This window comes from Miniopterus schreibersii (assembly GCF_964146895.1).
Source record: "Miniopterus schreibersii genome assembly, chromosome: 3".
Classification (NCBI taxonomy): domain Eukaryota; kingdom Metazoa; phylum Chordata; class Mammalia; order Chiroptera; family Miniopteridae; genus Miniopterus; species Miniopterus schreibersii.
In genome coordinates, this window is record NC_138103.1 from 90346817 (window position 1) to 90635174 (window position 288358).

Consider the following 288358-nt stretch of genomic DNA (forward strand, 5'->3'; position numbering starts at 1 on the left):
TTAGGAAAAAGTCTTATTAAATTCTACCATGTGGGAGACATAAATCCAGGACAATTCTTCTAGGACAGTGACTTCTTTTTATTCCCTTTCCTGCCTCAATACCAATTTATTCATCTAATATTCATTCCCAATTCTGAACAGAATAGTTTTGATTTTTTATTATAGTTTTTATAAGATTTCCAAATTATCAGTATAATTTTTTTTTCAGAAAAATGCAATATATAAGATTAGCATTTAATCAAACAAAACTAGAACTATGACATTTCAATTATAATTACAGTTGATTTTAAAACTACTGGGCAATTTTAATACTGTTGGGCATTCTTAATGTCCTCTCTCTATATTGTTTGTTTGTTTTTTACTTTTGAAAAAACATGACTGTTTCAATTGACAAAATTTTAAGGACATTCAAAACAGTAAATAAAAATGACTTCTAAAGTGAAAGTGGTCATCTGTAAATCAGACAATATAATAAAATAGGATTTTATATATAAGATATACTTTGTATTACATAAGTATAAAATACAGTAATTCATTATTAAATAAGTTTTTTTTAATTTTCATGTATGTAAATAAATGTCAAAAATTTCATAAAGTTTTCTTTGGAAATATATGTACTTAAAAGAGCTAATTGGTTTTCAATGGTTTTACTTATTTTTTTAATCATCAAACATAAAAATTGGTAGGAGTTTTATTTTTAGAAGGAGCCATTTATTCCAAAGTTATCTATTGAGACACATGTTTCTAGTATGAGGAACACAGGCAAACACCAGATAAAATCCTACCCTTCAAATTTGTTTACTTTTATATATATTTTTAGTGGGGTCTATAATTAAGTAGGGTTAAGTCTACAAAATGTTTGGCAGTAACACATTGTTTAGAAATTATTCATAAGACAAAAAACAAAATGATGGTTGCCAGGACTGGGACAAGAGGGGAGTTGTTGTTTAAAAGGTATAAAGCTTTAGTTTTGATAAATGAAAAGAGTTCTGGAGATTGGTTACATAATGTGAATGTACTTACTAATGAATACTACACTTAAGGCCTGGGGTGGGGTGGGTACAGGGTGGAGGGGGTCAGTGGGGAAAAAAGGGGACATCTATAATACTTTCAACACTAATGATACATTTTAATAATAGATAAGAGGCTAAAATTTATGATACGTGTATCAGGATTGAGGTAATACTATAGTTATGATCATTTTGCAATAAATAAATGTCTCAAGTTAACATGTACAAGTTAAAATTACAAAATGTGATTTCAATTATATCTTAATAAAGCTTGAAACTTTTAAATAAATGATATATCCATGAAAGGGCCAGTATACAGTGATTAAGTAAAATTATAAAATATAAGAGAAAGACAGATATTATAATCAAGGTTATAATCATATAATCACAAGAGCCCCTAAGGTAACAAAATTAGCAATTTTTAAAAAATAAGTATATACGAGCAGAATTGAAATTTTATCAGATAAAAAAATTCAAATAATTAAATTAAAAAGTGAAATCCAAACTGTATAAGTGACATCTTCAACCATCACAGAGATCTGTATTGAGGGAAGAAGGTGATTAAATAGCTAAGTAAAGAAAACAACAATAACAACAGGAAAAATAAAAACTCACTGATATTACTTATGAGAGAATCAGAATAATGTACTTTTATAGCATTATTAATAAATAGCAATCTGCCGGAAGCTGAGAGAAGCACCAAACAACAGCATCTTTTTTCTCTCTGGGAAGAACTAGGAGAATGTCAAGCGAATCATTTTCTACAATGTATTATCTCCATTAGCATTATCTTTCCAAGAAGAAAAAGGAAAAAAACAAAACAAAAAACAAGTGTAGATTCCCCTGACTCAGAACAAAATGCTTTGAAAAGTTCTCAGGAAAACCTAGTACTTCACTGCATGTAACATACCCCATTGTCATGGTTGTGAGAACTCAACATTTAACTGTCCAGCTTGCCCATCATTAGCTAAGGCCATTTTTCTTCAACAGCAAGTAAAGGCTAATCTAAGGAATTTCAATGAAATATTCTGATTCAAGAGATTAATATAAAACCAAGGGAGATGTCCTATATGATAATATTTTTCCAAATGTAGGTAACAAGTGTCAACCCGATGATGTCATTTAACAAAATTTAGGTAGAGAAATGAAGAAAGTGGCAAAAGGCTAACCCCACCCAGTTCAGTGCCTAAACCCTCCAACTGTTTCCTTCCTATAAGAGACAACAAAATAACTGATTATAGATATAGACTGTTTATTACAAGCATTCAAGTGGGAACTCCAAATGGGAAATACAACTCAATCGATAGGGAATGGGAACCAGTGGATGAAGGTCCAGCCTTCTTCATGCTTTTAAGTTTTGTCACAAAAAGTTGAGCTACCCCTTTCCAAAGCAGCAATATCAACAATATACTCTTGTATCAGCTTTTCATTGTGCCTTTTCTCACTCTCCTTGTTTCCTCACTTCTATCTAGAATAACCTCCCAAATTCAAACAAATGATGCAGGGCTTGGGTCTGCATCCAAGTTTGTATCTCATATTTTACTTTCAGAAAACTCAAACTAAGACAATTGGCATCTGAGTGGTGTTAGGAAAGAGACTCTCATGATGGAATTCTGGAATTGGGTTTCTTGTTAGCTATATGGCAATAGGTTTCTATGATCGTTGACAAGTGGGATGATGATACCTCCTATTATGCAATAGCTTTGAAATTACTAAATTAGTCCATCAGAATGAGGCATAAGTAGAGCAGGAAGATTGAGATTGTCTAGAACCTCCAGAAATCTAACAGTATTAGAACAACAGTAATTATAAATATTGTACAGTTGGCTGACTTTTGTCAACTTCCTTAAAGGCCTTGAAAAAAATAAATGGTAGATTCAGGTCAGCCAACTACTGACTAAAGCATGTGGTAAAATCTAGGATGTTTCCATGACAATGTTTCAGAGTCCTTCATCTTTTATGGTCAAAAGGTAGATTATTAAAAATCATGCATAAAATTGACTAAGTGTAGCAGTGTTGCAAATGAAAATGTAAGCCAAGTCTCAACATATTTTCTATGGTAAAATCAGGGGCCTGTTAGGAATGAGTGAGACCCTTATACATAGAATGAGGATATTTGGGATTATCCCTTATAAAACTGTAATCCTCAGGTTCTGCAAAACCTCCAGGTTAAAAAAACAAAAACAAACAAAAATAGAAATTGCTCCTCTTTCTTAAATGAGAGCAAGAACCTCACATTGCCTGGAAACATTAGAGAGACTCACTTGAGGCAGATAATTCTCCATATACAAATCTTCCTCAAGTCCTCCCCATATTTTTGTAAATGCTCCCAGGCCAATAACTAGAGTCAGATTACTCCCTGCAAAGTTGCATAACCTAGCCAAGATGTATTGGCAGGAGCCCAGGAAATGGAGTGTTGAGTTTTTTAACAGAAGTGGCGCATATGACATAGGTAGTCACTTCATAGTGAGTCTGGATTTAAGGTCAGGTGACAATGCCAAAGAGGATTCTAAAATGTACCTGCTGAAATGGTCTTTAATAGTTGAGGTGGAGACACTGTCCCTATGTCACTAAGGCCATAAAATTACACTACTGATGAGGACATCCAATGATTTTCATCATGATTGGGCCAAAGTTGATAGTAGGAAATAGTGCCATAAAACTAGTATGCCAAAAGATAATGGAGCTATAGGATCCTTGAGTAGTTCAGTTCAGGTAGTGACATTAGTCATCAGTTGCAGAGTGGAATGTATGTAGTAACTAGATTGAGCAGAAGGCCAGAGTAAAAACACTATGCCTTTTCTGTAAGGATCAGTTGTAATACATAATAGACTATGATTTTTCTGGGGGTAAAATAGATGAGTAGCCAACTAGAATGTTTCTGCATTTAGAACTTAGGTGAAGACAGAAAGAAACCAAGAAGAAGAAACCAAGAAGAGAAAGCCAGAGTCGAGGAAGGGTAATGTGGTTTCATGGGAGCCAAAGAAAGAAAATATTTAAAAGAAAGGATGGTTAGATCTTTTGAGGGTGTCTTACCTAAAGGCAGTTACCTAAAGACAGAAATCTGACATTTTGATTTGATCACATCTGAGACACCAGTGCTTTAAAAACCTTTGGTGGCTATGAGGTAAAAAGTAAAGGTCAGATTGGAGTGGCTTGACCAATGAAGAAGAGTGTTATTTATCTATGACTATTTTTTTTTTTTTTTTTTAGAAATTTGCCTTTTACATCTAACTTTTAAATTATAGAACATACAGATCTATATATAGTGATATTTTAGACTTTTTGAGCCATCTATAGTTTTCTTTCTCAGTATCAGCAGCAGTTTATCATCTTATAAATTTCCCCTGTGTATTACTTTCTTTGAAATTCTTTCAAATTTTAATTTCCATTCTCATATGTTTGAGTCCAGAATTCCTATTTATTTTTATATACATTGTAAATACCCAGTAAAATTTATTTTTTCAATACTCATATTTTCATCATTTTAAAGATTAACATTACAACTCTTAACTGAATCATAGAAACATTATGGCCTTATCTGCCAACTCCATTACCTACATCATCTGTAGGTCTGCTTCTATTTCTTTTTATCCCACTGTGTTTTTATTTTTAATTTTTTGAGGAGTGTAAGTATTGCTATTAGCATGCCTGGTGATGTTTTAAAAACTAATGTTACAAATTATATTTATTTACATTTTTCTTCTGCTATGCAGAAAGAGTGAAAACTGACTACCTTGATTTAATTAGGGATATAGTTTACTCAAATCTAGACTGTGCTTTAGTAAGTCTCTGTGAGCTTCTTTTTATCTCTGCCCTAGTGATGATTCTCGTGGCCTTCACTAAGAGTTTTGTGCATTTGTTATCCACTCTCTTCTCACCTCTGGATAGTTTCTAATTCTGACACGTTTTCTCAGGGCTGCTGGGCTACTGACTGCTAAGTGCTTGCTCTAATCTTCAGAAGCTGTCTACATAGCTGCTGCTTCTCTTGCCCATTCGATTTCAGCAAAGGCTTGGAAGGGAAAACCAGCTTACGGAAGGCTGTTCTTATCCACTACTTTTACCAGGATCTTCTCTCTCTTAGGTTCCAATTTTGTCTGTCTTCATTAGGCCAACAAATACTGTTGATCTACTTCTCCTTTTTGAGCTCTCTTGCTAGACAAACTGCTAATTCTTGGCCTCTTGCATTGTGTCATGGTTTGCAAATGCCAACAGAGAAACAAAAATTTCAAAAAGTCAATGTTAACTCAAGGGAATTGCACTCAGTGAGAAAAACTAATCTCAAAAGGTTATGTACTGTTTGATTCCTTTTATATAACATTTTGAAATTAAAATATAAAATGTAGAGATGAGTGGTTGCCAGAGGGTAGGAAAGGGGGTTGGGAAGTTTTGTCAGTAAAAGAGAAGAAAGGGGGAGCCTTCTGTTCATGGAGAAGCTCTGTAACTCGATTGTGGTGGCAATTACATGAATCTACACGTCATAAAATTGCATAAGACTGTACACACACATTTTTGTTCACAAATGATTGCACGTAAACTTGTGAAATTAGAATAATCACTGTGTATTAAACCAATGGCAATTTCCTGGTTATATTGATTTATAATTATGCAAGATGTATCATCTGGGAAGAATGGATGAAAAATATACAGGATGCCACTGTATACTTTTTGCAATTTCCCATGAATCTGTTTTTACATTTTAATATACACATTTTACTTCAATCAAAATATATAATTGACTTTTAGACACTAATTTGGAATATCATATATTTTATGATATTCTTCACCTAAAGAAAAGTTATGTCATGGAAAGTTCTGTTTTCACAATAAGAAAAATGAACCAATTGTTATAAAACTTTTACAAGTATTGTGTAGCATTTTAATGACATTTTACAGATGAAAAAACCTGCAAGGTTACCAGTGTTTCCCCTCTTCTTGTCCTCCCTCTCTGTCCATGGAGACTCCTTTCTGATCATGGTGTATCATTAAGTTCTACTGTTCTTAAATAATAAATGCCTATCCCACTGCTCTAATTCCTTCCTTTAATAAAAACTTGTTCTTAAACAGCTTGCTCAGTGAAAAAGAGCTTACATACAAATGTACACATTTTCTCAATGCCAGCAAATTTCTGCTAAAAGACAAACAGATGAATATATGATGGCTTGATAACTTTGGTGCACTTAATAATTTAGTCATCTGATATTACTTTACTCATACTAGTTCCAGTTAATGAGACTGGAAGTCTGAATATGTTAAGGAAAATTTAACTGAAATGAAATAATTTCTGAGAGGCCCTCCTTCTCACACCAGGCATGCATGCTGCTAAGGGAGTTTTACTCACTGAAGTTCAAAAATTCTTCCCTAGTAACATACACAGAAGTATGTTCCAGCATCACAAAGGAAGCTGTTTCTCAAGGAAGTGAGGGAAATAATAGAGACATCCACAATTTAAATATTTCAAATGTAAATAAGAAAAGGATTATTCATAAACAAGGAGAGAGGTGGAATAAGAAACATTGGCTTGACTTTTCAAACTCTTTTCTGGATCCTAAATTCTTTCACTCTATGCTAGTGAAAAAAATAGAGAATTTTTGTGAATAGGGGAAGATTACTAGAAGAGCAGCAAGAATATAAATATTTCTATTTAAAATATTAAATATTATGAACTATGTATTTTATGGATTATTTATAATAAAAATTATGGACTATTAAGACTGAACACCATTTTAAATATTGAATAAATGCATTTTCAAAGGGACAACAGATAGATATACAACACATTACTAGATATATTTTATGCTGAATTATAATTATTTTTAGCTATTTTCCCTAATTTTGAAATGCCAGAAATTTGAACTACTTTTATTTAACTTATAATTAAAATAGCTTATAGCAATAAAACTTTTAAGAAGATGTTTTGATTTTCTATGCTAGCCATAGTTTAAACATTGCATGACAATTTTTCATTTTTAATACTGAGTTGAATTGAACGAGTTGAATTGAACTTACTTAAGGATATATATATATATATATATATATATATATATATATATTTTTTTTTTAATTATTAATTCTGTTTTATACTTATATTGTGTACATTTTTGGAAATTAAGAGAAGAAAAACCCAAAATTGCTGTCTAGGGAGTCAAATTTCTTAGCACATGTCCACTAAATACATTTATAATTGATAATTAATAGCATTGTGAATATAAGCAATATTAATATAAAAATACTACAATTAACTTCCAGAAGTTTAAGCATTTTATATTAGATTTTTCTTTGTGCAACATTAGGTTTTATGGTACCTTATTTAATTTTTACAACATTTAAACCCAAAATATACTCTAAGGATTAGGGCTATATTTTACTTTTCTTATTTTACCTGCCCCTTTCAATTATATTCTATTTACCTAATGAATATTCAAATAGATTCTACTATACCTTTTATTCTTAGTAATTCATAAAACTAGCACCACTTGATTATTTATTTTTACTAAAAGATAAACAATCAAATCATACATATTTATATTTATATTATCTATTTATTCCCTATTTTCACTATTTGATGCCGTTTCACCCCTCCGTGACACTGACATCCAGGAGGCTGACCTCTGTGCTACTGAGCTACGTTGCCCTCTGGGCTTGGTTGTGCTCAGGTATTGGGAGGCTAACGAGAGAAAGATCAGAGAAAGTGGTGCCCTGGTTTCTCTCCTGGCTGAGCCATAATTTGACAGTGGCTACTTTCTATCTAGTGCTCCAGGGGCTGTTCTGCAGACCTCGACTACGCTGTCAGCTCTAACAGGCTGCAGACAACTTCATCCTACCTCTACAGCTCCGGCCTAAAGGTGGTAAAGATTTTTTGGGGGGGTTTCCCTCTTCCCTCCTCCTTCCATCTCACTAGTGTATAGACTGCTTTCATTAACTGTCTTCAGCCCATCGCCTCAGTTTCTGTATGTTGCTGAGATGCTGACATTTTCAACTCAGGTATAGTTGAAACACTGGGTTCCAGCTGTGTGGGAATGTTGCAGCGTCTCAAGTTGAGAACCAAGACCTCCTGCACCCTAGGCCGATGCTCACCCGCTGAGCCATGTCCTGCGGGCTGCTTTAATCTTTTACCACAATGGGGACTCATCACAGGCATTCTAATTCTATCTCAGAATTTACCACTTGATGTTTTTCTTAGTTTTATTGAGTTTTAAGTGACTATTATGTACTTATTTAGCAGCTACTACTTAAAAAGAAATTTAAAAATGGGGAGGTTTTACTGCAGAATTCTTCACTGTGAGCCGGTTACCTAGGCACTTAGGCAGGCAGACAAATACATACAGCCTTCCTGGGGAACACACACCAATATTCATCATACCCTGGGATCTGTAGACTTTCAGAAGTGTGCCAAACAGTACTCTGTTGGCTTGAAAGAGTTAATGTGGCTCCCTAAATTCTCTTTTTAGCAGGAAGTTGGGAAGGCAGGATACCAGATCTCCCATATGTTATTGAGACACTTTTTGTTCAATATAGATATTTAAGTTGCTGGGAAATAAATATTAATACATTCCTGACAAATCTATTTTTAAAATATTTCTATCTTTGTTTATTAAAACATTAAGATAATATACAAAATACGCAATGTTTTTAAAAAAGTTATATATGGGCCCTGGCCAGTTTGGCTCACTGGTTAGAGCATTGGCCTGCAGACCCAAGGATCTTGGGTTCGATTCCTGGTCAAGGGCATGTACTTCTGTTGCAGGCTCATCCCTGGGCCACGCCCAGGGCTCATGCTGGAGGCAACTAATCTCTGTGTCTCTCCCAGATCCATGTTTCTGGCTCTCTCCACCCCCTGTCCCTGTCTCCCTTCCACTCTCTCTGGAAAACTATGGGGGGGGGAAATCCTCTGGTGAGGATTAAAAAAAAATTATATATGGTATTTCCTTCCCCAAAGGTTTTAAAATATGGCTTTGTGTGATATTTAAGTATTTATTGCTAATGGGGGAAAAAGGGAAGGGAAGTACATGACTTCTTAAGTTACTTTCCAGAAAAATGATTTTCTGATACATGAGAGTGCTACATATTTGCTTATCTAACTTGTAAATACATTTTCAAAACTATATTTCCTTGTGAAAGTAAAAGTAAAATAAGCCTCTATTTTGTAGTCTAATTTTAAATTAAAATTCAGTCAAAATAGGTTCAATTATACTTTTTATAGGTGCACTAAGTAATAGTATATGAGAACAGCACAAAGGGGAAAAAGACCCTATGTAAGCATACTGGGCTATTTTAGACACATGGAGAGCAGGGAAACAATCCATGCATTTAAAATATTCAGAGCTCTTTGCAGTGCTCATTCATCTGAGCAGCCACAACCCTCGAACTCTAATGATGAGGCAGGTGACCAACTACCAGGAATACTAATCTTTAATCAACCATATTTGAAGCATGAAATTCTCACCCCAGGAAGGTGATTAGTTAATTTAATGGAAATAGAATGGTCAAATGGGAAATATGTAGAGAATAATAACTTAGAATATTGCTATCTGTTATTGCTCTTGCAATTTAAAGAATAAAATGTCTCCTTATCTGGAACTTACATAGTTATTTTTTCCATCAAATAATCCTTAACAGATCAAATAGGAAATGTTTCTTTTGGTGCTCCTTATGGAAGCAAAACAAGTGAGACTCAATTGCCTTCGCACTTTTTATACCTTTAAACCATGATTTCGGACATTTGATAAATATTCCATTATTAATAAAATAAAAACAAAGCTAAGTAGAATCCCATGAAGTATTTGATCTAGTTTTGAATATATAATGACTAACAGAATAATCCAACCACCAGTAAAAGATTATTACTGCTCTTCTACTGGAGTGTAAAACTGTCCCTAGAAAAGTGAATTATAGTGTTTATTCAAACTTTTAAAATGTCAAACATAAATGAATAATTAGATCTATAAACTGGCATCTTGGGAGTTAATCAGTTTCTTCCATAGATTTTATGGTCTGGGAAATCTATACTGTCTGATTTTATCCCATTTAACTATGATATTTCTACACATTTTGTACCTGAATATATTCCAGGAAAATTATTTTAATTGCCTGAATTAAATAAATAGTACTAGTGCTTCATATAAAAGTTTTCTATAAAATACCCAAGCTATAAACAACTTTCTTTGAGACCAGGCCATTTTCTCTTTAGAATGAAATATAATACATAACTAATGTTGCACATTTGGGGGATAATATTCTGGCATTTAAATTAAAAAAATATTAAACTGTTATAAAAACTATGCAATACATATAGTCAAGTTGAACTATAACCCTGTTTACACAAGGAACATTCTTAGTATACTTACAGATCTTTTGTCTTATAACTGTTATTTTCTTTGTTTAGAAAATGGTTCATTTGTAGGCGTTTATTGCTCTTGTTTTTTTATTAGACTTTTGCTAATTAATACAAAGCTAAAGTGTTATTTCTTTTTAATTTCATCCTTGTTTCCTAACATAACTTATTAGGCTATTTATTTAGGTGTAAAAATTAGGTGACAAAATTATATTTAGAGAAGTAGACTGGTATTAAAATATTAAAGTGATATTATTTTTTGTTTCTGTGAATCGTTACAACCTATTGTCATTAATTACAGTATGTACTTCATGCATGTCCAAATACTGACATCTTTCAAATATTTTAAAGGCAATTGATTGTGGAAATTTTCAGAGGATTTTAATGCTGTAAGAAGAAATAAGTAGGCCCCAATACCAATTTGAAATTAAAGTTAACACCTTACACTGCTGAGAAACAAATAGGAAGTTATTGGCAAAAGAAAAATGATAATAGTGAATTTGAAATTAGAAATGAGTCATATTTCAGTAACTGTATTCAAGAGCTAAATAACATATTTGCTTTACAAATCACCTGCGACTAATCAAAGTACGTAGCCCTGTGCTATGAAAAGACAAATTATGTTACTGACATCTAGCATGTTAATATTAGAAAAACTGAGTTGCTCATACTGTGTGTATTTGATTAAAAAGCAAAAGTAGCTTATTTTACTGGATTGTGGTGACATGTAAAATGTGACTAAAGAAATTACATTGTGGTTTTATTTTTTTGCTCTATTCTCTTCCCAACAGGAGCTAAGGATACCTAGAAACCTTCTCTCAACATTATGATGAAAGAGAAATAGGGTATTATGGGGTAACCTTTTAAAGATTTTGGAATCAATTAATATTCTCTTCCTGAAGTTTCTGTGATTTTCCAAATTTGTACTGAAAAACAAAAACAGAAAGACAGAATAAAGATTCCATAATTATTTACTCAAAATCCCAGCTTGAAAAGTTGACAATCCTAGAAAAGAAGGCATCATCAGCTGGCGTTTGCTCCTGCCCTGAATGTAATAATAGAGGTCCTTGCTCAGTACTAGTACAAAAATCACGAGAGAGATTTGAGAAAACAGAAGGTGATTGTGTCCCAATATGGAAAAAATGATCACAAAGAATGACTTTTGGTCACAGACAGGGAATGGATTATGGGATAGTTTGATGCCTGTACTTATTTGTGTCACCACTTTGCCCTCGGAAGATCACTATCTCAAGTTAAGAAAGAAGCCAAGAGAAAACATAAATCAGGGTGCTGCTGATAACAGCGAGGGTGAGACACTGAGAGCAATAAGTATAGATGGGCTGTGCAATCCCTGAAAATGATCCACCATGGAAGATCCTAAAAGACCGAAAACTTACCGCTGTGGCTCTTGCAAGACTTAGCCCCCAGCTGTTCTTTCTGTTCCTCTTATTAAATTCAGATTGACTCCAGCAAACCCAGTCTTGATGCCCCTACATACTTTTCCACTACGATCACAACCTAAAATTCTTCATACCTTCCAAGAAATTGAATAATAAACAATTCTTGGAACAACCTACAATAGACTGACCTTTCCCAATCTGTCATGACGTCTTTAGGCTTCTTGCTTTAATTTTACCACACTAACCAGTCATTTATCCTTATAATTGCTTGGCCAACTAACCTTCTTTCTCAAGTATAATTTTTAGGGTTGAGGTATTTAGGGTTCACTAAAAATGTGAGGACATACAAAGCTGGGGAGAAATTACGTAGTTGAGGCCTCTTCCTAAACTATGCCCAGAAGACACGATAGTATAATATATGCCTAGAATTTTCTTACTCCTCATGAAGATGCAACCAATTCACATATAAGTTCACAAAAGCAATTTTTAAAAGATTTCTAAGAACATAGCATTATGAAATAAAGCTGTAGTTGTTAAAGTAGCAGATCACATCTGTGAGGAGAAGAGACTGACACATTTGTGGTTAGGTTAGCATGACTTAGTTATGTTTGTACTGAGTCAAGATAAGGATGCAGTGTGTTTCTACCTTCCTTCCTCATGGACACGCCTGGAGGTGGTGTCCTGTGAGATTATTCCTGCTCAACAGTGAAACACTACGTGCAGTCATGATGCCAGGTTAGTTCTTTGCAACACTGAGTCTTGGATGTTAGGGTCAGGGGAGCTCCTATGTCAGGGGCTCCTATGCTCTTACTCAAAATATATCTTTTTAGCATCAGATACCCCACGATATAGCATCAATGTTCTTTTTTCCAAACAAATTAGAAAACTTCCTGACCTCTGTTCCAAATAAACTGGATAATGTACCTCTTAGCTAGAAAGCAGTTTATGTATGAAAGTGACTTCAGAATGTGTACATTTATGTGTGTTCAAACTTGTGTGACCACTTCACAAGTGGTCTTAATTAAGTAGGGGAAAGATAGTCTTATTTTCTTTTAATCACGGTTAGTCAAACTTCCATAACCTGGCTCTCCTAATACTCTTTCTTATACTGATTTCCTCCTCTCTGCATTATTGTAGTTTACAGGAGGTCCCCCACCTCTGGTATCACTCAGCTTCTGACCTTGGTCATCTTTTCAAAAAGAACATCTCTGATCATATTACATCCATCTCTATAATTACAAAATACTTATTTCTCATGTCTTGCAAATGGGTAAGTCACACTTCCTCCTGCTGTTTTTAGGTAAATTCTCCTTTCTCCTAAATTCCTAAATGTTTCATGTACAAGCATAAAATTTTTTCCCAAACCTGCTCCTATTTTCTAATTTCTACACTTTTGCTATTTTTAATTTTTCTTCTGTCCACGCACATCTCATTTTTTTCTCCCTATAAATATAGTATCTACCATCCCAGTTCAATTACAGCTTCCACATTTCACAGATTTGAAGTGATCACACATTTGCTTTTAAACTGATATAGCAGTTAGTATCCCCGAACGGACATCACCTTATGCTGTAGCTTATGATCATATCTGTGTATCTAACTTCTCAGCTAGATTATGTGTTCATTTTGAGCAAGAACTAGTCACCATTTAAACATTCAATATCTAGTCTTCAGTAGGGTCCAGACACAAGCCCTTATGTTCATAAATTCTAAAAAAAATAACTTTTAAATGAGTGGAAATTTGAACCGAATCACTTCAATATGTAAAATGCTAAAGACTATATATTTCATTTTGGCACATGGTTAGCTCCTTTTCAATTTAAGATAGTTTCCCTAAAATCTTTTTTTCTTTCATAAATATGTTAATGCATATTGATGTGTCACAGCTAAGGGAGTTTTGAAAGTTGCTGTCCACACAAGCATTCCCAACTTTTAATTACTGTTACTAATAGAAACATTAAGCACTTAACTATTTGTGAAAAAAGATATATCAACAACAATGTTCCTCTTATCAAGCAATAATAAGCTTTCAATTTTGGAAAAGTAAAGAATAACTTGATTTTAGAAGCACACAAAATTGAAATAATATCGAAAAAAATAGATAAAATTATGTAATGAATTAACATTTTGGAGATAACATGCAATTTACATGCATTTTATATACTGTGAGGATATGATACCTTAGTGTTTAAGTATGTACAAGGGAATATAATGGCCATAATTGTACTCTAGAAGAAATAAACATACAACCTTTAATAATATAGGAGGTGTGGGATGTGAGATATAAGGGAGACTGGAGCAGCATACAGGGTTATAGATGGTCTACAGGAAATGTTGTAGGGCCTTTGAATAATAATAATAAAAAATCTATATTGTAACTGTCTGTTTTCCTCTCTGTCGCCCCCATGCAAATAAATAAACCATGCAAAGTTACTTGATGGTCAGGACTGCACAGTGTTTATCATTTGACACCTAATTTTCAAATATCTAGTTTTCAGCTTTTTTGATGTCTTTTACCCTCGTTAAAATATATAATTATATATTATTTAATCCTAACTCTCTAGAATATACTTACTAAGAAATTTTATATCTGACTATATTATATAATAATACAACATAGAGAAACCCTCCCACAAAACAATGCATACACTAATACATGCACAATTACTGTTTCATCTAAAAATGACAAAACTCTTGTCACCTAATCCACAGACAAATGCAGGAAAAATACATGCAATTTAACACATTAAGACAGATATCTCTCAAGATTATTTTGTGATCTTCCCTACGCCACATAATTTGCTGCAGAGTTCATTGCCAAATTACCAGCTCATTTTTCTCTCTTTAACTGCTCACTCATTTAGATCATTATAGGCCTGCAGGCTGCCTAGGTTGCTGAGTTCAACTCAAGGATAGTTCTGTATTGCCTTTGTCAGCATTTCAGTCCCAACTGAGATTATTCAGTTCAATCTCATATTTAACCTTCGACTTCAAGCTTATCTTTGCCTAAAACGCACTGCAGACACTTTGAAACAACACATCATTTACATATCATCGCCCCAGTATAATCCAAACCTAGAGCTCTCAGGATGAGCAGCAGCATGATTACTCCTTCAAAAACTTGAGACGATGTTCCTTCTGCGCAAGTTAGAAGAGTTTCCTAATTAACCTCAAACCGGTTTTAATATAATCCAGAATAAATATAATCAAGTCTTATAAAAAGTTGCAATTAAAATAAGAAGTGAAGGAGAAGCAATGAGGAAATTGAATTGTAATATCTTGATATTCATTATCACTGCATTGTATGAAATAGCACAGTAATTTCATTTTTATAAAATAAGTAGTTATGTTCTCTCTTTTTAAACATTAATATTCAGTGCATGGTTCAATGTTTTGGATGTCTACCACAAAAGACATTATTTGATGGTGGATAGTAAAGAAGCACTTTAGCACATTAAACAAATTACTAATTGTTCCTAAGATAATAATAATGACTTTATACCCTGAAAGTATCTTTATTATACTGTTACTGATGAGTTCATTTTAAAAAGAGATAATTTTACTATAAACATTATAATATGTATCATAGATGGTTGATTAGAAAAATAGTCTCAATTATTCTTATCCTGTGTGTGTTGAATCACTGAGTTAAAAATAAAAATTTTTTATATTGGATTCAATAAATATTGAATATTGGTATTTTCCTCTACCATATCCCCAAACTTTAAATTATTATTTTAATTTTCATCCAAAAATATGTTTTTATTGATTTTTAGAGAGAGAGGGAGAGCAACATCCATGTGAGAAAGTTGCAATCAGTTGTGAACTTGCAGCCTAGGTTTGTTCACTGATCAGAATTGAACTGCAACCTTTTGATGTATGGGGACAATGCTCCAACCGAGCCACCCAACTAGGGCAAGAAAATGTGTGTTTTTAATGCATTCTGCGTGTTTATTTATTGTTACTTCTCATAAATTTATCTGCATTTTGCTTTTCTCAAAAGTATCTCATGGATTTTTAAAAATTACTTCATTTTAATGTTATATGATGTTCATGGTGCAATTCTGCACTGAATACCAATCCCTTTCCGCTCCTGCCATCTTCATTTTCAGGTTTGACACCATGTTTCTGGGGGAGTTTGGTCACTCCAAACATCAATGAATCAAACATCATTTTACATTGGATTCAACAGTTTGGTTCTTTAATTCCTATAAGATAAAGTCCTTGCAATAGACTTCTTGGGACTGAGCTAAACTTTATTATTTATTTTTGTTTTTAATTTCTACACTGTCTTTCCCCCCTTGCCTAAATTTTTGCAACAATTTATATTTTTAACAGTAACACAAAAGACTTTTATTCACTGGATGCTACATTGCTCACACCAGTCTGATTTGTGTTTGATATTCCTTTTTTTTCTTTGCTTCTTTATGATTTCTAATGAATTTTGCCCCAATTTTGTTCTTTTTGAAATTTGATATGTCTGAGAACTCTATAATTTATATTCTCTCTTTGTTCTATTTTTATAATTTTAAGTAAATATTTTAAGTATATTTTGTAGGAATGTTATTTATATACATTTTGTTTCTCACTTGTATTTCTCTCTTATTTCCCAAATACGCGATATCTAATCACCAATTAATGTACCTTTTTCCACATAAAAACTTTATTTTTGTATTATATAATGTATTTGTGTTTTATTTTATAACACAGAATTAATCTCTTCATAATTAGCATATTCCTGTATTTGGGTTTTATATGTTCTCTTTGATATTGCCCTAAAGGTTTTGGTTATATATTTTTCTGTTTGTATGCTTAATCTATTTGAAATTTTTTTATTGTCAAATTTTATTAATTTTTGATTTAGACTTAAATTTGAATTTGAATCAATTAAGTTTCACATAGGTTTTATTTTTAAGGCCTTTATATTTTAAGGCCCAATAAAGTTTAGTCTTATCCATAAAATATTTGTATAGTAGTATTTTCATGATGACATCTATTAAAGTATACTTCAGTACCATGTAGACTGCTTGAGGATTATGACTTCAGACCTCTAGTGTAAAATTCTTGTTTCTCCTTTCATCTGCCAAGCCCACCCGAGGTGACCTTTTCTGACTTCAGTTCCAGGAAATTCAGGGCCTTAGATGCTACTAGTGATGACAATAGAATGGATGCTACTGGTGAAGACAATAGAATGGATTAGGCCCACTGCCTGAGCTCTGCCATTACTTTTACCAGTTTCCCCCACTATCCAAACGCTTTCATAAGCTGAAATGGAGAAAAGTGAAGAAGCAATTACCTTAGGACACATCTTGCTAACGATGCACAGAATAAACCAAGATTAGTCCCTGATGCTCACAGACGTGGTTCAAAGCTACGGTGGCTTGATGCTGAGATACCAAGTGTAGTTCCCCAGGAGGGGGCCTGGCCTGCTAGCTCCCTACGACGTACTCACTGCCTCTGTGATGTCTAACTGCAAAGCAAAGGCTGAACACTCTTTCTGCTTTCCACCCCTGACCGGGAATCGAACCACGACCTCCTGGTTCATAGGTTGACGCTCAACCACTGAGCCAGGCCGGCAGGGCTCACCTTTTTTTAAAATAAAAGTTAAACCCTCTTTAGATTTTTTTTGGTTAGAAAAAACAGGTACTGATATACGTATTTTGTAAAACTGAAGTGGTGTAAAACAAACTTTCAGAAAGCAGAGGATACCTGTAACTATTCCTTTATTAAGGCATGATAAAATAATTATACTTTAATACACAATTAAGCTTGTTAATTACATAAATATTTAAATAAATAAATGATCAAAAGAAAATAAATAAAAATAGGTACTCCTATGATGTCTCTCCTATATGTGTTTGTGTGGATTATTTTTTAATGTGATTTTATCATCTTTATCATTTTATATAAAATAAAATTTTAATACATAATATTCTACGTTATTTTGGCAAAAGGCAATTTATCCAGTGAATTTTATTCAATATTTATGATATTTTAACTTATTCTCTGTGAATAAAGATGTAAATTATTGTCTTACCCTTAATCATTACCTTGGGAGCAATCCCTAGATTCTGATTCACAATGATTTTTAAGACTACCAATATGCATTGTTAAATTCCTTCTAAAAATAATTATGCTATAGTGGCAACCCAAGGTGGAAATAATTACATGTTGTTGTCTACTTTATTTGGAACACCAGATTGGATATGTTAATAAGAGTTCTTCAAAAACACATGCTATTGAAAAATTGTGAAAAGTAAATTAACATCAACTCATAGTTACTCCTAATCCTTTCCATTTCTTTCTCCCTACAAATTGGACATTGGCTGATATTTCAGTATCTAACCTAATATTTATTGCATTGCCTGATACAGATTATGTGCTCAATATACTTTAACTGAATAAATGATAAAATTCTATGTTAGGTCCTCACAAATTTGAAATAAAAAGTAGTTTCACCTTTTTAAAAAAATACTGAAATTATATTGCTTAGTTGGAAATCTAATCTTTTCCTAAATTTCTATTTGAAAAATCTTCTCAAGGACCCTTAAAAGTTCTTACACAGGTTCACAGTTGTATGTGGGAAATAGGCTTTTCTCATCAGATAGAAACAGCTCTTGCTAATCTTTCTGACTAGTGTCAAATGATTACTGCAACCTTCACCCACATTTTCAAAGCAGCAGCATGGTGTATGCTCTGGTATGAGACATTTTGAGCAAATGTGTCCAGTAACCACCGCTGTTGAAGCCTGCTCTCATCAGTCTCTGGCTTGTAAGTCTGAGGATATAGGACAATTATCTGGTCATTAGTCAAGGCATTGTGGCTCTGAAACAAAAGGAGGTCATTGTTTCCTAAGTCACACATGGTGAAGATTGTCTCATATCAAAAACTGTTAGGTCCCCAACTGTTATTGGTACTTCCAATTCACAGATGAGCCCAGATACCACAGAGACTCGCCCCTCCCCCCCCCGCAGTATGTGGTGAACAGCTCTGTGCTGTATGCCAAGCCATTTTGTGACCAAATAATCACTCTTCAGTGTTCAGCTAACCAGTGTGGTGGCCAGATGACCAAATCCACCTTTGCTTTTATGGTGAATTATTTTTCAGGGCCTATATTGGTCTTTTCCTTTTAATCACCTTGGTCAGGGTGACCTAATTCAGCTAAATAATGTCTTTTTCAATAAAATGTTATTACCAAGAGATGGAATTGTGGAACCCTTGCCCTTTTAGGCAAATTTGCACTATTGCAGTTAGTCTAAAACAGCCGAGTTCTGTGGTGAAGGGCACCATGGTGACATACACTTACAGAGTTTACCTGTATCATAAGAATGTCTTGATATATGGTCCTTTGTAAAAATGGAAAAACATTCTTTCCATGCAACAGGGGGTTATGTGAATTACTATTCACATAGTTATTCCCAGGGCAAAGGTATACTTTTCCAAGATGAATTGACGTGTCCATTTATAGACAGAAAAAAACATAATAATTTTTAAGTTATAAAATGTAGTGCCAAGAAAAAAATCTTTTCCACAAGGTACTCTTTTATTTTAACTAAACAATAAATTTTTAAAAAATCAATTTAAAAAATAAAAACAAAAAAACTATACATATGTGTGTGTGTGTGTATATATATATGTGTATATATATATATTTATATATATATATATATGTTATATATGTCACAAAAGCCTTATTGTATATTTGACAAAGGTGTTCATTTATTTGGTTGGAAAATTAAAAGGGTCAGAATGAGAGAGTTGCTCAGAGAATTATGACTGGCTTATAAGACCACTTTTAGCTGTAGGTGATCAAACTTACTTAATGGAACATTTTGTGGGTTTGTGCCCATATTTTCTTTATGCTTATTTTGCCCTTCATAGGAGATGGAAATGTTTCATAATCACTCTATAAACAGAAGCTCATCTGTTAATGTCAAGGGAAAGTTTATTAATATATAAGTTATATAGCCTACATCCACACATACTTCATATTATGTGACAAGGCACCATTTGTTATACGACCTTCCATGCTCAGACATATGTCAATTTATATAGTACTAATATATCAAAAATACATTTTGTAAAAGCATATTTTCTTAGACAAGTAAATCATTAAATGACTTAAATAAACATGTAAGGTAAGTGTGCTTACATGTCTATTTGCCTCTCACAGCGAATATTAATATTGGTATAGTAGCTTAGTCGCCATAAGTAATGGTTTTTACATTATGTTAAATTGAATATTTTCCATGATTACATTTACATACAAAATTAGACAGATAAACTAGGCTGATTTCTTCTGGAGCTGAGTGACATGGTAAACAGAGTCAGAAAAATAATATATTCCCATGCTTCTGAAAGAAAACCTTTGTTCTTTAGATAGTATTTGAAATTGAAACTAGTAAATGGCTTGCATAAAAGTTTGATGACACATTCCTGACATATTAATTTTTATTCAGGTGGATATAAAATGTAGCAAAGTTATGTTAATTTAGAACTTGAGGAGCATTAGTTTTTTTTCCCTTTAGGAAATAATATGCCCACCTATTTCGTATTTGAGGATATCAATAAAAGAAGTAAAATTACATGTTGATTTTTGTAAAACTGAGGATATTTTAAAAATATTTTATTTTAAAATTTTCATGAAAAATTATATATAATTCTAAGTTAGTATACGCATATAACAAATGCTTCTTACAGCTTTATTAATTGGTTTTCTTCTCTTGTTTTTTGTCTAATTCTTTCAACTTCCTTAAAAACTGTGAAGCATTTTAAAGTCAATTGCTCAAATGTAATTGAATAAATGCCATGAAAACAAGGAAAGTAAAATTAAGTAACCGAAGTAAGAAAATGGAACAATATCCCATTTCTGAGGAAATGCTTATAGTTTAATGAATGATTTTTTTCATTTTGAGTAATTGGCTATAATATCAGTCATAATAAGATTTACATTTAAAGTTATTAGGTTTAATGTCTCTTCTAAATATGTGTAACACTCTCCCATTTTATTTTTATAAAAATTTCAAACAGGAAATATTATTAAACATATAAATTTGCCTTTTAATTTTCCTCTGGCAAGTACTATCTTGATGTATTGCTTTCTTATAGGCAAACATATATACATTCACTAGAGACTCCTAACAAGAAATTAATACATACTTCAGAATAATAGGAATTACTTGAGTTTAATTTAATCAGTTATGGTAATACAGAAAGAGGGAAATAGGCTATAATTCAATAGTAGTTCATACTGATATTTGAATGGGAATGTTTTCTTTAGTAGTTTAATGGATCAAATAATTTATTTTCCATATGGCCATTATTTTTTTCCAATTTTATAAATCACAAATTGCTAAAAAAATAACACAAACTAAAGATGTTAAGCAGTACTTTAGATGTCCCTTGGATAGTATATATTTATATTACTCACTAAAGCTCTTCCACACCTTATAATTATATTATTGTCTCCTCTATCACCTAGGAAATTTAAGTTCTTATATGTAAATTTCATCACTTTCCCACTCCCTCACCAATGAGCTCACTCTTCCCACCTTGCTTAAGTCACAGAGGGAAAGACCTGCTGCTAACTTTCTGACTCATCAAATGTAATAATGAGTCTACAAGCTTCTATCTCCTTTTAGACCCAAGTTTATTAATTACTTTATAAATGTATGAATTACTGAAAGATCAATCTAGATATATTTGTGAAGAGACAGTGTGTGTGTTTTACACTTGTAAAGTTTTCTACATGTGGTCAAATCTATCCCTCACTGTGAGAGATATCTCCAATATCTCCAGTATTCTGAAGCAGTGAAGTATACGGTGTCTCTTTCTCAGCCTGCGTTGCTTTTGAAGTTATTCTTTTACTCTCAACAAATCATATTATAGATACCATTTCTACTACAATTATATTATGTGATTTCAATACTTCCCACTACCACCCGCAATTCATTAATTGTCTTATTATGCAATTAAATTAAGCAATGCTCTTTAGATAGGAGTGGGTAATTGGTCTTGATATAGAGAAAACCAACATGACAGTGATATTTAGTTGCTTTTTGGAAAACAATAATCGTTTTTAAAATGCTTGGATTGATATAAAACTGTACCAAGAGACCAACCTAAGAGGACTCCATATTTGCAAATTTGTGATGCTATAAAATTTATGCAAGCACACACATACAGAGTCAACTAAAATGAGTTGATAAATGTGGAGTTAATGCAGATAAGGAAAAAAATGCTGAACATAAAATGTGCCCAAAATATTTGTGATGCATGCTACTATATTATTTATTTGTCATAAATAGGCAATATTAATCCATCTAAATTATGTATCGGATGTACAATCTTTTATTTGCTTCTAGTTTACCAGTTCTTTGTTGTAAATATTAAATGGTAAAAAACAATATTTAAATAGCAATAGTAATTATATTTGGAAATACTGTTTTATATATGATAAAGTAGACGGGAAATGATAAAATGTTTTATTAAGAAAGTTTTGTAAAACTTTGTAAAAACATAACCATAATGTGTAATGTTAATTTTTAAAATAATTTGGACATCATGAACTTCCTTTACTTACACCTCTCTATACAAAATATAAATAGATACCTCTCTATTGGTGTGAGTAGGAACAGATAAATACAGTAAACTACATATAATGCAGATTGTCCAAGAAACAGTGAAGTCTGTACTAAAACAGGAAGAGTTATAAGTAGTCACATACCAAAAGCAGAATACAAGAAAGGTTCAAGCCCACTGTAAGATAAACACCCTGAGAAGAGTTGTTTGTATTTCATTCTCATGTTTTAGGTGATGAACTTTCTGGACACCTATAATAACTATAATGCAGTAATGAGTTAGTTTTCAACTGGTATTTTGTACCCTGAGAAAGAGGCCTAATCAACATGGGGATTGAGGGGAGGTTCATGTGGAGAACAGGCAGATGGAAAGGGTGGGGGAAAGAAAATACCTGATCTTATACCTTTTTGTCACATCTAAGGGTGGATTTTCTCGATGGCTTTGAATCTTGACAAACATGGGATCTCAGATCACAATGAACTGGATGCAGCTGGCCTTGGGCTTATTCAAATGAAGATTGAATACAACTGGAATAACTTGGAGACAATACGGCGGATAGAATTTGATTTTGTGCTACATATTTGAAGCTTTCTGCAGACATGGAGCTAGGCATCCAACTAACAACCAGGGAAAATTTGGACAAGAACTAGTTTTCTCTTTATTCCCATTTGCTTCAGAGTATACTTTGGTCAGGATTTTGTCTTCAACACTCCTCTTGACAGCTCCAGAACACCACTCCAATGATCCCCCCCTACACTCTCCTAAAGCAAAACATTTTCCCTCTCTATTGCATCATTTTCACCCATATGCCCTTATGCTATTACTTTTATCTTAAATAAAATGTGCTCCCTTGCCTACACCTTTCCCTGAAATTTCATTCTCTTTCATCTCTCTGATTCCCTTTACAGAAAAAACCCTTGAAATCACCTATACTCTCTGATGTCAATTCCTCTTTTCCGCAATCCCTCATAAACCTCCTTGCCATCAGTCCCCTTATTCTGCCATGCTCCAGACCAGACCACTTTCCCCTCACTCCAAATTCTCTTTTGCAACATTACTTTCCCCCCATATCAGCACACCAGGGACATTTCTTACTTATATTTTTTACTGGCTTTCTCAGCCTCTGGCATAGAAGCTCTATGTGGCCAGGTTTAGTCTGCTTTATTTTCTGACTCTTCTAGCCACCTGTAATAAAGCCTGAAACACAGAAGAGGCTCAATAAATGTTTACCAAATGAATGAATGTACATTTCTGATAACACTGCCATGTTTGAAATCCATTTATGGATCCCCATTGCTTATGCAATACAGTACCCACACTTTTCTTTGGCTATAGGTTCCTTCATACAGGATCTTAGCAAGATTTCCTCAACCTAGCTCCACCTTCTTCCCTCCCTCCCCTGCCCCCAGATTTGTTTTATTTATTCTTTTTTTTTAAATGATTTTATTTATTTATTTATTAAATATATCTTTATTGATTTCAGAGAGAGGAAGAGAGATGGAGAGAGAGAGAGAGAAACATCAATGATGAGAGAGTCATTGATGGGCTGCCTCCTGCAGGCCCCCACCAGGGATCAAGCCCGCAACCTGGGCATGTGCCCTGACCGGGAATCAAACCACGATCTCCTGGATCCTAGGTCAATGCTCAACCGCTGAGCTACGCCCAGCCAGGCCCTTTCATTTATACCTTACACTGCTGCCTTGACAAAACACTAATAATTACCTTCCTGGGTCAAACTTAAAATCCACTTGAGACCTTAGTCAGCCAAATGCTTATAACTTTTTTTTTCCCCATAGCTAACCCTTATTCTTATTAATCTGGAAACACATATTTACCTTAATTGCATGCATCCTCTGAATAGTTTTATCACCTACCAAATATATCTGACTATGTCCTCTATTAGGTACCCATTATATCCCAAACATATCTCTAATGCATCATTACATGCCCTTAAATAAATTTACTGGTAATCAGAAGTAAAAATTTTATTTATTTTTGTGTCTAATGAATTGCATAATATACCAAAACTATTCAATGTCTGAATATTAAATTTAAATATACTTAAATACTTAAAAGCTCCATCTAGATGTCTAGACCTAGATATTATTATTTATACATGAGGCAGGCATAAAAATGTACCTCTCAAAGTCTGTCTGCAGACAGTATAATTGGCTGATATCTCCAGCTATTGTACTCTAATTCCTTACTGTGGTCACACCAAGGCCACACTTCCCAGAAACTTTAGCCTAAGATTGATCATAGTGAGGATAGGACTCAATCTGGAGGTGACTCTGGATCAGGAATGGACTTGCTGAACTAGTTTAGACCTGCTTTGAGTTCTAAGATGCTTTCACTCAATCTTCCTTCATTCCCTCTCTCCTTTATCTGGGGTCAGATCTGTGTCACAGTTTAGTACCTCTTCCAGTCTTTCCTGGTGCCTTCCCCTTTTACCTTAATAGGCATTGATCTTAATAAATCACATGCATGGGCCCAGCCGGCATGGCTCTGTGGCTGAGCATCAACCGATGATCCAGGAGATCGCAGTTCAGTTCCTGGTCAGGGCACATGCCTGGGTTGCGGGCTCGATCCGCATTGGGGATGTCCAGGAGGCAGCCGATCAATGACTCTCTCATCAATGATGTTTCTCTCTCTCTCTCCCTTTCCCTTCCTCTCACTGAAATCAATAAAGATACATTAAAAAAATAAAAATATGTAAGTCGCATGCATAGTATACATGTCTGCTTCTTACAGGATCAAGACTAACACAGGTGGTAAAAGAAATGTTCCAGGAACACAGGTGTTAAGATGGGGAATCTGGGATGGCTCATATGATATGTCAAAGGTGAAGTACAGTTTCTAGGTGGGGTGCAGTTGTCCTGGCACAAGATATCCACACAGCTGCTAAATATTTCACTGGCGGTTACCTTGAAAATGTTCCAGTGGTGGGAAGTGTGTGGCAGATGTGATGATTCAGGCATTCAAAAACCATAAGGGGCAGAGAATGGAGGGGACAGTGCTATAAAGACAACAGAACTGGCTGGTTACTACAAAGTTGTATAGATGTCATCAGAGGGATTTTTTTTCTTTTTTCTTTTTCTGTTTTTTTATCCTTACCTGAGGATGATCTTTCTATTGCTTTTCAGAAAGAGTGAAAGGGAGAGAGAGAGAGAGGGAGAAAGAGAACAACATAGATGTGAAAGACACATTGATTGGTTGCCTCCAACATGCACCCGACTGGGGCAGGTGACTGAGCCTGCAACGGAGGAACATGCCCTTGACCGGAATCAAACCCAAGACCCTTCAGTTGGCAGGCCAGTGCTCTAACCACTTAGAAAACCACCTAGGGCCCATCAGAGGGATATTTAGAGACTGAGGACGATTAACAAGCACTTAATAGCTAAGTCTGCAGGGCGGAGAGATTTAAAGGAAGCCCTTATCGCTTGCAGTGAAAAAGCAGACTGAAAGTGAGCAGCAGGCTGCAGACCTATTTGTTACAGTTCAAGACCTGCAGAGACATTTAGATGCTCAGCCATGGCAGGTCTGTTATGTAAAAATCAGGGCTCTTATGGGCAAAACGTGTCTCCTGAAACATGGGGCAGGCACATGTGTTTGAAAATACCCCAAGTATTTTGGCTCTGCAGCCCCTGCTGTACTCTCTGGGCTTGCAGTGATTGCCTCTTTCCTAGGAAGGGCTAGTCCTTCTGTGATGTTGGAAGATATGGAAGTAAAAATGAAGGTGCTGCCCCACAAGGCAAGAGGGTTTTTCCTCAGGAGCTACCTCTACATTTTTTACTGACTGCCAGGATGATGTTACCGGTAACTCCCAGAAAAACCTGCCTGGGAACACACTGGCCTAACATGGAAAAGAGACTATGAACCCCCAAATTTGCACGAAATGGCCAGTGTGTACAGACTGGAACCAGGGGAGTATCTCTGAGATTGAATCTTGAGGCTTCGAGATTAAGGGGACCAAAATGTAAGGGTAAGAAACTGCTGATGGAATTGGGGACTCTTTCCCAGCACATAGGACTTACTTATCCTAGGAGAGATCTCAAGGGATTAGAAAAAAGTTGCTCCTGCAGTAGCCCTTGGGAACCTGAAAAAAGCAATTATAATCACTAATTGAGGAGGAAACGGTTAAGCTGCTCTAGGAGGTGGTGTAAAAGCAGGAAGGAGGTTAAGAGAAGTGGACATGTTAAAATGGATTCATTGTATAAGGTCAGAAGACCAATCAGAGACGTTCCATTGGGGAGAGAGGACTCACCATTCACCAAGACCACGAGGTGACCGGGGCACCAGCCCTCCTCTGCGGAACAAGGCTGACATAGAAGAGACAGCTGAAGAGCTGGCTCCAAAGTACCAGAGGTCAGGAGTCACCACTTAACTCCCAGGAGGCTGCAATTACTGTTTTGACTGGCCAGGCCAAAGGAGAAGATAAGGGGCTTAACGGACAAAGATTTGTGAAGATGGTTAGAAGTACACAGCCTTCCTAGGGGCAAAACAGAGAAGCAGCCCACACGGATGTTGCTTAATTTGTTCAGTGACCTGTTGGGCTCCTTGAGCAACAGTGCGTGCAAACAGCCACAGCTCAGCATTGATCTCTGTTCTGACAGGTGGAATGTTCACAGGCGCAGTAGCTAGACCTGCCTTGGTTCATAGGATTTCTTACTGATGGGTCCCTATTTAGTTTAAGTCTTGGCCATCATGGCTGCTTAGCTCATGTGCCAATAATGTCACTTTAGTGATAGAGAAGATGTGTTTTTAAAACTTCATGCATTTACATTAATATCTCAAATATATATTTACTATTATAGCATGTTTACAAAATATCCTTGATTTTAAACTTTCATTTTTTGTTCTCTTAGACTGAAAATCTAATCTTAGCTAATTGCTTAATTGTTATATTTTTTTATCAATACAAAAATATGCATATATATTTCAAAGTAATAATAAGTGTTACTTTGAACAAATCACAACAGGAAAAAATTAAGATTTATTTGCAGTTTTATTTGATTATAAAATATACTTGGTTAAGAATAAACTATGAGAATATGGTGTTCTCAAGACACTAGAAATAATTCCTTCTGCAGTGTGGTTATGTTAACAACTTGATATATTTAGTTAGATTTATTTGTTTTTATTTTCTTTAAATTACTAGGAATTATCTTTTTTTTCTAATTTATTTAATCATGAATGAATTAATAAACTACAATTCTTCATCTGAAATTTCTCACGTCTATTGACTTTTAATGAAGAGATTGAATTATAAGCATAGTGACTTCATAAAATCAAGAATTCTACTCATCTTTTAAGAAAGAATCCATAAATTGATGTTTCATATTTCAACAAATACATTTTACTTCTCTTGACATTATGTCACTTTATTCCAAATTATGCTTCTCATTTTTCTTACATTGTTAATTCTTTTTCTATTTCTTTTATTATATAGAACATTTTATCATCTCTCAACTTTTCTCTATTTTCTTATATTTTTGAAGGTGATAAACCTTGTGTTTTGTTGTGTGTGTGAAAACCTTTAAAATGATTCAATAATATGTGATACTCTAATTTTTTGTTCATAACAACATTTTAAGCAAGAAATTATTTTCCTCTGTCTACATTATACAGAATTTCTGTAAGAAAAGTGTTAACTTCCTATATGTGGTCAAGATACCCAGGTTTTTCTAGTTCTATATTTAATCTGGGATATTATCCTCTACTTTGGAAAAGCGCATTTGAATTTTATGCTCTTATGGTTTATGGATTGGGTTTTCCTTTCATCACCAAATACCCTCACCAAAGCCTAGCCGCACTATAGATGGTACATAGATCCGTCTGCTAGGGCTGCCATAACAGAGTGGTCTAAGAAACAGAAATTCCTTTTCTCACAAGACTAAAGGCTGAGATCTAGGTATTGTCAGGGTTTGCTTATTTTGAGGCCACTCTCTTTGACTTGTAGATGACCACCTTCAGGTCCACATGATATTCTCCCTCTGTGTATGTTTGGGTCCAAATTTTCTTTCTTAATCAGGACACTAGTCATGTTGGATCTGAGCACACCTTAATGACCTCATTTAACTTAATTACCTCTGTGAAGAACTTATCTCCAAATATGGTCATGTCCTGAGGCACTAAAGGTTAGAACTTCAACATAAGTATTTTGGGGGGACACAACTCAGACCAGGACTGATGGGATGTTTCATTAATTTGACATCCTTTTTATTGAGGAACAGACCTTCCAGGGTCCTGTATATATGAATCTGACTGCCTGTAATCACTTCCTACAGACCAATACTTTTCCATTTGTGACATTATGGTAAAATAATATCTTTAGTTTTTAGGACATATATTGCCTCTTGAATTGTTTCACCTTGATAGATAACTGCTCTAGACTTAAGGTACCTGTTAATTTTTGTTCATAGAATTTTTTACTTTATTCCTACTGAAAAGATTTAATACATTATGTGGCAATTTTGCACTTTCAATTGATATGATGTATATATTTACTTAGTTTAACATGTTGGTAGTAATGGAAGGAAGTAATTTTTAGAATCAACATGGAAATATATGTCAACATTTTCAGCAATATAGCAAATAACACAAGTTAGTTCCAAAATATATATTTAAGATTGATTGAGTTATCTATCCATCATCTATCTATTATCTATCATCTATCTATCTATCTATCATCTATCTATCTATCATCTATCATCATTTATCTATCTAATCTATCATCTATCATCTATCAATCATCTATTATCTATCTATTATCTATCTCTCATCTATCATCTATCTATCTATCTATCTATCTATCTATCTATCTATCATCTATCATCATTTATCTATCTAATCTATCATCTATCAATCATCTATTACCTATCTATTATCTATCTCTCATCTATCATCTATCTATCATCTATCTATCTATCTATCTATCTATCTATCTATCTATCTATCTATCTATCATCTATCTATCATCTATCATCTATCTAACCTATCTATCATCCATCTATCATCTATCTATCAATCTATCATCTATCTAGAATCTACATCTATCATCTATCCATCATTTATCTATCTAATCTATCAATCTCTATCATCTTCTACCTCAGTGAGAATTTTTAGAACATGCAATACCTGACTGTTTATTCAGGGGCACTGACCTTTTTTCCCTTCCATCGCCAAATGAAAAAATGACAACAGCCAACACAACAATAGCCATCCAGTGTGAATGCCCTGTCTTGAACTATAAACATATAGGTCCTATAATACAGTTGCATCTTATTGGTCACGCTGCATAATGTTTGTATCTGATCGGTAGATTTTTGGTACCAGAAATCCTTATATACAAGTGTATATATATATACCTGCTTTTTAAAAAAGTCACTTTGGAGCAAAAATGGTAGGTAATTACTATTATTATTATTTTTTGTAAATCAATCAAAATTATACGTATTTTTGTCAGATTAGATCTATTAGATTTTTTGGTGTGCTGCAGAATTTTAGCAACTAGTTTATGTGTGCCATGAGATGAAAAAGGTTGAAAGTCATTGTTCCACTTTAATAAATACCTAAGTAGGGAGAAAGAGAGCTTTCCAAAGAAATGATAAAACAAAACTTCTCTACTCTGAGTGTTAATTGTGGTTAAATCTTGGAGACTGATGGTGGGATACAGAATTTCCCCTTTTTGAAATGACTTTACTGAGCTCATTTTCAATTTTCACAATGAACATGCACAGCCTGAGTGTACTTAACCAGGGCATTTGTTTCTAAAACAATTTGAATTTTTTTAGACTATTCAATTTACAAAGATGTCCATACATTCGGTAATTATATGTTGAATAATTGATCATGAAAGAAATAAATACCAAAAGGAAAATTGTATAAACAAAAAAATTCATGCCAGCTGCAAAATATTTGAAAAATCCAAATATCTCAAAATAGATTACCTGTGAATAGTTTATGTATAATTATTTAAATGCTGCACAATTATTAAAATAGTGATTATTTGTAATTTGTAATGGTATTTATAAAATACAGGGGTGGGCAAAAGTAGTTCATATGGAAAACAATACAATTATAAATAAATAATAATTCAGGAAAAAACTGTGTTTCACATACTTACAACTGTAAACCTACACTTGCCCACCCCTGTATTAGTAAAAAACGTTGAGACCACTATAATGTATATGTATAAACGTGTGTGTACATACATACATACATATATATATTTGTACACAAACATGATGGTTATATACACAAATGTAAAGGGTAAAATCTTAAAAATTATTATTTGGCAATATATTTGTACATGTCTTTTGTAGACTCTATAATATCTAAAGATTTTTTAAAATCACTCTCAGTAGAAGAACAGATATGCCTCAATTTGATGTGACTGTTTATCATTTAAAATAAAATAGACTGCACATGTATGCTACAAATGAAAAACAAGGTTCCCTATTCAACAAATAAATGATAAATAAGTACATAGTTTTCGCAGCATGTCATAAATATCTATTGACTTCTATTTTAAACAAAGTTTAGCACTATTTACTTAAATAGGACTAATTATGCTATAGAAACAGCACTAACCAGGAAAGGCAGAGGTGTATAAAACATATGGCCTCTCTAAACTAAATAGCTACACCCAGCCGGGCGTGGCTCAGCGGCTGAGCATCTACCTAGGATCCAGGCGATCGGGGTTCGATTCCCGGTCAGGGCACATGCCCGGGTTGCAGGCTGCAGCCGATCAATGACTCTCTCATCATTGATGTTTCTATCTCTCTCTCTCTCCTTTCCTCTCTGTGAAATCAATAAAGATATATACAAAAAAAACCCACAACACCTTTATAAACTAAATAGCTACCAATACTAGTGGTAAAATGATTACTTTTACTTTTGCTATTAAATGTTATCTGTAACACAGTGATTCAGCCATTAGAATAACCATTGAGAGAACATATGTTTTATGCATTAAAACTATTGGTTTCACTGGGCTGAATGTGCAGTGGCAGAAAAAGGGTCATGGAACAAAGAAGAAAAATGTGATAACTTGCTCCTGGAGTTTGTCTCCTTCTTGAAGTTTGGAACCTCTACTCCTGCTGCACCATCAGCAGAGAGGCCGCATCCTGAATACATTTAATGATATTCTAAAATAACTCTTTTCTGAGAATCCAAAATGCCCCTGACAGCAAGAAGTAACCAAATACATTCAGTCAGCTAAGATTCAATTTCAGATCTTCATAGAATACTGACATATCATTTTTTAAAAAATTTCTTTATGCAGTGATCACATTCAGCTTGCGAGCAAGACTATATCCATGTTAGCTTTTAAAATATTGAAATGCTTTCTTTCTTTTGGTAAATAGTTACTGCTGCCAGTTCCCAAATCCACACATCCTGCCTCTGCCATCATTACATTAAGAGTTTTGTCCCCTCCTTCGGTAGCTTCAGTACCAACCCACAGATAGCAACCAACATGCTTGATGCTGGACACAGAAATGTCCTCCTGACCCACATTCCAGCACCAGGATGAATGTCTATCCTCGCGTTAGTACTTGTATGGTGCTGGTTGTTGAATGATTTCAATTCCAGCCCTTCTTATACGTAGTTATGTACCATTGTGAAGTACATTAATCATGCTTCAGGGTTATTTAATACTACTTCTTTTCAGGTTTTGAAAAGTTTCTTGGTGACTTTGTGTACCTCCAAGATCTATCTGCTACAAGAGGTTTCCCCTTTTGACAACCCCTCCTTTGTAGCAAGTCCATGTACAACCATGGTCCCATTAAAATATCTCTGATGAACATGTAGCCATCTCTAAGCTCCCATAACTTACTTGGAACAAAATGATTCTGCCTGGAAGGGTGACAGTTGGCCACTGGAGTTGAGAAACATGTTCTGCTCGTAATGGTCTAAAAGCTGAAGTAGCTGGAGGGTAAGCGCAGCCACACTGCATTTCACAGCGTGGGGACACTTGGGCTTTCCTCCCTGGAATACGCCACTTGCCAGCCCACCTGTTGGCTGGATCACACTCAGGCTGTGTTCTTGTCAACAAGGAATTTGATTATGCTGAGGAGTCTGTGGCCTGAGCGTTTCTTACTCACCACTCTGAAGCTTATTTCTTATCTGATACTGGGAGTAGCACTGCTTTCCATTTTCTTTGGCAATCATTAGTGCTCAGTAATGCCCTCTCCTTAAAATTTTCAAGATAGAAACATCATGGTTTGAGAGTGAAAATTATTGATGATATTTAGGAACTGTGATTTAGCTGCCAGGTTAGATAAAATAGTAAAAAATACCCAAATAATGGAGAAAGAACAAATAATTTTGATACTGTCAATTTAGGCCTTTATATATCTGAGAAAGCTAATTAGGGGAAAGATAAAAAGAATATAGTTTTACATGCTTGATATATGTTTTGATTAAATGAACAAATTATAAAATAATGGATATATGTGCCCATGTTAAAATGCTAACAGTGCATAACTGCATAATATATAATTGAAAACTGTATTTAATATACCATCATTGTACATTTCAGGGTTCTCCTTTCTTCAAGAATGTATTTCTATTTTTTAAATACGTGGTGATAGGAAGATGGATGTACTTATACACACATATGCCAGACCATATATTTTTCTAATGCCAAAACACCGGCCATAGGGAGCAAAATATCTCAGCTTCATGATTAGGGAGGAACGTCCTCTTGTTCTATTTTTAGTCACGCTATTGAGATGGAACTCTAACTTGAAAATGTTCTTGCATGAATTATTTATTGTTTTTGAACACTTGCAACTCCTCATGAAAGGAAACATTGAAAGCATAATTATCAATCAGTAAGAGAAATGTGCAGAGAATGTGGAAATCTAAGGAAACTATATTGTCATTATTGAAAATATCTCATTCAAATAAAATATATTACCATCACTACTGTCTTTTGTTTTTGTATTAAGGTTCTGTTGATAACACTGTGTTGATCTGGAGCTACAGATAAATATACATATACTCTGGATACTGAAAGATAAATGGTTAGGTAGAGAGATTAGATGCTTCCAGTAATGTGACTTGGTGTGTGATTAAAACACAGTGTCACTATGGGATATTACTGGGACTACTGGCCTACTATCACTCTATATAAAGTTTCTAGGTACTTATATAGAGAGGAAACAAAATAAGACAGCCCTAAGTTCCCCAGAATATTTATTACTATCTAAGAATTTATTTAAAAATGCCAGTGTAGAAGTTTGATCCAATTGGGAGGGACACTAGATAAGGTAATGCCGTTATGGCCAAGAAACAAACTCACAGAGTGACTGTCTTCCATTTTGCGCACCAGACTCTCTATGTCACCTTCTACAATCTGAGCAAAGTGTGCGCTTGAAATACAAAGGAGTGAATGAATATTTATTTCCACATTTCAGGTATAATTGGTGTAGACACAAGGCCTGTCCTGAGTGTAGATATTTGGGGAATGAATTCCTGTTTATTTTTAAGCAAGTCTTACATAGGGCCTTGAGAGAAGATGAAAGGGAATTGAACCACATATAAATGCTTCTAAATATTAATACCTTTGAAAACTCTTTACACCAAAACTACGGTCCAGTTGACAGTTCTGGAACTTGGACAAGCCAGATGAGCTTTCTTGATCTGTGAGATTTAGAGATTTAGCAGTAGGAGCAGGAACGATGGGTTAGCGTTACATGCTGCAATGATTTCTTACTGACTGGTATTGGTGATTAGAATTAGAAACATATATTGCAGCCAAATGACTAAGCATCATAAGTTCTATAATGTGTAGTCATATTTCAGCCTACTGGTAATAGAAAGTGACTAAATGACTTTGAGCAGGGGAGTTAAATGATAAACGGGTTAATTTGAAATTAATCTAAAGGAAATGTGCTATATAGATGGAGGTAGGAAGGCACTGAGAGAGAAAAAAATGCTCATCTTGAACTTCTAGGATCTTTTCTTTTTACTTTTATTGAGCTTTATTGTTTATACTATTTTGGAACATTTCTTTATGCCTTTGTTCCTTTGTCCAAAAATAAGTTTTTCTTATTTATTCCGTTATGTTACCTCACATTTCTATACAATTAAATTACTAAGGCTAATTTAATATTTCTTTATTATCTTGGATTTTCACTACTGCTTGTCCTATTTAAAACTGTCACAGTGTTTGATTAAAAAGCATAGAAAATACCTCTTAATCTTTTTACTTACACTCCTCAAGTCTTTATCAAGCAAGCTATCTATAGTAGAAAGTCACTAAAAAGTTAAAAGAAAATGAGAAATTGGTGGGAAAGTAGCTACTATAAGTTACTCTAAGACACTCTTAACAGTCCTTTAAAGAGAAATGTAAGAAAAAAATTATACATATTTAAATTGATCATTCAATAATATTCCACAAACATGGTAACTTAGTCATTTTATGATTTTAATTTGTTTTATTAGTAAAAATTATTCAGATGATTATTACAAAACAAGTAAAATATTCAACCAAGCCAAAATGGAAAGCCATAAAATATGCATGTTCCACCAGCCAGGTGTAGCTTTATATTTTGTGATATATTTTCATCTCTGTCTACATCTATGGTGTGACATGTTGATGTTGTCCAGAACAAAGACTATGGTGTATATATAAAATACTAAAGCCAAATTTCACCTGTCTTTCAAAACCTTTGTAACTCAAAATTATCCCATGAACATATCATATGTAATAAGTATATGTCTGAAACATAAATATTTATTCATATAAAACCCAGACTACAGTTACCATCTAATATTCGATATTTGCCCTCTATTTGTCTACTTATAAATTACAATAAATAAACCATATTGCACCCTTGACTTACAGCTAAATCTTTACTCATGCACTCAATGATTTGCTATTGTTAAATTACTAGGAGTCCAAATTATAAGGTCAAAGAGAATGTGTACTTTTTGGTGACTTTTGTATTTGTCTGGCATAAAAACAGCTATATGACTTTTCTATCCAGACTCTTTAGGAGCTTTTACCTCTAAAACTTTATCAATAATGATAATAATTATTTAGCCAGTGCCTGTATAAGTAGAATGAGCACCTCCCAATGTACAAAACAAAGAAGAAATTGGTAAGCATCTTGTATTTTGAATGGCATTGCTTCAAATAGGAGTGACATTATTTTCTGGTACAAACATTAATCTCTTTTAATATTTGGTTTGTTTTGTTTTTATTTCTTTCATTGATATAGGATTGTTTTATATGTCAGGTTTATGGACATGTGTTTTATAAATATAGTTTTCCAAATGCCTATTGTCTACATTTATTATGGTGTTATTTTGCTTGGAATTTCTCTCTTCTTCCCCTGATACTAATTTATTCTTTATCTCTCAGATTAAAAGTTACCTTCAAAGAAAGGCATGCCCTAAACAACTGCTGAACAGTATATTGGTTCTGTTATATTTATTATAGTACACTTCAAAATCTTTTCATAGCACTCCTCACAATGTATAACCATAAGTTTATGTGTGTGTGCTCTTAATTTGATTAACTTATTTTTCTCTAATTAGCTTATGACCATTTTGAGAGTGGGAAATGGGTTATTACTTTTTTTTTTATTTTTTCAGTCAACAAATAGTTCCGTTTACGGGATATTGTAGGTGCTCAACAAGTATCTGTTTAATAACTTCCCGGCTGAGTTTAGGCAAGAAGATTTGTCAGCAGATAGCATTGTTATAATCACTGCACTGGAGTTCAAGAATAGGACACCAGATCCTTGGAGAGCCTGGTCTTAAAAAGAGCACAGCAAAACCATGCTTTAGACACTCTGAAGGGCTTCTAAATGTAACAGACACTTATTAGTCTTTTCCTTATATGAGCTTCCTATGCCATTTGATACTGCTGACTCTTCACTTCTTAAAAATCTTTCCTCTGTCAAAGTAAGAAATGTTCAAACCTGTAGATAATTTTTATGAGTTTATCTGAGCCAAACTGACAATAATTGCTGGGAAGCGGAATCTTAACAGATTAAGAAAATGCTTTGGGAAAATGGCAGTTTTGCACCTTATTTTATACATTACAATCAAAAGAGGAGATGTAAGTGGGTTACATGAAAATCACTGGTGATAGATTAGGGAAGCAGGTGAAAGCAAAGGGGGGGACCTCTGGGATTAGATAAAATGTAAAATGACAGACACATACTTTTTTACATAGGTTGGTACAGGATAGTTAACAGTCAACGATTAACAACAATAACAGTAACAATGAGGGGATTTATGGTCTCTGCTCTGGTGTGATGCCTGTGTTTTGAGGCGTCCCCAGAAACAGGGAAATTACTTTGTTTTTGCAAAGGCATGTTTATCAGGTATGTTATCCTAGAGGCTTAGTTAAAGTGAAAATTGACCTTTGTTAGCAAAAATAGTGCCTTAGGACTTGACTACCCACCATGAACTGCTTTTAGTTAAAAAGTTTTAATTTCAGACCATCTTATTTGGTTACTTTAAGTCTCTGAGTTTGCAAGGCCGCCACACAGGACTTCACTGAGCTTGTCAGGTTCAGCATTTGGCCCTTTTTCGTCCACACTTTCTTGGCTTCCCTAATTTACTATACTTTTTCTCCAAATTTTTCACCTTGGATGAGCTTCTTATTTAATATAATTATACATGATTGGTAGATAGAAGAGAGTTATTATTTAAACTCATAGCTTACATATGCTTCCACATATTCAAACACTGATGCAAAAGGAACAAAAAGCCACAATAAAAATCATACATGTTGTGTTTGTGCTGGAAGAGAATGTGGGGGCTAAATAAATATTAATACTTTCCTCCCACCTTCTAATTCTGCTGGCTGGGTTATAACCAAATGAACAGAGACATGCGCATGGAGTATGCACTTAGACATGATAAATCCATGAAAATTCTAAGACAGTGAGGCAACACTGGGTATATAAGACATTTTGGATAAAGGAAGAAAAAGGGGGGAATGGGTCTTAGATTTCAGAAGTGAGGCTGGGCGATTTATAGGTAGTTGAGGAAGAGTGGAACACACCTGGCAGGAAAATCTTTGCTAGGTGACTCAGAAGCAATGGGACACAGCCGGTGATACCATTGTGATTAGCTAGTTATTAATAATAGGAAAGGAGCAAAGGGGGAAGCCCGACATTGTAGGCATGTCATTTGGGCAGCTTCTCCAGGAAACTGTAACTTTGCACTCCCCAGGGAACCACCAGCCTATTGCCTGCAAAACACCGTGGGAAGGGACCCAACAATGCATGCCTAGTAAAGTGGTGGTGACATAAGGAAGGTACTTGCCTGTCGGTCACACTTGTGAACAGAAATCAATGGCCAGAATGGCCATGGCTACTGCAAGCACACAAACATTTGTAAATACACATCCCCTAAACAAAAGAGTTTGTGCTATTTTGGTGTTCGTGTGGCTCCTGGCTCTCTTGCATTTGCCCATGTGGCCCATGGCCACGCAGACCCCCACTAATATACTAATGGACTGCAGTGGGAAACAAGCTGAGCTAGCCTGATGGTGGACTGGACTCAGCTCCAACATGGAAAGGAAACTCTGGGTACTGGCTCCGATTTTACCTCTACTGAAGCCTCAGCTACACTTCTTTTTTGGCAGGACAGAGGGGAATGGGACTTTGGAAACTCAGGGATGTGATTCCACAGAAGTAAAAATCACTCCTTCTCCCGTGCCAGTCTCAGAAAATTGTTTTCTTAGAATATAGCAAGAAATCCACTCCCACTAGCTACTGGGGGACATGAGAACCTCTCCCTCCCGTTAACACAGCTATATAGCTAACAGGCACCCTCTTGTTTCTATATTTAATTCAAATTAGGCTAAGGCAGTATAAGATCTCCTTCCTGAAGCAGGTTTCTCTGTCTGAATCTTATGGGCCACCATAAACAAAACTTCAACAGAGGATCATTAACACATTACAATACAGATTGCTGCTGAAGCCAATTATATACTCAGACAACAAGCTGACAATAAAATTAACAGGAAGAAAAAAAAAAGCATTATTGTATACTTTCATTTTACCTAGTGTTATTAAGGGTTCTATTAAAAGAAAAGAAAGGTTATAATATTTGTTCTCATGGTAACTCTAAGTACACAAAGAAAGGCAATGCTTAGTCATTTTCATTCATTTAATATTCAGTATGTTCACTTGCCAAAGCACAAAGGCCAGAAAAGGAATTAACCTTTGCTCTTGGGTTTGAGAGGAATGAAGCTAAAATAAGAACCACCTAGCATTAATATTGTTCAATTGAAGCTGCTGAGAGGACAGATGAAGGCTTTAAAATAACCCCAGATGGTTACTGGTATATCCCTCTCAAAACAAAAATGCCAGTCTGTTTAGTTCAAAGATCATTAGTTCCCTTATTGGACAATTTGGGATTTTACATCTCATAATGCGAGAAATGCACTGTGTTATCTAACAGAGTGTGCGACCCTGGGCTAATTAAAAGGCACACAGGAGCAGGGCAGGGCGGAGCAAGGCTGCTTCATTACAAGTGGTGGTTGTTCCCTGGAGGCAGAAGCATCAAAGGATTCCTGGAAGTGGTCCAAGGCATCCGTCAGAGGCAATGTGCTTCCCAGATAGCAGGCCACAGAGTGGGATTGCAGCTCTGGGAACTGCTGAATCTGACTGTGGCTTTTTATTTGTTTGTCAGGTTGGTGAAATACGAGACCTCAGGGGGAACCGATCAGGCAGACTGAAACTGAATGTGACCTTTGTAGCTGACAGGCCAGGCTTACTTTTGCGGGAAAGGGGGCATTAGTTAGTATCTGTATGTTTTGTCACCCTTTTAAGTGGAGAGTGACAGACTGACGGGAAAGAAACAGGAGAGTATGGAGGCTTCCCTCACGCTATGATTCAATTCCAGGGCTCCCTTCCCTCCCAGGCTACGACCGCATTTCTGCCCCCATGTTAAATTCTAACTGAAAGCCAAGCGTTCAAGGAGAAGCAAGAACATCTATGTGACGATAGCACTATAAAGAGGCAGGCAGGCAGCCTGCAAAGTATTCTGATAATTCCAATTCTAGGACTCTCTCCAACAGAAATAATCCATCTATGTGCAAGGATAAATATATCAGAATTGTTTGCAAAGCAAACACTGTAACTTAAGAACTTCTTAGGGGAAGGGGGGTCAAATACATACCATCATATAATATAGATAATGATAATTAATTACTTACATAGCATGTATAACTAATATATTTATGTATTTATAATTATATTCATTATTATAATTGTTAATATATAGTAGTAGGGCAATTTATAAATTATGTTATTTTTATAATATATATAATATGTTATATATAAAATGTGTTTTGTAATATAAATTTTTATATTTTAAATATAAATACATACATACAAGCACACATACACACAAATAAATATACTACAATATATACACTATTGAAAAGAAAAAGTGTGAGATTGGGGAAGCTTGTGTGTTTATGCATGTAGCTATGCTATATAGGGCTACAGAGAGAATATGAAAGTCATACTTTCTTCAACCTTTCATACGCCACAGAAGAGTAAATATTAGGTTGCATATAAAGAGCTCTTAATAAATTATTGTTCAAAGATATAGATTGCAATAATAATTTGTGACCAGCCAAAGAGGAGGCACAGATAAATATTGTAATAAAGGTAAAGCTGGGGCATATTAAATCCTTAAGAAGGATTTAAATCCTTAAGAGGGATTATATCCTAAATGTCATTAGGTCAGGATATGATTCAAAAAAGTGTCTTGCAATTGTTTACTAACCAAACACTTTTTTTTTAAAAAAAACTCCTTCAAACAACCTGAACATATACTTTTAAATGTGTATTTTTCAATAACGACAAAGCAGATATTGAATATGTCATTTTAGAAGTTTACAACTATTGGGCAGATGCTCAACATAATTATCTTGTGATTAATCTAAATTGCTGCTAAATTTACCCTCGCTTACACACGAAAGCAAGCTATGTAAGCACACTGGATTTTTTAAAGTTGACGTTATACTGAAAATAATTTTATAGCTAACAAAATGAATAAAAAATGTGACATTTCTTGAAAAAATACCTCATGTAATATTACATCTCTCTGGCAGAACTTTTTTCCTTCTACTAGGTTTAGAGAATACTATATAAATTATACTCATTTATGTTTGCAAAAATCATATTTTGTTATGTCTAAAATATCCATAAAGTGAGAAAAATGTTATCCCTTCGATGTCTACTCAGTTTGTTAAAATCTGTACCTTACTGAAAAATTGACATACCAGGAGAATTTATATAATCAGTAATCCACTCACTGTTTGCAAAGAAATTGATACAGCAACTAAGAGACTCACCATGTTGGTAGAGGGATTAAACAGCCATAGCAGAAGTGCAGTTCATATTTGCTTTAGTAATACTGGTAGAGAGATAGTGTCTATGTGATACTTACTGATGAAGTTTCATTTCCTTCAGCTAAAATACACTGTTTTGAAGGAGAGTGATTTGAGCAAGTTCTTGCCTAATACAAGCACGTTAGTTAAGGCGGCAGGAGGGGGGGGTGCTAGATAATGGTAAAAATTAATATTAGGAAAGGCTTGAGTAATTAACTCAGTGTTGGCTTTGTATCTAGCCTTTTACATGTAAATGCATTTATTATGCACGAGCAAAGGTATGCATTCATGTTAGAAAGGTGCAAAACCCAGCAAAATTTAGGAGGTCTCTTATGGTGGGGAGAGGGACTGGGGAGGGGGAAGGGACGGGGTGGAACGGGTCATTGGGGAGAAAAAAGGACATCTGTAATATTTTAAACAAAAATAAAAAAATAAAAATAAAATAAAATAAAACAAATCTTGGGGAAAAAATAAAAACATAAAGATATAAAAAAAGAAAAAAAAATCAACATGTTTTTTTATATTGTTGTTGCTCATTATGAGTGACTTTCAGAATGTCATTTTGTCCTCAGGGTTTTTTCTTTAAAAACCCTATTTTTATCTGTCTGCTGGTTTTGACATTGCCCATCTCTTGTCCTATCTTCAATCTGGCTTCCCCATTTTTCCCTAAGAACCAAATTACTGAGTCATGGGGAGTTGGTCATTTGCACATCAGTTAGGGTATTTTTAGAGGCAGCCTTGGTCTAGTACAGCAATAGTCTGATGTCAGTGGGCCTGAAATACATATTCTCTGATAGAATAACCAAGTTCTGAGAAGTTTCAAACTCGTCTCATTTTAGTTGTAACATTTATATAGCTACAATATGTTACCTTTACTTTTAAATGTCCATAGTCTAATATCTACTGCAACAGAATAATATGTCTCATTACTTTCCTTTTAAAAGATGAAACTGAGATTTTTAACCTTAAGGAGGAAGACAAATGTTGAAATGGGAACTAAAGGTTTGAGGACACAAGAAAAATAAATCTCAGCATAGGTAACATAATGATTTGAAAAGGTGCAAAAAAAAAAAAGAAAAAAATATTGTTCAGAAGTAATTGAAGTGAAAGTGACCTCTAGAATCGCAAATATCAAAAGGATCTTAAACCATAATTGTCAAACCTACTAACAAGTAAGTCTTGCTCAAGTGACACTGCACAAAGAATGCTATGAGCTGGAAATATTCAGAAAGAAAGAGAAATGGTGAGAATACAGGATGACCTGACCTCAACAATCTATTACTTTTTCCGGAGGTTCCTAGGTGGTAAATGCTAAAAGTATGCACTGTATTAAAAATTATCTGAGTTATTCTGAATCACTGTTCTAAATATAATGAGGGTCCACTGGTGAACTATGGTAGGCTATAGGACACTTTCATTCTTGGGAAAGGCCTAAAGTGAGCTCCAAGGCAGGCTGAAAGGCCCTTTTATTTCCTTTTTCTTTAAGTTCAAACCAGATTCTTATACCTATCACTCCAAATATGAGAAAAGGCCTCACAGAATAAGACGATTCATATATTATAGTAGAAAAGACCAAAAAGACAAAAATCCAAGAGAAGTCGAAACTGACAAGAGAGAAGTCTCATGTATATAATTAAGGGAAAACCCTCAGCATGCATTACCTTTTCTATTTAGGGTGATGAATAGAATAAAAATGGCCTTAAGGAGGGATAAATCATAGCATATCTGAATAACTAAATAAAATAAAATATATCTAGGTCATAGGGAATGAAGAAATGAGGCATAATCTAAAGATGAAAACACAGGGGGCTCACCTGGAAGGTTCTTCTAAGCTGTATTGAAGATTCCAAAGTTGAAAAAGCTAAGACTAATGGGAAATAATTAAATAACTAGGCAGGATAATGACATGACTGTAAGTAGAATTTTAAAGTATCTTTCCACCCCAAGTTCATGATTACTTAGAGTAAGGTAATGGTGGTACAAGTAGGGATGAGTTAAGAAATTTCAGTGACACGTACATAGGTCATAATCAGGCACTGTGATCCATTTAATATTGGTGAAAAAGAGGGGAAAGTTAGGCTAGTGGTGTGACTTGGATCACTGGATGAGTCGTGCTGCTGACACTGGATTGAAAAGTATAAATTTTGTACTTGGATTGGTGATATAATGAATTAAGTCAGAAAACAGATAATAATTGCTTCACAGTTACCTTGTTTTTTTTATATTGTGCCGAAGAGCCAATTAAAAATACAAACAACTTAAAGAAGGAAAGAATTTGAAGCTAAATATAGAAAAGATTAGAGAAATTTAATTCTAATATTAATAAAATACCAAAAAATGATTGCTTTTATGAATTTTCTAAACTTACTTTGCCTTTCTTCTTATTTATTTATTTACTTATTTGTTTATGGCTTTAAGAAAACTACTTAATACATCTGGAGTTTGAAGTTTTTTACCAAAAACTGAGCATTTTCTTTATTATCACTTAGTCCTTCACTCATTGTTCATTTGCAATATCCTATTAGTTATATATTGTTATTCATATGTGTTATGTTTTACGCCCTTGCTTTTCTTCCTCCTATAAAGACAGTATCTTTGCTTTCTCACTTTTGTTTAGTTCTATAAAAGAGTAGCAGTTAACAGCAGTTCCTAAACAATTGCAATGTCATATTGGACAATAGGTAGGTCCCCAAATGGGGGAATTGATTAGGGAGAGAAGCTGATGGGGAGAGAGAGAGTGGGCTGGGAAGGGGAGAAAGGCAGTTTTATGTGTTTTGGGTCAACACAGTTTGTTGTGTAGAAATGGGAGGTCTGTAAATACAGAAAAATACATTGTGGAAAGTTATAAAACTAGGCTATACATGTTTCATTAATTCATTTTTTTAAAATTAAATTTGTTGAGGTGACATCGGCTAACGGAATTACATGTTACGATTTTATGATATATCATCTGTATATTGCATTGCGTGCTCACCACTCAAAGTCAGATCTCCTTCCATTCCATATACTTGACCCTCTTTACTCCTTAACTCCAACCCCCTTCCCTCTGTTTTCTGTGTATGAGTTTTTGTTTGTTTTATTTTCTTGCTTGTTTATTGACTGCTTTCAGTTATGTCTCCCACATATGAGTGAAATCATATAGTTCTTGACTTTTTCTGTCCAACTTATTTTACTTTGCATGCTCTATTCATTGCAGCATTATTCATGGCAGCCAACACATGGAGACAAGCAGTGTCCTTTCATAGATGACTGGATAAAAAATGTGGTACGTATATAAAATGGAATATTATTCAGCCATAAGAGAAGATGAAATACTGCCATTTGTGACAACATGAATGGATTTTAAGAATATCATTAATTCATTTCTATTAATCCATTAATTCTATGAATTATTTAATGTTTATTTTAGCACTTGGTTTAGATATAACCCAAAGAAGAGACTGATCATGTTTGCTGAATCTTCATAAGGAGTACATTTAAAAAGCAGACTTCTTACCTTGGTTAAAGGAGACCCTGCCTCTCAGTCTACTGTTATCACATGACTATGGTTAAGGGCCTGACCTACAAATGTTGCACCAATTGTTGAATAAAGAAAAGTGAATACATTTTACTTATGATTGTAAATTATACCAAAACCAACTATATTACTGCTGATGCAGGCCATTTTTTAAACTATTAAAAATATAACAATGTGTACTTTGAAATAAAATGTGTATATAATACACAATTATGCAGGCATGTTGAGTTCTTTGGTTTCTTTCATTACATTATGAGATAGCTGATACTTGGTTTTTATCTGAAAAGTTACCAGTACTGATATCTGTAGGTTCCAGGAAATTATGTCAGTTTCAGGAAATTATGCAGTGTTACATTATCATAATTTAAATCATTTGTGTGAGGTTCCATTATGCGTGCATCATGCTGGTGTACAGATTAATATTGTGTTTATTCTTATTTATAATTATCTGACACTACTATCATAATTATTAAAAATACTTCAAATATCAGCCATCTTCTGATTTTATTAAAAATATTTGACATTGATAATATATTTTTTAAATACATGAGATCTCAGTCACCTTCTGACTTAGTATATTTGAATTTATTACTGTATAAATGAATATATATGCACATAAGTATATGTAACTATGCATGCTATACCTTTGAAAGGATGCATGTAACGCTATATATAGATATGTATACACAAACGTGTGTGTATCCAGGGAGCAGTGTTTGTTTTCTAATCCACTAAATCATCTCAATGTTCTTAAAGAGTGAAATTTTTGTATTATAACTAATCTAAGCCACTGAGTGTTATTATGGATCAGAATCTTGCTATTTAAAATATTTCATTTCAGTAAGAGCTATAATGCACATTATTGATGGCCCATTTGAATATATATACTCAACACTTGAGCAATTACATATATCTTCTTTATCAAAATTAAGCCACACTCCTTTTTTTGTTTGTTTTTTTGTGTCTTTCCACGACATAATTGTAATAAAATTGACATTTTAAAAGATACATGTTTAAAATAGATATAAGGTTATATATCACAGTTTCCTGAGCCACATTTCTGTGACAAAAATGTCAGCTTCTGATTGATTGACTGGTAGATTGTTTAATACAGGGATGGCTGAAAATATTTTTATCAAGAGACATCCTTCACTTTACTGAAACGCAGAAATATGTATTTCCAGTACTGTCACTGGTGTCTTTTAGCTCTCGTTCCCACTGTCATATTTGCCACAACTTTTAATGCTGGATCATGAAGTATGGGTAAAATATAGAAGAAAATTTAAGATTTATCCAAAACATGTTTAAAAACATAGAATGTGTAGTTTTAATTATCTATTTTACCACAAAATCATCAATATTATAAGCAATATAAGTATTGATAATAGTTGTAATAATTGAAGTACATATCAAGGCTCAAAAAACATGATAGGTTTTACACAGTAGATGGCACACTTCGGGGCCCAAAACAAGAACTGCATGCACTAAGATTTAGACAACTAGGAATATACTTAGTTATTCTTACTGAAGAAGATATAGATATACTGAAGAAAATGGTGGTGAAAATTTATTTAAGTTAATCATAGTTTCACTACTACATTGAAAGAATAACTATTTATCAATGGCAATTCCTCTTTATGAAAGAGTAAACACATATATATATAGATTGAGATATTGAGATAAGTGCATAGCCATGAAAATTATTTTAAATGAATTACATGGGAAAGTATTAGCAAATTTATTTTTATTTATTTTTAAACCCTCACCCAAGGATATTTTTTCCATTGCTTATCAGAGAGAGTGGGAGGGAGGGAGAGAGAAACACTGATGTGAGAGAGACACACTGACTGGTTGCCTCCTGCACTCGCTCCAACCGGGGCCAGGGATCGAGCCTGCAACAGGGGTACGTGCCCTTGGCCAAAATCGAACCCATGACCCTTCAGTCCACAGGCCAATGCTCTAACCACTGAGCAAACTAGCTCGATTATTAGCAAAGTTATTTTAAATAAGAAAGCTGTAATCATGACACAACATTGTAATGCATATATCCCCTGCAACATATTAATGATGTACATTATACTCACATGATTTTATGCATATAGCTATACTCATATGCACACAGGTATGTGTGCATGCATATATATACATATATATCATGCATGGAAAACTATCTTGTAATATAAACTAAAATACACATTGATTACCACATAGTTTTACAAGAGAAAAAAATTTCCTGAAATAACAAGCTAAACTATTAACAGTGGCTCTTCTTTGTGTTGTGACACTATGGAGGATAATTTTAAAAGGTTTTTATTGTTTATCATACTTTCTATATTCTTTATAATTTGAATTTGTTTGATAATAATTTTATTTATTTATTTATTTATTTATTTATTTACTTACTTACTTACTTTTAAATATATCTTTATTGATTTCAGAGAGAGGAAAGGAGAGAGAGAGACAGAAACATCAATGATGAGAGAGTCATTGATCAAGCCCACAACCTGGGCATGTGCCCTGACCGGGAATCGAACCCTGATCGCCTGGATCCTAGGTTGACGCTCAATGGCTGAGCCATGCCCGGCTGGGCTGTTTGATAATAATTTTATATAAAATTAGAAATTATTTGTTTTCTAGTATAACAAAATATAATCCATAAACTTTAATCTTATTTCTTTTTCAGCATGCATAGTACATTGACATGTTTTGCTATGATAATAAGACATCGTGTGTAGTAAGCATTTAAAGCACAGGGAAATATTTTTAAAACACAATTTGTTTTGTTTGAATGAGAATAAAAATTGAGCACAGTTAACTATCCACACTGACCCTGAATGGGATGGATTTTAACCTTTTTCTAATATATTTTACACTGTAGACTGTCACAGATAATAAATAAGAAATTTATGTGCTCAACAGTTTTTTAAACCAATTACTAACCCTATAACACCAACCAGACTGACAACGGAGCCAAGAAGAATATATAAGTTCTAGATCCTTAGATGGCTTGTGGTTGACTCAGCAAAGGAGACAAAGTGAAAATGTAATCACACAAATCATCACCATTCTAATACATGTGATCAAAAGACATCATGGTTGGTTGCTATGTATGTGTTGGTGGGGGGTTTCAAGAGGCAAATCCAGTATTTGGAAGTGACATTTAATGTGGAATGTACAGCCTGTTAAAGTTATTAAATATTAATAGATGCTTGGAATAATTGACACTTCAAAAGTAGATAGAGATAGCTAGGTCGACAGGTAGATGACAGAGAGGGAGACAACCACAAATTCAGTTATACTGAAAATTTGCCAACATGTCTTCTTTCTTAGTGTAGAAGAGAGATAAAAATTTTACTGTTTCTCTCTATTTTCTGTCTTAATTGATACGCAACAAATGTAAATAGAAAACTAGAAGAAGATATACACTTTGTTTGTGCTTTGGCTTCAGTTATCATACATGTTTTATCATGTGCATGCATTAAACTTTTAAAAAGTTACTTAAAAATATATGCCATCAAATAAATTTTGTGATAGAAAAGTTGGACTTACATATGACTTGAAATTAAAAAGTCAAAGACAACAGCATATCTAGATGATTTTACAATTATCTATGTACAATTGAGGAAAAAGCTAAACTATGCAAAATATAGTCAACACTGTAAGTTTTTAATAAAATAATAATTTAAGTGGAATCCTTTCTAGTGTTACTTTAAAAAAGCTATTAACTATAAATTGAATAAATATCAAATGATGAATAAAACACACTAGGTTAGAAAATACATCAAATCACTTAAGAAAATTTTGGAAAGTCAATAATTTAGCCTTATCTTTGACTATTAGATCAACACTAATGAATAAACCTTTTTTTTTTAAACATCAAAGCTTATTTGAATGGCCAACGGTCAAAATAATTATAACAGTGTAAGGGGATTTCCTTTACTGCACCAAACACTTCACCTTGCCACCTGAGAACACTCCACTGAACATGCTATAAGAGAAAAGGCAAAGGCTACACTTCAGAGCGTTTACAGTCAGAAAGCCATACGCAGAGCACCTCAGTGATTCAGATTTTCTCCTTAGCTGGCATTACTTTAGGGTCCTAGTGCCTTGAAAAACATACCCAAATTAAAAATTACTATGCATTTATAAAGTCCACACATTTATTATCCTAAAGCACAATGTTCTCCAGATTATAGTTATTTTCAGAATACTTTGTGTTGATGCACTCAACTTGTTTCAAATAAATAAAATCATCATAACGACTAGCATTTCCTCTCCTAATTTACAACATGTAGTCAAAAACCTTTAAGAAAACAAATAACTTCCAGCTTTCAGTTCTGCACATAATGAGCTTGGAGGTAACACTCCATGTGAACACATAACAAGCTGAACAAACCGAGAAACCAACATTTCTTGGATCCCTAAAACTGAGCAGGACACAGGACAATGGCTACCTCCGAGACTGAGGGGACACGTTAGTGAATACAGGGAGCTATGACTTACCTGGGCACAGACTCCCAGGCAGATGCCACCTCTGGAACCAGCGCCTGCAAAGGAAACCAGAACTGTAACTGACAGATTTCTGGAGGCTCAGTGCAAAAAACATTAAGAGTCAAACCCCAGAGAGACCCAGACTTAGGGGGCTCCACAATATTATGAGATTTATCTCCAAAAGTCAACAAAATTACCGCAGTAAATATTTGAGAAAAATCATCTCATGCTTCCAGATAGATGCGGGGGAAATGAACCATTAAAATACCAGAAAGGTACTGGCACAAGAACAGGCATATAGATCTAAGGTACAGAGCAGGGACCCCAGAAATTGACCCACTCCAATATGGCCAAGTGATACTTGACCAAGGTGGCGAGAGCATACAAACTAGACCATGCAAACTTCAACCATACACAAGAATAAACTCAAAGTGGGTTAAAAACTTAAATGTAAGTCAGGAAACCATAAAAATCCTGGAAGAAAACAGGCAGTAAAATCTCAGACATCTTATGTAGCCCTATCCTCACAGATATATCACCTAGAGCAAGTGGTCAGTATTTGCAATGGAAACTAAAATATTAACAAGCTGACTGAAGCGTCAATTAAATAATCTGTGATGGAGGTCACTGTTTTTCGTAATTTCTGATGATGTCAAGTGTGAAGTGTTTTGGGACAAAACAATGTCAGAGTCTGTTGTTGAATATTTGAAGTGACTCTAAAAACTCATGGAAGGCACCATGCATTCTAGTAACTGAATGAAAGAAAGCGCGTACAGACAGTGATTAGTATTGGGGGGGTGAGTGCTTAAGCAGCTTCTCTTTCTACTCCTCACTTCCCTCTAAGGCTTCAGGAGGGACTAAATCTAATAAATGAACCTGGAAAGAAAAATACAGTGCACGCGGATGACTACAGTATTTGTAAGACAATGAATATGCATGTACCTGATTTTAGATAAAATAAAATGTGAAATAACATGGGCCTTAGAAACAAAATTAGTTCCATATGCCACTTTCCTCAGTGTAAGCTTCATCACGATTCAAGGTGTTAATCGGCCGTGCCACTTGTTCTGTGTTCTTATTTCTCAATAGTTTCAAAACCCGAATAAAGAAAAATGGTGCTCTTCATTTCCCTTCGTTCAAATCCCAATAACTATGTTAAGAATTGCATCCCTTCAACTAAATATAAACAAAAAGCCACAGCACCATTTTATGTTGTGAGCCAGTAAGATCAGATTAGTCTCAGAATGTTCCTTTGGTCCTGAAGCAAGAGAAGAAATTAAAAAATAAATAAAATAGAGAGAGTAACATTGCTCACATTTCCATTAAGGTAATTGTTCCTTAATCTAAAAGTGCTACATTCATTTTGAGGATAATAAATCGGGCTCTGCGAAATTAACTTGGTTAGGATTTACAGACATGAAGCAATAGGCAGTATATTGCTTAAGATTTTGTAAAGCATGAAAACTATCTGAAATTATATAACATGACACTCTAGACTATTAACATACATAGCACATAAATTAAAAACCATTGCCCTTTTCTGACTCAGATTTTTGAAATTTAGTGAAAGCAACAGTTTATAAATTCTGAAATAAATTCAAGCAACCTAACTTGTTTCGGGCATGAACCGTATTTTACAGATGCCATTTTATCCTGTTACCTAAGAAACTACTTGCATCTATCACATTACTCCAGGACCTATTTTCCTCTTTAAAGAATTCATAGTTAGTCTTCTGTACCCCAGAACCACGTTGTTGCTACCTCGGGGACAGGTTTCTTAGATTCTATGAATGCTTCCTGTAAGTTTCACCTATGATGACAATATTATCCAAATAACGACAAATGACAAAAGCACTTTGTAGCTCATGTTTAGTGTTGTTTGGCCAGGTTCCTTGGGCTGTTGATACTACTCTCCTGTAATCTATTCAGCCAGAATAATCTTTGTGAATTTATAAACTATCAAGGGGCATAAATCATCCTCAACTCCAGCTAGGCCACATTTCTAAATGTGCCAGTCCTTGATCTTCCCATGACTCTAAACCAGTCAGCACTTACCAGCATGGCGTTTTTATTCTTACCTTTCTTACTGAAAATATTGATTCAGTTGAATATCTGCCAAGCCCTCTTCCCTCTCACATTCATCATCTTAATGGAATCTCTATCCGTATAGTATATAAAAAAATCTCTTTAGTTATAAAAATAGCACTAATTTAAAAGGAAATAATAATGTAAGTTCTCTGAATTGCTCTCTGTTAATTATTTGATAATTTTGGTGTCTAACATAAAGATTTTCTCACAGTAAGTGTTTACTAGGCTTTTATGGACTAAATGATTAAACAGTCCACCTTCAATAAAATATAGATGACTGCAATACGTTTTGCTTATTAATCAAACCGTATGTGAAGAGATCAAGAAATTTGTAGATGATAATGGGGAAAGGGAAAAACATATCCTACAATGTGAAACACAATAAAATCTTCCTAATGTTTTTCCTTTAAAATTCACACATTAAAAAACTATGTTTTAAACTCTATATTCCTGCGTCTGTTCTGTTTGGTTTCTGTTTGGTGTTTCTGTCCCTTTAAGCTCTTGAGTCACTATGTGCAAGGCAGAAGTGTTCTGATTTTCAGAAATTTATCAAGTAAATTTGAAAACGTGTTTGTTATTTTAACTATAATTTTATCCTTGAGTGTTGTATATGATTTGTATTTGAGATATGATTTATGCTTTTGAAGATATTCATGGTAACAAGTTATCTGTGTTTTAAGAAATTTAGTTGAAATAGGTTACCAGTAACTTCACATAAAACATACTTTTTAATATGGTTTTTAAGATTACTATTGCTTCTACTTTTCTCTGTCAAAACATAAGGCTCAAGTTTTTCATGGTCATTCTCACACAGGTAGTAGGAGTAGCAAAGCACCCACTTAGTATCAGCTTTTAATTAACAGTAGACCCTGAAACACTTGGCCAATAAAAATATCAAAATAAATAATGAGAGAAAAACATCAGATGATTTGCTATATAAGATCCGATAGAGGGAAAGTTTGGCCAGTCAGTAATTTTATTTTGTTGAAGATACTTGACGTTTCTGACAGAGTTGTCTTAAGAACTCCAATGAAAATTAGAAACCTGGTAGAAATGAACTACTGTCAAGGTAACTGATAGAAGTATTATCTAATGACCCAACACAAAAATTTCGCAAATCAGGAGAGACTGAAATGTGCATAGGTTGAAAGATCGGTGTCTCCGAAAGGGGCTTTTTCTTTTCATTTGGCAAGAAGAGCACTTCCACGTCTGCTCGGGCAAGGCTGTTCGCAACGGGCACACCACCCGAGGCCTGGGCTCCTCCACCGGGAGCTCGCTTGATTCCACGGTTTCAGTTACTCGAGGACAGCTTACTGCTGGGGTGTAATTTGTAGGGCGCTATTTTTGCCCAGATATGAGACTTTTGTATCTCTAATGGAAGTATTTGTTGTTTATTTTGTGGTTTCTTTATTCATGGAAATTTACTTCCTTTGCCTCCAGGAATGTTTGCTTCTAAACCTGTTTCTGGACACTTAGTTTGCTTTTGATCCTTTGCATCATTAATAACTTTTCTTTTCTAAGCCAGTGGGTCACTAAATTGCATTTATTTTTCTCTCTAAATAAAAAAAAATAAACAGGTATAACATTTTATACTTTTTCATCATTTAGTGCTTTTTTTCATCCCTGCTTCTAAAGTATACTAATGTATTTATATTTTTCAGATTTTAACATGTCTTCTCAAAGATAAAGAAATGAGTCTGTGAAACTGCATAGCACTTAGAAACGTTTAATATAATCAGTTAAATTTTATAATGGTAATCATCACATGCAGTATCAGGGAAAATATAACTTTAAATCCAAAATATTTTTGCTATTAAATTTATTAGTAGGTTTAAATCTGGTGTATGGTGTAAGACACTCTGATTAACGGCATTCCAGATGAACACTGATGCATGTTCATAAATGAGAATATTTTCTAAAACGACTGTAATAAATGTTTACATCCACCTGCAGTGCATGAGAATAATGCTTTCTTTACATTTTCATCTATTAATGAATGTGCTCAATAATTATTTTTTATAAATTGACACAAAAACAATAACATGAATTTGTATAAATTTGTTAGTAATATTAACAGTATTTCTGATCATTTGTCTTTATCTTATGTTATTATTTGTTCCTATCCCATTTTATGCTTTTTAATTTGTTTGTAAAAACTATTTCTTTCAATCTTAATTTGTACAAACTCTGTAGTATCTTCAAATATACACAAACATACATATGCACACAAATTTATATAGTATAATCTGTTAATTTTTGTCTTCATATGTGGGTCTTTGCCTTGAGTAAAAAACTCATCGAAAAACAAGTTACTGTTATTATACTCATCTATACACTTAATTGTATTTTTGAAGTGTTTTATATTTCTTTTCTTTTTTTACTTTAGCTTTTTAAATCCATTTGAAATTTATTTGAGATGGTTTGAGGTCAGGACTAAACTCCATCCTTCCATGTGGATATACTGTTATTTCAAAGCTTTTAAATTACTTGAAATGACAGATTCTTAATGAATCATATGCCCATACATACTTATATCTATCTCTACATTTCTATTTCTGGTTCATCAATATATATATTTTATTTTTTTATTCCTGTTTCACTAGACCTTTTCTTTTAAATTTAAGCCTACAGAAATTTTTTTCAACACTGAGACAGTATGGGATAAAGTTCAATAATTGCTTGGTTTCTCTCCTTTAATTCCTTTAGCACTGCCTAGTCAGTAATAGGCTTTCCATTATCCTTAACTCCTTTAACATAGGCACGTCTCTCCTATTTTCTAAAGCATTTTTGCTTTCTGCAACAAGGTGTTCAGCACTATCTCCTGAACAGACATGTCTGCTTGAATACAATCTACATGTTCCTGAAAGACCTTGCATTCTGCTAAATTGCTAGGGACAATCAAAAGGCTATGTATGGGGCCTGGCTGGCGTGACTCAGTTGGAGGGCATGGTCCTGCTCATGAAAGGTTGCTGGTTCAGTTCCTGGTCAGGGCACATACCTGGTTTTCAGGCCTGTTCCTGGTTGGGGAAGACAACCGATCAGTGTTTCTCACATCTCTCTCTCTCTCCCTTTCTCCCTTCCTGTCTCTAAGGATATCCTTGGGTGAAGATTTAAAAAAAAAAAAAATGCTATGGGAAGAACGGTGTTGGTCAAACCTTATGCAGGTACGTAAAGAGAGTACTAACGAAATCAACAATTGGTATATTGAGAAACAACTAGGACAGACCAGGAAAGGAGTACATGTTGTCTAGAGGCTACCTGGGGAATATTAAAATTGCACAAAGACATCACAAGAACCTGTGGGGAGCACAGTGTCCATCCATGTGCAGGGAGGTGGAGCCCTGAGCACTGGGCTAGGAAAGCCGACCTTGGGCCTAGAACTCTTCTGGGGTGTGATCTTGACTCTCGAGAGTGAGTCTCAGTGCAGGGGCCCATTTTCAATTTTCCAAAAAAACAGAGTGGAAGGGACCCTTGCCTGTTAAACACCAGAGCAAAGTGCTTCCTCCTTTTTGCTGAGGGTTACAATTTCTCTCCCACTATTTTGGTGCTCTTTCTTCGGTAAACCAGATAAATATGAAGCAAGAGAACTTTTAACTGACACTCATAATTTCCCCTCACTACTCGTGGTATATGAAAAACTTGGGTACATGTTTTATTTCAGAAAGAAACTTCTTGCAACAGCATAGAATCAGATACTCTAAAATAGTTGTTAAATTTTCTTTTCTTTCAAATTCAGAAATAATGTTAAAGATCAAAACCTGGGAGCTCATATTTAAATTTTTGAAAATCTGGGAACTCATAGTAAATAGACTGAAAGGTCAAATCTAAATAACTGTATTTACATTGTGACAAAACATATAATTTTTAAAAAATATTAGCCCTGATTTTTTATTGATTCTTCTGATTTTCACTCGTATTTCCAAATGCTTTAATTTTTTACAAAAAGCCTACTTAATTTTCTCTGCATTATGCACATTTATATATTTCACCCCTTACCTAAATTGGATTATATCTCATTCTCTATTATAACTCTCAAAGTTCTTATGACCAAGACAAAATATCTCCAAAACACAGAACAACAAAAAAGTAATGCTGATATGTTTTTCTAATGATAAATTACCCCACATCCAGGAATAAACCCTATTTGTCCTGATTCATTTTGATTTAAGTACTGCTGCATAGTTTGATTTTCTAATATTTTACTTGTATTTTGACATAAATTCAAAATAAAATTTATCCATAGTGTTCTTTGTGCTGAGTTATGCTAGCTTTGTAGGACAATTGGATAATTTTTTAATATTTTCTATGTTACGAAACATTTTGAATAAAATTGAAACTGTTCCTTACATCAGTTTTGTTAATTTATGTTCCCTCTAAAAGTTTCCATTTGCTTAGCTTTGAAAATGCACTTGTCCAAGGCTGCACAGCATATTCTTTTACATGATTTTATTATCTTTTGTATCCGTGACTGTGCGTTAGCTATTTTTTACTCTTTAATCATAGTCACCCATGGCACTTAATATTAAAAACAAAAACATATTAATTGTTGGGTTATATTGTCATTGTTATATTAATTTTACATATTTTGGTGTAACTGTTATTTTATATTCCCCCCAAAATATCTAAATAAAAATGTGAAGTCCAAGTAAATAGCATTTGTCCAATACAAACAACAAATGGTGTATAAACACAGTTAAGGAGCTTAGGTTATAGTCCTAGATATGTGTGACCTTGAGTATTTTACTTAATTCATTTTCTATGTGACTTACATAATGCTTTCATTATTAACTTGCATCTCAGTAATACCACTTGAAATGAAAAGGTTCTCCTGGGAGATGTGTGTGTGTGTGGATGCGCGTGCACGTGTGTGTGTGTGCATTTGTGTATGATGTGCTCACATTTTACAAACTACTAACTACTCTTAGAAATAAATGATAATATAAAATGGAGAATTAGACTTTTTATCTATTACAACCATTTGTTTTGGCAGATATATATAAAATCCTTCAGAGGTCTGACACATATTTTCCCCCTTAATAAAAGGTTTTATACCCAAGTATCCAAATCTCATTATCTCTGTCAATATAATCATGGGGACATCCCCAGTGGGAAAACCTTCCTTGAATTTTCCCATTTGATTAACACCTTACATTTTCTAATTTGATTAAGTACTTTAAATTGAATGAAGGACTACAAGGAGGTCTTTTTTTGCAAAGAGAAAATATTTAACCCTGTCATGAGTGGCAGACACTTATCTTTGTTAACCTTTGAATTTATTTTCTCAAATATAATTCCATTTGAAGGGCACTATCCTTAAAAAGTTTCCAAACTATTCTTGCAAGTTACAGACTAGAGAAAATGATGTGTTTTAATTGTTCAAATTCCTCAAATATAGAAAAACATTCAAATAAAAAATTTTAAAGGTATGAATATAGTTAATTAATCAATTACTCTTATCTGTCTGTAATACTGTTGGTATATAGTCTTTTACAGGATAGTTGATATAAAGTTAATGATGCAGAGCTATTGCAATCAATAACTATTTATTGCTGACCAAAACAGTCCTAATCTAGGTGATATAAACTCACTATAGGTCCAATGTACACATGTTATTACCAGTGATGTGGGAGGCCTTATAATATAATGGTTTGTGAATTTGTTTGGAATTGGAAAGACCTGGTTTTGTCATTTACTACCTCTGAGACTAAGAGAAAGTCAATTCCTTATATACAACTGTGGCTGTGGGTACAACACTCACAACATGATCTCCTTTCTCACGGACAGTCTGCCTTGATCTACAATCTGCCATAAAACGTTCCCTTAGTTCCTTCATCTACAATATGAGAATAATTATTATATTCACTTTCTTAAAGGCTTGTTGAAAATAATACATGTACATTATAAATACGCAATGCCTGGTAGCCCGGTAGTTATTCTTACGCTTTACAAAAATGGGCCTGACAAGAATGCTCATAGTTCAATCTCTATGTTAAAAAATAGTTTCATCTTTTTCTTTAACATATTTAAAAACCTGAAAGTAGAAATTACAATTAAAATATATGATCAATTGCCATTATTAATAGAAAGAAAAACCTCTGACATCTTGATAATAAACTTAAGATAGTTCGATCAACTGGAGATTATTTCAGCTACATACTATGTAAGGGTTTATTCTGCAATAAATTCACTCTTATTGTTCCATAGTTAGCTGGACTGGGGGTACTTCTTGAAATCAGATATTCTACCAATACAGATGGCCCTTATACTTTGTCTTGCTGTTTTCCAAGAATATATTCAGATGTTATGTATATTCCTCTGGTTCCAATTCAGAATTCATTCACACATTCAGCAAAACTGTATCTTGTGTTGATAAAAATTGTTTTTGTTGGCAGAGACATCAATCTGTCTCACCTCCAAAGGTGATCCTCTCATCTCAAACAGAATTGGTAAGGTTTCTTGACTTGCTTTCATAATAGATGTCAAAATTGTTAAAATCAACACAAGGCCAGTGTTGTCAAGTTTCTGTGAGTGTTTTAGACTGAATTGACTGTTAATACAGTTCTTTTTTCAAGTCTATGGAAAAAAGGCCTTCAGTGAAGACAGTTTAATGGATGTGCTGTCCATGCATTTTGTCATGTTTTCTGATTGCTACCAATATAGATTAAAAAAACAGGTAAACTCATTCAATGAAATAAATTCAATAAATTGAATTTTGGTTAAAAATTATTGTACTCAAAACACTTATGTTTTCTATGAAATGATCATTAATATATGACCCATAATGTTGTTCAATATTTTTTTCTTTCTAAGAATCCAATGAAATGAGTGTTGTTGTTGTTTTTAACCAAAAAATGCAATGCATTTATCTTTCTGGAGAAAGAACTGTGTTCTAAAGTGTCTATAGAATGTCAAAACTATAGTACCTACTTTTTGAAAGAATTGACAGTCAGCTCAAAGATCATGAGTAACCTCAATTAAGGAATATTAGCTTGGATGATTTCAGTTAGATCTTTTTACAGTTTAATTTTTTCCTTCACATAAATTTGCCATAAATCTCCTTTGAAAAAATAAAAGTGAGGCTTAAAAACAGATAAATGGGGCTTTAAAATAATCTGATGACTTTCTATTATCATAATTCTATATTTGATTGTTTGCAATATTTGATATGAATATCACTTCTTACTAAGTGAAAAAATTAGTAGTTTATAACTTCATGATATATTGCAAAAATAAAATACCAGACATGAGGATAACAAAAAATTTAAAGAAAAATATACCTGTGGTATTGTAAACAGACAGGATTATTCGATGAATTTATCCATTAGTTTTAAAATTTCTGTTTACATATTTCTTTTTATGTTAATAATAGGCATAACTAGGAAGAACTGAAGTTTTTACCTACTAAATAAACGTATTATTATTATTGAATGAAGTATTATGTTTTTACTAAAAGTTACCATAATTTATAACCTAAGACTTTTTATAAATGTTTTGAGTTGTACATATTATTTATTTTGTTAACGTAAGCACTAATATACTACCTTTTTTTTAGATGCAAGAGTACCAGAAAATTTCTTTCTGGAAATATTGTTATGGATAAATACTTCTGTCTTTATCCTCAGAAACCTCATTTTATTCAATTGAAACTTTCTTTTTATATTGGATATGAATATCATTTTAAGTGGTTTTGATTTTAAAATAATGAATGTAATACTTTTAAAAACGTGTATATATGCTACATCTACCACGCTTGTTGAAGAGTTTTTTCTCTCTCCCTCAAACTTTGCTGTTTCTGGGCATTTCTGTACCCAGGGCATTGCCTTTAACCTGCCATACTTGACCCGCCTGTGGACAGGATCGAGGCCGGCCTCACATCAAGAGCCAGGGAGGAACCCGAGCCCTTAGTTCCACGCATGAGGGTCCCTGCCAGCAACCGCACAGGCGAACTACACAGCAGCTCTCCCTCAGCCGCACCTTAAGATGACTAGTCTCGTGAGGGACACAGAGACAGCTGAGCACCCAGCTCAGCCCTGCCTGGGTCCCTCAACCACAGGAACTGCAAAAAGATAATGTCTATTCTTTCAAGCAGCTAAGTATTTGGAGAAATCTTTAACATAGCAATTGATAACTAATGCAGCTAGTAAATGTAAATGATGTCATGTCATAAATCTCAACATATCCAGTTCTAGATATATGGTATAAAAAAAGAATGGCTCATGTAAACTGGGAAGTTGACCGAATAAATGGGTTATTCATAAAATAAAATTTCCAAAAATTACATTCCAAAAATTACATTTACAGATACTTTTATATCTGTACAGTAAAGTAGTAAGATATTATATATGGTATATAATTATAATCATATATAGTAAAAATGTTATAATATTAATTCATGATATAAATGCTAAGATCAAGATAGTGTCTCCTCATCAAGAAGTAAAAAAAAAGTACCATATCATTTATAATGTTTTATGGTTTTCAGATAATAGGTCTGAACCACATATGGCAAAATGGTATTAACTTTTCTTACATTTTGGTAAGGTATGCATAGATTTTTTATACTACTCTATTTTTCCTTTAAAATATTTCATAAATTTTGAAAGTAATATTTAAGAATGACAAATTGAAACATTATAAATGTGATACATTAACATAAAATTGATAAAAGGGCTATTAATATAAAGATAATGGAGATGAAAATACCTGCATTTGGTTTAGACAAGTTATAAGAAGACCAAATTAGATATAGATCTTGTTTATTGTAGTAATCTGATGACAACAGGATCAGCAACCAAAATACATCAAATAATTTCCGAGACATTAAGCAAACAAATCATTTATATAGAGTAATGTAAACAAATCATTTGTACATCTATTGCACACAGCACATTTCTAAACTATGCCTCAGAGACATCTAGTAAATAGTATAAAACATAGCAACTCTATCGTATTTTGTTATTGTTGGAAAGAACACTTTAAAATGACATATAATCCACTAAATTAGAAGATAAATTTATCCAACCATGTAAATCTGACATCTAGAAATATTAATATAATTATGCTAATTAGAGAGCAACACAATTACTCAGTTTTAGTCCCTTGATATGCATTAAATTATATAAAAGGCACTCCAACAGGTTTATTTTTATAATTCAGTTTGTTGTGCCATATAGATAAATTTTCAGGTTATATAGTTCTTTAACTAATCTGTTTGTGGGTTTTTTTTAGCATAAATTACTAAATGAGAACATACCTAGTTCAAAAATATTCATTGGCTTTGTATATGTTTTGTTACTTTTACCAAAACATGGATAATAATTAAAATGTCTATCTTGTATATGTTGTGTTTTCATCATGATTTGCTTAATAAACAGGACCAATAAAACCTGACTTCAATACATTATATTTGGCTGTTTACAAATAAGACGTGATTTGTGCACAGCGGAGGAGAATGATGATTAGTTATGAGACTAGAGTCATTTCCAAACCCTTCATAACTCACTCTCTGAATTCTGAACATTTACTTCCATACATTTTATTATACACATATAACTATTAAAATGGGATTAACTCTGTGGGGAAAATTATGTAATTTCTTGTGACTCATTTAAATTTTAGTGGTCAAATATAATTTTGCAATATGTTTAGGACAAAATATATACAAATTATATTAGGAAATAAAAGCCATTGGGGATCAAAATAGACAGGAAGAACTTAGAATATTAAATTGACATTATTTATAGACTTTGTTTAGATTGCATTAAAGGCCCGATTTCTTCACCACTTCCTCTATCTATGCATTTTTCACTGTAAGTTTTCAATGCTCTCCTATTGTGGGCAAGTTTAATTCTTTGTAACTGAGCTCAGTTTGTGAGTTGCTTAGGTCAACATGACCTGAAACCAGCAGTGTCCTGAAAAGCATTTGCAAGATAGGACTCACTAGCTCTTGACTTGCTAGATCATCCAAGCCATTGGCAAATTAGCTAATAATAAATTGTGGTTGATTTTAAGTCATGAGATTCTGTGATTTATTACACAGTGATAATTAAATGATGTGGGCCAAATACTCTAAAGAGCAATCTGTTAAGTTAAATTTATATAATCTACAAATGTTTATAAGTAATTCACATTAAATTTTGTTCTAAATAGAAAATAGGAATACACACAATTGTGTAATAGAGAGGGTCTCAAAAGTTATATTATGACAGACATAAGAACATCATATGATAAATATTAAGCATAGGTCATTATAACCCTAAAAATGTGCAAAGTAGAAGACATGATTAAAAAATATATTGCACTCTTTTTCTGCTCTTTTTAACTCTAATACTCATCTTCTTTAAATATGTTGAATAGTACATTGATATAGATTAGAGTAATATAAATTATATAGTTCCACAGGGTAAATTACCATTTCCTAATTGTTTTGTTGTTGTTGCTCATATGGAAAAGTTGCTTTTACCTTCCTGATTTTAAGGTGCACATGGAAAAGTTGCTCTTACCTTCATGATTTTAAGGTGCACTTTAAAAGAACAAATCTAAAATTTACATATAAAAAGAAAAACCAAGCATTGTACTGCTCTTATGTACTATTGATGTTGATATACATTTTCAATGCGCTATTCTTTATGAACAAAATTATTCTTTTAATGAATATGTAAAAATACTTTTATAGAAGGTGTTTTTATATTAAATTAATTATTCATTTTCACCTTACATGTTAGAAACTAGCAAATGCAGTGAATCAAAACTGATTCACTAGGTAAATATACTTGTTTATTATGTGCTCTTCAATTGAAGAACATTTAGATTTAAGAACATGAGAGGAACACGAAAGGGTGGTCTGCCCTAATAATTTACACTGAAACATAAATAATAAGAAAAAAATAATAAAGTTAATCATGCACATTTTAAATATGTGTAAAACACATACTGAAAAAATTGAAATATCCAACTTGGCATTCCAAGGATATAAGTGAAAAAAGACTCTGAAAGCTGGAAAATATATTTCCTTTCTGAAAATGTGTAATGGTACTGAAAAAATTGGGGGGAGTGGAGGGATTGAGAAGAAAATAAAAAAGAGAGAGAGAGATTGCTCATGGACAAGGGCAATAGTGTGGTGATAGCAGGGCAGCGTTGGTGGGAGTGGAGGAAGGCATACAGGGGTAAATGGTGATGGAAACAAATAAAATTAAAATTAAGATGAAATGAAATGAAAAAAAGAGAAAAGGACTTCTAGAACCCTCCACTTTGATGTAATATTTCCCACTGAAGGGCCACTAGAGGCTTCTCTTGAGCTTGGACCTTTCCCGTAAACTCCAGACTCATACCTGCTCTCATTTGCTGATAACTCTCCTTGTATATCTAACAGGCAGTGTGAACTTTCCACATAAATCACTCTTTCCTGGGCATCCTGTCTAAAACATAAGACCCTGCTCTCAAGTAACAGACCACCCCAAAACATAGTGGCATACAACTACAGTTTATTAACCTTATCAGTTTTTTGAATCAGGAATTTGGACAGGGAAAGACTAGATTTGTTTATTCATAGCTGTAGGGACTTGAAGATTGGGGAGTAAAATCATCTGCAAGTATCTTTAACCACTACATGCATTCCTGTTGGGACCTCAGATGGGATTTTCAGAGGACCTGCAGATCATTTCTCCATACGCCCTGGATTTGACCATAGCACAGGGATAGCAGGACAGTGAGACATTTTATAGGGAAGCACAGAGCTTCAAAAGCTAGTGTCCCTATGTGAAAAATGAAATCTTTATTGTGGACCTGGAGGCAAAATCACATATTGCCATTTCTACTAGTCACATATCCCCCAAGATCCATGAGGCTGTGATCTAGGCTCCAACTTCTAATGGTGAGGTGGTAACACCACACTGCAGAGCAGCATGGAGGATGCGTGATATAGTTGTGGCTATAATTGAAAAATACCACCTTCCGCAACCACATACTCTTCCTGCTTAATTTTCTACCCATCTCTTCTAACATTGGATATATTTGACCTTCTTATTTATTACACATCTTCCCATTAGAATGTAAGTTTTTGTGTTTTGTTTTGTTGCTTTCAACAACACATGGAAGAGCACCTGGAACAAATAATTGTTTAATAAGTAAACAATATTATTAATTATTCAATGAATGACTAAATGAGTAGTTATTTCAAATTATTTTAAAAAGATGAGAGAAAATGCAAAATAAGCTTAGTATGGATTTAGACACATAAGATAAACTAATATAATGTTTTTACGGCTCTGCATTTTCCTGTATGTTCAACTCATATTTTAAAGTTTGATGATTTCCTTATACTATCAAAAATATTTCCTGGTCGCTTTTATTTGTAACACTTTAATATCATCTTTTTCTAAGCAAGAAGATGACAATGTTAGCATATAGTGAGAGATTTATAATGTTTACATCTTTTTTAAATCAATGAAATTATAAATTGAAGCTCTGAGATAAATTCATGTTTGCAATTAGAAGCTATATTGTTCCTAGAAATTTTCTAGGCTGTTTACATATATATCTTTTATGGACAGATTAGATCATAAATGAGCATAATGAGCTTGCAAATTTTATGTAAAGATGAAGGAAAGAATTAGTGTTTTGTTAAGTATATGTGATGAGGTTAATGACGTTGACAATCATATCGCTAAATATGTATGCTGGAACTAATGATAGTGACAAGAATTTATCAAATTTAGGAGTGAAACAGTGGAGAAAGAAGAAAGGTAACAGATATAAGAAATTAAATGGTCATTGGCTTCCAGCTGGTGGTAACTAGTCAAATAGGGAAGGAAAATTACCTGATTTTTGAATAATATAAGAAAAAAGGAATAGCTAGAATAAAGACTTTAGCTTGGAGTGATCATAAAATAGAAGCAGTAAATGTGAGTGGTTGAAGTAGAATGAAAATTCTAATTCATAAAATAGAGAAGGTATAAAATGAGGAATATATATGGTTCTGTTACTACACAAAATTACTTGCATACATTCCAAAAGTAAATATATATTTTATAATTTTATATATTTATATATATATATTTTATAATTTAATTCATTCACCATATATATGAATATTGTTGATATCTCACAAGTATAATATGAAATTTCTGTCTATGAATCATTTTCCTCCACTTAAGCTGGGTGGTTAAGTCATTTCAATTCTGGAATGAAGAGATAGTAAGCATATTTTCCTGATCCAAGTCGTGTTCTCCATTCTGCCTTCAACAGCAATAAAGTATGAATTGTGCCTTATTTGCAACTGGCCACTCTGCCCATTTTCACTGAATCAAAATGTAGAGAGAAGTATAATTTTCTCTTTCTGTCTTTCTCTCGCCCGTCTCTCTCTTTCTCCCTCTCTCTCTGTTTCTCTCTCTCCCCATCTCTGTCTCTCTGTCTCCCTCTCTCTCTGTCTTTCTCCCCCATCTCTGTCTGTCTGTCCGCCTTTTGTCTTTCTCTTTCTCCTCCTTCTCTTTCTCTCTCTTATTTACATAAACATATATAATTAAATAAAATGCACGCTTTCAAGTGACCCTTTAAATCGCAATTCTTCAGGGATGTTTTCCCTGACACACATACAAGATCAAAGTCTCTTTTTACATTTCTCATAGCAGCTTCTATTTCTCTTTTTGAGAACTGAATCTAATCTAAAGAAGGAAAATATCTGTTGGTGCTGTTTCTGCCGAGGATGGGAGGGGTGTTTCATCACGGCTAGAATTCTCACTCACAGCGGCCTCTGGCCAGCCCAGGGCTCAATGCACACGCGTGAGTGAACACGACCGCTCACACTCATTGCGCTTCATCTTCCTCAATATTAAACTGGAGGGATAAGATCTACACAATGTACAAAACACTCAATGTCTCAAATTTGCTCTACCCTATTCATTTTTTTAGAACATATCTTTATCGATTTCAGAGAAAGGAAGGGAGAGAGAGAAACATCAATGATGAGAGAGTCATTGATCAGCTGCCTCCTGCATGGCCCCTGCTGGGGATCAAGCCTACAACCCGGGCATGTGGGAATTGAACCGTGATCTCCTGGATCCTAGGTCAATGCTCAATGGCTGAGCCATGCCAGCCAAGCTCTCCCATTTATTTTTATTGGTATTGTTAATTTTTAGTTTCTCAAACTGATTTTCCGTCTCACCGCTAACTACAAAAATTCCATTGCTTTAGATTTGAAGCTGCAAGTCCCTGTAACTGTTACCAAATAGTTTTCAGAATGACAAATAATCTCCCCTTTTCCTTGAAGCTGAATAAAAGCAAGTGATCTCTATTTTAGGACTGTTTGGAATAACTTTGGAATGTACATATTACTTTGTAACAGAAACAAAATTTCGATTGGCTATTTAATATTTATAGACCATTAAATTATCTCAGATTTTTGATATTACGATAGCTATGTGTTGGTCAGTTTCATTTGTTAAGCCAGAAGTTCACTGCCATGATCATTTCCTCCTTCCCCCACGAGTATCCCCTTGGATCATAAGAAACAATAATTACATGAACATCTACTAGACATACTTGATTTCTCATTTTAAAAGGTCTGAATTTCAATGTTTGATTTAAATCAACTAGCTTCTAGCTTTCCTGAGAAGATTGAATATAAAACACCAAGTAACCAGCAAAGTTACAAACTATAAATTAAATGCTCAATTAAATCTGATGACGCTCCATGCTCAGCAGTGCTTCATTAGATGGACAGCTCGTTAGCATTTGGGGCAGCTTTAAGTCTGATTTTGTTTTTCATATGTGGATAACAAAGCACACAGTGTCTCTGAAATGATGGTCCTGGTATGAGATTTTTCCATGAATAATTTCCCTCCAGGTTAGAAAGAAAATTAATGTTGAATTTTCAAATAATTACTTTAAACTAATTAAAAATAGAAAGAAAAAAAGCAATGATAGGAACTCTTCAAGATGTGAAAGAAAAAATAACTAATCATTGGATAAATTTTCAGAGTAAACAAGTTTCCCGAATTCAAATCGGGCCTCATATTCCCAGTTTGTTTCCAGTACAAAGTCAAAGTGTCATATTCTATTAGGTGAATAATAAGACTGCACAGTTCATTAAAGCATAAGTTCATTTGCTTCTCTTGTGGTGTAATGTGTTTGCATTTTTGCCCTGAGGACAGATACTAATATGAACATTTATCTGTAATTAGAGATTCACAGACCATTAACAGTAGAGTAATTTCCTTGCCAGTTAAGGCCGGGAAATAAGATGTTTTAAAAATTATTTTCTACCCCATGTGAAAGCCATACGCTTTTTTTTTCTGTTCAGGTTTCCTCCACTGGAGGAACTCATTGCTTAAATGGCTTTCTCCAAAGCTGCAGTAGAACTGCTCACAAATCCACCACCACTTTTTCCCCTCATCATCGTTTGAACATTTTTTTGGATTCTGGCTTTTGTGAGGACTAATTCATCAGGAAAATCAGTGCTCTGAATGCGTCTCTCTGTAGCCTATAGGGTATCTACTGGAACAAACGAAGGTAAAGGTAAGGAAGCTAAATGGACAGAAGCAACTCAGCACAGCTCATCATCAAACTGGGGAAGGGGGACACTTTATTGATACGAAATTGAATATATACAAAATATGTTCCCACTAATTAAACGTTACATTATACTTGGGTAATAGCTTACTAGTGATATTAGAAAAAGTATTTTATATCACATATCTGGATAAAATGATCTGTGTTATATTCTGGCTAAAATTATTTATTCTCCAATCATTTTTTTAAGAAATATGGATTGAAAACTTGTGTTGTTACAAGCATTATGAAAATAGTACAGTGGGTAGGAGCGCAGCTTTGAAGATAAATTACATGGATTCAAGTATTTTGTCTGTCATGTTCTAGCTGTGTGACCTTGAACGAGTTGTTAAGCTCTCTCTTTCCTGATTTTCTACCTAAAAATGGGGTGTGACAACTGCCAGGAGCCATCACCATGTTTCCCATTTGTTCATAGCTACAGAGCCCAAATATATTCCTCCCCTCACACACATTCACGTCAGTTGAAGTGAATCTGTTCCAGCCAGTGAAATGAGAGCAGAAGTGACTGGGGCACCTCCAGCCTGGCCTATAAAATTTACTGGTGTATAATTCCTCCCTCTCCCATCAATATGGAAAAAGGAAAAAAAATTCTGATGATGTCATAGTCAAAGCCACAGGGTTGTAGATGGCAATCTCCCTAAATGACTGCCTGGAGAAAAAGCTACCCAGCCCCACAAGCAATCTACTATGACATAAAAGAGAAACATATTTTCACTATGTAAATCTATGAAGATTTGAGACTTTGGACTGTTTGTTATAGAATTATGCTTCCCTAAATAAAAGACGAGGTTTTCAATAGTTTTTATCTTATAGAGTCAAGGAGGGATTTGTGGGTCGATATATGTAAAACACTAGGAACAGAGTCCAGCATCAGTTAAGCCCATAGAAATAAATTTGCTATTTTATTCATTAAAATGATATGTCAGAGACCGGTCATTTTCTCTAAATATACAAATGCTCTTCTCTATTTTCCAGCTCCCCTTGCCCTTAGGTTGAGCTCTATGACTGAACTTGGGCCAGTGGAATGTAAGCAGAACTGATGTAAGACATGGCCAGGCCTCACTTTAGATGTATCCTGTGTCCACACCTCTAGATTGCTCTCCCTGTCAAGGAAATGTGAAGGCACATGGTGAAGATGGTGTCATCGAAAATATGGAGTCCAGAGTCCTGAGTTACCACTGGACCAACATAGGGCTCTGATAAATCAACTTTTTTACTGGTTAGCAGTGAGATTCTGGAGTTCACTTTCACCACAGCAAAACCTGTCCATCCCTAACAATGAGGACAATCCATCTGTCATGGATACAAAACATACGAAGCAGTTTCTATGTTCTTGGAAAATCCATGATGCTATTTTATGCATATTTTAACTGCACAAAGTATACTTATTTTAACTTTACAAAAGTTGTAGATATATGATAACAATACTATTTTTAAGAGAAAGACAGTTCTGCAATTTTTCACATCAGGTAGGTAGTTGACATGAAAGGATACAGTGTTTATATTTGACGGTTCTAAAGGGCATATATTTAGATTAATTCTACAAGTACTAAACAGATATTTTATTTTAGTTATCTTTAAATTAGGTTTCCCCATCAAGAAATGTAGTTACTCTCTACTGAAATATACTGTTTACATAAAAATCATATTTCTTAACATAAAATCAAATTACTTTTCTGAAAATAAGCAGCCTCTTTGAATGTTCTTCTTATCAGCTTTTAATCAAGTGACCTCTGAAGATCTAATCCTGCTGAGCTCTTGTTAACTCCACTAAGCTTCTGTACCCTGATAGCTTTGTGCCTGCAAATTCTTGACTTTTCATAATTTACAACAGATGATTAGGTTTTTATTTATTTTTGTTTGTGTTAAGTATGCTGTATATAATGGTTTGACAAATAGATAAGGCTAGAGATTAAAAATTTTAGAACCTATAAAGTAAATAGAAATCATATTTGATATTTTCACAAAAAATCGAACATTTCTTCCGTCATATGTGATATCCTTAACAGCCCTTTAAAAGAAACATCTTCAGGTTTTCTTATCCTCTAGAAAATTATAGTTTTGAATTACAGGTATTTCTCACCCAGTTTGGAAACGTTATTCTTCCAATTGATTTTTAACAATGAGAAAATAGCTTTAGAAATGTGAGTGATTCCTGTTTTCAAGATGGTATTAAGAATACATGACTGTCCAAAGAAAAAATAGATGTTTGTAGTTCTGTTATTTCTCATGTCTTATGTCAAATTTTGGACACCATTTCTATCATTACACTTAATATAGCATTCAACAGGTAATTAGCAATGTAAGATTTTCCTCTGAAAATAATATTTCTAATAATGATTTGAGACTGGGATACAGACATCTTATCTAATTTAACATTACTTACAAGAGGTAGTAGAGTCAAAACAGAAAGACCTATCCCGCCTCTTTGTTTTTAACCAGTGAACTATATGCTTTTTGTTGTTTGTTAACCACAATTCACCAAAACTTCATTATCAAAAGGTATCCTATGTTGAACATAATTACTGTATATAATACATTTAGAACATGTTTTCCCCTCATGCTATTATTGTCTAATTAACAACATGGAGTTATTAATAAGATCAGAAACAATATTAGGGGATATCTATATTTTGTTTTCCCTCTGACATATTTAATATTCTTAAATTCCCAATTGTTAAAATTCTTGTTAGAATGCTTTATTATAGTTATGACAGAAAAATCACTCCTGTTGAATAATAAGTTAGATTGTATTAAAACACACTTGTTATTGATGTCATGTTAAAATACAGAACTTCCTTTAATTTTACTTTTTTATTCACCAGGGAAATTAAGAATTCATGTTAACTCTAAATTAAAATAATTGATTTTCTGATTTCTCAGATATATCTAAATGTCAAATTGTGTTTTTTAGTTAAGGTGATATCCTTCAATTTGTCAGTAAAGGTGTGAATTGGAAAGATTTTAATTTTTTTATTTCTGAAAAATATAAGAAATGGCTACCTTTTAAATTTATTTTACTTAAAATTCCATTTATCACACATTTTTATTCCCAGAATTTCATAATCTGTCTTATTTTTTATTACAGTCATAAATACTATAATTATCATATTTATATGTGTGTGTGTAATTATATACAAAACTAAATAGTCCCATTATTATTCCTTCCATCCTATATTCTTCTTTTTGCTCTTCTTTCTAGTTTTGATTATACTTTCTTTTTATTTATCTCCTTCTGTTCTTATCAGAGGTCTACACTGTTTGAATTAGCAAAACTGTTATTTATTGCCTGCAAGGTAGCAAAGCTTAAAATATACATGAAATCATTTAATATTTTCTCTGAAACAGTAGGGGACCCCGAATGCCTTTTTTGGAAGCTCCACTAGAAGAGGTAGTCATTGGAGCCCCTTGGAATGAAAGCTATTTCCTACCATAACAGAAAATGCACAACATGGGGAGAAACACAAATAAAGAAATAAAGCAAGAGTGAGCACAAGGCAAACAATCAGACTGAGACACTCAGGCTTAGGAACCTCACAGTTGTCATGCTCTCTTGTTCAAAAAGGAAGTTGAGCCTTGGGCAGTGTGGCTCATGTGGCTGAGCACTGTCCCCCGGTGCACGGAAAGGCTGCTGTTTGATTCCCGCTCAGGGCACAGGCTCGGGTTTTGGGCTTGATCCCTGGTAGGGGGAGTGCAGGAGGCATCGGATTGATGTTTTGCTCACACACAGTTCCCTCTCTTTCCCTCTCCCTTCCTCTCTTTCTAAAGAGGTCAATAAAAAAATCTTTAAAAAACAAAACAAACAAAAAAAGGAGTTTGATATTGAATCATGGACCTACATTAGACTTGTTATTTTTTAGGTGGAAGAAATACTTAATAAAATAAAAATGTAAAAATCTGAAATATAGGCACTGAGAGAAATACTCTTCAAGTCTCATTGTATGAATTAAGGTATTAAATATATTTCTTCTAGTTAGCTTCAGAAAATGAAATAATAATCACAAGCAAGTGGACATACAAAAAATGTAATCAGGAAGACAGGCAGTTTTTTCTATACAGTTAACTCTACTTTTTGTAATTCTTGCTTAATACATCGTGTGAAAGGGATACAAATAAAGTACTTATTTAATTATGGAATCGTTAATACTGCATGCTGGACATACTTTTATTTTCATCTTTATATGATTTCCACTCATCTACACTTTTAAACATTTTCTTAACAAGCATATTTTGCTTATGTTAGAGGCAGACTAAATTAATTTAAATTTAACTGCTTATCTTGCATTTTATAATGATTTTCCTTTTATTCCTTCACTCATTTATTCATTTTTTACATATCAGTTTCTTACGAATCACTTCTCTGTTTGTTTACTGAGAGAGGAAAAGTAGAGTACATTACATTGTGAGTCCTACTTAGTATTGGGAAACTCCGTTTTAATAAGTTTCAAAAAGATAAGTCAAAACAACCAGAAAGTAGAGTAAAGATGAAGTAATGGAACTAGGGAGACTTGCAATGAAAAAATTCAGAGAAAGTAATTTTTTAATTGCTTCTTTTCTTTCTTTTATTCTATTCTTCTTATTTTTGAAATTCTGAGACAGAAAAGTGTAAGAAATAGTTCCGATCTATTTTTTTATCATCTATCTATCATCTCTCTATCATCTATCTATCTAATCTATCATCTATCTCTGTCTTTTTCTATCTATATCTATATATCTAATCTATATCTATCATCTATCTATCTATATGGAAGGTTTATAGATTCAAAGGGGCAGAATCAGTATTTTTTGAAGGTTTAATAAAAAACATCTCTTTCAGATACTTTACCAAATATGAATGCTAATCACATCCATTTACTCTTAATCTTGTAGAGTAGTTTTCAATTTCCTTAGATGGTTCAATTTATTAAATAATCATGCATTTTGATTAACTGTTTTTATAAAAGATTTCTAGAACTGGTTCATGTCATATAAGAAATCATGTCAGTTCTTGCAGATTCCAAATAATCAAATTCAAACTTGTTTGATGCCTTAACACCTCTGTCACACACATTAAGTCCCTCAACAACTATGTCTCTTCTCAGCTCAGATATCACTCAATTTACATTTATTTCTCTGAAATATATATCTGGCTTTCCAAAAACCACAACATCACAAGCAGAAAAAATGAGCATGAAACATGAAAAATAAAACAACTACCACATATTTCATGTTTTCCTTTATGTGATTGACTAACATTTTTTCCCCCATGAGAGATTACAATGAACAACTTGCAGTTTTCTGTGTTTTTTCTCTGCCATCTGTTTGTTTATTACTTTTAGGTAATAATGAGAATGAGGAAAAAGGAGATTGGCAGCAATGAATTTCAAATATTTCCAGTCTTGGATCATTTCACAAGAGAGTCTTGAGGTTAGCTCGATGCTTTTCTACAGTAAATGTCTTGTAAATACTTATTGATGTGATTTTTCCTCCCAAAAAACATACATTGGTTTAAATTCCTTAAGAGTAAGTAATATTACTTTTACCTCAATTTATCTAATGTATTACATAAGCCTGATTCACAGTAGACATTTACCAAATATCTTATGCAGTTTTAGTCAACGTATAATAATTTATAATTAATGAATAATGACTAGAATGCAATGTTAACTTTTGAATGAGTTTCAAAAATGTTTCATCTACTTATTTCATAACCAAAAACAAAGTATATATGTTCTCTGTTTATTAATCTGCTATTTAAGAAAATAACATTACTAATAACATAGTGATGTTAAATGAGCAGTATATTTAAACTATGATGAGACATTATAAGTGCTGTATAAATATAATACTATGTCAATTGTTTTGTGTTAGGGCAAATATTTTTTTATCTTGTATGCTGAGCACCTGCCTAGGCACACATAATATAATTTACTATTTTTAAATGCATACTGCTTTTCAAAAATCTTAGTTATAATCCAGTTTCCTCTAGTAACAAGCTGAACCAAAGAGAGAAACTAAAAATGGCTTTTTTCTTCTCTAGTGTAGACTAATTTTAGACCTCCAATGGAATAATGTAACTGTTGGAAGAAATATGATGTCCTTTATATCTTCCACGGAATCCACATCCAAATAAGACTTGTTTGTAAGAACATATTTTATAGTAAGTTCATAAATAAATTTATAACTGCTCACATCAAAGATCTTGCTCTTTGAATTCAGCATGTTGGGGGGGAAAACTTATGTATCCTCAAAGGATTTTGTATTGTTAATACACTCAGACCTATTCTTTTTTATTTTAGATCAAGTGGATTTCATAGTAAAATCTACACTTTTGCTGTAATCAGTACCATCAGGAAGATCAGTGAAGAGAAATATCCAACGCAAATGTTCATAGATTTTCAACTCTATGCCATGCTTATTTATTCTCATTTAGGATAAATGAAATAAGTATTACTTTCAATAACTTTTCAAATATTTGTTGAATATTTATTCCATAAGCCACAAAATAGTTTGATCAATGCAAGAATAATCAAATGTTTTGAACAAAACCACTTCTTCATGATTTTCTATTAATTCTATATTTTTCAAACTCACATTGGAATCCAGTTATAGAAATACTGTACAATGATGAAATTATTGTTTCACATGTTCCTGTTTTATATAATGTTGAACCCTATAATATCTAACTTTTATAAAAAATTAATATATCTACAGGGTTTCTAGAAGTGTATTCAGAATCCTTAATATCTTCCTTGTGTACAAAAATGATACACTGTCCACTTTCTTAATACTCATTCTAAACAAGGTTGACTCAATATATACCTAGATGCCCAAGTAATCAGTTTCAATTGAGTATTAAAGAACTTTTATTAATAAAATAAAAATTGTAATCAAAAGCTTCCCACATACATATTTGACAAAAATAATTATATCACAATGTTTTCTACAAGTGAGTTTGGCCAAAACTTAAAAAGAGATAATCCCTTCCTCCTATTAATGTAAGAACTTCTGCTCAATTTCATACTGGATATTGTTAAAGAAAAATTACAATGAACAGAGTCAAACAGGCAAGGAAGATTTTAATCATGATCATCACAAAAGTTGTTGAGGGCTGAGATGATCTCATGGAAAAGTACTAGAGGACACAATGGTTTTGGGAATGGGGGTTGGTCAGGGTGATTAAGTCATTAGTGTTTGCTTATTTTAAGTTCCTACTCTTGGACAGAGTTGGGAGATAGGAGTTCTATCTTTATTGATGATTCCATTTCAAAGAGATATTTTCAAGATTCTTTTAAAAAAATATTTAATATATTAGGGTGACACTGGTTAATAAAATTATATAGGTTTCAGGTGTACAAATCTATAATACATCATCCATATACTGTATTGTGTGTTCCCCCAAAGTTAAGTCTCCTTCCATCACCATTTTTTGCCCCTTTACCTTCTACCTCCCCTTACCCCTTTTCTCTCTGATAATCACTATACTGTTATCTGTTTCTATGAGGTTTTTTGTTTGTTTGTTTGTTTGTTTAATCCTGTCACCTTTACACTCAGCTCCCCAACCCCCTCACCCCTCTCTAACACTGCCAGTCTGTTTCCCAGATTCTTAAGCAAGACATTCCTGAGTTATAAAACTGGCAAGATGCTTTTAAAAATATTTACATCTAAGGGACCAGAGAAATAATTTGCAATAGCAAATTTTCTAAAGGTCTAAGAAATGGGAGTTCAGAATCTATAGTCAAGAAAAGCCTGTCTAAAGTTTAATCAGCCTCAGGGGAACTTTAGGCCATTCTAATCTATATCTTAACCTTTGCCATAAAACAAGACTAAGGCATGAGATAAAAGAGTGGAAAAAAAGATGTAGTTTATTATAATATGCTATAAATGTAGATACAGTCTATCAAAGAAATTCAGGACTTTCCTCCTATAGAATCAAAGCCAAGTAGAAAATATAATAGAAAATGAGGTAGCTTTCAAATGACAGAAGAAATATCATGAAATACATTTAATAGAAAGCACAAATCTTTTATAGAAAAATATAAAATTATATTAATACACATGCAGGGATGTTTCATAAATGATATACCATATCTGTATATCAGGAGACACAACATAGAAAAAGTCTATATTCTCCAAATTAATAAAAGTACACCAATAACTAACTTTTTTTTAAACTTCCTATTTTTAAGTCATCATGATCCAAAAATAAAATTCATTTTATTTCTAAGACTAAAAAATGGTAATGAATGTTACCTAAACTTATTAAAATTGTCATTTTGCAATGTATACAAATATCAAATCATTATACTGTACACCTGAAGCTATAGATATGTCATATGTCAATTATACCTCAATTAAAATATAAAAGTAAATTTTAAAAAATGTTTACTTTTTTGCATTTAAATATTTAATCAAAAGAAATAAACACTTTACCAGAGTGGAATCCCTAAGTTTCCTTCAGTAGATTTGGTCACCTCAGTCAGTAATGGCTGGTTTTCCCTAAGCATGGCAATTTAGTAGATATCAGGCCAAAAACAGAAAAAGAACTTTCTTCAAATTCTGGTAATTTTCTTATGAAAATAAAAGAAACTGAAACAGGTTAATTATTATTAATACAATAACAAGCTGTCATTTCAGTTCCTGAAAGGCAGCATAGCAGTGAAATTAAGGTTACAGGCTCCAGAATCAGTCAAAACTTCCAATTTAAATTTTAATCTGTATTTATTATGAACACTTTGCTTTGAACAGATTTTTAAGATTTAGTTTCTTTGAACTGTTTTGAAACTCAAATTTATTAATTATCAATGATAATAAATGCTGGGAGAGAAAAGTTACAGGCTATTAATTAGGTTTGGGGAAGGTATATATGTGGTCTAAAGCAATCTTGGAAACCCACAATGGTCAAATAGTGACGACAGTTGGATTAAGAGAATAAAGCTAATAGGAAAAATAAGTGGTGAAAAATCTCACATTATTTTGTTTCTTTTTATTGTTTTATGTTACTTTTTAAATAAAAATAGATGTTTTTGTTTTGTTTTTTAAATATATCTTTATTGATTTCAGAGGGAGGCAGGGAGAGAGATAGAAACATCAATGATGAGAGAGTCATTGATCGGCTGCCTCCTGCAGGCCCCCCACTGGGGATGGAGCCCACAACCGGGGCATGTGCCCTGACCTGGAATCAAACCTCAATCTCCTGGATACTAGGTCGATGCTCAACTACTGAGCCACTTGTGGCTCGGCTAAAAATAGTTTTTTAAGGCATCAGTGTAAGTGATTAATTACTGGTAGTTTTTTAAAAGGATGATCTCAATGTTGAACGTGGGTCACATTTTTTTTTTAAATACCACCTGGTTGTTTTGAGATTATTTCATGTTCCACATTCTGAGATAAGAAAAATTAGGCCCTGAAAAAATGAAATGTAAGTGACAGAAAAATCATGAAGCTAGGTTACTTGTCTGTTAATTACATTGAATTTCTAACACAAAAATGTATGTCCATTAAAATGAGCTTTTGCTTCACTCTTAACGAGATGGGAAAGAATTATGGGCTATTGAGAAATGGAGTGAAACAGTAAGACTGACAATGTTAAAAGATCACTTTATTGTGTTGAAAACAGAAAAGGGGGAGGGAGAGATGGAAAAATGAGGGAGCAGGAGGATAACTGACAATGGTCTATTTCTGAAGATAGAAAATCATGACTGGGGTCTTGTCGAAAAAGCTGGAAATGTTCTGATTCAGGATACTGTTTGAAAGTAGGCCCTACTACTTGTGTTGACAGGTTGGTTATTAGGAGGTTACAGGAAAAAGATCAAGATGACTCCAAAGTTTTGGGGTTACAAACATGAAAAGAGGGAATTGAAGTTTACTGATATAGAAAATACAGTAAGAGTAACCAGTATGTGGGAAGGGAGGTAAAGAGCAAGTTCTTAAATTTCTTTTCATGTGCAAGTGTAGGCTTTCACCTAGGAAGGATTTAAATAGAACAGCCTGGGCTTGGGAACAATGTCAAGTAGGATTATAAATTTGGGAATTTTTAGAACAAACATATTAAAAGCTATAGAACCAGATGAAATTACTTAGAAAAGAGCAAAAGAACTGCCTGGAAAGCTGGAGAATATTGCAAGTGACTCTAATACAATTATTTTTGTCTGAATTCAATATCAGCTATTGTGCCATGCCCAGGTAGGTAGTAGAAATGGATAACTCTGGGATGTAGGCTTCCACAGGGCTCTGATTTCATCACTTTATGATACTGGAATAAATCAGGGGAGAGAAAAAAAATAAGTAGAAGAAGCAACGATAGTGAAGGAGATGTGGGAAAGAGAAAAAAAAGTTGCATCTTTAAGAAAGGTGTAAAATAATGAGTTGTACTAATACATTTTGCAAAAAGAATTAAAAAGGGAAATGCAGAAGTAATTACTTAAAGTTTTTATAGGCTGTATAACTCAGTTTGCTTCAATTTGAAAATCGTTATCTATTGTGTCAGAGGGCTATTCGTGCTGAGTGAACACTTGCGATGTCCTACCCACATTCCCTTTTACCTGCAGGTGTAACCATTTGCAAGCTAAAAATCCTGGCTTAAATTTGTAAGCTTACACAGAGAATTGTCATTGGCTAACAGAAGACATCTGAGAAAACACCAAAATATTTCCCTAAGCATTTTAGTCTTCCATAGACCAAAAGATGTGTAGGTACAAAAGCCTGGCTTTTTGTCTCAAGATACCACAACTCTCTAGTGCAATTTACAATCCAGAGTCCCCTGTGGATCAAGCCAAGTCCAGATTTTTTTCTGCATCAAGCCTAGCTTGGCTCTTTTTCCTTTCCTATTCTGCTTTCCTCAGTTTCTTCAGGTTTCTCCAGAAGAGCACTCCCTCAAAAAACCCATACACACTAGATTTTTTTTTTTTTCCTAATCTCAGGCTTTTTCTAGGCAAGGCTATCTAAGGTTGATTCTGGATATATTTTTAAGGTAAAGCTGAAAAGATTAGTTGATCATTTAATTCTGAGAAAGGGACAGGAAAGATAAGATCAAGGTTGACACTGACTGGTCGTGGTAAGAAAACTCTAAAAATGAGTTGATGGCTTTAGTTTATCAACTGCATGAAATTGAGGACACCTTCCCTAAGGTAAGTTAACTATTGGTACTCCCTGACATTCTGTAGCTGTGTAAAAGATAGGATTTGTTCCTGTATTGAGTTATGATGAGATAAACATAGAAAGGAATACACTGACTGGTATAATATTGCTGGGATTTGAAGTAGATGGGGAATAGTAATTATTCGGACCAAAGAATCAAGTGACTGGTGCTGAAGACAAATAATATTTTGGAAGGAAATAATGTTAAGCTCAAAGGACTCCATCATGTATGCAAAAAAAGTGTGCCATGTAGAACTTCTGGTCAACAAAAAATCATCATATATTGTGTCAGAAGTCTATTCGTGCTTAGCACTAGACTTTGGACCTATTTATGAGTAACAAAACATCAGTCGAGATTGAATCTAAGTTTTTTACAAATTTACTATGCCAAAGTCTGGACCCTGAAAGGAACCCTGAGGTACGTCAAAGCAGACTATTGAGAAACATGTGGACTCAGAATCCCTTGAAACTGGTGGATTAGCAAGAGTAACCCAATCCTTGTTAAATGAGAGCGCCCCCTTCTTCCCTTGTTTGAAGACTATGCAGACGTCTTAAATTAGGCAACATGCAACAAATACCATTACTAAGGTGAGTAGAGCCTGCCTGATTCTGTACACCAGGGCTTAACAAAGGAGTTGTTTAAACCAAAATTTCCAAAAGCAAAGGGGATGAAAGAAAGCTGAAATATCAGGTGAATGATAGCACATAACCATCAGTAATAAGATTGGTGTAATAACCATAATCAACAGTTAAAATCGCTCCCAAAGAGTAGCCTTCTCTTTAGGTATCTATGGAAGCAGCTAACAGAAAATAGACTTCCAAGGCACAAAACAAAGAAACAACCAATAAGAATTGCCTAATGTGTATAAAGAAAATACATCGACAATGTATAAAAAGGCCTAAGATGATCACTCCAATAGAAAGACGTGATTCATTCATTAGTTTCCAGAAACTAGTACTCAGACTCAGTACCTACTGACTGAAGCAAGGAATGGGCACTCATGAAGAAGGACTCTGCAACCACAGGTTAAGTGGACTCAGTACTGATTCATTCTGCCCTTCCCCTATAACCATTTAAGCAAGTAACTATATCTTAGGAAAAGGGACAATAAACAATATTCCTACAGGCATTACGTTTAGGGCCCATGGTAACATTAATACCCAAAGACCAAAAGCATTGGTTAAAGTATAGTGTATTGTGATTATATATAGAATACAGTATTGACCCTAGTCAGTTCCACAGTAAGTCCACTGATTTTGCCATGTAAACTGGTGATCATTCCCCCATTATATTCTCAAATATACAATTAAACTTAATATAGAACTTGGGTTTTGACCTATTTATTAATGGTTATTACAGTAAAAAAGACCAAGTGGAAATCTTGAAAACGGCCTCTGAATCCCAGTCATAACAGTCAATCAAAAATGATACCAGCTCAGGGAGAAATGGCAGAGATTATACCTTTCTCAAAAACTTAAGGAAATATAGAGGTGATATTTCCTATCCTTTTCTCATTTTATTTAAACATAAAACTTATGGCAAAAGTGAATGAATCATGACAAATGAGCCTAGACTAGCAAAAAATGTCACTAAATTTGAGTCATAATTATAATAGTTTTACTAAATGTGGTACACTTAATAGGGTAAAGTAACACAACCTTGGTGAGAATTTTATAGCTGTTGGTCTCGCAAATGTGTTTTATTTTCTTCAATGACCATTATTAAAAAAGATAAGAAGCAGTTGGCACTCACATGATATGACTGTCAGTATGCAGTCAGACTCTTGCCACAAGTTTGTTTAATTCTACACTCCAATACCATTTATTCCAAACAAAACATTTGGAGAATGTCATATTTATGATATCGATTAAATTATATCTGGGTAGCAATACGTAGCAAACACTCTAGATTTTCTACTAAAACATAAACATAAAAAACATAGTAAATGCACTGCTACATTGGTGAAGATTTCAGGCCAGGGCATCTCTAAATAAAATGACAAGAATTTGAGAAATCTAAGATGGTGGTGGCCTGAGTGGAAGCTGCACTCACATTCTCCTGGTACCAATCTGGTTTTACACTAAAACATAGAAATACCATTGGAAAACCAACTGAAGACAAGCTGGAGAGCACCCTCATAACCAAGGAGGAAAAGTGGAGACAGCAAAGACTGGTAGGAAGTGCAGATTCGAGAGGGCTGGCTGGGCTCCCACAGGCAGCAGCTAAAGGTCCAGAGGGATAGCTCAGCTGTGGGGGTTCCCACTGAGGACTCTGGGGCCTAAACCCCAGGCTGGGCTTCCCAGCCAAGAGACCAGAACTGAAAAAAAGTGCCCACAAAACATCTGGCTGTGAAAAGCAGCTGGGTTTCTGTCTGCCAGGAAGAGGCACCTGGAACTGCAGGCACCCTCTTAAAGAGTCAAAGCAAAACGTTTTTTGTACAGCCACTCACCTTGGGCTCCAGCAGACGGAGGAAAGAAGGGACTGGAGCTGTGTGCAGAGAGTCTGGGGTTGTGGGCTCTGTCTGGAGAGTGAGATCAGGGGACGTCCATCTGGATTCCTGTGCCGAGTCATTCCCCTAGACTGTAGAGGAAATCTTTCTCAGGCAGCAAATTTTTGGCTTTTACCTGAGGGGGGAAGCAATTGCCCCAACCTGTTGGAAAGCCTCTGGCCCTGCCCAGAGGAGTTTCTATAGCCTGAGGCTTGTTAAGAGACTGGTAACAACCAGCCACCCTACCCTGTGGAGCTTCTACAGCCTGAGGCTCATTAAGAGAATCAGATTAATCAGTCCGCAGGCAGAGGCAGACCTCTGGGTGCTTTGAGTCTTTGCCTGATCTACTTCAAGACCTGGCCCTTAGGAAAGCAGACTTTGGTGTACATCTTGCTCCTGTCCAAAAGCACCCAGCCCCAGCAGTGGAGACTTCAAGCCTAGGGTTGTTGATAGCTCCAAAGAGGGTACTCAGGGCCAATCACTATTTGTGTCTGACATTGGCCTGTACCAGAGACCCTCCAAAAAGACTGAAAGTCCTAGCAGATCTACCTAACACTTAAAAACAAACCCAAAAAAGTAGCCAAAATGGGGAGACCAAAAAACAAGTCCCAAATGAAAGAACAAGGGAAGTCTTCAGAAAAAGAGCTAAATGATATGGAGATAAGCAATCTCTCAGATATGGAGTTCAGAATACTGATTGTAAAGATGCTCAACAGCAGAAAAAAGATATGGAAACTATGAAGAATGACTAGTCAGAAATGAAGAATGACATAGCAGAAATAATATATTGGAAGGAATAAACAGCAGATTAGAGGAAGCTGAGGATAAGATCAGTGAATTAGAAGACAAGGTAGAAAAAAATCAATCAGAGACCCAAAAACAAACAACAATTAAAAAACAGGAGGACAGTCTAAGGGAGCTGTGGGACAGCATGAAACGTAACAATATTTATATTAGAGTGCCAGAGGAGGTCAAAAGTAAGCAAGGGTTAGAGAACCTGTTTGAAGAAATAATGGCAGAAAACTTCCCTAACCTGGTCAAGGAAAAAGTCTCACAAGTGCAGGAGGCACAGAGAGTCCCAAGCAAGAAGAATCCAAAGAGGCCCACACATAGACACATCATGATTAAAATGCCAAGAATTCAAGACAAAGAGAGAATCTTAAAGGAAGCTAGAGAAAAGCAATCTGTTACCTACAAAGGAGCCCCCATGAGGCTGTCACATGACTTCTCATCAGAAACTGTACAGGCCAGAAGGGAATGGCATGAAGTATTCAAGGTAATGAAAATCAAGGATCTGAAACCAAGACTACTCTATCCAGCAAGATTATCAATCAAGAGAGATGGTGAAATAAAGAGCTTCCCAGACAAAAAAAAAAAAAAAAGGCTAAAAGACTTTATCAATACAAAACCAACATTGTAGGAAATGTTAAAGAGACTGCTATAATTAGAAGTAGAAATAAAGAGAATGAGACACAAAGGCATAAAGAAACAAAATGGCAGTAGATAAGTATCTTTTGCTAATAACCTTAAATGTAAATGGATTAAATGCCCCCCAAAAAGATATAGGGTGGCTGAATGGATAAGAAAACATGACCCAAATATATGCTGTCTACAAGAGACCCACCTCAGAACAAAAGAGTCACACATGATGAGAGTGAAGGGATGGAAAAACTTTTCCATGCAAATGGAAATGAAAAAAAAGCTGGGGTAGCACTACTCATGTTGGACAAAATAAATTTCAAAATGAAGACCATAATGAGAGACAAGAAAGGTCATTACATAATACTACAGGGATCAATCCAACAAGAGGCTATAACCCTGATAAACATATATGCACCCAATATAGGAGCACCTAAATTTATAAAAAACTTCCAGAGGATTTTAAGGGAGAGATCGACAGCAATACAGTCATACTAGGGGAGATCAACAAGATTGATGAACCTTTAGCCAGACTGATCAAGAAACAAAGATAGAGGACCCAAATAAACAAAATCAGAAATGAAAGAGGTCAAGTAACAACTGACCCAACAGAAATACAAAGGACTGTAAGAAAATAGTATGAACAACTATATGCCACCAAGCTGGACAACCTGGATGAAATGGATAAATTCCTAGAAAATTACAACCTTCCAAAACTCAATCAGAAAGCCTAAACAGGCAGATAACTGCTGATGAAGTTGAAGCAGTAATCACTTCAAACATGCCTATCCATCCTCCAGCTGCTTCAAGTTCCACAGCCAGAATCTTCCATTCATAGACTTCCCTGGAGAAATGCCTCTAGCTCTTGTGAGGCTCTTCACTTGGATACACGTTGGAGGTAGCATCACCCCACCTGAGGGAGAAGCCAATGAATAATACCTGGGTGCAAAATCTGGGTCCATGGCTTCAAGGTCAGAAAATTCTGAGTCTAATTTATGCTCCCCCTAACATCAAGAATTAGGCTTAGGTGGCATTAAATTGAGACCAAGAGCTTGCTCAATTCCTTTCTCTTTTCTCTTCAGTTTACCTTACTCCCTCTTAAGTTTTTCTGGGTACAGCTCTTAGGAGGCCACAAGTATCCTGCTTAATATTTCTAAATAGCTTAAGAACATCATAATTTTCACTTTACTTTATTTCCATAAAATATGCTCAAAGATAATTGGCTTATTTTAAACAGGAAGATGCTATTTTTGGGATAACACGTAAGATTCTAGAGATTTTAAAATCAAAATTTTAAAAATTATTAATTTTTGCTTCTGGAATTCGTCAGGTATACATATATATAAACAGACATACACATACTCATACACACATACATACACATACATGCTAAAACAAAGACAATTTAATGACTTTCCCTTATATATTTTACTAGTCAATTTAAGAGTTTTTATGCTGTTTCTCTACTCTTAGTGTTTCTTAATTGTTATAGTTTCTTTGATACTTTATCTTTTTGGTAGGATTGTTTTCTTCTAGATTTTTTTAAATATATATATTTAGAGAACAAATCTGTATTCATAGGTATTACTTCTAAATTTCAAATATGAGTGAATTTTTCAAGCCCAAATGAGTTTTTTGAATACAACTCATCATTGAAAATCTGAACATAACAAAACCTCAATACACTGAAGTATTTATTATTGTTTGCATGGGCATTTTAAATGAAATTATGTATACATGAACACAATTATTGATATTGACACATTTATGTAAAAGGACAATTATATTAATATGTGTCTCTGTCTTTCTCTCCAGATCTGTATTAGAAATGCAAGAGCAACACCATGTCTACTACTTTTCCTCCCCAATAGAATTTCCAAAGATTTGTGTCCTTAAGTGTCAGGACTGCAGAACTGGAAGAAAAGAGACAAAAAGAGCAAACACTAGCAAAATGGCCTCTATATGTATTCCTGAAATCTCTCCTACCCAAAGCTCTTCTAATTCCAAATATCTAACTCCAAACTACAAATCACTTTCTCCATGTAAAAACCAATTAGTCTCTTTCCTGTTGGTCATGTAACAGATCATTCAATTTCAGATGAATTAATATTAGTTCTGGACATGCTTTTGTTTATGAATATCTGCAGTCACTGGTAGGAATAGCTTTATCTGGCATGATTTTATGAACTAACAAATTACATTTATACTGAATTTGAAGAAAAACTGTCAAGAGGAGGGACTTACTCCCTTCATGAAGAGTAAAAAAGAGTCTGGCCAGGCGTGGCTCAGCAGTTGAGCGTCGACCTGGGATCCAGGTGATCAGGGTTTGATTCCCAGTCAGGGCACATGGCCGGTTGTGGGCTTGATCAATGACTCTCTCATCATTGATGTTTCTGTCTCTCTCTCTCCCTCTCCTTTTCTCTCTCTGAAATCAATAAAGATATATTTAAAAGGAAAACAAAAAGAGTAAAAAAGAGTTAGAAAATGGAAAAAAAAAAAAATGCAGTGTTTATAAATTTCTGTCCCTGGCAGAGAAGCTATGCATTTATTTTAGTTAGGAAGTAGACGTTATTATGTTGAAAGGATTTTCATTGTTTATGCTTCTAGTATATATTGATAGTATTTAAAGCAGTCCTCTTTATGGATTTGAAAAGGATTTTAGATGAAAACAGAAGACTGTATAGTGACCATATATGACTTTCAGTGTCTAAACTATTCATTAATTCGACTTCCAGAGAAAAGTTCACCAATCGCCACTCAAACTCTTTTGTGTTTTATGATTTGTTTTTCTGTCTGGTTCCTGGAATCCATTTTTCATTTAATTTTAACTTAAACATCACCTCTCTAGATAGGCTTCCCCATTCACTTTTTCCACAACATATCAGGTGATTTTTACAATAGCATATACTATTTCAGAAAGTATAAAATATACGTATATATATAAAGATATAACTTTATATTTTATATACATATATTGTTTTCCTTTCACTTACTCAAACAGAGCTGAGATCTCTTCTGCAGTTCATCAGGGTATCATCATGATCTACCATGTTACTATATTTTATAAATTTACTGAAAATCAATTGTGTATAAATAAATGTTACCTTATGCAAATTATCCTATAACATATCAACAAATTATCCTATAACATATCTCTAAATATCATTATAGAATGAATGTAGTCATCAGAGATTTGGAGAATAAAGTTATTTTTGGAGTTAAAGCCCTGTTTGAATGATAGCATTGCTATTACCTCAGAAAAGGCAATGGCTCTGCTTTGGTCTCATGAAGTTGATACAATTTTTTCCTTTAAGGTTCACTTTTTCTTTAGCAATTTTTAGAAAATTACTGTCACTCAAATCTGTTCATTTCCAAAATCTCTACTTTTATTAAATAAGAATAATTGACACAGAGCTCTGTAAAAAAGTGAGGTGCTAAATTGTAAAAATCACCCAGAAAATTGCCTCACTCCTGTTTCCTTTTTGGTTAAGAAGGAAGACCTATATTCGTGAACTTAGGCAGTTGGTTTAAGTGAAGCAAAAGAAACTGTCTGTGATTCCATTTGAGACGTAGTGTCTTCATAATGCCAGTGTTTTATTTCAATATTATTTGGGAGTTCAGTACTATTTATAGTACACTTAGGACTTTTAATGCTTTCTCTCTAAAGAACATGGATATTTTGTGCCTATATTCTTCTTACTTATGGACTCTGGCTTAAAAAAGCCTGAATTGTATGAGGCATCACTATACAAATTAGGAACACTAGTCAATTTTTCTAATTATTGATTACTAAAATATGTATATGTTATCACTATCTAAATATACTAATAAGATGATAATCCAGTTCTGTAAAACTGAGTATTCACATCTGCCTCAGGAGTCCCAGTCTCTCTCTTTCTACACACACATATTTGCATGCATGGAGGCAGAGATTAGATATGTATCTATGTTTCTGGGCTTGTATACATATATGTTTATATAAGTTTCTATCCTTTTAATTCTTTTTTCTTTGGTGAGATAAGGTAAAATTGTATACGTTTTTACTTATTTAATGAAAAATAATGTGTCAATGTCTTAGCACTTGATGTAATATCTTGCATGCGCTAAGTTTATAAATACTTGTTTAATTGAATTGACTCTGCTGTTCATATTAGTCTGTTTGAGATGCCATATCAAAATACCACAGACTGCGTGGCCTAAACAACAGTTCTGGATCTCACAATTCTGAAGCTAGAAAGTGCCAAGTTCCTCTGAGGCCCGTCTTCCTGTCTGCACGTGGCCACCTTCTCACGACTGTGCTTCTCTTCCTCCAATGAGGCCACAGCCCTATCAGAATAAGGTCTCACCCCTATGACCTGATTTAAGCTTAATTATCTCCTAAAAGCCCTATTTCCAATACAGTGACATTGGAAGATATGGTTTAACATATGAATGGGCAAGGTTGAGTCCATAGCACTATTTTTTAATAACTTCATTTCTTCATTTTTTCTTAACTTTAAAAATAAAACTCATGAGATTTAATTTATTTAAATTAATAGCCTGCACAGAACAATGTTCTTATTTAGACCATGACAACACTTAACATTTTTCATGTGAAAATATTTATATTAATCTTTTTAAGTCTTCATATTTAGAGTTATGAATATTAATATTTGTCTCATATGCTTTTATGATTGGCATGTGTTTATTCCTAAAATAGCTGGCTTTAAACTTCAAAGATTGAAAATTTGTTCTGGTAAACAAATAATTCTTGTAGCATTTTTTCACACAGCTTATAGTTATAAACTTGAAAATCCTTCCCTCTGAATTTACATGCTTTTATTTAAAGTGGCACATTTTTCCATTTCATCATATTGGAAATCGCAATCACTCTTATCATTGTTTTTCTTTCTTTTCAGCAAGCTGTGGCGATCATGCCATTCCACAAAGGAGTTTTATTAAGTTATACAAATTCAAGTTGTATTAAAAAATTTAAAATTAGTGTCTGATAGATTATATAGAGCAATCAGTTTCATCTTCTTCATTATATCACAATAAAATTTCACTTGATTTTCCACAGAAAATATTTAAAAATGTTTCCAATGTTTAATCCAAATTATCATGAACTACTAAATTTCTTCTCTGTTGTGAGCACTTCAATTCTCTATTATGTGACAAAACTTCTAAATTCCCCTCAATCCTCACTAGCCCTTTTATATACCCTCTAGCCTTAGAATACACATCTTTTAGAATACTTTCGTTGGTTTAAGATAATGCAATATAAAGATCATGTATCATAGAAATGTATACTTGAACCCTATAATCTTATTAGCCAATGTCAACCCAACAAATTCATTAAAAAATAAAATACACATCTTTTAGAATATGTACATTGGTTTACGGCATGGTGGGGAACTTTTTTGTGTGCCAAGGGCCATTTGAATATTTATAACATCATTCGCAGGCCATACAAAATTATCAACTTAAAAATTAGCTCTAAAAAAAGCTCCTAGATTTATTGAATTTCAAGTCCCAACTGTAGTTGCCTTGGGTGGGCCAGACCAAATAATTTCGTGGGTCATATACAGCGGGTGGGCCAGATTCCCCACCCCTGGACATTAAGGTAAGCAAAAGGTATACATATTGGTGTAATCTGGTCAGAGGAAATAAAAATATCTCCTTAAATAAAGTTCCTATTATGGGGTTTATAGCCAGTGCAACTGAGGCTAAGAAATGGTGAACTTACCCATAATAATGACAGATTTGAGAGCTATTTCCAGACTGACCAGACTCTAAAGTCAATAATCATATGCATCATATTAATGTTCTCCCAGAAATTTAGGCAACAGAAAGGACATTTTTGATACTGACCTAGGTGCATCACCTAAAACCATATTTATAATGTTAATTTTCTATTGCGAGTCTGCCAAATATTAAAAAAATGTAGCATGGATAACTATAAACATTAAGTAACTGAATGTGCTGACTATTAGAAGGGTTGGTAGTTGGGGATAAATGTTTAAATTACATAGGAGCAAGCAGGGGCCTATCTCAGATAGTTATTGTCCCCTGGCATAAGATTTAAGGTTCTAAATCCAGAAAGTGGAAAGATTCTCTAACTGATCCTAGCCATGTATTCCTGGAACCCATTTGACTTATATGCCAAATAGAAAATATAATTGCTACTATCTTAAAAAAAATAAAAAATAAATAAAAAATTAGTCTTTGGAAATAAGTATGAACCCAGAAGATTACTGTTCCCTGATTTAAATATATATTTTCAAATTGAAATGGAATAGAGGCAAACAATTTTGCTTGATGCCAACTTTAGCAGGCTGCAGAGACCTCGCCTCACTATGATACAGTAGGCAACTTTGGGGACAACCTCACTAGAAAAGCCTCCTAAATGTCCTGCCTTACATTACTGAGGCCGTTTTTCATTCACAGATTTATTTATTTTTATTTATTTATTATGTATTTAGTTATAAAAAATATGTCTTTATTGATTTCAGAGAGATAAGGGAGAGGGAGAGAGGAATAGAAACATCAGTGATGAGAGAGCCATTGATCAGCTGCCCCCTGCACGCCCCCTGCTGGGGATAAAGCCCGCAACCCGGGCATGTGCCCTGGCCGGGATTTGAACTCTGATCTCCTGGATCCTAGGTCCATACTCAACCGCTGAGCCACAGCCGGGCCACAGGCTTAGTTTTTAAGCTTTATCTTTTGCTGAGCAGAGGCCTCAGCTGGAATTCTCTCCTCCCCCTCCCCCCCTCCCCCTCCCCCTCCCCCTCTCGCACACGCATGCACTCGCACGCGCACGCGCACACGCACAGGCCCGCACACGCACAGTCATAAGGCGCCGAGCACAGCTTTGCGGGGCTCTCGGCTCTGAGCGGGGCTCCCCGTCCGTCGCCTTCCCCGCAGCCCCCCGGCGCGGGGCCGCCACCTCTGCAGGCGCCCTAAGCCTGCAGATGGAAATGAGCTCCGTCCCCTCTGTGAATGCACTAGGCTGCCTTTTCCGATCCCCACACTGTCCCAGACATCCTGTTACACATACATCGTCTAACTGTACTGTAAAATTTATCTCACTTTTATTAAAATGTTTTTGGCACTAAATAATTGAGATTATCCTCTAGGTACAATAATGGGTAGAGGGGTTAGTAATCTGGAGCAAATGATAAACCTTCTCAATTCCATGGGGAGGCTTAATAAATACTGGTTTTCATGGATCATATCAATATTAATAGGAGAAATATACCATAGAACAATATTAAGCTTAACAAAAGCTGTCAATATTTGGCATTTAATAGCTGACATATTCTTTGTTCTTTAGTCAAGCGTAGGTAAGGAGTGCTGCCAACCAGTCCAAAATATAGGTTATGTTCAATTTTAAATTCCCTACTTTTAATTAACCCACTTTTAAAACTTGGGGGTCTTCAGAGTGTGATCTGGTATGCTTGGATAAGGCATAGCACCATATTTGACACTCAGGGAAATGCTGTGTTTTTAAATATTCTCATATGTGTTTTACAAATGAGCTGCAAAGGGGTATGTAACTTTCAGAAACAAGTGATAAAAGATACTCTGAGCTCTTAATATAGCTAAGGAAAGAAGGTACACACAACTTTCACATCAACGTATTCTATAATTTGAAGACAAACACAATGCTTAACCTTGCCTTATTTGTTAACAAAATACTAGGCTACTATTTTTTAAAATTTATACATCAATCTGAGAAATTATTTGTGAATTATATGCAATATCTTTAGGTTCAAAGTTGTCCTAAATGATAAAGCTTATGATTAAAGGGAAAGTAAATATGGACTCAATTTTACTTTCAAGAAAAGAAAAAGGACCATCTGGTTTATTTCAGTGTCTTTACTGTGAAAATATAACTATAGTGATTTTGTTGACACCACTTCTAAATCTGATTTTATGGATCATTTCTTACAGTGTCTCTCATAAGGAGACACGAGAGATGACAGGGAGGTTTGTAATGATGCTTCAACAATAATTAGTGGTAATGGTAACTTTTAGAAGACTTTTAAAACAGAAGATGATATAAGGTTAGTTTATCTTCCTTAATTTAGTAGGCTTATGCTTAAAACAATAAAATACATGAATCTAAATACACTCTGACGTCTTCAAAATAACAAAAATGTGTTGTAAGATTTTGAGTGCAGTGTTGCCTTAACCATGCTCATTTATAGAAATATGTTCAAAATTTAAGGCTTCATTAAAATTTTCATGACTTTTTCTAGTGTTTTAAATACATGAGTTAATCTTGAAATGAACTTCATTGACATGAAGCAGTAATACACTACAGGATTTTAATGCTCCAGGCAAAGGGTGAGATTTATTTTAGGAAGAAGTAATATGCATACGTATATGTAGCCAAACGTGTGAAAAATGCAATCTGCTTTATAGTATCTTCTGTTATTCGATAAAGATATTCAAACTCAATAATTGCTGCAAGATATAAAAAAGTTGCAAACCGTAAAATGCTATCTGAGAAGCAAATTTCACGAGAGGGCAATGTGTGAGCTTTCTTGGATTTTTGTTATAATGGAAAAATAAATTAATGGCTTTTTAAAGTATTCTAGTTTCTTAGAACATAAGGGTGTGCACAGATAAAGACAAGCAGATCGTGGTTAGAACAATTTTTGAGAAAATAGGTCTGCTGGGAATATAGTCTGTCAATGTCATTTTGGATGATTTCTATTATTCATCTATTGATTTTAGCTTTTTTTTGGTAATTGTTCAAAATATTACAGATGTCCCTTTTTCTCCCCATTGACCCCTTCCACCCTGCCCCACCCTCCTCCCCAGTTCCTCACCACACCATCGTTTGCATCCTTGGGTTATGCATATATGCACATAAATTCTTTGGTTAACCTCTCCCCCCTTCACCCTCTCCTTCCCTCTGAGATTCCTCAGTGTGATCCATGCTTCCCTTTCATTGAATCTAATGATACTTAGTTATATGGAAATCTCATTTGAGAAAGGAATTCAGCACATTGAGGATATTTTCTGCAAAGTAATTATATAAACCAAAATATAAATAATGAGATAAAAATTTAACCTAGATCTACATTCTGGAAGTGATTATATAAACCACAATATGAATAAGACAATAAAAATGTAACCTACATCTACATTCAGTGTGCATCTATTGATTTGTCTGATTAACAGCTCAACTCTGTTACATTTTTGAAAAATAAATTTTCTCTCTCCAGTAAAAATACAGTCATCCACACCACACGAATTAACATGACTCAGACCTGGCCACCGTACTTCTGCTGATCACAAAAATTGTTCCAAAGTGAGTATATGTCATAAATCAAACCAGAGGCCTTTCCTACTTGACAGGTGACTGATATGGGGAAATAAACATTTTCCCCTGCTAAGGCTGCTGGACACTACAGTAGAGCTGGCTACATTTCATTGTTATTGTTACCATTTATAGTTGCCAGTTAACTAACATAACTTACCTAATTGTCATCACAACATAGATTATTTTAGATAATTTTGTTTTCTTAATTCAATATAAGTATGCAGGAATCATTGGAATAGTTAAATTGCAATTTTTTTTGCAATAAAGTAAATCCATCTTGAAAAAATATTTCCTTTTCATTGACTTTTTTAATAGAGATTTGAGGAAAAAAGTTTATAGCTTGTAAAGAGATATAATCCTGTGAAAGTTTTCTGATAAAGAATCAATTTCCAGTAATTTCTAAAGCAAAGACAATTTGAAATTTTTTTGCATAACTATTCAGAACTGAAAATAATGTACTAAAAGTAGAGATATGCTATGGAACCAAAAATTAAAAACAACCAACTATATGTCTCATTCTGATTTAAAATTTTTCAACAGTTTTTTATTGTATTTCATTTTTTAAAGTGATTTAAAAAAATAATGTCATTTTGGGGGACAACAATGTAGCATGACCATCAATGTAGGTTCATCAATTGTAATAAAAGCACCACTGTGTATGGGATGTCAGTATTGGGAGTGGGTATGCAGCTCTGGGGGGAAGGGAGTATATAGAAAAATCTCTGTATTTTCTGCTCAACTTTTCTGTGAACCTAAAACTGCTGTAAAAATAAACTTATTTTAAAAATTAAGTAACAAAACTACGTATGTTCGCATATGACTCTAGAGTCACCACTGAAAACCTCCTTTTTCTGTATGTGCATATTGTATATTAGGAAATAAGATTATAATGACATAATAAAATATTAGCATGAGGACTAGATTATTTTTTCCCTAAATTTCTATTCTCCACTTTTCATAAAGTATGTACTTTAATTAGGAATAATTGAGAAAAATGAAAATAAGATCATCCTTTTCTAGGGTTACACACTTCGAAATTAGGTTCCTTTTGTCACAGAAGAGATAAAAGATAAGACAAAGACATAAAAGAATAAATGAAAGTTGTACGATAAAGAACTATTTTTGGCTGCAACAACAGAGACTGATTCAGAGTAACTCGGATTTTCCTGTACAGTAAAGGAACAGTCGGGGTTGGGGGTTCGGTAGTCAAAGGATCCATGGTTGCTATTCTTGAATGCAGGCCTTTTTCTCTCCTTCTCTGTTATCCCTGAAAAATTAACCTTTTTTGTAAGGCTTTCTCTCTATGGGTGTGAGGTAGCTATCACAGATGCAGGTTTTAGGTCCTGGCTAGAGAAAGAAAGGGGATGGGGAAAATGTTTGTCTCACAGCTCCTTTTCTTTGGCAGGAGGAACATGTCTTTATAGAAGACCCAAGAAATCTCCTTGGACTTCCAATTAAAAAAGGTCATGTACTCATAGCTAGAGCAATTGGCACAGAGCAATAAAAACATGTCACAATTGGCTTGGAACAATAAAAAAAAATTCCATTTGTTAGCACGTGAAGTTCACCAAATTATCTCACTTGTTTGTTGAATAAGGAAGTAGAGGAGATGATTACTGACTTATCAACCAGCAGCATCTTCTACAATATCTTAGAAAAATCTAGGCAAGATTACTCTTCAGACTGATGATTTTAGATATCATATTTCATATTATATTTCATTGATATGATATCAAACATAAAGGTTCTATGTAGTACATTTATATTTAACTTTTAAAAATATATCCATGGGATACGTAAAATAAGAATTTTCATAGCATATACAACTCAATATCAGCAGAACTAGATGTTAAAAATGTTCAAATGCTAAAGACAGGAATGAAGTTTCATAAATGTAGAGGTATCTTACTAAGAACTATATTTTGTGAAACTCCTTTCTCTGGATGTTAAAATATAATGAAATTTTCTATACTAGTGTAGTTTTAGGACCTGAGCTGGATTAAGAAGACGTATAGGAGAACCTCTCATGGTGGCTTTAATTCCTATGATTTGTGATTTGTGTTCCTATATAACTAATCTACTTTGATTTGTTCAAATCACTTGAATTTTTTATTATACATCCAAAAATGGTTAAATGATACTTAAATAGAATTTATAAAGTAGCTCATTATAGTTCTAAATGGAAAAATTATGTGCCATCTTTTAAATTTGTGGTTAATGATATTTTCTTCAAAATTAAAATTTAATTTAATGATTCATTCAAATGAGGTTGGCTATAAATATTACTTAAGTGATGAAGTCTATTTTATCATGTTGGCCTATACATGCTTTACAGTATTAATTTTCTGTTCTACACAGTTGCTTCTAATTAAAGAAGTATGCATAAAATTATAATATACACAATGTAGTTATTAAATAATTCTAAATTAAATATTTTTAGATTAAATGTACATTAAGCTGCTCTGTCCTTTGATTACCTAGAGAGTAATATGAAATTTAGTAGTGCATAGAAAATTCAATTTCGAAACGTTTATCCATCACGCAGAGGAAAAAATTTAAAAATTCAGGTTTTCATTATGAATGTTAGTTGGTCTTATTGTCAGGGAAACATTAAGGACAAGTTAATGTCTTGTCCTTAGTACAAATGTCTTTAGTATCACCATTAAAATAAAAATCTTAATTAAAAATCATATAAATAATTACATAATCCAGGCAGTTTTGCCAACATCATTTAAAGTAATATACAAAAATGAAGATTTCAGTGAAATAATGGCCATGTTCCAAAATACATATTTTGATGGACAGAGTGAGTAAAAGGTAATATCTGAGAAGAGAAACATTATCCATAATTTCTCATCAGATTTTTAAAAAAATACAGTGACACCGTACTTTGCAATCTAAAATTATTCTGCAATAACAAGGAAATACAGTCTATGTATCTTATTTCTTGCCTTTCTGTTCATTTCATCCTGCCATTACTAATTGCAGTTGTTTGATTTTTGATTTAATGCTGACATTGATGAGGATCCGTCTAATTTTGAACCATATTGGGTTGTGAAAAACACTTTTCTTTATTTTTTCTAATATTTTGTTATTTGGAACTTCAACATTTTTCCATTGATTCGCTAATTTTTAATAAAATATGTATCTTTTGAATAGCAAGCTTCCGATTTATTCAATAAATGTATCTTTATAATTTACGTTATTCTGTGTATTCTACCATTTTGTCTATATAAATGAGGATAGGAAAATTTGCACAATTATGACCCAAAGAAGTAGGAGTTTCATTAATGTTGCAATAGGAACTAGGAATTATGTAATATGTAGAGAGGTCTCTATGTTTTATTATTTTTTTCTTTTCAATTTAAATGTCCAAAAGCCTCCATGTAACCCTATTTTTCTTATGGCAATTTGGCTAGCCAATATTTTTAACTGTCTTCCAGGAGAATTCCCGTCCTGGTCCAAACAAACCTGGTTTCTGAGGAAGGACCATTTGAATCACTACGAGTTCATGTTCCTCTGGGTGGGCAGTTGTGCTCCGCACCTTATCTTTATTTTGATGTGCTATATTCTGGGATGAGTGTCGGTGTTAACACTCTTGTTTTGGTGATTCACTAATGGGTGTGTTTGTTTTCATGCTCTCTTCATTTAAGCCCTTCAGTGGGAACTGTCAATCTAAAATTAAATTTACTGTTTGTTTGTTTTTAAAAATAAAGGATAATTAATTAAATATATGCTAGAAATTCATAGATATTTAAATAAATGACATACTAAAGTCCATCTTTTGCCACATGTACTCTAACTTAATATCCCATACTTGTCTGAGAGTAAAAATATCTCTGTATGATGTCAGTGTTAACAATGTGGGGGCCCTGTATTGTTTCCTTTCTTGCATTTCTGTTCATTGATTTGCTGAGTGAAATCATCTTCAAGTAACTCCATGTTTTTAAAGTTTGGACTTAAGTAGTACATCAGACTTTTATTCCAGTAGATAGTGGTACAGAGTTATCTAAAGTCTGGCTTATTAATACAACAGTGGTTAAATAAAACATCTTTTTTCCTACAATAGAAATTATTCCTACTTGGACACCAAATATTGATGATTTTTCTTTTAAAATGCATAAATTCTATGTACAACCTCAACATATTTAAATATTACCAAAGATATTTTATTTACTTAGTTGCAACATTCAGCAACATAATTTTTGTAAAAGTATTTAAATAATTTTGTATATTACTTATAAATTAAAATCTAGAATTCATGGAATGGTAACATATTTTGTCTGAGTAAAGAAGATATTCTAAGGTTAAAAAGAAGGAGGGAATTCTGAGCATATGATGTTGTATCGTAGAGATCATTTGTTGCAGACAGAAAACTGTCCATCCTAGCTGTCTAGGTGGTTATCACTGGAACTTGTGAATATGTTATGTCACAAAGCAAGGGGGATATTGCAGAGATGCTTAGATTAAAAATTTAAAACAACATGTGGGATATAAAACTGAAAGCAACAAATGAACAAATAAGAAAAACTTAAAAACAAAAACTCATAGCCACAGACAACAGAAGGAAGGGGGTGGGAGTAGGAAAGGGTAAAAGGAGTCAAATATATGGTGACATTAGATGATTTGCCTTTGGGTGGTGGGCACACAATGCAATTTACAGATTATATATGGTAGAAAAGTACACTTGAAACTTACATAATCTTATTAACAAATGTCACTCAATAAATTTAATTTAAAAATGAGATGAGGCGATTATCCTGATTAATCTGGGTAGACCCAGTCTAATTACAATCATCATTATAAGCAGAAGCAAAAGATGAAAGTTAAGAAAGGGTGGGATGACTTCAAGAAGAAGAGAGCTCAGAGTTATGTGAGGTCACAAGCCAAGAAAGGCCCCAGCCTCTGGAAAAGGCAAGAAAACTAAATTTTTCCCAAGGGCCTCCAGATTGACCACAGCCCTGTTGACAGCTTGATTTTAGCCCTGTAAGATTCATTTTGACAGATAACCCGTAGAACTCTAACACAATATATTTGTGTTGTTTTAAGCCATTAAGTTTATGGTAATTTGTTACAGCAGCAATGAGAAACTAATACATCACATTACATTATCCCCTTATTAAAAATAAATTGACATGGGTTGAGTTTTTAAAATGACCTCTCTACTTTAAAAGCATTGATTTTCAACACTAGAACCTAAAATGTGTGTGTGTGTGAGTGTGTGAGGTTTAATTTCTCTATCTCATCGTGCCTATGTTATTTGACTAACGTAAGTTATTTTACATCACAAAATTAATCAAGAAAAGGCCAACATTTAATTGATAGAATCCAACAGGATATTCTCAAAAGCATTACCAGTAGAAAAAAGTAATTGACAGTTTTTTAACACATTTTCATTTTAGGATGAATTCAAACCTCACAGCATATGGTAATTGGTTTGTCTTGAAGTGATTTCTTAAAATATGCACTTTTCTAAAAAGTGTAACTTCTTGAGCTGTCTGTCATCTAAAATAAATTCACACTTTTCAAGCATATTTGTTTCCACCTACTGCATTTGACTATGGTATCTTGGCCTCCGTCTACATTTGCATAAGCTGAGTGGGCTCATCTGTGGACAGGGACATGTTTTCAATCAGTGATGAGCCCAGAGAAGGCCTGTTCTTATAGCCTTTGTAGCTAGTGTAGTTCTCAACAACGAGGCCCACCTCGTCTAATAAGATATATTTTTGGTATGACCTTGACTGTAATTGACATTATCTAAATTTTCAACTTGTACACAAGCTAAAATTCAGCTATGTTCAAAAGAAAATTTCCAGAAACTTTTTCCATTTCACATAAAGAGAATGCAGAACAGATAGAAACAAAGAACTCTGAATGAAAATTCTTATTTAAGAAAGATTAATTAAATGAAAGCTAAATTTATATAAGCTTGTTATAAATGAGGTTTTGAAAGATATACTTAAAAATATAACTAAACATAAGGCTGCCAAAGAAACAATGGTAAAATTGGGAAGAAAACTATTCCTTTTGTGGGAGCACTGGCAGCACCCATTACAAGCATATTTTTATCTTTATTTTAGAAAAAACAGTGTTGTTTTCAAAATGTTATTGAGAATTACTGAGATATTTTTGCTGAGTAAATGTTTGCTTTGTGTGTTTCTTCATTTAAAAAAAACAACAACCAGAAATCAAGAAATTGCATCATAATGAAAGGCCTGGAAAAGACAGACAAGTTTTAAAGAAGTTTTCAAAGCATAAGATAACACTAATCAAAGATAATGGTTTGGAGCTGGGGTAAATATTGAGGTCAAGGTATATGAAAATATTCATACCACCTTTCAGTGGCATTGATAATAATTTAACTTATTTTCTATCATTAACTTTATTGATTTTTTATTAAAAAATTTAATGTTGATATTATTGCAGGTATCCCCTTCTCCCTATTTAACCACCTCTACCCAGACAGCCCCCCCTCCCTTGGCCTTCACAAAACTACTGTCAGTGTCCATAGGGTATTCATATATTCTATCATTAACTTTAATAATGCAGTTTAATATTAGGTTAATTGATGCTTTTTATTAGCTTTAACAATTTATGAGGTCTTGGTCTTTAAAAATGTCACATATTTACACTATAAAATGCAAACAAAGGATTGTCACAGACCAACATTTAAAATTACCCAACTCCTGTCAACAAGGGATAGTTATGGTTCTCTCGAGGAGTGCATTATTACAGATATTTTCCTTGCATGTGCTTTAGCTCACCTTTGGTAACACATTTTTTTTTTTTTTCATTCTTTTCTTATTAAGTGAAGAACTTCAGTAATCCTTGAGCGGTGTGGTCTATGAGGGCTCAAATTCAGATCCCACTTCTTTCTATTACTTACGGCTTTTTAGGCAGCATACAACAGGAAACTTAACTAGAGGTGGTTTTAACATGTGGAGCATATATTATCTTAAATTATCAAAAGTCCATGGGAAAGACTCTTCCAGGGTTGCTTGATTTATTTAGTAAGTCAATTATGTCTACAAGAACCCAGGGTGTCCCATGATTGCATTTCCAACTGTTAGAAAGGAATGCATGCTTTTTCAGCATTTTCTCTGTTTATGGGTCAGTGTACAGATCTTGTCCAAACAAATAGCAAATTCAGGCTTTAAATTCATGAATAATAAAGATTTGAATTCTTTTCTGTTTGGGGCAGTTCTTCCTCTCCAGTCTTGAAAAGCTTCTTTTGAATGATTTTTATCTGGACTTGTTACCACAAATCAGTCTCCCTGTCTCTATCCAATATTTTGGCAAGAATAGCTGACTGTGGTAGATGCCTGTCTGGTATCAATCACTCTCCTATTCTTATTCATAGAACCCCCATTTTGTTTAGGAAAGCAACGTGCCCAGCTACAAATATTCACGTCTACATTTCCATAGAGATAATGGTGTCCATATGATATAATTCTGACCAATGCAGTGATAAAAGTCTTTGTTTAATGCAGCTCTTTGTAAAAGAAAAGGCACAACTCTGGAAAGATATGTCTCATTTGACTCCTTTAGCCTTTCCATTCTTCCTGCCTGGAGATAAGCACCAATCTCTAGATGTAGAATAACCATCTTACAACCAAGGCGGCAAAAATCACATGATATGGGTGGCTGAACAGGAAGAAAGGAACATGGATCATCAATAACTTCCTCAAGAACAAGCACTATACAGTCTCACACAGGGGCAATAGCTCCAAGGTTGATTTACAACTTACGCAATGACCATGAATAGTTTTCCCAGAGGCAGATCCATGAAATTTGAAATAAAATGGGCCATAGGGATCCTCTTAGAATAATAAACTACTGGCAACAGGATTGACTAACCAAGTAACATCATTTATTAATAGAAGTATGCAGTCTTCTCTGTTAAGAAGAGTGTGTGAATATATGTTGGTTAGCCAAAGAGATGAAATGTTGTATAAGGTTTTATTTGCTAATCTAATAAGCAGTCCTGTCTAATTATGTTAGAGGTAGCGATGTGTGCAGCTAAAACTACTCACATTGCTTATTTCCTTGTACTTGGTAGTGTTCAAATGTCACAATTCTGCTAATGAACTTCCTCTGTATCCGTGAGGTCTCAGTTAGGAAAGCAGAAACTCTATGACTATTAAGCAAAAAGGAATTTCCTATGGCAACTAGATTTCACACAATGTGGAAAGAACTAGGGGATTAAATGTTCAGAAATAATCAGAGAAATGTCACTAATGAGCTCCAGGGCAGGCGAACGAATTGGAGCTAACAGAAAGCTAGGTACATTCAACTGCTGTAATTGTATTGCAGAGGAAGCTGATGTTGATGCCTGTGGGAGGTTGGTGGCTCGGTGAACTTAAAATAAAGTTCTTGATGTTAGGTGTGGGGTCATAATTGATCTGCAGGGATAGGATATCAATATATCAAAAGTGATAAAATTGAAAGAAGAAAATAATGGAGAAAATGCATGGACAAATGAAAATCAATTTCACTGTGTTCTCCCATATTCCTTTTAACAAACTACGACTGTTGCGTAGTGTGATAGCTACTGCCTCATTGTTGCCTACTAAACCTCATGCACACTTTTCTAGTATCTAATCCTTAAATAGAAATATAGAGAAATAAAATTCTAGTTACAATTTACTAAAGGAATAGATTATAAGACCGCTATAATCCTCCCTGAAAGAACACAAAGCCTTGTTAGGGAAAAGAGAACTTGTCTTCCTCATTTACTCTTAATTCTTCTAAACCCACCCTTCATGCCTAAAAACAAGAGCAGCATCTGGAGTGCTAGTACATTGCCTGGCAGCTGGGAGGTGAGGGCCACATGGTAGAACAGGAAGAAAGAAGAAGGCTGTGAGTGACACTGATGACTTTCCTAAATCATTGTGATTATTGCAGACAAATTTTTAAATAACTGTTTACTTAAGCCAGTAACTTTCAAATTATCTATTATTTAGATTCTTAACTGATATATCTAGAAAATGAAAAAATTTACAAAATATCATTGAGGAAATTTAAAGAATACCTTAAACATAGATAGAAAACATTATTATCAATAGATATCAATTTTTGTGTGATTAATTTCTAGAGACAATGAAACTGCAAACAACCACCAAAAAGCTTTGTGGTTTTGGTTTTTTTTTTTTTTTAATCTTTATATATACACTGCCAAGCTTCTACTAAAATATATATGAAAATACAAAGTACCTGAAGGACCCAAAATTAGACAGTGTGGTTTTGGCATATATACACACACATATATACATATATATACATATATACATATATATGGGTATTTATATCTCTCTCTCATATATAAGATTTAAAACACTAAAATCTGTTTAATCATTAATAAAATACAATACTATATATAATTCTGGGAACTAGATTTTTTTCAATTTGATGACTAATCGTGCTTGTAAATATTTTCCATTATCACTATGAACTATAAACTATTGAAGGAGACATTTTAGGATATCTATAAATTGACTATAATTTATTTTAAGTGGATACAATATATAAATAAAAACTTACTATATATTTATTACAACCCAAATATATATGCAGGTAAGTTTGTTTAGTAGACAGAGTCTTACTCCACCTTATTAGTTAGTGACAAGTAAAAATTGTTTTTGTCATAGTTTGTCTAAACACTATGAGTGTGGCAAAAGTAGGTTTAGAGTTGTGAGTCTGTGAAACAGAGTTTATTTTATTCTTGTATTATTACTTATTATTGTATTATTTTCCATACGAACAAGTGTAAACCGACATTTGCCCCACCCTAATTTTATTCAGCTTGACAAATTCACTGATGACTCATATCTATCATATGAACAAGTTCTCACACAAGATCAAATTATTTTAATTTGTAAGCAATGAACACATCTCCTAAGACATCTTGTGGGATAAATTTAGGTAGAAAACTGAAAAGTGTAGAGCAAAGTAAAATATTTGGTGTGTTTTTCTCCTGAAGGAGCAAAACAACACTGGTGAACTCACTTTGAAATCTTGCTTTGTGCTGACAGTTGAACTATAACTATATTTCATAAACCATAGTGCTCCCCAGTTACTGACAATAAATTGATTTTCTGGAAATATGCGACACACAGGTTCTCAATATGGTCTTGCACAGTCTGTCCCTAAAGTAGTTATTTCCATTTACACCCCTGACCTGCCAGTATCTTCGGTGCTACTGCAGTTTTTCATGTACTTCAAAAGCTACAGATCTCTTTCCACCCTCTTAATCTAATATAAACTGCACATGCTTCTATCAGTAAAGACCTTCATTTTTAGCCTTCTTCGATTTCATGACACCAATGGTTCTATATTTCCCAGCAAAGGGAGCAGAATGAAATTACATATCGCTCAGATTTCAGCAATATCTGGTTTATGTGATTCAAGACCTCCATACAAAGAAGAGGTCATTCTCAATACTTCAGAAAATGACTCATTCTGAGGGTGCTGTGTTACAAATCTGACTACGTGCTTGATTGGAAGCGGTAAAAACATGTTTACTTGGACAAAAGTGAAAATGACTTAAAACAATCAAGGCCTAAAATGGCAACTGTCAATATAAAAATAGGCATTTAATAAATAAGTGTGAGAGAAGCATGGAATATATTGTTGTATTCAACAAAAGTGGAGCAACTGAGGAAGCCAAGTTGTTGGAGTGTTCTAAATCTAGTACAAACATTACCAGTAAAGTTAAAAGTAAAATCCAAAAAGCAACAAAACTCAAAAAAAATAAAATATTCCCAATCCTCAAAAAAAACCTGAAAATGAGAAAAAATGATTTTACTAAACAGCAATGTTTTGTTATGCTTACAGATAAGAAACACATAAACAATTACATTGTGAGTAAAATTTTTGTTTTTGATGGTGCAGTTCCACTGAAATATTTCCTCCCAAGCTTAAAAGATATAAGAAAAATAAGAAAGATTAAAGAAAGTTGAAAAAGATAAAAAGGAAAAAGCAAAATGAAAGTGCTGCTGAAGAAAAAAAAAAATCAGCGTGACTTAAATCTTAGGTGCAACAGAAGATAGATTTCTTGGGAGATAAATGTGTACTAAAGATGGAAGCTCTAACAGCAGTCTTCTTTAAGGTTTGTAGGAATGCGAGAGAGTTAAGATGGATAGTCAGGGGTCAGTGTCCAATGTGCAAAGGTGTTACAGAATTGATTTGGGTCAATGTTGATATCTAAGTAATTTTAGTCTTACACTGGATGTGGAAGAAATAGTTCAGATGTTCCAGTGTGCTGATCTGAGACACTGCAATATATTAGCTACCTTCCACGGGACTGCCAGAAACTAGAGAGAATGTTAAGTTCTCAGCCATATAAAATGTTGTTAGGGCAACGATCCAGTTGAAAGCAGAACTCTGAATAGGGATGTTGACAAGAAGAGGATTTGCATGTGCTATAATCCATGGGGCCAACCAGGGGTAGATTCCAGGGGTCTAACTAGGTAATTGACTGGAATGGGTTGTCTGAATAGGTGTAAGCTGATTTGAAATGATGGAGAATAAAGCACTGCTGGGAACCTATTGCAAGATATGAATAAAGGCAGGAGCTGAGGCCAGAAAGCAGAAATTAAACCTCCTGAAAACCAGGGATGTGTGACCATGACCATGTACCAGGAGTGAATCCAGATACAGGAGCCAAAACAAGATCAACAAGGAACAGCTGTCACTACAGTAAATTCTCGTAGGAAAAAGGAGCCAGAAAACATAATGAAGTCAGATTAAGGAACTCTGAGCTAGCATTAGGGTACATCCAAATAATGTACTTTAAAATACTCAAGAGAACCTTATATACTTCTATATTTATGCCCTTTCCTTCAATATACTTAGGATTATGGCTTGGACCAGTGTATCTCTCCACCTACAGTAATTTCTGGTGGAGGGAACCTGATTTAGAGGTCGCATTCACAATTGGTTCAGAAACTCAAGAGGATTTATCTTGCAGGTTAACATCATCAGGGTCCACATGTGGAAGAGACTGGGAAATCAGGCAAATGATAATACAAATATACAACAAAATTACTTTGAAATCTGTGTGTCAGATTAGTAATTTCCTACCTTGAAATGAATAAACAGGCAACTCTTTGCAAAGACTGTTGATTTGGTTATAACAGTGATGCTATATATGTGATGCGAGTTAGAAATTTGCACAGGTTAAAACAAAAAGAAGTGATCAAAACGTTTTGGAAAATTGACGTTCCTCTCTTAATGAAAACAAAACAACTTTCTTTTTGCATTGCAAATCACCCAGGCAACTGAATCCTCCCATTCCTCCATGAAATTCTCTTCTCCATATCGGCAGGCAGTTAAGATCCTTGGGCCCACAGAATATTTCTCATAATACTGAACTTAATAACATTTGAATGAAGCATCTTCTATAGGATGGAATTCTATATAATCGTTGTCAAGATATTTAACCTGTTTGCTTTAGTTTTCTCTTTGGTAAAGTGGGTATAACAACATTCATGTATGACTTTTTGAGGATTGTGAGAAAATGCATATAAAATACTTAAGGGTACATGACACATGTGAAGCCAGAAATAAATGTTAGCCAGTAGTAGTAACAGAAGTAGTAACAGTAGCAGTAGTAAGATTGAAAGATTTAGCCAATAAAAGCTGTACAACCAATTAAATTTAAATTTCAGGTAAACAAGGAATATTTTTAGTATATGTCCCAAATATTCATGGTTGGTTATAATGGAAATGCATTGACACATACTTGTAATTTATTATACTAAGACGTTATACTAGAAATTATTTCTATTATACTAGAAATTATGTTAAGAAATTATTTACTGTTTACCTGAATTTCAAATTTAATTATGTGTCCTCTCTTTATTTATCAGTATCATTTACCTGTAATGCATACTTATAAAAATATGAAATGTATGAATGGTAATTAAAATGCATTTAAATATTTCTCCCATAACTACTTTTTCCAAATAAATGATTCAAGCACATGATGAAATACATAGTTTGCACCATGAATTAAAATAGCCATTCTTTCTACTTAGACAAAGAATAAAATCTATTAACAAATGTTGTCTGGACTATTCTTTTCCATATAATATTTAAAGTTGGCTTGCCAAGTTCTTTGAATAACCATGTTGTTGTTTTCAATAGGTTAGACTGAATTTACATATAAATATTAAGTATTGATATTTACATAATATTGTTTCCTGAACCAAAAGAATTCTCTCACTTATTCAACTTGTTTTTTTATAATTTGACATATGCAGCTTAATGTCTTGGGCATTCCTATAACATTATTTTAAGGCACTTAGTAGTTTTATTGTAGCTGCTTTTATCAATATGAATATTTTGCCTTATTAAATTTTAAACTGGTAATATCTAGGATATATGTAGAAAATACATAATTTTTAATTATTTTTGTTCACTTGAATAAACTCTCTTATTTTAAATGCAATATATATATAGGATGTACATATATATATAACATATACATTTTTTCATGCAGTTCTCCAGAATTTTTCTAAGAGGGGATTTTATTAACTATAAATAGTATCAGTTGGTTTTAGTCACTTTACACTGCAAATGGCTACTTTATCTCTTTCATAATAGAAACAAGATGAATCCATTCTATTAGATAATAGAAAATAGGAATTTCAGTTTTTATTTTAAATATGGAATTTATTTCAATAGATTTTATGTAGCTTTTTGATGTCCTAACTTTTTTTCAAAATTGCTATAGAATTTTCTTATAACATATTTCAAATAGAAAATTATCCAACTGGATTCCCTTATATAATTCCAATGTGCCTTGAACAGGTATCAGAAAGGAGTCCAGAGAACTATGTGAATAACTATAACTATTTCAAAAAGACAATTTAAGCTATTTTGTATTAAGTGAGTTGAGTAGCATGTGGAGTGATAGCTGGAGACACAATGTACCGCCAGCCTTTGCAAGAGCCATGTATATAATGCATCTCTCTTTAATCCACTATGCTCTCATAGACAAGTAATTGCCATAAAATCACAGCCTTCAAATGACTTTCTCTTGCTTAGGCATTATTAAAACATATAACTACTTACTCACCCAAAACAGAATAATATATCCATATTTCTTATGCACATTTATTTTTACTCAACTATCTTTACATTCAAAAGAAACATAATGTGGTTTCTTTTCATACCCCAGAACAATTTTGCAAAATAACTGCTACTGGTGTTAGAACAGGTAAAGTTTGTAAATGGCTTTACAGTCTCCTGCATCAGTTATTTTATATAATATCTTTGCAGGATCCAAAGTCATACAGGAAAAGTACTCTAATCCACTGGCCTATGCACTCCATTGTTATTGATCTCTTTCTTGGAAAAGAAAAGAGGGGGTGTCTTCTAACTTGAATACTCTAAAACTCATTTCTACAAAAGGAAAAAAATCGCAGAACATTTGAAAAGGCATTGTTAGCGTAAAGGTTCCTTCTAAGCATATTTCCACCACTGAAGAAATACTATAAATTTCTTATGTGCATGCTGTCTTAGTCAGCATGGGCTGCTGTAACAAAACACCATATATTAGGTAGCTTAAACAACAAACATTTATTCTCACAGTTCTTGAGGCTGGGAATTCCAAGATTAAGGTGCTGGGTGATTTGGTTCCTTTCCTTGGCTTGTGGACAGCAACTGTCTGTGTCCTTACCTGATGGAGAGAGCTCTGGTCTCTTTTGCTTCTTATAATGACACTGTTGCTGTCATGGTGTCCTCACTGTCATGATCTCATCCAAACTAAATTATGTCCCAAAAGCCCTACCTCCAAAAACAATCACACTGGGGGTTAGGGCTGAAAGAAATTACCAGCAGATAATAATATGTCCAGCAAAGTTAACGTTTCATCTGTAATTGTTTGATTTAATCTATTTAGTCTAAAGGTTAAAAAGTACTGAATGTTTTAATAAACACTCTGGTTTACTGCTTTCAAATTTTCCCATTGTTAAATAAAAGGATATACTGTTACATAAAGTCCTTTTAGTCTTTATTAAAATTCTCACTAGCATTCAGCAACCATGCTTAATAATCATTGGAACAGCATGTTTAATATATATATGTATATATTATATATATATTAAATAAAATTAAAACTTAGTAAAATAGTAAAATAATAAAAATATTTTAAACTGAACTGTAAAACCTTCTGTGTTTTGGGTTAAAAATTTGAAGTGAAGTCAAAATATTATATGTAGTGTAATGTGTACCCATAAAACATTTGATTGTTATTAGAAATATTCAGAGAATCATGCTATTTTCATTATTATACCTTTAATTTTTTATGATATATATATATATATATATATATATATTCAGCATGAGAACTAATTATATTTAACATATTGATTGAGCAGTGGTAATTATTCACTAATATATTTTAACCAAAAAAAATGTCATTTAAGGGTTTTAACAATCACCATATATTTTTGTAAAATTTCTAATTATTTTCAAGTTGTAGTCTACTCAAAAGATATAAAACTCAATACTTTAATAAAATGTAGTACTGAATTATAAGTATACATGTAATACTAAAGATTATTTTTTTTACTTAAAGTTACATGGATCTTTAACATTTCTCATATATTATATTTCCTAAACTTAAACATATCTTAATTCTTTATTCTCACAGGTGTGTTTATCTGGAATATGAAATAACTCTAAGCCAATGCTATCTCTTTTAGACATAGGAACACCTTTCTCTCTTTATACATTCCTTTATAACAGGTACTGACAATATCCTCACCGTATTTCATCATTTGTAGTAATTCAGTTCATGCAGTCTTAACTTATGATTGCAAACATCTGGTTTCTTTGCCTAAAGCTTGCCCTAGTTTCAGTACCCTGCTATGCCACCCAAAGTTAGACTTGAAGTGCCAGGGAAATTCTTACCCCAGGGAGCAGCCTTCAGCAGATGACTGATGACATTAGTTGTATAAATCAGTCCCCTGAGGCAGGGACTTACTCTGATAGGTACATTGTAATATAGCTTCCAGCATTTTCTCAATAAGGTTAAAGTCCAATCACTGACAATGGTAACTGTATTCATAATAACTCTTTTATTAGCCATTATTTTTTGGTCTCTTCTCTTCCCATTCCTACTCCCAAGGTATTACCTTTTCACCTTCCAAAAAAAAACAAAACACACACACACAAATTTCACACATACCTTTGTCTCAGATTTTACTTTTAGGAAAATCAGAAACTTAGTCATATCCTCTCTAATCTAATTCTGAATATTACTACTATCTGTAATGTTATTATTATCTGGCTAAAAAAATTCTAATTGTGTGTGTCTGTGGGTAATTATTTCTGAGCCTGACTCTCGAAACACATGGGGCATATCACATTAGCAAGATAAGACAAATATCTTGAGTATATGAATCCCAACACTATTACAACCCCTAGACTCAAGTTCAGTTTATTATTCTATTGTCAGTAAAATAAATCTATTCTTCATTCCTCTAAGTACTTTCATTTTTAGGATCTATATTTATCAAGCACAGTTATTTCAAATAACTACAAATTACCATAGACTTTTATAAAGAGATATTAAGTAATTGTATAGGATTAAAAATAGATACTCATTTTTTGACCAGCTATTGCTAGAGGTGAGATCTATGTAAACTCCCTTGAATGTGAGCAGGGTCTACTAGGACTTCATTGAGCAATAGACTGTGGCAAAAGTGACTCTCTGATAGTTGGCAGACCCAGTTCTCTCCTGGAACCCAGCCCCCACATTGTGAGAAAGCAGAAGCAACCTATTATAGACCCACATGGACAGCAACCTTGATATTGGCCTCCTGGGAGCATCAATCCAGAAGTTACCAGCCACATACATCAGTAAACTTCAAAGTAAAATTTTGGGCTCCAGTAGAACTTTCCTACTGTCAATACGTATAACAGAGATAAAATACCAACTGAGAGGAACTGATGGCATAAAATCATGGGTAAAATGAAATATCTGTTTAAGCCACTAATTTATAAAGTAGTTTTTGATGCAGCAATAGAAAACCGTGAAAGTAGAACTCATGCCTTGAAGGGAATGCTCTATTTACAAATATGCTTTTGAAAGCAAAAGACACTTTTAAAAGTTTTCTGATAGTTAACAGTTAGGGATTCTGGCAATATTTCCACACATGAAAACAAAATCAGTATAAATTACCAATTTAAGGTTATGAGAAATCTTCTAATTCAGATTAATAATAATGGAAAAGAAATTTTATGATGTTTGAATGCTAATTATTTGATGAATCTAGTTAAGCTCTTTCACACGTTAACTTACTGCATTCTATATAAAAGCAATAGTATAATTTAAATGCATTTGGCATGCTATAACTTTATGGCATTTTGGTAATGATCAATGACATGTCACTAGCTATTCATGATTTCACCTGAGATGCTTGAACAGCCTTATATATTCTTTGTCAACTTTTCAAGACATATGTACCTTAAAGACCAAAATGACTTACAAGTAGTTACACTTTGTAGTTAAATGCATATTTATAAATGACATAGATAAGATGTACTAAAATAATAGAACTATGAAATAACTATTTTATGTAGTTTTATTAAAAATGTGAAGAAATACAATGGAATAAAGTAATATCTCTGCAGCAATCTCTTTTTCTGTGGTTAGGCATAGGAAATAATTATACTAATTATAAATCAAGGCTGCATTGGGAAATGATATAATTCTTAAAATTAATAAAATAATAGCGGCTGACATGCATTAAACAATTTTTATGTAATTTAAATTTTTCTTCAAATCTCTCTATTTAATTGTTAAATCAAACATACTAAACAGATAATAATAATCTGAATGAGAAACCAATCTGAGCATGGTAATTTTCTCTAAGGCACATAGCAAGTAAGTAAAATGCATAATATTTGATCTGAAATCTCTGTCCTTATGTCAGCATAAGGGTCTGTCCTTTATTTATGTAGCTTATAATAAAAACCAGCAAGTTCCTTTAATACGGGCTCAAAGGTTCTGCCTGTCTCTTCTTTGTTACTCCCTCTATCTCACACATTTTATATTCCTTTGGGTTTCTCAAATGGTAATTTATTTGCCTGGAATGCTTTTCTTCCTCTTCAAACACCCATTACTCATATCATCTCAAAAAATGTCATTCCTATGGGTAGTCTTTCCTAATCTCCCATATTAGACAAGACCCTCCCACTAGAGTTTCTGCCAATATTCTCATTTTTCAATTTGTAGAACATCCAAACTTGTCTGGAGTTTCACTGGATTCTGAACACCTAACTCAGTGAAAGACAAACAGTAGAGACATGAGGTCAAATAAAATTTAACAAGGTTTACCCTAATTAAACATTTGTATCAACTATTGGCTTCCCCATTTATGAGTGTCCTGTATTTCAAAATTGAAGAGTTTCTGAAATTCACAGAAATATTTTGTAATGATTGTATTTACTTATTTTTAATTTTTTTCCTTTTTGTTAAATTTATTGGAGTGACTCTGGTTAATAAAATTATATAGGTTTCAGGTCCACAATTCCACAACACATCATCTGTACACTGTATTGTGCTTTCACCACCCTAGGTCAAGTCTCCTTCCATCCCCTTGCATCCCCCTTATGCCCTCCTTTACTTCCCCCCTGGCCCCTCTCCACAGCAATCACCACACTGATGTCCTGTCCATGAGTTTTTTCTCTTTTTGGCTCAATCCCTCTACCCCACCTCTAAGCCCTTTAACCCATGTCCCTCGGAGCTGTCAGCCTGCTCTCTACCTATGCGTCTGGACATTATCATTGCATAATAAAAGAAACATTTATTTTTCAAGTACAGACTTAATAAGATCACTTTTACATTTATAAACAACGTTTCTGTAGACCCACCTGCTGGGATTTTAAAATTGGGTTTATATTAACTTCATAGTTCTTAATTTCACTGACACTTGTCCTCACTAGTATTGCAAAATCTTCACTTCTACTGAAACACAGCAATTCATACCAATATATACAAACACAAAATCATTTTGGGGTATCTCTAGAAGGTCCCAAATGTGTTCTTAAATAAGTCTTGTTGGTTATTTTGTGATATCCTCCATGTTAGTTTTCTGCTGCCCCTCAAAACAACTTGAATCATTTGCACAATTGCCAAACTTCATAAATCTGAGGCCATTTTATGGCCCACCTCCAACACATTCCACACTTGCTGCTATTAATATTTGCTAAAACATCAAGACATTGCTGGGATTCTCATATTCTGCACCCTGCAAATACATGAAGAATTACTTTTTCCTTGAGTTTCGATTATAATATGCTACATGGGCCTGAGTTGTTCTTATTTCCTAATGCCTCATATTTCCTAGAAGAAATAGGTACATAGATTTATACCAAAGGCTCAAGCACTAGTCCATTGGGTTGGGTCAGAGAATCAAGATAGAATCTAGCTGTTCTCATAACTCCTTTTCTGTCTAACATACACATTCATTGAATCAATTGCTTCCTTGGAGTCTGAAAATCTGAATAGAGCAAAGTAGTAATTAAAAAAATACCAACAAACCAAAATCCTGAAACCAAAATGGCTTCACAGGAGAATTTTATCAATCATTCAAAAAAGAACTAACATCTATCTTCCTCAAACTATTCCAAAAAAATTCAAGAGGAGGGAAAATTCCCAAGCTCTTTTTTATAAGGCCAGCATTATCCTAATTCCATGGTAAATTATATTGCAATAAAAACTGCAGTCATGCATTTGTATGTAAGTATGCATATGTGAGCATGTATATATGTATAACGATGCCTAATTAAAAAATATTTTAGTATACACAGTCGTTTTGTTTCTTCTATCTGAAAGGTTAAAATTGATATTCTCAAAAATGTTGTTTTTTTCTGCCACATTTTCCCAACCCCAAAATTGCTTATCAGAGTGATCTTCAGCTGTTAAATAAATGTAGAGCTGCACTGAACAAAACTAGGTTTTATTTATGAAACATAAAGATAAGCCATATGAGAAGGAAAGGAAATCAGAATTTATAGTAATTTTGTATGTGTGGAAGAATTTATAGTTATGGGCAAAGGAAATGGAAGGTTTAAAAACATTGAGAAAGAGAAAATTTTAAAAATATTTGCTTTGATTTAAAATTGTAGAACTTTTAATGTACTTTCAGAAGAGAAATGCATTGTTATTTAATAAACATATTTATTTTGATGTGTTACTGCCCTGTTTTTGGGGGGTTTTTTTTGAGATTCCACAATATATTCATAGCATTGTACCTCATATTTCCTTGTCTTTTTAAATAACTGAGTGGCCAAAGTGGATTCCAAGCTCAACATGAGTATTATTCAAGTTTACTCTGGTGTCATGCTTCATATTCAACATAAATTTATTTACTATGGCCACATCACTTCAGAAACGTGTGCTGAATTGTAAAATCAGCCTTGACAAAATGGATATACACAGTAATATGACATACAATTTCATACTCAATAAATTCTAGTGCAATATTCAGTAATAACAATCATTCATTAAAAAACAACTAGCCATTAATTTTAAAAAGATACTTTTACTAGATTATAATTTCAATAGACTGTTAGCAATATAATTTAATATTTTACAAATAAAAGATTAATACAGTTTATAAAACTGGTACATCTTTTGCTCTATCAAGGACTAAGAATCAAGTACATGACTATTATGAAAACATGCTGGGGTTTTCTTTAGCCCAATCCATGAAGCATACTTTACTATGGAAGATCATTTCTGTTAATACTGAGAGCTACTCAACATTTCAGTTTTCAAATACAATTGATAAATCTAATATTTTTAAAAAATTAATAGTGCTTATTTAAGGACAAAAAATGACTGTCCAAATTTATGAATTTGTGTTACATACTATTTCTAAACTCTAATACTGGTTAGTAATTGCCTATCCCAAGTAACAAAAAACAAACAAGAAATTGGAAAAAATTATTTTCCATGTAAATAAATCTTAGGTCTCACCAACATGTTGTCCAAGTGATTTATCGAATTTTATGCTATGCATCTAGATGTCGTCCTTGAGGTCAGCTAACCTATACCCTCCACTCTGTATATGAAGACAGTGGCCTAGAATAGCAAGGCAAGGGGTGTGATGCAAGAGAGATCTTACTTTCTGGTTTTGTTTTAGTAACCGACCATTTCAGTAAAAACAGTAAGTGCAGAGCCAAAGTCATACCTCTGTAATTACTTTCAAGCTTATTGCTGTCTCTATTCTACCTGCTCACATCAGGAACATATCATATCAAGTCCTAGCATGATCAGTGATCTTGGAGGGAGTTACACACATGCATGCACATGCACACACACAGAGAATAGTAACGTAATAAAAGAAATCTCTACACCATAAGGCTTGTGCAGGAAAAAAAATAAAAGAGGTATCTACCACTGTCTAGATGATATTCCTTGCCTAGCAAAAAAAAAGAGAAAAAAATTAAATGTTTAAATATTGAGCTATATGTTAAAGCACTAGTTAGTTCAAATTTATAAATAAAAGTCCTATGGGAATACATAAAAGGCTTCTCTGTTAGAATAAATTATTCTTCAATTGTTATATTTAGTTTTGATAAGATTTATAGCTATTTTACCATGTTTGATAACAGACTAGCATCCTTCAAATTTTTGCTTTGTTTTCAATGCTGCCAGCAGTCTCTGATGGAACTTAAATTTACCAACGCTGAATGAGCCACAACATAAGGATTTATATGCAATATTAAATCACAATACACATTACGAGACTCAGTGTTTCCAAAGAAGGGATCCATGCAGGGAATCAGAATAGGGACACTAATGCTTTGCATTGCTATCAGCCACAAACCTCCCTTTCATTCATTCAGACTCTGGACCTGAGCATTTTGTTGCATCTGATAGTCACTCAAATATTTGTTAAATGAATCGATGAATACACATATGCTCCAGATGCTGGTGCATGTTTGCAACTGTGTCAGTGACAACCCCAGTTATCTCATCTCTTTGAAGAACATTGTACCAGGGGTGGGCACATGCAATTTAATCAGATACAGTATATAACGAGTCAAACCTAATTTTTTGATATTTGACTGCTGACAGATTCTAAGCCTTATCTCTCCCACTTCCCCTTTGCTTCATATCTGACAAGCTGATAAGAAAGCCTAGGAGCTCTCTGATTTTACATAAGTGGTAGTTTCAAACTGCACATGCCCCATCCTCAGCATAGGAACCCTTAGTCCAGTCCCACCTATTAAACACTATAAAAACATCAAATCAGTCTATCATCCTTGCACCCTTAAACCATTTTTAAGACCAGCTTAAGAGGCTTGCCCTGTTATACTCAGGAGCCTCATTATGTGAGCAATAATACTTTTCATACTTTCATGGTTTGTGTGTGAACCAGCAAAATTTTTCATACCTTCATGGCTTGGTTCTTGATATCTGAAACAAACTTTGGATGGGGGGCCATTCTTTTCTATAGCATGGCCGCAATGGAGTATAAACCCGAAGGTACATCTATCACCTGATGCTTCCGGATGTGGACATTGAACTTGCTCTAGTGCCCACCCTTTCGTTAGGAATGATTGCTTAATTATGCTTTTAATTCCATCAAGCCCGAGTATTCTTTTAAGAAATTCTTTATTTGCTTAATTAGCCCCAGTATGTATAGTATCTCTTACTTATACACACTATCTCAAATGATTAATGTGCAATTTGTTCTTTGTTTTTTTCCTATGATTTCCATATTTTAAAAAGTTAATTTATTATTCTGTAATCAGAAATAAAGCATTCATATATGATAATATACATGTTTTAAATTTATTACTGCATAATTGTGGTGGTTAATTTCATTTGTCAACTTGATTAGGCCACAGAGTACCCAGATATTGGTGAAACATTATTCTGAATGTGTCAGTGAGTGTTTTAGATGAGATTAGCATTTGAATGAGACTGAGTAAAGCAGATTGCCCTTCCAAATGTGGACAGGCCTCATCCATCAGTTGAAGGCCTAAACGAAACAAAAAAGCTTACCCTTCTACAAGGAGAAGGGAACTCTATGCTGCCTTCCTTCAGCCGGGATCATTTTTTCCTTCCTTTGAATTCTAACTGAAACATTGGCTCTTCCTAAGTTTCAAGCCCACTGAACTTCAACTGAAACTTATACCATCAGCTCTCCTGAATCTCCAGCTTATGAACTGCAGATCTTGGAACATGTCAACCTCCACATTCTATGAGCCTACATAATATTTTTTGTTATTAGAAAATGTTTTTCCTATATTGTTATTTATTACAGTTCATATTAAACTAAGATAGTTTTATTTATTTTATTTTTTAATCACCACCGAAGGAGAGAGAACAGGAAAGAGAGAGAGAGAGAGATCAATGTAAGAGAGAAGCAATATACTTTACTTATTTAGGTTTATGTACATAGAAAGTAAAGCAACCAACAAAAACAAGTAGATCGAACTTTGGGTGATGGGCAAAACAAGTAGATTGAACTTTGGGTGATGGGCACAATGAAATATACAGAAGTATTATAGAACTGTACACTTGAAACCTATATAATTTTATTAACCAATGTCACCCTAATAAATCTAATTAAAAGATGAAATACATATATGTAAAACAGAGCTCGGGATTATCAAGCTTCCAGAAGATTTTTTTAAGGACATGAACTAAGGAATAGATATGAATGGAACTTGAATTGTTTATAGGAGTATTTAATTGAATGTCATCTTTTTGAAATCATCAACTATCCATTTCTTTGGAAAAGAAAGATGCTGAAAAGTTTAAAGTACTTTTAACATTTTATATTTAATTTTATTTATATATATATATATTGTGTTGATTTTGCTTAATAATATTATACAGGTTTCAAGTGCATGTTTCTATGATACATGATCTGTATATTGCATTTGTTCCCACCACTCAAAGTCAAAACATCTTCCAACACCATATATTTGACCCCCTTTACCCTTTATTACTCCCCACACCCCTTCCCTCTGGTAAACACCACACTGTTGTCTGTGTCTATGAGTTTTTTTCATGTTCGTTCATTTGTTGCTTTCACTTTCATATCCCACACATGAGTTAAATCATATGGTTCTTAACTTTTTCTGTCTAACTTGTTTCAGTCAGCAAAATATTCTCAAGGTCCATCTATGTTGTCACAAATGACTGCATTTCATCTTTTATTAAGGCTTAGTAGTATTCCATTGTATATGTGTACCACACCATCTTTGTCCAACCATCTATCGAATAAAATTTTGGTTGTTTGCTTGTCTTGGCCATGGTAAATAATGCTGCAACAAACATAGGGGTGCATATATCTTGTGAATACAATGTTTTCAAGTTTTTTAGGTAGATACCCAAAAGAGGAATTGTAGAGTCATATGGTAGCTCTATTTTTTATTTTTTAAGGAATCACCATACTATTTTCCATAGAACAGTTTACTATCCTACCAGAAGTAACGAGGGTTCCTTTTTCTCCATAACTTCTTCAACACTTGTTATTATTTGTCTTGTTGATAACCAGTCTCTCTCATTGTAGTTTTGATTTGAATTTCTTAATAGCTAGTTAAGTTGAGCATCTTTTCATTTATCTGTTGGCCATGTGTATGTCCTCTTGGCAGACGTGTCTTTTCAGGTCCTCTGCCCATTTTTTTTAAATTGGATTGTTTGTTTGGTGTTGAGTTGTATGAGTTCTTTATATATTTTGGATAATAACTCCTGTCAGAGCTGTTGTTTGCAAATATTTTCTCTCTTTTGGTTGGCTGCCTTTTGTTTTGTTGGTATTTTCTTTTGCTGTACAGAGCTTTTTAGTTTGATATAGTCTGATTTATTTAGTTTTGCCTTTACTTCCCTTGCCTTGGGGTTAAATTCATAAAATATTCTCTAAGACCAAAGTTCATAAGTTGAGTACCTGTGTTTTATTGTTTCAGATCTTACATTTAAGTCTTTGATCCATTTTGAGTTAATTTTTGTAGATAGAAACAGTAGTCTAGGTTCATTCTTTTGCATGTGGCTTTCAAATTGTCCCAGCACCATTTAATGAAGAGGCTTTCTTTACTTCATTGGATGTTTTTGGCTCCTTTGTCAAAAATTATTTGCCCATATACATGTGGGTTTATTTATGGGCTCTCCATTCAGTTCCATTGGTCCATGTGTCTGTTTTTCTGCCAATGCCATGCTATTTTGATCAGCATCATTTTGTAGTATAATTTGAAGTCAGGGAGTGTGATACCTCCACTTCTTTTTTGTTTTTCCCTTCAGGCTTGTTTCTACTATTCATGGTCTTTTGTGGTTCCATATAAATCTGTTGATTTTTAGTTCTACTTATTAAAAAAAAAAAAGGATTTTTATGGGGATTTTAAGCAAAATATTATATATTTTATAGCAATAAAGCCTGCAGTAATCACCAGCATTTTAATTTTATTTTTTATAAGACATGTAATGAAATATGTTTCATGATTATTTCACAAGAAGAAATTCTAATTATCATAGGAAAATGAATGTATCCCTCTAAAAGAATATTGAATGCATTTTTTTCCTCACTTAAAAATATGCATTTTATTGATTTTAGAGAGAGGAAGGGAGAAGGAGGGGGAGAGAAAGAGAAAGGGATAGAGAAACATCGAAGTGAGAGACTACCATCAATTGGTTGCCTCCCACATGCACCCAGACTTGGAATCAAACCTGCAACCTTTTGGTATCTGGTATGACGTTCCAACCAACTGAGCCACAACCAGCTAGGGCTTGAATTCACTTTTTAAAGAGGAAAGTATAAGTATTAGAAATTATTACTCATAAATGCATGTAATATCTCAAACTCAACTCCTGTCAAACTAAGGTAATAAGAAATGTATTCTCCAAATAATTTATCCATGGGCAGAAAACCTAAAACAGGAAACAAAGCAGGGTAGACACTTCAGTTATTTTAACAGCATCTGCATTTTTCCTTTTATGTTACCCAGTGAATTGAGAACTGTGCTCTTGGCAGATGTAGTCCTGACCCCCATTTCAAACAGAGCATACCTACTTTTTTGAAAATTAGATTGCTCTATATTGGTCTTTCAAATAAGATTTTGTTTGATATTGGTCTTTCAAGTAAGATCTACTTTTTACAAATGAGATTGCTCTATATTGGTCTTTCAAGTAAGATTTTGTTTGAAGAAATGAGTCCACAAATAAATGCACTCACACACAACACGAATTTCATAGTCAGTCCTGCTCTGGAAGGTTTCCTACCTATAATAACCATATTATTTTATGTATAAAAATTGATATGCATATAATTTATATTTCAGAATATTCTAAAATATATAACCAAATGAATAAAAAATAATAGGCCGGATTTCTCACTTAAAGAAATGTGTTTATGCATTTTTCAATAGACTTTAATTTATGGATATTGCTTAATGCCACTCTCAGGACATATTCAAAATTACCATAAGGTATTTAATAAAAGTCTGATGTTGAGTGGTTACAATTATAACATAGCATGTTACAATTTAAAGTGACATAACTTTTCCTATAAATTGAGGGTATTTGATTCATATTTGTTAGGTGAAGAAAGTATGTAAATTATGTTGATTTTTTTACATGGGGATTTGAAAATAGTTTCATTACATGCACTATACTAAAAACTAGTATAACTATCTCTCTTAAAGTAGAGAAAGTAAGATCAAAGGCAGAAGTTTAAATGAGGTAAATGTTTGATTTTGAATGAAAATGCAATACATGAGAATATGTAGACTCTTTTCATTTCAAAAGTGTAATATGATTCTTCATTCTTCATCCATGTTTTCTTGCTCACACTTTTCATTAATTTTTATGTAACTTAACCATTAAAACACTTACTCTTTACCTATTTTTAGAACTGAATTACATAATTAGGATTTATTATGAAAGGCAGTGTTCCATTCACATGAGTTTTATATTCTAATGAGAAATATGCTAAAAGAATATTATAATGTAGTGCAGGAATAATTAAACTGTACAGGTGTATAAATGGATAAATGAAACAGTATAAATCACTTTCCAGAATGTTTGAATTTTCACCCCAGTCATGGAATGAAGAGGGAGACATCTGAGGCTGAATTAGCACGTGCCCGGAAAGATGAGAGAGCATGGTAGGTTCATTGAACAACCATTATTTTTGGTATTTTGAGAAGGAAAGTGGGAGAGAATGTGAGAAAAAGAAAAGAGTTGAATTAAAAGAGCAGAAATAGTACTGCCGAATCATTATGAGCATTTTGCACAAAGCTAAGAGACTTGGTCTTCAGCGTGTAAGCTATGGAAGTAAACGCAGAGCATTAAAATGGGTTATCCGACTCTGCATGTCGGGTAGCAGCCCAGCGCAGGGACACGGGGAGGTGGTGCTAGAGTTAAGAAGGGCTGCAGAACTCAGAGGCAAAAGAGAGACGGGCTCAGGGAGCAGGAAGATGGCTCCGGTGGGGTTGTTGGGGGGGTGGAGGGACTGAGCAAAAAGGAAACGAAAAGAACTCACAGACACAGGCAACACTGTGATGACTGAAGGAGAGAGAGAGGTGGGTGGAGGTGGAAGGGGATATGGGGGTGGGATGAGTAGTGATGTGAAAGAAAAGGGTAAGTGAAAAGAATGATTGCGTAATTTCAGCAGAGGAATGATGAGCTGATTACCCACAAATATTATGAGTATAAAAATGAGGGTGAAGTACTGAGGATGTAGGATTAGAAGGTTTTTGTCATTGCTTAAATGCAATATTTCAAGGGGAAAAGAAATCGACCAAAAGTTCTCTTTTCTAATTTGGATAAGAGACGAATGGAGAAGTCATGCCTTAAGTTATAATACTGATAATTATAGGGTGAAAAAGTTTTAGTTAAGTTTGGGTATTATGGTATTATTAAACTTAAGGTTCTCGCGGGATTAAATTACTAAAAGCATATATGATGGTGGCAACAGGAATAAAGTTTTGGCAAGAATTATACATTTCATAATCCTGACTACAAAATACAACTAAAATTGTGTATCTTTCAGGGAACAGATTAAGTTTATCGAGTAAAAACAAACAAGAATATTTTACTCAAGTATTTAGGTAAATGGTACTAATGTTAAAAAGTAATTGGGCCTTATGAAGAAATGAACAGTCAAATCACCATATAAAATTCAGTAAATCAACAATAAAGGTGAACTAAGATAAGTAATGATTATATTTTTCAAAGGCAGGCAAGCTAGGGCCCATTGGACTGACATTTGTTTTTGTAAATAAAATTTTATTGGAATACATACACATCCATTTGTTTCTGTATGGTCCTTGGCTGCTTTTGAGATACAAGTGCACAATTGTATAGATGTAGTAGTTACTACATAGTATATGAACTCAATAGATTTTATATCTGGCCCTTTAAGAAAAAGTTTGCCAAGCATTGGTCTGTTGAAGTTAGCAATTTGGAGATAATCCCTATTTCATTTAAATTGATAGAACATGATTGATATTATAGTATATTTATCCATTTTCACTTTCTAAACTATTATCCTAAAGAACAGGAACAATATTACTGACAAAATACTGTTAAATTTTAATGTTCAAGGTTTTTACTCTTTTCAAATAATGTACACTTTTTAAGAAATGAAAATAAAACTGACTGGTAAAGAAATGGGTTGTTATCTAAGAAAGAAAATATAAAACATGCCAAAGATGAATTAAAGCAGGTAATCTCAACTTTGCCTGCATAGTTGAGAAATGTAAAGACATTGTTACTGAGCCACATCTGAAATGCTATAATGTAATGGTTTCGGTATAGCTCACAGAACAAGGTTTTTGATTCTCTACTCATGAATTCAATCTGCAGCAAATTCATAAATATAAATTTAAAGATAGTAAAAATGAGCAACTAGGACAATTATAATAAAAATTAATAAAATAGAGGTACTGCACTGAAATATCTTAAATTGTACTATTATAATTCAATAAATAAATCTATATGGCAAGGGTACTAGAAATAGTGAACAGATTATTGAATAAGAAAAATAGTTCAGAAAGAAACCAAATAAATTTTCCTTGATCGCTGGCAAGAGCTGAAGTGTGTTGGAACAGTGTGTGCCAGGATTCAGAACACCTCAATACCTCCAAAAATGACTGTATATGTCTCATCAAGAGGATCTTCATTAAATCATTATATTACCAATATTTTATATTTCCATTGGACTGAATGGCTTCATAAAATTACTTTTTTAAATTATGAGGATAATATCTAGTTAATACCTGGAGTTTTTATGTGCAGTGTTTTCTGCACATACTCCCATATTAACAGAACCCAAGCTGAACACCCATCCTCCAGAACTATGGCATTGCTTTATTCCATTGGCACCGTTATAAAAGCACATTGTGTTTCCTTTCTTCACTGGGCAAATACTTCCTAAAGTCAGAATTTATAGATGGATTATTTGTTTTCTAAGCATATGAATTATGTATATAGTAAATTATTTTTAAAACATATATCATTCTATATTGTCCTAAGTTATGAGTAATAGTTCATGTAGTACTAAAAAGAGAAAAAGCTGAAAATGAAGCTATAATATAATGCATTCTAATTGATTGTAAGACATTCAATTTCCCAAATGTTCAATAGAAAAAAATGCATTCATAATCAATATAATATTCTTATTTAAATAAGAGCATATAAAATATTATATTACTATATTAAGGAATGCTTGTTTTCTACCATGAAATAAACATTGAAATAAAAATTGACAAAAGTAATTTAAAATAGTTTAATCTCTAACTTTTTACATCTCTCTACATGACTGATTTAGCACACCATTGCAGCAATCTTCTGAATTGTAGGTAGTGACCTGAAATGCTAATCAATCTGGTGAGGTACTTACTTTCTCTCAGGCTAAACCATAAATACTTAGATATTGTGATTACTTGTTACTTTGAGGTTTGTATGCCACAATGAAGAGGTGTGTTTTTATTTACTGAGAAAATATTCACAAAATTGCTGTTTTTCTCCAAATAGATAAAATAATTTTACTTCAGTGCTTTTCAAGGTATTTTAATAATTTCTGAAATATTTGGAGACAGGTAATACAGGATATATAGAGCCACAATATCAGACATTAAAATAAAATTTCTAAATGGACTCTTTCAGATGTGACTGGCAATTTGTACATGATTTATTCAAAACGCATTAACTATCACTTTAGTAACAGTATGGTATAGTATTAAATTAATAATGTTCTAAATGCTTCCATTGACTGCATGTAACTATAAAATGTTCAATTCCTATATTTCCCAAATTACTTTAATCCCATCTCTTACTGAACACCATGATAGATGACAAAATGGAACTGATCGCAGATAACAGTGTTACCATTGTAATTATCTAGTTATTAATAATAGGAAAGGAGCAAAAGGGAGGCCAGACATCATAAGCATGGCCATCAGGGGAGCTTCACCAGCAAGCTACAATTTCACACTCCTGAGGGAACCACTGGTCCATTCAGTGCAAATCATTGGGGAAGGGGTCCATCAAAGGGGAGATGGACGCCTGTGCAGTAAAGTCGGGGTGACATAGCGAAGGTGTCTGTCAATCTAACCTGGGAACAGAGATCATCAGCCAGAGGGTGTGGGGCCCCTACAAGTGGGCAAAATCTTAAAATATTAAAATCCTAAAACAAAGGAATTCTCACACTCTTGGGTCTCTTGTTCCTCTGGCTTTGCCCCTGCCTCTGTTCCCTCCATACCATGTGGCCCTGTGGACAACACCACAGGCACTGGAATGAGGGACTGCAGATGTGAACACAAATTAAGCCAGCCTGATGCTGGACCAGACCTGTGCTCCAACACTGCATGGCAACTCTGGGCAAGGGCTTTAATCCTAATCCAGCTAAAGACACAGCTGGACTTTCTCCTTGGTGGGACATAGGGAAACATGAACTTGGAAACTCAGGGATGTGATTTCACACAAATAAATGCCACTCATTCTCCCCTGCAAGTCTCAGAAAATTCCTTTTCTTGTGACATTGCAAGAAATCCACTCCAACTGGCAACAGGTGGGGACCTGGAGAGCTCCCCACGGATAACAACATGACCAAGGATTCTGGTTTATACTCTACACTACACAGTCACATTTCTAATATGTAGCTTTCTTCCATGAGTTAAAACAATGGTTTAAGTCCTGGGACTCTAGGCAAGTACTCTCTTGTTACAGGCACAGAGAATGGATTTGATGCATGAGGTTTTAAGCGGACATTCCACCTAAACAATTCATTGAACAAATAATTTTGAGAATGTCATTAAAATTTCACTTTGTTTCTTATACATTAAAACAGTCAAAATTGCCAGGGTTTGATGTAGAAGTTGTGCATAACAAATGGAGTTCGGAGTTCTGTAAAAATTTCTTTGTGCATTAAGCACTCTAAGTGTATGAGAAGCGAGATGTGGTCAGACTACTATTGTAGCAGTAGGATAGTTGTACATCATTTATTCCCTTTCAAATATAGGTTCTGAAGTTTTGCAATGGCATACATCTGCAACTAACACAACATTTTTGGATACACAAAATAAAGCTACCTGAAATAATCATACTTTATTTTAAAATGTTGTTATCAATCTCTGAGTATTTAAATAAAAGATAGAATGTTCATTTGACCCAAATGTTCAAGAATGCTCTTATTATTTAGGTTGCTCAGGAAGGTCCTTAAGGTCATTAGTTCTACTTGGGATCTTCAAAAACACTATTGGTTTATTGAAAAGCAAAACAATTTAGAACTTCCATTTTAAAAGAAATAAATTCAGGATAGTGTGGTGATTTAAAGAGAGATTTATGAGAAAGATACGATTGAGCTTTAAAAATATTTTATATATTACCCACAGTGAATATTGTCCGGATTTATTTTTTTACTATCATTGTGATAAAATAATCCATAAGAATAAAATATTACTGTAGATTTCAAATTGTTTAAAGATAGAGTTTGTCTTGTTAAATTTTCTGACTTCTTACCAGGAATATTAAAAAAAAGAACCCACTAGGATGTCAGAATCTAGATTTATGTAAGTATTATTATATGTGGGTCTTCAGAGACCCTCTTATATTGCTCTGTGCCTCATAAATCTTAAAGCAATTGAGTTTTTTCACCAACAAGCCACATATATTAATCTTCTCACAGAATATATACATGATAAAATTACCCTTTCTGTATCTTTCTTACTTTTCTCATGAAGGTGTTGCATCATAAAAAGAAACACATTGCCTTATTAAAATAATAAAAAAATATTTGCCAAATATGGATACTTAATAATTGCAAATACTATTTAAATATTTTATCATTCATTTATAAATGTTATTTACCCTAATCATTTTTAAGAAGCATTTTTTTTAATAAAATTTGACATTGTTTTGCCTTGATTTATAATAAAAACCCTATCAGTTGGAAATTTTAAAAGTTTATTCTGTTTTGTAAGTTGAAATAAATAGTATCTCACAGGAATTTAACTCTGGATGCTTAAAAAGCAAAAATTCTTCCTAGAATATTAAAATTATAGATATTGAATGTCTAGCAGATACACAGCAAAGATAATTTGTTGCTGCGCCTTACCAATAATAGAGGGATCAGCCTTAATGTTGGCATCCATGTCTGAAGAATTAAACAGGATACCTCGTGGCTATTAGGTCGGGTTCGCTGGTTTTGTGGGTAAAGTAGGTAAAACTAGAGCGTTGCCTATCCATCACAAAGTCCATGCACTCCTCGGCCTTATTGTAAGCTCACTGCCTGTCATTAGGAAGAAGATCTCTAGATTGAAGACTCATTCAAAGTTGGAACACTACGTTACATGAAACCCAAACAAGAATAACATAGTATTTAGATGTTAGGAAGCCAAACTGCATGCACACACATGCTACAGCAGTTCAATCACTTCTTATACTAGAGACTTGGACGTATCTGATAGTGGTCAAACTAAACCAAAATGACCCATCATCCTATGACACATGCTTCTTGAAATAATATAAACAATTAGGAAACTTCCAGCTATTTAAACTTTTAAAATTTGAATTGTTTAAAATAAAAATAAAACTTGTACACGTAAAAGGGGAAACATGTGAGTAAGTAGAGCTATTGGCCACAAAGTATTTTATTGTGTACTTTGAAGTTATTTTCCTCACAGAAAAAGTATTTGTTCTGCGAAAGTTGCAAGCAATAAATTGTCCTTGAGATAAAAATTCTATGTAAAATTCCATCATCATTTTTTTTTTTTTTGGTTGAATTGTTCTAAATTTTCTATAATTTTAGGTCTTGTTATATACCTTAAAATAAATCTAACAACTACCCAGCTATCATTTATTATCACAGTAGAACTACCAATGCTGTTTTTCTTTGATTTTTCCAGGGATCCATGAGTACTAAAAATATTTTTCCACAAAACTTCCGGCATATATAGGAAAACAATGGAGATAATGTTCTTATTTACTATGCCTGCAAAGTATTTTCCTCCCTCCATTTCCAGAAGGGGATACAAACATATATAACAAACCTATTTCGTTATTTGACATGGATATTAAACATCCAATGATTTTCATCTATCAGTTGTTCTGTGTTGCTATTTCATTTTGCATTACCTTGATGCCACAGGCCTGGCCGTGGCTTACCCCAGTATCTTAACTCATATATTAAGTTTCCAGAAGCATGGATTAATAGGCTTCTCCATTTTATTTCTGCCCCTACCACATGTCATTGCTTCAAATAGGATTGTGCATACCTTGGTCTCCTCTGACATAAACTCTTTATTGCAGTGTGTGTCCATTTTAATACCAACAGTTCCAAACTTATAAATGATCTAATTTCAAGTAGTCCATATATTATTTACAAAGGGAACTCTCTCTCGAATTCAAGACGATGCTTCTCTACACAAAATCCTAGAATGTTTTATTATACTTTTATAATTTTTTTATATAACTTTATTGATTTCAGAGAGAGGAATGGAGAGAGAGATAAAAACATCAATGATGAGATTCACTGACCAGCTGCCTCCTGCACGCCCCCAACCAGGGATCGAACCCGCAACCTGGGCATGTGCTCTGACTGGGAATCGAACCACGATCTCTGGGATCAAAGGTCAATGCTCAACCACTGAGTCATGTCAAATGGACAATCTTAGAATGTTTTAGATGCTCAGAATTTAATCAACACGTTAACTGTGACTAGAACTACTGTGGGCTAAAGAGAAAGTGTAACCTGACGTGGAGAGTGTCCACCTGTAACACTAACTATTCTATTAGACTTAACTGTTTCAAAATAGATTTAAAAATCATTAATTAGAGATTATTTTAAATTTGAAATCCATTCGTATTTTATGTTCACTACAGGAAGGATTGATCAAACACAAATGTAATTCAATGCAAGCTAGAATAAAATATATGGTTATAATAAATTCAAGAAATGAATAAGGGACATATCTATACATTATACATATAAATTATAAGCATATTCATATGAATAAATGATTATATTAAATTCCTATTTTTTAAAAAAATAAAAATTATATATATGTTGATTAAATACATTTTATTATTTTATAATGTTGTATACACACTCGTTTATTGGTTTACTCTAATTATATTTGTCATCTCCTGAAATAAATTTATCAAATATTAAATGTTTCTATAACATCCCATTATTTACTACATTGATTACAATATTTTTATTTAGAAAGTCATCATAAATTTTATTTTGTTATTGGGAAAACGGTAAACTCCTTCCTTTCCCAGAAGAATGCTTTATATATGAAGTTGTCTACATCAGGCACAAAGTCAATTTTACTGTACACTGAATTTTAAATGTACATTAATTTTATTTACAGAAATAATCCAAAGATATATTTTTGATATTTAAACTTTTAATTACTAAATATAAATTAACCACATTGTAGACAAACCAGTTTGCTCTCTAAAGAAGATTATTGTCATAATTGTGTACATATTTCCAAATTATATTGGAGGTATTTGTATACATAAACACTTGTATACAAAGTATACATTGTTAATTGAGGATTTCCTCAGAAATTATGAATTATTTGTTAATTTGCTTAATCAAAATGTATTCCCAAAATATTTTTATGTCTAAATAAATATTGGAAACTGCTTATTTTTTAAGCTATGCATAGAATAACATAGAAAATTGATTTAACTCCTCCCCATATGTTTGTCAATATTTTCTCTTATTACTTTTTAAAATATCTTTTATGAATTTTCCACTCTTACTCTAGGATAATAAACATATTTCATGCATAAATATATTTTATACATCTTTTAACACCCAATATATGTATTTTTATGGAATAATGAAATTTATTTTAATGGTGAATATGATAACTGCCAGTTTGCTTCCTTCTAAATTCTTCCAATTATGCTAACCTAATTTATTTAGTTAGTTATTATTTTATTTTTATTATTTTTAATTCTCACCCGAGGATATTTTTCCCATTGTTTTTCAGAGAGAGAAGTAGGAGGGAGGGAAGGAGGGTTTATAACAGAACTAAGACTCTCCCTGGGCAAATATTTCCATTCTGTGATACTCCCCTCACATTCCTTCAGCAGTAGCTGTGTTGTGGGCAGGTAAAGTTTTAAAACTTATTTCAGTGTTCTAATTCCCTGTGTATTTTAAGCATTTTATAGTGACAAGAGAAATAAAGGAACATGTTTACCTAAATTGAGTCTAAGATAAACTCAAAACAAGCAGCACCTTGGTAAAACAAGATACATTTGTTACACTAATCATTTTTTTAAAATTCTACCAAAACAACGCATGGCTCTATAACTGACGTACACTCTAAGGCTTAGTTGATAGTGTGTGAAGTGCAATCAGCCAAAAAAAAAAAATCATCAACTTTTCTAAGTATGAAAGAGGCAGATATGAAGTGGTTTATTCAAGAAAAACAAACATCGCCTCATTGTTGTGCTCGAGCTGTTTGGGGTAACTGAGGAATGAAGCAAATGCCACCTCTCAGCACTTGCTTTTCTTATAATCAGCACTATGTACTCAAGTCTTCTCCAGAATCACACACTCTGCAGCTTCTCACAAAAGCCAAGAGCTCTCAAGCTCAGCTCTTCGGTCACATTCCCCTGAGAGATTTCTGTTCTTTTCAGGATTGTAGAAAAGAGTATGTGGGGGTTGCCTCACCTTCTTTCTTCGCCCCAACACAGCCATGGATCATGCAAAAGGTGTGTCTGACTTTACTTGAGGGGGATCTTGAGTAGATCCTGGGGCTAATGCACCAAATCAAGTACACAGAGTTCATAATCCGTAGGGTGAAAATTATTACTTTGCTCAGTTTTTAAAACTATAATTAATTATTTGGTTCTATTTTGGGAAACTTGGGTAATTATTACACTAAAACTTGTTAGTTAATCAGACTAATTATTAACCCATTTGGATAAATAGGGAAACTGGCTCAGGAGGAGAATGGAGGGCTGAACTATCCTGTGCTGTCCTGGATGACCACATTCACTTAAAAGTGGAAACTGAAAGCTCAAATCCGTTTTAACATCTTTTTCTGTATAGATTCAATTTCAGAAAATTTACTTGGCAGCTTATATCACTGAGATAACATCATTTAAAAAAAAAGATTATAAATTAACTTCAACCACCAGTTCATTTATAAAAGGTTATTTTTTAAATTCAAAGAAACATGCCTGTCTTCTTAAATTAAGATGTCTAAGCAAAAATAAATAAATAAATAAATAAAAAGTACGCACTATTGCAATTGCTGTAGAGAAATCTATGGCCAATATTTTCAAGCCTGCTCTATATATTTATCAGGATTGCACTTGTCAGACTGTTACAAATTATATTCATAATAACTAAACCACATTTTTTGGTTATTTATTTTTCATCTAAACTTTGTTATCACTTTTATATCTCTCAACTGCAGAATTTTATGCTCTCTATTTAAATAATTTCAATAGGGATTGTTTTACAGTTATTTATTTGTTGTCTATAAATAACTTCCAATTTTATTAAGACATATCTGTTGAGAACTAGAATCATATGCTATTTTGTTCCTTACTTTGTTTTTAACTGTACTTTTCTAGCTATTTATAAAAACTATTAGGTATCAGGTAAAATACAGACATTCTTTTCAAGACAAGAAAATATAGTTACTTGAATTTTAAAACATAACATATGTAAAGCATATCCAAATTAGGGAAGTTTTCATACTTTTTTTCTTCAAATTAATTTTCTTCCCCATTGTTTGTCTCTTCTCTTCTTGGGAGCCCTGTCACACAAATGGTATTCTGCTTGATGTTGTTCCATAGGTCATCCTCACTTAAGCCATCTTCACTTTTTAAAATTCTTTGATTTTCTTTTGCTGCTCTGCGTGAGCGAGTTCAGTGCTTTGTCTCCCAGCTCACCAACCCATTCTTCTGGTTCATCCTGTCCGCTGTTGAACTCCTGTAGTGTATTTTTCATGTCAGTCCCTATATTCTTCAGCTCTGTGGGCTTCAGTTTGATACTTTCTTATATTTTCTATCTCTTTGTTGAAATTCTTACTGCGCTCAGTCATTATTCTTTGCAGTTCAGTGGGCATCATTATTACCACTACTTGGAATTCTTTATCAGGCAGGTTTCTTATCTCTGTATCATTATGGTTTTTTCCCCCTAAGGTTTTGTCTTTTCTTGGAAGATATTTCTTTGTGTTGTTTTTTTGGTGTTTTTTTTTCCATTTTGCTGAACTCTCTATGTATTAAACAAAACTTTGTTGCCTCTCCTAGTCTTGAAGAAGTGGCCTTGTGTAGGTGGTGAGCCTTATCATTCAAGATTGTCCTAGCTCTTTGTTGCCTCTCAAATCTTTGCATTGTCTAAAAATTCTGAATTAGTCTTAATGATCCCCATAGTGAGGGTTTGTCAGCACCTATCAGTGCTCCCAGGAAGGGGAACTCATTTAGCACATAGTTTCAGACTGCTTGGAACTTCACAATCCCTCAGGCAGAAGATTTTAAAGTACACAAATCTATATAGTCTTGTGGGGCTGCTATTGTAAACCATACTGGTCTCTAGACCAGGAGATCAGGAATGTTAACTTTACTTTTTCCTTTGATTTATTTTTTTCCTATAGAAAACATTATATTAGAAGTAAGTCTGAGTTATATATGGGCCAGAACCATGATTAAAACATACTAGGTCCCATCTCTCAGAGAAATTATATTTTAGGCCGGCCGGGCATGGCTCAGGCGGTTGAGCGTTGACCTAGGATCCAGGCGATCGAGGTTCAAATCCTGGTCAGGGCACATGCCCGGGTTGTGGGCTTGGTCAATGACTCTCTCATCATTGATGTTTCTACCTCTCTCTCTCCCTCTCCTTTTCTCTCTGAAGTCAATAAAGATATATTTTTAAAAAAAATTATATTTTATTGGGAAGGACAAGTAAAAAATTTAAAATCCAATTAAATTATAATTGCAAATATAAACAATTACATAAATACATAATAATTTTCATTTGACTCTACTGTGAAAAGGGCCAGGAAATTCTGTCTTTGGGAGGAAATCTAAATGTAAGCAATCATGCAAACCTTTGTAGGAAGAAAATGCTTGTATGAGGGGAAGCATTTTCCAGGCTTCTGTGGCTGAAAGAAACACGCTGGGTTCAAGAATCAGAAAATAGGCCTGCGATGCTGAATGTGAACAAAGGAGAAGGGAGCAGTATGAAATTTAATTAGAGAGGAAGGGTACCATGCAGGGTTTATGATACAAAACCAGAAACTGCCTCTGACTAAATTAGGCAGAAAGTGAATACAATGAAAAGATACAGAAATTTCAGAGAATGCAGAAGAAGAACGCAGGATACAGCCACCAACACAGCCATGGCTGTGCTGCTTGATCGGTTTGAGGAAAAGTCACACTTTGTTTCATCTCCTCTACCTGACACAGCACCCTGCACGCATCATCCTTTCACAGCTCAAAGGCACAGGTCTGAAAGTTCAACCTGACCCTGTCACATTATAGTTGACAGGAAGAAAACAAAAGAAAATATATGCTTTTCCCCCCTAGATTTACGCAGAGAGAGGTGGGGTCCTGCTTTACAGCAGTAAATACACACCAGGGACGACATCCCAATTTGGAAGACACTCAGGATGCCAGGTGAGTCGAAATATAAAATGTCCAGTAAAGGGATTTTATTCAGCTGCTCAACATTCATCTAATGTTTCTCACATTATTAAATAGAGAAAAGAATATTTCTTTTTCACAAAGGTAACCATCTTTGCACTTCTGCTGTTCTCCAGCTTTCAGTAACCCCGGGCATGTGTAAAGCCTAACAAATTTTACTTTTTTTTTTTTTTTTGTATTCTGTTTTTTATTTTTTATTTTTTTCAATTTTTAGTACTAAATTTAAGATATACAAAAACATACAGCTAAGCATAATATATATTAAAAATTTTAAGTATCAAATTTTTATTGACGATCTTAAAATGAAAAACAAGTTTCCTGTTCCACCTTTTCTCTTACTTGGTTTTGTTTCACATAAGGAATCACTTTTAAATATTTCTCTTTCTGATTCTAAATTCGACAATTTGACAAAATCTCTAAATAACAAATTTAGTAAGGTAGGTTTTAGCTGAGAGCAATGGGAATCTAAAATGACAATGGTTTAAACAAAATTGAGCTTTCTTTTTCTCTAATATTAACATCTGGCTAAGCAGCTCAGTGGCTGGTAAGTGCTCCATGCATTCGAGGTGATGTCTTCTATCTGGTGTCCCCAATAAGTATGACACAATCAAGATGAGGGATAAAGTCTTCAATCTGGAGAGCCATATGCCCAACTAAATTACTGAGACTGCAAACAGTGAAATTTGCCAAAATCTTTCTTTTAGCTATCTAAATAATGCTTTTACTTGTTTTTTTCACATGTACAGTAATCCTGCCACCACCCTCCAAAGGGGACAGCCAAAAAGCCCAGTCAGTTAATGAATCCATCTCAAATCCAGCACCTCTGGGGGATTTCGAGTATGATTCAAGTATCTGAATGTGATTTCCCATGAACAAGTGATCCAAAAACTAAAAAAACAAAACAAAACAAAACCACACCAAAATATTTATTATTACTACTACTGAGTCACTGTGAAGACAGTATTCTTTACTAACTCATCACTTAACCCATGGTGTATTAAGCCCTTTGCCTTCATTATAACTAGTAGTTTCAATCAAAAAATTTCATATTTCCATTTTAAGGATGAGAAAATTGAGGCACAGAGAAATAAAATTTCTTAGGATTGTACATATAGCTAGAGCAGAGTCGCCATTTAAAACCAGGTTGCAAGATCGTGCTTTTTCTTTTTTATGAATCATAATCCCTCCTACGTGAGTTACCATTACTTACTGGTGAGAGTCTGAATTCATCTTAGCCATAAAATAGACAGACATTTTACTACTAAACTATACATTCCTTTGAGTAGCAAGTTTTATGAATCTGAATATCTCTCTTACCTAATGAAATACCTGAAATACAGTAGATTTTTAATTGATATTTAATAAATGAATTTTTAAAAATTTAACGTGCATAGAAATAGCAAATATTTAAAGGAAACATACTTTAAAACAAAATAACCTACATATACATTTTGAAAAAATTTATATAATCTTGTCCCAATGCCCAATGTCTCATGTGCATTCATGAACAGAAATGAGATGACTAGTATCAAACTCACATTTAGAGGCAGGATTGGGGTGGACAATGAAGGAACACAGCCATTCCTATCTATAGCGGTTATAACATCTCTGTGCTAGAGTTTGACCAAGTTCCTTGGCTAGGCATTCTACACAGGACTGGTAAGGCTGCCATAAAACAGATTTTTTATAAATACAGTGCTTTATTTTATTTTTTAGAATGACACTAAATAACTTTTAATTTGATTTCTTTTTATAATTAGTATCTCCTGCTTTTACCCCCTAAACAAAAGTACCTTAAGTCAGATACTCTGTTGTCCTTTCAGATCCTCTCCCTGCTAAGCTAGGATTTCTAATAATTTGTTGAATAGAAGTTGTGATATTGGGCATAAATAATTAATAGATGCAGTGTTTTAGCTTGAATTTCCGGTCTTTCTCTTCCTGGTTTCTCTGACTCTCTCATTTTGCCATCTTCACCTCAAATAACAGTAACTGCATTGTAACCATCTGTATTAGTTTTCTATCCCTGTTGAAACAAATCAATAAAAACTCAGTAGCTTATAACAATACCCATTTATTACCTCACACTTCTGTAGGTCAAAAGAACAGGACGGCTCGTCTGAATGCTCCATCTGAAGTTTTACAAAGTGGAAATCAAGTTGTTGGCCTGCTGGGCTCATCAGGAGACCCTGAGATGAATCTGCTTCTAAACTCATTTATATTGTTGGAAAAATCTAGTCCCCACAGGTTGTAGGAATAAAGTTCTTGATTCCTTACTGGCTGTCAGCTGGGGGTTGCCCTTACTTGGTCTACCGTACCATCTGAAAATAAAAACATGGCCTAAATGGAAAGCATCAACTTTATCCCCATATCTGAAATTAGATTTACAGCTTGAAAAAGTACAGAGTCTAATGACTATTTCAATTTGAGGGACAAAAACAATTTACTTTTTCTACCTTCCAAAGTTGAGCGAATCCAGTGAGTGAATGTTATCTCTGTTCATGGATGGGCTAGCTCTACTTTCAGCTCTTCCCTCTCATACAGTTTTACTGAGAGCAGTAGAAAATTGTCAACAGATTACCATCCCAAATTTTTTCTATAGGTTTTCTTGATACTAAGACCTCAGTTGCCATGTAGACTGATTTCCATGGCATTTTAAATGATAGTCTCACTGAGTATTTTTTCATTGCACTAAAGAAATAAACACATCAGAGCTTTCCATCTGCAAAAGCTATCTTCTTGCCACCTGCTAAAACAATGCCACTGGTTAAGCTTTAAAGGCAGGAAATTTTATATTAGTAAGGACTAAGTTTATCCATGAATGATGAAAAATTGTAATAGTGACATTTTAGATAACATGTAAGGTTTTTCTCTCATGGGTAAATTTCTGGGTATACAGTCAGTACCTAGTCAGGAGCTCCTGATGTTAGGTACCAAGGGGCCAAGTCATCCTATCTCTCTGCTCCTCTTTCCACAGCCTCAGTCTTATAGTTTAATATGCCAACTTCTCTCTCCCAGGAACCGGGCAAAGGAAAGACATTTTAAAAGACAGTGTTGGTCTCTCTTAAGAATTGGTCAGAACGTAGTTATATGCTCAAATCTGGAAGATAGGTAGATGGGAATATAAGCTTTTAATGTAGGCATCCCTCAGGTTAAAACATATTGTAAGGCTGGAAATGCAAAACTGATATGAGGGATCAAGTCCCATAAACCTTTTTTTACCCAGGACCATAGTTGAGATTTTTCTTCCCTCACTGGGAGAAAATGAAGCAAGTAGGCAAGAAACTCACAGGAGGGACTGAGCTACAGCAAGGTGACAGGTGTGGAAAGCCCCTTGCTATGCCGAGGTGCAGCTGAAAGGAAAAGAGGAAGGCAGCCAGAATTAGGAAGCAGGCCTAGGAAGGTCCTTCGATCCTGGGAGCCTAGGATTTCCCTTCCCTGCCCTGAGACACAGGGGCCTCTGAGAAGCAGCTGTAGGGGACCCCACTGCCACTACTGAGAGACATTCAGGGGCCTGGGTGGGAAATCCTTTCAGCCACCTCAGGCTACTTCAACAGAGATCAAAGGAAGGCCTGGGGGTGCTGCCCAGAAAATGCTACTACAAAATGCCATTTGAAACACAACCCACAAATGTAGGCCAAGGCTGGCCTACTAAACTTAACCAGGGCAACTTCCTGTTAAAATCAGGGCTTTAAATCAGACGCAGACCCTCATACATAATGGATAAAATATCCAAGATAGAATTTAAGATCACCATTATAAAAAACAACAAGAAAACCACAACCTGAATGAAAAGACAATCAACTGATGCCACCACTTAGATGAATCAGGTATTGACGTCTGACAATAATTTTAAAGCAGCTATCAAAAGTGATTAAATAATTAATTAAAATTTATCTTGCAATAGATGAAAAAATTTGAAAGTCTTAGCAAAGAAATAGGTTATAAAAAATAAAAATTGTTAGTTGTAGTACTAGAAATATAGTAAGAGCAATACAACAAATCTTCTCTTCACTCTTCTACTTCCCAAACTCTTTCAGCTGTTTGTTTATTTATTTATTTTTATTTATTTGGGGGGTAGATACTATACTTTCTTTTTGGAAGCAGTGATCCAGTTTTCCATAATTTATTCATAGGTAAATTTGTAAGGTACATACTAAGAGGTAATTTCATCTTTAATAAAAGAATGACTAAGTACAGATTTAACAAATAAAAGATTTTTATTTCTTTGTTTATATACCAAGAGAATGGTGTATATTTTAACTAACTTGGATTTAACTTCAAGAAATATTTAGAATCACAATAAATTTTTGAAACAAAAATATTTTTACCATGAGAAAGACTAGAGATGTTTGACATTTCTTAGATTAGTCCTTTATGACATTCAATATAAATTTTGTTATTTTGATATGTCTTTTGCCCTAAGATTGCTATGGTCTCATATTCATACATTCTAGTGAGTTCTACTACAGTATGTGTAGATGTAGTTATGTTTATTATTATTATCTATCCCGCTTAGAGCTCATTGCAGAAATCTGTGTCATGATGCTTTTCAGCATTTTCTTTAACAGTAAGCTGTTGTCCTTTAAGATATTTATTTCACATCAAATCTCAACTCTGCTCTTTGAGACTCTAATTGTATGCATGTTATATTTCTACCTGAATCTCATACAGCTTTCATGAGACTTATGCACTGAATTTATGTATTAATACATCTTTCTTTATCTTTTCCTTATTTACTTTCTTTAGTTGGACCCTTTGATAATTTTTTTTTAGGTTTTTAAGTTTGCTTCCTTTCCAGTTCTTCAAGATATTCTTCAAACCTATATAATTTTATTATCCAATGTCTCCTCAATACATTTAATTTAAAAAAAGACATTTTTTGGACTTTCAACATATTTAATACATTAATTATAGCTATTTTTATGTTTGTGTATGATAACCACAATATATAGAATTGTGGATGATTTCTAGTATTTTTTTCTTAGTTTTTAGTCAAAATTTGTCTTTTTATGTGTCTGAATATTTTTTACTGTTATTATTTTGTTATTTTGATTAAATGTCAGATAGGGTATATGAAGAATTACGGAGATCACTTGAGGTTTGATGATGTTCTTTCCCTCCGAAGGGAGTTGACTTTTGCTTTAGGAGAGCAGCTGTGCTGACGAAAGTAGAATAACTTGAAGCTGCATTTTAGTCCCTCAGCTCTGCTTCTGCTGCTTCTTTCTCTAAGGATATCTGATTTTGGTATTTCCAGTGAAATATTTCTGTCTTGTTTAGAGCTTCTCTTCTTCTGTGATCCCTGAACCATAATTTTTGTCTGATAGATCACATGAGTCTGCAAATGCTCTCTCTGGCTCTCAGCCTGTTAGCCGTAAATTTTGGAATTACCAAGTCCCTCATGGCGGAAAATGGTGTTACAGGTTGTGTTTATGTACTTGTGTCTTCCTCGCCCCTTGATACTGGCCCCACAAATTCTCACTGCCTTGGTAAATCTACATTGTCTTCAAACAGTGATGTTGGTTTTTTGTTTTGTTTTTAATAGGTTGCCTAATTTCTAACTATTTTCAGTGGTAAACTTGGTCTAAAATAATTAATAATACCATTGCTACAAGGGAAGTGCCCAAATAAGCTTTTGAGAATCAAGATAAATATAGGAAACAACTTAAATAAACTCTACTGTATTCAATTGCTCAATTGAATTTGATAAAGTCCCAATTATCTCCATGCAACTAAAATCCCAATAAAGTTTTACTATAGACTTAAAACTTGAAACAACCCAACTAACATTTTCCCCCTAAGGGTTTAATCTATAATTTTTGCATCATGATATATTATAGTATTTTTTTAAATGTATAATTTCTATTAAGACTAAAATAAAGCTTATCTAAAACTGCATATTTTTTAAGTCACCAAATCTGAATGTGTGTGAAGAAATTATACCAATCATTTAGTTAGTACTCTATTATTTACAAAATTATTTCATGTACATTGTTGTAGTTAAAATTATAAAATGACACTAAGATTTTCTGCCCCCGCATTGTTGTACACACCCTACACAATCTTAGGGATTGTGATTTGGGTGGATTTCTCTCAAGAAGTTAGACTATGTTACGTAACACAGTTGATCTTAAGAACAGGAGATTAATTTATTAAACCTTACATAATCACAGGAACCCTTTTAAACTGGAGATTGAAAGCACAGAAAGAATTTGTTGATGCTGCTGCTGATTTGAAGACAGAGGCACCATGTCAAAGGATGTTGGCAGTCTCCAGAAGTGACAGCCAGCAAAAAAACGGGGACTTCAATCCTTCTGCCACAGGGCCTGAATTCTTCTAAAAACCTAATGAGCTTAGAAACAAATTATTTCTCTAGTCTTTGAATGAGAACTTGTCCTTAACTTTAGCTTTGTGGTACCCTAAGCTCTGACCTCAGGCACATTGTGCCAGATTTTTGAGCTAGAGAACTGTGAACTAAGAAACCGATGGCATTTTAAGTCACTAAGTTTGTGGTAATTTGTTATATTGCTGTAGAAAACTAAATGAGAAATACATAATCTCATTTGACGCTCTCACAAAACCTGCAATAACACTAAGATAAGAGGTTCTGTTGTAGACAATAAGGAAAGATTCAATATCTAATCTAAAATTGCTCAGAATCCTTCTCTGTGTCTTCTCCACCAATGGATGAGCTCATACACCTGGGACTAAGACTCATTGATTCACAGAATAGCTTTTTACTATGCCTTCTGCTTTCTACCTGAATCTGTATCTCTAATCTGATATGCACAATTTCTGATCTAATGAATTGTACATTGAGACATTCATCAGACCGTCACCTCAATTTGAAATTTGTTTCTGTTATATTTTGGTTTCATTTTGGGCACTATCTATCAGCAAATGTCCAACTCTATATACTGAAGGCCATGGGAGCTACCTTATCACAACAATGATCTCAAAATTATCACTGGTCACAGAGAGAAAAGATGCAAAACCATAACTAGAACACAAAATTGTGGGTTCAAAATAAGATTCTTGTTCCAACACAATGCTTATGAAAATATAAACCTATAAATATTAATAAATGAAGGATCTAAAATGCTACATGGCATTTTTATAGAAACACTGAATCAAATATGAAGTTAGTAGAGAGATCAGGTTTATCTGAGTCAAATAATTTTTTTTAAATTTCAAAATAAATTTTTGAAAATGCTTCTAAAATGTGATAAATGAATAAGAGGTTTAGAAAATAAACTTTATATCCAATATAAAGCATTTCTCTTCTTAATTAAGCATCATACAGAAATTTTCTCTTTTCCCTGGTAGCAGTTCGTAATACATTTTATTTAATATTTTTCTTGTTTCCTACAGATAAAGAATTACTGTGTATTTGGATAATAACATGAATGCATTTGTCTATATTTTAAATTAAAATATGCTTCTTATTTAAATAATTCCATATTATTTAAAATATTAACTGTACAGTATCACTGTGATGTTAGCATTTGGAACATACTAAAAGGTTAATTAAATAGAATATAACTTTAAACTCCTCTTTCCAGCAAGGTAAAAATAGACTTAAAATAAGCTTATATAATTCATGCACCTGTGTACTGGAAGAACTTTGATGTCTCGTTTTTCTAAGTAACTATTAGGTTAGACAGCTAGAATTTATTCATTTCACTCTCTGAGTGATACTTGACACTGTATGCCATCAACAGTGGATTTGTATATTTGTAAATATATACTGATTCTTCAAAATTAAATTCTGTTAAAAACAGTATTATTCATTTAAATAATATGAGTTCATTTACCAGTTAAGCTAATATAACACATAGTTTGATGTGTGAAATATTATTTAAAATATGGAATTTTAACTGCGTTGGCTGTATGCATAGAGTATACCTGCCTATTGAACTAATGATATATCGAGGAGGAAATATAGCAGGCTAACACTTTCATGGGCTTTAGAATTTATCTTTCTCAATTTCTAATTCTTGAAATGGTAAAGGAATTCATATAAAAAATAAGTAGATTGCTAATGTAAAAAAATGCAGTTAATGTGTGGATACAAATATTCTAAAACATATTTATAGATATTATGCAGCCATTAGAAGTTTTTAAAATTAGAATAGAAAATCTACAGCTTCAAGTCAATTGCAAATTTCTTAAAAGTAGTAGCAAGTATTGGTGGGGAAAATGTGCTTCTATGAGGACCTACTTAATTTAACTGCATAATATATTTGGCATAATATATGATTACATATATTTTCCATTTCTCTAGAAAATTCTAACTAAAAGTCAGGTTTAAAAGATTTACTTGTTGGTAGCTATTTCCCAGCGATAATATTAAAACTGGTATTTCTTCATGTAACACTGAGAGAATGATATGACAACAGAATGCTTGACCTTAATTATTAGTCAAGCTAATAGTTTTTCAGTCAGTCAAATGCCTATTCATTGGTTAAGAGTATAGATTATGGTACAGTTAGGTAAAAATTTGCTAGTGTTCAAAACAAATACTGGAACTTGGTTCTAGACAAACATGAGGTAATATATTTGGAGGAAAGAAAAGATAAAGGGCTGAACTAACTTATTACAGAAGAGCACAGCAACTTTCAGCAATAGAAGGAAGTCACAAAGTTAGTGTGCCAAAAAGGGGAACCCCAAGATGAAGAACTATTTTTTTCACTATTTTATAGACACTGAGAGAACACTAGATTGATTTCCCTGGGGGCATGGGCTATCCTTAAAAATGGAATTGAAAAGCAAATGTCTGGATTTGGATAAATGGATATTGCTAGAGCAGATACTTCTTTAGAAATCAGTTTGTGGTTTCATTGGAGCAAATATTAGTGAAAATGAGAATTTCACTTGATCATTAAAATGGCCCTGGGGAAGTTACCTAAACTTACTGAGTCAGCTATCTTGTGTATAACATGGAGAAAATATTAACTATATATTCTCTAGAAGATAAACAGATATATATTTTTAAATGCCCTTGCCATTTAAGTCTAATATAGAATAGATGTGCATGTAGTAACTTCATATTATAGAAAACATCAACTATAGAGCTGAGCAATAACTAATCTAATCATTCAGAAGTGAACAAATCACTTTTAAAAACTCAACTTTCACACACACACACACACACACAAACACAATTTGTGGTAATTTGTTGTGGTGGCCCTAAAAACTAATACAGAACCCAAATTCTTGGAAACTAGTCTTGGATTTCTTCCACTGTAGAAGAGACAAAGTGCCTTTGAGGAAGAACCCATCATTGGGACCACATATAAAACCTGATACTATTCTCTAAACTCTTTACCAGAGATAGTAATGATATTCTCAGATATAAATTGAGAAAATCTCAATTTATTCTTAAGTATAAATTGAAGATCTTATATAATTATTCTTAGCTTTTGTTGACCTTCAGAGATCCAAAAATGTTATAGTGTTTCACCAGTAAAAGTAGATGTAGAAAAGTATTAACCAAAGTCCTAACAGTGAGTCCAATAGGACTGCAGATCCATCCCATAGTTGTTTTCCCTATCCCAGAAGATGTAGTTAGAGTAGACACACTAGTATCTGGCTAAGTCCTTATACCGGTGCATAACCTTTGGAGCAATATTAGACAGGAGACATAGTGGAAAAGGCTAGTTTGAAGCTCCTGGAAGTTCCTGCGTCCTACAAAGAGAGTAAACCATAGCAATATTGCATCCTGGATTGAATTGTAGAGAATTACTATTAACACCAAAGGCTTGAGGAATGCAGAGTTGATGTGTTCCACTTTATCTCTATTTAAATCTTTTGATCAGTGCTAACCCCAGATAAGTCATAGAGAATTATGGTGACATCATTATATCATTCTTTAGGTGATGATGCTTATTAAAGCTACTATTCCCGATGTGGTGTCTTGTAAGAATGCAAACCCTGGCAGCACTTTTTCTAATTTCCATCAGTAAGAAAAAAATAGTAATTTATGTTAGGCTAAGATTGTACTTGGTGACTCATCAGGGCTATGTCAATTTTCATTTTCTTTGTCATATTACAGTTGAGAAGGACATTTAAAATCTAAGATACCTCATGCAGAAAAATGATGAGATGATTTTTAGATAAGGACCCTCTCTGCCATTCACCACAAAAAAAGGCAAAAGTCTTTGTATGTCTCCTTGGATTTTGGAGGAAATATATATTACATTTGGATATGTTGTTTAACCCATTTATCAGGTGACCAAGAAGTTTGCCAATTTTGAGTGAGTCGTGGAGCAAAATATGTCTCTGTAACAGGTTCAAGCTGTGGTACAAGCTGTCCTGTTTTATGATCCAGCACATCAAATGTTATTAGAAGTATCTGTGGAATTGATAAATTCTGAATGAAATCTCAGGTGAGCTCTCTTTGGAGAATCACAGCCAAGATCAGTAGGGTTTTGGAAGACTTCCAGGTTTTAACTTCCCTATGTGCCCTGGTAGAAGCTAAACTCCTGACTGGGGGAGGCCAAGTTACTATGACCCTCAAATCACCCCTCATAAAAACAGTGTATAAGATAAATTAAACCAAACTAAACCCAAAATTAGATGTGCATAGTAACATTCAAGCTCAGGTAGATTTTTTTACACACACACACAGTTGACCCTTGAATAAAAGTGTTTATACTGTATGGGTCCACTTATATGTGGATTTTTTTCAATAAGTAGTTGTACTGTTGGGAGTCTGCAGAAGTGAAGGGCCAACTCTATGCCTTCTTTATACAGGGGACTTGAGCATCCACCAATTTTAGTATCAGTGGAGGGTCCTAAAGCCAATCTCCCATGGATCCTGAGGGACAACTTAAGTTTTTAGGGAGCCATAAATTACATGGATTTTTGACTGTGTAGTGGTCACCACCCCTAACTCCGCATCGTTAAAGGAGCAACTGCATATGTAAACTTATATATGTGTACTTATAAACTTTTCCTGTGCAGGTCCTGGGAACACAAACAGTCTGCATAAGTAAGTAATTCAAACTTCCATGGTAACTTTTCTCACTACTTTGCTCCCTCTTTCTCTCAGTCCATACTTAGGGTCTCATGGAGGGCTGAGTATGGTCTATTCTTGTTTACAGATAAACCTGCCTTATATTTTAAGTCCCGCTGAATACATATGGATGTTGCATGACAATAATACTTGGGTTGCACTGAATGACTGACTTCAGTGACAGGAAATCCTTCTAGTAAAAAGATATTTGGGTGAAATCTCTTGTTCACTTTTTGTGGAAATAAAGATGACCTGAGATATAGACTTACCTAGGTATGCATCCTAAGCAGTCACTACTAAGCTGGCCAGGATGAGTAAGAATAAAAATAAATAAAATTTAAGTTTAATGTGGCAAGTATATCTGAAGAGATAAGTATATGGGCAGTTCTTCCTGTAGGAGCACATTATATAGAACTATTACTATCCAATGAATATTCCTACCAGGCGGCAACTACAGTAAAACATCATGAGTTCTGATATGTAGATTTCTCTCCAAGGCTTTTTCCCATAATAATACTGCTGAGTACAAAACCTGCTCACATTAGACACCAGTGCTGCAACCCTGATATGACACAACTGCCATGGAGTGGCCAGTTGGCTACCTTTTAGTCATGGATTGGATAGTGATTTTTTTTTTTTCCTATAAGAATAGATACATATTCTGGGTATACATTCGCCTTTTTTGAAAACAACATTTCTATGAACATTACTAGCTATGGACTTGAAACAAACTTTATCTATTGCCACCTTGCCCTCCTCAATATTGTTCGTGCTCAAGATAAACATTTTACAGTTTAAAAAATGCAAAACTTCCACTTCTGACCAAGATGGAGTGACAGAGACCAGATTTACCCTCCATCCATAAAAAAATAAATAAATAAACAAATTATACAAAGCAGCTGATTAGTGGCTGCCTGTTGAGTATGGGATGGGAAGGGAGGGACATAAAGAAGAAAATAAAATGGGGCAAGAAAACACCAATGGTGGTGATTGGATATATTCACTAACTCGACTGCCATCATGGTTTCATGGGCATATAGACATATAAAACTTATCGAGAGGTGTAGCTTCAACATGTACAGCTTCTTAGATGTCAACCACACATCAATAAACCTCCTTTAAAAAAAAAAAATAAAGCATTTTCCCAATGAATTTACTAATATTAACATGGTCCTCATTAGCCAGAAGTGGTCACCTGGTAGAAATATAGGATGTTCTAATGAAGAGTAAATTATGGCACCAACTGGAAGGTAAAATCCTACAAATTAAGTGGCAGTCTACATTACATAGTATAATTTTAAACCAGTGGCCAATATATGACCTCCTCTCTCCCAGAGACAGAAGATTTGGCCTTCAGAAGTATTAGGTAAAACTGAGAAGAGCCCATTTCACTAAGACCTTAACAACACATTCAATGTGTTTTGCCTCCTGGCCCTGGAAAAGACTGGAGAACCAAGTGACCAACAGATGAATGCTTCCAGCAGAAAAAGCACAGGTTCAGATGAAATGGAATTTAAGACGGTTTTCTAGTAACTTGGCTGAAAGGGTAATTGAATCCAATTGTGAGGGGAAAAATAGTTTCTGCTACCTAATGAGGGCAGAGAACACACTCTTTGGAGCCCAGGTGATTCAATGAGATGTTCCTAGTATTCCCTTATATTACTGATAAGTGGGATAACATATAAGTCAATTAGGGCAAGATCACCAAGGGCCCAGAGTCTACAAGAATAAAAAGTTCAAGTTACCCGACCAAGAAATATCTCCTGGTTTAGGATTCAAGATCAGCTGCAGTGGTGAGTGTTCTAGCAGTTATGATTTATGATGTATGTTTAATATTTGCTTTTTTTCCCTAACTTTCTCTCTTACCTCCTCCATATCTTACATAAAAATACCCTGTGTGAAAATCTTTTATGGTGGCTAATATTTAAGTTTTCAACAGAAATTGGCATTATCTTCTGATGATATAGTAAATAATGAAACTTCAGGGGCCCTTTGTGTTGAAATCAGGAAATCCCTACTTTATGCTTGTAGTTTTTCTATACTAACAACTTGAAGACAGCCCCTTTAAATTACAGCAGGTCTTCACATAACATGGTTTCATTCAACATCTTTATTATAAGGCTGATGAGATGCCATAGGAACTTAACTCTACATCAATTAGCCTATGGTAAAACTGGGTTTTGTTATATGTCATTCACCACCAACTGTGGTTCCAAGAACCTATAGATATTAAGGATTTATTGTACTTACAAATTTTTAAAATATGTTTTTATTGATTTCAGAAAGAGGATGGGAGAGGGGGAGAGAGAGATAGAAACATCAATGATGAGAGTCATTGATTGACTGCCTCCTGGGGATACAGCCCATAACCCAGGTATGTGCCCTCAAGGGAAACTGAACTGTGACCTCTTGGTTCATGGGCACTCAACCACTGAACCACACTGGCCAGGCAAGGACTTACTGTAGTTAAACAGAAGCTATATATATTATACAATAAGTTTATATGTAGATTGGCTTTTTGAGTTCTTTTTCCCATCAAAGGCAATGTATAAATGTCATAAACGAATTAGTATTACATGTCAAACCAATTAAAACTTAGTCATTTAAATGATAGACTTGGATTTGAATTATTGAATAATTTACTTTATATAACAATTACTTCTCATGCATTCATCTGAATAAATTTTTGTCCAACTATTTATGAAATTAGCTTGTTAACTGAATAATTAATGGTAACAAAAATAAATAATCTATGTGTGAGTTGCATGAATTGTACAAATTATACTTTAAGGTAGATTATTTGTTATGCTCTTTTGGCATTGTATAGAACCAATTATAAATGAAACACATGCAAAAGTTTTATTTTGGAAGAAATTTATCCTATGAAAATTTATTTAAATATCTGTAAACCTATAATTAGACATATATGTAAAATGTTAAATTTGTTGTATAACCATGCTTTTTATCAATTTCTATTAGTTAATGCTTCTATTAACCTTTTTTCCTCTCTCTCTGAGATACATTGAGAGCTACTGCTTTGCTTTAATTGCAATCTTAGCATGCATTCATCCCCCAAAGGCTGTGCAGGTTGCTTAGCAAAGGAAGCTTTGTGCTGTCAGTCCTTTATCATAGAATATAAGTGATCTTGTCTATCATTACATGTAAACAGTGGAAGAACTAATCCTGAATTGGTATATCAAAGCATTTCAATTCTGTTTCTGAATGATAAGTGGCCTTGAACAAAGAAAGGTATCTAAACCTTCTTACACATTCTGCATAAATAAGGAATGACATTTAATTGAAACAAGCTGCATAAAAGTGGGGCTCCTGGTTGAAGAGATTATTGTGATTTATCATATTGGTGTGAGAGTTAGTCAGGTTCTTGCCAAACCTGATCTGCCATGTCAACTGCCTCTGGTATGTTCACATTTTTCTTTTTTCAAAATCAAGTAAGCCTGCCTGCATTGATACTATTAAAGAGCACCTTAAAACATTTTGAAGATTTAAGTAAAATCACAAATATTGTAAATGGTTTTTTTAAATTTTTTTTTTCTGAAATATTTAGGAACTTCTTATAACTATCAGCAGCTGAGTGGGAATATAATCCTCTTTAAATATATATATATACATATATATATATATATATATTTTTTTTTAATTTTCCTATTGGAGAAATTTGTTGAAACTCAGTGCTTTTATCTAGATTTAGAATGTGACCTATTAAAATAGTAAAATCTTTAAAAATATATTTAATAGCATAACTTCTCTACCTTGTGAGCCATTCCAACCACCACCGTCTTTTATGTTCACTTATCTATTATTGCCTGAGTCTTTGGGGGAAAAAATCATTTTTTGATAAAGCAATCCACAGGAAGAGAAAAATCTTACATAGCCTCTTTTTTCTATTAACATAAAGACAGGCATATGTAATTGTGATATATTCAAGTATCTAACCAGGGGGTTTCCCTTTCTAGTAAATTTAATCACATTTTTAATATAAAAACTATAGTTTATATAAAACAAAACTATAGTTGTTTTCTAAATATATTATTGAACATATCTTTGTACTAGAATGTTAAAACTACTTACCAATGAGATAAATGTTATCTTGGAATAAGATCAAGCTAAGAAGATTTAAAATTAAAAACTACAATAGGGTTCAAAATAAGTGATTTCTCAATCTGCATGGTAATCACTAAGTGATCAGTTTTCAAAAATTACATGCAATAAAAACAATAAAAGTTATTATAAAAGGGTAAGCAGCATTTTTTCTAACTTTACAATTGCAGATGTGTGCTTTCATTTACCTTCTGTGTTTCAAATTTTTGCATACAGAATAAATTGTGGTGGCATCAGTAAAATAAAGCAGGTGAGTTTTAGGCAGTGTGTTTAAGACGTGGGATGTAAACATGAAAATATTTAATTTACATAAGTTCAGAACCTGGATTTGGTTTAGATGGCATTATGCTATCCATATGTTTCTGTAGTTTCTAAAGTGACCTGAAACATTATGAGCAGAAAATGCATTTCTGCTCAAGAATGTAGACTTAATCATTCAGGCATTCTATTCTCCCCAGTGATAAACATTATTTTTCAAACTTAGCATTAGAAATAAACCGCAATAATAAAATTAATGCTGCAAATTGATTTATAATAATATAAAAATTTACTGACTTGTAATAAGTGTCAGGCATTATTATACTAGCTATTTTAGATGAGTATTATAGTTTAAAGACAAGGAGTTAAAGCTTAGGGAGGTTTAATATCTTACACATAACAGGATGGCTCACAAGTGGCAGAATCAGTAAACAACTTATTTCTAAAGAGACTTTCCCCATTATACCTTGCTTTCTACTTATATAATTTTTCTTAAAACATAGCAAAGAACGTTCTCTAATATCTTGTCTCTATAGTATCATTATAAATCCGTGTAAGTCCTTTTACGTTAGTGGAATTGTTCTTATGACTGTAAGAATTTTATTTGAGTGTTGTTTGGATTTAACAACTAAAGAACTACTTAAATTTGCCTAGTTTTCTAGAGGCTATATCTATCTATATATCATGTCTATAGAGAGAAGTCTCAGATTAATTGTTTTGGTAGTGGACATAGCATCTTACTAATCTTTCTGTTAATATGTTCTCAAAAAATATGTTCAAGATTATTTTTATTGACTGAATCAGAATGTCACTCATCTTACTCATATGTTTGATATTATTTGATTTGATATTTAATATTTATTTGGTTAATAGAATATAACTGGTTAAGGACAATAGCACAATGCTTGCATAGCTATGCTATGATCATATCTAAAGAGATCATTTTCATTTATGTTTTGCAAATCACATATCATCGTCTAATATTTTTTGATCCCCAAAGTAAAATTCAATTTGGAACACTATTTAACACTATTTGAAGAGTGATTTTACTCACCCCTTCAAAGCCTCCATAAATCAAGTAGGGGAAGTATTATGAGGGCTAACACTCCGTTATTTTCTATGGCTCATGTAATCCTCATATCAGGTTTTTAAAAGCCCTGATGTGTTCCTCCTTTCATCATAATCCTCCTTGAACAGAACATCTTGCAGCTCCTTAGTTTTTTGTCTCACCTGCTGGGATATGCATTATTACTGCTGAGAACTTCATAAGTGAGTTTTCATTTTTTTAAATAACAATGCAGGTTCAGGATTGCAAAAGTTGTCAATCATTGGGTATCCTCTGGTAATGAAATGAACAAAAGGTGCTGCTGTCGCTGAGCCACTCCATCAAGAATTGTGTTTATTCTGTCCGACAACTGCAAAGACTTCTCATTTCGGAGGACAATTTCCGCCAGTTCCTTCTAATCATGAAGGACTCTGCTTTACTTTAAATTAGAAAAATCAGGGCTTTGAACAATTTCCAGTCTTATTCTGAAAAGCAAGCTCATCATTTTGCTGTATTATTGTTACAATTACTTTTTTCTGCATTGTCCAAAAATGTGGATTTAAAAAATAATACAATATGTAACATTCCTTAGACTCTGTTAACTGCTTAACCTCTGCAGTACTAGATTGATTTCATATGCTTTTTCTGTTAAAATCCACACTCTCTCATGATATTAGTTTATAAAATTACTTCAGTGTACTATTTTACTTAAATTTTGATATTTATTTTATTATAAATTATAGTGGCTTTCATACAACCATTCAGAGATAAGCTACAGAAAAGTGTTACCTAAGGAATATTTAAAACCCACATTCCTTGGTTTTCACCTCCCTCCAACACCTCCCCCCCCACCACACATAATATACCAACATAAAAATCTTTATTTTCCCAAAGCTACTAGTTAAAAAATATTTGTATAACACATGAAAACAAATTTGAGGCAACAATATGAAGTGGTTCCATAAAAGCTCAGCCCATTCTCATTGCTACTATGTGAGAAATAAATTACAGACTATTTAAATTTAAAAGAAAGAAAGCACAAGGAATTGATTCTGGCAAAAAAAGAAAAAGAAAAAAGGCACAGAATGTGAGCAATGTTTGCTGTTGTTTGTTTATTGAAAGGCATACTTTATATTCTGTTATAGCTACTAAGATCTAAATGCATTGTAGTTGTGACCTATTTGGATCTTAGATCAACATAAGTGATAGAAAAATAAATATAATTATAGATAAAGAAAAGCTGAGAGAATGCATGCTTATAATTTGCATTTTTATTTAGCCTTTTTGTGTTTTATATTTTAGGCAACATATTATTCAGTGTTGATTTCTTGTAAATTTAATAATTTTGGTTGGTTAATGAAACTGTTTATTCCATTTAAATTCAATCCAGTCTACTGTTTTGCTATTTGATTTCCATTTGTCCATTCTATTTTTCTATATTTATCTCACTTTCTTTCTGAATTACTGTGTTAATCAAATATTTTTAACTATTCTTTTTTTTAAGTGCGTTTTTATTGATTTTTAGAGAGAGAGAAAGGGAGAGGGAGAGAGAGATAGAAACATCAATGATGACTGAGTCATTGATTGGCTGCTTCCTGCAGGCCCCCCACTTGGGGTCAAGCCTGAAAGCTGGGCATGGACCCTGACTGGGAATTAAACTGAGTAAACAGGTGGACTCTCAACCATTGAGCACAGTGGCAGGGCTTAACTATTCTTTTTTAAACTAAACTTATTGGGTTGACACTGGTTAATAAAATTATATAGGTTTTCAGTGTACAATTCTATAATGCATCATCTGTACATTGCATCTGTGTTTACCACCCAAAGTCAAATCTCCTTTCATCACCATATATTTGACCCCATTACTTACTACTTCCCCACTCCCTTCCCCTCTGATAACCACCATACTGTTGTTTGTGTCTATGAGTTTGTTTTTGTCTTTTCCGTCCATTTGTTGTTTTCATTTTTTATTCCACATTGGAGTGAAATCATGTAGTTCCAACTTATTTTGCTTAGCAAGATATTCTCAAAATCCATCCATTTTGCACAATGGCAGCATTTCATCTTTTCTTATGGCTGAGCAGTATTCCATTGTATATGTGTACTATTCAATTTTATTTCTTCTATTGGTATCACAGCTTAAGTTAATATTATTATTCTGCCCCTAGGTGTTCTGGGGCTATCAGTGTGCACACATGCACACTTATCAAAGGCTAGAGTTAATATTGATAAAGATTTACACTTTAAAAGTCACATTATTACATTTTTGACACTTCATCCTGAAGAATATAATTTCGATTCCTCATTGTGCACATGTAGTCATCTCAGTTTATCTGCAAATATTTCCCCATTATTTTGAAAAGTATGCTCATAGTTAAAAGATTATTTGCTGACATTTTTTACCCTTGATCACTTTAAAAATATTATTGCATTGTCTCCTGGTCTACATTGTTTCTGATGAGAAGCAATTTTTCAGTTATTTTTCTCTTGGATTTTTCACCCAGCTGCTTTCAAGTTTTTCTTTTTGTCTTTCAGTTGTAGCGGTTTAACTATGAAGTGCTTAATGGGGTTTAATTACTTTTTTTTATGTTTGAGGTTTGCATATACATATTGGCATTCTTTAGTCAAATTTGAGAATTTTGACCATAATTTCCTCTAATATTTTCTACCTCATTATTTCACTTTCTTGTTTATCTGGAATTCCAATTACGCATCCTTTAAAATGTCTGATATTGTCTCACAAATTCCTGAGAATATGTTCATTTTCTTTATTCCTAAAAACATATTTTGAGTTGGGAGCATTTCTATGGATCCCTCTTCAGAATCACTGACTCTTCTGCCATCTCTTATCTGACTTTAAGGCAATTCAGTTAATTTTTTCATTTCAATTAATATAATTGTTATCTCTTGAAGTTCCACTTGCTTTTTTTTTACACAGACTTTAACTATTTTGACTGAAATCCACTTTCTTTTATTATATTATTTTTTAAAATATTTACTTATTATTTAGACTATCTTTAATTTTTTGAACATTTTTTCTTTAATTATTTGAGCCAATTTATAATAACCCCTTTACATTTTTATCTTCTAACTCTAATATCTGGCTATCTATTATGAGTTTTGTTTCTTGAATTTGGGTTCTATTTTCTAGTTTATATCCATTTTTAATAAATACATTTTAATTACTTTTATATTAGAATATTTTATATCTATGGAAAAGCTTAGAAAACAGTAGAGACAATTCTTTAAACTCATATCCATTGTCCTCAATTATTAACATCTTATATTAGTATGATATGCTTGAAATAATTGATGAAACAATATTGAACCATTATTATTACTTAAAGTCAATACATTATTTAGATATTCTTATTTTTTTACCTAACACTCTCTCTTCCAGGATCTTACCATATACCGTGATACATTTAATAGTCATGTCTCCTAAGGCTCCTCTTCTCTATGACAGTGGTAATTATTATTAGTTTTTTACTGTGTGTTGGGCATTGCGCCCGGTACAATGTAGAGGCCGTAATCTTATTATGTTCCTCTAAAGGTTGCTGGTTCATCCAGGCCTGAGCAACAAGTACTATTGCCTCAACATTTTAGAGGGTTGCTCTGAAGCTCTTTTAGTTTCACCAATCCACATTTAAAAGATATCTGCAGGGCTAAAAGATTATGCCCACCCTAGTTCATGCCTGTTCCCTCTCCTCCACTTTCTGTATGTCATAGGATAAAATACATTTTCCTAAAATTCATATGTTAAAATCTTAGGCCCTAGTATCTCAGAATGTGACTTTATTTGGAGATTAGGTCTTTACAGAGAAAATCCAGTTAAAATAGTTCATTATGGTGGACTTCAATCATACATGATGGGTGTCTTTATAAAAAGGGGAATTTGGAGGCATACACAGAGAATGCCACATGACCATCAAGACAGAGGTTGGACTATATACCTACAAGCCAAGGAACAACAAAGATTGCCTGAAGACTACTAGATGCTGGAAGAGGCATGGCATATTCCCCTTCATAGCCCTCAGAAAGAACCACCCCCACCAAACTTGATATTGGACTTCTAGCATCTAGGTCCATGAGGCAGACAATACATTTCTGTTGTTGAAGCTATCCAGTATGTCGTGCTTTGTTACAGCAGCTCTAGTGAACCAATAAGAGACAATGCTTCAGGTCCCCGTGATGCCATAATTCTCTGCCCAAATGGCACCAGCCTTGTTTATGGGGAATTTGACTCTGGAAGAATGGCCCATGTCTCCACTGTGTGCACACAGACAAGTAAGTGTTCACATGGTGACTCTGCTGGACAAGGGGGCTGCTGAAGACGAAGTGCAGGCGTGCATACTATGGTGGTGCACATATGTTTGGCTGTTAATACCAGACGCTGGAAGAAAAGGGTGGTGGATGTAACGGAGGCCACGGAACCACTTTCCCTGTGTTAACACATTGTGTTGCAGGACTTCAAAGAGCTTAAGAATTCTAGATTCAAACCTGTTCTTGTAAGTCATTTTCAAGATAAATTTGTCAATACAAGAGCAGGATATATTTTATTTATCACCTCATGAGCTTGATTTACAATTTGAAATGTATAGACATGGTATTTAAACCTCTAATTTTATTTGGCTCAAGCTATGTTAGAGGCAAGCCTGTCTAGGTTGAAATGAATTCTCCCTGCTGTCATTAAAAACAACACATAGACAAACAAATACTACTGTAAGTACAGACATGGCTTTTGGAAACAGTTCACCAGAATATTTTAAGATAGAAAACTGAAGAAGTATATGAACACATCAGACCTTTATGTCACAAATGTTGATTAAATATCTTGCCAAACACCTGAATTTATGCAATTAAATTAACATGAATTCTCTAATTGACCAACTTAAGTTCCATAAATGGATTTTTACTGTGTTGAGAATCATTTGAATCATGAAGAGTCAATTCAGTGTTAATATACTTAAAATTGGAGTAGCTATAATGATACTTATTCTTCTTCCCAAGACTTAGCAAAATAAATACCTTCTATCTCTTAAAAGTTCTCTTCTATTTGGGATCATAAGACTTATATGATTATTTCAATATGTAATTATAAATTTAATGTCGGCTTTTTTAACAAGTATTTTTCTAATATTGACACATGTATTAATTTTTCTAAACAAGTTGTATTAAGTCCAATAAGAACACTGTTCATACTACTGTTATTTTTATTTATTCCTTTTTTGCTATTATTTTTACTATCATACTAATTTTTTAAATCTCTTCGTCAATTAGGCCTAAGCCAATAAGGGAATATTTTAATAGCTCCATAAATTTCAATTCATATTTGATCAAAATAGTTCTTTGAAATAAAAGTTGTGTACAAAATACATCACGTCACATGAAAAAAAAGAAAATTAAAAGTATTCCATCCCACTATAATTACTAAAGTGAAATGTATTCTAAAAATATACATATATACAATATAAAATATTTATTTAACACAAATAGTTGTCAGTAAAAACAAATTTGGGATGTAGTACTTCACTTAAAATTCACTAGCTAATAGATAAATTGAGTAACCTACTCTCAGCACTAAAGAACTGAGATTAATCTATTACTTCACACCATCCATCCTTCCATAAAAATGATCACAGATCCAATATTGAATATGTCACTCCTTGAGAGATGTGCCTGAACATTCTCACTCATGGAACCTACACAGTAAATGTTAAAACCAGTCAGTGAGCCAAAAGATGATAGAAAGAACAAATGGTGAAGTGTGATTTTTTTCAGAAAGATGAAAGTTTCAATAGTATATTAACCACCAGTGTATGTTTTTATAAAGTCCCCAATAGTACAATATTTCCAAATGAACTTTATAAGAAATTACCTTTTTCAACTATTTGTTGAATAAATCCACTACAATTTTATGGCATATATATATAATTTAGTTTTACTTACTTTTTCATGGATTAAACAAAATGTTTTTAACGTCCCATTCTTGCATCAGTTAGAAAGCTATTTGCATTTGCTCTTATTCTCAAAGTAAAATCTGCCTTCTCATTAGATAAATTCTTGTTTAAACTTTATCTTAAAAGTTCTATTTTTGCTAGAAAATATTGCTACAAAAAAACAACAATTTCTTCCCTTTAGTTATGTAAGTATAGCTATAGATGAAATCTTTAAATAGTTCCTTGTTTTAAAATGGTTTTCCTCTTTTTAGTAGATGGCTGTTACTTCATATAGATTAAACTCAGAATGCTTATTAATATGTATATTTTCCTTATATATGTTACCTTTTAAAATTAATCATATGCATTGCATTGTAAATTATATCCAAAAGAAAATGGTTAATTTTAGTGTTGTCTCAAAAAGACACTATCCTGTTCAATGGGTCTTAAATCAGTAATTTATATTACATGTAGCACATTACATCCTAACGCCACCTGGGAAGTAAAATGTTCTGGAGGGTTGGGTTTCTTTTCATTCTAAATGCCTGATTGATGAAATTAAGCATGTAAACATTTAAGAAGTTGGATTAAAAGGTTCATGAATAGAATAACATTCTTTCACTGTGTCCTTTTAGATTTGTTGTGAAATGAGGCATAACATCTAAAATAAGCATTTATAACTGCTGAATTTTTGGCTTAAAATATAACCACATTTCATGGAATCATATACATACTTATTATCTAAATTTAGAAACACAGAAGTTGATCTAGTAATCCAAATCAAAGTATTTTATTTTATTTTATTTTATTTTATATTTTATTTTATTTTATTTCCAAAGTAACTAAGATTTATGAATAAGATTTCTGCTCATGTTGACAAAGGCAGATAGTGACAATTTTATTTATATTCAGTTTCTGACTGTAAAACAATGCAATTCTCCAAAAAATGTATCCATTAGACTTTATACAGATATTATTTTTTACCATAAACAGAAAGCGTTGATTTCTATAACAAAGAAATTTGAGATAATAGTAATTATTGGTTTTAGAAATCTGTGTTTGAAACAGAGATGCAAATATTTTTAAATGAATAAAACAATTTTTTCAGATTTCAAAATTCTGTTAATAATGGAGAGAAAATCTCTATAGGAATTATAGAGATCTGTCAATTTCTGATAAAGCAGTGTTAAAGTCTCCATAACAGTGGATTCATCTATTTCTCCCTGCAGTTCTCGGTTTCTGACTCATGTATTTTGATGCTTTGTTATTAGGCGCATACACATTAATGACTTCTTGAAAAATTGATCCCATTATCATTTTATCACAGCCTTCTCTATAACAGATACATTTCCTTCTGCTAAAGCCTGCTCTGTGTGAAATTACTATAGCTACTTTCATTTTCTTTTGTTTAGTGTTAGTATGTTGTAACATTTTCCACCCATCTCCTTTTAATCTACATGTTTCTTTATATTCTGGTAGGTTTCTTGCAGATAATATATAGTTGGATTGTGTTTTTTGATCCATTTGGACACTCTCTTTTAATTGGTATATTTAGGTGATTGACTTTTAAAGTTATTGATATAGTTGAATTAATATCTACCAATATATTACTGTTTTCTATTTGCTGTTCCTGTTCTTTTTTTCTTATTTTTGTCAGATATACTATGCCCCCACCCCTTTTTAGCTGTTGCTCAAGAGTTTGCAATATAGATTTACAACGAATTCACGCCTACTTTCAAATAACACTATTCTTTACAGGTAGTGAGAATTCCTTATAATAACAAAATAAACTTAATTCTTCCTGCCTTCTTGTATCACTTATGTCATTCATTTCACTTAGAGATATGTGTATATATATATATATTTTTTCCCTATTATTATTTTGAACTATTATCTGTTATATGAATTAAGAATAATAAAAATACGTGTTTTTATTTTACCTTCATGTATTTCTTTATGTAGACCTGACTTTCTGACCTATGTTATTTCCCTTCTTTCTGAAACTTTTTAAAAGACTTCTTACAAGTCAGACCTACTGGTAATTAATTTTCTCAGTTTTTGTTTGCCTGAGAAAGTCTTTATTTTTCCTTCACTTTTAAAGGATAATTTCTTAAGATACAGAATTCTAGGTTGCTAGGTTTTTCTCTCAACATTTTAAATATTCCACTACACTCTCTGCGTTTCCAGGGTTTCTGAAGAGAAGTCAAATGTAATTCTTATTTTTGCTCTATTATAGATAAAATATTGTTTTTTCCTCTGGCTTCTATTAAGATTTTTTTCTTTATCTTTGATATTCCTCAGTTTCAAATGACATTTCTAAGTTTAGTTTTCTGAAATTTATCTTGATTTGTGTTCTGTGAGCTTCTCAGCTCTATGATCTGGTGTCTCACAATAATTTAGAAAAATCTGTCAGTCATTATTGTTTTAAATAACTTTTTCTGTTTCTTCCTGTCTTCTTTAACTTCTGGTATTTCTGTTATTCATATGATATACCTTTTGTAGTTGTCCCACAATCCTTGGATATTCTTTTTGTTTGTTTGTTTGTTGTTTGTTTCTCAGTCTTTTTTCCTTCTTGCTCTTCAGTTTTGGAAGTTTCCATGAAGATATATCCTCAAGCACAGAGGTTCTGTCCTCGGTTGTGTCGGTCTACTAGTAAGGCCCTCAAGTGCCTTCTCTTTTTTCTTTTTACCACGCGTTATATCTCTATCATTCCTTTTTTTATTCTTTCTTACGGTTTTCATTTCTCTGCTTACAAGGCCCACCTCTTCTTGCATGCTGTCTACTTTATCCGTTAGGACACACAGCATATTCACTGCAGTGGTTTTATATGCTCATTCCGTTAATTTCAACACCTCTGCTGTACTGTCTGGTTCTGATGCTTGCTCTCTCTCTTCAACTGTGCTTTTTGCCTTTTATTATGCCTTGTAGGTTTTCTGTTTGTTTTTATCTGGACATAATGTATTGAGTAAAAAGAACTGAGATAAATAGGCTTTTCAAAATATGATACCGTGGATGGAGGGGGTGGAGTCTATAGTCCTATGATTAGGTGTGAAGTTTCAGTCTCAGTGGGCCTGTGCATCTGAACTTCTCCTTTCCCCCACCCCCCTCCTCTGGGTGGGACTGGGGGGCTGGCATGGGCTAGAGTTGGTTATTTCCCTTCCTCATGTAAAAAGCTAGAACAGGCTAGAATTAGGTATTTTTCATCCCCCATGTGGAAGGCTAAAGTTGAGGATTCTCCCGGGTCACTTAGGCTCTGAAAAACTCCTATAGTTTAGACACTAGTGAAATAGTTTTTACCGAGGGCGGATCTTTTTAAGAACAGAATACTGTAGTGTATTTAAAAATTGTTATTTTTTTTTCTCTCTCGCCCACTGGGGAAGCAAGAAAAGATTCTTCTCCAGTATCCACTTTGAGAAACTGATACAAGACATATTCTAAATCATGAGAAGTACAATGAAAAACCGTGTCTCCCCACCCGCGCTGTGCCCTAATTCAATATTAGAGATTTAGCAATTATCTTCATGTCAAATAGATAGATCATCCAATTAACTGCATATGAACCTTTCTTTTCATATTTCTTTTTGGCGAGGTCAGTATTTCAAAAATATTTTTATCTGTATAATCCTATTGGTAAAATAAAAATTGGAACACTGGCCCCCAATATATTTACATTTATTGTAGCTTTCAAAAATTATATATAATATCAATATATAATTTTAACATTATAGTGCACAGATAAAATAGACATGAAAAATGTGATAGTAAATGTGTGTGTAGGCCCTGGATGGGTAGCTCGTTTTGTTGGGATATCATTCTGATATGCCAAGGTTGAGGGTTTGATCCCTCAGAGCACATATAAGAAGCAAGCAATGAATGAATAAATAAGTGGAACAACAAATCTCTCTCACCCTTCCTCTATCTCTAAAATCAATCGATAAAAATTAAAAGCAAATAAATAAATTTGTATACACACCCACACACTCTCACACACATACATATGTATGTAAATTTCAAATGTATGATTTGTGTACCATAAACACAATGAATTATCCTGAAAGTCCCCTGAGTTGAATGCTTCCAATTTTGAGATCATGCTCCAGATATCTATTTTAAGAGCTTCAAGGTAATCTCTCATATTATTGTTGCATATAGCCTTTTATGTCTCTAATAAAAAACAACAACACTGAATTTCATGGAATATAAATATTAGATAAATTGTGATCTTCAAGAAATACATTCTATTCGCTATAAATATCATATAGATTACAGAATCCAAAAGACATGAGTTTTAAAAGACATGAGTTTTTCTTGCCAGGCTACCTTGGCAAGAAGTGTTTTATGTGATTTGTACTCAACTGGGAAGAGCTTGAGAAATCAAATTGCTCTCTCCAGAGAGTTTTTCTCTACAGCAGATAATAAATCCCACAAGTTTTTACAAATTCCCTTTGTCATTATTATTTTTTTTTTCTGATCCCAATGCTCCAAGAGTATAGGATTGCTAGGGGGGATATTTCAAGTACTGAAGTACATGTTTATTATACTGCAAAAAATAATTTTAAGGAAAACACTATATAAATATGTGTATGTATATATGTCTCACATACACATGGCATTCATACAGAACTAAAGTAAACACAATATTTATACTTATATTTTTTTATTATGCATTTTAAATAACTAGTAGATTTTTTAAATTATTCAGATATCAAGCTATATGCAGAAACCAATAAAACCAGCACGAATTTTCCATTATGTGAAATTATCTATTTCTTGATTTTCTAATAGTATCCCAATTAACATATAGACATTTTAAACTTATTCCCTGCATGTGACAATGTAGAATTTCCTTTAAATTGTCATTTAATAGTAGAAATTATTCTTGGGATGTACGCACACTGTATAAATATGTGTTATTTTTCAAAATATCACAAGCATGACTTTTTATAGTAGTCTGCCAGCTGAAAACTCCATTCAAATGAAAATGACTTACCTTTGAGGACACAAACTATGTTTGAATAGTGGAAAGTATAATAATAATAATGATAATAATAATAATAATAATGTGAGAAAACATCTAGCAAAGTTACTCCTGTCACTGCTGAAACATGAGCTGCCATGGTTGCAGATGTAGGGTTAGAAATGTGTCAAAACTAGGTTTTCTGGGGGAAAATATTTCATAACATGTAATATGTACAACAAATGCAAATAATCTTCTGAGAGTCAACTATGTCGCAAGGAGCAAGAATTATAAAAAAAAATCATTAGGTTTTCTACTAAGAGACTACTCTTACATGATATATGAAAACACACACACACAAATATAATGATTTAACTGATCTTTGTTTGTATTCAAACATTAGGCTAATTAAAATATTTGAGTAAAGTTACTTCTTATTTTAAGCATCTACTTATAGAATCATTTTGACATTTTACCCACTATGTTAATCCAGCATGTAAATATTTTATTGATATTTATCTGTATTTTAATGTAGTGTCAGAAAGCATAATCCGTATGACTTCAAACTTTGTAATGTATGGTCCAGAATATTGTCTATCTCTATAAATGTCTCAGGTACACTTGAAAAGAATGTGGTATCTCCAATGTTTGGTTGAGTTTTCTGTAAGTATCAACTAGATCATGTTAGTTAACTGTGTTCTTTAAATCTGCTATATCTCTATTGAAACAAATTTGTTGCCTAATGTGTTTTATCAGTTTTTCAGAGTAAAGCTAATGTCTCTCCTCCAATAATAATTACAGATGTGTTCATTCTTTTTGATTGAGTTTCTGCTCCATGAAGTTTGAATATACACAAACACACAAACACACACACATATTCTATGTCTATATATTCTTTAAATAATTATATGTAAAATTCATAAAGCAAAACTAAACTATGTATATGTATATAGGTAATTTCAGTATATTTCAGGTTGTATACATATATATATTTAATGTTTTATGAATTCCACATGAATTGATCTTTTTAACATTCTGAAATGTTCATCTTTTGTCTACAAAATCTCTTTATGAAAATTCTACTTTGATAACAATACCAGGTGTTTTATGCTTATTTCATGTGATATGTAATTTTCCATATTTTCACTTTTACCTATTTGTGTCTTTATATTTAAAGAATGTCTCTTGGAAAGAGCATATAGTTGAATCTTCCCCTTTAATCAAAACTGATTGTATGATTTTCCTGTATAATTCTAGATATTAACTCCATGCCAGTGGTAGCTATTGAAACTATACTGGCTCAGGTTATTAGCTGCATTTAAATTATTTATAATATCCATTATGTTACAGGAATCATTTATTTTATAATAAAAATTAATCCCTTTCTCAACCATAAAATGTATGTTTTTTAGTTCTTGTTTTAGAAGCCCTTTACCAATTAAAGATTACCAAGATAGTATAACACATTTTTTAATTCATTTGGCTTTCATATGGATTTTAAGAAAGATTTCAATTATTGTGAGATTTTCTTCAACTTTAATTTTTGTATATTTATTGGGCCTGTTTTCACTAATCTCATTTACTAAGCAATCAACTTTAGTGCCCTCCCTCACTGTTGGTACAATATCTAACATAAACTTCTTATACACAGTAAAAAAACATTTTTCCTGAACTGTTTACTCAGTTTCACTTAATGGTTAGTTGTTTTTAAGAAAAATGTCACAATGTTTTTATTTGTATGTTATTGCAATGTTTTTATTTAAAGAATGTTTCTTTTAAATAATTTATTTAATAATTAAGGCAATTTTATTTGCTCATCTATTTTATCATTAATTTGTGAAGCTCATTAAACATCGTATTAGAGCTCTTATTGTTGATCACACAGAACAAACTTATTGTGAAACATGTTAATGTCATATAAAATTTAAAATAATTATTCTGGTAATTTCTACATTTATTTCTCAGAAAAATAAAGCAGAGAAACCAACCTTCTATATGAAAGTGATGTTTAAATAACAAAGTGTAAAACTGATGTCAAATATATGGTGATGGAAGATGATTTGACTTTGGGTAGCGGGCATACAATGCAATATACAGAAGATGTATCAGAGAAATGTCCACTTGAAGCCTATAAAATCTTGTTAACCAATGTCACCCCAAAATTTTTAATTAAAAAAATTTGTTAGGTTGATTTAATTATCCATTTTTCCCCCAAGAAACTTGCCAAATCCAAATGAGAAAGAAAACCAGTATATGCCAGAATAAACAAATAATATTTTAGATGTCAAAATGAATAATTGGTTTTTATTTCAGTTCTACCAGCTGTTGTAAAGTGATAGCTTCAGCCACCTGCCTCATTATAATCACTACTATTCAAAACTTGTACTAATATGTTGATCCAAAAAGGTGTTTATAAGACTATTTGTTTAGATTGTTTTTGAAGTATCTCAAAGTATTTTTTATTTAGTTGTCTTTGTTGACAATACACAGAAATTAAAATACAAATTAATACATAAAACATATCATTTATTCATTACTATTTTAAAACACTATACTGTGCTTTTTTTGATCTCTGATCATTAGGCAAGTGAAATATCAATTGGAAAGATTACAGTAAGTACAATATATTAAAATCAGATAACACAATAGACGGTAGCTATAGTTCTATGATTTTAGTGGTATAAGCCTACACATTTAAATTCAAATTAATTGGAAAGAGAGTAAGCACATTTCAGAATAATTAACATGCTAATATTTTAATTTCAGATATTACAAATCCAAACTTGTTAGACCTTGAGTAAATATTATATTTTTGTCTTGAAATAGTGATTTTATGGCATATATTATATGAAGCCTACAAAATAGGTTATTTGAAAATAATACTAAATTTATGGTAGAATACACAGCAATATCAAGGCTACTAGAAGGAATATTGTAATGATACTGTTTTTGTTATTTTAGAAAGAGTGACTAAATATGTTGGATGAATAAAATATATATGCAATATACTATACAAGAAAATTTATTAAAAGTATATGAATACAAAATTTACATTATGCTACATATATACATCTAAGTTACAGATATTACATGTTATGTATAACTATGTTTATATATATGTAATTCTATATCTGTCAAGTAATTTTCCAAAACAGATTTTAGAAGTCCCTTTGTGAATATTCAGATCGAATTTCAAATCCAAATTCCTTTCTTCAAACTACAGAGCCAATGTTAATACTCATTTATGTTACTGGCACTCATTTTATAAATGAATATAATTTATGTCACCACAAAAATTGACTTGAGGATTCTTCTCATAAGCGATTAGCAGTGTTTCTTTTTTTTTTAAACATCATCCAAGGATATTTTTTCCATTGCTTTTCAGAGAGAGGGGTTGGGGGAGAGAAACATCGATGTGAGAGAGACACATCCATTGGTTTCCTCTCACACACACCCAGACTGGGGCAGGAGATCGAGCCTGCAACTGAGGTACGTGCCCTTGGCCAGAATCAAACCCAGGACCCTTCATTCTGCTGGCCAACACTCTAACCACTAGACAGACTGGTTGGGGCAGGAGTGTAATTTTTAACTGTTGCATGTAGACATTGAAATAAGATGGCTTATATTTGAAATCCTGCCCCACAGTTCCCCTGAAGTGTGAATTTAGGCAAATAAAAAATAAACTACTAAAGCATCTTTTTCCTCATATTTAAAATGGTAACAACAAAATAATGATTCTTTTGAGAATTAAAATGTCAAACTTGATGGTACATAGGAAGATTTGTCAAGCATAACACTATTTTTTTGACACAGAGATCCATATCATGGTATAGATGTCTCTATGAGTGCATCTCTCTGGGAAACTAATGTATGTCTCTCCGCTAGTCAAGGTTTAGCTGTCTTGTACTCTTTTCTGGAAACAACTTTTTTCCTCTTGGAGGTGAAAGTAATCTAATTGAGACAGTGCCCCTACCTATTCCTCTCTCAAAGCTCGCAGGGTTCTGGTGTTGAAGTTACTGAAATTCTTTCTAACTCATCTACCTAGTCTGAGTTGGTTTAAATTTGCTTTTAGAGAGAAAATAAAAATTAATTAATAAAGACAATGGGTGAAATTAAAGTAAATAACATTTTACCAGTACTGAGTGAGATTATCATTATATGGTATTTTTTTTTTTATCAGGCAGGAAGAGGAATGCACTTTGAGACTAAACCGAGTAATTGGTATGAAGTCAACCTAGGAAAGCTCCAGTTCAAAATTTCAGTACTGAAGGGAAAATGGACAGAGGCAAGGTTTTCAATATTTCTCTTAATGTTCGTTTCTTGATTGACTTCCAAGTTGAGACCAGCAACACACGTAAGCCTGTTTATGTGTCCAAAATCACATAATTATTACCCTCTCGTCAATTATATCTATATGTTCTATATGCATGACAGTGTATTGACGACATGCAATATCCTAGAAGTACAGTTCACCTGCAATCATTTTCATGTGAATCCTCTTAAGTCACAATTTGGTTCAAGTTTCAATGTCTGAGAAGGACATTTTACTATGTATTATCTTTTTAAATAGTAGTTTCTATAATTATGGCCTTATACCTTTCATAAACTCACAATGTTTTTACTTTTTAAAAAGCACTAAGTTAACTATGTGGTTGTTGGAGTAAAGCCTCCACTACATGGAGGTAAGAGTAGACTTAAAAGGATGCTCCGTTTTCACACTGAAATATCTTCTATTGACCTTTATATCTTTATTTCCTTATTAATGTTGAGATATTTATTTGAACTTGAATTAAAAAAGTATTAGTGCAAATATTTTTATAGAAAGGTTAAACATTTAAAAAATTTTTCAGTACTTTAAAACATAACCTTGATTTGGGGACAATGAAGATTTATTAACTATTGATGCAAATTAACAACACATTGCATTTTAAAAACTAATTTTGCCTACATAAATAACATAGCAAAGGAAATTTGTTCTAGAAAATCAAATAAAGACCACATTTGTTCTTTGTTTTTGTGAATGGATTAAAGATCAGTCTAATAGTAAATATGAACTAAGTATTATTCATGGTAGACAAACATCAAATACTTCAGTGACTGAATTAATGTCTGTAGTGGATTAAATCATGTTCCTCCAAAATTCAAGTCTTCACAGAACCTCAGAATATGACCTTATTTAGAAATAGGGCCTTTGCAGATACAGTGAACTGAGTTAATATAAGGACATATCAGTTTAGGGTAGACCCTAAATTCAATGATTATGTCTTACAAAAAGAGGAAAGGACACAGACACACAGGGAAGAAGGCCATGTGAAGGCAGGCAGAGAATGTAACCATGAACCTATCAGCTAAAGGAATGCCAAGGGTTGCTGGCAACCACTGGAAGTCGGGAAAGAAGAATGGAAAATACTCTCCTTCAGATCCTCTAGAAGAAACCAAGTCTTCCAACACCTTTGTTATCAGTGGAGAGAGCTCCTTGTCCCCACCAAGGAACTGGTGGGAGTAGGGTTCTTGGGTTCCACTGGAATAAGAATTTCTGGAGGCTCCTACTGTAGGATGAGGTATTATAGAAAGCTTTATTTCTGTGGAATCAAACCCCTGAGTTTCCAAGGTCCCATTTCCCTTTGTCCTGTCAAGAAAAAAGTCCCATTTTGTTTTCAGCAGGGCAAAGATCAAAGAGTGCCCAGAGTTTCCATTCCATATTGGAGCACAGGTCCAGTCCAGTGTCAGGCTAGCTTAGTTTGTGTTCCCTGTTGCAGTCCATCAGTCCATTGCGTGTAGGGTCTGTAGGGCCATGTGGCTCTGAAGGGAACATGGGCAAGAGCAAAGCTAAAGGAACCAGAGAGCCAAGAGGGCCAAGAGCCAAGAGAGTGAGTCCTTTGTCTGGGACTATGTATTCCCAAATTCTGGGGGCTTGCAGTGGCCCTGCTCACTCTAGCCAATGATTTCTATTCCCAGGTTTGACTGGCATCAAGCACCTTCCATAAGTCACCCAATTTTACTGCTGCATGCACCCATCTTTCCCTTTGTCCAGTCCCTTCCTGCAGTGATCTGCAGGAAATTGGCTTGTGGTTCCCTGGGGAGTGTGAAGTTGCAGCTTCCTGGTGAAGCTGCCTAAATGACATGCCTATCATGTCTGGCCTTCCTTTTGCTCCTTTCCTGTTATTAATAACTAGCTAATTACAATGCTATCACCTTAATTTCAGACTTCTGACTTTGTGAAAGTACATTTCTGTTGTTTTAAGCCTCCCACTTTGTGTTAATTACAACAGTTGTAGGCAGTTAATGCAATGTATGACTGTGACAATTACAACTTCTTTACAAAAAATACGTCAACTACTGCACATCACTTGGACTCTAAAGAGAAGATATAATACCTACATATATAAATATTATACACACAGATACTATATCAACAAAGACAGGATATCTTAAATATCAATATGGTATATATAAACAAAGGCAAGAGAATTTCCAAGAATAGAATACTACGGCTTGAGCTTGAAAGTGGGTTTAAGTTTTATCTTGACTGATGATTAGGACTTGTGAGGAGGTAGATTAGAGAAAATTTCAAGTTTGGTACTGGAGTGAGCAAAAGCGTAGTTTATAAATGTGACTGAAAAATGATTAACACATGAATGTTATGCTTACACAATATTATATGGTATAATGTAGAGAGCATGAAAGTCTCAGTGACATGATGAAGCTATTATTTTAAAAAATATTCTCCCTTCTCATCTTTATCCCACCTATATTAGTAAGTGTAAATATGACAGTGTTTATGACACACATAGCGACTTTCTCAGAGTCTCAATTTCTTGATTGAGTTCAATTTAAACTGTTCCTTCCCTGAGCACTTACATTTATCTCTGCTTTTCCAGTATATTGAACTTTATCATTCCTGAGTTATAATAATGTTGTGGTGTGTTTGTGTATATATTACACCTCTGTTATCTAAGTTCAAACTTGCTGAAGTAGTCACATGGATATATTTGGTGCCTATTAAATGTTTGCTTAAGTTAAATATTATATTTATCTATATTATTTAAATTTATTGGCAATTTTATATTTGTACCTGTAACATCAAGAAAATACTGTGCATAGATATTTTATATATTTAAAGAGACTTGATATACAACTGCATTTGCAATTGAATACTGTTAGAAAAGCAATGCATAGCATATACGGGAGTGAGATTTTTTTAAAGGGTATTTATAGCAGGTTACCTCTGACATCTGGATATGTCGAATTATGTGATAAGTATGTTTGGAATATAAGGTTTAGAGCCAGGTTTTCATTAAACAAGCTAATTACTTTTAACTGAGGCTGAATTGACACTCACCAATCACAAATCTTGTCAAAAAATTTCATCAGAGGCAAAAAAGAATATTAGTAAATACAATATATTGATATTTACTGCTAAAGTATTCCTTTTAAAATTGTATTTTCTTCTATAATTCTTTGTGACTCACTGTCATATAGAAATAACTTGAATACAATAAAATGCTAGAAATACAAATGATATTAGCAAGTATAATTCCTTATTCAATTTGAAAGAGGTTGGTTTTTGTTTCCTAAACTAACACAAAAACAAACAACAAAGTGGGGTTTTTTTTTTTGTTTGTTGGTATGTTTGTGGTGTGTGTGTGTGTGTGTGTGTGTGTGTGTGCATGTGCATTTGCCAAATAAGATAGCATTCACAGTTTCTGGAGATCAGAACATGTGCATCAAAGGGGCACCATTCAGCCTACTACAGTAATTAATGCAATGTGATTTCATTCTGCAAAGTTATATTTTAAGTAGTTATATTTGTTCAACAGTGATTAAACAAATATCTTAGACAGCTTTTTTGGGGGAAAAATTAACCTGAACCAGTTGTTTTAGGTTCTTTTTGTTGCACTTAAACTTCACTCTTGGATATTCATTTATATATTATCTGAGAACAGATACTGCAATGTACCTGTTAGTACTTAGATTTTGCCCTTAGGGAGATTTTCTTGAAAACATTTTGCCAGTCCAGATGAAGAGGCTAATGGAGTTTTAAATTTATGTATTCACAGAGGTGACTCTCATATTATTTTTCCTCTGTGCCTCACTACAGCTCTGAAAAGCAGAGTTCTGAAGTCATAGAACTCCAGTCTCCCTTTGCCAATTAATCCCCAGCATCTCATTTTATATGCCTGGCAGTCTGTCAATTGCTGAAGGTGGCTTTGGCTTTTGCTAAATGTTCACTTTTTCATTTTCAATAAGATTTATACTTTTTTATCTAGATATCACCAAAATATCATTCCTAATAATAGTTATACTTAACATTTTAATCACATATTAACTATATCTATAATGTTATTTATATCTCCATGCTTCATGAGGTTACATTTAAAATATATATTTATTATAATATAATAAAAATAAATTTAAATTATTATCCCATTTTTAAAAGGTGAATTGATTCCATCACATCTAATTATATCTTGTTTCTGGCACTTATCATCTCCCTAACTGAAAGGCTATCATAATATTGTGTGGGGGGTATTGTTTATTTGTTTTTTTTGTTTTATCTTACGCCTGGTTGTTAGAATAAAACTAATTAACCACTTGTAGCTCACTTGATTTTAGAGTATCCCTACAAAAAAGAAACAAAAAAACAGGAAGGAAACACAAATACAAATTTTCTAAAAAGCTTTCTCTACTGAGAAACTGGGTTTGAAATATTTATTCTGATATGTTCAATAAATTATTGAAAATATCTCAGATATTTAAAAATATATTTATTCTATCAATATTGATACAAATCTTATTTGAACACAAAGACATAATACTGCATCTCAAAATACTGTCAACTTCAAAAGTATGAATATTTTAGATCATGATAGATTATACACAGAATTATAAATTTAATCACATATTTTAAATGTTAAAAATTTAATGTTATTTTACCTTTATAGGATCAGTAGTGCTCAATCTATTGTGTACAAAGAACAACTTGGGAAGACAGTTTAAATCACAGATTTCTGGGCCCCAACCCTCAGTAATTTTGAGTTGTATCTGAAGTGGGGTATAAGGAAAGGATATCTTCAACAAGCTAATCACATGATTCTAAAATAGGTGTTAGCAGAAAATGCAGTCATACGGGGAAGGTTTTATGCAGATTCATATATTTTGAAATTTGACAGTTCAATCTTTTCTTAAGGAAATTGAGAGATTTATGATTTACCTATGCCAAATTATTAAAAAATTCCCTGCAATTAATATGGGAGCTTATCTTTAGGTCTATATGAGTCTGAAAAAGTAAACATCTGCCATTTATACATATGGAATGCACAGCACAGCCTTTATTTTCTTTGTTATAAACTTATGGAGAAACTATCTAAAATTTAATAACAACATAACTATCATCTTTGTCATAATTAGCTTGATTAATATTACTGTCTCCAGAATGTTTTACATGTAATGTGCTATTTAGTGGTTATATAAGAAATGGGGAGGGTAGATAATGGGAGGGCATGGGCAAAGGACCTGTGATTAAATAAATTTGGAAAATTTGTGAGAAACAAAGGGTTACTTAGTGGCTTGTCCTCTATAATGAATGTTACCAAAGGTTTATTACTTTAAACAACATTAGATTATTACTTGTTGAATATTCCTTGAAATGTGCAAGCCATCACTGTTGATATTCTATTAAAAAAATGAATCATTTTGTGTCTGTAGGACCAGAATTAAAGCCATTATTTTTCTTTAAGCTAAATTAGCAGGAGTGCATTTCAGCCAAAGGAAATAAACATTGCATGTTACAGTATGTGAACAGTTCTAAAATTGATTATATTTATTCTGCAGTCTAAAATGATGAGCAACACAGTCAATAAATTATGTAAAGTGTGATGGCTACATATTTGAGGACAGCCTTGACAGTGTTTCTAGTTTTCCTGAGGGAGGCATATAACAAGGGCTGAGAACTAGTCATTGCTTGTCTTTTCCTTCTTTCCTTGTACCAGGAATGTCATTTTACTATAACATCAAGCTTAATTTCTGTTTGAATAGTAAAGTTCATGATGTTTCACCTTTAAGTAAGAATGTTAGTAATGAAATATTCCTAGAATTGGCTGATGGCACATCAAAGCTGAATAACTTAGCTGGATGATTTTAAATGTCTGTGGTCATAATTAATGCTTTGGGAGTTCATTCATGTGTTTTTAAATAACAATGTAGTATAGACATGGATTAACTGTAAATATTTCCTCTAAGAAAGAATAATTTATTATTATTATAATTGAAATATATTGAGGAAATATGTACTAATCAATGTGCAAATAATCTTCAGGAGTAAACTAATTGAGTGCAAATACAGCCTGTATATAATTGTAACTATTATCACCCCTATTTTACAGATGAGACACAGTAAAATGTGTAAGTAACTCTCTCAAGATCAAACAACTACTAACAGAATGTCACACCGGGTGATTCTGACTCTACTGCATAATATTAAGTCAATGGTTTTACAAGCAATACAGATTTAATTCATCTAGTTTGTATATTTACAAACAATGGGCATATTTTAAATAAAATATGTAAATTTACTCTACATAAATGTTTGTTTTCTGGTTTTGAGGCCTGTCTATAAAATTAGTGAGTTAACATTGAACCATATCACTCTTCAATTTTTGCAATGCTTTATTTTTATAAGCAAATACTGTTCTCTAGTGGTAGCTCACATTCCTGAAAATATGACTTTGCCCTACACATAAATGGCAAATAGTTGTATTTTTCTGCCAATCATTTCTACCTTTGCAGTGTAAGATAAAGGTGATATGGCTTATTGCAGAATGTGAGGGTCATCATGAAAATTAATTTCAATATTCCTTGAAATGTGTCAGCCATTAATTGTGAAGAAAAGCCTTGAACATGAACAATGAAATCATAAATTCTCTTGCAATCTGTCCTTTGTATAAAAGAACAAAATAAAGATAAATGTAACTATAGATCGTATATGTCATAAGAATACAATGCATTCAACATAAGATGAGGGAAAGATATGTCTGATGTGTTGATGAGAATATTTACTCTAGTTTTATCGAAATTCATATTAAAATTTTGAGGAAACAGATACCGAGGACATACAAATTATAATTTATATATAGTAATAAAGTATAGATGATAAATAATAGAAGATGGAAACAACAGAACTTAAGGCAACAAAAAGGTGTAGAAATTAATACTATTGATCAACTAGTCTGCATTGAGTTACCCACTGTGACAAAATGTATTGTATTCAATAAAATATAAGTTGACTTGTTATTTAAAACCCTAAAGTAGCCTGGCTGGGCATAGCTTAGTGGTTGAGCATTGACCTAGGATCCAGGAGATTGTGGTTCGATTCCCGGTCAGGGCACATGCCCCGGTTGCGGGCTCCATCTCCAGTCGGGGGCATGCAGGAGGCAGCCCATCAGTGACGACTCTCTCATTATTGATGTTTCTATCTCTCTCTTTCCCTCTCCCTTCCTCTCTCTGAAATCAATAATAAATTAAAAATATATATTTAAAAAATAAATAAATAATAAAACCCTAAAGTAAAAAACTATATTTTAACCACCAACATCCTATATAAGCAATGCCTTCACCTACCACTCAATAACCCAGTGCTCAACAATTATTGAAGATTTTAGAACTGTCTGGTAGTCTCCTGAAGGCTGGAGAGGGTTCAAAATATTCAGCAAAATACGATACACTAGAAAGAAATCTCAATTTATTTGGGAAAAAAAACTTACAAGAAATAGATATAATAAAGTTTAAAATAATTACATTTAATAAGAGTCAATAGTTTGGATAATAATAAAAGCATAACACGTAAAAGAATTCCACAGGCAAATGAGAGCTCTGCATGTCCATCGTGTCAGAACTTCTATCATGGAGAACATTGTACCTGATTTGGTATTTTTACATAAGGAAAGTTAAAAAAACAACAACCAAAAACAACCTGAGAAATGGAAAACATAATCATATGAAAAATGCCATGAGCAGAGTGGACCTTTTTAGCTGAAAGGTCAAGACTACGTTTGTGAAATCTTTGTTACCACGGTGTATTTAGCTGGAACAAAATAGTATGTTAATTTTAATTCATCAAGAATGTGTGTAGATTATTTGTCTTAAAGAAGTCAACACTAATATACAATTTGTTTTGAATGGCAATTTGAGTAAAACTTAAGATGTTAAACATGACTTGTCAAAAAGCTTGTGTGATCAGCTTTTTTACCAATTTTCTGTAAAGTGATCATAATAATGCTGCATTTTAATTATACTGCATTGCCTTAAAAATACACAATATAGATAATTACAAACTATATAATCTATTTGCACATAATTTTAGAATCATTAATGATTTCTTATGTTTATTTTCCCAATGTAGACATTTGAATTTTTTAAAAAGTACTCTAAAGAAACAGTCATTTCTTCAGGGAAAAAAAAAAGTTATAATCTAGTCCTTTATATCATAAAGCAATCCTGCATTATAGCTTGCTCTGTGGTTTTCCATTAAATTAATGAAACAAAATTTTAAAAAAGGGCATAACTTAGAGGAATGTGTCTGATACAAACTTTTTTACCAAGAATCATTTTAAAAATTCATATTATAGCCCGATCGGGCGTGGCTCAGCGGTTGAGTGTCGACCTAGGATCCAGGCAATTGGGGTTCAATTCCTGGTCAGGGCCCATGCCCGGGTTGCAGGCTCAATCAATGACTCTCTCATCATTGATGTTTCTATCTCTCTCTCTCTCCCTCTCCTGTCCTCTCTCTGAAATCAATAAAGATATATTAAAAAACAAAAATTCATATTGTGAAAAGTAGAGAAAGTACTTATGCAAATGAAGCATATTATTTTATACTGATAATTAAGATATAATATCACTCCTCACCATAAAAAATTATACATTTTTCTATTTTTTTTTATAACTCTGACACAGACCTGGAATTGCATGTACCTAATGTATAAAGATAGTTGAAATAAAGTAACTATATAAAAAATATCTACAATGTTTAAGGGTTTTTTTGCTTTGTTTTGTTTTGTTTTTTACCATTACATAAAACATGATAGTAGGGGTAGAAATGTTTACAATCTTTGGATTTAGCGTAAAAAATAAATATGGTATATATAAAGAGTAAGAGATATATATAACAGAAATAATAACAAAATTGATATACAAAAATGTTTTGAATTTCATTTAGGTGGCAAACAAGTTCATTAGAAATGAAAACTCAATTGTTTTCCATTTTTTTCAATACTACGTAACTATAGCAGCCGCTTCAAATAATTTTCTCATTATTACACCTCATTTTATCCAATTTGTGTATTTAATTTTTTAATATGATAGCAGATTAGAAAAATAAAGTACAATAACTTGAATAGGCTGCTAGAGTCTCATATAATTGCAAAAGTGGGATATAGTATCAGACAGCAACAGAGAATGTAAAAATGAAATACCACACGAGAAGAAAGCTATCAAGTTTTTTAAAGCACAACTTTCTGATGTCATTTTTCGTAATAAAAATTGAGTTCATCATGTCATGTAGGCATCACTGAACCACAACAACTGATGTTTATAATAAAACTGGATTGATGGAAAGAAGAAATTATTGAATTATGTTTTATGTGCATAATTTATTCAAGAATACAAGGTATTACACAATCCAATTTCCAACAGTATCTCTTTAAAATTATTATTTTTTTGAAGATGCTTAGAGTAGAACATTTCAGCTAACAGTTTGGTTCTAAAATAAAACTTTCTGGTAAACCTGGCTAACAAGGAGACTTAATTAATAAAAGATACTTTATACCAGAAACTTAAGTAAGTCATGTAATCAAGCTTTCAGATTAGGTTAGCTAAGAATAAGAATTAATCACAAAATGATTTTCTGAGTAATATGTTAGCTCTAGATATAAAACAATAATTGTAGTTGGGTTCATTCCTTCATTGATTTGAAAATGTCTACTAAATCCTTACTATAAAAAGACATTGTGTTTAATGTTATAAAAAATGACTTTATCTTTATAATCAATGACAGGGAGAGAATGGAGAGAAACACCATTTTTCTTTAACAATTTATATACAACATAACAATTTATGATCTCTATACATAAAAATTTATTTACACTAATACTTTTGGTATCCATCTACACCAGAATTGAGATAGGATGACTCTCAAACCTTTACAAATGAGGAAACTGAAACTTGGTAAATTAAGTAATCTACTCAAAGTAAGAAAATTGGGAACTGGTGGAAACCAAGTTTTGAACACAAAGCGTGTTGGAAACGGTCCGGGACTGTGAATGATTTCTGGGTTTTGTATATATGTGTCATAAGATTTTTACAACCTCTAGTTTTAAAGCCAATTGATTTTGAGATAATAACAAAGGCTTCATTGAAGAATTGCTATAAAGAGTTGCAAACAAATCTCAAAGAAACCACAGATTTAACAAATAATGGGACAGGGAAGAGACTGCATTTGAAAGGCAATGCTTTAAAAAAATCCTTAGAAAATACACTGCAATCAAGGGAATGGTGTAGAAGGAACAGAGGAAGATAATGTTTAAGGTCTCTCCTTCAAACGCTCAAATTATATTTTAAAGCGATCGCAGAAATTAGGTGAAAGGCTTTCATTAATCTCTCCTTCTCTAGATCTTGGGCCCTGACTGGAGAAAAACACTTCATCATGCTGACTGCTCTTATTTTAAGCGACTGACCACAAACCTACTGGGCCCTCTGTGCTAATTTACTACATTCTCTTTATCTACCAGTTTTCTCACTCTCCTAAATCATTCTTTCATTCCTTACATTTGTCTTTTAATCCCCAACACTCTCCCCTCCTTCCTGTTAGCTAGTGACTTTGCTTCCCTTTTCACTGAGACTAGAATCAATGAAGAAAATGACCTTATTCATGCGCTGCTACATGTTTCCACGCAGCCCAGGCAGATCCTGCATTGTCCTGTTAACACAGAGGGACTATCTGTGCTCTCCGCTAAGTCCAGTTTCCCTGTTTTTGCACTCAGCCCCAGCCCTTTTCATTTATTCCAGCAGTGCCCCCAGAAAACGGCCCTCTTTTTCATACATTCTCTTTTATACGCATTCTTTATTAGGACATTCCATCAACAAACAGGGTATACCCTTATTTATTTAAAAAAAAACTACACACATTAAAGCAACTTTTTAACCAGATTCTACTTCCTCTACCTTCTGCAGAGCTTTTCTGAATTGTCTTTACCCTTCATTATTTTTCTGTTGTTCAAATGCATCAACTCTCTTACCTCAGGAACTCTGTCCATGCTCTACCGTCAACCTGGAATCCCTTCTACTTGATAGCGACAGGATTCTACACCTGGATCACTTTCACTTCCTCTAAGTTTTTAGTAATAATTTAATCTTATCATGGAGGCCTTCAGTGAGAGCCCTTTATAACAGAACACAGCCCACCTAGCACCCAACATTTCATATCAAAACTTTTCTCTTTCTACTGTATTGTTTCTCCTAGACCTTATTTCTCTCTGACATGCTGTGTATTCTTTGCTGGCTCTCATAATGTGAGTTCTATGAAAATAGGAGATATTCAACATTTTAATAATTTACTTTAACCAATAAAATATATAATTATAGAGAAATTTACAATTGGAAGGAAAATATGTTATTTGTCAAAAAATAAAAACTAGCAGAGTTGAAAGACTAGTGGCTTTTCCAATTTAAGTTGCCTCTTGAAACTACTAGGAAATGTAGTACCTTGGGAAATAAAATTTAAAACTTAAAAGGTTCAGAGTAGCATAGTTTACCCACCAGATGGACACATTTTAAGTAGCTGTTAAAACCCAATGCTCATTAGAGGGTGAGGAAAACAGAAATTCCACACACAGCTGATGTGAATGTAAACTGGAAAAGCCTTTTTGGAAAGCAATAGGAAGTGTCTACTATTATGTTTCTTTCAACCAATATATTCTACTTTGGTGGTTAGACAGTAGAAAATAACCACATATGTATCTGTAGATTACATATAAATATCAGACATATTTTAAACGGGTCATGCAAACATGCATAAATTATATAGTTAGAAATAAAAATTATTACAAGGAACGAAGGAAGGAAGGAAGGGAGGGAGGGAGGGAGGGAGGGAGGGGGGGGAGGGAGGGAGGGAGGGAAGGAAGGAAGGAAGGAAGGAGGAAGGAAGGGGGAAAGCAAAGGAGAAAGAAAGGGGAGTGATCTGTGCCAGCTGTGGTGTATCAGATCTTTAGAGACAGGAACTAAAATGCTAGGGTGCCATAGCTACTCTTGAAGAGCTTTGCCTCTGTAGAGATGGTCACTTCATGCCACACTCATGATTATAGACGTCACCTAGTGGTGCAAAAGTCAAGCTGTGCTTCAAGATTTGGCAAGTCTGAGAGGACTCTGGGTGGGTGTGGAAGTACTAGGGTACTGTAATATTAGACTGTGCTCACTGCCCTTCACTGCCCAGAGCAGGAGTTCCAAGATGAGAATCAGATGCATCCAGATTATTCTGCTAATGTCTGACAACAGTCTATGCAAGAGGTAGGTACGCTCATGTCAGGGACCCTCCAATTATGCTATTCTTTTTGATGTTGTGAAGGTTGTCCCCCTGCTCAAGTTCTGGAAGCTAGCATAGGAACTCAAGGCAAGAGACAAAAGGGACTACTGATCATGAGCACAAAATCAAAGTAACAAAACTTATCTTTGTAACAACGTAAAGAAACAATGATTCTAAGAAATTTCTTTTTAGGCAGAGGGGCCATAATTTGCATCATTATGTAGCAATGTTTTAAAAACAACCTTAGATTTAGGTCTTACCAAGATGTATAAGTCATGGTTCTCCAGAAAAACAAAACAAAACAGAATCTAAAAGATTTGTATATATAGAAAGACATTTATTTTAAGAAATTTTCTTATATGATAAGGGAGGTTGGCAAGTCAAAAATCTGCAGGGTAGAATGGCAAGCAAAATACCAAGAGAAAGCTGCAATTCAAGTCCAAAGGCTGTCTGCTGCAGATTTCCTTATTGCTGGGTAAGAGGTTAGGCTTTTGAAGCCTTCAACTGATTGGATGAGGCCCACCACATTATGAAGGCAATCTGCTTTACTCATAATCCAATCTGAATCTCATCCAAAAACACTCTCACAGAAACATCTAGAACAATGTTTGGCCACTATTGGGGCACTGTGGCCCAGCCAAGTTGACACATAAATTTAAACATCATACAAGATAATACAATTTATTTAGCTTTGATGAATGCCTCTGAAACTTAAAAAAAAAAAAAAAAAAAAAAGTAAGCTTAGTATTCTTGCACAAGCTAAAGGTATTTTTCTCCAAGTACTATTATTTAATATGCTAAACCAGACTGAGTTTACTACAGGTTATATAAATATTTCCCCAGAGAAAGAAAATCTGTTGTGTTCTTCTCACTTTCTCAAACTCAGTAGAGACCCATGCATAGAGAAATATAAAGTAAGACTATAATGCACTTATGTAGCATATAAATATAAACTCTCATTTTATATTTTGTTTGCTCTAAAATGGCATATAGCGTCTCCTAGACCAAGACTTAGTTTGAGAACAAATTTTTGCACATGTAAGAAAGTGATATAATTATTTGCTGCATATTAAAATACAGATTTTTTTTTTTTTTTGCACTAAAACAATATTTACTGATTTTCTTCACCAGGAACTACAACCGAGTTTAAAATAAGGTTTTAAATGAATAGCTGCTGGCTCTGTGAATAGCGAGGAAAATAGCTATGAGATAAACGTGAGATTTATTGGTATTTTAAGCATTCTGTTGGTAGGTCTCATAACCTATTTCAGACTTAACGTTTGCAGAAAAATGGTAAAAATGTGTAGATTTAGTTTTAAAAAAGGTGTTACTTATTATATGTCAAGTCCTCCATTTTATATACAAGGAAATTTACCACCGAGTATAAGTACTTACCCTGTTAAACTTTCATTGACAGAACATGAACTGGCATGTAAATCTCCTAACACCTGTCTCTGGGCTACAGAAATCCACTGCAACCACCCACATATCCAAAAAAGACAGTCATAACCTTTTCAGGTTTTTCTTATTTGATTTTTTTTTTGGAGAAAGTGAAACTTTATAGAAGAAATTAGGTCCCATCGATTTAACCCTGTCCCAATTCCTTTCCTTTTCTTCCTTTAAAGTGGCCCATTATAAATGTAGTTTTGTTATTTCAAATGAATTTTAACCTTTGCATGCTATACACAGACACACACAGAGTTCAGAAAATAACTTAGTATTATTATGTGATTTTTATATTTCCATATGCAATTTATAAATATAATTCAGTATGTTTTTACAGCTTAAAATTTTGCATCTCAGATCCATATCAATATAGATTGGTATCAAGGTCAGTAATCTGAATTTTGACTTTGTATTACAAATTACCCATTTTGCTATTTTCAATGATTTATTTTATAAACAATGATACAATAAACATCCACATGCCTTTTTACTTCTGCAGATTCAAGTGGCGCAGAGCTTCGGCGGTGGGGTGCTCTGGTTTCCTTCCCTTTCCCTGCTGTGCACCTAGTGTCGGTTTTTGCCTTGCAGCTATCATAAGGCTTTTATTAATTATCTTCTAGATAAAACAGTCTATTTTAACCTGATAACAATTCAATTTCTATCACGTACAAAAATGCTTTTACTCCCCTCCTCCCGTTTTAAAAATATTCTTGATGCCATAACTTACCTTTTTATTTTGTGTCTATTAACAAACTATGGTAACTACAGTCATTTTTAACGCTTTCGTCTTCTTAACCAACGACTCACCTCATGGCGCACACGAACTAATGGCTCAAATTCTGCGGCACACCAAAAACATATATTCTATTTTTTGCCAATCTGATGGGGTGGGAAAAAAAAAGATCTAATTTTGACTCATTCACACCTAACGGCTGTTGGGTCGGCTGCTCCTTTTTTAAGAGGTCAGGGCCCTGACTAAGGGGTCGGGTCCCGCACGTTTTAAAAATTCCTGCGGCGCCCGGGACGGAAACTGCTGCGCGACCGTGAAAGCGGAGCTAGGGCGCGGGGCGCGGGACTTACCCTGAGCGGGTCCGCGGGGGGCCTGGGTCCCGGTCCGGGTCCCCTGGGGCCAGGCCGCTGCGGGGAGTGGGGGGCTGTGCCCGCACCCACGCCGTCCGGGAGCCGTGGGCAGGCGGGTGCCTGGGGCGGTGGGAGGCGCCCTGGAGACGGGCCGGGCGCACGGGCGCTCCCGGAGCCTGGAGCCGGAACCTCGGGCGGGCCTGGCCCTGGGCGTCCTGGTTGCCCACAGTGGACCTTGGGCCCTGCGTCTGGCTCCGGCCTGGCGGGGGCGCGGCGCTGAGACAAAGCAGAGTCCGGGGCGCGGAAGCTGGTCTGCAGCCCAGGAGGCAGGTGCACAGGTGGCCTCGGGCCTGGAGCGGCCTGGCGGGAGCCCGAGGCAGGCGGGCCCGGCCCGCGGGGCCCACAGGCCCGTCGGTGGCGGGGAGCAGCTGGGAGCCGCCGGGCCGGGCCCGGGCCCCGGGAGGCTAGTGGAAAGCCTGCGCCCACGGAAGCCGGCCTGCAGCAGGGGTCCCGTCGGGAGGCGCGGTTCGCCCGGGCTGGACGGGAACTTGGGGTCGCAGGCGCCATCTGGAGCTCGAGTGGCCGGGACCCTGGCGTCGCGGGAGCCGCGGTGGCCGGGGCTCGGCCGGCGCTGAAGTGGGCCGGGCCCGGGGGGGGGGGGGGGAGGTGCTGCGTTCGCGCGCCCCGGGCGCGTCGAGTTGGCAAAGCCGCTCGGGCCGCGTGCGTGCGCCCCCTGGGCTGCGGGAGCTGGGCCCGCGGTGCGCCCGAGGCCTGGTCTGCAGGACGCGCTGGGGCCTGGGCACTCGGGCTGGCCGGCGCCGGGACGGCCGGAGCCTGGGTAGGTGCAGCCCGCGGGGAGCCGTCTAGGGCCTCGGAGGGCGCCTGCCGGGGTGAGCCCCTTGGGCAGGTCTCCCCGGACTTGACTCTCCCACCGCCACCTGGAGGCGTCGGTCCTCGGCGGGCCCAGGCGCGGGGGAGGAGGGGCGGGAGAAGGCGAATCTGGCCCACGCTCATCAAACCTAAGAGGCGATAGAGAAATGATTTTATAGCTGTTTTTAGAGTCAGAGAAGACTGATGTAATTTTAGACAGTAAATGGAACTATCCCGGGAGAGAAGGGAGCTCTGTCTTTCTGCAGTGCGCCGTGGAAACAGGACGGGTGGTGCGAGAAGTCACCTGCCCGGCGGTCGATGCTGACCCCGCTTCCAAGCGGGAAATGTTGGCGATGATGTTTACTGCTCAAGGCCTTGCTTTGAAAAATAAGTAAGTGATTGTAAGTGCCTTAAAATACTCTCGACTTTGGCAAACCCTCGGTGTTTTCCAAGTGATTTCTTTACTGATAGCTCATCAATGAAAATCGATGGGCTAGATGAGGCAGCAGGTAGTTGTGTAGCGTGGGGTCAAGTGCAGACTCAGGAAGAGCTCTTCGTGGGGAGCAGAGCAGGGTCACTCGCACTGGGAAGGGTTCTGGGCCGGGTTTCCCTGGAACATGTGAGGCAGAGGTGGGAAAGCCTGCGGGCAATGACTGATCATGAGACGGGGGGTTTCATCACTGTTGCAAGTAATGCATGGGGGGTGCAGGTCCTGTGTGGGAGTGAGGACCCCAGCTGGGCTGTGCAGGAGGGCTGTGGGGTGGAGGGGTGCTGGCGCCAGTTTAATCTTTATGACATGCAAAGAAGGGACCAGGATGGAATCGGATCCCTGATGGCAATGAATTTCCTTCTGTTTCGTGGACATTTTTATAAAGATTATGTGCAGGACACTTGACTTAAAACCCTCTGTTTGAGGAAGAATAACAGTCATTATGCAAACCAGTAGCATATAGACACTTACTATGCTGAGAAGTTTACACAAAAAGTTGCAGCAAAGTTGTAGCTCTTTAAGTTTCTGCTTAATTCTCTTGAGCCCCAAGGCACCAGGTTTGTGGGAGAACCCATTCACTTACTCATTAACTCGCTCTAGTAACTTTGGTTCTTAAAAGCCTCTGTTTTTCCTGGGCTGTAAGCCTGTCTCTTGGGGAACATCCCGTTCTTGGTTTTGTTCCTGGTTTGTTTTTAAGGTGCTTATAAATAATAGGCTTTCCTGATTTTGTTTCCAGCTGGGGAGCAATGTTACTATTTAATCTCTGGTCTTTGCGTTGTTTTATGTGTAGTCCTGGATCCCCACTGAGGGAAGAATCGTCTGGTCAGGTTTGCCTGGGGATTTGCGTTCTTGTTCTTTGAAAAGAGAAAAGTTAAATTCCTATCTTTTGATTCAGGAGAAGTCCTTTGGCCCTTCTTTGTTAACATGCTTGACCTGAAGACCTCTGTATAAACACATTTCATCTGTCCACTTATTAGCCTTCGATTTCTGTTTCCACTGCCTCTCTCCAGAAGGCTCTTGGTAGTACATTGGCCCTCAGCTCACTAATCCCCTTTATCATTCACAGAAATATGGAATTTCTGTATCGGTGGCTCTATACCAGAAAATCATTTATTAAGATTGATGCCTATTAACTCATTCTTTCCCTCCGTCTACCTCTGTAGTACAGCTATTTTTACCTTACTATAACTATGCTTTTGGCATAAAACCACCCTGACTGATGCTAACCAATGTTTTAGGGTTTTGGTTACCCTAACACCCATTGTCTTCAGAATTTAAATTTGCAGGTTCTGAAGCCAATACACAACCAGTCTGTGACTGTGTGCTTCCCTCCTTCCAATTCATATCATTTCTCACCCTCCCAACTCAGATGAAATAAGGATTTTCTTTCTTTCTGAGAAAATAAGGGCCACTTTTTCAATTATATATTGAGGCCTTTTTGCCAACGTGTATGCTAATGGTGGACATTCAAATAGGCAGGCTTGGCTCTTGCATTGAAAGTTCAAATATTTTTTTAAAAATTCTTTTTTGAAATCACTGTTTTGAACAGTGTTTAGCTGTCCGCACGGCCAGTATTTTCTAGGGCTGTGCTGTGTAATGCAATCATCACTAAGCACAAGTGGTCACTGAGTAATTGAAATGTAGATGTGTCATAAGTATAAAATACACAACATTTTTCAGATTTATTAATAAAAAACTAATATAATATTCCCCAATAATATGTTATGCTGATTATATGTTGAAATGATTTTATATATATTTGTTTGCTAAAGATTAATTTAATGTTTCTTTTCTTTTTTTTAAGTGTGGTTTCCAGGAAATTTAAAATTATCTAGATGTCTCACATTATATTTCTATTGGATTGCCTTGTTCTAGGAGCTGAAATGAGCCATCTGTGTGCCAAATCTAGACATTAACTCCTAATTTCTCTTTTATTTCCTATGTAACAAACCTAATTTCTCCTGTGGCTGTGGCTTCATCTGACAGAGTAAATGACTACAAAAGAGAAACACACACACGCAGACACATACACACACATAAATTTACGTTATTATTGTTTCAACTATAAGCACAGAGATTTTATGGGCACCTAGGGTACCAGGAATTTCCCTACAAAGTTTCATTCAGGGATTTGATTATATGATTAAGGCAAAAGGGCACTGGTGAAGGAGAATCACTGTTGAAAAATTCCAATGGCATAGCCTGAAAGAAAATAAGGCATGTAAAGAATTATTGACTATAGGTATTTTAGATTTGGGCCAAAGGAGGAGGACATGATATTTATATTTTACTACTTTTTTTTTCTTTTTCCAAATTATGGGGGTGGGGTAGGAATCAAGAAGGAGCTCATAAGGGAGTACAGAGAAGAACCCACTATCCACTATCTGGATGTGGGGAATTCCACTTCGGGCTTGGTTTCTCATTAGCTGTGTAATGTTGAGCGGAGTACTCAACCTCTCTGCATCGCACTGTTCTGTAAAATGAAGACAATAGAACTACTTAGCTCTCAGAGTTGTGAGGATCAGGCCTTCACAGTGCCTGACGTGTACTCAGCACTCAGTGTGTATTACCTGGGATTGCAGTTATTGCACATGGAATGCTGCTCTGTCTGCTATTGCTGGCTGGTAATTCCATAGGTGTGCCACTTTTCTCCTTGAAAATCAGGGCTAGACCTTTCCCATTGTACTGTGTTATTTGGTAGACTGTCATATTCTCTTCGGTCATCAAGTAAGTGTACAGGCCTTTAGTCTGGCCGTATAAAGTTTACTGAAAATGCTGATGAACAACAACTCAGGATTCAGCACAGCAAGTTAATGCTGGTTGATGTTAAAGACAGGACTGTAAATTAGAAAACAAACACATCTTCCATACTGTAATATTTAAATGCCTTCTCATAAACACTTAAGATTGCTTAAGATTCTCATTAGTCCAACATCAAAAAATGATAAAATATTAATAGTTGCCATCAAAGGAAAGCTTAAAAATCAAAGCAGAGTAAACAACTGTTGTATTTCAAAGATTACATAAAACTGAATGAATTTAAATATAATACCACCAAAACTCTATTTTAAAAATTTCTCTGTGAGACGGCTAAATTATTTTTATCCAGTGCACAAACTAGGAAAGATGTGCCCGTAGTGAGAAAGGATTCAGGGGACTTGCTGATTCAGGCCATGTTCTCAAAGACTTTGGCTGTGCCGTGTTTTGTGCCTATAAAGGAGACCCACCTGTGCCTGAGCCAACCTCCTTCTCTGTTCTTCAGTTCTTCAGGAGAATCATACTGGAGATTGGCTCTGGGTAGATCATGAAAGGATTCTTTCCCCAAGCTTGTCTATTATTCTGAGTTCTGAATGTTCCAGGCAGTGTGGACAGCAGTCCCCAGGGTCAGGAGGGAACAGAGAGAGCGGCCAGGCTGATGTCATCACTCTGAGGCTGCCAGGTTTTCCTTTCCTGCTTTCCTTGTGCCCGAGACGGCTGACTCGGTGTGAGAGGACCTCATCACGTCACCACAGGGACATAGTACAGGGAGTCAGGAGACCTGGGTTTTAGTCCTGGTTCTCATTGCCTTATGCAGTCGGTTTCTCTCTCAGGACCTCCCTTTCCACAACTGTAGAGTGAGGAGCTTGGATCTGATAATTCTGGAGTTCTGTGTCTCCCCAACATCCTCTGAGTCAGGTAGAGAGCTGCAGGGATCTGATACCCCTCCCCCCTCCCCTCCCTGGCAGGGCAATTGTGGGGTGGGGCTGGCTCTGGCGCCCGACTGACCTACATTTTGCCTTAGCTAATTAACTTAAGTTCTTATCTATATTTTACTACACTTTCATTTTTATTGAGGTAAAAGTTATAAAACATAAACTTAACTATTCATCATTTTAAAGTGTAGGATTCAATGTCATTTGTCACATTCATAATGTCGTGGAACCATCAACTCTATCAAGATATTTTCATTATTCTAAAAGGTTTCTAAAGCAGGCAAGCTCCTGCTCGTGAGGATTCCTGTTTGCTCATGTGAGCCCATTTTGTGGTTTTAATTAAGAGGGTGGCATGGCCCAGTCACAGTTTAGACGGCCAGTATTGGTGGTTCAGACTGGTGTAGACATTGTTCTCACTGTTCTTTCTTCAAGCCTCATTTTCTCACAGTCCACTGCCCCATCTCTTCAGGCAAGTTGTTTATGTCATCACCATCCCTGCCAATCTGTTCTGTGTAACCAAAATCCTAAATACCCTTAAAATATATTTTAATCGACAATATAAAATCAATCCTTGAACTTTTAACTTTGTCTACTATTGATTGAGTTTATTGTTAATAACACTTCCCTGTTTCCATTGAACCTGTGAATGGTCCTTAAGGCCACTAACTATATCTGAAGTCATCACTTTTATGCACCACAGCATCTAGCCTCATGCCTTGGGAACACTAGGCGAACAGTATACACCAGCTCAAGGAATGTATGAACATATATTCTGAAAAGAAATGTTCTGACTGAAAAAAATTAAAGCCAAGTGCTCATTAAGATAATTTTCAAAATGATATTGTTAATGATATTGTGAAAAAAATGGACAAGATAATGATATTTTTGCCTAACATAATCAACAATAGCATTTATGGATTTCTTTTTTTACTTCTATTATTATTAAGAGTCTCTACCTTAATTCCCACTAAGTAATATTCAATATTCAAGTTGATATTGAATAAAGATTTTGTTCTTTAAATAAAACTTTATAAAATTTTAGTTTTAAGAAATACTGCCATTTAAAGTATTACTATATATAGGTATTTGCTATATTTTATTTCAAATTTCACGAAATAGACATACAATATTTTAAAAAAAGCAATTCTAGCATTTATGAACAACTTTTTTGAAATTAGTGCTATAGAAAATGACATGGATTTCAAAGTGAATAATCTAATACCCTGTTTCGAGAATGGTAAATATAGTTATAAGGTAATCAAAAGGCACAAATGTGAGTTGCGTAAGTTATAACACAAATGCCCTTTCCAAATATAGTATTAACCTATCGAAACATTATATAAAAGAAAACAGCTAAATTGTAGTCATTTGGTATTCAAAGAATAGTAAGGAATTAAATGCTATTAGTGAAGGGAAGTAAACAGATAATTTTTTAAAGAGAAGAGAAAAAGAGTTGAGAATATCATTACTTATTTTTTTTAGAGAAATAAAATGTTTTATGATAAATGCTTGCTGAGTTTTCAAAATGTTTGCCTATGAACTAAAATCACTGAATTATGAAGCTCAGGAATTACAAGGTGTGACATTACCTTAGAGAATAAAGGCTGAACATTTTTAAAATTACTCTTAAAAATATTGACATATATGTATATTAAAGTTCACAAGTATTGCATGAATAGTCATGTGAAAGTACCTACCACAACCCCGGCTTAAGATGGTCCACTCAGCACATGCTGTTGCTACCCTTTTCACTATAAATCCTGAATGTAACAAAAATATAAATAAAGGAGTTTGTATATAAATTGAAATTAAAACTAGATAATAGCTCTAAAAAAAAAGGAACGGCAGAATATTGGAGTCACTAAAATGTGAAAATCAGCTAACTTCATTGGAGACTAAAAACAGATTCTGAAACATTTTTAAATTATGGGTTTTTTTGTTTGTTTTTTTGTGTGTGTTTTTTTACCAGAGCAGAGAGCTGCATCACTTGGTAATGTCAGAGATCTAAACTCCAGAATTTGGGTGAGAGAGGCTTTGCTGTTTGCGGCTAGAACCATTCAGGAGGAAGGGTGATTACCCAGCCCCTGAAGAACAGCACCCTAAGTGTCCACCCGGCAGCACGCTTCAGTCTTTACCTGTGGCGAAGACGCTGGGATGAGTCACCCAGAGGTACCTTCAGGAGCGAGGGACTTACTACCCCAGGTCCTGCGAGTGCCACCTGGAGACAGCCTTCCCCTGATACTGTCCCGTGGGAACCCACCTCGCTGGGGGCATCCCCTACAGGTATGACTTGAGCACAAACTAGAGCAACCTTGGGGTTTTGGTGGATGTAGGTGTTCCCCTCGTTTGTCTTATCAGTGCCGTCTGTTCATGTGTGCTGTTTTCTCTTGGGTCAGGTTGTGTGCACATGGAGCGTGGTTCATTTTACCCTAGTCATGGTTCTAGTGCCAACAGGATATGCTTGTGGCTGGTCTTAAGGGAAATTGGCGGCTTTCAAGACATTTGTGCCATTTGAACTTATCAAAGGATTTTAAAGCAGAGGAGAGCTAACCTCAGACACTGGAAGGGAAACTACTTCCACTGATAGAAGTGAGTCTCCAAGTAACTTGGGACTACACAGTGTCTGTTTTATCTGAGCGCAACCAGATGTCTCCATTTCAACTTTTTTTTTTTTCCTGCATCTACTTTTCACCAAGCAATGAGCTAGGTGGTATTCACAAAAATACATTCATTTGTAATAGCAAAAAATCTGTTCCTAGAAGTTTAAATATATGAATAAATTATTCATTATTATAGTGCATGGCCCTGAAAATTAATAAAGCTACATTTATTAAAGACTATGTGTGTCCAAATGATGAGTAAAGACTGTTTTAGAAAAAACATATATATATGAAGGTCCATTTACATACGTACTTAAAAGAATCGAAATAATGAATTTATATTGTAAAATCTATTGTGTAAAGGGAGGGAGGTGTGGTGGTGTGTAGTACCCATAGGCTTTAATTGCCTTGATCTGTTGAGAATGATACAGGTGTATTTACCTTTTCCTTTTAACTGAATATTTAAAATACATTTTATGCATGATATGTATTATAATTAAAACATTCATCAATGACCTAAAGATGTAATGTTCAGATAAGCATATTTGGCTGAAGTAATGTAGCTATGAGGTACTTTTATTCAAATATTGCGCTTATATTTAAATATTTTACCAGTTAATATATATTTTTGTAGTAAAACTTTTACCTTAGAAGTTCATTTTCACAGACAATGAACTGATTTCTATTCAATCCATTTTGAGTCTGATGTGATATAAAAAAAAATGACATAGTGATGGAAGTGATCAATTTTTTTCGTAGTTTTTGCCTTGTGACAAAAAAGTGAGAAAATAATAAACTAGTAATATATTAATTTGTAATAGGAACTTGGCATGTAGCCATCAAAGTCCAACTGTTCAAAAATAGTGAGCATAATACTCAACAAGCAAAGAAGACTTTTCACAAAATAATATTTCCTTCAGAATTATGCAGTTTCACTCTTAAATTGTGTGGCCCATCAAAAATAGAGACCTGTGTATATTGATGATATCCAAAGAAAAGACAATCAAATTAATAAGTGAGAAAACATGAATATGAATATTTTAACTGTATAATCCTATGTTTTAGAATGAATTATATCTCAAGATACCAGCAGATCAGTTCACATTTGTGTAACATTTAACTTTATATTTCAAAAAACTTCCAAAGAAAATAAGCTGTCACCTAAATATTTATATATATTTATTGATTATTGTGTGCTATAATTTATACCATCATTTTTATTTTTATTGTATGTTGACAAACATAAGCTAGTAATAATTCTTTGTAGTTCTTTAAATCACATAACAGTCTTCTAAACCAATCCAATAGTCTTCTTTTTTTTCTTTCAAATCAATTGATTAAAAAATATTTAGTGCATACTTGCTGTTAGCTTCATACTCTTCTAAGTGCTAGGGAGATCCAATAAAAAATAAACATCTCTATCCTCTTGAAGATTACCTTCTGGAAAAATAAAATTTTCAAGTTAACAACTGATGAAGAAAATTTTCACAGGTAGTAGGAAATTGTTCTTGGGTTTCTTGATGCTTTATATTTTCTATGATGACAATAACTGGTCAAGAACCAATTTTCTTATACATATGACAACCAGAGTCACAGGAACAGTTAATAATGATAGAAAAATGATAAATTTTTATTTCCCAAATAAAATAGAAACTTCAGCCACTTTAAAAACTTGGAAAGATATTTATTAGTGCTAATTTCACATAATATATATCTAGAGTCAAAATACTGTTTAACATATAATTATGCTTCATGGTGTTGTTTTATCATTAAGTATTTTGCATCAAATCTTATAATTTACAATATACAGATGATGTATTATAGAATTGTACACCAGAAACCTATATAATTTTATTAAACAATGTCACCCCTATAAATTTAGTAATTTAAAAAAAATAATTATAATTATAATTTATATTTTTCTAAACTTTATGAAGTATATTTTAGATATTAGGTCTCTTTAGAGATAAATAATTTAGAATTTTAACATGGTATAATTTAAATTTGTGTCGCCAGCATGGTTATTTTGCTTTTTAAAAATTGGAATATAAAACACTTGAAATACATGTTTTTTCAATTATGTAATGTGACATTGCTTATTTCTTGGCAATTATTCAATGAGATAGTGACCGTAAATTCACTGGTAAGATATTGAACAATGCCATTATTTTGAAAATGTCATGAAACAAGTGAGATCTAAGGGTTTTTAAAATGTCAAAATGTATATTAAATATAATTAAAATATATTTGTGTATATTAAAAGACCTTGCTGATGGGCTATTTCAAGCCAGAACTTGCCCGTGTAGCTGGCTACTTTTCCATTATGACTGGTCAGCAAGGTGTTTAAAATTACGTAAATTAATGTAAGTGCAGACACAAGTTATCTCCTGACCTGTTTGCAACATTTGGACACAAAAACACATGTATATTTGTGACCTGTTAGCAAGGGGTTAATAAAATGACTAATGCATATCTTTTTTATACAAAATACTATGTCATAAAGTTTTATTGTTGCTGTTGTTCAAGCAACCATACAGTTGCTAAAAAGAGGTTTTCATGTCCCCGATAATTGTTTTCTCAATTCAAAAAAACATCTCTTGTCTAATTACCTCTGGAAGTAGATCAAACCACATGCCACTTAGTATATATCTAGAGGGCATTTCTTTGAAATTATGTGTTGTGGAATCAGGGACAAATCCTAAAATGAAAATTTAAGCTGTTTGCTGTATTACAGATATTATGTAAGCAATTATAAGGGAGCAACTTGAATTGACTCCAAGAACCCAAGCTCAGTCTACTTATTTGACATGATCACGATAATCTTACTGCTCACATGAGTAGACATATGCCCATGCACCTCATAGCTGATTAAAGCAAATCGTTTGGCTTTCCCCAGTAAGTATTTTCAACTCTGGTATCTGGGCTCCAACCAAATTGTTTGGGACTAGAACCCTACAACCTGTTAAAATCAGTGTTCAAAAGGGCGGCAGTAATCCATCTCATTGCAGGTGTAATTATCATGGAATTTCAGGGAATTAGCCAACAGTTTCCCAGCACTTTCAAAACTATTTTTTTGATTACTTGAATGTTTTTATTCTCTAAAAACTTGTCCTGTGGTCTATTATTATGCTTTCAGGTGCTCTTTGATGTTTTAAAATAATAGGGTTGTAGTTGTCTTTCTAAAAGTTGTTGTATATATATGGAGACATTGCATGCCCTATTTTATACACACACACACACACACACACACACACACACACACACACACACAAATAGGTAGCACATTGGCTAGACCAACAAAGAAGAATAAAAGCATGAGATGAAATGTTGTTCACTTGCCACTTTGAAAATAAACAGCAGGTCTGTTACTTAAGTGATCTAATTGGTCTGATACTGAATCTGTTGTCAATGTTTGCATTTATCAGTGAGGTTTAGAGGAGAGGTTGTTAAAAATATAAAAACTGAATCATATGAATTTAATGAAAACACTATGAGTGGATATGTGAGCTCAGGTATTGGAATTTTGTTCATAGGAATGAAGTTCAGAGTGGACAAATATCATTTAGCTGTGAAGGAAAATGAAAAATGTGGATAAAACCCCCATCTCCTATATCTTAAGGGTATTAATGAACATGTCAGTGGAAAAGTAATAAAGGGGGAAAAATAGACAAAAGGTAGAGTAAGATCCCTATTCTAATAATATCTATTACATCCCACGAAGATTTAGTAAAGACTAAATATTACATTAAATCCAGGTATATATTTGTGCTTCTCCTGCAGGTCACTACCTAAGTCACAGACAGAGATGTGATCTCATTTTTGCCTGGACCAGACAAAAGATTTTTAATCCTTTAGTTCTCCCTCCTTCCTTCCCTTTCCCCCTCCCTCCCTCCCTACCTTCATCCCTCCCTCCCCTTCCTTCCTCCACTCTTCAACTAAGTTTTCTATTGTCTCCATTTTTTAAAATTGCTCACTTCCAGTTTCTTTCTTTTGCATTCTCAAGAACATATTTCTTTCATGCCCCTAGTTTAGAATTAAAATTCCAGCCTTTAGTCTGCAAATGTACTTTTGCGTTGAATTCATTACCACCCACCTGAATGCCAATATATCAAAAGTTTAATTTACTTATGTTTCTTTTTATCAGCCTGCAGTTTCTTTTTTCTTTCTCATTTAACCTCATTATGTATTATAATATGTTAATAAATACTTTATAGTGCATTTAAAATAGCAGTGGATGGACTATCCATGCTTTTTTGTATAGGCCTTCAGTATAACGTACCTAAGTTGTTTCTTTTCACGCTCACCTTAGTTTTTCTTTCGTGAATAATAAAAATTGAATTCATACCATCATCTCAAGCTCTTATAATTTTTGACAGGAAATAAGATGGAAAAATTTAATTACAAAATGTTCTCTGAAGCATTTGGTTGTGTACTTTAACCTTTTTAGTATTCTGAATTTCAACAGATGGTCATTCTAGCTCTTCCCAACAGGGGTTTGAGATTTTAAATAGGGGAGAAATGTCCATCCAATCAAATTTAGAACTCTGAAAAGGTCAAATTAGTGTATAGTACATAGCAGTTATTCTCAGAATTTATTAAACATTAGCAATCTGACAGCTCATTCTTTTGATACAATAAAGGACAACGTTCCACACAAGAAAGCTTTTAACAAGAAAGAAAAAGGCAAGCCATTTGACAATTTTCATTACAGCCTTTACCAACCTGAAAATCATAGAAAGAAAGCACAGGTATTTATTACTATTTATTTTTAAAGTGTGTTTAGAGATTCAGAATTTTATTCAGTATTTGATATTCTCCAATTCTCATAAGTATATTGACATATTTCTATATTTATTTGAATATTGACAGTGATGTTTGCATTACATATTTTGTATCACTTAAAAAAAATTATGTTGAAACGTTACCTGAAATCTTAAAAAGACAGTGATATTCTCTGTAGAAAAATAGCCAGCCATGGAAGACTATGACAAAGTAAATTATAACATGGAAATATTGAAATGGCCCATTCTTAAAATACAAACTTGTGAACATCTAGACATCCACATGCAAAAAAAAAAAAATCTAGACATAGATCTTATACTCTTCACATAAACTAACTCAAAGTGGGTCATGGATCTAATCTGGATGTTTCAACTCACATCAACCACCCTTTCTCATGATCATATCATAGATCTTATTCCTAAGAACTTTACTGAAAAAGGAGATTTCCTTTTTACACCCAAGTAGTATTCCATTAAGAGGTAAATTAAGAGCATTCTAGGCCATTATAATGATGTTTTTTTTATATTCTGTTACAATAAAAACTTACAAATCATGATCTTAATTGATCTTAATATTTTTATAACTGACTCTGGACTAAAAATTATTTTAAAAAGTGAAAATGTTGAGTAGAAAAAAGCTTTGCAATAATTCAGGTGATAAAATTTGTATCTAGGAGTAATGTAGCAATGCATATGGCTAGAAGTGCTTAGATTCTGGATAACTATACCTATTAGTGTGATAAAAGATTACAAGTCAGCAGAGACGAAGGGACTAGTAGCGGTGATGAATCTATATTTTTCCTTTAGAAGATGAACCATAGGGACTTAGGAAGGGTAACCATTTACTAAAGTGGAATAGTCAAAGAATAGGCTTGGGGGTAGAAGGTAGATCAAAGGTTGTGTTTTTTATTTCAAGTGTCTTTTAGATATTAGAGTGGAGTAGTAGAGCAATTAGCCTTGAATTTAAGGTCAATTTCTTGAACTTACAGTGGTGATAAGTACTAGTGTAGACTTATAGATTGGGTTCATAACCACAGAGATGGCATTTAAAGCCAGCAGATTGCATGAGATCATTAAGAACTGTGAAACCTTCTGTGTCACTCAGACATTTAGACATTACAGAGATGGAAAGGATTCTTTCACATCAGATATTGGATTATCCTTTCCTTGTTGAGTTACCTTGCAAGTTTGTTGAAAATCAATTAACCGCATAGGTATTGGTCTGTTTCTAATTATATAATATCTATTATATTCCTCTAATCTTTATTTTTATTATTTTACCAATATCACATCATGAAAGACCACTGTTATGTAATATTCCTATAAAAGTAAAAACTCTAGACTGAGTAAATTTATTCAGCAACTAATTTGCTTCCACAAAGTCTAATGACCACATTGTGGAAATAAAGCTGGTTAATCATATTTTGATCCCAAGATTCATTCTTTGCCTTGTACAGTGCCCACTGGCTAATGTTCCTTCTAGAATCAATTATGTATACCAGTTTGGTCTCTGGTATAATTGGATTTAGGCACTGACATAATATTGGAAGCAACCTGCTTATTTAGTGTTTCTGTCTATTTCCCTGCCTTGTCAGTGCTGGAAGAGCTACATTACTTTGCCATCTCATAGAAAGTCTTTCTTCCAAGTTTCTAGAAATTTCTGGGACCATATAATCTAATCCTCTCCTTTCATTCTTCAGGTTAGTAGTGGTTCCAAATTCTCACTCTGGCTATTTCATGAGTGTATCAACATCCATGCTATTTTTTAATAGTGATTTTGTTTTTATTTTTGTTTTTATTTTTTCCAGTTTTTTTTATTTTATTATTTTATTTTAATTGAATTTATAGGGATGACATTGGTTCCCAAAACCATACAGGTTTCAGTTTACAACTCAATAAAACATCATCTGCACACTGCATTGTGCCCATCACCCCAAGCAAAGTCTCTTTCCATCCCCATTTTCCCTCCCTTTGCCCACCTCCACCTATCACCCACACCCCTTTTCCTCCATCGAGTGGCCAACAATCTGATCACCAATGTGGAACCGACTTTCTGTGAACATTATTTCTTTATTTTTTTTTTGCCTTTACAACTCTGAAATAATCTAAGAATGCATTTCTTAGTTTATCTAGGGTTTTTTAGTACTTACGATGAGAGCAGTGATCTGTGGTAGACTACATACTACTTGAAAGGAGAACTCCAAATGATTCTTAATTAAGTCAAAGCAAAATTGCAATGGGGAATATTAAATGGTCAGGGAAGACTTTATTCAAAACTATTGCAAAAAGGGAGGCAGTCCAGAACTTAATTTGAATTCAACCCTGCCAAAACAACAACAGAGAGCAGGGAAGAGTTATTTTTAAAGTTAAGTGAGAGGGAGGTCATGGACTATATGTTTGTTAATTGAGTTTACCCAAAGGAAAATTAATTTTTCTTTTATATTCATGACCCATGACCCATGAGTCACACAAATAGGTTTTACATATAAAATAACTGAAATAAGTCAAAAGAAGAATAGTATTTTGTGACATGTAAAATTATATGAAACTAAATTTTAGTACCCATAAATAAAGTTTTATTGGAGCACAGCCATGCTCATTTGGTTGCACATTGTGTATGGCTTATTTTTGTGCTGAGTAACAGAATTGAGTAATTGTGACAGAGACTGTACAGCCCAAGAAGCTTAAAATATTTACTCTCTGGCCCTTGACAGGAAATATGTGCCTACTCTTGTTATAGCAACATCAAAAATTAGCTAAGCCTTGCTGTCTTTGATGTATCCTTCAATATGGGCTTAAGTTTTTCTCTTATGCCTCTAATTATAAATAGTATGTGTATATATACAGATGTCCCAAAATATATATATATACACTTTGAATAATTATTAATTCCAGTGAGTTAAATCTGAAAAGAGAGAAACATCAATTGAACTATCAGCTATTAAAGTGTGTATACATTTTTTGGGACACCCTCTATATATGCATGAAAGTATGTTTGCATGTTATGTAAGTAGTTGCCTCATTTCTTTGTTGAAAAGAGGAATTCAGATAGCTGGTCTTTGAACACCCCACTCCCAATAGCTAACAGAGAGGCTCCTACATCATAGGAGGTAGAAATATGAATTAATAGAAGGATAAATATGCACCTTTTAATTTATTCCCTCAATGAGGGTCTCTGGGAATCTTTCACATGCCAGTCAGATAGAGAAGGATCTACTTTATAATTTATATGTTTTTTGTAATATATGTGCAGGTTCAACTATATGACATGCCTAATTGCTTAGTATAAACGATGTGTTAGTTATTGCATGAAAATTGCATCTCTAAATGTCTAACTTACACATGAATTGCTAAAAGGAAAAAACACTTTCTATTTTTACATTACATGTTTGAGATGGTGATACACGATTATAATATTCAGAGTACTGTATTTATTGAAATTCTTATTCTAAAATGCAAATAAGAAAAATTTTAGAATTTTTTAAGGAAGTTAACCAGAGCTGAAAGAATGGATAGATCATTGTAGGAATTCATTAAATATTAGTTATTTCTATGTTTAAGTAAAGTAAGGCTTTAATTTTCTTTGCTATAATACTGTTCAAATTTCAAAGTTGAATTTACATTTTTTAAATATCTGGGATGATAGAGTTTTATGTAAAAATATTTTTCAAAGGAAGTTTTAACAAATTTAAAATTAAATTAATTAAAAATTATTTTTAGAATAGTTTATAGACACAAATGCCTTTAAGACCAAGAATGTATGTATTTTGGTTGAGATTTCCATTTGGCTCTTTTGCCATAAATAGTTCAGGTACCATTTATCCTTCCTAAAGCATGGATCCCAGATAAAAATGAACACTGATGCTCTATTGGGCATAGCTTCTTAAGCATGATATAGGAAAAAATGCACTCTTGCTTCTATTAACAATAAATAGAAAGCACCAACCTATATATTCCCTGGACTGTCTCTTCAGAATTCTAATATCAAAAATATTAAAATTTAATCATTTTTAATTGCATTTTTTACATCTTCCTTTCTAAATGGATTTTTTTTAAAAACTATCTCACATGACTGGCTTTTGGAAATAAGCTTTTTTCCCTATTTATTAACTTGTAACAATCACTTATTCTGTCACTTAAGATTACCCTTTATTTTGATCAAATGCTAAAAATAATCCCTACAAATAAAAATCTTGCAAAAAATTTTTTTTGATGTTGCTAGCATTTTATTATTTTTTTTTTCAAATACGTTTTATATTCAATATTATTTTGTATTAGTTTCAGGTGTACCCATAGTGGTTAAGCAATCATATACTTTACAAATTTTCTCCCTGATATTTCTAGTACACACCTGGCACCGTGCATTATTTTTAACACTCACTAAACCCTTGGAAATTTCAGTGGGATAAGCTATGTATTTTTCAAGAAATAAGAATAGGTGTGTGCTTATAGGATGTTTTTAATTTTTCATATCAAAGATTAAATCATGATTATTTGGCTTGGGAAAAAATTAGTTCAAGAAAGTTATGAGGAAATGACCAAAATGTGGGATAACTATTAGCTGCTGGAAAATTTATTCACAGATTTAAACGAGTTTGAATCAGAAAATTAAAAGGAAAAAAATTCTTAGTAGACAACTTTAGAAAAGGTGATGATAAAGGGTACATTAGTGTCCTTCAGAAGGTGTGACGCTAAATGTCAACCAAGAATACGTATATAACCAATTATGTGTTTCAAGAATGGGGATTCAATATAGAGATTTAGTTACCCAGGCATTTGAGGGTTGTACTATCACTGAACTAACTCAATTTGAAGAACTCCACAAAGCATTTGCCACTCCTTAGTGTGGGCCCTCAAGAATAAAGAAAATTGGGTTAAGAAATGGTTGAGTCCAGAAGAAACTGTGATGTGGAGAGGGCGGTGGAATGGACAGGGGTGGTGGAGGTGGGCTCTAACCCTGTGGATGGTGCTTGACCATGATTTTGCTAATACTTCTAATGGAATGTGATGAAGCTGAAGCTTATCTGGGAACAATAGAAGAATCTGGAGACTAGAATCAGTTGTGGAGGCTAGGGGTCAGTGCTCTTGCTGAGCCAGAGTGCCATGTTAGGACAAACTGCCACCCAGTAAGCTAAATTGTCTTACAGAAAATATGACAAAGATAGCACTTGAAATGATTTTCAGTGGCAATCAGTTTGTTGTCAATAATTCATTTTCTCCCAAAGCTATTTCTGTCCACTTTTAGTGGAGATACATGATCCCATCCTTAAAAGCACTGTGGGCCAAACTATTAGTTGAAGTCCAATGGCTATGTTGCCACTTTGTTTTTTACATCCTGTGTGCAAACAAGACTGCAGTCTGATTCCCCTAATCTTTACACATCTGCCAGGGATGGCTTTCTGCAGCTATAACATTAATGATCAGTAAGGCATGTAGATAGGTATTTACCTGCTGCATAGTGATATCTTTATTCATTTTAAGGGCGTGATATTGGTTGCTGTGTACTCAGTCATGGCATGATCAGATTCCGAAGAATGTCTCTGGCTATGATATTGCATTTAGTTGCCTGAGATAGGTAATGCATGTACAAAATACAGGTAAAGAAGCAGCTTTCTTTCAGTGCAGCTATGAGAGTGCCCCTGTGTGTTCTGTATTCTAGAAATCGCATAAATACTGTGTACTCATGAAATGTTCCATAACAACACTCAATTTGTGTTTCATAAATAATTTATGTGATATACGGAAATGTTCCCTTTTACCAAATTGTTTTTAAGTACTTTGTGGGAGTTTGAAACCTAAGTATAGTCATACTTATTTTAACATTTGAGATACTATTTCACCTCAACTCTGCATATTATTTTATGGGTGTATTTATCAGTCACTCTATATTTATTACTTTTGATTGTGCTTAATTGCTGTATTGTGGATTTTGCTCTTTTGATTTGTAACAATGTCATCTATGCATAAAGCTGGAATGTTTTTCTTTCAAGCATAATGTGAGTAGATAAAAATGAAGCATAGGTTGGAACTTTTGGAATGACTATAGCTATTTGATAATAGAAGTAATAGATTCTAACCAAAAAAGGCTATGTGTTGAGTTTTCTCTAATGTAGTGACTTATTATTTAAGGTAGTGTTTTATTTTGCTGTGCTATAGAACTTTTAGATTATTGCCACTATGTTGGAATATGTGCATTTTGCTGTGTATCTGTAATGAACTTTGGTGGCCCAGAGTGCTTCTTTTCGGTTGGCTACTGGGGTACATGTTGCTGAGCTTATCTTGTCTAGTTGAATGATGAAATTCAGTGTAATGTCACATTCGGTTAAACAAATGCCTTGGATGAAATATTTTTAAATGACATAGATTTAGAAAAACTGTATCTGATCTAATAAATATGTTAGGAAATAGTGGACACCGTATACACAGCCTGGATTGGGCCATGATTCTTGAGCTCATTCAAATCTACAGTGCAACTGCTTATAAGATATTTGGTCAAAATCATTGCTGAATCCTTAAAATGGAAATAAGTAATGTCCCCTTTTCCTCCTAAATATCAAACTGGTTATAAAAGAGTCAGATTGATGAATATTAAAATATTAATTAAAATATTATCTTCTTTGATAAAAATCAACAGAAGATTACACCTTGGCCTTTGAACAAATTAGGCTGCTGAAATTGACTGGCAGTTCTTGCCTGTAAGTGGTACTCGGGTGAGTGATGACGGAGTAGGTGTGTCAGGACTTGCTGACTCATCCCCATCCAGCCACATCATTGGAAACAGAGAGAGCAGCATCTAGGATATGATTCCAAAACCTTCCTTTGCTCCCACCTGCATTTACTTACACATAGAAATGAGATTAGTGAGTACTTATACAGTTCTGAAGGCAATGAGAGGCAAATGTCAAATAGTACGATCCATGTATGCTCAATGTCAGCTACCTCCACGGGACCTAGCAGTTCATATCCATTCCCAGGGGAAAAGCCAAGAGGTGTAGAGAAAGAAGACATATATGTTACTAATCAAGAATCTGTGTTAAAGAAGTATGAGGACTGGGGTTGTCATTGATTATAATGTTCCCAAAAGTTGTTCAAATATTTTCTTGTAGTATCCAAAAGATTTGGTGTATGACAAACTTCTCTACTGATGTTTTCTTTTCATTTATAGTAGGTCCATTTTTTTATCTCTCAGTAAAATTTTAACATTTTAGGTTCTTGATGTTTGGATCATTGAAATTTCACCAGATTAAGCCTCTAACATATGACTCTAACAGTTCGAGCTATTTTCTTAACTGTAAACACAATTTCTTTTTCAAAATACTTTTCTCTTGGACACCTCTTATTACTCTGCACATGATTTACATTGACACACAAATATGCAATACTTTAACTTATATCTGATCATCAGTGGATAAATGGATAGGTGGATGGATGCATGGATGGATGAATTCATAGATAAATGATATGTTGATGATAGATAGATGATAGATGATAGATGATGATGATGATAGATAGATGATAGATGATAGATAGATGATAGATGATAGATAGATAGATAGATAGATATAGATATAGATAGATAGATGATAGATAGATAGATAGATGATAGATAGATAGATAGATAGATAGATAATAGATAGATAGATATAGATGATAGATAGATAGATGATAGATAGATAGATAGATAGATAGATAGATAGATAGATAGATAGATGATTAGATAGATGATAGATAGATGATAGATAGATGATAGATAGATAGATAGATAGATAGATAGATAGATAGATAGATAGATAGATAGATATAGATAGATAGACAGATAGATAGATGATAGATAGATAGATAGATAGATAGATAGATAGATAGATAGATAGATAGATAGATGATAGATAGATAGAGATGATGGTAGATGATGATAGATAGATGATAGATGATAGATGATAGATAGGTAGATAGATAGATAGATATAGATAGATATAGATAGATATAGATAGATAGATGATAGATAGATGATAGATATAGATAGATAGATAGATAGATAGATAGATAGATAGATAGATAGATGATAGATAGATAGATAGATAGATAGATAGATAGATAGATAGATGATAGATAGATGATAGATAGATGATAGATGATGATAGATGATGATAGATAGATGATAGATGATAGATGATAGATAGATAGATAGATAGATAGATAGATAGATAGATAGATACATAGATGATACATAGATGATACATAGATGATACATAGATGATACATAGATGATAGACAGATGATAGATCAACCAAGCTTCAGAATCGTGTATTTGGTAAATTACTGGAATTCTCCACACATTTTTTAACTTTTATAAACTTGAACATATCACACATATGCACACACATACACACACTCCAGAACAAAACAAATAAAAAACACTAGGATTCTAAAGATATAAGAAATAAAAATAGGAAAGATACCCTATTCTATTCTGTGTTTCCTATCCTCCTCGAAGATGGTTATGTTTATTTTACTTCCCAAATAGTTTTTATAGCAAAATCATTTATAAATGATACTAAAGTACATGCATTAGTATGTTGGTGATTAGTCAAATAATATTATTTTGAAAGTAAGGCAAAATGTTGAGAGGAAAAAGTTCTCAATGTACATTGCTTAAATAAATCATTTAGAGTGTCCTCCAGAGGAAGAATCTCCCTTTTATTTTATGAATTTGAAGCAGAATGTAGTGTCGAACTCTATTCACAATCCCATATTTGTAGTAAACATTGAGAAAGGAGAGTGTTATATTTTACTTGAGCAAAATTATAACATGCTAATAATTCTGCATTTTAGTCATGGTATAATTATGAAGGAAGCCACCCCGTAGAAATAAGCAATGACTAAGCAGTATCAATCATATTTTAAAGCATTCCATATTGATCTATAACACAGCATCATTATTTATGTGCAGAGGAGATTATATAAACACAATCTGAAACAATTCTACATTTCACCCTAACTACCTTATAGCAGGTGTATGATAGAGACAGTTTACAGTGGCTCATATAGCCTCTTAGCAGCATTTCGTCTCTATTTGCATTCAGTAAGGACCTGAAGGCAGATTGAAATCAGCCACAGAGTATTTTCATCATGAAAGTTGACAAACATGTCAATCAAGTCATTTTTCTACCTCAACAGGGAGGCCCAGGTCTTAGACCTTTACCAGCGCATCACTGTTTAAAATCCAAATGCAATATTCAGAATTTATAATTGAAAATATGTTCTTATTCAGCAGAATACATCATTTCAACTTTTCCTTGTGATATGAGCACAGAAAAAAATAGAAATCTCTTATGTTTAGTCCACAATTGTTTTGACTCTGCTGACATTTAAATGCACCATGTCATTTCTTTCTTCTTTGAGAGCCATTCAAAGAGTGGAATTTTGTTATGAATTTCCAACCAAATATTTCTTCTTTCACATTTATATATAGTTGCCTGTTTTTAACCTTTCAAGATGAATGATAAATTGCATCTCCCAGTGAACCAAGTCACTCTTCAGCTAATACAATCTTTACTTAGGATCAAATAGGCACCGATTGCTTTGCAGATTTTATTTGATTACTGTCAGTTGGGTCATACATTTTTCTGAAGTGAAAGTAAAAAAAAAACACCCAGTTGAAATATTTTGAAAGATAATGTTCTGGAAGGTAACAATTCACTGTCGAAAACCACAGTGAGATTGCTGACAAAAGATCAAGTTCGGGTCAATGAAAATCAATTTGCTTCCCTGCTCCCTGCAACTACTCTAGTATTGTGTATAGATGTGAAAGTGTAAAAAGTTTAATTTTTTCTCCCATTAAGGAAATAAACCTCTCTTTTCATCATCTTCTGTTCATTGAATACTTACAATATAAGTAAATTTAGAAGTGATTTGCATAGATGATTTATTTTAAGTAGAGAGAGATATTTAGAAATACAAATACCTGAATTAGCAGTCTTTTACTAGAATGGGTGAAATGTTCCAGTTGTTCTTTGCAATTATTGAACTGTCAGAAATATCAAATGCACACACATGTGTACACATGCACCACTCATATTTCATCCTAAAGTTTATAGATATTTAAAAGCTTTTTTGCACATCAATCTGGGCTTTAAAAAATACCAAAATAGTATCTTACCCTTGAAAATATTCTTAGAAATTTTCAACTATTTAGAGTTTACAAAAAATACTACAAGACAAAATTTATAGGATTGTGTTTTAGGATTACAGATATGGAAAAATTGCAGCTTTGAGTTTTTCTAAGAACTGTTCTTTAACAAGAGATGGTAGCTAATCTGTATGATAGTAAAACAGAGAGATGTTGAGTTCAGAGAAGCCAGATAGAATAAGTAGGTGACTAGGACAAGAACATCAAAAAGCTAGAGTAACTGATGGCCCAAAAATATACAACTACATCATTTAGGATTTTTTCCCACCTATCCAAGCACGCAGAATAAATCTCTGAAAGGAACTACAAGTATTTTCTTAACAAATTGAACAGATATCTAAAAAAATCTAAACTATTTGTTTGAATATATAGCAAGAAAATATAATTGCACAGCTTTCAATTCCTTGTGAATTTAAAAAAAATCAGGCAATCAAGAAAAAACATACATAAATGAGAAAGGCCAAATGAAAAACAATGACAATAAACTGACTAGAGTATAGGTGATTGAGAAACATTATATAACCTAACAATTACAAAATTGTAAGAATCTGAATGAAGATACTCAGGGAATGCCAAGAAGATATTGCATTTATAAATTAACATAAATGTATATTGTAAAAATAAGATGGAGCTGTTCTACCTCAAGATAAAATTGATAGAACTAGTGAAAAGTAAATAATAATAATAATAAATAAAGGAAATGGAGAATATTATGAGAAATATAGCAAAGATAAATGGGGAAATTTGAGAGGCCCAACATCACAAAATAATATGGGAGGAAATAATTGGCTAAATATAAACCAATAACAGAAGGGAATTAACTAGAGAGAAGAATATCCTAAAACTTCAGACTGAGAAATGCTAAGACAGTGTCTTTACTCCACTTTTATACTGATCAATCAATTTTATTTTATAATATCAAAGACAAATAAAACATAAAAATAATAAAATTAATGTACAACACAAAAATATCATGCCAAATTACAATATATTTTGCATGAGCAATAATAAATGGTAGAATATAATGACACATTGTTTCTAAAGACCTGAATGCAATTTCTTAAAAAAGTACAGTATATTATACACATTTGAACAATCAATCTAGAGTGCAAAAGATATTTTTAGGCAAGTAAGCAACATGGCACATTTATCACTCTTGTACCCATTTTCAGGAACTTACTTGAAATTTTAGTTTAGACTAACATGGTAATAATCCAAGAGAGAAGAGACTGTAATATCCATCTAACAGTACTTTAAAATCACTGAAACAAAGATCAACAGGCAGAAAGCTGAACTGTGTGATGTAGGTTCTCAGGAGTCACCAGGTGTTCACCAGGTTTATACAGATTCACATTCGTCTCCAGTGCTAGGTCTGGTGCCACTCGACAAATATCTCCTACACTAAGGCCAGCTGACATCCGCCTGTGGCCTGTAGACTTTTGTGAATAGGTGGGGTCTCAGTGTCATCAGGGTTACGCCAGCAAAGTTCAGCAGGCTAAAACAGACCAAGATTTGGCAATGTAGTTGGAGGCTCTGCACAGGAGTGGTGGTGCTGGCACTGGCTGGGCATGTGAGGAAAAAATGACCCCTCCCTAGAGCCACACTTCAGTCCCTCCCTATGCATCTCTGTCTCTGAGTCTGCCTGGACCTCCTTGAGAGTCTTCCAAGCAAGTCTATGCTGTGAGCCCAGGCTAGCAGTAACCACCTGCCTCCTCCATAGGAAGAAAGCTTAGTATAGGAGGGCCACAAGGAGTGGGAGATTGGGGCTACACTATCTCTGTGGGGAGAGGCACCAGCTGGGCATGGGGTGGTGTAGGGGTTTGGGTTTGGCCCTCACCCTAGAGCCACACAATTCTGTGGGGGCAGTGTGGGAGAGAGATTCATCACAGGCAACTTCGTAGCTGTCCTTTCAGCCCTCTTCGTAAAGACACACAACCCGTTCTCTTGCTGTACGACTCCAGTTTCCTCTGAGCCACCTTTCCTACACTGGAGCCCAAAGGGAGTCGCTTAAAACAATATTTTGTGCACTAACCCTTTAATAGGGTGCCTGGGCTTCTAGAAGACTTCCATCTCTCCCTGGGGTACTGAATCTCTGCTGATTTTCACACCCAGATGTTATATGGGCACCTCTTCCTGGCTCTGGTGCTCTGGGCTGGGGAGCCCGGTGTGGAGCTGAATACCCTCCCTCCTCAGGGGGATCCTTTGCAACTGAAATTTCTCTCCTGGTTCTTAACCACTGCATGTGGGTGCAGGGCCAGCTCTTTTCAGTCTCCGCCCTTCCTACCAATCTAGACATGGCTTCTTCTGTAAATCCTTAGTTATAAGACCTCTGTTCAACTAGTCTTCAGTTTTTTTATTCAGGTTGATTGTTCTATAATTTAGTTGTAATTTCTGTTGGTGTAACTACCACCAACTCCACCGCCAATTTGGATCTTCTGTGATCCATTAGACTTAATTTTTGTTAACTTCGTTAGTTCTGCATCTACATTCATTTTTGGCATGTGAATATCCATTTGGTCCAGCACCATATGTGGAAATGACTCTTTTTTTCTCTATTTATTGCCTTTGCTCCTTTGTCAAAAATTAATTCATTATATTTATGTGGCTCTATTTTAGGGCTCTCTATTCTGTTTCATTGATTATTTGTGTATTCTTTTCCACCATTTTCTGATTACTGCAGCTTTACGGTGTTGAAGCTGGGTGGTGTCAGTCCTCCAGCTTTGTTTTTCTCCTTCAATATTATGTTGGCTATTTTGGGTCTTTTGGCTCTCTATATAACCTTTAGAATCAGTTTGTCCACATCCTGATAATAACAGTTTCTTAATCAATGAACATGGACTATCTGTCCATTTATTTGCTTCTTTGAAATAAGTATTCCTAACAATGTTGTAGGATACAAAGTTATACAAAATTCAGTTGTTTGCCTATGTGCCAACATGAACAAATGGAAATTTAAATTAAAAACATATTATTTACATTGGCACCCCAAAAAGTGAAAATTTAAGAAAATATCTACAAAATATGTATGAGAAAAACTAAAAAGCTCTCGTGAATGAAATCAAAGAAATAAATAAGGAGACATCCCATGTTGCCCTGTGAGGAGCTGGAGTATGAGAAACCAAAACTAAAATGCATAGATAAAGGAAAATTCTCTATCATAGAAGAAACCTGAAATTATGAATCTTGGAGTATCCTGAACAGTAGGTATCAGGAGAGAATGAGAGTGACCTTTATTACTCTTTGGTGGGAGCATTTGGCTCTAGGGGAGAAGAGAAAGATTGCGTTGTAAATAAACAAATGGTTCCAGCTCTATTGTCATTAGAATGTGATCAAATGTTTCTGGGGAAATATACAACCTCTAACTTCAAGGAAACGTTTCCATTCAACATTTCTTAATCTAGGTGGCCAGCTTATTCTCAGAGAGTCCTGACCATACAGAAATGCAAAAAAATGTATCTTGATAGGCACACATTTAAAATTTCAAATCTTTTAACAAACTATGAGATGTGTATATATTTACACATCTATACTTTAAAATATCACATGCGGTGAAACGGATAATAAGTACATATGCTGTTAAATGGAATTATTACTTTAACTATTCTTTTTTTTTCTGGATAAGTGAATCATCATGCAAACTTCAGTACAATACTTTTAGGAGTTTTTCAAAGGAACTTTCAAAGTAGAAAACTATAAATTAGTTCTCTTTTATTATTTATGAATTTAGTATTTATATTTGTCTAATAAAAAGAAATATGGTTTTTATAGCAAAATATTTTACTCCAAAGTTTAGGGACACTTGGAAACCTTCATTTTAATAGAAGGAGAAAAAGGCAAGATGAAACTTTTTTCCAAAATCTTTTTATTCAGTGTTTTGAAAGGGGAAAAATACCAAGTTTTGGGGGGAGTGTGCAGGTTGCTTTCTCAATTTTTACTTTATGAAACTTAGTCTATAATAGTAAGATTATAATCCATCTTACTATTTCAATTATTCAGATAAATATTCCATGCATTATATTGCCTCTCCTTGAGAAATCTTAAAAATTAAAGGCTGGAATTAATCTCAATTTGACTTTATGTAATAAGTTCTCTATATTTCAACAGAACATCCCATCTTTTTCAGTGAAGATTCAGAAAGGAATTTTTATGAGACAAAGCTAAAGCTATATGAAAGGTGGAAGTTATTTGAGTTGATATATTTCTAAAGATTAAAGGAACACTTAGTAAACCCAGGCATGGTTTTCTTTTACGCAAAATGTTATTTATAACATAGAATCATGAATTATTTACAAGCAATGGAGTCACTTGCAAGAGGAGTAAACAGAATTGATGATGACCTTCCATTCACTGTACTGCAGGGAAAGCAATTCTCTCATTATGTTTACACAGAAGAATAAAAGAAATCTTTGCCTCATGAATAAGTCACTGCTTGTTCCCTCCAATCCCTTAATTTTACCATAGAGTTGAAAATACAAGTGTAGTATATTTAGGTTACTTCCAAATATAATGAAAAAAACAATCGCAAATGAATCTAAACCCAGCTCTCTGTTAAATATATATGATTATGGTCTCCCTATTAGTATGTCACTTAGAAAGATACAAATGGCCTCTTGATCTGAAAGTAAATGTCAGATAAATGTGTAGACATTTCTGCCATTATTAATGAGGCTTTGGGGGACTGTTCATTGACTGGAGTATTAAGATTGTGATGAAACAAATTTCCTGAAACCATCTTGAACATTATTATGAGATATTTTCCTCCCAGGGCTGAGTGATTGTCAGAGTGACAAAGAGTCTGTCCTTGAAGAAAATTCAGTCAGGCTCCTCTGGGTCCTACCTTGGGCTTCTGTCTCTGTTCTTTCAGAGTTCATTTTTAGCAAGAGACTCTGGTGTTCTGTTTTCCTTTTGTTTGTTTTTTTAATGAGAGAAAGGTCTTTCTTATTTGTGCTCTGTGAAAATAACATTTAAAACTTATAGTACATTACAGAAAACAATTTTCTAATTATCACTTATTAAATAGATATTCTAGTGGAAAATCCACGAGCTTAAGGTAAGTTACCTGTGCATTTCAATCTTTCGTGAATATCATATATTTCTAAAGGGTTGCTATGAGGTTTACCTGAGATATCATACAAAAATCGTCTAAAATAGTTCCTGGTGCTTATGATGTTTATAGTAAATGTTAAATCTAATTGAACTTCTTTATATTTATTCTCAAATTAAAATAGGGAACAGGGAACCTAACATAACCTGTGGACATATGGACAGGTTTCAGGTGAATGTAACGATTAAGCATATAATAAGGACACACACATAATACTTACTGAATTGAGTTAAATTGATTTTGTGGCTTGTAAATATAAATTTCAATCAGATAAATATGGCTATTTCTTAGTAGACATTGAACGATAGATATAAAAAATGATTTGGTAAGTATTGTGGAAAGAAGAAGATAAGTGAAAGAGAAACATCAAAAAAGGTAAGAATAATATTAAGTCTGAAGGAGCAGGTTAGTTAGAAGAGGCTTGAAAGGAGGATTTTACAGTTACCTTCTTGCACTGACTGATTTTGTAATCACTGGGTTTGTGTGGGGGGCCTTCCTGTTTGAGATGGGCATGAGCTTAAGGTCAAGGAGAAGGAGGATTTCTCGCATCAAAGAACTAAGAAATAATTGCCCAAATATCACCAAAAATATTATCTAATAATCAAATCATGGGATTGTTATTTCTAGGGGGAAAAAAATGGTGTAGAGGCCTAGTCTCAAGCAGCAGAATTGGAGGGCAAAAAAAAAGTCACTTTTGCTGTGAAGATGGTCGTTTGAGGATGGTCCATGCATACGTAACACTCACACAACAAATGAAACCGAACACCAAGCACAGTAGCAGAACTCAGCCCTAAAGAGCAGGATACGTCTGTGTTTGTAAAGAATGTGCTTTCAGATGGAAAGGACTGTTGTTTCTAGAATTTGCTGTTTTCTTGCTCACTTCAGATCTAGTGTTGTTTGAATGTTTCTGATCTTCCGATTCTCATAAGTAATAGAAATATTTATCTATTATGTGAGTGCTCATGCATTCACATAAATAATAGAAATATTCCATACTTTTTGTATTGAACAAAGGTAAAATATGAATTTTAATATGTGATTATAACATCCACAAGGATATAAAATTGAGTATACTACTTCATTAAAAAGTAATAACTTAATTTATCTTGAATTAAAATAGTAAATATACAATTGCTTTCATTATCATACTTTCAAAAAGGTATGTAACTAAAAAAATAAATCTTGCTCTGTTTAAACGATTAATGGAAAAAAATACACATACCATATATAATAGTAATGTTTGTTCTGAATTCATACTCTAGTAAATATCTTTTATTCAATACGCTTTTAAAGTGTACATATTCTATTTCTCTAATCTTACGTAATACAGTGGCTAAACTACATTTCAAATTATTTTTCAGTGAAATAATATAATGAACTTTTGTTTCCAGTTCATGTTATCTGACTGGAACAAAATCTCAAATACTGTAAAATGAAATATGTATTTTCAAATGGAATTGATAAACAAAAGTCCAGGCCACAAAACTTTATTAAATAATTGTCACTTGAATTTCTTCTCACTTCCTCTATGACAGGATAAATATGATTGTATCTTTATCTAAAGAAAGATATGTAGAAGACAGTATTAGAAGATGATAACTGTTCCTTTTGGCAGTGGCATTAATGTGTCATGTTTCTCATAGACTGACACAAATATGAGCTGTGGTATAATTATAATTTTATAAATGCTAATTTTTGATAACTACCTCAATTGTTAGGCAAGGATTTTTTCCCCTCTTTTTTTCCCTTTTTTTTTTTTAATCTTATTCCTTTTCTCAGAACAAATCACAAATGACCTAGAACAAGATAGTTGTGAGTTTTAAAAATTAAAAAAGTGAGCACACAAAAAATTTTCATCGCAGTGGAGTTCACTGACCTTGGGAGAGATTTGTGTTTGACTGGGAATGTAGACTTTTTGAATAAAAAATAAGATCAAATTCTAGATTTAGTTGTAATTGAATTTTCTAATTCTTGAAAGTATAAAGTGACTATTCTATTCATTGTCAGAGATAAGAAAAGTTATAAATCACTGCTCAAATGATCTTCCAGAAATAGGAAAAAAAATACAAAAAACTATTTAATGGTTCTTCTCCACTGAGTCTCCCCTACTTAATAAGTCAATGACATTTTTTTTCAAGTTAACAAAAGCAGTTTTACCTTCATAAGTACAACATGCCATAAAGCAGTTAGTACTTTTTTCCCCAAAAAATCTATTCTCAAAACCAATACACTGTGTTTCCTCCCGTTGTTTACTCACATCATGACTTTAAGCAAATGCTGATTAAATTAAATTGATTACATACAATTTCATCCAAGAAAAGCAAATTACTTGTAATCTCCTCTTTGAAATTAATAAGACTATATGTATATAAATATATATATATATTTATGCCCTATTTCAGTTCTAAAATTTTAGTGTTTTCTCTTTTTGTTGTTTGTTTTTGTACTTCTTGACTTAGTCATTGAGTGTTACTCTATTTTTAATTCACAGGGAAATGAAATAAGAGATAAGTAATAAATATAACAATCTTATCTAGGTTTCTTCTTATACCCTGAGTTAATGCCATTGTTTCCATGTTTGAGTCTGGTTAATCACTATAACTCTATCATAATCTAAGGGATTAATGAGCACTCTTTATTGAAAAGAATCATAAAACAGTATGAGAAAAAAAGGCATAGATGTAAAATGTGGACTGTATATATTCAACTTTGAGAAAGGAGAACTTGTTCTACATTATAAAACATTACCTGTAAAGGTTATTTTAAAGTTTCCCTGGAAGACACAAAAGAAAAAAAATATGCATGAACTGTACCCAGATACCAAAACTTATGTTGTGATGCCATAATATACATCTGTTCTGCTATTTATTTGTTTCTATAAAGATTTTTATGTTTAGGAACTGGCAAATTCTATGTTCTTCAAAGAATCTCAGATTGAGGTTGATTTTATTTGGGTAGAATGGATGTTTTAAGAAAAGGATCTGTGTTATTTTATGCTACATGATAATAAAGATAATATGTTTAACTATGAAAACATGTCTTTAAAAAATTATGTATTTGAGAGTGTTTTGTGTGAAGAGCTATTATTAATTTCTTCTTACTTTATGCTACAAATTAAGACCAAAGAAAGATAAGATGGAAAATATTGATAATGTTCACCAAAAAGCAAAGTCCCTTATTAAATGTAAAATTTTATATTAAAAAATACTCCTGATGCACAAAATATATGAACAAACAGGTAAAAGAATAATGAATATCAATACTCGGTACATACATGCAGTAATGCTAGACTTCTTCCATAGGTCACAAAATGCAATATTTCCATGTTCATATTTGAAAATATTTTTAAGGTTATCTTTAAAAGAGAAAAGATTAAATGTTATACAGTTGAATGTCTATATGCAACCAAAAGTTTAAAGATTTTCATGTTAGACTATAGGTAGAACTTCCACCTTCTATCAAAATAATGCCTGGATTTTGCATCCTCTGAGTATGAATTCTTGACACAAGGAATTCTAATCTGCAGATTCATCAATCAAGATGGGGGGTAATGATCAGGATGAAATGCCTCCAATGATTTTATAATTTTTTAATCAAATAAAAAGATTTTCTCAAACTGTCTGAAGAATATTTTGGATGCCATGTACTATCAAGCTAGTGAAGTATATTTGGCTCCTACCAAAACTACTCTGTGGTCTAGAAATTTCTCATGATGAAGTCTATATTATTTCGGGATTTTCAATCCAAGAATTCTCTATTCCATCTTCAGTCAGAAACTGATAATACAATTCCCAAGTTGCTGACTAAATCAATATGTAGTGCTCATATTTCAGTTCCTAGTGATAATTAAAGTATTCCTAAAATTTAAAGATTAGTCTCCACATATAATTCTCAAAATCCCTTTCACAAGATTGATTCAGCGGCTTAAGATAATTCAATGCACGGAATGAAAATCAATATGCTTGTTAAAAGTCAAATAAAAGTGCTAAAGAATTAAGTACTTTCTAAAACAAGAATTAAAATATCATTATATAAGCTTTAGAGAGTGGCGAGTATTAAAAGTTGTTTGATTTCTCTTTATATAAAAAGAAAGAAACTTCAAACTATGAGATGGTAAAATTAATTCCATGATAATTCAAAAGAACGTAAATTTTAATAGAATCCAACTGTATGTGCCATAAGAGAAAATGGAAAAGACAAAAGAAAGAATGATAACCAATATCTACCTAATGAATCTGAGGAAAAGCTGAAAAAGCCAAGAGGAGTAGCTTCCTCAAGGAATAAAATGTAGCTTGATTCACTTTATCTGCCAAGAAGAGAATGAGAGAGGCAGAGACAAGCATGTAGCCGAAAGTGTGTCTTTGAATAAAACTCATATGGTGTTTTCAGATTCAGAAATTCTGCCAGCAAGTATACTCACTTAGCTAATTAGAATCAAAGGAAGTAGTTCTGGCCAAGTGTGATGTTAAAATCTCCATTTCCATTATAACACAAAGCCTTTGTAGTTTTCCTAACTTGAGAAGAAACGATTTTTAACTGGAAAAGTAATGAATGTTTATTTCTCTTTGTGATATCGTTGAAATATGAAATATTTAGAGCATATTTGTATTTATATAATATTTCACTTAAAAAAAGATAAAATAATTCCATAAAAATATTGATATCATTATTCTTTGGTGATAAAGATTAAGCATATTTTTCTCTTTTCCTAGAAAATATACCCTCTTCCTTTCTTGGTTTTCAGTTAAGTAGTTAAGCAAATCCTCTCAATTCTTAAAAAAAATATATGGATACTGGAGTGCTTTCACTCTGTTTGTAGATTTTGCTGGTATATTTTAAATTGTTACTGGTTCTAATTCCTCTAATCATCAATCAACTAAAAGTTAATAAATCCAGGCACTTTTGAAACACTCTCCCTGATTTATCATCATCATTCAATTGATCTATAAAATAGTATGTCAAAGTAGAATCCTTATTTCACAATTTCATGTCACAAACTTGTGATATGCTATCATGATGAAACTTTGGAAATGTAGGTGTAATCATTAATGACCTAAAATAAACTGCTGTTAAATAGACACCATTTGTAGAATTTTCAAAAAAAAAGCTTCCAAAATGTTCCTTTTCCTTAGACTGTCTACAAATAGAGTTTATAGAGTGAACTCCAGAGTATGAAACTGAACATAAAAATGAATTGAAAGCTTCATCCCATGATTTGTCCAGACTAAGTTTAAGTGACTAAAGAAATGAGTCTTTCTCTAAAGATCCTTTGAGATTCTATCACATACTCTAATTCTAACCACTGTAGGAATTTGGTAGGTGTGTGAATTCTCAAGGCATTTTTATGTCTTGTTTCAGCAAATTGCTGTTCACAAATGACTTGATAATAATAATAAAAAAAAAAGGTGTCTTGATAAAGAATCAGATGATTAAAAACTCATGATGCATTTTTTATAACATTTTATTACTATCCTGAATAATGGGTACTTATTTCCATGTCTCACTCTCCTGTTTTATGATTTTACATAGTTTATAAATACAGTCACTATGAACTATCTCATAATGAATAAAAACAGGTGTGGAAGTTAAATGCAATCACACAAGAATGATTTATAAACTTGCGCCCTCAGATAGCTTTTAAATATTGTGAGCTTTTTCAGTGTTTCTGTGATGTGACTACTAGTTGTTGTAAATAAGGGGTCTGATATTCAACAAGTCATTTTAACACCCCATTGACAAGGGATAGATCTTCCAGACAGAAAAATCAACAAGGAAAGAGGGTCTTAAATATCTGTTTTTATGCCAGTAGCATGCTGATTAAATACCCCTCTTACAAAACCTAATCAATTATCTTCTCTCCACAATCCCACCTACTCCCTGACCCACAAGTTATTGTATTCTGGAAATTTATTATGATATTTCTAGGAATGCATTTATTTATATTTATTCTGCTTTAGATTTTTCTGGGCTTCCTGGAATTATAAATTTGAGTGTTCTTGCAATTCTGGAAATTTGCAGGAATCATCTTTATATTTTGCCCCAACTTGCTTGTTGATTTATGGATCTCCATTAAATATTTGTTAGAGTCTTGCTCTATCCTCTATAACTCTTGATCAATATTATGTTTATTTTAATTTTTTAATTTTTTAATTTTTTTGAGGACTATTTTAATTTTAATTTTTTTTTAAATTTAATTTTATTACAGATGTCCCCCCTTTATCCCCATTGAATTGATCCCCTCCACATTGCATCCATCCAACCCCCAGGTTTTCCCCACACCAATGTCTGTGTCTGTGGGTTATGCTTATAAACATATAAGTTCTTTGATTAATCTCTCCCCCCCACTTCCCACCCCCACCCCCTTTCCTCTGAGATCTCTCCGTCTGTTCCATGCTTCTGTGTCTCTGGATCCATTTTGTTCATCAGTTTATTTTGTTAATTACATTCCACATATAAGTGAGATCATGTGGTACTTGTCTTTCTCTGACTGGCTTATTTCACTTAGCATAATATATTGCTGGATCCAATTTGCTAATATTTTGTTGAGGATTTTAGCATCTATGCTCATCAGGGATATTGGCCTGTAATTCTCTTTCTTTATAGTGCCTTTATCTGGTTTTAGAATTAGGCTAATGCTGGCCTGGTAAAAAGAGTTTGGAAGTATTCCCTCCTCTTGGATTTTTTGAAATAGTTTGAGGAGCATAGATGTTAATTCTTCTTTGAATGTTTGGTAAAACTCCCCTGTGAAGCCATCCGGGACAGGGCTTTTGCGTGCTGGTGGCCCTTTAATTACTGCTTCAACTTCATCAGCAGTTATTAGCCTATTTAGGCTTTCTGACTCTTCCTGATTGAGTTTTGGAAGGTTGTATTTTTCTAGGAATTTATCCATTTCATCCAGGTAGTCCAGCTTGGTGGCATATAGTTGTTCATAGTATTTTCTTACAATCCTTTGTATTTCTGTTCGGTCAGTTGTTATTTCATCTCTTTCTTTTCTGATTTTGTTTATTTGGGTCCTCTCTCTTTGTTTCTTGATGAGTCTGGCTAACGGTTCATCAATCTTATTTATCTTTTCAAAGAACCAACTCTTGGTTTCATTGATATTTTGTATTTTTTTTTAGTCTCAATGTCATTTATTTCTGCTCTGATCTTTATTATTTCTTTCTTTCTACTTTGGGCTTTTCTTGCTGTTCTCTTTCTAAGTTTTTAAGTTGTAGGGTAAGAGAGTCTATTAGAAATTTTTCTTGTTTTTAGAGGTAGGCTTATAGTGCTATGAACTTCCCTCTCAGGACTGCTTTCATTGTGTCCCATAGATTTGGAGTTGTTGTGTGTTCATTTTCATTTGTTCCCAGCAAGCTTTTTATTTCTTTCTTGATTTCTTTGGTAACCCATTCATTGTTTAAAAACATGCTTTTCAGCCTCCAATGTATTCTCATTTATTTATTTATTTATTTATTATTTATTTATTTAATTTATTTTTTTTATAATTTTTATTTGTGTTTAAAGTATTACAGATGTTCCTTTTTCTCCCCAATGACCCTTTCCCCCCTGTTCCTTCCCCCTTCCCATTCCCTCTCCCCACCATTGTCCATGTCCTTGGGTTGTGCATATATGTATATAAATTCTTTGGTTTCTGCTATGTCATTCTTCATTTCTGACTGGTCATTTTTCATAGTTTCCATATCTTTTTTCCTTCTGTTGAGCATCCTTACAATCAGTATTCTGAACTCTATATCTGAGAGATTGCTTAGCTCCATTTCATTTAGCTCCTTTTCTAGAGACTTTTCTTGTTCTTTCATTTGGGTCTTGTTTTTTGGTCTCCCCATTTTGGCTACTTTTTTGAGTTTTTTAAGTGTTAGGTAGACCTTCTAGGACTCAGTCTTTTTGGAGGGTATCTGGTCCAGGACAATATCAGACACAGTTTGTGACTGGCCCTGAGTACCCTGTTTGGAGTTGTCAACAATCCTAGACTTGAGGTCTCCACTGCTGGGGCTGGGTGCATTTGGACAGGACCAAGAGGCACACCAAAGTCTGCTTTTCTAAGGCCGGGGTCCCGGAGCAGATCAGGCAAAGACTCAAAGCACCCTGAGGCCTGCCTCTGCCTGCAGACTAATTAATCTGATTCTCTTAATGAGCCTCAGGCTGTAGAAGCTCCACAGGGTGGGGCGGTTGGTTGTTATCAGTCTCTTAACAAGCCTCAGGCTGTAGAAACTCCTCTGGTCAGAGTGAGAGGCTTTCCAGCAGGTTGGAGCAATTGCTTCCCCCTCAGGCAAAAGCCAAAACTTTGCTGCCTGAGAAAGATGTCCTCCATGGTCTGGGGGAATGACTGTCCCCAGACTCTCCCCTCACAGCTCCAGTCCACTCCATCCCTCCTCCGTCGGAGCCCAAGGTGAGTGGCTGCACAGGAAAAGTTGTGTGTTGGCTCTTTAAGAGGGTGCCTGCATTTCCAGCCGTCTCTCCCTGGCAGACAGAAACCCTGTTGCTTTTCACAGCCAGATGTTATGTGGGCACCTTTCTCAGTTCTGGTCTCTGGGCTGGGACCCCAGCCTGGGGTTTAGGCCCCAGAGTTCTCAGTGGGAACCCCCCCAGCTGAGATCTCCCTCCGGACCTTCCCCTGCTGCCTGTGGGAGCCCAGCCAGCCCTCTCGCCTCTACATTTCCTACCAGTCTCTGTGTGGTCTCCATTTTTCCTCCTTGGTGATGAGGGTGCCCTCCAGCTTGTCTTCTGTTGGTTTTCAAGATGGTATTTCTGTGTTTTAGTTGTAAATCCAGATTGGTCCCAGGACAGTGTCAGTGTAGCTTCCACTCGGCCTGCTGCCATCTTGGTTCTTCCAATATGTTGCATTTTATATTTTTATTCCTTCCACACTGCAATCTGACATTTAAATTTTAAATTCTCTCTTTAGTTCGGTTTAATTTGTTAAAAAATTTAGTTATTTTATTTGTATATCTTATTTTCTAACATTTTTATTAATTGCGTTGTCATTGGTTAATAAAATTATATAGGTTTGAAGTGTTAAGTTCTATGGTACATCATCTGTGTATTGCATTTTATGTTTACTCACCCAAAGTCAAATTTCCTCCCATCACCTTATAATTGATCTGCTTTACCCTTCTGCCTTTGTTTTTTTAGTAAATTCTGTTTCCTGGCAATAGTTTCAAGCTGGCATTTAAAAAATGTAATCCCAGTAAACTTCATGTTTTGTTGCTGTTCTCATACAGGTGTTCTGTTTCCTTGGAAGTTAGATTAATAACAGTTGTATCCTGGTAATTCAGTTACTATCAATAACTAATTTTTGAAATAATCTTAGAGTTAAGCTAAACATGACTTCCGCCAGTGGGTCCCTGATACACTGTGTGAGGTACCTATAGTTGCTACAGAGTAGCCACAATCTAACCTAATTTCACAGCCCTTACAATTTACACAAAAAGTGAATTCATAGCAGATCATAGACCTAAATCTAAAATGTAAAAATATCAAACCTTTAAAAGCTAAAATAAAATAAATTGTTTTGACCTTGGGTTTGATGATTTTTTACATAGAATACTAAATGTACAATTCATTAAAAAACTGATATTTATACTTTTAAATATTCTTTTAAGACAAATAGTGTACAAGTCAAGGATGGGAGGAAAATATTTGCAAATCACATAGCTGATTAGCGAGTTTTTATCTGAATATGTAAAGCACACTTAACAGTCAACAGTAAGAAAGTAAACCACCCAGTACAAAAATGGGTAAATTATATGAACACATACTTCACCAAACATAATTGATAGATTACAACTATACACACACATACATGTGTATATATATAATATATATGAAAAGATTCTCAGTATCATTTGCCATTAAGTAGATGTAAATTACACAGTAGTGAGATACCTTGGTATACTAATGCAGTACCTCCAAAATCTAGAAAGACTGACAATATAAAATTCTGGGAAGTATAATTTATTACTAGTTGATTTGAAAAATTGGGAAATTAACTTTGGAAGGATCCTTTGGCAGTTTATTATAAAGCTTTTCTATACAATGTAGTAGTCATGCTTCTAGATAAGTGAAAACTTATTTTCAAACAAAAACCTGTATGTGCATGTTTATAGATATTTTATTCACAATTACAAAAATTGGAAACAAACAATGTATCTATCTATAGACTAATGGATAAAAAACTATGTCACATCCATACAATATTATAACTATTTAGGGATAAAATAGTACTATTTGTTGATTCATGCAATACTGTGAAAGCAGCTTACATGGATGTTTGTTTTTTAAACAGTAAGAGAAAGTTTATTTATTTAGAAAGTCACAGAAGTAGGAGTGAGCTGTAGAAGAAATGGGCTCAGGAAACTAGTTACAGAGGCAAAAGGAGCACCCTTGTTGCTTAGGAGAGAGAGAGAGGGAGAGAGAGATACAAGCCTTCGGAAATGAAAGAGGGAGGAAGGGTACATGATGCTCTGGAAAAAGAGAAAGAGAGAGCTTGCTAGATGTTTTTAAGTGAAAGAAGTCAGAACCAAAAGACTGTCTATTGCATTATTCCATTTGCATGACCTTCTGCAAAAGGTAAAAGTAGAGGAACAAGAAATAAATCAGTAATTGCCATGAATAGGTGGGTGAGGGAGTGGCTGGATACAAAGGGGGCACATAGGGTAAGTCTTAGTTGATGAGACTATTCTGCATGATAGTTTAGTGAAACATACATGACTTGATATGTTTATCAAAACCCACAGCACTTACATTATAAACAGTGAAATTAATGCATCCAAATTTTAGAAAATCAACCAGAGCATGGAGGATCCCCAGATGGAATTTAGACTGTGAATAAAACAATAAGTATTCTGGTATGATCTCATTGAAGCAATGGGGAAAAAGGAACTGACCTAATTCATATTAGAAATTAGTGTTTTTTCTGAAATCTATAAGGCTAATGTCAAAAGGAACTGAACATAAACACTTTATTCTAGTAGGTAAATGTGTTTATCATCAGCTCTATGGGTTAGCATTTCTGAAACTACTTTGCATGTAGAAGAAATAAGTTGATCACATATGGTGGACATTAGAATTCTCATCATGGGAGAGGAAAGTTATGACACACAAGGAGAGAATCCTAGAGTGAACCCTTAGGTGGATTAGAGCAGAGACATCTAATTAGTTAAATATTCATACAAATTTATGTATAAAGAGATAATTAAAGGTATGTATGAATACATAGGTTAGTACGTATATATTATCTCTTGACTCTTTCTGCTGAGAGAATTTTAAAGTAGTGACACCCCAGGCACAACAAGCAAACCCACACCCATATCTTGGTTTCTAAATACCATTCTCAAATATAGGGAACCAGGGATCCTTAGAGATGGCTAATTCTAGAGCTGGAACAAGTAAAATACAACATTAACCTAGAGCGTTTTGTAGTGCCAGAAAGCAAAAATTTTTCCAAAAACAGTAAAAATTGTGGTGTCACTTCTCCCTAAACAGTAAGAATCTCAACACATTACTTTTGGGGTTTTTCTTGGCTATGACAGTTTCTGAAGTTGGTTTCCACTTGTAAAACTGACAAAAAATCATGAGACAAATTAAATAATGTAGTATTGGATTATAACACATAAAATTAAATATAGATGAGTTCATAGTTATATAAAGGAATTATTAAAGAGATAAACAAGAAAAGACAAGTCTTCCTTATATAACTCCAAATCATTTATGTAGAAAAAAAAATCTCTCACTCCAGGACATGGAACTCAATTCCTCAAAAACAGTATAGAAAAGGAGGAAACCCTGGCAAACATTACCTTACCTAGATCATCAAGGTTAACATTGGTAGTGATAAGTCAAGTTGATAGCATCTATTTCCTGGTCAGTTCTGTAGTATAATTCCCACAAACCATAACCATACATCAGACAAACTCAAATCAAGGGACATTTTATAAAATACCTGACTAGTATGCCTCAAAACTGTCAAGGTCACCAAAATTAAGGAAAGTCTGAGCAACCATTATATCTAAGAGGAGCCTGCAGAGACATAACAACTAAAAGTAGAATGGTATTTTAGGTGGCATCCAGGAACAAAAAAGTAAATTAGTGGTAAAACTAGAGAGAGCTGAATAAAGTATAGAATATAGTTGATAGTAATTAAGAAATCAGTTTTGGTTTCTTAAGTTTGAAAACATACCCTAGTAATGTAAGATATTAGCAATGGGAGGGATTAGGTGAGAGATATATAGGAAATCCATATACCAGCATTTTGAAATTCATTATATCTAAAAGTGTTCCAACCACTCCGCCCTTTTAATCCCTGAGTATCTTTCTACATAAGGATACAACATTTAGCAGTGTAACTTTTGGCATCAAACTTCACATAGGTCTCCTTTTACATAATAAACCATATTGAAAAGAATGCATGCTGGTACCTTTCCACACAAATGAAACAACTTCTTGAGGTATATAAAGAAAGGTATATAAATTATACGAGGCAATTCCTACTCCAAAAGAGTAGAAAATTGATATTGGTTGTGTAATTATGACATCCCCATGGCTAATAATAGAGCTCTCATCTCCTAGGGGCCTTCTAAGATATTGTGTTGAATATAATTCAGAATTGTCCTACAAAGGGTGGGGAACGAGTATTTATCCACCATCCCTCACTGATTGAGGATCAATCCTGGACTTGACTCTCTGTCACCTAATTGTCAATGACAATAACATTTATCTCAGGAAACAGTTGTGAATATTGCATATGGCATATTTGCAAATTACTTAGCAAAGTACCACATAATGTTTCAATAATAATTTTTGCTATTGTTAAAAATCATTTTCAAATATTCATCATTTGATAGCAATCAGAGTCAGAATGTGAGTATCACCTATGCAAAACACTTTACTCTTTAACCTGAATTACATAGCAGCAGAGAAGTAGCTACTTGATAATCTGTACATTTGTATTTAATTATTATCAATGAGTATTTTGAAATTAGAGTTAAATTTTCAAGTTCAAACTTGTAAAACATACCTGTTGTAACTACATCTTTTAAAATGTAGAATAGGTTTCAGAGTGCAGCATCTTTGAATCTTAAAATATCAAATGATCTTTGTTTAGTATCTTGTCTAAGGTTTTTTGGCCTATGGGCATTATGATCCATTGAAAATAAGGTTGTCTATTTTTAAACCTATTTATATAGGTTTTTGAGGAAGTATTTTTACAGTTTGTCTGAGTTAACCTTCTCAAAGCTACAACACAGAAACACTTCAAAACCTAACCTTTGATCCAAAATCTCCTTTTCTCAGAAGAGTCAAAATAGAATAATATCCACCAGTTTGAGACCAAACATTTCTAATCAGTTCATTGTTCATTCTGGCTTGTCTCTTAGTCTGTGTATTTTCATTTTTTTGAGGATGGAGGAGGAGTTTATGTGCAGATTTATTAGGTAAGATAGTATGGAAAAAAGTAATATAAGTTAATATTTGGAGACACTAGACATCCCCAAGTTATTTATCTTTGTTTTATGAATGAAGAGATGAGAAAAACAGAAACTGAGAACATATATAACAAGTTTTTATCCTAGTATACATTCTAGTTTTTAAGATGTATTCATTCTAATTGCTTTATAATATGTGAATCTACATTTTCAGAAATTGAAAGAATTTTAAAGATAAGTTTAGAATGATACTAATAACAATTGAAAGACATATCTTGATGGAGCCAGATTCTTCTGAAATCACTACTTACTGTATTGTATCAGTTTATAATATATTTCTTGGAATAAGGGAGAATCAAATTTATAGAAACGAATTTTGTGGGAAAATACAAATGCAAATGAGCTGAGTTATTACTGTCATATTTCTGCTGTATAATATCCCTGTCCTTTGAAATTCATCTTAGCCTGCCCATCTTTCTAATATTCGTTTTTGATAATGTCTAAAAGGTAAACTATAAAAAAAATGATAATGAGCTTTACTTTTTACTTTACCTTTTACATGTGTGTGTTTTAGTCTCTTCTATTAAGAAGTGAAGGGAAAGGCAAGATGAAAGGTATTATAATACTGAGCGGCAGAATTTGGCACAATAGCTTTCAAGTGTGTAATGCAGCATCCAGGGAGAGTCAGTGCATTAGGATGTGTTTATACTGACAAAAGAGTCATTCTTTGCAGTGTTTAGAAGAAGGATTCTGCCATGACCCACATAACAAATGACTGTTGTCTGACCTCATTGAAAGGAGAAGCTGGTGAAGCACATCCAGTGGAGCTGATGTAGCAGAGGCTCTCTCCACAGCGCTCCTGGAGGGCCACGATTGTGCCTCCGCTTAGTTCCTAGACCATCAAAACACTCAGTAGCCTTATTACCTTGATACAGAGCTCTCTATGGGATGGAAAAGAGAGGCTGTGTTGCCACAGAATGGCATGCTGTTTTCGGAAGAGTTAAGATGGCTAAATAAAAAAAAGAACTGGTACAAAGGGAACTAAAACTTGGGTCCATGTTGCAGCACATTCAGTCAGCAGTCTGCATTAGAAAGAAGGGGACTTTCTCTCCGCATTTCCTTTTATTTTATACTACTCACTTTGTATACCTAGCAACCAGTTGTCAGTGGGCCTCCCCCTTCAAGCATCTGTTTCTCTTAAAGTATATATTCTATTAAAAACACATGCAAGGCCAGCCAGGAGTGGCTCAGTGGTTGAGCACCCACCTATGACCCAGGAGGTCCCCCTTAGATTCCCAGCCAGGGCACATGCCCGGGGCGCTCCATCCAGGGCGTGCAGGAGGCAGCCGATCAAGGACTCTCTCATCATTGATGTTTCTGTCTCTCTCTCCCTCTCCCTTCCTCTCTCTAAATTCAGTAAAGATAAATTAAAAAACAAACAAAGAAACCATATGGGATTATTTCTTAATGGAAAGAAAACAGATATAGTTTGTTTTATAATGCATTGCTATTTCTTAGAGATTACATTTGTCATAAACAGCAGTGTTTTTCTTACAATATAATTTATCATCTATGGATTTCTTTCCTATAAATATTCATTATGGATCTATTAAGTGGAAATTCTGATGAGATTGTCTTGGAGCAAGAGACTTTAGAAATGATTTTTCAAACAGTTCCAAGGTTAACAACAACTTAGTTGTAAAGATTTATTTTAAATAAAATATCAACCATTTTTATTTTATTGAAACTAAACAAACTCAGCTCTAAAAAAATGCAAAATAATGTTTCCAAGATGAAAATGTTAGAACTTTTAGTCCTCATGAAGTACTTCCTGCCACTACTGCTGAGCAGGCGATTCTTATCTTCCCTTAGAATAACAGAAGTAATCTGCGGTAATTTTTCTAATAGCCAAGAAAGAACTGAATCTTTCACACCACCAGACAGTTTAAAAGCTAAGCTCTTTAATTGTTGTTCTTAATATTCCATTTAATAGTTCATTGCTGAATGCAGTCAGGAGGAAAGCGCTGCTTTATAATTTTAATTTTGAAAGTGTATTTTGTGGATTTCATTCTTACCAAATTGATTTTGCAAGAAAGTTGTTTCAGGCACTTTGTTCAGAATCCTTAAATTAAATAACAATGTCAGGGGGAAAAATCCATACTGATTAGCAGTCATGGGGGTTATTCAAGTCTAAAACTGTGATATTTGAAAGCTTTTCCTCACCATTGTAACACTTAATGAAAGGGTTGAAAGTATTACAGTTTGGGATTACTAGTGACATTTGTTAGGTGAGAAGATTCTAAAAAGTTGTACTTGCTTCATAAAATTATACAGGTGTCAGGTGTATGATGCTATAATACATCGTCTGTATGTCGTATTGTGTGTTCACCACCCCAAGTGAAGTCTCCATGATGATCATTTATCCCCCCTTTACCCTGTTCTTCCTCTTCCCACCCCTCTTTTCCTCCTGCAATCACCATACTGTTATCTGTTTCTATGAATTTTGTTTTTTATTTGGTTTAATCTTTTCACCTTTTTCACCAGGCCCCCCTAAATCCCTCTCCTCTGACAGCTGTCAGTCTCTTCTCTGTCTCTGTGAGTCTGTGTCTATTTTGTTAGTTTATTTTGTTCATTAGATTCCACATATAAGTGAAATCATATGGTATTTTATTTTCTCCGACTGGCTAATTTCACTTAGCATAATACACTCCAGGTCCTTTAATGCTGTTGCAAAGGGTGACATTTCCTGGTTTTTCACAGCTGAGTTGTATTCCATTGTCTAAGTGTACCACAGCTTTTTCATCCACTAATCTACTGGTAGACGCTTGGGTTGCTTCCAAATCTTGGCTATTTTTAAATAACACTGCAGTATTGTTGGGGTGCATATATTCTTTTGAATTAGTGTTTAGAATTTCTTCAGATACATTCCCAGAAATGGAATAAGGGAATCGCTATGTCATAAGGTAGTTCTATTTTTAATTTTTTTGTTTGCTTTTTTTGTTAATCTGCACCCAAGAATATAGTTTTTCCATTGATTTTTTTAGAGAGTGGAAGGAAGTGAGGGAGGGAGAGGGAGAGGAGGGAAAGGGAGAGGGAGGGGGAGGGGAGGGGGAGGGGAGGGGAGGGGGAGGGGGAGAGGGAGAGGGAGAGGGAGAGGGAGAGGGAGAGGGAGAGGGAGAGGGAGAGGGAGAGGGAGAGGGAGAGGGAGAGGGAGAGAAACATCAATGTGAAAGAGACACATTGATTGATTGCCTCCATCACATGCCCCAACCAGGGCCAGGGATTGATCCTGCAACCCAAGTACTTGTCCTGGACCAGAAATTGAACCCATGATCCTTAAGTTCCCAGGCCAGGTGCTTTAATCACTGAGCCACACAGACCAGGGTGCATTTTTAATTTTTTGAGGTAACTCCATGTTGCTCTCTACAGTGGCTGGACCAATCTGCATTCCTACCAACTGCACAAGGGTTCCCTTTTCTCTGCATTCTTCCCAAAACTTGTTTGATGTTTTATTGATGATAGCCATTCTAACATGTGTGAGGTGATATCTCATTGTGGTTTTAGTCTGCATTGAACATCTTTTCATATGTCTTTTGGCCATCCATATGTCCTCTTTGGAAAAGTGTCTATTCAGGTCTCTTCCACATTTTTTAAGTTGAATTGTTGTGTTTTTGATCTTGAGTTTTATAAGTTCTTTTTAAATTTTGGATATCAGATGTATCATTGGAGAATATAGGGTTTCCCCCAAAATGTATACACACTTTAATAGCTGATAACTCAATTTTAAAAATAAATTTTAGGTTAATAAACACTGACTTTATAATCATTCAAAGTGTGTATACATTTTTTGGGACACCCTGTATGTTCTCCCATTCAGTGGGTTGTCTTGTCCTTTAATTGATGATTTCCTTTGCTGTGCAAAAATTTTTTAGTTTGATGTAGTCCCATTTATTTAATTTTTTGTTTGTTTCCCTTGCCCAAGGAGATATACCAGAAAAAAATTTTACTACAAGAAATGTCCAAGATTTTATTGACTATGTTTTCTACTAGGATTTTTACAGTTTTAAGTCTAACATTGCTGTCTTTAATCCATTTTGAGTTTATTTTTGTGTATGGTATAAGAAGGAGATTTCGTTTCTTTTTTTTTTGCATGTATTTGTCCAATTTTCCTAACACCATTTATTGAATAGACTATATTTACCCTGTTGTATGTTCTTGTCTCTTTTGTAAAATATTTTACCATAAAGGCCTGTGTTTATTTCTGGGCTTTTTATCCTGTTTCATTTACCTATGTGTCTATTTTTATGCCAGTACCATGCTGTTTTGATCACTACAGCCTTGTAATATAGTTTGATATTAGATAGCATGATTCCCCCAACTTTGTTCTTCTTTCTCAGGATTGCTGTGGGTATTTGGGGTCTTTTGTGTATTCATATAAATTTTTGGAATATATGTTCCAGCTCTGTGAAATATGCCATTGCTATCTTGATAAGAATTGTGCTTCATCTCTACCTTGCTTTGGGTACTATGGATATTTTAATGATGTTAATTCTGCCTATCCATGAACACAGTTGTATGCTTCCACTTATTTGTATCTCCTTTAGTTTCTTACTTCAATGTCCTATGATTTTCCAAGTTCAGGTCTTTTATATCCTTGGTTAAAATTCAACCTATTCATAGATTGTTTTGTTTGTTTGTTTGTTTTGGATGCAATTGTAAATTGAGTTGTTTTCTTAGCTTCTCTTTCTGATAGTTCATTATTTATGTATAAAAATGAAAATGCTTTCTGGATATTTATTTTGTATCCTGCTCCTTTACTGAAATCATTTATCAGTTCTAGTAGATTTTTGGTTTTCTTTTGTCATACCAATAGATTCAATTATTTAAAAAATGTTTTTAAATGTTGTACTTGCATTTCTAAAACATTTTAGAAAAAAATCCATTTGTATTTATTTACTTTTTTTAATCTTTCTTAGCATCAGAGTTCTCATACTTTTTTTTTTTTTTGACACTATTACAGATTCCCCACCCCACTTTGCACACCTCCACCCAGCTCCCCCTTCCCTCTGGCCTTCACCACCCTATTGTCTATATCTATGGGTTATGCCTACATGTTCTTTGGTTAACCCTTCTTTCATCCTGTCCCCATTTTCCCCATCCCCTCTGATAGCTTTCAGTATCTTGGATTAGGGATATTTATCAATCAATCAATTTATCTATTTTCTACCCACCTTTCAATTTGCAGTGAATTGTAGAATAACATAATACAATTTAGAATATGAAAATGAGGCAAGAAGATAACTTGGAGATCAGAAATGACATTAATTAACCTAGAGAAATATACTTATTAGTGATTGAATTGTGTCCCCCTACAATTCATATGTTGAGGCCCTAATTCTCAGTGTGACTGTATTTGGATATATGGCCTTTAAAGAGGTAGTTAAGGTTGAAAGAAATAATAAGGTTGGGACCGAAGTCTAATCTGACTCGTATTCTTATAAGAAGGGAAAGAGATAACAGAGAGGCATGTGCACAGAAAAGAGTACATGTAAACACACAGTCAGAAAATGCCATCTGCAAGCCAAGGAGAGAAGACTCAGGAGAAACCAGCTCGGCTGGCACTTTGATCTTAGACTTCCAGCCTCCAGAACTGTAAGAAAATTAATTTCTGTTGTTAAAGACACACAGGCTATGGTATTTTGTTATGGCAGCTTGAGTATACCAATACAATACCCAATCCAACACAGAAAAATGTAAGGATATAAGGATATACTTCATAAAGATACTTTTTAATTTAATGAATTATATGTATTTCAAAACACACTTTATCCTAATTGTCTCAGATTGTGCTATTCAGAAAATTTTATTAAAAATTAAAAATTTTTAATAAAAATATAACAAGCAGTCATATAACAAGACATATTTATCTTACATAATTTTCATGGTACTTTACTCAGAGTATGCTAGGTTAAAAAATAATGAAAAGCACTGACATTTAGAAAAATGTTAGGAAACAATATGCTTCTGTCACTTTTTTATATCTCTAAAAAAAGATTTATTTTACGTCCTATAGATTTAACTTAGCTTTTAATTTTTAAAAAAGTGACTAATAACTTACCTGCCTACCTACAACCTTCACGTCTGAGTTTACACACCCTCCATTAAACCAAGCAAATTGGGGAAGAGCTGAATCTTAATAGTTTAAACCTTTTAAGAAAATGACAAATTGTTTTTGTCAGTGTTTGGTTTACAATAGCAGTACAAAGAAGTTCTGACATATACTGTATGAATTAAAGTCCACTGAAATTGCTCAAGATTTTGTTTTGTTTTGTTTTGCCATTTTAAAGAACAAAATTTTATGAAGAAAATTTGCTCTTTCCCCTGCCACATGATGGGGTGGTATAAGAACATGATTAATGAAACTGACACTCTTTGTGAACATGTATGGACAAAGTTGACTATGAAATCCCATGTGCTACTAGAGAACATAGAAAGTATAGAAAGAACCTGGCCCTAGATGGCATTATTGAGTTGTTGAATTAACCAACTCTGGAGCTGCCTGAACTTTGGATATGACATGATATGAGAAAAACAGAATTTTGAATTTTAAGTGATTTTTATCTAATGTTTTTTGCCACTCATACCCAAATTATCTTATTACTAGGTGATTAAATATATTCAAAATTTATTTTGTGACAAGAATAGACTAAGTCTGTTGTATACATTATCTCAATCAAGTCAAAATGTTTATAATATATAAACTATTTTAGACTCCCTTTTATAAATAAGGATATGAAAAATGACCTTAAGAAATGTGATGTAGCCCAACTGGCATAGCTCAGTGGTTGGGCATTGACCTATGAACCAGGAGGTCACGATTTGATTCTGGTCAGGGCACATGTTAGGTTGTGGTCTTGATCCACAGTGGGGGGCCTGCAGGAGGCAGCCGATCAATGACTCTCTCATCATTGATGTTTCTGTCTCTCTCTCTCTCCCTCTCCCTTCCTCTCTCTGAAATCAATAAAAACATATTAAATAAACAAAGAAAAGAAATGTGTTGTAGATAAAAAGGTAGTGTAAACTAAATTAGGTCTGACCACCATGGAACTCCATATTTAAATGTTTATTTATTTTATTCTTATTTTTTTCCCTTATTATTTGGATATTGCCACATAAGCCATAAGTTTGGTTTCTATACTTTATAACTACTGATTATAAATGAGTCTACTTAATTCAGTCAATCTGACTTTTTTAAAAATAATTTGCCACATGAAAATTGTGTGGACAACGAAAAACACCTGTTATCACACCATAGGCTATTTAAAACTGAGATGTGAGAAGACAAACTATCGAATGGTGTAAGTTAATTAGTGTTATTGTGAAATTGTCCCTAGATATATGGAAAATATCACATGTGTTTGGAGGTGGGAAAGATTAATTCTAACTTTGATGTGTATAAATGGTTAGATAGAGATGGAAATATTTTGAATGTTTAAATTTTAAAAAGGTAAATTAGAATTTCATTTCCTGGTCAAGAGAAAGTGACAAGGACCAGATTTACCCTCCCACTAGAAACAACTAAAGGAATAGAAAAAATATATGAAACAGTGCTTAATACGTTGAACATCCGAACATGGAGGACAGCTATCCCTGAGAGATCAGAAACAAATGAAATAAGCTCTAGAAATGCTCCCACTTACTGGCTAGAGGAATTTTTCAGGTTGTAGAGCAAGGAATGAGAGCTAGCAGAGGCCAGAAACCTACCTGTGTTGCTGGGTGGGGATGGAAGCCCGTGGAAGCCGAGGCAGCTAAAGTGAACAGGACAGGGTGCCAGAGAGGAGAGAGGTGCACACACTTTAGGGACCTGCAGAGGGTGATTTTGAATACCCTTCATGTAGTCAGGGGAGTGGGATCAGCACATGCATTTGAGGAAACTCTCAGACAAGGGAAAGAACCAATTAAATTAATTAGAACAGTCCACAGAATATACAGAGGGCTAAGAATAGTGCCAACAGCTAAAACAGGAAACTTCATAATTCAGGTGGCGTTAACGTTAATTAGAGTAGGACGAAGGGCCTTGCCTAAGTAGTGCCGAAATTAGGTTCTAGACAAAATGAAGCTCTGGGCCTGACTAATACATTTTAAAATCAAGACTTGGAAGGAACCATTTTTTTTCCAATTAGCTTAAATCCTAGGGGAAAAAATCTCAAGGATATTTATAGAAATGTGAAAATATCATTATGCGATACAGTTAATTTTCACAGTGCCTGCATCCAATAACAATTGCAGGCATGCAAAGAAATAGGAAAATGCAATTCACAATAAGGAGAAAAAAATCAATGAATCCAAACCGATCAGTTGACAAAATTAGCAGACAGAGACATTAAAAGAGGATTTGTAACTTTATTTCATATACTTAGGAAGCTAAAAAAGGAATATATTTAGTAGATATATGGAAGATATAAGAAAGACATGTTGCATACCGCATGGTATTAAAACAAGTAAACATTAAAGAAGAAACGTTTAAAGAGTTTAAAGACATACTAATATTAGAAGCTGAGTCTCTATTTTTCTCATATTGTTTTACGTCTTGAGGTAAAGGCCTGACTGCCCTCTCTTATGGACTATCTTTCAAGGAAGCTTTTCTGATGGAGAGACTAGAGATAGAGATAGTGCTTCACACTGGGACAAATAGTAAGTATACAGGGCTGGGCAAAAGTAAGTTTATAGTTGTTCACATGGAAAATCAGACAATAAATAAGAATATAAGAATAAACTCTGTGTTTCACGAACACACAACTGTAAACCTATTTTTTCCCCACCCTGTATTTACTGCCCTTTCCAAAAGGTTCAACTTCCCTAAAACTTCTGTAATTCTATCCATATGTGCAGGTGTCATCTTTCCTTCTTTGAGTAACCCTTACAACATCAGGACTTGAGAAGCAGTAAAAATGCTGATACAATGGCCATGGCTATTTCTGTGAGTGATAAACATTTTTTTCTGCCCATGACCCAGAAGTTTTGTCTCCCACCAGCCTTATTATACTGTGACAGGTTAAACTGTCAGCTTTCAAGGTGGATAAAACCTTACACTCTTCACAGTCCTTAACAGTTGTAGTGCCAAGGATAGGAAGACAGGATGCTGAAAGTAAAACAACTTTTTAAAGGGTCTTCAGGAGCAATTATTACTATTTGAGAGGAACCCATAGGAATTAATGGCAAACATGTTGATCTAACAGTATGTTGTGTATTGCCTCTTAATAAGAAGGAAGTGAGGAAGTAGTGTGTATTGAGTGCTGGAAAGAAAGTTCAAAGACGTGACCTTTAGGCAAGTGAATTTCCTTGCCAATTTGGTGTGAAGCCAGAGACCCAGCATTTCATAATAACTAGTCCTAGAGTCATCTTGGGTGAGCAAACTCCCTCCCACCCCCCTTTCACTATTTCAGTCATTAGTTTCAGAGATACAAATCTACACTAAATGTGAAAGGGTGAAAGTGTGTCTCACCAGGAGCAGAGACCAGTTGCTTCATTAGAAATGGATTGGTTTAGTTAGGATGTGAAGAGGCAGAAAGGGTAATGCTTGTTAAGGAGGAAGGACAATAGCTGGGTTGTCTTACTACTCAACCCCTTCCGCAGTCTATTATGTCACCAAAGATCCATATGGTCCAAGTGATGAAACAATCCTAAAATTCAGTTTTGTCCTTCTTGAGAAACTCCCTGAGACAAACACACTTCTGTGGGAAACCGTAGATAAAACATTGACTAGTATTTAGGTGCTTGCTGTCCTAAATTGAGTTACAATCATAACGAAGATGATTCACTGGAGAATGAGAAATTGACCCAGAGGAATCTACATAAATTCTTGGATTTGTCCTTACTGCTCTGGAAAATTCACCTAGCTTTTATGTAAAGTCAACTACTTAGATAAAGAAACAATGTCTGAAGATGTGATAAATTTGATGAAATCTATAAACTCATATAGCTAAGAAGCTCATTGAACTCAAAGCACAAAAAATGTAAGAAAAATTACATGAAATTATTTCATAGTCAAATTGCTTAAAAAATGGAATAAAAGGAAAATCTTTAAAGGGGCTGCAGAAAAAGAGACATTGGATATAAATGAACAAAATATGAATAGCAACAGATTTCTCATTGAATACAATGCAAGATAGAAGATAGTAGAACAGCATTTTTACAGTAATGAAGTAAAAGCAACCAAAAAATGAAAATTTTCAGCTACAGTAAATATTAAAGATAATTTTACATTTAAAAGGAATGCTATACTTGCCGTAACTGATGGAAGGCAGGTTCTATACAAAGCAATGAAAAGCACATGAAAAGCTTAACGCATAGATAAATAAGAAGGTTTTTTATAATAGTCTTTTCAAGAAGTAATGAACCATTTAACTAAAAAGTAGTAATATTGAATATATTTTGGTTAAATATGTGATAAAAATATCACAGTGGTTGAGTGGGGAGTGTGCTTTGTTTTAGGGTTCTTTTACATACAGCACTAGATATCATTTGAAATTAGACTGAGATAAAATGATGATTCTATAAACTCTAAAATATATGCAAAATGACACAAAAAATTATAGTTAGTAGTCAATCCAACAACAAAAATATAATAGAACCATAAAAATACTCAGTAACCATAAAAAAAGCAGAAAAGTAAAAAAATAAAAGAGAGTACAAAAACAGGTGGACAAACAGAAACCAAAGAGCAAGATATTAGATTTAAGCCCAACCATATCAGTAATCACATTAAATATAAATGAGGTATACACCAAGTAAAAAGGATGTGATTGTCAGATTGGATAAGAATATAATAACCACCTCTATTCTGTCTATATAAAACAACATATTAGGATCAAATAATTTAAAATAAAAGATAGCAGAAGATACTTTGCTAATGCTAATCAGAAGAAAGATGGAGTGGCTATTAATACCAAAGAAAGTATCATTTAGAGCAAATATTTTACAAACAGTAAAGAAGATCGTTTTGCAGTGACCAAGGTGTCAACATCTGAGAACATAACTATCCCAAAAGTTTATAAAAACAGAGCTTCAAAACAAAACTGTTAGAACAAAGAAAAACAGATACAAGCAGAATTTCCGTGCTATAGCCTTTTTACAAGTCCCCTTTCCCTTCTGGGGATGGAGTCTCAAATCCAGGGAACCCAAACTTTGAATTTCAATTTCAGCTTGTTGGTGCTCCCTCCTCAGAGATCAGAGGCCTCATTGCACAAATGTTATCTGAGCTACAACTTTGGCTTAGACTTTGTTCTAAGTTCCTGGTATAGATATATCAGTAAAACAAACACCCACAAAGATCACAATCTTGATTATATGTACACTTTAGAAGAGGAGAGACAACACAACATAGATATAGAGAAGTGAATTGCACAGTATTTGAGAAAGCTGTATATTCTATGAAAAAATAATAATAGAGCATTGAACTAGGTATTGGGAAAGCTAAAAGTTTGGGGTGGGTGGAGCGGTTAGCACTTTAAACAAAATAGTAGGATTAGGTTTCATTGTAATGCAATTATTCAGCAAAGTCTTGAAAGAAATGAAGATGTTACCATCATCAAATCTGTGGAAAGATCATTGCAGGCAGACAGAACAGCAGTGCACAGGCCCTGAGGTGACTGTGCCTGGGTGGAGCTGAGGAATAGAAAAACATGTGGCTGCAACAGAGTCATCCAGAAGGGTACGGTAATGGGGACTGAAGCTTGAAGCCAGATCGTACAGGATTCTAAATGACATGAATTTTACTAAATTCATTTTTATTTTTCTGTTAAAAATAGACTGTAGGAGAGTAATAACTGGGTTATATTAAACCCGTTAAACTATATAAATAACTCAAGTCAGAGTTGATGATGTCTTGACCCACAGCAGTAATAGTGCTGCTAGCAGTGAGAAGCGATTTCATTCTAGATGTGTTGTAAAGATAGGACCAGCAATATTTTTTAATATATTGTATATGGATTATGAGAAAAGATGAAGAGTTATGAACGACTCCAAGGCATTTGGCCTTGGTAAATGGAAGGATGGAGTTATCATTCACTGAGAGGGGGATGATTGCTTAAGGAGCTAGTTTGGATGGAAATTTAAAAGTTCAGTTTGAATGTGTTAGGTTTTTGGGATATCTATTACTCATCCAAATAGAATTGTCAAGTGGACGGATATGTGAGTATGGTGTTTAGGAAAAACAAATCTAGAACGGAGAGATAAAGTTGGAAGAACTGATATATAAATGATATTTAAGATCAGAAGTTATTTAAGGTCAGGAAACTTAATGAAATAGGAGTGTTGACAAAGAAGAGAAAAGGGGAGTCTCCAAGATTAAGAGGTAACTTATAATAATAATACAGACTAAAGAATAATTAAACATATGTTTAACCTGAATAAGGATGGAAGAAAAAATAATATAAGGGACGGTTAAAAGTTTATGGAATCAATGGATTGCAATGTCATTAATGAGGGAAACAGATGCAGTTGTGTTATGTGAGAGCACAGTAGTTGAAAACATAATAATTTTGATCAGAGTGTAGGATATATATAATTGAGATATTAACATATGCATCCTACTGTAATTTCCAAAGTATAGGGGAAAAATCCTTTTAAAATTAGAGGGAAATAGCCTGAGATAAAATCTAAATAATACTGATATTCCTATTTTTTCCTTGAAAATAATGAGAAAGTGGATTGATGGCAAGATGCTCTAATGTAATAAAGAATAGGTTATATATCAGCTGTGTAATTTATGTACTTCTCAAATGTTATTCAAAGGTGGAGAAGCCTATTTGAGCTGCAAATTGACAACCGATGGATAGCTTTCTATAATAGCATTATTATGTTTTGAGCAATTGGGGCAAAAAAACTTCATGAAAATGAACAAAATAATATATTTATTTTCTTTGAACTCTATGCTTTAGCATACTGCTCAGTTCGGCTCTATTATCCAGTAAAATGAACTGAAAAATAGAATGAATTAAAAATAGGCATAGTGTTAGAATTTTATTGTTAATTATGGAGGACTCACATTATAAGTTTTGTGTGCAGACAAATAATGTGAAAATGATATACCTCAGATAGAATACAGATTATATAAATTATATATTCTATAAATATATTTCTAATATAATGTTATCTGTAATATAATGTTTATTTAGTATATATTTATCTATATACTATATATATTTAAAATATAGGACAATATTACTATATATTTTTTTAATTTCTAAATTCTCAAGCCATATATTAGCAAAATACTAAAAGGTGATTTATTATTGCTGTAGATTGGTAGCAATTCTATACCACTTCTTATATTTCTCTTTTAAATGTGATTTTGAAATTTCTATCTTGAAAATGTAGGGTATATTCTGTCATGTCTTGATTCTGGGCTCTCCATGGATTATTTTGACTGACAGAATATGGTGGAAATGCTGTGATAGTTCTGAATCCAGGCCAAAGACTTTATACATCTAATCTTTCTTTTAGACCCCTAGCTCCATCCTGAGCAAACACCCAGACTAGCTTGCTAGAAGATGAGAGATAACATAAAACACAGTGAAATCAGCCTGGTTGCCTCAACCAAACTTCACACATAGAAGAAAGTTCATCTCATGTAAGCAAAATCACCTGTTTTACCTACAGGTGAACACAGGTGCATGAATAATCTTTACTGAGTCCAGCTCAGATCAAAAGAAGCACCCAACTAACCCATTGACTTATGGGCAATAAACATAAATGGTTATGATAGCTAATTTGTTATTTATTCTGTTGTTTGTTGTGGTGAAATATACATAAAATTAACCATTTTAAGCATTTAAGTGTACAGTTCTGTGGAATAAAGTACATTCATATTGTTGTACAACCATCATCACCATCCATCTGCAGAACATTTTTATCACCCAAAATTGAATCTCTGTAATGATTAAACAATACTTCCCCAGCACCTCATCTTCCAAACTCCTACTAACCTATATTCTACTGCTTAAAAATGTATAGGTACCTCATATAAGTTGAACTATATACTAGTTGTTCTTATTTGTCTGGCTTATTTCACTTAGCATAATATCATCTAATTTCTTCTGTGTTGTAGCATTTATGAGAATTTCACTCCCTTTTAAGTCTACGTAATATTCCATAGTATGTATATATCACATTTTGGTTATCTACTCATCAATGGATACTTTGGTCATTTCCATCTTTTGACTATTATGAATAATACTGCTATAAATATTGGTGTACAGATATGTTGAGTCCCAACTTTCTTCTGTGTGTATACCTAGAAGTGGAATTGCTGGATCATTTGATAATTCTCTATTTTTTTTAGGAAGTGCCACACCATTTTCTATAGTGCCTAAACTAGTTACACTCACACCGGCAATGTACAAACATTCCAGTTTCTCTCCGTCCTTGACACTTGTTAATTTTTGTCTTGCTTTTGTATTTGCTTTTTCAATAGTAGCCATCTAAATTGGTGTTTTGAAAATTTTAGCGCTTGCTTTTCTACCTTCTATGTGTTATTGAAAGTCAATTATTGAAGTCTTCAACTCTTATTAAAACCTTTTCTCTGAATTATGCCAAAGTTTGCTTTATATATTCTGAAGCTCTGATGTTAGATGCATATATGTTTATTATACATTTTTATATTTCTAGGTAAATATGGCACCCATTCTCATTTAGTACAGAACGACAAATAAGGCTCTCTTTTTCAAGGCCTCTAATATTTTAGCAGATATTTTGTCAAAGCAATGTCACATGTAAATACAAGAAACAAAAAGAATAAAAACTGAGATGTAAAATTAAAGTACATGCTACAATTTATGGAAAGTAAGAGGACTAATATAATTCCTTGTCAAGGTTTCCTGGACACCAGTCATACATTTTCTGAGCAAGGAAGAGAGGGATCCAAGTCGCTGGTGGAGGTCAGCGGTTCCTTCATAACGGGAGTGTAGAGAGTAAGATGAGAGCAAAAGTGATAGGATTTGTATGACTGGAAACAGGTAGTTTTGCAAGGTTTTTTTCTCCTCTAAAGGCTTCTTTTTTTTTTTTATGAGGTCATATGTTGTGAGTAAAAGTGGAAATCTAAGGAACTGGAAGATGGTTAAACATAAAGGGCATTTTAAAAGTTACCATAAAATGTGGGGGAAAAAATGGCCTAGTCACATAAAGATAGTAGGAATGGTTACCTGAATTGTAGGACAATTTAAATGGACCTATTCCAAGTTTATAGTAGAAAAGCCCAAGATTTTTGTATGACTTTTTATATTAATACTAAATTATAGGAAAAAGACAGGGAGAGGGTAAATTTTATGTATCAATAAAAGAAATACAGAAATGATGGACAGGAAACACTACAATAGATCAGAAAAAAATGAATACAAATTGAGTAGGTTATGAATTGGAAATAAAGCAGAAATGCCAATAAAGTGGAATATCGCTTGAGGTCAAAGTGTTGCTATACTGTATATAGTTGAATATGCATGATACAGTTAGAAAAGGCAAAGGTTCAGTTAGTGAAGTTTTGTGTCTAACAGCTACGTGGTCTGAAGTCAGTATGGGTGTGACCTGATCATAAAACATTAAAAATACACCTCTTAAAAACAGGATCACAAAACAGCCATGCTAAGAAATCCACTGGACAGTGTTTTAGATGTCCTAGGGAATCTATATAATAAAATAAGTAAATTATATATAACATATAACTCTTAAAAGTAATACACAAAATCTCATTATATTTGTTTTTATTTATCTTCATAGAAGCTATGAAAATGTTTTTTTAGAAATGATAGAGTTCAGCAGAGAGGTTGGATGTATGACTAATGTACCAAAAAAATTTGAAATTCTCATTTGGTCCAGTACCAGGCTGTGCTTTTAGATATTTATGTTTACTTCTCAGTAAATATAGGCCTATACTTCCATGTGTGTATTTTCTAGATATTTGCACCAGTTTTGTACTATTTCTAAACCAAACTACATACCTTCTTTGTTGTTTAAAAGATTCATTGCTTTATTTGTGACTTTCAAAATATTTTAGAATAAGGAGAATTAACAATAGTATCTTTTTCCATGGTATCTTAATTTAGGACAACAAATGAAATTCAATGGTGTGTAGGGAACATTTAAAATAATAGCATGTTACTATTTATTAGATACTTCTCAATCCCTTTCCTGTAGTTTCCATTAACTACCTTAATATATTTTATGATTCATGACTTTGTCCATAGAGTACCTGATGTTAATCATGATTAGATATTGAATAAATGACCTATTCAAATGTATAACATAGTTTTGTAAGTTGATAATGATGTTTAGTACCTATGCAAATATTTGAACAGTAAGTGAATTTCTAAGGTAAAGCCACTTATTTAAAAAATATGAGAGTGGTTTTGACATGGTGTAAATGTCCCACAGCTTTTTTATCCACCCATCTGCTGATGGGCACTTGGGCTGTTTCCAGATCTAGGCTATTGTAAATAATACTTCTGTGAACATAGAGGTGCATATATTCTTTCAAATTGGGGTTTTAGGATTCTTAGTATATATTTCCAGAAGTGGAATCAGTGGTTCCAAAGGCAGTTCCATTTTTAATCTTTTGAGAAACCTCCACCCTGTTTTCCACAGTGGCTTCCCCAGTCTGCATTCCCACCAGCAGTGCACTAGGTGCCCTTTTCTCCACACCCTCGCCAGCACTTGTTGTTTGTTGATTTATTGATGGTAGCTATTCTGGCGGGTGTGAGGTAATATTTTGTTATGGTTCTAATTCACATCTCTCCCAAGAGAAATTTTAAAAAATGTTTGAGCTCAATGAAAATAAATTCTAAAAACTTGTTGTGCTGCTTGGTATTTACCCAAAGGAGTTAAAAACTTACATCTATACAACAGCCTGCCCAGAAATGTTTGTAGAAGCTTTATTCATAATTGCTGAAACTTGGAAGCAAGGATGTTGGTAAATGGCTGAATAAGCTGTGGTACATTTAATGGAATATTATTCAGTAAAAAGAACTGAGCTATCAAGCCATGAAAAGACATGGAGGAATCTTAAATGCATATAACTAAGTGAGAGAAGCCAACCTGTAGAAGTTACGTACTGTGTGATTCCAACTATACAAAAATCTGAAAAAGGCAAAACTATTATACTAATTTATATTTCTAGGAGCAGTACATGCCCCTTACAGTTGCTCCTTTTCATCTCCAATACTTGTTAATATTAGTTAAAGAATTTTTAGCATTTTAATGGTAATAGTATTATCTAACTGTGAATTGAATTTGATTATGTTCAATTTGAAAACCCTTAAGCATCTCATATATCTGTTGTATAACATGCTCTAAAACACTAAATAGGGAAAATATAGGCCATGTGCATTTCTGGTGAGGTGGTTATTGTGATACATGACTGTACATTTTTTGTAAATGTTAAGTGTGTTTTGTTTTGCAAAATGTCAAAGTGAAATGATCAATAACTGTAATCCACTACAGAGTGAAATAATAGATTAGTTCTGTTTGCACAAGGCGTTACTAATAACCATTATATTTCTGCAAATAAATATGCCACTATAATGACAGGTACTTGCACAGGTTTAGTGTAGACATTTATTTATTCAATACAGAAATATCCAGACAAACCTGCCTGTGCTTATTATATTCTCCCCCCTCTACCTGTCACATTCCTCTCAAACCTTCTACCTGTTGAACTTACAGCCCTCCATTAACTCACAACATTAATATGGAATGTATCACAATGTCCATGTTTACCTTTTTCACTCTTTTATTTTTTATGTCTATACAACATACTAAAACTATCCATCTGTGCTGTCACACTTAAAATTTTTGAGACTTTAGAATCAAACATACATTTGCTTTATATACTATTTTTCCCTACCCCAAGGAGGTGACAGTTTTTTTGCAGACACATCACACACACACACAAGTAACTGCAAGAAGATGAAAAGGCCATTAGGGTAGGAAAATCTATTAGAGGCTGAGGAGATTAAGGAGGTGAGGGCTGAATGTTATTCCATGTAGCATTCAGTTCTTGTGAGCTAGAGAGCTCATGTCCCAGTATCTCTGTCTGCATGTTCTAAGGAAGTTACTTGTCTTGATTCTATAGATTTCAATCAAGTCTTAGTCTTGTCCTAAATATAGGAAGACTGAAACTAGCTCCTAATACTTCTGTATTTTTATGGACTCAAAAGCTCCCATGGTAGCTTTTCTAAAAGCTTTCAACAGTTCTGTTTCACACTCATTACTCAGTTATCAAACTGCATTAGACCAGATTCAATGCCATTATTGTATATACATGAATCAGGTGAATGCATAGTTAATTCAATAAGTGCAGTATCTCATCAGTTTAAATATTGGCTTTTGTGATAAACTCACTGAATGAAAGTCAAAATATGAAGATTTATATGAATGTTTCACTTAAATACTAATTTAAATAAGTAATTAATGGTTTTTGTTCACCTTGGAAATGCTGATATATCTAATGTTTATGTCACTACATCTAAATGCAGTTTTCAAAAGAAGAATGACTATTTTCAATCTAAACAACTATTACTCTGATCGTTGATTAAGAATCAGAGGTAATGTCCTTAATAATCAAACCAACATAAATATAATTACCTCAATAATGTATGATTTCTTTTTAATTTCTACAAAGGTTATAGGAAAGAAAATAGAAAGACAAAAAGAACCTCAGCATCCAAACTTCTTTTTTGAAAACTTTCACAAATTTCACACTATATATTTTTGAGAGCTTTTCAATATAAAAATTGTGAAAATGACCTTTACTTTTATGCTTTTATTTTCTCAATGCGCTAGCTTGGATCATCATTTTATGCACTATTTATACTCCTTTTTGTGGGAAAGCTGACCTTTCCTGGAAATTAGACATGAACAGAATACAAATGTGCAAGCATACTTCTCATGCCCTGGAAACTCGACGGAATGATAAACAGATAAGGAGAGTGTCTGCGAAACGTGCCATGTGAAGTCTATTTTTCAGGCTACAGTTTATAAAACCCAATTATAGTTTTGTAGCTCTCTAGATTATTTTATCAGTACTTAAAAATGAAATAAGATGAGGCGAGTACCAACATGCAATATCCGTGATCAAATAACTCTGGAAATCGTGTTGCATGTATTAATACAAGGTAGTAATTATTATGTTTTATTTAAATTTATACTAAATTTGGATGTGTTTGAAATGTCCAAACAAAACTTCAACTCTCTGGTTTTGAATCGTATTAGCATACTTAGTTCTTAATAACAACCTCTGATTTGGCTTTTGTGATAGTAAAATAAAAGTTAGAAAACTTTAAATTTGGTTGAAGTAAAATGATGAAATATAGCAATGACAAAATAAAATTGACTTGTTGCATGTTAAAATTGTTTCTAAAATTAAACGTATTGTTTAAATTAGAAATTTTAGATTGATGCCAAAATAAATTAAAATAGTAGATGTAATATTGATGCTCTAATACTATATTATTTCCTTTAAAATGTAGAATGTTTAATTGATAAAATTTGAATGAATGTACTTGTGTGATGAAAAGGTGCTTGAAAATCCTGTCTAGAATAATCTTTGTTAAAAAAAATATCATTTGCTATGTAAGCCTAAACAAATAAATTAAACAAAATCATCATTTATTTAAATTCTCTCATTTCAGTTTTTCAGTGTGGTGGAAAATGCTATTTGTCTATTAATAACTTTCTGCTTCTCTTTGTGTAGTAGAAAGCATTCAGCAGCTAATGTTAGACATGGCCATGTGAATAAATTTACACCAGTGGAATGTGTAGACAATAAAGTCTGCCTGTTCTAGGCCTGTGGACTAGGAAACAACAGCCAGAATGACCTTGAAAATAGTACATTGAAGCTGGTCTCTACCAGCGAAGGGTACCGCTCCTGTAGACTTACCAACCAGAATTAGCTATGGGTGAGACAAATAAATAGGTATTGCATATATACATATGTGTCTATGTATATATATATATATTTAACAAAATAAGTCCCTTACTAATATGATCAAGGAGAAGAAAAATTAATTTTTCTTCACCCAATTTCTAGAATTTTTCAAAGGAAAGCACAACTTAAATCATTGGTTTGATATTTCCCCACAGCATTCTAGATTTACATTTGTTAAGACAAGGATGAGCCCTGGCAGGTGTGGCTCAGTTGGTTGAAGCTTAGATCTGTGCAAGGGTCATGGTTTCAATTCCTGGTCAGGGGAGATACCCAGGTTGCACTCCGCACCCTCTTTCATGTTTTACTTTGAGAGTTCCAGGTTTCCGAACTGTCTTTTGGTATGTGCACGATACACATTTACTAATTACTACTTTGGTGGTTCATTAGTTTTACTTCTGTTATTCTCAACTTTTGATACAACGCAATGAATAGTTTGCCGAAACTGAAGATAGGAGAAACATCAAGCATACAGTTGCATTTATGTATCTGGCACACATAGTGAAAAATGCAGGTTTAAAATTTGAGAGTCATAAGCATATAGAACTCTAAACTACCACTTCTTTTGCCATGCTGTAACCCTGGAAGATGACAGAGGAGGCCTGCAAGTTAGTGAACATTCCAATGTAAAGAAATGCTTTTGCAGATAAGTTTATAGAATGATCTTAACAGACAGGCATTTACAAAATCAGTTATCTTATGAAGGATACTCGTGCTTATGTCAACTTATAATTTAAATATATATTCAGTTGCAATGCTTTTCTCAGTTACTCAGATAGTAAAAATGAAGCTGATCTTCCAACTTATTACCTAATTGTCATGTGACTTCAAGTAAGAAATTCCTTGAAAATTTTGATGACATAAGCCAACCTAATAAGGCATAGCCATCTAAAAATGCTCGGACGTAATCTGCTATTAGGGCTAGTGTTTTTCTTTCTTTATTTTTATTGTTGACACTATTACATATGTCCCCATTTCTTCCCCCTTTGCACCCCTTTACCCAGCCTCCGCCCCCCTTCCCTCTGGCCATCACCACACTGTTGTCTGTGTCTGTGGTTGAAAATTAAGTTTAGGGATTTGAAGGACATTAAGTCAATTTTTTCTTTCTTCTTTAAATAGAGTTGTGATACTTGAGAAAAAAAATTATCCTTCAAGGTCTCTGAACTTTACTTTCTATTTACATGTCCATAGTGTCTTTACCAAGCATAAGTCAACCAAACATATATTTTCTTTAGCATTGGTTTTAGTGTCATAAAATGGATATAACTACATTGAACACTCCTCTTTTCTATCGAAATGATTATATAATATTTTATTTAATGACAACCCTGATCTAAAACATTGCAATCTACCCCAGCTTCAGATGGTGATTTAGTATGAGTATGGCCTCACCCCAAATAAACACTTATATCTAAATTTCAGTCTATAGTTAGCCCTGAATACATTGGATGGATGTGGAAGCATCATCTTAAAGCAAAACAAAAGCAAATGAATAAAAATCATAAAGATCAAATATAATTTTGGCATTTTTAAAAGAATATTAAAATGTTAAGATTCAAATTGAAATAGTATAGAAGATTATACTTAGAAAGATTTTATTAAAAACCATAGTACTCTTTGGGCTATGATTAAATTGGGAAGCATCCTGGCACAATTTAAAATTAAGGTCTTGGTGCTCAGCAGCAGTTGAGAATTATTAATTGCAAAGCCTTTGCATTTCTGCCCTGTCCGTCAACACAAGTAACAACTCAATCAGCTGTTTAGCATAGGAATCGATGTCAGGGAGAAAAATAATTTCTGCATCACTATAATAAGTCTATTTTCTCTTCTTTTTTTTGTGTGTGTGTGGAAAATAACTATTGAATGGTTTTTATCCTGTCTGAAATTCAATTTGAATATGAATGCTCACCAACAATTTAGCAATTTGACATTTTTTATTTTAGTTTTCAACTGTTTATTCTGTAAATATGCTTTGTTTTAATCATGTTCAAATTCCATTGTGTCTTATAGAATTCTGCCCTATCAAACAGTTTCCTAGTTTTCCTGAGAAATGGCAAAAGTAAAAATAATGCATGCCCCTTACTTAAATTTAAAAATTGGAGAAATATGTTGTTCTTCATAAAATACAGTCCCATTGCTTTTCAGAGACAGTGGAAGGGAAAGAGAGAGAAACATCAACGTGAGAGGGGCAGGTCAATTGGTTGCCTCCAGCATGCTCCTGGACTGGGACCCTGGATGGAGCTTGCAACCCTGATATGCGACCTTGAAAAGAATTCAGCCCCAAATCCTTCAGTTCGAAGGCTGATGCTCTAACCACTGTGCCAAACCAAATAGGGCTGATAACTTTTTCTTTTATAATATATAAAAAAGTTATTCAAATTAGAAATAAAATTGAATACACACATCTTTTAAGTATCATAAGCCCTTATTTAAAAAGCCCTCTCAAGCAGTATTTCAGCATTTGGGAATATTTACTTGTTTGGCTCTGTGATTTATTATTTAATTAGAGCCAAAAGGTTACTTTGTGGACTTCTGTCTCACACAAATGATAATTCAACAGATACTCACATTATTCCCCTGAAGGATATTAACTAGTTTTATATATGTAAGCAAATTAATTTTAGCTTTACTTTGACTGTTTGAATACATAAATATCTATTCTTCTAATTCTCATTTGAACTAAATTTATACTATTACTTTGTCCATAATTATTTAAAGGATTGGATAAATTTTGATATGGATTGTATTTTTTTATGAGAGCCATGTTTTTAGATTTTTAAAAATTATATTTAGGTACTTTTAGCAATCATCTGCCAAAATGCAACTTCATCACCTGATTTTGGATCCCTTGTAAAGTTATCATTTAATTGATGTTTCTTTGGGGTAACATATACTAATACTTCCCATAACTTTTAAGATACTTAAATTTAATACTTAAAGTAATATACTGGTTTGATCAATAATTTTTAAATATTTGATTAATTTCTATATATCACATATAATTTTATGTTTTGCATTGTTAGAAACACTTTTAAAAATTTATTACAAGAAAAAGGGACATCTGTAATATTTTAAACAAAAATAAAATTTAAAAAAATTTATTACAGTGACATTGTTTAGTAAAATTATATAGGTTTTCAAGTCTACAATTATATAACACATCTTCTGTACATTGCATTGTGTTTTTACCACACAAAGTGAAATCTCTTTCATCACCATGTATTTTACCCCCTTATTTTTTGCTACCTCCCCCTATATCCCTTTTTATCTGATAACCACCATAATTTTGTCTGTGTCTAGGATTTTGTTTGTTCATTTATTGTTTTCATTTTTATATCCCACATTTGAGTGAAATTAGATGGTTCTCAATGCTTTCAATCTGACTTATTTTGCTTAGCATGATACTCTCAAGATCCATCAATGTTGTTGCAAATGGCAGTATTTCATTTTTTCTTATGGCTGAGCAGTATCCCGATGCAGATGTGTACAATCATCTATCAAAGGACACTTCAGTTATTTCCATATCTTGGCCATTGTGAATATTGCTGCAATGAACATACATCTTTATGAATAAATGTTTTTACATTTAGGGGTAGATATCTAGAAGAGAGATTGCTGGGTCATATAACTGTAATTTTAATTTCCCGAGGAACCTCCACAGTTTTCCACAGTGGTTGTTCCAATTTACATCCCCACCAGTAGGGAGTGAGGGTTCCTTTTTCCCCACAACCTCTCCCACACTTGTTATTGCTTGTCTTGTTGATAACAGCCACCCTAACAGGTGTCAGGTGGTATCTCATTGTCGTTTTGATTTGTATTTCCCTGAAGCTAGTAAAGTGGAGCATCTTTTCATATATCTGTGGACCATTTGTATGTCTCCTTGGGATGTGTTTTTGTTTCCGACTTTAATATGTTTCAAGTAACATGTCTTATATTTCTGTTAAGGATTGTATTAAATTTGCTATTTTAAACAAGTGGAAAATAATTGTGCAGAGTATAAATCAATTGATGTACCCTGTGACCTTTGCTAATTTCATAATATACAGGATGGGGCAAAAGTAAGTTTATTCTTATATTATTATCAGTTATTATACTATTCTTCATGGAGATATATATGTAATATATGTATACAATTACATAGTTTCTAGTACTCTTTTGAAAAAATATATCAGTTTTATTGAAATATAAATTTTTAAATTCTACTTATTATTTTGTGTTTTAAAGAAAAGAAATAGGAGCATAATGCCAAAGAAAGAAAGAAAATGAAAAGCAATGAATACATAGCATTTTTTAGAAACACATATATGAGATATACAATAAAAATGCATTCTTATCAAGGAAATAGCATTTTAAAAATCGTGTGAGGCCAAATAATTGATTCAGGCATACTTGCTATAGTTTTACATGACCTTGTGAAACAAAAAAGAAATGTCAAATTCACATTTGGAAACATTTTCATTTTTATTCATTTTGTTCATTGAAAACATCTAAAAGGCCTTTGACATTGTTTGTATTTTTGCAGCTGTTTTCATTAATTCAGACCAAACTGTGAAATGTGTTGATTTCTCCATGACCAACCCATGAAATCAGTTCTCTAACTGCCTCATATTCTGGCTGCTTACCAAAAATGCTCTAAATAAAAGATGTGCTGTGAAATGACAAACATCCTTCTTGTGTGTGTGTGTGTGTGCGTATTAGATATCACTGTAAAACTTTTTAAATGAAAATTAGAGAACTAGAAATAGACCTGTGGATGTTTTCATATGTTTTATTCCATTTGAATAAAAAGTGTAATGACATTGTGACTTGGATATGGAACTGGAATCACAGAAACCTTCACTCTACACAAACTTTTTGTTTAGTTGTTTTGTTTACTAGTCGTAAGGTTTGACTGCAACTTAGTAAATGCATTGGACTTAGAATTTTTTCTATATTTTCTTTATATCCCCTTTTTAGTAATATTTATAAATACAGAGTGAGGCAAAAATAGGTTACAGTTGTTCATATAGAAAATAATTAAATATTAATAGTAATACAAGAATAAACTCTGTCTCATGTACTCACAACTATAAGCCTGCTTTTGCCTCTTGATCATAAAATATATATGCTGATTCTAACATTGTTTAATCCTTTAAAAATGATGTACAGCTCTGGCCAGTGTTGCTCATTTGGTTGAGCACCATCCTATGCCCTGAAAAGTGGCCGGTTCGATTCCTGGTCAGGGCACAAACCCAGGTTGTGAGTTTGATCCCTGGTTAGGTGTGTAGGGGAGGCAACCAATCAATGTCTCTGTCTCTGTCTCTGTCTCTCTCTGTCTCTGTCTCTCTCCCCATCTCCCTCTCCCTCTCCCTTCCTCTCTCTAAAATCAAGAAAAATTAGCATATTTTTTTAAAAAGTGATGTACAAATAAGAGCAAATATATATTGATTCTCATCTCCTAATCTAAAATACTTACAAGCATGTTATTATTTAGTTTGCTTAGTTAATGTTGAATTAGTTATTATTGAGATCCATCAAAATGTTTGTACCTATTATGTATTTATACAACCTGGTTCCAACAACAGTATTGATCTGACTTACTCAAATTATTTGCTAAAGTGTCTGCACATTTCTTTGTGGATGCATGCTAATAATGATCTCATATTTTCACATTTATTTTAAGAATAACTTCCTTTAATATAATTAGAATTCTTGCCATTAACCAACCTTTCTAACAATTCTTCTATCAAGTTGTACGTTATACGTGCTTATATGAGGCAAGAGTTTTGAAGTTTTTGAAGTTGTTTTTTTTTTTAAATATATTTTTCTTTCATCTATCAAATGTGTTAATGAGAAGACAAAACAAAACACTGGATTCTGGTTGAGTCATCCTAATAAATGTTTATCAATTTTATTAGCTAATATATCAGGTTTTATTACTAAAATGGTCATTGTTTGGAACGCATTTTTAAATTTAATTTGAAATTTCTTTCCTTTTAGATATGGAAGAAATCACTAGATATCAACGCTTCTTTTCATTAAGGTAAGTGTTCCTCTTCTGGCAAATGAAATAAACTTTTAAACTAAATTGTCTTCTTGTGTTCAACTATGTAAGGTTATAAAACAACAAAAATAAAAATATAGGAATGGTCTTTTTTACAAAACTTTTAAAAAACATAATAATAATAATGAATTAAAGAAACATAAAGTGAATAAATACTCTTGGCTACTAAATAACTAGAGACTTGATAGCCTTGGAATAACCTCTGTTTTTCCCAATCTTTTTATGTCATTAACTACATTTGCTGTCAAGTAGCACTTATAGAGGTGTACTCAGTTCTCCAAAACATATTACAATATTGCATGTTGATAATTGACTGTCAAATTAACCTTGTATTCTGATGTAAAATATCTGTGTGTGTATGTACAGTCAGTCCTCATCGTGTGCAGATTCTGTAGGTTTGATTTTTTTCTACTTGCAAACATTGGTTTATATGTAATTCCATAGTCAACATTTGTGGGATTTTTATGGTCACTCATTTGTGGCCATATGCAGTGAGTTGAAAACTTTGTCACCCATGGGCACATGTGTTCCTGGCTGAGGCTGAATGAGTCAGTGCTCCGCCTTTTTGTTTCAGGTCTCAAACAAGTGCCTTCTTCATGGTCTATGTGATGCTACGTTTTTGCATTTTATTTTGTTGTTGTTGTTGTTGTTGGTAGTTTCCTTTGTTTAAAATGATCACCATGCGTAGTTCTGAAGTGTTGTCTAGTGTTCTCAAGAAGGGTGTGAAGAGCCTTACCAATAAAATGTGTGTTGAGGCCTGAGTTAAAGTGCCATTGGCTATTAATTCAATGTTAATGAATCACAGTATACAGGGTGGGGCAAAGCTAGGTTTACAGAGGTGAATATGCAAAACACAGTTTATTCTTGTATTATTACTTATTAATTACTCCTTTTCCATATGACAAATGGTAAACCTACATTTGTCCCATCCTGTATATCAAATGAGGTGTCTTTAAGCAGAAATATGTAAAATAAGGTTATGTATTGATCAGTTGACAAACCGTTGTCATCAGAGGTTCGAAGCCAGTCTTTTCCCTAGGAGCAGTGCTTCAGTATTTGCTAAATCAGTGTACGTGTCCATGTTATAGAACATGACTACTGCAGATAGTCGGATCTGTTTGATATTTTTTATGGGTAGCTGGAAATCCATATATGGAAGGGCCAACTTAAGTTACATGTGAGTTTCTGACTGAGCTGGCTCCAGCTCCCCTGACCCCCATGTCATTCAAGGATCAACTGTCTATGTATATGTTTGTGTAAATATATACACTCACATACCCAAATGTATACATATATAATGTCTTTAATATTTAAACTTATTTTAGTTAATGTAGATTTTTAAAGATTACATATGCTTTTAAAACAGGGGGATTTCACCAAAAATTTTCAAGTCCAAAGAATAATTTTCACATAAAAACTGTACATCATTAATATTGAAAATTTATTTACAGAATAGTCCAACATATTTATTTACTTGTGATTTAAATTGTTGCTGTAATAATTATTTAAAACAATAACTTTACTTTTTAACCTACAGTTATTGGAAAAATTACATATCTTAACTAATACTTTATATATGCTATGAATTAATACTCAGCATCATTTTTTCAAAATTGTTTCATTAACAAATATTGAAGTTCTTCTTTATTCTTAGTCAATGACTCATTGATATGTTTCTTACATGAGCAAAAGAGAGACTGTAAACAAAATACAATATTGTGCAAAAGTCTTTAGAGTGTTCACTTTTCTTTCAGGCCGTTTTTCAGAAGACAGATGTTGAAACTGGTAGAATGATATTGTAGAGCATATAATTTTGAAGACAGAGGTCTAGTGGTATTCTTAAATAGTTCACAATTAAGGGTAAATGATACACGATGGTCATAAATGTTTATGAGCAGATCATAGAACAGAAGTACACATGAATACACTTTAACGTAATTGTGGGAATTAAATTGTTGCTGTGTATATGTGGTCTTTGTGGTAAATAATCTATTATGTATGTCCGTGATAGTGAATGTTTGATATCAGTTTATTTCTGTAGGTTTTTGACATGAAAACCTAGCATTTACCAAGGGACTGTCTATAATCCTGGGTAACCTCTAATTCTTGAATGTGTAATGGGTCTCTGTGAGGGTTAAGTAATGCTTAGAACATCACTGAAATATTACAGTGGTTCCTGATTCTCACTAAAATGATTGTTTAATCATTGGAAACTTGAAATAGAAATTATAGAGCATATTATAAAATTACAGCATTTATTAACAAATCCTTGATTATAGTAATTGGAGCAGCAAACTTGAAGTTTTTAATTGTTTTATATATTGTTTTTTCTATGGAACTAAGTACTTTTAGATATTACCTAACTCTTACAACTATTCTTTGAGTTAGATATTGACATCACGCTCACACCAGAGTTGAAGAAAATGGGGTTAGAATGATAAGTAACTTGGCTAAATTCACTAAACTTGCAGAGTGTGATGTAAGGATTTGAGCCTGGCTAATCTGTGAGAGCTCACATTTTAACCATTTAACTACTTGATGCATTCTCATGGTAAGTAAAATGTTGCCATTTTTATTGTGCTAAATATTCACAACAGAATTTACTATTTTAAATATCCGAAGTGTACAGTTCAGTGGTATTTAGTACATTCACATTGTTGTGCATCTATTACCACTCTAGTATCCCCAGAACTATTCATCACAAATGAAACTATTTTGCTGGAATTCAAAATCTCTTCAATTTCAAACACTCCAACATGTCTTTAAAAAGAACATCAAGACAAATGAGAACAATAAAAACTGTAAAGTCTGAAATCATACGTAATGGATATTACTGAATGAATATAGCATTTGATAATTCAACGTTACATTCCTGTATATTTCCACTGTTTCAGTTGTACAATTATAGTTTAGCCACAATGCCTAGAAGATCCAGTTTGGTCACAGTGTGCTGAACTCTATTCCTTAGCTTTTCCAAGGATTTGTGATTTCTGTTTCCATGTAAATTGAATTTAGGTAGTGAAAATGAGTACCATTAGTCTGAAATAGTAGCTATATTACATTTATTGAGAAAAGAAACACCTACTTTGCTATAGAAAAACATAACCTTGGAAAAAGTAATTGAAATAGGTATACTTGTCAAATAAAGTATTTTAGGATGTTTGTGTTTGAAGTGATTATGTATGTTGATCAATTTCTCCCTTAGAGACTATGACAAAAGCAATGGGATTTCTTTAGCTTATGTGAAATAATAATTATTTCTGAATCAAGTTTCTCCTGCTCAAATAATTGTCTCTGTCAAAACATCTTAACTAGAAAGAAACCACTCACATTTTTTGACATTGCATTTTTGAATTTTAATCAGATGGAAGTCTATGAACTTGGAAAGTATATCATTGAATAGAAAACTTAACTGGTTTTCAGAATATAAATTTTAAAATAGCATTTAATTTATATAAACAGCTACACAGTTTTGCTTTCCAAGGGTGATACCACCACTAAAAATGGACATATGTGATATCAAATAATGAGATTATATTGGGATACCAGCTAAGCAAACCAGAAAAGACGTCAAAAAGGTTGTAGAATTTATTTCCATAGACAAAGTAGCAGCAACATACATTTAAAGCCTTTAAAATGCTATCTTCATTAAATTTCTTCTCAGAAAAATATAAAAATCACACACAACTTAATGTCATTGTTCAGAGCTCCTTAAGTGTAGAATTATTATGGAGGTTTGCAGTGATTAAATAGAAAGAAGTTGTAATAGTTTAATATAAGAAAATATTCCCAATACTGTACATTCTTAAATATTATGTTAACTCTCTTGACAGGATGAGGAGGAGTTTGTATAGCCCTGCAGTTATGCTTTTTGATGTACTTAGAAACTGATGCAGAGCAAACCACTTGCCACAAGCACAGACTTTGAACATAGATCAAAAACTCAGTCATATGTAAAGGAGCATATTGGCTCCATAGCATCCTCACTGAGAGACCTTCCCTACAGAAGGGATAATTGTAAAGAAATTCTGATCAAGGAATAGTGGACAGAAGGTATGTAGGCAAAATTAGACACAAGTTGGAGTTCAAGGCAGTGCTTTAGGTAATAAGCAATGCTTTTATTCTATGAGAATTCGAATTACAAGATTTTCAAAGCTGGCAAATAAAGAACTCTGAAAAATAACAGATTAAAAACTATTATTTTACTCTCTGACAAACCTCTATAATCCATTTTTTCCTCTACTTTTTTTTTTTCGGCTGTACACTCTTATCATCTGTCTAAATAGATAAAAAATTTAAAAATATATATGTAACTAATGATTATCAAAATGATGCATTGAATTTTCCAGAACAGTTGGCCTTCCTTATTGTTTTATTCATTGCTCTGTTAACCAAGTTTATGGAAAGAAATGTGAGTCACCCTAGTGAACTATATGTGGCAAAGCAAATAGACAGGAATTAGTCAAAACATAATAAGCCAAAATAAGAAACAAAAAAAACACATAAAAATTATGCTTAGTATTTATTTAGACATCATCTAAGTATTAACATATACACCTAAGTGTGGAAACATATTTTGTATATAGAACTATTTTATTTTATTTTATTTTACAATAGTAGGAGTGTTGTATATTCTTAAGGGAGTGCATAAAAATAGTAGACTGTTACTGCTATTAGAAGGACAAAAAGGTCATATAGTGCACATCACATTTCTTTGACTGTCAGACTTTATTCTGACATTGATTCATGAAGATTCATCCATTAATATTTACTTATTAAGACATTTACAGCCCAGCCAGGAGTGCCCTCAGTGGTTGAGCATTGACCTAGGATCCAGGAGATCATGGTTCAATTCCTGGTCAGGTCACATGTCCGGGTTATGGGTTCGATCCCCAGTCGGGGGTATGCAGGAGGCAGCAGATCAATGACTCTCTATCATTGATGTTTCTATCTCTCTCTCTCCCTCTCCCTTCCTCTGAAATCAATAAAGATATATTTTCTTAAAAAGATATTTACAAATTTTCCATTTTGTGGAAAACACACACACACATTCTGTAAGTAACAGGAAATAGATTGTCAGAATGAATGTGAACATTTAGAAAAAAAAATGAATTCTGATCACTTCAATGAGGAACACTATAATATTCCACTGTATATATTTTTATTTACAATGCATTACTGTTTTTTTATAATTGGGCATTTTGATGTTAGACGTGAGAGAAATCTGTACTTTGGTGTATAAAGCTAATTATTTCTATTTGCCTAATTACTAGATGAACATAGTGAGATAATATTTGAATGGCAGCATTTGTGCTTTGAAAAGACATATTTTTGCTCATTTCTTGTATTATATTAATTTTTCTAATGATGTTGACCTTCTTAATCTAGATGTGATCTTCTAGTCTCTAACCTGGAAGATTTGTAGGTATTTTACACTCTTGCCATACACCTACACATCCTGGAATCTGAGGGTAACAAGATTAATTGTTTTTTGTGTGTGACATACCAAATACCACTATGCCCTTTATTACCCAAAGAAAATCACTAGAGCATAGGTGGAATAATTTACATATTAGACTCATGAGAACAGGAACTGTGATCTCCTATCTTTGAGCCTCAAAATATTGACTCAGATGTGTCATTATAGAGCAAGATTTCTCTGGCCAAGAATCAGGGGCAAGGAAAAATATATAAGTTCCAAAATAAAATTACCTGAAGGTAAGAGAAAGTATTTTTTGATATCTTAGGTATCACACAAAGAACAGATGATGAAGTCTAGTCCTGGAACAACTTGGATTGAGGTTGAAAACCCATCTGTACCCACAAAACCCAAGAGGATGCCATTTTATTTTTTAATTTTTAAAATATATCTTTGTTTCAGAAAGAGGAAGGGAGAGGGAGAGATAGAAACATCAATGATGAGAGAGTCATCATTGATCGGCTGCCTCCTGCACACTCCAGACTGGGAATCAAGCCCGCAACCCAGGCATGTGCCCTGACTGGAGATCAAACCTCCATCTCCTGAATCCTAGGCCGATGCTCAACAGCTGAGCTGTGCCTGGCCAGGCAAGAGGATGCCATTTTATATAATAAGTTAAACAAGAGCTATACAATTAGAAATTCAAATATCTAGGCAACTTTGTGGGCTGTTTAGCAACCAAATTATTGGTAATCTTTGCGCCAAACATAACATGCTCATGAGGTAATTTGCATGTAGCAGGTGTAACAACAGGTTTAGGGCCAATCAACTTTGATCAAAACAAGGCTGCCATATTTGTAATGAAGGAACATAACTGAAATAGATAGATGATAGATAGATGATGATAGATAGATGATAGATATAGATAGATAGATGATAGATAGATGATAGATAGATGATAGATAGATAGATGATAGATAGATAATAGATGATAGATAGATAGATAGATAGATAGATAGATAGATAGATAGATGATAGATAGATAGATAGATATAGATAGATAGATAGATAGAGATAGATGATAGATAGATAGATAGATAGATGATAGATAGATAGATAGATAGATAGATAGATAGATAGATAGATAGATAGATGATAGATAGATGATAGATAGATGATAGATAGATAGATAGATGATAGATAGATAGATAGATAGATAGATAGATAGATAGATAGATAGATAGATAGATAGATAGATAGATAGATGATAGATAGATAGATGATAGATGACAGAAAACCTAGGGATGGTATAACAAAATACCACAAACTACATGGCTGAAATAACAGAAAGTTACTGTCCTACAGTCCTGGAGGGCTGAATTCTGAAATAAAAAGTTGCCTGAGTTGTTTCTTCTGAGGGCTGGGAGGGAGAGTTTGTTCCATGCCTTCCTTCTAGCTTCTGCTGGTTTACCAACAATTTTTTGTGTTCCTTGGCTTGTAGATGTATCTAAACTTCCATCTTTATTTGGTGTTCTCTCTGCATCTCTTCACGTAGTCCTCTTTCTGTTCATGTCTGTCTCTGTGACCACATTTCCCCATTTTTATTATGAACACCAGTCAAGTTGGATTAAGACTCCCTATAATTACTTCATTTTAACTTATTGCCTCCAAAAAAGTCACATTCTTAGGCACTGGAGCTTAGGATTTCAACATATCTTTCTAGGGGCCCAAAATTCAACCAACAAGGATAGGTATATGTATAAATAGATAGCTTGATAATGTTAAAAGGGACATATAAACTTTTATATATATTAAATTTTTTACAAATGATGGCGGGGTTATTCTCATCAGCTATGGATTTAATCAATAGATGAAGCCTCGAAATATAAGAGAAAATTTTAAATTGTTCTTATATGCAACATGTTTTTTCATATTTGATAAATTGAAATAACAAAACATAGGGGACTGGATGGAAGAAGGTGAAGGGATTAGCCAAATAACATATATGCATAACCCATAAACACAGATGACAGTGTGGTGACGGCCTGAGTGGGAAGAGTGGGGGTGCTAGGTGAAGGTGGGCAAATGGATGGAAAATGGGGACATCTGTAATAGTGTCAATAATAAAAATAACATTAAAAAGTAAATAATAAAAACTGGTTATTTTGAGAAAATAAAGTAACAAAGCATAATATCACAGGTAGAGGAAAAGAATATAGAAAGAAATTTCTATAATTGTTTCAACATACTAAACAACATGATAAAATTTAATAGTAATTAAAGTTTATAGTATCTTTAATCAATTGAGTTATAAAATCTTGTGAGAATATATATCATTCCATTTATGTAAAGAATGATTTAAGTAGAAAGGATGAGATTAGTCACTATCCTCAAGAAAAATAAACTATTCGATAAAAGTCTTATAATAGGGATACTAAGGAGTTTACAATCTATTGCATACATTATCAAAGTTTATGGGAGATTTTAAATGGAAACAAATTTAGAAAGGGCTATCTATATTTAAGATAGATGAGTGATTATAGAATATAGTTTTCTTTAGAAATAACCTAGAGATGAGAACAAGCTAAGTGTATTGTTAGATGGTGCCTTCTTTATCCAGAAGTAGTTAGAGTGGGGTTGATAATTCACAGGTTTTGATGACTGATCACATGTAAAAAACAAAGAAAACATGAAACAAAAATGCATAGACTCCACCCTAACTCAAAGCTTAATCTTTGTGTAACTACCCAGGTGACCAGGTTTTGTAATTTTGTTAAAAAATACTAACGGTAAAAAATACCATTCTGGAAGTCAAAGTGTTTAGGTTCTAAGTTTCTGTTCAGAGTTTTTTTCTTCCCTTCCTTTTCCCTTCCTTTTCCCTTCCCTTCCCTTCCCTTCCTTTTCCCTTCCCTTTCCCTTTCCCTTTCCCTTTCCCTTTCCCTTTCCCTTTCCCTTTCCCTTTCCCTTTCCCTTTCCCTTTCCCTTTCCCTTTCCCTTTCCCTTCCCTTCCCTTCCCTTCCCTTCCCTTCCCCCTTCTTGCCTTAATTTTGTCTTTCTTATTTTTCTAACTATGAAAAAAAGGAGAACACTCTTCTATTTATTTTTAAATATGTTTTTATTGATTGCAGAGAGAGGAAGGGAGAGGGAGGGAGAGATAGAAACATCCATGATGATCAGCTGCCTCCTGCACACCCCCTACTGGGGATGGAGCCTGCAACCTGGACATGTGCCCTGACCTGAGATCGAACCATGACCTCCTGGCTCATAGGCTGATGCTCAGCCAGTGAGCACTGCTGGCCAGGCAAGGAGAACAAACTTTTAAAAAGAAAGTTTAAAAAAGATAACTGGAAACTGGGGGAAAATGAAAAGATTGGGAGTTTTAATATATCCCCTAAGAAGTAAGAAACATGTTTTGTTTGTTTGTCTGTTTTTGTGGTTCAGAGCTCCAGGAAGAGAGTATAAACCTCTTCAGGCTTAGGAGCCGACATAACAAATGCTAAAGAAGGAAGGTAGATCTACCTGTACAGGACCTGCTTTTTATAGAACCCCAAGGTGAAAGGTGACAAGGTGACAAACAAGAAGGTTTTGAGACCAGCCACTAGATAGATATGATTTTAAAAAGCGACTAGAATAGAACATCATAGGAACTTAGTTTAGCTATGGGGGTAGTTTTGACTTTTACTTGTATTACACTTTTTTTTTCCTGAAAGTTTTCTTTTATTGAAAAACCTATTTTAAAATCAGAATTCCTTCTCAAAAAACTACACGTTTAAACACCTCTCCAGGATGACTAGTTTGCTGTTCTTTTCTCAGATTAGCACACCCTCCTTCAGGACCTAGTCCCCATAACCAAAGTCAAGGAAAATCAAATTCAAATGTGGGGCATACATTTGAAACCTTAATCAAAGTCATGTAAAGAACTCTGACACGTAGACTCCTTATTTTGTGAAGGAACACTTCCCATATTTTTTATAAACAGTGGCATAATATTTTAAATATTTTTACTAACACTAAAATGATACAGATTTTTCTAGCCCAAACCAGCATTTAATTTTTGAATTTAACAGTGTATGTTTCCAGTATAAACCTTTTAAGCCATTGCTGTAAGTCCACCACTCCTAACTTACTCTTCCGTGTCTTTTATATTGATGTCCCCCTTCTCATTAATTTTATTTTGTCTTAGAGTCCTCTGTGAAGTATTTTCTGTAAATCAGTTGCATCTCCATACAGACTTTGAATATTTGTATATGTGCAAAAGAACTTTTTCCACCCTGACAAAGAGAAATAGCTGTAGAAACATAATCCTATCTTCACTTGACATATGATCCCTGGGTAGAGGAATCATTTCATATATTTTGGTCTATCTTCTGGTGTTAGATATGAGGAGTTTAGTCCATTTGATTATTTTACTAAATGACTTGTCTATCAGGAGGTTTAAAAGATTTCCTTTCCTTTTCATTTAATACTTAGAATTCAGAAATTTTACTAGGATATGCATAGGGGAATATCTTTTTTCCCCCCTCAAATGCTTATAAATTTTAGAGCCAACTGTTTCTTCAAACCAAAAGTACTTTCTTCAGATATTGTCCCTCCTATATTTACTTCTAATTCTCTTTTTCTGAAAACTGCTAATATGTGAATCATAGATAATCTAGCTTTGTTTCACAGTTACTTCATAATGGAATAATGTATGAAAACAATATTTTGTGTAAAACATAATTCATTAACAATAGAATAATGCACATACTGGCCTGTTTGAAATTTTAAAAGTTTATACTCTCATATTTACAGATATATTATCTGGAATGTAGAATAAGTTATATTTTCTTGACAATTAGTATTTTTTTTTATTATTTACTATAGTGGAAAAATCATTCAATAAATATGACAAATGATAAATGCATTCACTATTATAATATATGTACTATGTTACTGTGTACTTCTAATCGACACATCATTTTCTCTCACTTGTGATCACAACATAAAAAATCGTGTTTTTAAGATTATTATTGATGTGTGTTAATTTTTACTATGAATTCATATGTTCAGTGTGATCAGTATGTTTTGGTTGGAGCAGAGGGTCTCTCACCACAGTTATTAAACTTGATATATGCTTCCACATCAACAGAGAACTAAGGGAAATAACAACAAATTGCCCACTGGCTCTTAAAATTTCCCACCAGAAATCACATATACCTTCCACCTCCGTATGAAAGGACAACTAAGCCTGACAGAAACACTTAACTCCAAAGGGGACAGTGAAGTGCATTTCTGTCCTGGTCCAGAAGGACGAAAGTTGAAAATATATGGGAATTGGCACTAAGGATTTCCACAGCCTGTAGTACTTTCCAATGTAGGGTCTCTCTGTTCCTTTCTAATTCATCCTTTGCTGAGGTTCCTTCTTAATATGTTTTCTGTTAGCTTGCTGATTCTGCATTTTTATTATCTATAATATGCTATTTACCGTTCTAAATTCTACATAAGCAAAATCTCTTGCCTCGTAAAACAAACCTCTCTTGATGTGATATAATACATAAGGCAGGTCCAGACGCTCCCTCATACAGGGAATATATAATATAGTGAGTGAAGTACAAACATATACACAAATTCTTATTGGGATATACACCTTGTCTCTTCCATAAGTCTAGTGCTACGTAGCAGTGACCATTTTATCACCATATGTCTAATTATTTAATCAGTCAGTCGCAATTTTACCAATTGCAGAACAATAACCACAACTATCTTAGTGCTGTGCTTAGCTCAATAAATATAAATGGTCATTGTCACTGTTAATACACTAAAATGCATTAAAATTAATACAAAAGTACATGTTAACTAATAAATTTTCATATTTCTTATAGTGAGATAATATTTGAGAATATATTTATTTTAAAAATCAACTTTGTTCATATCGTATTGATTCCTTATTACTATGTGGATTTCTTATTCCTACGGTGCTTCTCATGTGTTAATATATTGATAATCAGATGGCAAGACTTTTTCAGTAATTCAAATTCTCTAGTTTAATCTTTAGCAATTATGATTCAACAGACTAAGTAGGCTCCAGATATTTGGATATTTTACAGTTTTCCTGGGGGAATTGGAAGTAGCTAGGAAATATGTTTTGTGGCAAAATAAAGCTAAAAAATTGAATGGCCTTTTTTGGAGGGTATATGTTCTCTACTGCTTCACATTGCACAAACTTAGTTTGTTTCCAAAGATTTTCTGGCATATTTAAGTACATATGACTCATAATTTATCTGTAAACCCGTTTTGCTATATATAATGTGGAAAACATTAGGAAAGAGTACATAGGATCAATAAAAGATTATGAGAATCTTCTGAGCCAGAAAATAGTCCAGAGAGCACAAAGCAATATTAATTAACACTAAAAGGAAATAAAAGTTTAGATGAATGTTTTAATTTAGCCCAAATGTAAAAACTTGCAAGTGTAGAGAAAAGATGGGAAAAGCTATAACATGATTGAAACTACTAGAAATTACTTAATTTGAACTGTGTTTATTACATTAGAAGACCTGAATTGATTTTCATTTACTTTTATTAAAGATGTTTCAAATGACTTCATTCTTTATTAATCATAAGTTACAATACAATTTCCAATATACATGAAATTTTATGTCATATCAAAGGCATGTTAAAAAATATTATTAGTAAAACATCACCTCTACAGTGATTCAGTGATACAGTTACTCTTGCTTTTCAGGAAACATTTTTTTTTTTAATTTATAGAACAACTGCTTACAGACAGTAATTTAAGTCAATTGCATTTCTACACACATATATTCAGCACTCATTGTCCAACCACTAGCCCCATTAAGATATGAAATCAAGTTCAAATGTTCAAATGAGAAATCAAGTAACCACTCCAGAATTCACCCAGAGGAAGTTTTAGTGAAAAGATTGAACATAAGTACTTTAGGTATGTTTCCTTCTAAAGTCTATTGTGTAATCTACAACTTAATATTAAAAAGATGATAGCTATTACAACTTGAGGACTTGTGTGCATTGTTTCAACAACCGTGAAGGAGGCTTAAAGAGGCTGACACTGCTGCTCGGAAATGTTACATATCTCGCCCGGGGTACACCTGCCAGGGCAGAGCAGAGCCCCGCTCAGTGTCCTACCCGACCGCTATCAACTGCTGTGATTCTGCGGCCAGGCAGGAGCAGGTTCTTTCTCAGATACATTTGTCAGGTCACACCTCCCAGAATGGTGGCCACCACTGCTCTCAAAAAGAGGAGGCGGTCATTTTGTTGGGCAAACTGAAATATTTAAAACACAGAGACACCATTCTGAATTAGTTTTCCACCAGGCCTAGAGGTAAGTATGCATGCAGATTTTACTCATAAATACAAATAGATTAAATTCATGTGTAATATATGATATATATGACTACAATATATAATTCATGTACATGTATAATGTATAACGTAACGCATTTAGGTGCCAGCAAGTCAATTGCCTACCTGTTCTAAATTGTATCAGAAGCCAGAGGAGGGCATAAGTAAAATTAAGACGGAGAAATTGATGTTTAAACATTTTTGTATTTATTACATACAGAATTAAAAAGAAAAAGGAAAGGAATGGAAGGGGAACCAGTGATGTGACAAGTGCTGTATTAGATATTTATATTTTATAATTAATCTAATACAAACATTTGTCTTATCAAGGAAAACAAAAGCATTCAGGACAGTAAGAGATAAGATGGTGGGCTCACCTGCCTGCTGTCATCCAAATGTCACACTTTTGCTAATCCCCCCATGCTGCAAACCACCACAGGGGAAAAACACAAAATAAATATTCTTATGCACCTTTTCATGTTAAAAGCCTGAGCATTAGTCATCTTTAAGCTTAAAGTAAGAAGAAATAGAAATATTTAAGTTCAACATTGTAATATTAGAGAAATCCCCTCTTACAGGTGGCTTTCTAAACTCAATATATGCAATTATTTCCAGGAAAAGAGATTTTATTATTCATAGAGGCAATACATTTGTTGGGTATTTTATTTATTTGTTATTATGTAGAAAAATGTGATTTTTCTCTCTTGATAAATTTTACCCATTTCTCTTTCTAGCAACGGAAATGCTTTATAAGAATATTTACGTTACGTAAAAGGAATGTCAGTAGCTGAAAAGTAATTGTCAACCTGGAAGTGTGTCCTTGTCTTTCTGGGTTTAAGCAAACCCAAGTTATTTTCAAGAGAAACCAGAAAGACATCTTAGCAAAGGCAGGCTTCACTAAGGAAATTATCAAAGCAGTATTTGGGAAAGAAAATGTATTATGTCATTTAAAAAGTTCTTAGATGTAAAGTAAAAATGTTCTTCGATGTAAAGTAAAACTTTATTAAGATATTCATAATTATGTACATAAATCTAAACAAACTTTGAATACATAAAGGTAATGATAATGAGTGTAATTTGGAGAATTAGTAAAAGAATCATAGATCTAAAATTCTGAGTGATATTAAAAAGACAAGTGGATTGATCAAAGTTAAAGAGTTTTCAGATTTTTCTTCAGTAAAAATGATTTATTGTATTTAAGTTTCTTTAAAATGCTTAATGTGAACACTAAAAGCATAAAAGTTGACTTCAAAATAGTACAGAATCAGTAATGCAAGAAAGTTTATTAAATAAAAATGACAAAAAACTGAAAAGTATTCATAGGTAAGTAGAAGTACACAAATGATGCTGAAATACATCAAGATGTCTGTATGCAAAATACTGATAATTGTCCTCAAATTACCACTTAAATTAGACATAGATAGATTGAATAGGAAAAAAAAAACTAATATATATTATAAAAAAACACTTAAAAACATGAGTACAGCAATTTTAAATAAAGTAAAATGAGAATAGATATGTCTAGAAGACACCAGCAAGATAAACATGGTGTTTTTATCTGAATGTTTATATGTAAAAATAAATACCAAATTTAGGGTGGTGATCAGATTAAGTGAAGTAGGAGACATATAGTCAGAAAGTAGTCACAGGGCCCTTCAGTTGAATAACCGATATTTTAATTTTTAAATTGGCATAAAGATCTCACTTATGAGAAATACAGACTATACGGAATACTATTTTTCACCTGTCTCATTGAAAGAAAACATCAATAAATGGCATACTGTGTTGCTCTTATACATTACTGCTTAGAGTAAAATCCGGTATCATCTTTATTCATAACACGATCCCTATTAAATATAAAACCCCATGCATTTATATCAGTTATCTTTAGCAATAATAAGGCTGCGTAACAATCCATCCCAAACTCAATGGCTTAAACACAGTTTGAACTCTCGGGAAACTATAGGTCAGTGATTGAGGCAGGTTAGTTCTGGTTTGTCGGCCTCCCTTGCATTTCTGGGATCAGACATTGTCGCTGTTAGCTGGTGCTACTTAGCTGTGTTCTGGAGCCTCTCACATCGCTCCCTAGGGTCGCGTGGACAGGTTCTCCGGGTGAAAGCAAAGACACAAAGGCAGTCAAGCCGGGTCTTGAAAGAGTCTTTCAAGCCTTTGTTTGCATCCTGCTCTCCAGCATTGCACTGGGCCACTAACCAGTCACATGGCTGAACTTAGAATCAAGGGTAGGGACATAAACTCCATCTCTTTAGTCTGAAGGTCACATGTCAAAGGTCATTGGTATAGGAGAAAGTGAACTATTAGAGACATTAATGTAATCAACCTACCACACCCCTTGATGCAGTCATTATTATTTAGGAATTTTTCCTACAGATATACCTGGGCATGTGTGACATGATCTAGGCATAGCAATAGTAAGATATTCTTTAAAGCTGGAAACTAAAATACGTGTAGCATGAAAAATATCAAGCATCCATCAATAAGGCACAATATAAATAATTACAAAAATTCCACAGGAATATTCTGTAGCTACTGAAAATTACTTACATGACAGAAAAATACTTTTAAGTGAAAAAGCAACATGCAAAACAGGGTACTATATGCTACTCTGTTTTAAAATATAGGAAGTATGCCTAGATATCTCTGCAAGAATAGCAATTGTGCTAAAACTGATTGGTTGACATTGGAGAGGGGAATAGGAAGACTGAGAAACTGAAGTTTCTCATATAATCTTTTTTTATAAATTTATCTTGATTGTTGAAAGTATTACAGATGTCCCCTTTTTCCCCCATTGACCCCCTCCACCCTGCACCCACTCTTCATATAATCTTACTGTGCACAACATGCCTTTCAGTCTTTTTGAAATTCTGTGCCGTAGGCATATATTGCCTATTTCGCTTATTATCTGTTTGTTCATACAACAACTTGTGAATTTTATTTTGTACCCCACATCAATTAATATAGAGTGGGCAACTATATAACATGCTCAAACAGAAAGATATTTCTAATATGTTTTCCAATTTTCAAATTATTTTAGTCTGAATGAAGATAAATTGTACTACTGTATATAGAAGAGAAAGATTACTCAAAATACATAATTTACATGAATTGCCAACGGTTTTGTGTCTCTAGCACTTGAGTTAATGAATATCGCTGTGCGAATTCTCAATTACTTATTTAGGTAATTTTTCCTACATTCGGTTTTGCTAATAAGATGATAACTCTCCTTAAAGGAAGAGACAATGTTGTCTCATGTTTCCTCTCTGTTGTTGCTGGGAGTAACCAGCAATATAACACAGCAGGAGTGAAACGAGATTCCGAGAGAATTGTTACAAATTTCCAGGATTTAAATATTTGACCATGAGCAAATTGTTTATTATTTTATTCATTTTCCTCAGGATCAATCTCCATTTCCTGGGGAAAAAAAATGAATGGGGGAAAGAGTGTCTACAGGCAATGATAGTTTTAACATTCCAGTTTTTATTGTAACCTTCTAGTTGTTGATTATGAGTTATTCTGACTTGTTCTGTCACATTAATAAATACAATGTGTCTCCATAAGCACATTGCATTTATTTTCTACTTAAAAAAAAAAAAGATGATAAAGAGATTGGTGATATATATTTTTTACTTCCTAATGGATTTATCAATTTATATTAATTATTTTATATTTTTTATACAAACTATAAAGTTCAATAAAAGTGAAACACATTTGAATTATTTAAGGTTGATCTCTTGCAGTTTGTAAGACAGATGGCAATATTTCTAAAGTTATAAATTCAAATTATAGTGTATGTGCCATTGGGTATTCGTATGCATAATTTCAGATATATTTGACTACTTATTTTTCATAAATATGTAAATATTTTGTTTCATCTTTGGGGACAAAAATCAGTGTATTACATCCAAATAATAATCTAAAGGGAACAAATATCTATTGAACTTGGTCCCAGAATTTATAATGAATATAATTTGCCAACATAAATGACTTTCAGGAGCTGACTTTCAAAGTGAATATCATACTCCAAAAATAAACAGTTATAACTGGTGTTAGAAGTTAAAGATGCTGCATATTGGCTTTAAACTGGAAAAATAAAATAACAAATTTAGAGAAAAGAGTTAAGGGACTGAAATTTTAAAAAAATATAATAATAACCTTAAAGTAAATAAAACAAACAAAAATAAGATTAGAAGAGTTATACTGACTTCCAAATAAGGTATACTTTTCTTTTATCTTTTTTTTATAAGAGTTTAACTTAAAAAATCATTTTAATTAAAGCTGCAACTGAAATTGACCTTTTCAACATTACTTAATTTATATGGAAAGAGAGTTTATATGTTGACAAAAATCAAAGATTCCATTAGAAGCTAATGAAGTGCATCTATACCTATAAATCAATTATATTATAGAATTTCTGAGTTCAACAAAAAATGAACTTTATTGAACTTTATCTAGTGTCACATACACAATGTCCTCACATTCCTACACAGATGCAATAGACATTATAAGATCTTACTGAAAATCAAATTTCTCAGTATTCAGTAATTAGCTAGTAAAACCAATTAGTTGAAGACCTAAAATACTAGTGTTAAAGGTGATTAAGCCAAGTTAATGATTATAAAAAAATAATTATACTTCCACAGTGAACTTCAGAATTATAATTGGACTGTCTATCCCAGTTAATTAGGTAATTAGCACACCAAGATTACTGAAAAAATGAGTAGTTGCAAAAGTGCATTTTTTTAGAAATCTCACATTTAGATATGCTCTTTAGGATAATTTGATACCACCAACATTCCAAAGTTAAGAGTAAATAATTTAATTTTCATTTCTCACAATAATTAATAGTTATGCAATTAATGTTATTACTGTTACGTTTTTCCCCCCTTTCAAATGACATTTGATCAAAAGAGCAATAAACTTCAACCAGACTAGCATTAGGTACATTTTTTGGTTGATTGCCTCTCACAGTGGAGTAAATTGTGGAAGACTATATTTTATTCAGTTCTTTAAGTGCTCTAAATACGAAATAGAACAATTTCCCTTTATTATATAAAATATTTTGTATAGAATCATATTTAATGATCCCTGACCTTGAGATTTAAATAAAATGACCTTGCCCGGCTGGGCATGGCTCAGCGGTTGGGAGTCAACCGAGGATCCAGGTGATCGGGGTTCGATTCCTGGTCAGGACACATGCCCGGGTTGGGGGCTCGATCCCCCCCCTTCCCGGTTGGGGGCGTGGGGGAGGCAGCCGATCAATGACTCTCTCATCACTGATGTTTCTCTCTCTCTTCCTCTCCCTCTCTCTGAAATCAATAAAGATATATTTTAAAAAAGGAAGATGTTTAAATAGGGTGACCTTGCTAAAAACTATTTATTCAGAAAATGTTTGAGGAGCAACTATGAGCCAGACAATGTTTAGATGCTTACTGACAATACAGAAATAAACAAAACAGACAAAAATCTCCACCCTGAGGAATTTGCATAATAGTGAGAATACCCAATAATTTCAGCATAGATCACAAAAACTAAAAAAAATGAATCCTAACATTCTGTGGCACCACAATGTTGCTTCACACCGCCCCCGATTGTGCTCAATCCACAGTCTACTGTTACAACAACAGAAATAATATTGATCATTAATTTATTCCAGGACCTATCCAATAATATATCAAAAATTATATAATTTTAAATTAATCTTTTAAGGTAGCTAAAACAAGTCTTAACATTTTTGAAAATTTGCTTCAATGTTTTTCAAAAAATAAACCATTAATATATACCCCAATCTCTTGTGACTGCCTTTTCATTGTTAAGTTGCTTGACAGATCAAACACTGCAGCAGCTGGGTTATACCTCTTTTATGAATTATTTTATACATAAGTCATTTACCAAAGCTACACACACACACGCACATATGTATATGTATATGTATATGTATATGTATATGTATATGTATATGTAAAATTTATCCATGTTGATACATGTAGCTATTGTTCATTTATTTAATTCATTTGGTGATTATACCCATATATACCTAGACTTTTATTTTGTAAAAATTTAGGTTATTTTCAGATTTTTCTTTATTACAATTAATCCTGGGATACATATTCTTAAATTGAACCCCCTTGTGCAGATATGTTAAGTATCTCCTTAGGGCATTTTGCCAGAAGTAGAATGGATCTTTTTATGGCTTTCAGATATTTAATTTTAATAATAGTGCATCAAAGGCTCTGTCATTTAAAAAAACAATAATTTATATTCAACCAGCTGTATAGGTACATTTACTTTTCCACTCTTACCTCTACAGAGTTAAATTCAAAAATTTAAAATGAAAGTGAAATAATTTAGTGTAAAATGCCATTACCTTGATTTCTAGTTAGACTATCTTTTCATAATTTTAATTGGTCATTTTTTTTTTCTTCAGTTCTGAATTGCCTGTCATATTCATTATCCAGTATTCTATTATGTTTCTTTTTTTCTAAGTGATTCATTGGCGTTCATTATGTATTCCAGAAACAAACAAAAAATAACCATTTTACCACTGATTAATTGTTAGTGACATCTTCTGGGGCACATGGATGGAGGTGAATATATTAGCCATGACTCCTGATAATTTTTGGTTTTGGTTTAATTTCTTGATAAATTGAATTGGTAGTTTTGAATCATGGTGTATGTGAGAATGATCTGAGAGCTTTTAAAAATGACAGTGTCTTGTTCTGAGATTTGATTCAATTGATCTGCAATAGGGCCTGGGCATAAACACTGCTTAGATGCTTTCCCCAGGGGATTTCAGTGTGAAGTCTTGGTAATCACTTCATTAGATGTAGTCAAGTCTTAAACTAATTAGGCTAAAAAAAGTGCATGAAAATTAGCTGCCTGCAACCATTTTAACGCCCAGCTAAGATATTATTTGAGAAATCATTCTAACTTACCTATTGTTCTGCCAATAGGTAACAATGGTTACCTGTTGTTCTGCCACTTTACCCCACCCCTTCACCCCCACACTCCTGCTGTTACATCTCCTTGGCTCTTCAGGACCTTGGCTTCTCAGTCAGGCCTTGCCCCTGGCATGTTTTGGTGCCCCTTTGAGAAACTCTTCTTTTTGTTGTTGTTTATTTTTTGTTTATTTTTGTTTAAAATATTACATATGTCCCTTTTTCTCCTTAATGACCCATTCCACCCCATCCTATCCCCCCCCCCGCAGCCCCTCTCCCCACCATTGTCCGTGTCCTTGGGTTGTGCATATATGTATATAAATTCTTTGGTTACTCTCTCCCCCTCCACCTACCTGCCCTCTTCCATCCCTCTGACATTCGTCAGTCTCATCTATGCTTCCATGTCATTGAGTCTATTCTGTTCATCAGTTTATTAAGTTCTTTAGATTCCACATATAAGCGAGATCATGTGATGTTTGTCTTTCTCTGCCTGGCTTATTTCACTTAGCATAATATTCTCTTGGTCCATCCATACTGTCCCAAAGGGTACGAGATCTTCCTTCTTTACAGCTGTGTAGTATTCCATGGTGTAAATGTCCCACAGCTTTTTATCCACTCATCTGCTGAGGGGCACTTGGGCTGTTTCCAGATCTTAGCTATTGTAAACTGCTTCTGTGAACGTATGGGTGCATATATTCTTTCTGATTAGTGTTTCGGGATTCTTAGGATACATTCCTAGGAGTGGGATCACTGGGTCAAATGGCTGGTCCATTTTTAATCTTTGGAGGAAACTCCACACTGTTTTCCATAGTGGCTGCACCAGTCTGCATTCCCCCCAGCAGTGTACTAGGGTTCCCCTTTGAGAAACTGTTCTTAAATTTCATAACCTTGTTCAATTTCTCCCTTTGATCTTTTCCAACACGTACAATTATGATCCATGTACACAGCACAGTGGTTAAACCTTGCACACTCCTTTGAAGGACGTGACTGCTACAAGCCACTCTTTGTACTGGACCCCGCCCTAAGGAGAATACCTACCACATCCTTCACCCAGTGGGAGATGACGGGAATCAGACTCACCCAAACCCCTGCAGCTGATGAAATGGAACCGATTTGTATTTCTTCATCTCTTAATGATGCTATAGTTTAAAAAAATTCTGATAGTAAGCCACTCTTGTGGTTGAATAAGTATACCAAGTGAATAAGGGCTGTTTTATAGGCATGTCGGTCTTCAGTTCAAACTCAGATCTTTCTAATATTTTCAATTTTATATGGTTGTGTTTGGTATAACTATATAGAAAATATATGTGTATATATATATATATATATATATATATATATATATATATATATATAATAATTATCATTTTAAAATTATGGTCATTATAAACACATCTTACTGCCTTTCTTTATTTCTATCCTAAACAGTATGCATTTGTCATCTTTTAAGAAGACGTACTGATACTGTCTCTAAGTGCCGTTATGTTTAGGCTTCCAAATTTCTATTTTGGCTACCTCTCCCCTTTCCAGCACCACAATACTGCTTGTCTAAAATACTCACTGCACTACATTCGCATGTATTTGGTCTTGCTTATTGTAATGGACTGAATGTTTATGCCCCCCAAAATTTATGTTGAAATCTTAACCCCAACATAATAGTATTTGGAAGTAGGGACTTTGGAGGTAATTAGGTCACAAGGGTGGATCCCAATGAATAGGATTAGTGCCCTTATAAATGGGACACCGGAGAGCTATCTTACCCTCTTTCCACCACGTAGGCTACAAGGAGACGTCAGCAGCCTGCAACTGGGAAGAGGGTCCTCAGCTGTGCTTAGCTATCCTGGCATCCAGATTTCAAACTTCCAGTCTCTAAAACGATGGGAAATAAATTTCTGTTGCTTGTAAGTCACACAATCAATGGTATTTTGCTGTAGCTGCCCAAACTGAATAAGACTTTTATGCCTTTTTTCTAGTAAAAAAACTTTTTCCACATACACCTTACTTAATTTTTAAGGTCCAGATCAAATGCACAATTTTTTTCTTGAATCCTAGACAAATGTAACGAATGTAACCCAACTTAATTCTTTGAACTCCTGCATCACTTTGTTCTACTGTTCTACTGCTTACAGTAGCTAGCTCTTAAAAGTCTGTTGCCTCCATATGATCCTAATGTGAGTAACATCATGAACCTTAACTGACCATTATATTCCCAGAGCATAATATGCAATGCATTGGTGATAGAAGTTGTACAGTAAATATTTATTTAATTAAATGGACTTGAACATAAACCCATCAAATAAATAGGCCAAAAAAAAAAAAAAAAATAGATTGGGTAATATAGTAATTTAGCACTTGTGGATAATTTAGTGCGTCATTTTTATTTGATTTAAAGGAAGAGTAAATTATTCAGTATTATCAGTAATTATATTTTCTAGAAATACTATATAGAAAAATTGATATATGAATTTTTATAAGAAAAATAACTGCTATATAAAGATTAAGTTTCATGATAATATGGCACATATACAGATATGTGAACTGTGATATTATACATTATACCACTTTCATGTATAATTTATCTTGTGAGCTATTCCTGTCTTGCATAATGGTAAAGTATATTTTAAATTGTCATTAAATTAAATTGGATATAATTAAAAATGTGATAAGTGGCTATAACAAATATAAAAATGAAACCAAATCACTGAAGTGGCATAATGTTAATTCAAAGTAATGAATTGGTTACAATTTTCTTAAAATGCAGTGGTTGCTTTATTATTTAGTTTATTATTTAATGCAATCTACCCATGAACAAATACATTTTCCCTTTAGATAAAAGGTACATACTAATGAATTACCCAGAAGAGAAGCATTTATTTGGAACTTTCATTGACTCAAGTAGGCATTCTTGAAATTTAATAAAACAAGTTTTATAATTCCACATGAATTCTTCCTGTAAGCAGCCCACAAATCATAGGTGGGAGTAAGTAATATCATTCAAGAATTCATCCTGTCAGGTTTTATTTTTTTTTAATTTTATTTAATTTTTTAAAAAATCTTTATTGAAAGTATTATAGGTGCCCCTTTTTTCCACCATCGATTCCCTCCACCCTGCATCCAGCCTACCCCCAGGCCTTCCCCATACCAATGTCTGTAGGTTATGCATATACAAGCATATAAGTTCTTTGGTTAATCTCTCCCCCTGCCCCCTCACCCCCACCATCCTGGCAGTTTAATATCAGTCTTCTGACCACTAAGCTTGGTGCTCACCTCCTTATTCCTGCTTTTGTCTACATTGTAAGCCTAGGGGTCATTTGGTTGGCACTCTTCCTACCAAAGTCATCATCCATAGACCAGCTGCATTAAAGTCATGCAGAGGACTTACCATTAGCACAAAGTCTAGGGTTTCTCTAGACTTCTGGAACCAGAATCTTCACTTTAGCAAGCTTTCCAGGTGGCTTGTATGTGGCTTACATTTTGAGAATCACTCATTTCAAAATAGCAAGTTGCTCCCATTGTATAATTTCTAATTCAGATGTCTTTCCCAGGTATTCAACTTTTTTACTCTCAAGCCTTCCACTGACTAAGAGTTCTGCTTCTCTCCACCAAATTTGTTTCTATTTGTTACATCTTAAAGCAATTTAGTCACCTCTTGATCCCTCTGCCTTAATGTTGCCTGTCCTTTGAGATCAATACCTTCCTGTATTTCTCCAATTAGCTGCTGGATTATTCCTTAACACTAACCATATGGACATGGGGCTCCGTAACAGGGAGCACAATTTAGTGTCTTTTTTTTACTTCGTCGTTGCCACCTTCAAACTATGATCTTTCTCTCTCATCAGTATATTTTGCTTCTTGGCAGTACATAATATATTTTTTTAAAATCATCACTATGAGTATTTTGTCCTGCATTAGAAGATTAGCTCATGTATTCAACTGCTTGCAAAGCCAATTGGCTAATATAGTTGAGAGATCAGAATAGCTTAAGGGCATCTGCCAAATTTTATTCTACTTAATACTTGTTTTACAACCTCAACTTTGGCTGCTTTTAATGTCCAGTGCTGACGACATCAATTCCAAAGCCTGATCTGCTGACTTGTGCTAGAATAATAGTAACAGTCCTACTGCCTCTCCCTTCAAAAGGACAAATACTTGCCTAACCAAACATTTAAGTCAATTTAGAAGGTGTTGCCTCACAACTGCTTGCTAATCATTAGTTGGTAGGCAGGACTTTTACCAAATGGATATTCTTTGTCATATTTTGTGTCACAGTAACGTTGAAAAATCCCAAGTGTCACAAATGCCAGTAACCTTGGGCACAGGCAAAATCACCCAAGAGAGGCATATCAACATATTTCTCTCTCATAGGGGGGGATGCATCTTACGAAGGGTTTTGTTCTTCATTGAGAATTCTTATATTGTTTTATAATACTATTTTATTGAAAGCAGAATGATGTATGATGAAGAATACTGAAGAGGACTGCATGGAAATGACTTGAGGAGTGTGGGCACAGAATTTAAAAAATGACTTTAATCTTCTAATTCAGGTCATACTGAATCTTATAGATAATATAACAACATTTTTTTTTTTTTGCTAACATAAGCTCCACTGGTCCCTCCTTGTCTTGAGGATAATAATATTCATTATAGAATAAGATTATTTTAATTTTTGCAGTTTTAGAAAATGTCTGACAACAGCAAAGATAATACCCGCTCCTTTGACAAAGATAATAGTAACACCAAAACTTTAACAGTCCCTTGCAATCTCCCTTCAGAAAAGTTATGGAAGAGACCCTGGTAGTTCATCTTCTCACTGTACGTCATCAACTGACAAAGGATGTTAATAAAAGTAACACCAAGTGCTAGATATGCATTTCATATTTTAATATGATAAGCTATTTGGCTGGTCCTGTTTGGTTAGTTTTGGTGTTGTGTATCACCCATTTCATAATCGGCTGTCCTAGTCACTGCTAGTTTATGGAGTTTTATGTTTATCTTTACGTACATGCTACTGATACAGTTTAATGAACATGACAATTCTTTTTATCTCCACTTTAAAAAAGTATCATGTTTAACTCCCTTATGGGTCGACCAAGCCTTGAGACATTAGTATACCCATCTACTATGGACAGTGAGAAATATGTGCCCAACTTCAAACTGCACTTGTGCTAAAATTCTTCTTACTCTGTATTTTACTATATTATTGGCCTTGCTTATGGATCAACATAATCATATAAATAGGATTCTCTTGATCAGTGATCTATCTACCATTTCCAAAGAGACATTCTGGGGCTAGTGGAATGTCAAATATTTAAACATTGTTCTCTTTCATTGGACACTGAGTTTGTCCCTGTTTGGATGCTTTGGATTTATTTGTGTTTATGATTCATACTTGCTCTAATATACACAGAAAAGGGAAATCTAGAGTATTCATTTCAGTATCCCAAATTTTTCTGATTAATAGTACATCATTGATTTAATACATCAGATTGGCAACTGGTAGAATTTAATCAATTGCCCAGTTTGGATTCCTTCCAAATAAATTATAGCACAGAAGCAGAGTGTTAATATCATTTTGATTTAATATAGAGGAGAGATTGCTGTCACTATCATGCCAATAAATTTAAGACTTGTGCACTAGGTATATTGTTGATGAAAATGATGCATTTACTGTATTCAAGATTGTGTAGAGCTTGCTTGAGGCTGGGGGTATGTTTTTCCCAAATTATAATAATGCCTAATACTTCTTTCGTAATATTGAAATTACCTGACTTATATGCCAGTATTGATATGTTCCATATGGATGCTTTATTGGTTTGCCTAAAATCTTAAAGGTGGTGGCTATGGCGCGGAACAACTTTTTTTTTCTTTCTTGAAATTCTTTAATACTTTAACTGAATTTGATTGATTGTGTGATAATATGCACTCAAGAGAATCATATGTCATTTTAGGACTCATTGTGGAACTATTTCTATAAGGGATTTTGAATTAAAAATTGCCTGTGATAATTTCAAATTCAATTTTTATAATATATATACTGAGAGAGTCAACATTAGATTTTGTCCTACATATATACTTTGTTTGATATTGACTCAAAGTATTGATGAGACATTAAAAAAATATTCTGATACTCTTAAACATGCTCGAATATTTACCCAATTGCAACATGTGGTAGTACAATCAAATCGAACATTTGATGATAAACAGCATTTATAGTCATAAGAATTTTGAGAAAACAAAAATGCCTAGAAAAAGGAAGTTTGGTCAACCAGAAAATATTTATATTAGTATAGCTGCTGGTCCAAGCAACTAGAACTTAAGGAATGTAAATTATATTATGTGCCTCAGCACATAGGATGTGCTCATCCTATGCCTGGAGTGCAGTTCTAATGTAACCCCAGGGGAAAATATCTTCATATTATTGTAAGGTTTTTATCATGAGATATTTCTGATCTATCACTTCTTTTCTATAATAAAACAGTGTAAATCCCAAGTGTGTTCAGTGTACATTAGGAAAATGTGAATGAATAAAAATTGGTCATAAGTTCTTTTGAAAATGGAAATACCAGTGATTCTAAGAACAAGTGTCTTATATTATCAAGCCCAATTAGAGCCTTAGTCATTTGAATGTGCGGTAACAAATTTGAAATCTGTTTGTATAAAACCTAGGACGAGAGTCACTGCTGCAGTCCTTGTATGAAGTAAAACAAAATGTAAAGATATAATTTTCCGTACAATAAATTAATTGTATTTTAAAAATTAATATCAATAATTCCAACAACAAAAACAAAAACAATATACCCAGGGAAGTAGTCCCTGACAAATATTCATGATAGAGTTAAATAGTTTGGAAAAAAATACATAAATTTAAAGTGTACATATATATACCTGTATATTATATATTGTATTATAATACAAAAATTTCTTATTCAAATTTACTTAAGAAGATATTTTATTATGTTGTACCTGTTTTCTTAATTTTAGTTTTAACTTTAAAATGCATTTTCATATCCTTTACTGAGGATTAAAAAAAGATGCCCTTTAAAATGCATTTTCACAGATATATCTGAATCTGCAACACAATTTGAATTTTAACTGGCACCAGATTTCCAGTTTTTTAACAAACATTACTGTATACAAACTGAATTAACTCTAATGCATCTTTCATTGAGGATACAAAACAATTCAAAATAGTCATTTATTTAGAAATTGTGTTTCGTTAGCTTCTACCAACACAATGAGGGATCCAAAATTTGCATCCCCAGCCAACAAAATACCATAACTTCCAGAACTTCATGCTTGGCTGTATAGGATGTTTTTAATTGGATGGCCTGTAACATTACATTTTATATTTCCCCACTCCAAACCCACCTCTCCTTTATTTTTTATGTATTGCTTGATGAGTGTTCAGAGCCACCCAGTTACACAAGTCAGAAAACAAGACATCTTACATTCCTTTTTCTTTTTCTAATTCATTGTAATCAATTAAGTTGAGGGTTCTATGTCATAAATATATATTGTATTTGCCTATCACAGTTTATGTCCATGCCAGTGCTATAATCTAGGGGCAAACTGTTACTTTCATGGCTTCTTAGCTAGTCTTATCAAATCACAATCCACTTTACACTTTCATCAAAATAAGTTTTTATTAACATACATATTTGTGCCATTCCTTTGCTCATAATACTGAAATGGGTCGTTTTAACCTTAAAAACACATCAAGATGACATCCCATCCCTTCATACTATATGTCCAGCCAGTATTATATTCTACAGGGAGGGGCAAAAGCTCTTGTGAGTATATGAAATACATATTTTATTTCTGTATTATTATTTATTAGTTATCTCATCACTTTTCATATAAACAGCTGTAAACCTACTTTTGTCCCATCCTGCATTAGGTTTAAGTTCCTCTCTGAATTCCTTGTGCCCAAGCCATTGGATATTCCTTTATTAGCAAGCTTCTCTAGCATTCTACTTGTTGCTTCCTTGCCTCGATCACCCACATAGGCTTATTCAGTAATTCTCAGTAAGATCACATTTTTCTTGTAAAGAGTTTCCTAACAGTTCTATAGAGGTTCTGAAAAACAAACAAACAACACAAAAAAAACCTTGAAATTTTGTATACATTAGTTCTATTACACATTTATTTATAACAATAAAAAAAATGTATTAGACTTTTCTGTGTGGGGCGTGTATCATCAAGCAAAAAATGCATGCGACTCATGTATTTGGAGCCTGAAGCTCCAAAATACTCATGTATTTTCCCATGAGTGCTCTCCAAATGCAAGGCCATGTATTGGCATAATTATCTCTCTTGTGATAAAAGTTGTCTTTGTTAAAAAAAGAGAGACAGATTAAGAGATTTCCATGTTTTAAAACTTCCAGTGCCTCAGTGCACAAACTATACACTGTTGCTAATATTTATACTAATACAAATTGACTTAACCTCCTAAAAAAATCTATATATTTAATAAACTTTTTACATTGGATGCCTACCATTTCTTTCGTATGGTAGAACCATTTTCCAGATATACACTGTATATGTTAATGCCTAACTGCCCCTCCCCACCCAGAATCTTTTTATACTTCAATCCCTTCTTCCTCTTGGTATTTTCTGTTTGGAATATCAACAGGATCTGGGGCATGTATCTTGATTTTTTTCCCACACGCTAATTAGCTTTTGCATTTAATATCTAGTGTTTCAAGTACGCATGGATCATAATTGAGACACATCAAGAAAAGTTTTATTTTTTAAATGTCACAAGTGGAATTAGTGACTTTTCAGTGGTTAAATATTGGCTGCCTTTACATCATCATCAAATAATCTTCTGTCTTAAGTTAGCAGAAACCTGACCTATAAAACTTGTCAAATGATTAATAGGGTTTATAAATATCACTCAAGGGAAATATATCACCTGAAGCATGTCTATTACCATAATGATCTTCAAAATAAAAATGTAATCCATTGCTTTTATTTTGACCTACCTCTCCAAGACTCACAGTTACACCAAAAAATAATTCCAGTGTCAGAGTACAAAGTATCCCATATGCTTGCACATCTGTTACACAAGAAAGCTTATTCTAGTCAACATCAATGACTTATTATGAGAATAAGAAACTCTTGAAGAGAAAGCTGAAAGCTATCTGGACCTCATAGAGAGGGTAGCTTGAGGGTAAATGATTAAAAATAAACAAAACCCTGATATAAAATTAGGGGTTTTTCTTTAAGGTGTTGGAGTTAAACAGTCAAGACCACACAAAAGATACTTTCACCTAGAACAAAATATACAGAGGTAACTGCAATCTTAAGGGAACTGAATCTGCCTATGCTTAACACTCTTTCTGTTTATTCTAATTTAAAAACAAATGCATTTTAAAAATTGAACATGACTATTCTGATTCTTATCAATTTTGAAATGAGAAGGCTTTGTAAGGGTCGTAGGTGACGTTTTTATGCTCCTATCAAGGAGAAATCATGTATGGTATTCCTTAAATGTGCATTTTACTTTTTTATAGCTCTTCAGAAAGTATAACTTTTGCCTATTTTTTCTCTTTCAAAAACTCAAGATCACCTTGACAATGATTGCTCCATTTGAACCATTTGAGAAAGAACAGCAGAGCAATTTTACCAAGGACTAAACAGTTTCAAATGGGCTGAGATACTGATTCCAGACAGCCAAATGACCATTAAAACAGAGGTGGGCGGTTGTGGAACATAAAACTAATTTGAGAAATGTGTATTTTGACATTTTTTATTACACAAGCAGTCACATAAAGTCTAACATTTCCTCCTAGATATGGGGAAAAGTTATTCTTGCCATAGAACTGAAAGGACAGCTAAAGAGAGGAGCTCATTCATATAGATTTTCAAGTGACTAAGATAAAAACCAACAATACCCAAATGATACAAGTGAGGAAATGAAAAGTTCAAGAAACCACTCAGCATTTGACCCTTACCACTCTGATCCTCTCAGAGACCCAGGACTTGCTACAACACCAAGTAAACACACAAAGTAGGGAAGAATTAGAAAATGTTTAAAAGCTACTACGCTGTACCTAAAACCAAGTCATAGTATAGTAAAATTCCTAAAATATTCTCTTGAAAGTATTTAAAATAATCGTGTACAATTTGTACACTTTGTAATAAATAAAGAATGTGATTGTTTATGTAGATTTGATGTGCAGTGTTTTGGCTGATTATAGCTCCTGAACATAAATCATAGAAACAAAGTAATATACATATTTTCATAATTAATAAAATTAAATAATTTAATGTGGCATAGGATTCTGAGAAAAGATTATATTATTTTCACTATATTATAGCTGAATATTTCATTGAAGGAAGAAGTAAATACATTTACCTTAACTTATATTTTCTATCACTGATCAAGTCATTATCAGAAAAGAAAGTCAAATGGAATATTTAACAGGACAGTGTTAATGTTGCTTGTAAATTCAGTCAGCCAAGTATCAAGAACTTTTTTGATTATCTAATCTTATACTCCAGGAGGACTATAGCTCAACACAAAAACAGAGAAAAGCACACAAAACCAAACAAATAAAACTAGATGTATCCTGCTCTTGAATTTGTATTAGTTACTTGACTAAATATTTCATTTTAGAGTTACAATTGCAATAGTCTATTTATTCTATACATGGATTTAAAAAACTCATTTGTAATATAAACTTTGTGATATAAAAATAGCTCTTTTTTTTTTGTTTTTAATCCTCACTGGAGGATATGTTTTCCATAAATTTTTTTAGAGAGAGGGAGGGAAAGAAAGAGAGAGAGAGGCAGAGAGAAAGAGAAAGAGACATTGATATGAGAGAGACATGTTGATTGGTTGCCTCCCCTGACTGGGGCCAGGTATTAAACCTGCAACCCAGGTACATGCCCTTGACTGGAAATTGAACCAGTGACTCCGTGGTCCTTGGGGCAATGCTCTATCCACTGAGCAAAACTGGCCAGGGCAAAATATATATCTTGATCTTATTTATGGTACCTTCTTTTTATTAAAAAAAAAAAAAAAATGAATGTGTTTGAAATTGTATCTATAAATTTCTTGCCAATTATACTATTTTCTACATGCTGTTTCATGAATGTCACTTCGTCTGAGATGCCTTTGCCTTAGAGGCTATGTAAAATTTTGTTCTATAGATATAAACCATCTCATTTCTGATTTCAGGAAGTCAACATAATCCATCTGCTGCTTTCACTTCCCAGCTGAATGCAGCTATGCCAAATTGCTCTAAGTGAAGCTTCATCCTGTCTTTGTAGGCTATCTTTTACCTACCATGCTTACATTTTCTTTGTGTAATCCACAATAGACACAGGTGCAGATGGTATGTAAGAAGAGCAATGCGTTTGGGAACATGTACTGTTAGGCTTGCAAGGCTTTTGACAGACTTTGAATTACAGTCCTAAAGGAAATGAGTTTTGTCTAAGGAGGGACACTAGCGCATCAAAATGAATACAGATCTGAGAGTGATCCTTGACTTTAGATCCGAAGTCCCTATATCTACGGCTTCTTGAAGAAGCTATTTACAGGCATTCCTTCATTTTCAACATTTCCAAATGAAGATTTTGAAACTTTTCACTCACTTTCCAAAATTGCTGCTTTAGAAAAAAATTCTGGATAGATAGATATGATATTTGTATTTTGATAAGTGTTTCTTACCAGTGTGCAATATAACTATAAAATATTCTTCTAGATAACATTTAGAATACTAAATAGGCTTATGTTCTAATTATTAATGACAGTTAAAGTAAGAATTGAGCAGTCAGGTAAATCCTTTCAATAAGATCATTATATGTGCTCTAAATTTTCTGAAATGATCAAAACTAAAAACATATGTTAGGAAGCTATAACCTAGTAATTTTGCTAACCCAGATATTTATATACATGTCATCAAAACTTCTTGCATTACATTTGTATACCTTAGGTATTTCGACTCATTTGATATTTAGGAATGCCAGGTGGATAGTTATTCTTTTCATTAAAAAATATGTATATTTTATTTTCTAAGAAAAAGAAGATTAGGTAGACTGAGTGATACACTTTAATGGAGGTGTAGGGGAGTGCAATAATTCAAACTTTTAAACTCATGCCCATTTTAGTATAATTACATTCTAAAGTGACTATTAATAATCAGATATGTGAAATAAATATAGTATACTTCAATGTATTTTTATGAATTATCTACATTTAGGTTTTATTGAAATTATAGAATGTAGGCATTGGTGAAAGAAACAATGCCCACAATGAGGAAAAATAGTGTGCCATTAGAAGTGTCAGTATATTTTATAGTCTAATTGAACTTCTGGATTTGTGTTGAAAAGACTTGCTTTACTAAATTGTAGCTTTCATTCAAACTGACACGATACAGTCATCACAACTGAAAGTCAGGGGAGATACCGTCTTAGATGCTTCTTGGTGCCAGTGTCTACAAAATGAAAAGAAAAAAGGAAAAAAAAACAAAAAACAAACAAAAAAGGCACAAGAGGTTGTCCGTAAGGATGTCAAATGTTTCCTGGGATTTTTGACTTGCCTGTCAGTTTACAACTTTTCCAAGTATCCTCTATATGCTTTTAAAATAAATTTTAGGGGGAAAGGCTGGCTCATAACTAACTTTTATAAGTGTAAGAGAGATGACAAGTGGTCTCTTCTCCTTCCTAATTCTGCCACCACCCATGCCAGGACACAATGGAATGATCAAAAATATTGATTCAATTTTTCTGCTATAATAAAATAATTCCCAAGAGCCTGTTCAGCTTATCAATGCAATTTTGGGTCAATTGCAGTGAATGACAATGGACACAAAGTCACACCGTTGAAGCCAGTGTTTAGAACACAACAGGAACCTAAAATACAAATATCATTACTTTCCGCAGTATTAACTTGAAAGTTCTGTTTTCATACAGTTGTACGAAGCCTTTGATGGTCCTAGTTGAATTATAATGTTTACATATTTTCTTTTTTTATTTCAGAAGTTCATTATAATGCCCCTTCCCATAATTTTTGGAACTTAGCAAGAAAACAAAAACAAAACCAAAACTCTTTTTTTTTTTTTTTTAAAACAAGCTGGCTGCCAAAAATCTGTTGCTTTGTTATTTTATTTAATAATAGTCATGTCCAAGTAGATTCAAGACAAAGTAAGAGGATTCTCTTTATTTTCTGAAACTATTCTTCAGTTCTCATTTTTAGTGTTGCTATAAATCTATTACCTTAGGTAAAGCTTTGTGCTATTCATTTTTACCAATCTATAAAATTGACATAATATTGTCTATTGTGATTTAGGTCTAGAAGAAGGTATAAGCACTAGTTGATAGTTCTGGCATAATTTTGAAAATATAGGCTAACATTTATATATTTCTAACCATTTTATTTTTGCCTAATTTCTCTATTTTCAATATAGAAATCTTCATTTATGACCTTTGCTAGTCAAATTTACTTTCTCGTAATTTCTGTCAGTTACATTTTGAAACAAAATTAATCCAGGGAAAAAAAGTTTAATAGAAAACCTCAACAAGCGCAAAAAGGTAAAATGTGCCTTTATAACATGTGTGAAAATGTCTACAAAAGACATTATTACCCACACTTTGGTTAAATCTTTGGAAAGCTGAAAAGTTAAATAATAAGTGCTACTAAAACACCAAAGGGAAGAAATTTATACAGAACCATCCAGCTAATGGAGTTCTGATTCTACACTGTTACACAAAAGTGTAGATAGAGGATTAGATAGAAACTTGGCAGTTGTTACAAAAGCTTCTTTTTAAGATAGCAGGATTACCAGAATGTTAATTTCCTCAATTAACTAAAATGGAAATAGAAGAGTAAAATGTACAGAAACTTGGGAAAAAAACCCTAAATGAGATAAGACAGTATAGCAGATGAGCTGTCTCAGCAGTTTTCAATTTGCAGAAAATGTGTATAAGCTGGAGTACTTATACGTATGGCACTTTGGCAATTGAGCAATGTGAAAAACCTTACAGTATAGAAAATCAAAAATTCTAGAACAAATTATAAGAAAACTTCCTTTCCAACACTTCACAGCAGGCAAGAAAGTGAGGGAAATGTGTGAGCTTAAAATGATGATAAAGCATGAATTCAAAGAAGAAAGAAAGCTTTGAAGTTGGTAGCTGCCTTGGGGCATTTGACAATCATTGGATGCCAAGTCCTGGGTTTTAATTATCTGTGTATATAAAGGATACAAAAAAAAATCTAGAGTCTGAACACAGTAAAATGTCAAATTATAGACCCTCAAGTAAAGGCTAAATCCTTGAAAGGGGATGCCGCCATACATAAAAATTGGACAAATCTAAATGTCACCGCACAGAACTAGATTGCACCTATGCTAGCTCAAAACTTTCATTCTCTTTGGAAGGATAGTCAGGTTTCCAGAAAATGCACAAACAGAAATTGGGATCTGTATTCACTGAATTCTTCTGGCCAAGAAGCTACACGCCAAGAAGGTGGCATAAAGTCCTAAATTAGTAATGACACTGGGTAATTGGCAGACTCACATTTGCGAAGGAAAGCCTCATTCTACTCAGCTCTCCAAAAATTAGCCAAGATAAAGGAATACTGACTCATAATGAAAAGGGCAATAAGTACACAAAGAAACAAACCACTCTAGACAGGAATCAGATGAAACAGGAGAAAAGACAAATATATTTTATTTGTTTACATATGAATTTGAAGTTATAGCAGAAGAACAAGAGAAATTAGGAAGTAAAATTTCAAACTCAGTGCAAGTGTTACATAACAGATTTGAAATAACTGAGAGGAGATTAGGAGCTACAGAAATAGATCTGAAAAAAAAAAGCACAGCAATAACAACAGGAAGCATAAGGAGAAAGGAATGGAGAACATGAAGGTGACTTTCCAGGGAGCTGACCACATCCCACCCTGGCTCACCTCTTTCCTATAAGCTTTCCAGGGAGCCAAAGCAGAGCAGCCCTCGACTCTCTCCTGCTGCTTCTTCTACCCTAAGCCCTTCTTTGTATCACTGCCCCCAGCTTTAATAAGTATACCCCCCCATAAAAAGTTATAAATGTTAAATCAAGAACCATTTATGAACTAAATAAGAACTTACTAAAGAAAGGTTGAAGAAGAGAATGAATTAAAGAGAATACAAAGTTAAAATGAGAAGGTCAATAAACACATTGTTCTAACATTTAAAGACTAAAATAAAATTAAATGGAAAAAAGACCTAAAGAACTTTTGCAATATTTCCCTCTCCTGTCACCAGAGAAAAGAAAATTCACACGTGGCAAGGTTAATGAAGAAAAAGAGAAAATAACCACAAGAGTTGCATGCTCTTAAAAAAGTAAATCTTTGATTGGCATTATGCTAATGTATTCAATGTATTTAATTTAGATAAAGAGAGAAAGCATGCAAAAATAGAACTTAAGAAAATTTTCATAACTCTAGAAATTTAATAATAAAATAAATCATATCAAAAATTGTTATAACAATAAAAAATTCAAACTTTACTGATAAGTTATATCACATATTACAAATAAGATAATTTCAATATTATACTAATTCTGTCAGAAAATACAGAATATGTGAATACTTGGTACCTGAGTCTAGTCGCCTCATGATGATATCAAAACAAAACTAAGATGATAATAGAAATGAATATTATAGTCAAATTGTACCACAAAATACATGCAACGATCTATCTTAAAGAGAATAGAAATAAATACAAAAATGTATTTAAATGCACATATGCACATATACATACATATTTGATTTACCACATTGATGTATTAAAGGGAAAAACCAATCACTTAAAAAGATACAGAAGAAAACATTTTGATTATGTCTCCACATGAAACAAAAATAAAAACAAAAAACTTAACAAAATAGATATGGGGTAGGACAAGCATGTGTTGTATAGTGAAAATATAAAAGCATTTTTTCAAAATAATAAAAATGCCAAGGATACCACTAATACTAAATCAATTTCTAGTATCAAAATATTTGGCCAGTAAATAGGAAAAGCAAGATTCCCCAAACAAGTCTCTCTTTTCTTTCCTTTCCTTTTAAATATCTTTACTACCAACAGAGGAATTCTTTTGTCACTTCTCTGTTGAAACAGATTGAGATTTCCCTCAATTTTCTTACAGTTGATCCAATATTTTTACAATGACCTATAAGTAGTTACATGATGATCCTCTTTTCCTTAGACATCCTTACTCTCTGTTCCTTGCAATTTAAGGCACAGGCACACTTTAACATATTTTTAGTGGCATTTTCATTGTCTGGACACAGTTCCTCTGTATAGTCATTTGTACACATTCCGATATTTGCTTAATTTCAATCTGCAATGAGACCGACTCTGACATCCCTAGTATTATGTAATTCCTCTCACCATCTCTTATCGTACTTTACTATTTCTTTTTCTAGAGCACTTATTACCTAACATTTTAAATAACTTACCTAGTTATTAATTATTTTGACAAGGTGACCATTTAATAATATTTTATATGAATAGTCTGATTGGAAGAATGGAAGAGATTGCTGTTAACAACATGTCATAACAGGAGTAAATGGAACTGTCACACACAAATGAATCAGGTGGTTATTCACCATATGGCTCATGTGTTTGTTTGTTTGTTTCTTTTCAATAATGCAAAGTTCATGAAAGATAGCCCTTTTCTTTATTTACTGATGCAAATCAGTGGTTACAATGCCAAAATAAATATTTGTTCCAGGATAAATTGCTGACAATCTCTCCTTAACCATTAAAGCACAACAATCCCCCTTCCTAATCACTCTGCGGTCCTAAAAATAATGAAATATTTCTGGCCAGGTAATAGGTAACAAGTAGAATTCCTAACAATTGATAAGACATGAGGTCTGTTTTTCAGTAGGCAGAAATCATTCCTGAAATGTAGACCTAAGTTGATGTGCCTTTTAATATGATTCTCTTAAATGAAAATTTTGGATTTTGTCACAAGGCCAGGGAGTTCTCCCCCCGCCCACCCCCCACCGTGTAATATATTTACTTCAAATATTGAAGTTTGCTTTTCTCTCATTAAAAAATTAAGTGGATTTTTGAAAAATAAAACATTGAAGCAGGTGTGGGCAACTAGAACATAACACAGGCTGTCAGGGGCAAAACAAATAGCCCAACAAGAGCATTTGGAGCCTTTACATCCTTGCCTTTCTGGTGCCGTAACACAATCTGCAAAGTGCTGCGAGGATTATCCTTATGTTTATTCATTGAAAAGAAATATTTGCACATTTCTCTTTTCCCCTTTGGATATAAAGTTCTGTGAAATATGATAGAGTAAAAGGAGCATTTGAATGACAGAATCTGCATACATATTTCCATTACAGGCAATAGGAATACTTGTGACTTTCCATCATTCAAGTACTGCCTGAATATATATTTAAAAACCAAATAGTAAATATTCTTTTTATGAGGTCAATAAATAGAAACCTTAGGGAAATTAGTATTTATTTTTCAATACAATCAGTTAAAAATAATATTCTAGCAATTTAAATCTAACTCCAGATGCATGATAGAAAAAAAAAAAAAAAAAGCCACAATTATTGTTTCTGGTTTACACAGCTTAATTGAATCCCCATTAGGTATTGAAATCTTTAAAAATTCTAAACATTGCCTATTTATGTAGCCTCTAATGGAAAATTCTTTGTCATGAACTTACCATTTAAGAAACCAGGTGATTGAGTTTATCAATATACATTTCTTGCCAGGTGTTGAGAACAGTTGAGGTTGTCTTAATAACCAGAATATGTTCATGAGTCCTCTGTCTCCCCAAACATTGACTCAGTGTTTATTGCTTGAAACTTACCAGAGAAAGGCCCTTGCTGCTTGCATTCTAGACCAGACAACAAGTACATTCATATATGATATACGCCATATATCTTGTGCATGTGCACATATATCATATATACCCAAATATCACACACTATCTATACAGGGTGGGCAAAAGTAGGTTTATAGTCCTTGGTATGGAAAAAGACGTGCAGGTTATTATTATTACAGTAGCTTTATTAACTCAAAAGGACTCACTCACAACCGTAAGTCTACTTTTGCCCACGCCGGTATACATACACACATGAACACATACTAGATAGATATATAAATTCAGATTTTTGATACTATAGTATATCAGTTGAGACGTTGGCTTAGCAATTCTCAAACACTCAAATACAGGTCTTTCTCATCGCATTTAAAATGAGAGTCACATGACGCTGTCTGTATATGTGAAGAGGCAGGTAGTGCAAGCCAAACTATATTGTTCTTCAGCTCCCTGTATGGGTCAGACTAGCGACCCTCGGGAAGACCTTTCTAACTTAATTTCTTAGCGGAGAGCCTCAGCTAAAATTGTTGCTAAAATAGTCACTGGAAAGTAATGGAAGTCACTGAGGAATGTAATGGAAGGCATTTTCTCCTTATAAATAGATAACAAACATCTCTGGGCACACTATCCTTACACTGCCCTTAATGTTAATGAGGATAGTTCACAATTTTCTAATGCTATCTGTATCTCTGTAAACTCATAGAAACTTCCCCTCAACAGATTTATAACCATCACAGCTCTATTCCAAATAATGAAAAATCGATCACAAAAACAAAAAAATTTCTCAGTAATGGTGGAATTGTAAAATCAACCCCACTAGAGAAGTCAGTCTGATGTAATAGAGAAGGGGTCTGTTTTATTGCCAGGCAGAGGAGATTAAATTGTGATAATATTAGGGAATAGCTAGGTTAAATTGCATATCCTCTCTAAGCCTTACTTCTGCCACCTCTAAAATTGGAAGAAATCATAATTTACATGTATGTGTTGAATATTAAATGAAATAAAGTATTTAAAGTTGGTCTCGGATCATTCCATACTCAGTATATGTTACATATTACCACTATTTCAAAATTAAAATATTACTATTTTATCTTAAATATTTAAGGGATTTTAATTTTAATTTATTTGAAGTATCCTAGAAGCATTTTGCACATTTTTTTTTTTTACTTGCTAGAAAATCAAGTATGTAAGGCATGAATCTTTTAAACTTTTTCTCCCTTAATATTATAATATAGAAAAGAAACCAGGGTTGGAATATTATTAATATGTTTTTGACACATCATTGATTTAACAATTTACAAACATTCATTTTTCCCCACTTAATTCATGTTCTCCAAAACGGTGACATTGTTTTCTGTTCTTCACAGAATTGTTTTTACTAATCAAGCACTTTGTTGATTATCAACTTTACAAGTTATCAATATGAATCAAATAAATAGAAATGGACAAGTAGGCTTATTAGATATAATCATTGTTTTATCTAATTGTAAAGATTAGTCTAATCTCAGTCTTCTTATTTGTTTTAAGCATCTTTGAAGCACTTTTAAATGTACTCATTTGTCCATTTGAAAGTAGTGTCCTAGCCCTGGGTGATGTGACTCAGTGGTTGGAGCATAATACTGTGTACCTAGGGGTCATGGGTTCAATTCCCAGTGCAGGCACATACTCAGGGGAGACACCTGAGCATATTTCTCTCTCAAATCAATGCCTCTCTATTCCCCTCTCCCCCTCCCCCTCTCTCCCCTTTCCTCTCTGTCTTGAATCAATGAAAAATGAAATAAAACAAATCAGAACACATCCCCAGGTAAAGATTAAAAAAAAGGTAGTGTCCTAAGTTGGTGTTTTTTGGAGGCTGACTGCCCTCTCTGACACATGACAAATATTTACTTGCAGGGCTTTGTCAAGTTTTCATCTAGTTTGTAAAATTTACTTATCAAGGAAATTTTCAAACTTTCCTAAAAGGAAGCTCCAAGCAATTGATTAATTTGCTTTTTGATTATATTTTTCATTGCATTGCTCCCAGCCAAGAATTTTCTCGTCTGACTTACAAAAACAGTTTGGTCATATTCATTCATAATTTGCATTACTGGCTTCAAAATATTGCTGTGAGTGATATTTTCATTTAGTGCTTGGGGTTTTCTCTCACAAGAGACAACAAAATTCAGACTCTTTTGAAACTTCAAAGTAATGAAATCCCTATTTTAAGTATCTACAGAAATCTCACTTTTTTTTTTTTTTTTTACTTTGGCTGATGAATACAGTTATGTGAGCAGTTATGTGAGCTTTGCAGAGATAGGTCAAAATAAAAGCAATGTCTGTGTGCCTTTGTGTGTGTTTAATTGAATTTGTGCTCAAATATGCAATATCACAGTATTTCAGATATGTACTCTGTTCAGAAAAATGACAAGATCACACATTTTCCCTTTGCAACTCTTGAAGAGCCGAATGAGGGTCACCTATTAGTTGAATGACAGCATTGGACAGTTTACTACAACTGTCTGTTAGCACAGTCAAAGCAAGGGGAAAGCCAGAGCTTGGAAATCTGCCTCCATAAGCACAGGGCAGGGAAACACTGCAGAGAGAGGCAGGTCCCTCTAGTCTGGCAACTAAGAGAGTTTATTAAGGGGAACTTATATAGGTGGCACATCTTGGGTGGCCCCAAGACAAAGTGGATATTCTCTGTGTTGCTTGGCAAGCACCAAAGGATTACATAGTTTAAAAAGGGGCAGGGGGAAGAAGCACAAGTACTAGTACAGGAATGCTACCAGGTACGGGAAATTACTTCGCATGGGTGACCAGGTCAGGACAATGGCCTATTCCAAGAACAAGCATGTAGCAGGAGGCATGGGAGAAATGCTGATTTATGTCACAGTGAACATCAGTTATGATCAGTCTGCAGGTGGGGTTTGCAGTAAGCAATCTTTGTTCCAGCCTAGGTCCAGCTCATGGGCCAGACGGCAGTCACGTCATGGAGCAGTTACATCCATTCTGTTTTCTTCATTTAATGAATTTTTGACATTCATATGTAATGTCAGCAACCATTAATTCCCACATCTTCCTTTGTGGCTTTTCTCATGAAAAGAGATTCAATGAAGGAAGAAACACGTTTTCTGTATCCCAAACTCAATGAAATTCAGTCACTGCAAAATTAACATTTTGGAGTCACTAGATCTACATAGGAAAGCCAAGTAGCCATGTACTGTAGTCAGAACTATATATGCAAAATAGAATAACATGATGTTTTATTAAAAACAAACACAAACTCAAGGGATTTGCTTTATTATGTATCAACAGAATACATGTTGGTCTTAAAGAAAACATAATAAATGTTCAAAGCAGTAAAATGAATCATATTCACTATATAAAATTATGTTTAGTTAAAAATTATTCTAATGTGAAATGATTATTTAATCTTTTACGCATTTTAATTGGTTTGTTTAGCATTTAATTATTGAGTTGGAGCAGTTCTTTATATACTATGGATATATTTCTTTTATCAGCTGTATGTTTTGTAAATATTTTTCCCTAATCTCTGGCTTATTATTTCATTTTCATAATGGTGTCTTTTGACGGGCAGAGTGTTTCTAATTTTGATAAGGTCCAAATTATCATAACTGTTTTTTCTTTTTAAGAATCATGCTTTTGGTAGTTTACCTAAGAATTCTTTGCCTAACTCATGAAGATTTCTCTTACGTATTCTTTTATATATTTTATAGTTTTAGCTTTTGTATTTAGGTATATGAATTTTCTTTAGTTAATTTTTATGTATAGCGTAAAGTGTCTTAATTAATTAATTAATTTAATTACTTTGTATCTGAATGCTCAATTGTGTCAGCACAGTTTTGGAGAAAAAAATCCTTCCCCTGTTTGGGGTGGCAAACTCTGCTTTTCTTCATAAGCTACACATTGTGCTAAGTGCCTTCACATACATTATTGCCATAGCCTTACATTTTAGTAACTATTATCATTCCATTTTGTATGTAAGTTAACTAAGGTTCAGTGATATTAAGTATATTAATTTTCAGTCACACAGCTTCTAAACTAAGTGGGAAATTAAAATCTACAGAATAATTCTCCAGGAATAGAATTTAGTCACTTGGATTTACATGAATAAAAAATATGTAAAACAAAATAGAGTATGATTCCATAAACTCTAATACATGCACCATATGATGAAAAAGCTAAATAAGAAGAGAAGTGACAGTCTAGGACAAAATATTTGCACATCTCCTACCCAGCAAGAACTTGTGTTCAGAACATATAAGAACTCAAAATTCAACATTGCAGAAACATAAACCAAGAAAAAACAGGAGCAAAAAATTGAATGGTCACTTCATCAATGAATCTAAATGGACAGGAAAAAACATGAAATTGTACATAAAAGTATTAGTGATTCCGTAAGTACAACTTAAAACCACAGTGGGGTACTCCTGTTTACCTATCAAAATGGCTAAAACAAAACAAACAAGCTAAAAACAAAGTCTGATAATACAAAAGTTTAACAAATACTGTCAAGGATTTAGAGAAACTCAACTCTATCTCATACATTTTTGGTCAGAATGGAAAATGGTACAGTTCAATTTGGCAGTTTCTTATAAAGTCAAACACATAATTACATATCATTTAGAAATCTTGCCTAGATAAACAAAAACTACATCATGTAAAAAACCTATGCATACATGTCTATTTAACCACTATTGAATCACCAAAAACCAGAGATAGGCTAAATGTCCTTAAGAAGTGAATGGATAAGCAAACCTTACATCCATTGTTCATCCATTTAATGGAATACTATTCGGTCTTCAAAAGGAAGAAAATATTGGCACAGTCAGTGACATGGAAAATCTACACATTGCATTATGCTAAGTTAAAGAAGCCAATCTTAGTTATTCGCTGTATGATACCAGTTTATAAATTTCTAGAAAAGACTTCTATGAAGAAAGAGAAAAAATCAGTGCTGTAGGGGTCCCAGGGTTTGACTACCAAGGGGTAGCATGAGGGAATGTCTTGGGTGATGGAATATCCTTGTATGGTGATGGACACATGTATCTCTGCATGTGTTAAAACTCAGACAATTGGTTACCACCCTCTCTCCCTCCAAAAAAAGTTGTTATATTTTTAACAAAAATTAAAATCTTTTACAGAATTTGATTGTGAAATTGACATATTTGTAATATAAAACATTGATCTATGCTTATTTGTGAAGAGTATGTCTATCAGCAAATAAATGTATATTTGTAATGTTATATGTGACAGGATAAGAGTGATATTCTGTATTAGCTTTCCCAGCTCTAAATTCAGACTATGTAGAAATAAATGGGTTTTTGAAGAACAAAATTGCACAGATGTCATTTTCCCCCAAAGCAGGTGAATTATGAGTGTAAATAATGCACTGTTTTGATTTTGAGTTTCTAGAATCCCTTGGAATCTGAGATATTGAAATGCCAACAGATTCAAGACCATTTTCAGCCATAAATAAGATGAATAAATTGATGGCCACTTATCTTATTTGCAACTTGAGTTAATTTTCTTATTAAGAATCCCTAAGAATCAAATTCAGCAGTATTACCTGTATCTATGATTATAGCACCATTAAGCAGTTCTGAAAAAGCATTATCCAAACATAAACATTAATCTTATGTCATTTTTATTATGCAATAATCATTGATATTATATAGGAATATGAAGACAGGAAAAATATAGACAGAATACAATTTATTAAAATAGAAATTATTGCCCAACTGATGTGGCTTAGTGGTTGAGCATTGACCTATGATTGAGGAGATTTTGCTTCCCGGTCAGGGCACATGCCAGGGTTGTGGGCTCCATCCCCAGTGTAGGGCATGCAGGAGGCAGCCAATCAATGACTCTCTCACATCATTGATGTTTCTATCTCTCTCTCCCTCTCCCTTCCTCTCTCTGAAATCACTAAAGATATATTTTTAAAAATAAATAATAAATAAAATAATAAAATAAAATAAAATAAAATTCTTGCAGGCTTCTGGGTCAAATGCCAATTTTAGGGTAGATTTGTTTCCTGCCTAAGATATTCATTAAATGATTATACATACACACTAATGTCTGTACAAATGTGTGAGTGTATGTGAGGTCAGCAAAAATCAACAACTTTAAAAGCTATTACACTAATACAAAGCAACACCCCGACTAGGTGTCACAAAGTGTGATCAACACTAAGTCTGTACATATCTTGACTTGGGAGTCCATTGGTAGCCAGTGAGGATGGAACGTTGAAGAACTGAGGCAACACACAGCTGAGTTACCCCTTGCATTGCCCAATTCCTCCATTATGCCTCAGACCAAGAATCAAATCTTAAATCATTAATATTCCGACTCATGAATTATTCACCCTATATCCTTTACTGTTATCATGAATTCTCCAGGCCTTCAAAAAACCCAAGTACATTCTGTGAACAAGATAAAATATCTCTGAACTATTATATACAATAGCTGAATATTCTCATTTGCTTATAAATGATAGTACTTTTAAATGGTACAACTCGATAACATGCTGCTTATCTAAATAAAATATTTAAGTTAGACATGCACCTAAAAATGACTTTAGGCCACACTTTATTTTAGTGATTGCAATATTTCATATTTTAATTTTTTTTTCAGGATAATAAAAGTCTCTAAGCTGTGGACTGTTTGCGACCTCCCCCAGATTCCTATGTTGAAATTTTACCCCCGATGAGGTGGTATCAGGAGGTGGAATGTTCAGAGATAAGTAGGATTAGATGAAGCCCTGACAGTGAAGCCCTCATGAATGTGATTAGTGTACTTAAAAGAGTCATGAGACGAGCTCTGCTCTGTGCTGTATGAGGCTACAACACATAGTCTGCAGTCTGCAATCTGCACCCCAGAAGAGGGCTCTCACCAGAATCCCATCCAGCTGACACCCTGGCCTTGGACTTGCCAACAACCAGAACTATGAGAAATCAATTTCTCTTGTTTATAAGCCACCAAGTCTAATTCTGTTAGAGCAGCCTGAACTGACTGGGATTCCTGATCTTATTTCTTTCATGTTTGGAGAATTCATAATTCTCTGCATATATTGACCAAACTCTCTTTAAGTCACCCTTTGTTCATTTCTTTCTACTTTCCCTCAAAATCAAAGAAGAAAATCAAACAAAATTGTTATGCATTTATGGGTCAAGTTCACATTTGGGTTACTTTTGCGAGTAAATATTGCATAATATGCTTAAGGGTACTTATTTTGACAATAATGAAACATAGTTTTGCCATAATGCTCTAAAATTTAGAAATATTTTCTGTTCATTAATGTTCTATTAAAGCAAAGTATTTTAGGGAATAGTGG